The 288,358-nt window shown below is 36.6% G+C and overlaps 2 long non-coding RNA genes across 3 annotated transcripts; one reads left to right on the plus strand and one right to left on the minus strand.

The window, feature by feature from the left end:
* Positions 1-744: 744 nt before the first annotated feature.
* LOC146397543 (uncharacterized) lies at positions 745-220,411 on the minus strand. Its single transcript, XR_014824205.1, has 4 exons — positions 220,277-220,411; positions 97,389-97,507; positions 52,998-53,110; positions 745-2,239 (listed from the first exon to the last, which is right to left on the minus strand). It is a non-coding gene; the product is annotated as an uncharacterized LOC146397543 (long non-coding RNA).
* Positions 46,621-48,343, plus strand: LOC100511157 (uncharacterized). Of its 2 annotated transcripts, none has more exons than XR_306991.4 (3): positions 46,621-46,759; positions 47,097-47,347; positions 47,743-48,343. It is a non-coding gene; the product is annotated as an uncharacterized LOC100511157 (long non-coding RNA). The 2 variants fall into 2 exon arrangements; XR_002338143.2 differs by having other exon boundaries at positions 47,097-47,155.
* Positions 220,412-288,358: the final 67,947 nt, after the last annotated feature.

The following is a 288,358-nucleotide window of genomic DNA, read 5'->3' on the forward strand; positions in this document are numbered from 1 at the left end:
GGCTCTCTGAACAGATACTATGCCCTTCTTGGAAGAGCATCTTACTTCTGGGTCATGAGGCTGGCATGGGGCATCTTGTGAGTTCTGCCAGGCCATCTCCTTAGATATGTTGCAAAGCTATTTCTATTCATGATTTTTCTTGCTTCTCAGGAAAATATAAAAAGAATTCATCTTGGAACAACAACAAAGAAAGAAAGAGGGAAAGAAAGAAAGAGAGAGAAAGAAAGAATGAAAGATAAGAAGAAAAGTAAGGACATAGTAAGCAAAAATATGAGTGAAGAGAACAGATTTCCCTCCCTTCCAGTTTTCTAAATTGCTAAATGATTGAAGCAAAAGTATATTACTTGATTTGGTTCTAAATGCATGTAGAGAAAATATTTAAGATAATTATAAATGAGGGAGGGCACAGATACATAAAGGAGAGGTAAGATTTCTACACTTGAATTGGTAAAATAATGACAACAGTAAATGGGAAAAATTAGGTCCATATAATATAATAGCTAGAGCTACAACTAAAAAGGAGTTTTACAGACAATATATACAAAACAACATAGATAAAACAAAATGCAAGTTGAAAAAAATGTAATCCACAGAAAGGCAGAAAAAAGAAAGCAGAGAAAGGATTAAAAAACAGAATAAATAGAAAAACAATAAAATTATTTAAACCCTAACATATCAATAATTACATTAAATGTAAATGGGTCTAAATACACCAAATAACATGCATAGAATGTCAGACTGGACTTTAAAGCATAACAGAAATTTATTCTGTTTATAAGAAATTCACTTCAAAAATAACAATACTGGCAGATTAAAGGTAAAAGATTGAAGGTATAGCATAAAAACACTAGATAAATACAGGAGTAGCTATATTAATTGCAAATAAATTATACTTCGGAGCAAAGAAAATTAACAAAGACAGAAAGGGATATTTTATAATGATAAAGTCCACCAATAACACATAGCAATCTTAAATATATATAGACAAAAAAAAAAAAAAGAAAAAAGAAAGTTGCAAAAGATGTGGAGCAAAACTTGATAAAACAGAAAGGAGAAATAGACAAATTCAAAAAATATGGTTGGAGATGTCAATATTCCTCTTTCAACAACTTATAAAACTACCAGGCCAAGTATCAGCAAGGATATAAACTCAACAATATGATCAACCAAGAGAATCCAAATGACATATTAGAATACTCAACAGAACATATACACTTTTCAAGTGCTCACATCTTGGGCCATAGAAACATTCTCAAAATATTTAAAGGAGCTGACATTATATAAAACATGTTTTCTGGAGTTCCCTTGTAAGAGAGCAGGTTATGGATCTGTTATTGTCACTGCAGTGGCTAGGGTCGCTGCTGTGGCACAGGTGAGATCCCTGGCCTGGGAACTTCTACATGATGCTAGAATGGCCAAAAAAACAAAAACAAACAAAAAAAATCACCAAAAAACATGTTCTCTTACCACAATGGACAAAAACCAGAAATCAGAAAAGATAACAGGAAAATATCCGAGCACTTGGAAACATAAAAATACACATAAATAATCCATAAATAGAACTTTGAGGGCATTATGCTAAGTGAAATAAATCAGATAGAGAAAGACAAATACTGTACAATATCACTTATATGTGCAATATAAAAAATACAAGAAGCGACTGAATAAATCAAAAAAGAAGTAGACACAGATATAAAGAACAAACTAATGGTTACCAGTGGGGAAAAGGGAGTAGGAGGAGGTAACACAGAGGTAGATGGGGGAAAAAAATGTTATGAAATTATATGAAATCATCTGTGTGAAACTTTTGAAAATTGTAAAAAAACTACAGAATTTAAAGAATTCTTCATTTAAAAAATTAAAAACAAACCAAAAAATCCACAATGAGATACCACTAAATACCCATTAGAATGGCTAAAATAAAAAAAAGAGGAAAGAAAGAAGAACAAAAGGAAAAAAAAGAAAAGAAAAAGACGACATTACAAACGGCATATGGAGGTTCCCAGGCTAGGGGTCGAATCGGAGCTGTAGCTGCCAGCCTACGCCAGGGCCAGAGCAACGCAGGATCCGAGCGGTGTCTGCGACCTACACCACAGCTCAGGGCAACGCCGGATCCTTAACCCATTGAGCAAGGCCAGGGATCCAACCCGCAATCTCATGGTTCCTAGTTGGATTCGTTAACCACTGTGCCACGACGGGAACTCCTGAAATTCTTATACACATCTAGTGGGAATTATGTCTGTTAAGAGTATGCAAAAACAAAAAAAGGAAAATCAACTGTATTTCTACATACCAAAAAATAATTTTAATGAAAGATACAGTTTTTAACAGTAAAAATAACCATAAATGAGGAGGAGAATTGATAGCCTTAAAATCTTAATTAGAAAAGGAGAAAATCTTCAAGTCAATAATCTAAGCTCCCATCTCAAGAATTTAGTGTAAGAAAAGCTAAAAAGGAAAAAAAAAATTGACATCTTAAATTCCTCCCAAAATACAAATTTATCACAATTCTCCCAATATGAAATAATTTGAGTAGTCCTGAAACTATTAATGAAAGTGAATTTGTAACTTATAATACCCCCCCACACACAAAGAAATCTCCAGGCATAGTAGGTTTCATTGGAGAATTCAACCAAATATTTAAAGAAAATTTACACCAATTTTACACAATTTCTCCCAGAAAAGAGAAGAGAGAGCACTAAGTAGTTTACGATTTGATACTAGTATTATCCTGGTGCCAAAACTAGAGAAGGAGCACCAAAAAATAAAAATAAAACATTAAACTATAGACTAATATCCCTGATGAATAGTCACAAAAATTAACAAAATATTAGAAAATAGAATACAAAAATATATAAAAAGAATTATTATGACGAAGAGGAACCTGTGATACAAGGTTGATTTAATATTTAAAAATCCATCTATATAAGCATTATATTAACAGGCTAAAACAAAAATGTCACATGGTCATATCATTGATAAATAAAAAAACATTTGACAATTATTCATGATAAAAACTCAGAGAAATAGGAAAAGGGGGAATTTCCTCAGCCTGATAAAGAGCACCTATTAAAAACAAAACAAAACAATATAAACAAGGGGGAAAAAAACTACATCTGACATTATACTTAATGGTGATTGATGATTGAATGATTTTCCCCAAAAATTGTAGCAAAGAAAAACTTCTGCTTTTACCACTCTTATTCAACATAGGACTAGAAGTTCTAGTCAATGTAATAAGGTGAGAAAAGCAAATAAAAGACATAAAGATTGGAAAGGAAGTAATAAAACTGCTTCCTTATTTACAGATGACATGATTGCCCACGTAGAAAAGCCCAAGAAATCACCAAAATAAAAGTCCAGGAACTACTAAGTGAATTCAGCAAGGTCACAGGACATAACATAAACATACAAATATCAATTTTTTTTTCTTTTCTTTTCTTTTTTCCTCTCCTCCCCTCCCCTCCCCTCTCCTCTCCTTTCCTTTCCTTTCTTTTTTGTCCATGCTCAGGGCATGCAGATGTTCCTGCACAGGCATCAAAAGCACACCAAAGCAGAGACCAAGCTGTGCAGTGATGACAGATCCTTAAACTCGAGGCCACCAGGGAACTCCAACTGTATTTCTGTTTACTAACAATGAACACATAGATGCTGAAATTAAAAATACAGTACCATTTTTAGTAGTTCAAGAAAGAAATGAAGGGAGTTCCCATTGTGGCTCACCGGTATTGAGCCTGACTAGAATCCATGTGGGTTCAACTCCTGGCCTTGGGCAGTGGGTTGGGAATCTGGCGATGCTATAGACTATAGTGTAGGTCAAAAATGTGTTTCGGATCCTTCGTTGCTGTGGCTGTGGCATAGGCTGGCATCTGCAGTCCCAATTTGACACCTAGCCTGCGAGTTTCCATGTGCCACAGGTGCAGCCCTAAAAAAGAATAAAAAAAGAATGAAATGAAGTCTATCAAAATATGTACAGGACTTGTATGCTTAAAACTATACAATGTTTATCTAAGAAATGAGCTAAATAAATAACGAGACAGAATGCAAATGAATTGGAAGACTTTTTAAAGTGATATATAGGTTTAACACAACTTCTAATGAAATGTCAGCAAGACTTTTGTAGATATAGACAAAACTTACATGGAAAAACAAAGCAAATAGAATATTTAAGAGAATTATGAAAAAGAAGAATAAAGTGGGAAGAATTAAGAGTACCTGATTTCAAGACTGACATAGTTAACAGTAATCTGTGTGATAGTGGCAGAGGAATAAACACATAGATTAATGGACTAGATTAGAGAACCCTAAAATAGATCCACAGAAAAATGATGAACTGATTTTTCACAAAGGTACCAAAACAATTAAATAGGGGAAGATAATATCAACAAATGATGCTGAAACAATTGGACATCCATGGCAAGGAAGGAAGGAAGGAAGGAAGGAAGGAAGGAAGGAAGGAAGGAAGGAAGAAAGAAAGAAAGAAAGAAAGAAAGAAAGAAAGAGAGAGAGAGAAAGAGAAAAAGAGAGAAAGAAAGAAAAAGAAAGAAAGGAAGAAAGAAAGGAAGAAAGAAAGAAAGAAAGAAAGAAAGAAAGAAAGAAAGAAAGAAAGAAAGAAAGAAAGAAAGAAAGAAAAAGAAAGAAAGAAAGAAAGAAAGAAAGAAAAGTGAATTAAAAGGGAGAGAGGGATGAAGGGAGGAAGGAAGGAAGGGAGTGGCCATCAATTTACATATCATATCTTGTAGAAAATAACTAAAAACGGAGCATTAGCTTAAATTTAAAACATAAAAGTATGAAACTTTAGAAAAATCACAGGAGAAAATCTTCAAAATCTAGAACTAGAGTGCTAGACAAAACCAAAAGCATGCTCCATAAGGAAAAATTGATAAATTGGATTTCACGAATCTTAAAATGTTTGCTCTGTAAAAGACCCTGTTAACAGAATAAAAGACATGCTTGGGAGAAAATATTTGTTAGCCTCTTATCTAACAAAGAACTAATACTAGAATATATTAAAAATCCTCAAAACTCAACAGAAAAGACACAAATAATCCAAGCAGAAAGTAGGCAAAGATGTAAGGATATAGAGATAGCAATAAGCACAGAAATATGTTCAACATCATTAGCCATTACAGAAGTGCAAATTAAAACCACAATGAGGTATCAGTATACACTCATCAAAATAGCTAAAATAAAAAATAATGACAACACCAAATACTAGCAAGGATGTGGTGAAACTGGATCCCTTATACACTAATGGTGGAAATGTGAACAATCGCTCTGAAAAAGTTTGGCAATTTCTTTAAGAACTAAATATGCAACTAACATATTACCCAGAAATTGTCCACAGGACATTTTTACCAGGAAAATGAAAACCCATTTTTCACAAAAAAACTGTACAAAAATGTTATACAAATTTTATTCATTAGACAAAAATTGAAAATGACCCAGATATCCTTCAGTGGGTAATTGGTAAAACAAATTGTAGTAGAACTATCTCATAGAATACTACTCAGCAAGAAAGAGGAAAAATATTAGTATAGTCAATGACCAGGATGAGTCTCTAGAGAAATAGGCTGAGTAAAAAAAAAAAACTCAAAAGGATAGATGCTGTATTAGTCCATTTATATAATTCCTGAGATGAGAAAATTATAGAAATGGAGAACAGATGAGTGGTTGCCAGGGGTTCAAGAGGGAGGAGGAGAGGTGGGAAATGGATGTGACTATACAATGGTAACATGAGGGACTCTTGCAAAGACGGAAGTGTTACCATTAGGGGAAACTGGCTGAAAGGTACAGAGGAATTCTCTGTATTATTTCTTAACAACTGCATATGAATCTATAATTATCTTAAAATAAAAAGTTAAATAGAGAGAGAATGAGAATAGTGTAACCTGAAAGTAACTCAAATATCCATCAAAACCAAATTGTGATAGATTCTTACAATGGAATGCCATTTAGCAACAAAAGGGAGCAATCTACAAAGACATAAAATATGAATGAATCTCAAAAAATTCTATGCTGAAAAAAAGAAGCCATACATAAGAATATGTTCTAAATTATTTACATGAGATTCTGAAACAGGCAAAACTAACATGTGGGGACTGAGAACAGATCAGTAATTGCCTAGGCCCAGGACAATATGGGCCTGAGGGGATGCTAGAAAAGCTGCAAAGGGAATTCTGGGGGTGATGGATGAGTTTTATATCATGATTGCAGTGATTGTCACAGGTATCCACATTAGTCAGTACAAAGTTCATTTTAAAGATAGCAAGGAATGAATGCAATTGAGAAATTAGAGCTGATGCTATGATTTTTTTTTTGTCAGATGTCATAGCAAGAGAGAAACATACCCAGGAATCTCCTTTCCACAGAGCAGCAAGACTCAAAGTAGGAAAATTCTTTTAAAACAGACCTTCAATGGACATGGAAAAAAATAAATACATCCATCCATCAATAGATGAATAAATTAAGAAGATGTGGTACATATATATACAATGGAATACTACTTGGCCATAAAAAAGAACAAAATAATGCCATCTGCAGCAACATTGATGCAATATTGATTACCATACCAAGTGAAGTAAGTCAGAAAGAGAAAGACAAACACTATATGAAATCACTTGTATGTGTAATCTAAAATATGACACAAATGAACCGATCTACAAAATAGAAACAGACTCACAGACATAGAGAACAGACTTTTGGTGGCCAAGAGGGTAGGAAGAGGGAGTGGTATGGCCTGGGAGTTTGGGGTTAGTAGCTGCAAACTATTATATTTAGAATGGGTAGAGAATAAGGTTCTACTGAATAGCACAGGGAACTCTATCCAATCCAATCTCCTGGGAGAGACCATGATAGAAAATAATATAAAAATTATACACACACACACACACACATGACTAGATCACCTTGCTGTATATAAGAAATTGGCACAACACTGCAAATCAACTCTACTTTAATTAAAAAAGGAAAAACTTTAAATTAATCAAGACCAATTCAAAATGATAAATACAATAAATTTTATAAAACTATAAAACAAACAACAAACAAAAACAGACCCTCAAAGCTAGATAGATGTGGAAAAGCATGGGAAAAGCATGAGAAGGAAGCAGTTGCTGCGGCGATTTGTGCAAATATGGAGATGGAGGATAAGATCCTAACAAACACACACATTTCAAACAAACACATTTCAAACACACATTTCAAGGGCTGGTGGAGCGAGGCCTGTCTTCTTCTAACAGCTTGGCCTGTTCACCTTAGGCTGGAGAGTAGAATGCGAGGCTGAGGGCTGAAAGAGTTGTCCATGGGTGAGGAAGATGTAGGCAGGGCAGGGCGAGCAGAAGACCCACAGAGGGTGATGCTCACAATTGCAGATGAATTCCCTGTGGGAAGGCTAGGATTTAATTCATGGTACCTGTGAGGACAGTCAGCCAGGAATGGAACTGGAATGGTGAAGTAAGCATGCAACAGGAGTGATAAATGAAGAGGAAACCAGAGAAAGCGAGTGATCCAGGAGTGTGGGTTAGGTTCAAACTAAGACAGGACCCTAACTAAGACAGGAGAAATATGGCTCAGGAGACACCAACTGATTAGATCAGGAAAGCCTTAGGGAAGTCAGGAACAAGAGGAGGCTGTAAAAAAGTCCATGCGACCATATGGTCACAAAATTCAGTGGGGATACTTGTGCTGAGAATCAAGCTATCCCTTTTGAGAGTCTAACATTGACCTCTCCCCAGCTTACCAGTCAGTCCTGCATAAGGCGTATATATAGTCTGTCCATTTTATTAGATTGATTTGTGAGGCAGCACCTGTCAGTTCATACCTGGGTCTCCAGACCCTGGAGTGTCATTACAAGACAAGACTCTGCTCATCAAAACCTTGTACAAAGAAAGTCTAGACTTGGCATGTCCTTGTCTTTCTCAAGTTTCCCTGGTCTGCTTGACCAGGTTGAGAGGAAATGGAGCTACAATGCTGAAACTTCAATATAGAGGAAACTGATCACCAGTACCAGATGGAAACCACAGCTCTTGAGTGAGTTGAGAATAAAGAACATCACAGCATAAGGTCAGGGCAAGTCTTGTTATACAAATGCTTAACAAATTAGGGGCTAATATCCTATGGTGTTTAAGAGTGAGAATCAGTTGGATTCTACTCCTAGTACAATTATTAGGCATGAGAAACTAGGCAAGATATTTAACCTTTCTGAGCCTCAGTTGTCTTATCCAAAAACTACCTATCTCATTGGAATTGGTACTACCTATCTCATTGGAATTTTGTGAGGTATAAATGAGATCATTTGTTTGAAACTCTTTGTACAGTTGACTGGCGCTTAGTACATGATCAATGAACAGTAGATGCTGGAGTGTGAGGTTAGGAACTTTTTTTTTTTTTTTTTTTGTCTTTTGTCTTTTCGGGGCCACACTTGCAGCATATGGAGGTTCCCAGGCTAGGGATCAAATCAGAGCTGCAGCTGCCGGCCTACGCCACAGCCACAGCAGCTGCAGGATCCGAGTCACGAATGCAACCTACACCACAGTTCAGGGCAATGCCAGATTCTTAACCCACTGAGGGAGGCCAGAGATCTAACCCATGTCCTCATGGATACCAGTCGGGTTCCTTAACCACTGAACCACGACCAGAACTCTGAGGCTGGGAACTTGATGTAGAGCTGGGCAGAGGCTGCCTGAGGAGGTCAACGGAATCAGATACACAGAGAGGGAAACTTGAGAGTCTTGGAGTCAAACTAAAACAACCTAGCTGAGGAGACCAGGACAGACTACTCAGGATGCAAAGAAGGGAAAGAGGAAATCGAGTGTCTAAGAAAACCAGAAGGAAGTAGTGATAAGCCAGAGTTTATGAGGAAAGAGAATGAGTGTGGAGAGAGAAAAGAGAGGTAAATTTACAAGAAGGAGATGAATAGACAGGTGGGGAAGTAAGCCAGAGGACAGAGGGTCAAGAAGGAAATATTAAGAAACATTGTAATCTCAGGATGAATCAAGAGAACCAGTGGCCTTGAAAGGTTAAGTAGCAAAATGTATTGATTCTGAAGTGTGATGTTGTTGAGTGTGTCTTTGTTTATCTTGCTGTTGTTCAAGTCTCAAAGTCTAAAAGAACAAGCAGACTCCGGTTGCCAGGATATGTTATTCCTGCTGCCTCCAAATCCAATTCCGGCAAGCGCAGTCATTCCCCATGGTATTCCTGTTAGCATTCATACAGTACTCATTAGGACTTGAAATCTTTTCAGCCTTGTCAAATTCCATTATATGGCACAGCAAATCTTAACTTGTAGATTGTAGTGTTTCTTTTCACTTCTTCTTGGTTTTAAAGTCAACTGCTGCAAGTAGTAGTAATCTTTCCATGTTCTTATATTGAAGTTTTTTTCCCTCATTATAAAGTGTTAACTTTATTAGGCATTTAGCAATTTAAAAAGCAAATTCTCCTTGCGAATTAAAAAAAAATTTAAAAGGACAATAGTGAGGTGGGGTTTTTATACTCATTTTCATATCAGCTTGTAAAGTATAAAAGTAATTCATATTTGCTATATATTTACCCTATATCAGAAGTGTTCAGGCATCTCTTTTGATCTGAAAAGAGCAAGTAAACAAAAGTAATGATAGTATTTAATACAAGTATCTAGAGGTTTCAAAATTTTTTTTTGATTAAAAAAATTTTTTGAGTGAGACTAGAGTTAACCTTAATTATATGCCAGTGATAATACTATGCAACTGCCTAATTAAACCACTTGAACAATGTGATTTTCCCATAATGCATCTCACTCCATATTGCTACTATTATTTCTTTCATTACTTAAAATTAAGTCTGCCTTTGTTATGAAAAGTACCCTCAAGTAATTTTCTCTTTCAACTGTTTGTTTTAGGAATATTATAAAATGATTCTGAAACTACCACACTGCTGCCTAACAGCAGAATATATTCTTCAGTATAAATTATAAAACTGAAGCAACTTCACAGTTTAAAAATCTATAACAAAGCATAAATTTAAACTTTTTTTGCAATTTTATTTGATACCATTTAGAGAAATCTATCAAATTTTCTGAACACTAATGTATCTTTGGGATCTTTTTAACCTTTTGGAGAAATAAAATATATTTTCTTAAAAATTAAAAGTTATATTTGACATCTATTTACCTAAAACTTCATACATTTTTACCAATGAGATCTAGAATTTTCTTTGATTTTTTTGGTACACTCTTCCTCTAAAAATATTACAAAAATACCCAAGAAATTTAAACTACATTTTAGAGTAAGAAAAATTTTTGCCTTTAAAGCCAAAATAGGGAATATTCTAAATTCAAAAAAACATATTGAGTGCATGCTAGTTGAGATATAATGAGATCAGAACTTTTGAGTCATCCTAGTGAATGACCAGAAAAGATCAACAGGAAGCATGATCAGTAGAATTCACTGACCATGGAGGAGTCTAGGAAGAGGGAGACCTCATATGACTGCCAAATTTCTAGCTTGAGCAATGAATGAGGGAATGGTGGAGCCACTCACCAGGCCTGAGAAAATGGATGGGGAATTAACTGACTTCTTTTGAATAACTGGATCCAAAAGTGGAATTCTAATAAATATAATTTTGTGTATTCCAGACTAGTCATTTGCTTTTATTTAAAAGTGTTACAAATAGAGCTGATTTAAATATTCTGAAGAAATACTGGTGAGAGGGCAGTTGAAATTGTCATATGATTGCCAAATGTTTGCTAGAGTCATCTGGTTCAGAATTGGGCCAAGTATCCAATTTTATCAAGCAAAGAAACCATTTTTTCTGCATTCAATAGATGGATTATGAATGCCTACTATGTATCAGGCACGATTGTAAGATCTGGGGCTAGAGAAGGGGGAAAAAAACAGAGACAATTCCTGTTTTCATTATGTGTACTACAAAAATATAAATGATGAGTAGACAGCAATGAAGATAAATTCATCTCAGTTACAAGTGCTATGAAAAAAATAAAAAACAGTAAGGAACATAGTAAGGAAAGAGTGGCTAAGGTGAGGAAGAAGAATTTGACATTATGCCTCTCTGAAGGGTTGGCATTTGATCTGAGCCTTCAAGGATGTGGAGCCTTCAAGGATGTGAGCTGTGTGAAGAAATAGGGGAAGACCTTTTAGACAGTGGACTCCAGAATTCGTAGACAGAGGCAGAAATGTGGTTGGAAGAAGTCTGAGGGGGACTTTTTATTTTTTCTTGAAGTTACATTTGCATAGAAAACACATTCTGTTTACCTACAGTGTGTATTTATTTGAGATGGAATGAGCTGACACAAAAACAAAGGTGACTGAGTATATTCTCTTCACACTCTCCTGGCGGTACTTTGGACTACCAGCAGTTCCAAGCAGAGAGAAAAGCCAAAGAAAAGCCACGAAAGCAGAAACTAGCTTGGCTTTCCCTGGTGCTGGAAAATGTAAAGAAAAGAGGCATGAGCAGCAAGAGATGAGATCAGGAAGAGGGGGTTGGGGAAGGCCACATCACGTCTGGCCTGGTAGATCACAGTAAGAGGATTAAAGGGTCAAAGCAGGGAAGTGATGGGGGTATAATTTCTGTTTTATATATTAAATCCTCAAGTTGTCATCTGGTGCAATTACTATTTTTAGTAGCCACTGATAGGAAAACAGCACATTTAGAAATACAAAGTTATATTTTCAATGTTTTCATATTCTTCAGGCTGTATATAGGTTAGAGATGGCATATTACTACTTATCATTAGCACCTTCCAAATGTGAGTAAAGAACCAGTCTTCAGGAGGAGAAATATAGCTGTGTCTCAAAATGGCATTTACCGACACCAAAAGGTGTATTTAACTCATGTTCTGGAGAGATGTTCTGTTTGTTGCTTACATAACAATACTCTTAAGATTTGTTGAACTCCTTATTAAAGATAACTAGTATAGCTAAGAATGCTGGAAAAACAGACAAACTCTATGAATGGGAAGCTAAGAATTTGTTTCAAGACATCAGTAATGCTCTTCCATTAATGGTATCACATTTTTGATGATGTTGAAATACTTCCTTTGGGGCAGAATAGGAATATTCTATTTTAAAATTGTTCCCTAACTTTTTACAAATATGGGAAATCTTCCATCTCCTCTAGTAATTTCTGATCAAATGAGCTAATAGAGGGATAAATTGTCTAAGGATGTCATGATAGTTTTCTTACACAATGTTGGGAAAATATGTAAGATAATTTTTTTTTTTTTTTTAGTTTATAGACTCTTTAACAAAGAAAATGGGATCATCAAAAGCAAGAGAATTTTTTCTCTCTTCAAAATCCAAACCCAGGGAACTTCAGGGTGGAAAAAACTTTAGAAGTGTGGTGAATGTCATATACTTGAGTTAATTAATTAATTGGACAATTCATTCATTTATTCTACAAACAATTACACACCTTACTGTTACTTTGGATGATATGCAGGAAAACCATTATTAAATGTATCATCTGTATAATCAAATTGTTTACCACCTAGCTGATGAAGTAAAGCAGAAACATATAAAATGTTTACATGCAGGAAAATTAATGTGAGACAGCAGTAGAAGAGATACCACAAAGCAGTACAGATTTTTGAATGCCAGATAGCACTACAGATCATTCAGGCAGTAGGAGCCTTTAGAAAGCTGAGTTTACTCGGCTGGGCTCCCTCTTGTCTGGACATATTCTTAAAGTGTGCAGACAGGTTTCCTCAACAGTATACACCTCACTGAGGTCAGATCAGGGTTGCAAGTTTACATGTGAACAGCAGAAAATGTACAGGTCTCAAGTCAGTTTTACCATAACAGCTCTATATCCTTAAAAGGGAATGTTTTCTCCCCCATAATCAAAAAAGATCTTTCATTTATTCCATGCTCTATTATTTTCTTTAGTGAACAGACACTTTAAATTGCATACTTGTAAAGCTTCTGAAAAATGCCTTTCAGAAATCCATCATTAGTCTTCTCTCCTTCCAAGGACTAGATCCTCCCTCAGTGTTCTTTAATGCAGACTCAGGAAGCAGCCATAGATAAGCATTAGGGAGATTTGTTTAAAAGAAATTTTTAAGAAATTTCTGACCAGTATGCTCAAATAGAGGTACGAATTGCCTAAGAGTGACTTGATGGTTTCCTTATGTGAAACTGAGAAAATATCAGAGAAAAAAATTTTTTTTAAGTTGTAGAATTTTAAAGCTACACAATTTTTTGTAAAATTGTAACTTTGGCTCATCTTCCCTCCCCTCCTCCACCTGACTGTCCTTTTTCCTTCCTTAACAAGTTAGTCCTAACCATTAGATGGAACAGAGCAAGGTAGGCATCCATGCCAGTCTGGGGGAACTGCAGTGGTCCAGATCCTAGTACCAGAGCTCCACGGGTTGAGAGGGCATTGTGTAGGAGGGCAGCTGGGCATGGGGTTAAAAGCCTAAGGAGAGTTAGAGGGTGTCCAGGAGTGGTTGTCCCTGCATGGCCCAATAAGGATCAACACTAGTCCAATCAGGATCAATGTAAATATCAAAATAAAAACTGCAAAGAATAGCTATACTCCATTGGCTAACAAAGAAAACCATGAGTCCATACAGATACAAATAAATCAATAAATTGACAGTTTGATGAGGAATAAGACAGTAACCCAGTTTCAAAGTACCAGCCCACAAAATGCTTATTAATTACTAGAAGGAAAAGTAACTTAGTAGTGGAGAAGTTTTGCAGACTCCACTTTAAACTAGTGATCATAGTGACTTCCTTAGTAATGGAACAAATCAAAATCATGTGCCATCTGAGAGGATACAAGGAGAACACATTACTTCTGAGATATTCCTGCCAAAGACATACAGTCTCAATATAATCATGAAGAAATATCAGATAAACCCAAATTGAGAACATTCTATAGAATAGCTGGCCTTTACATTTCAAGTGTCAGGGTCATGATGGTCACAGAAAGACAGGAGATTGTTCCAGGAAAAGGAGACTAAAGAGACCAGACAACTAAATGCACCCTGGCATTCTGAGCTGGACCCTTTTGTTATAAAAGTCACTACTGGGACAACTGGTGAAATTTAAATGGGGTCTGAGAATTTAAATGTTAATGATGTTTTTTGTGGTAATTTCTTGATTTCAATGATTGCATTATAGTTGTATAGGGAAAGGTCCTTGTTTGTCATAAATACACACCATAGTATTTTTGGGTAATGAGATACCAGTTTAGCAACCTGAATGGTTCAGGAAAATAAAGTTTCTTGTACAGTTACTTCTAACATTTCTGTCAGTTTGTGATTATTTTAAAATCATAATTCTGAATTTGCTTTTACAATCAATGGCAATCCTTCAGTATTAATCACGTATATTGCTGCAATACATATCACACTGTTTAAAGAGATAATCCAAGTGGCAAAAAATAATTTTATCTGATCACCTGACATATACACATAGTTATAATACTGTAATGCTCACAAGACTATATATTATATACTTTTATTAGGCCTATATTTTTGAAGTCTGAAGGTTGCATAAAGTCATATGAGTTAAGTGAAAGCCATAGGTTTTCAAAAAAAAATATATCCCAACTATCTATATTCATAAATCTCTTTGTTAATCAGCCTTCTGAGGCACATGGCTGTCTTTGCACAGGACCCAGAGCAATTATTTCCCTAAACTACTGTACCCTGCTATTCCCAGATATTGTGTTCCCCCAAAAAAATCTGGTTAACCACCATGTCTAAAGAAAATCAGAGTGGAAAGAAGTAATACAAGGACAACACAAAGTCTCTTAAATGTGGACAAATAAAATAACTCATTTTAGGGATGGTGGGAATTGTGGGTAGATTGTATTTATCTGAACCTTAAATCCCTTTGACACAAATGCACTAGTACATAATTTTTTTCCCATTTAACAGCTGCCTTGATTCACTGACCTAAGCAAACAGAACAAACGCTCAAAAAGAAGTGACCTAAATGAATCTTCACCTGCCCCTACCCAATGCAATTACCATAGTTTGTTTTTACACCGGGGAAGGAGGCAACTTTAAGGGGAACAATTGTTATCTTTGCAATTTCAAGTCTAATCTGTTTTAGAAACTATGTGATATCAGCTGAATTTGAAGTAAGCTAAGAATGCTAATAGAATTCCATGTTATAGCCTACATTTAGAAATTCATAAAGCAGTAATTGCTGGTTTATTTTTAAATAAACTTTCTTGGGTTATTATTCCTACTTTAAGTATAACTCTGCTGTGGTAAAATTATTCTTGGATAAACTTCAGAATAATTTTATTTTATTAATCTAGTCAGGAAAAAAGTAGTTTTTTGCTACGGACCGAATGTGTTCTCCCCACCTCTACCCCCACCAAATTCATATGTTGAAGACTTATTCCCCAACATGACTGTATTTGGAGATAGGGCTTTTAGGAAATAATTATAGTTAAATGAGTTCATAAGGATGGGGTCTGAAATGGACAGAGCTATTGACCTGATGAGAAGAGGAAGAGATTTTTCTCTCTTTTCAAAGACAGGCACACATTGAGGAAAGGCCATGGGAGCACAAAGTGAGAAGGCGACCATCTGCCAGCAGAGCTCTCTTCAGAACCCAACCATGCATTCTGATCTTGAACTGTGGGAGAAAATGCATTTCTGTTGTTTAAGCCACATAATTTATGGGATTTTGTTATGGAAACCTAAGTTATTACTGTATTTTTTATAGTGACCTTCCATTTAAAGAGAGAAATTCTATATGATTGTGTTTAATTCCTAGTTTTGCTCTTGGAAGCTACTGAAATCACTACTTTTACAAAAATCTCCATCTCTTTATTCTGTTTCATAAGAAGAAACTTAGATTTCTTTATCTTTGAAAGAGTTGCCACACGTTACTATTAGAATCATATCTTATGCAACATATCTTTGTAGTGCCACAGTTAAGGAGCCATGCAGTATTGCAGGAGGATGGTTTTAAAGCTTATAAAACAGGAGTTACATCTGTTCTAGTAAGTGAATCAGTAAAATGATAATGATGTTAGAAGGGGACTGGTCTGGTCACAAGTGAAGAGAGGACTGGCTGAGTTCCCTTCTGACACAGACCATTTTGGAATCTGATTCTCAGATGCTGTGTGCAGAATTTTGGAAGTGGCTCATTTCTTTCAGACTAAGTTACTTTACCAACTGAGTAATTACTAACCAAGTGTAATGAAAATGACACAAAAATTGATGAGACTCAAAAATTAAGTAAGTGACAAACTTAAGTGCTAACAGCATAGACTTAGCGTAAGGGAGAGTACACTGACAGATTAACTTTTACTTTTTTACCCCAAAGCCAAAAAGCTGAACATTTACTATCCTAGAAAAGTGAAGCAAACACACTGAATTGAGGAATTAGCATGAAATCCAAGTATAGCTCCACAGGAATGTGACTTACCAAAGTATATGATTTGACTCCTTTTATTATGATATTGAAAATTTCTGAAGAGAGACCAGAGCCATGGTATTATTTAAAGACTGCAAACACTTTGACTCAGTTACTATGCTACACTTGCCACTCTATCCATCTATTGAAAATGGATAGAAAACAAAATATCTCTCAAATAGTAGTAGCTCGAAGGACAAAAGAAACTTGGTTCAGTTGTACTAGGAAGGATTGCGAATATACACACATTATATCAGAAAAAATGTCTGAATAGAACTGCTCAACTACGAGCAATGTGAAATAAAGTTCCAAGGAAATATGCAAACATATCCTAGCAAAACAAAGCAAGATATACAGAGAAGAGAAAGAAAGTAAACAGGAAAGGGATGTGTCTTTCAACGGAAAGATAAGGACCCTAAATGTGAAAGAAAACCTAATTCAAAGCACAAGAAGATTCATCACAATGATCTTAACTAAGAGAATAACTTAGTAAGAACATAAATTCAAGAGCTCAAAGATAAAATGATGAAAAATAAAAATAGAAGAAAAAGGGAGGTGTATATTTAAGAAAATAAAAAAGGCTATACACATAATCACAGAAATAAGTAAATTAAAGAAGGCAAACTATAAAATCAATGTCACTAAAAATCAAAATACTGAACTAGTAAAAAGGTTTGAAATAATTTTAATAAATGCATATGAAAGAGGCAAAAAATTTAAAGCAATCACAGAAGGGCTAACAGACATTGAAGACAAAAAAAATCCAGCATAAGAGTATATAGCACTTCCTGGAGTTCCTGTTGTGGCTCAGTGGTTAACAAATCCGACTAGGAACCATAAGGTTGTGGGTTCAATCCCTGGCCTTGCTCAGTGGGTTAAGGATCTGGCATTGTTATGAGCTGTGGTGTAGGTCACAGACGTGGCTTGGATCCTGCATTGCTGTGGCTCTGGTATAGGCTGGCGGCTACAGCTCTGATTAGACCCCTAGGCTGGGAACCTCCATGTGCCATGGATGCAGCCCTAGAAAATTGAAAAAGACAAAAAAAAAAAAAAAAAAAAAAAAAAAAAAAAAAAAAAGAGTATATGGAACTTCTTTAGTTATCAGAGAATTACAAATCAAAACTACAATGATATATCACTTCACGCCAGTCAGAATGGCCATCATTAAAAAGTCCAAGAAATAAATGTTGGGGAGGATGTGGCTAAAAGGAAACTCTCTTACACTGTTGGTGGGAATGTAAATTGGTACAACCACTATGGAAAATAGTATGTAGGTTCCTCAAAAAACTAAAAATTGAGTTGCCATATGATCCAGCAATACCATTCCTGGGCATATACCCAAACAAAACTATAATTTGAAAAGATATATGCGCCTTTATGTTCATAGCAGCACTATTTACAATTGACAAGACGTGAAAACAACCTAAATGTCTACTGAAAGACGAGTGGGTAAAGAAGATGTGGTACATATATACAAAGAAATACCACTCAGCCATAAAAAGGAATGAAACAATGTCATTTGCAGAAACACAGAAGGTAGAAAACATCATACCAGGTGAAGTAAGTCAGAAAGAGACAAATATCATATGATATAACTTATATGTGGGATCTAAAATATAACATAAATGAATATTCTACAAAACAGAAACAAACTCACAGACATACAGAACAGACTTGTGGTTGCAAAGGGAGAGGGGCATGGGGGAGGGAAGGATTGGGGGTTTGGGATTATCAGATGGGAACTAGTATATACAGGACTGATAAATTAGGTCCTACTGTATAACACAGGGAACTATATTCAATATCCTAGGATAAACTATTATGAAAAAGAAAAAATGTGTATATATATATATATTTGAGTCATTTTGCTTTACAACAGAAATTAACACATTATAAATCAACTATATATATATTATATATGTACATATATATAATATATATATATTTCTTTTTTTTTTTTTTTGTCTTTTTACCATTTCTTGGGCTGCTCTCACGGCATATGGAGGTTTCCAGGCTAGGGGTATAATCGGAGCTGTAGCCACCAGCCTACCTACACCAGAGCCACAGCAATGCAGGATCCGAGCAGCGTCTGCAATCTACACCACAGCTCACGGCAACGCCAGATGGTTAACCCACTGAGCAAGGGCAGGGATCAATCTCGCAACCTCATGGCTCCTAGTTGGATTCCTTAACCACTGCGCCATGACGGGAACTCCTAAATCAACTATATTTTAATAAAAAATTTTAAAAGAGTATATAGCATTCCTTGAGTAATCTGACCAAAGAAAAGCATACGGATCTGTAAAGAAAAGAATGTTGCCTGCCATTCCAGTTCTACAAGGATCAAGCCATGAGACACTACAATCACCCACCAACAAGTGCACCCTGAGGGGAATTCACAATGAAGAAAAATGGGAAGGCTTCTGTGCTTTGGTTATATTTGCCCTTAAATAGTTAAGATGCATATCTAAGGGAAAATTTCAGTGAGCCCAGATTCTTCCATCTTCCCATACAGAGAAAAGCACTAAAATCATTAACTGGAGATGTTTGTTCTTTGTGATTAGGAGTATTCTTTTGATATTCAACTACATGTTATTTTTCCTGAGCAAAAATTCATATACATCCTGGCTCCTCTCTCTTACCTCTTTGGAGCAGTTCCTCAGACCTATCTAAGAGGCTCTCTCCAAGGATACAGTCTTCAGTAATGGCCCTGAATAAAACTAAACTTGCAACTTATATATGTTGTGCATTTTTATTTCATTCGACGTAAAAATATTTTCCTGAAATTGGAGTTCCTGCTGTGGTGGAACAGCAGGTTAAACATCCAGTGTTGTCTGTGGTAGCACGAGTTGGATCCCCATTCTGATTCAGTGGGTTAAGGATCTGGCCTTGCTGCAGCTGTGGCATAGGCTGCAGTGGAGCCTGGATTTGGCCCCCTGCCTGGGAAATTTAATATGCCATAGGTGTGGCAAAACAACAACAACAACAACAACAAAAAACAATGTGAAATGAAGAATTCACTGAATTTCTCTTTCTGTACACATACAAACACACACACACAATTGGGTGGAGTATCACACACAATTTGGTGATGTGTTAAAGCAGACAAATATTGTCAGTACTCCACTCATATCGCTCTAACCCTTTCTGTGTGCTACAGTTGATTCCTAACTGTCACTATTCACATTTCTGTAACCAAGTGCCATCCCCCCTCAGTGTGGAAGCCTGCTTTGCCCCTCTACACATGGACAGTGATCTATAACTGCTGAGTAATTAACTTTCAAACCCAGCATCACTAAAGCCAGCCCCCTTGAACTTCAGGTAGGAGCATTGAGACCTGTGATTTTTATCATTTCTCATAGTCTTTACAAAGGATTAACTCCAATTACCCACCACAGAAGTGGACTGACTAAAGTACTCTTTCTTGGCTGCTTTCCCTTACCTCACTGTTTCACTGCCCTACTGGTATCCCCTGCTCATCTCCAATAAAATATGTGCATGGAAATAGTTGCGTTGGGATCTTCTGGAAGAAAACAAACTAATATATATATCAAGTACCAATAATAAAAATTGGAGTTTCAAAAGCATGACAAAATGATTCTGGGCAATGTGTATAATTGTTATTTTATACTTTTTCTTCACTGCATATTTTAATTTTTTAATTGTATAGAAAAATTATAAATAAAAGTGAAGATACAGACTGAAAGTAAAACACTGAAATAGACATTATCAGTGTAAAATACAATCAATGTCTATAAGTAACACTATAAGTTGTCTGTACATTATACCTCTTAAAACCATTTCCATTGTGCAAAATTAATTTTAAATGACAAATCTGGAGGGCAAGGCCACACATCACTGTACCTAGGTCTATATCTTTTTCCCCATTTTCCTCTCTTCCATTATCAACTGTTTTGATCCTGTTAATCTCTTGGTATTATATTATCATATCTACCTCTGTGCTTATTAGTGCATTGTGTACATCACTGAAAGTACATTTTTTTAAAAAGCAACCTATATAGAAACTTTACATATGAGAATAGTTCAAATTCATGAAGAGTATTTATTCCAAATTCCATAATTTTATAAATTACCTCTAGAAACAAAATGGGGTTTATTCAAGGTCAACAGCTACTGTTTTAAAGCAGCTAGAACTAGAACCAAACCAGGTCTCCTAAATTTTAGCCTAATTTCCAAAACACCTCTTCATTCCAAATCTTCCTTCTAAATCATTTCTCTATTCAGATGCCTGATATACAATGATCTCAGGCAAACAGACAGGAGGCAAAGGAAAAGAGATCAGACGCAAAAGCAACAGGTAGACCTTAAAAAGGTAAAGACACAATGGCCTACTCAGGATTCAACATGATTCACTGATTTCTACTACACAGAAATGGGTGGGTCTGATGGACAGAATGGGAGTGTTTATGCAATGAGTAGCAAGTCTGAACAAGCCAAACCAGGCACATGCATCCAAGTCTGGCCAGTCTCTTTTCTAGGTTAAGGTTTAATCTCAGTCCTTGCCACAACAACCCTTCCTCTTTTGTCCCAGAAGTTCAAAGCTCTGCAGTTTAGAAAAATATACCATCTAAGCTTTCAGATGTTTTGAAATAAAGTTCTTCAAAGGACAAATACTTTTTCCACAACCTTAATGTCATTCTGAGGTTGGATTTGTCAGAAGTAATTGCCTGCAAATTAAGAATGGGTAATCAAAGCCATAGATCTCAGTGTTTCTGAAGGACAAAGAAAGGCTAATGTTATCTCACTTTAACGAATTATTGAGTACTTTGAATAATGCACTTTTATTTATTTTCCTTCAGAAAAAACACAGAAAAATAAAATTTTATATGACATTTAAGATCAAACAAAATAACAATTCACATATGGGGGGTACCACATTATTGTAGCATATTTATATTGTTACCTGTCACAATTTTCTAAAGCTAAACTTTGAAATCCAAGTTCTCATTTCATGCATTCATGAACTGTACTCACAAATTATTAAATTATGTACTATATATAATATAGTTACAGTCAGCATGAGTGGTTTAGAGGTGAGTAAAACACTATTCTAGCAATTACAAATTTATGCTGCATTTGGTGAAAGACTTCTATTAGCATAATAAAAATTAAAAACTGCTTTTGAAAAATTAGCTTTATTAATAAACAAACCTTCATGCTGGAGTGAACCACATCTTCTGACCATATGCAATGTCCTTTGTTTGTTCCCTTCCTGTTTTCTCCTGAGTTTATTTGAATGTTTTATTTTAAAGTTCCATTCATGAATGGACTGTGTTGACAGAATAAGGAAAGAAGTAAACACATATATTTTCAGATTGAAATATTAAAGCAAAAGGGTCCCTTTTTACTAGAGTAGACTTCAGTAGAGTTGTAGGATACAGAATTGTACATAGAAATATGGTGCCTTTCTATAAAATAATAACAGAAGATAAGAAAAAGAAATTAAGGAAATAATCCTATTTACCATTGCATTAAAAATAATAAAATACCTAAGAAAAAAACTACCCTCGGGAGAAAAAAGACCTTTACTACAATAACTATAAGACACTGGTGAAGAAATTGAAAATGACAAAAACAGATGGAAAGATGTACCATGTTCTTGGATTGGAAGAATTAAATTGTCAAAATGACTATACTACCCAAAGCAATCTACAGATTCAAGGTGTTCCCTATCAATTTCCAATGAAAGTTTTCACAGAACTAGAACAAAACATTTTAAATCTGTGCGGAAACACAAAAGACCCCAAAGGGCCAAAGTAATCCTGAAAAAAAAAAAAAAAAAAAACAGAGCTGAAGGAATCAGGCTCCCTAGCTTCGGATTACAGTACAAAACTGTAGTCATCAAAACAGGATGATACTGGCACCAAAACAGAAATATAGGTCACTAGAACAGGACAGAAATCCCAGAAATTAACCCATGCACTTACGTCAATTAATTTACAATAAAAGAGTCAAGAATATACAGTGGAGAAAAAGTTTCTTCAATAAGTGTGCTGGGAAAGCTGGACAGCTTCATGTAAAAGAATAAAATTAGAGCATTCTCTAACACCATACATAAAAATAAACTCAAAATGGATTAAAGATCTAAATGTAAGACTACATACTATAAAACTCCTAGAGGAAACACAGGCAGGATACTTTTTGACATAAACTGCAGCAATATATTTTCAGATCCATCTCCTACAGTAATGAAAATAAACGAAAAATAAACAAATGGGATCTAATTAAACTTAAAAACTTTGCATAGCAAAGGAAACTACCAATGAAACAAAAAGACAGCCTACAGAATAGGAGAAAATATTTGCAAGTGATGCAACCGACAAGGGATTAATCTCCAAAATATACAAACGGCTCATACAGCTCGGTATCAGTAAAGCAACAACAACCCAATCAAAAATGAGCAGAAGATCTAAGTAGACATTTCTCCAAAGTAGACATACGTGTGGCCAAAAAGCACATGAAAAGATGCTCGACATCGCTAATTAGTAGAGAAATGCAAATAAAATATGCAATGAGGTACCACCTCACTCTGGTCAGAATGACCATCATTAATTAGAGTACAAATAATGAATGCTGGAGGGGGTGTAGCAAAAAGAGAACCCTCCTATATTACTGGTAGGAATGTAAATTAGTACAATGGCTATGGACAACAGTATGGAAGTTCCTCAGAAAACTAAATATATAACTACCAGGGAGTTTCCTTCGTGGCTCAGCAGAAACCAGTCTGACTAGTATCCATGAGGATGCAGGTTCAATCCGTGGCCTCACTCAGTGGGTTAGGGATCTGGCATTGCCATGAGCTGTGGTGCAGGTCACAGACATGGCTCGGATCTGGCCTTGCTGTGGTTGTGGCATAGGGCAGTAGCTAAGGCTCTGCTTTGACCCCTAGCCTTGGAACCTCCATATACCATGGGTGTGGCCCTAAAAAAAAAAAAAAAAAAAACTTCTATATGATCCAGTAATTCCACTCCTGGGGATATATCCAAAGAAAACTACAACTTGAAAAGATACATGCACCCAATGTTCATAGAAGCACTGTTTACAACAGCCAAGTTATGGAACAACCTAAATGTCCACAAATGAATGGATAAAGAAAAAAAAGAAGATGTAGTATATCTATTTATATATAGGATGGAATGTTACTCAGCCATAACATAGAACTAAATAATGCCATTTGCAGCAACATGGATGGATCTAGAGATTGTCATACTAAGTGAAGTAGGTTGGAGAAAGGCAAATACTATATCACTTATATGTGGAATCTAACAAAATAACACAAATGAACTTATTTATAAAACAGAAATGAATTCTCAGACATAGAAAACAAATCCATGGTTACCAAAGAGGAAAGGTGGGGAGGGGGAGGGATAAATTAGTAATATGGGATTAACATACACACACTGCTATATATAAAAGAGATAATCAATAAGGATCAACTATATAGCACAGGGAACTATACTCAATATTTCATAACAACCTATCTGAGAAAAGAATCTGAAAAAGAATATATATATCTGAATTGCTTTGCTGTGCATCTAAAAGTAACACAACATTGTGAATCAACTATACTTCAATTTTTATAAAAGCTAAGAGAAAAACAATATAAACAAATAAATAAATAAATAAAGTGAAGCATAGTTTAAAAAATAAGGACAAGGACCCCCTTTGAGGTCCCCACACTATTGGCTGTAACCCATATGAGACTGCTGAGAGGAAGCTGAATGACTACAGACCAGACCTCAGAACTTCAGGTCCATCTTCACACCCTACAACTGAAACTTTTCTTTCTTCATTCACCTTGAGAAATCTGGGTTTGCTGTTAATGAACCAACACTAGATATTTCTCTTTAAAGGAAAAAATTCCTAGCATGATTACAGAGTAAAAAAATGACTACTAGTGAAGGGTCATATGAGGAAGGCTTATCAAAGGATTCAGTGTTTGAGCTCAGGCTTGAAGAAGAGTTTCCACAAAGAGTATGTGGGAGGGACAGTCCATTCTGAGGCAGTAGCACCTATAAGGCACAGGAGTATGAAAAAGACAATTGAGGAGCACCTCACATTCCATTAAGGCTGACTCTGATGTTTCTAGCATGGGCAAATTGGTGAATAACGTGCTATTAACTAGAATTGGAACAAAGATGATGAATTTGATTTGGGGCATTACAAGTTGAGGAAAATCTGGTGCTATACTGGAGCCAGGAAACACATCTCCCAACTCCACTTACAGTGATGTTATGATAATAGCTAGAAATAGGCCATGGTGAGAGTATTTACACTATAGAAACTGATGCCACAAATAACTTTTTTTAAGATCCAGTTTTCCCACACAGTAGTAGTTGGAGTAATGGTGAGACTTCTCTGTGAAGTTTGCCAATCAGATCAGGGACTCAGGAGGGCCAGAGATAGGGCCTTTGAACCATCTGAAAAATACCTCAAGATGTAAAGAATTTTAGCTATCTTTCTTGTCTTTTGTCTTTTTAGGGCTGCACCCATGGCATATGGAAGTTCCCAGGCTAGGGGTCGAATCAGATCTGTAGCTGCCAGCCTACACCACAGCTACAGCAACTTGGGATCTGAGAGGTGTCTGTGACCTTCACCACAGCTCATGGTAATGCCAGATCCTTAACCCAGCTCATGGTAATGCCAGATCCTTAACCCAATGCCAGGAATCAAACCAGCCTCCTCATGGATATTAGTGGGGTTCATTAACTACTGAGCCATGACGGGAACTCCCGAATTTTAAATATCTTGGAAGAGACGAAATTGCCTTGTGAGAAACTGAATAGAAATCAGGTAGCTCTTTGAGAAATGTTTACTGAAAAGAGGTACATAGAAAAGGTCCTGTGAAAGTGAAAGAATTACAGAAATAGAAAAAACAATTTAGGTAAACCTATCAGAGATTAAACACCACAGCGTTAGTGGAACAAACCAAAAGCCATTATTACCATCATCATCACCACTACCACCATAGCAGCCCACATTTACTGAACTATTTAAGCCAAGAAATTTACTATGTATTTAATTACATCTAATATAAATCTCAAAAATCATAAGAAATACTATTATCTTTATTTGTATAGGAGGAAATTGAAGTTTATTATCTTTAAATAATAAGTACAAAATGAAATAGTTGTTAAACAGCATAGTCAAGACTCTGTAGAAACCCAAACTTTGTTTTCAGAAGCCAATTTGAATTTATTTTGGAAATCATTCAATTGTAAATATCAAATAGCTTTACTTCCTGATTTTGGCCATTTCTGCCTTTACTAAGAAAAACTATGGTAGAAAAGTATAAAACAATGAAGTAACTGCATCTTTGTTTTTAGTTGCAGTTCCAATTCCCAAAATAAGAACTTAACAGAAGAGACTTTAAATAAAATGAGATTTTAGAGTTTTCTGTGAATATTAATTATCCAGAGTACATTTTCCCAATTACAACAGCTCATTAGAAGTTTCGATATTATCCACAGCTTTATTTAAAGTACTCTTTATAATTCTTCATCTGATTGGCTTTATAATATAATAGAAACTTCCAAGTAAGTCAGCTTAACTGAGTCCGCATAAATTTTAAATGTTAAAATTTTAAAAACTTTTTAGTGAATAAGCAGTTGAAGGGAGGAATTACTAGTCTTAATAAGTTATTTGGATGACTGGATATAGTGCTTCTTTTGGAAACTGAGAGCTTTCTTAAAATCTTAATTTCTTTTTTCCCATTCATGGAGAGGAAAATCTAATTTTTTAAAAAAAGTATATCACATAGGATTTTTATTTTATTACTATCAAAATTTGACTTCTTGGAGTTCTCTTGGAGGAGGGGCTTAAGGATTCAGCATTGTCACTGCAGCAGCCTGGGGTTGCTGCTGTGGCATGGGCTCAATCCCTGGCCTGGGAATTTCCATACGCTGTGGGCGTAGCCAAAAATAAATAAATAAATAACTTCTTGCAATATTTCTCTAGCAACTGTTGCTCACGTATTGGCCTATAGTTGTGTATAATATCAGACAGATCTATAATAATATAAACTGAGATTTTTATAGCTCTTATGCTGTGTTGGGCAATAAGTGTTTTACACATACAACATCTTTGTGAGCTAAGCACTTTTATTATGCTCATTTTATAGTACTTTTATTTATGGTCAAAAACAGAAGCATAAATAGGCATGACTTAGTCAAGATTTCACTGTTAATAATGACAGGAGCAGGGATTCAAACCCAGGCAGTCTTATTCCAGATAATGTTCTAGACGAGTCTTTTATAAAATCAGGACTATTATTATAAAAGCCAGCATGTAGATAGCTGAATCTGATTTTTCAATATACAAATTAGTCCTATTTCTAATGAATTTTAATTTGTAAACACAGCTGAAATCATAAATTGGATGAACTCAAAGGTGATTTATCTGATTATCTTTCAACAAAGTAGATGAAATACTCTATAAGCATTTCAAGATGTGTCAACTGAAGTATAACTCATTAACTTATTTAAAGCTCATAATATAGATTATAAAAGTTTAAAAACCATTTCTGAATTTTTTTCTGGAAAGTCTAGAATATCTTCCTTATAATTTGTTACATAAGCATTATTATACATGAACTCTCAACATGAAGCTAAATCCACCTTGTTATTCTAATTGTTCATCTTTGCTTTTATGGCATATTCATGGTTATCTATGTGAAGTCAAGAAAAACTTTCAATTACTTGTTGAGCCATAGAAAAATACAGTTCCCTTTAGAGCAATTCTATAAGCTCTTGTTTTCAGTCTTCACTTAACTGTACGGCTAGAATTAAGGTAAGAAGTAAAAAATTCCAAATTCAGATCAAAATATTAAAGGTAGGGAGTTCCCGTTGTAGCTCAGCAGAAATGAGTATGACTAGTATCCATGAAGATGCAGGTTTGATCCCTGGCCTCACTCAGTGGGTTAAGGATCCTGTTGCCATAAGCTGTGGTGTAGATTGCAGACGTGGCTCAGATCTAGCGTTGCTGCGGCTGTGGCATGGGCCAGCAGCTACAGCTCCGATTCAACCCGTAGCATGGGAACCTCCATATGCCACAAGTGTGGCCCTAAAAAGACAATATACATGACAATATATGACAATATACCATATATATATGGTAGGAGTATTCCAGTTTCTCCCTCATTTAAATGAAAACAGTCTTTTCAGGCACCTATACGTTTGACATAGTATAGACAACATATTGGAATGAGAGTAAAATATGTTCACTTTTCTTTTGGTCGTTTGGGACTGGATAGATGCCGTCAACATTAGTTTTGTGGTAGAAAGTATGTGTTTTGAAATACAGCTGCTGAGACAATTGCTTTTACTTTATCTTAGCTGATCTATGGCACACAAACTGTCACACAACCATAATCACAAGGGGGAATAATCTCTTATTGAGTAACAGTTGCTTGTGTAAAATATCTTACCCTTTTTGTGAGTAATGGCAATTGCAGTTAATTGCTATAGCTAATGACTAGCTTCTCAACACCATCAAGTTTTCCTCTTCAATATTAATTCCCTTCCATTCGCTGTCAGGTCAATCGTGCTTTCTCTGAGTAATGTAAACTGCCACTGAGATTTGAGAGGTATGCGTTTCAATCCTGATTCTACTATAGATTGTTCAGGTGGCCTCTCTCATGGTTTTTTACACCTGCTTCTTTTCCTTTGAATTCAAGATATCTCAGAGGAAGATCACGCAGGGACTCATTAAAAAATTCTGTAACTCAAGGAGTTTCAAGCGCTTTTTAGTAATTATAGTCTTGGGAAGTACATAAATTACAAGCATTTAACCTTTTAAAACAACTAAATCACTGAATAAAATCAGCATTTATAAATTCAGTAATCCTGGGTGAAGTCTGATAGAAAAATTGCCTTAGGTGCAGGAACCCATGGTGTAAAAACTACAAAATTTTGAGTTACTACCAATCCTTTTAATCTTAAATTATTTGTTCCCTGAAATCCTGGTTGTCAATAGTACCTTGTTTTAGTTTGTAACAATGCCTGAAATACCTTCAGAAAAATAGATTTTTACCTCTTTCTGTTTCAACTAATGAAGTTGGACAAATACATAGAACTTTATCTTCCCATCTGGGTTCTATTTTCACTTTTAAATTACATTGCTGGGCCTTTCCTTCCACTATCAATTACACCAACGAAATCTAAATTGTGAACAGAAAAATTCCTGTGAAAGAGAATCACAGGAGGGATTCCACCTGCTTCTCTTGACTTTGGCACTTTTTTGGACTCCATTCCTTCCATTTTGGAAACTGGTCCTCCTGCCAGTGATGACTCCCTTGATCTCACCATCTTTCTCATTTTTTCAGGCCAGCGATTGATGTTTTAGAAAAATAAGGAAAGGATTTTGAAAATTTCCCTAGTGCTTCGTGGACTTTTCAAGACCGATGTCTCAGAAACACTCTTGAGTTCAACATGTTCAAAAATGAACTTACTTTCTTTTCCTTCCAAGCAAACCCCATCCTTCTCCTGATCTTCCTTCTCACCATACCTTCACCATTATCCCAGTTACTAAATCTTCTTTTTCCCTTTCTCCTCATAATAACAAGACATAGAGGTTCTGCCTCAGATTTCTCACATTCTTTTCAACTTTTCAATCCCAGACTCAATAGCCTCATGACCAGTTTTCTAAACATCACCTCTCACTATGTCAATAGTTCCAAGAACCACACTTCCATATGTCAAAGATCCAATAATATGTCTTCCTTTCTTTTTTGAAATTAATTAATTTATTTTTCTGCTGTACCAATGGCACCTAATCAAACTGACAAGGTTTTGCATAGCAAAGGAAACCAAAAAGAAAACAAAAAGACAACTTACAGAATGGGAGAAAATAGTTTCAAACGATGCAATGGACAAGGGCTTAATCTCTAGAATATACAAGAAACTTATACAACTCAACACCAAAAAAGTCAACCACCCATTGGAAAAATGGCAAAAGACTTGAATAGACTGTTCTCCAAGGAAGATACACAGATGGCCAACAAGCACATGAAAAAATGCTCAACATCCCTGATTATTAGAGAAATGCAAATCAAAACTACCATGAGATACCACCTCACACCAGTAAAAATGGCCATCCTTAATAAGTCCACAGATAACAAGTGTTGGAAGGGGTATGGAGAAAAGGGAACCCTCCCATACTATTGGTGGGAATGTAAGCTGGTACAACCACTATGGAGAAGAGAATGGAGGTACCTTAGAAATCTATACATAGAACTACCATATGACCCAGCAATCCCACTCTTGGGCATGTATCTGGACAAAACTTTCCTTAAAAAAGACACGTGTACCCGCATGTTCATTGCAGCTCTATTCACAATAGCCAGGACATGGAAACAACCCAAATGTCCATCAACAGACGATTGGATTAGGGAGATGTGGTATATATACACAATAAATAAAAAAGAATAAAATAATGCCATTTGCAGCAACATGGATGGAACTAGAGACTCTCATACTGAGTGAAATAAGTCAGAAAGAGAAAGACAAATACCATATGATAACAGATCTGGAATCTAATACACAGCATAAATATGTCTTTCTTGATAAGAAATCCTCCATGTTCCTCGTTGCATTTCAAATTCACATAAATTCTCCTTGCTGGTATTCAAGATCATCCAAAACATATCTGGCACTTACTTATCATGTCCTACTTACTAATGTGGACCTTAAACTCTCATCAAGCTCAACACACCAACCTTCTCTGAATAGACCCGAAATTTGCTACCTTGCTGCCTTTGCTGTTTTCTCAATGAGACCTCATAGTTCTTCTGTCCAGAATATCTCCCCCAAAAGAACTTTCTGTGTGAATAGAAATGTTCTTCAATTCAGTGCTGACCAATATGGTAGCCAGAAACCATATGTGGTTATTAAACCCTCAGCATGTGGCTAGTGCAACTGAGGGGCTGAATTCTTAATTTCTTTTGATGTTAATGAATTTAAATTTACATTTCCACATGTGCTTGTGGTTACTGGAGAGTACAAGTCTGGATCCTGCTTCCATCCCTCAGAATTCTCTTTATGGTGCTCAGGCAACATCTCTACTCTGATGCCTCTACAGGTTTCCCTCATTGGAATAATTATTTCTTTAAACCTTAAAACAATTTAGCTATATCTTTTTACAGCTTATATCTTCAATAAGATAATAAGAAAAAAAGTGATTAAAAGCCTGAATTCTGGGAGCTCCTATTGTGGTTCAGTGGTAACAAACTTGACTAGTATCTGCAAGGATGTGGGTTCGATCCCTGGCCTCGCTCAGTGGGTGAAAGGATCCTGCATTGCTGCGAACTGTGGTGTAGGTCACAGACGCAGCTTGGATCCCAAGTTGCTGTGGTTGTGGTGTAGGCCTGTGGCTACAGCTCCAATTAGAACCCCAGCCTGGGAACTTCCATATGCCATGGGTGCACCCTAAAAAAAAAAAGACCAAAAAAAAAAAAAAGAAAAAAGAACCTGAATTCTGGATGCCTCTTAGTTAATGTGTAACTTTGGGCAAATCACCTAGCTTCTCTAATCCTCAGTTTCATCATTTGATATTTGTTCCCTCAGAGAGTTGTTGTGAGGACTAAATAAGAAAAAAAAAAAAGTGCAATGCTTAGATCTGTTTTAAGCTATCTATGTGCAAATCACTGGTTCCTTAGAATTAAGAATCCAGCATCTAGTGAACATTCACTCATCACTTAGGATGCCAAGGCATGTTAGATACAGTCCCTGCTTGAGTTCACAGACTGCTGTGGGAACATTTCATATCTTATCTTTCCTTCTGGTTTCTGAGCCCTGAGGAGAAGAAATTGTATTTTTTTTTATCTTTCTGGTCTTCTAAGAACCTTGCACAACATCTGGTACATGGAAGATTATCAGTGAATATTTAAACAATGAATTTATTCACTTTCTTTTCTCCTCCCTGCTCTTTCTCCCCCCCCCCCATTTTTTTAACATAGGTAGACTTTTTTGTATCCCAAAGTCATTTATTTTACTCCATCTTTAATTATAGTTACTCATGTGCACATTTTCTTCATTCTCCCTCTCTCCCCCAAACATTAAGTAATCAATAAACATTCAAGGACAGCATCCATCTTGTTGCTTTTTCTCTCCCATGCTGACTTTGGGATATTTTATTACGAAGTCAAATATTCCCTAAAGAGTTGAGAATAAAACACAATTTTAATCTTCTTTAAAACTAATTTTCGGAACATTGCTAACACATAGTATATCATTTTAAATTCCTGTAGCTCACAATGCTTCCACATTACAGCACTGAGAATAGAGCATTATTTCATGTGCTTTTTATTTAGTTTTTCTATATAATTGCTAACAACTGTCTATTATACACCTATTATAAAAGTTATTTATTGAAAGATTACTTGTTCCAAGTGAAACAGAATTCTTTGCCTAGCTATGGGTTTTATTTTACAATTATACAATTACAATTTAAATTTTATTTTACCATTAAATTTTATTTTACAATTATAATTTCTATTATTTAAATGCATAGATCAAATTGGTATTTCTCATATTGAAGTCATCATTTTACTCCTAAAATATCAAGTGATTCTGAATCATGAAACTCTGTTGAAGATTTTTTCTAATTTATGATTAAAAATTATTGCTGATTTTCCATATCAGAAGAGTAAATAAACTGTGAAATATGATGACATCAAATAGTTTATAACTGATAAAATTATTTAAAATGTAAAGGGTCAATGGGATTAACCAAAGGTTTTAAGAAGTGAAAATTATGCTTATAAAAAATAAAAATTGAAAGTCATGTTTCTTATGTATTGTCCAGCAAAAGAGAAGGCTATGAGTAAGACTGAAGTTATAGATAAAGCATTACTGGATGAGTTCAATATCCTTTCTAATACTTTTGCTAATTAGAAGCATATGAAAAATAAACACCAAATACAAATTTTAGCTTGAGGTTTGGGCAATATTTAAATTCCTAAAGTTATTTACCATAATTAAGTAAGTTTTAACCTGGGTAGAATGTAATAAACTTTGATATAAAGCATCAGTACTTCTATAAAATCTAATTTTACAGAAATTGCATGGGCTTATCTTACTGAGGCTTTGCACTGTTCATACATATTCTTTACAGAAGATAATTGCACATGGAGAAAGCCCTATCAGTGTATCAGGTGGCCAGCTGAAAGCAAATGCTATTAAAATGCAAGGAATTTTTGTCATATTTGCTGTAATACACATGGTTTATGTTGTGTCATAAATTTCTTAAGCTTATATTTATTCTATCTTCAACAGATTGGATGGCTTTAATTTCATCAACTAAGTGACATTCCAGAATCTGCTAGAATCTCTGTTACCCCTAAATCCTTAGTTATTTAATAGCAAAAAATTAACAAAAATTCATGACTGAATGATCAATTGGATAAAAACTGATAGAGATTTATTTTATGACTTTTTAAAATGAAAATGTCTTAAAGGGTATATTTTCACTTAGGAAATACTCAAAGATAAATTGTCTCTTTGATATTGAAAACTAGGATATATAACAGGTATTGTAAAATGTTTCATTAACATTTATCAGGGAAATAAGTTAAAAGGAAATGGGTGTAATTTCATCAAATATATCTAACTCAAGGAGTTCTTGTTGTGGCTCAGTGGTTAATGAACCTGACTAGTATTCATGAGGATGCAAGTTCAATCCCTGGCCTCACTCAGTGTGTTAAGGATCCTGTGTTACCCTGAGCTGTGGTGTAGGTCCCAGACCCGCCTCTGATCCTGCGTTGCTATGGCTGCGTCATAGGCTGGCAACTCCAATTCAACCCCTGGCCTGGGAACCTCCATATGCCACGGGTGCAGCACTGAAAAGACAAAAAAGAGCAAAACAAAAAAAAACAAAAAACAACAACAACAAAAAAAAAAAACCTAACTCAAAACCTTAATCTGTTTATATTAGTTTTTATATTAAGCCAGAACCTTATTTATCTACTGAAGTGATTTCTTGTTGAATGAGTGCCCTTTTTCAGTAACTTGAATAGTGAATGACTTTAAGAAGTCAGTTTTACCAAAAATAATGAAAATTTGATTTCCTTAAAATCTCCGATGCACCCATTTCTGCATGCTTTTCTAAGCTTATTCTCATACATAGATTTTAAATGATCTCAAAGGCTTATCAAGCTTTAATGCTGAAAAGTCTTATCCATTGCTATTCTCTCCTTTTGCAGATGATAAAACAGAGGCCCCTTTTGCAGAAGATAAAACTAATAAAGCAACCTGGCCAAAATATAGACCCGTGTATATAATTCCATTTCCTTCCAACCTTTAGAGGGTTTTGTTACAAGTGTCTTAGCCCCTCAACTGTTGATAGCTCTAAAATTCTGAATAATCTTTTAAATTTCCTCTTTTTCTAATTTCCTCTGTTTTTCTTCTCTAATGAGCTTAGCCTCTGAATATACTTGACTATTACCCTTGATTTTTTTTCCCTGAGTAACATTACATTCTTCCATTTCTTACATTCATTTTTGACAAGTACTAATATTTCTCACAATATGTTTTTTTCAATGCTTTTTCTTGAAGCTTACAGTCAAAACTGTATCATTAGTTACTATCATTATATGCTGCATAAAAAACTATCTTAAACTCAGTAATTACAATTATTTATTTCTTTTTTTAAGTTTTATTGAGGTATAGTTGATTTACAAAGTTGTGATAATTTCTGCTGTACCACAAAGCGATTCGGTTATACACATACACACATCCACTTTCACTCAGATTATTTTTCCACATAGATTGTCACAGAATATTGAGTAGAGTTCCCTGTGCGATACAGCAGGTCCCCACTGGCCAATCATTCCATCCATATAACTCAGTGTGCATATGCCAATCTCAAACCTCACAGTTCATCCTTCCCTCTCCCCCACCCCCACTGGTCCCCTTTGGTAACTGTAAGTTTATAAGCATTTATTTCTTGTTCACACATCTTCAAGTTGCTGGATTTTGAGACCTGGACTGGGGGCTGGCTTGCCTGATGCCAAAATCTAGGCAGGTCCAGATCTACTTTATAGGTCTCTCAGTCTTTTTGAGCTCACTGTCCAAGCATGTTATTTTCATGGCAAAAGGCAAAAGGCTACATGCAATCTCTCAAGCACATTTCAAACCTCTGCTAGTTTCACATCACCAACACCTCATTTGCCAAAAGAAGTTATATAGCCAAACACATCATCATCACGATAGGAAGGTCTTCTTCCTAAAGAGGTGAGGGCATTGGACAGCAAGTAAACATTTGGTGAACAGTCATTTAATTTTCCAGACCAGTTCTGGAACTCCTCAAAACTTTCCTGATGCAGGATTCTTTTCATCAGATATACTCAAATAATTTTCAATGAATACTTGTTAGACATAAGTAAATACTTGTGTGCCAATAGTATCTGATCCCTTGTTTCTGGGACCCTCCCTTCTGTGAAGATTTTGTGATTGAAGAACTCAGTAACAATCTCTTTGGATCTCCTCTTAAAGGAATCAGATGTACAGAATTGAGTGGAAAACAATGAACAATGGAACCAAATTAAATTCATTGTTAGGGAGAATCATACATGCAGGTTTTAAATTAACCTTTAGGGAAAACAGGAATGACTGTTGCACACGCCTTCTCAGAGTAGAGACTTTAGGGGACAGCTTTGCCCAGGGAAGCAGGTAGGCTGGCTTATCTGTATGCAAGCCCAGAAAGAACCCACTGTCAATATCTTTTGTGATCAGATGCCTGCCTCTCTTGCACCATACTCTGCCTAATGATTTTTCCTCCACTTATTTCAAATGCATGTGTCATTGGTTATCCATTCTACAACGGTTGAACATTTAGGTTCAAATTTTCATTATAATAAATAATGATGTGAGGAATATTCTTGCGTATATTACCTGTATCTCAGACTATCTTTTAGGTTAGCCCAGGAATTACTGGATGGCAGAAGATAATTTCTTAATAAGGCATCTGACACACTGCAGGCGAGGCTTTTTTAATGTAAAGTTTTGGTTTGTTTGGGTTTGTTTTGTTTTGTTGCACTGTAGAAATGGAATGTGACCTATATAAATTATCTTTCCCTGTGTGGTCTACTGTATATTTGTTGACCTACTTCTGTATTTAAATGACACTGATGCTTATCATCAATCTTTTATAGCATAACTTTTTCATAAAGTCTTACCTTTCAGTTATCTTTCAGTTGGCTACACATATCTTCAAGTAGTTTTTTTTGAAGTAGTACAAGCGAGTGAAATGTTTTTGGAATCTCTGCATATTTGAAAATCTGTTTGGGTACCCTACATAAACAAGGGCTGTGCTGGGTATATTCTCTTCCTTCATGATGTGGATGCTACTTCCTTCCTGTTGGCCTTCATTTTTTAGAAAAGAAAACTGAGGCCAGGCTGGTTTCTTTCCTTAACAGGTATCTTGGCATTTTCTGTCTGGATGCTTTTAAGACTGTTTCCTCTTGTGATTAAAAATTTTTTTTCTGATATTCCATTAATCATTCCAGATATGAGCAATCCTCTTATTCCACTCCAGAAAGTGGTGCTTATGTTTTTGGTAGTTGCTACTGTTACAACTGTTTTGATTTTTTAAATTAACCATTTTTTAATTGAGATATAGTTAATCTACAATGTTGTGTTAGTTTTAGGTGTACAGCAAACTGGTTCAGTTATACATATATATATATATATTTTATATATATATATATATATAATATATATTTACTCATTTTCAGATTCTTTTCCATTATAAGCTATTACAAGACAGTGAATATAGTTCCCTGTGCTATAACAGTAAGTGCTATGTTTACCTCTTTTATACATAGCAGTGTATATATGTTAATTCCAAACTCCTGATTTATCTCTCTCCTGTACCCCATTATCCCCTTTGATAATATTAAGTTTATTTTTATTTTTTTCATAGCAATAGCTGAACCAGTTTAAAGCTCTTCCCAACATCTGTGAAGTGCCTATACCTACTGTGAGCTCAGGGGCTCTCCCCTCTCTGAGATCTCTTTCTCTTATTTCCCTTCCCACACACTCCTACCTGGGTTCTGTCCCTGTTTAAGCCCTTGTGACCTATGCTTCATTGAGACGGGCTGCCCCACACTCTGCCAGGAGGCTGCCTTCTTTGCCTTCTTACTCTTGGTTCCAGTGCCCACCTCTAGCAGAAAGCAGGCCCTGAGGAGGCAAAGCCAAGTCCACTGCCTCCAATCTTTCTTATCCAGGACACGAATTCAGACACTCCTGAGCCACTGCTTGACAATATGTTATAGTTGCTGTTGTTGTTTTTCCTTTGTGAAGCAAACAGGCTCAGAAGTTTTTAATTATCTTGTATACATGATCTTTTGACAGAAAATTTCCAAAATATTTTGAAAAATTAATTCAGAGAAACAACTGGTTGTTTCTTCAAAAAAATCAGTTAAATTCAAACAACCAATTTATCCACTGAACAGTTGCTAACCTTTTATTTCAAATGACCCATCTAAATGCTTAATTTTCAAATTGTTTTCAATGTAGTGTCATTGGCAAATGGACTCTAGAAACTACCCTAACTCAACAGTATATATGCTAATTATTCAAAAATCATGTCTCTTTAGTTACCACCAACTCAGTAATTATTTAAGCAATCTACCAATACATACAACATGGATAAGTCTCATAAAGGCTATGCTGAGCTTTTCAGGATTCTTGGACATTTAGGCAGATTTCCCACAGGGAACAAGAATTCAGAAGAGAGATCAGAGACACAGGTATAGATTTGAGAGCTATCATACATTGATGGTAGTCTGTGCTGTAGCCATAAGTGAGGACAAGAAGATATGAGTTGGTATGAGAAGTATAAAACTTGGGGAAGTCACGGTAGATACAATGAAGGAGGCCAAGAAATGGCTAGAAGAATGAAGACATGCACACACACGAAATTCTCTGCACAAAACTATGGAAGAACGTGTGTGAGTGAAGATAAGTCAAACACTGCTTAGGAGCAAGTTCATTAGAAAATAAAATGATTCACTTGGCATCAGGTATGCTAACTGAGTGAAGTAAGGGTTGCTAATTAGAGTGATTGTGGAAAACGCCCAAGTGTGCAGCATTTAAGAGGGAAAGGAAGTACAGATGATGGACAAGAGCCTTTGAGAAACTAGTGTGTAAAGGAATGAGAAGAGGTGGAGGATCTAGAGAAGCTTTTATGTTTTGTTTTTTTGAGCCAGAAGAGACTGAAATGGGTTCAAAGGCAAGCAATAAGGTCCAGGACTAATACAGAATGATAAGATGGAAATACATGTTTGGAAATGTCCTAGACAATGAGGAGAGGATTAGATCAAAAACACAAGGAGGAGTTATGACTCGGCAGTTATGAACCCAACTAGTATCCATGAGGTTGCGAGTTCGATCCCTGGCCTCACTCAGTGATTTAAGGATCTGGTATTGCCGTGAACCATGGTGAAGGTTGCAGGCAAAGCTCAGACCCCGTCTTGCTGTGGCTGTGGTTTGCTGTGGCTGTGGCATAAACAGGTGGCTACAGCTCCAATTTCACCTCTAGCCTAGGAACTTCATATGCCATGGGTGCGGTCCTGGAAAGACAAAAAAGCAAAATGAAACCCAAGTGCCAGAACTAAGCTTGATCAAGATGGCACCATGGCTCCCTTTTTTCTGTGCCAGTTGGTAGAAGAGACAGATACCTTAGTTTCAAGGTGACCTGGAGGGAAAGTAAGGCTGTTTTCACATAATAACTTCAGTTTCTTCTATGAAGGATTATACTGAGAGAGGGGGTAGTACTGAAAAGGAAAAGGCTCAAGTCCTTTTTGTAAAGGAGGAGATTTAAAAAGGAGGTTATAGTCTGAGAGTGGCATATTGACCTTTAGGATGATGTTGATGACATTGAAGAGGTACACAGTAAAGCTGGAGATGAAGAAAGCAGGACGCTATGATGGATGGCTTGTTTACATGAACATAAGTCTATTAGGATCTTGAAAGAAAGCAGGATGGAAGAAAATGCAGGGGCAGCTCCAGTCCTCAGTGACAGTAGGATCATGATTAGGCTGCAAAGATGAGTAAAACAGGGTTTGGGCCGATGGTAAGCGTCTCAAAATGAGTTTTTGCAAGAAGACCGAAAAAAATAAAAGGTCTACCAACAGCAGTGGGTGGTTGGGAGAATGTCCTTTTTTCCCAATGAGAAGAAATGAGGCACTGCAGAAAAATAGGAAGCTTCCCCTTGAGACAACTGAAAAAAGTGTGTCCTCTGGGCAGAGTCAGGTTTCAGTGAACAATTATTATTATCACGATTAAAATGGCTGTTGACACTTATTACATTCTAGGCACTGATCCAAGCATTTTTACATTTATTAACTTATTTATGTCTAGCAGGGGGAGAGAGGGCAACTGTGAAAAGCTGAGGATATAAAGGTGTTTGTTTTCAATGAAATAAGCAAATTCCATATGGTAAAAAAGGAAAGAGTGACAAGGGCAGAGGAGCATACAGAGGATTGTAATAATTAGAATATTAGTTCTTTTGAGAGTTTGGATATGAACAGTCTCTGAATTCTGTTTTCGCACAGAAATGTCTGATGGATTCCCAAGGAGGGACTATACAGATACTAGGGTCAAAAATGATTAAAATGACACAGTTAATAATTAACTTATATTTCAGCCCTAAAGCTTATGTGGAACCCTTAGTAAGAGATAATGAATAAATGAGACATAATGGTTGATTTTTGACTCTTGGTTTAAGATCCAGATTGAACTCAAACTAAGGTCAAATCTACTTGAGTCTTCCATCCCTCAGTCCACACTCTTATCTCTTAAACAAAGATCACAAACTAGGAGGCTCCTGGGCCCAGTCTGGTCTGTATTTTTATCCATGGATTATTTTTTAGATTGGGATTAATTCCCAACATCAGGAGATTTCACATTATGAAGAAAGGAAGGATGGAAAGAAGGAAGCTCAAATATAGTGACAATTGGCTATGTTGACTAAAAGCCAGGGTGGCCAACTCATGCCAGCTGCCCAGGACATTTCCAGTTTTAGTACAGAGAATCCCACATCTTGAAATCCCTGTCTATACAGTGGGATTGTTGGAAAGCCACTTTTTTTAGGTTGATGCAAATGCGCTTTAGGGTTCACTAGAGTCACTCCCAGACCAGCAGTAATTATCTGGCTGGTTCATGGAAATTTCTGCGTTTTCTAGATTTTGGCCTATCAAAGGCTTATGAACAGCTGATTTAATACTCATGCTCCTTGGCAGTATGTCCCAATAGGGAAATGACTGACCGACTTTAGAATTTTAGGGGAGCAGAGAGAGAGAATTCATCCATGTAGATGAATGCAAGTAGAAAATCAACATCCATAGACTATACCACACTGCAAGTTTACCAGTATATATCCCACTATTTGTTATGCCCTAAGGCCCAAACTCAGTAATGGCTCACCTAGATTCCTTAGCTTTTTGTGGAACAACCTAGTAGGGAGTAAGCCTCAGGTCCCTTTTGTGGGAGGAATCCACCTCCATATAACTGATCTGGTTGAGTTTGAGGGTAGTAAGAGAGAAAGAAATGAGAAGTCTAGATGCAATGAATTGCTCCAACTTTTCCTTTGGAACTCTGAACCTAAAGAATCAGCTTGGAAGCAGAGGACACTGGCAATCAAGGGTCGTCTCCGGTTGCTGGGGCTGCCATAGTCTGAAGTTCAGTGTGCTGCTGGTGGTGGGGAAGTCCTGACTGCACAGTACTCCAAAACCTGCCCAAAGAGATGCTGGCCTTAGCTATTGGGCCAAAAGAGAACAAAATGAAATAGGAGGTTAGGGTTCCAGAATCATCCAGCCATAGGCAGTCTGAGAGATTCATAAAAATCTGTAAGCCCTGTCAAATCCACTTTTTGAAACATAAATACTGTATAATGATCTGGTATATGGCAAATATAATACATCTTGTATTGTTTAGATGTAAAAATCTGTTTAAAATGCATTAAAGGTGACCATATTTCAGTTGAACAAGGTCCCTCAATGTTAAGAAATGTGTATTTTCTCAGAACTTTCTCTCAAGTGTAAGGGTGGGTGCTGCTTCTGAAAAATAAATCTTATGAATTTCATAAGTAATAACTCAGATTAAACAATAATTGCTTTTGGTAAAGTTCAAGAAGCCAAGGGGTGTGGTAATGATATAACAAAGTAAAATGCTAGCATGGCTGAGTATTGGCTGTAATACATTCTCCTGCTTCCCTAAATCATTGATCTCAAGAGAGAAGATCTGACTGTGTTTATTACCCCCAGCCCTTCCAGCTGTCAGGGAGGTTTTCTGGTCACTTCCAGGATACCTGCCCCTTTGGCGTCAATGCTATGGCACTAGACTCCAATTTCTTACGAGGAAACAAACTGAGATATCATAGTGTATATGGGCTCTACCAAGGCTAAATGGGCAAGTAACTCCATTAAAGGAATTAAAGAGTAATTCAGAAATACTGAATAGATAGTAAAATTCATTACATTTAGGACTATTTTTCTTAAAGCAAATTAGAACCAATCAAATGACAGGTAATTTGTCAATATTTGTTGAATTAATATTTACTGAATAAATTATTTGGCCTTTGGAACCAATAATGTTTTTAATAATTAAACTAATTTGAAGGGTGAACAAGATAAAGATGGAGGAGCTGTCTTGTAGGAACAATTATTTTTCTGCCTTTTGGCATAATGACAAATCTAGTCACTTAAATTTATTATTCTTATAAGAAATCCAAAGCACATGCTCTTGTCTTTAATATTAATCTGTCAGTTTAACATCCAGTAATAGTTGCGCTCTTTTAAATTTTTTCTCAGTTCTTATAATGCCAATATTGTTAGTGAGTAATTAAGGTCATATAAAACAGCATCAAAATGACACTAATTAGTAGAATCAATATAGAATGGAGTAGATTAGATTCAGCAGAAATCATATTTTGTAACAGCTTTATCAATGTATAATTTATGCACAAACAACCACACATATCTAATGTGTACAATTTGATGAGTATGAACATATGCAAAGACCAACAATATCATCACCACAACCAAGGTAATGAACATATCCAACTCCTCCCAAAGTAGTTTTCTTGTGCTCCTTTGGCTGTGTGTGCATGTGTGTGTTAAGAATACTTGACATGAGATCTACCCTCTTAACAAATTCTGAAGCGCACAACACTGTATTGTTAACTATAGGCACTATGTGGTACAACAGATCTCTAAAACTTACTCATCTAGCATAACTGAAACTTTATAACCATTGCAAAGAAAGTGCTTTGATAAATAGAATGTCGTCCTAACAAATAGAAGGTTGAGCCACAAATAGCACTAAAAAAATTAATCTAGGATTTACCAACAAAGAAAAAACTTAATCAGTGGTATTAAATTATATGTACCCACTCCTTTTCCTATACTCACTGGTGGCAAGAAGCTCTTTCATTCACATCAATGGGGCCAGCAGGCCCAGTGTCTTCAGGCCCTCCACCCAGATGAAGAAGGAAGCTTAGGGCCAGCATCCCTGGATCTGTTATCCAATACAGAAAGCTCCCTGGACCTGGCAACCCCAGCCTTCCAACCAGCAGCAGAAGATAAGGCAGGCATCTCCTTACCCTCTACTCACTGGCAGAAAGCAAAGATGCCCAGTGTCTCCGTGCCCCTCCCTCTAGCAGCAACAGAAGATCTATACAGGCTCTCCACTGGACAGTAGAAGACAGTCCAGAATTCACAATTTTAGGCCACTCCTGCCCCTCCACCTAGTGGCAGAAGGCATCCCAAGTAGATACCTCACTTTCTCAGTGGCACTGCAGGGACAGAGTTGAAAGCTCACCAACACAGGTGGCTGGAGGACAGACCAGAAGAAATGTGATCTCTGAGGCCCAAAACAAAAGGAATCAGATATTGCAACTATCTGAAAAAAGGATTTTAAAGCATCTACCATACAATTTCTTCATTAAGAAATTACAAACTCCCTGAATAAAAAAGAAAAATAGAAGACTTCATAAAAGAAATAGGACTTATTTTTTAATGGAAATTATAGAACTAAAAGAGTAAAATAACAAAAATTTTAAAAAAATCTTACTGGATAGGCTCAATAGTAGAATAGATATGAAAACAAAAATGAACAGTGATCTTCAAGACAAATCAGTAGAATTTATTCAATCTGAACAACAGTAAGCAAGGAAATTGAAATAAACACACACACACACACACACACACACACAGAGAGAGCTGTGAAACAATAACAAAGATCTAACATTTATGTTATCAGAGTCCCAAGAGGGAGAGAGGAAAGAATGTGGGGCTGAAAAGTAATTGAAGAAATAATGACTGAAAATTACCTAAATTTGATAAAAGACATGAACACACAGATTCAAGAAGCTGAGTAAACCCTAAGTAGGATAAAATCAAATAATTCCATGCCAAGACATGACAATTAGACTTCTGAAAACCAAAGACAAAGAAAAAGCCAAACTTGCTTTATTTTTTTAATTTTTAAAATCTCATTTAAAAAATATTATAGTTGATTCACAATGTTCTGTCAAGTTCTCCTGTACAGCAAAGTAACCTAGTCATACATATATAGATACATTATTTTTTTCACATTATCCTCCATTATGTTCCATCATATACAGATACAGTTCCTTGGCTGTATAGCAGAATCTCATTGCTTATCCATTTCAAATGCAATAGTTTGCATCTACTAACCCCAAACTCCCAGTCCCATCCCCTCCCTCCCCCTCTCTCTTGGCAACCACAAGTCTATTCTCCATGTCCATGAGTTTGCTGCTTTTCTTCAGATAGGTTTATTTGTGTGATATATTAGATTCCAGACATAAGTGAAATCATATGGTATTTGTCTTTTGCCTTCTGATTTACTTAAATTACTTAGTATGAGAGTCTAGCTTCATCCATGTTGCTACAAATGGCATCATTTTGTTCTTTTTATGGCTGAGTAGTATTCCATTGTCTATATGTGTCACATCTTAATCCATTCATCTGTCGATGGACATTTAGGTTGTTTCCATGTCTTGGCTATTGTGAATAGTGCCAAAATGAAAGTTTTCATGAAAACTTTTTCAATGAAAGTTCTGTCTGGATATATGCCCAAGAGTGGAATTGCTGGATCATATGGTAGTTCTATATTTAGTTTTTTAAGGTACCTCCATACTGTTTCCCATAGTGGTTGTACCAATTTACATTCCCACTAACAGTTCAGGAGAGTTCCCTTTGCTCCAAACCCTCTTCTACCATTTGTTATTTGTAATATTACTAATGATGGCCATTCTGACTGGTGTGAGGTGGCACCTCAATGTAGTTTTGATTTGCATCAAAGTAGGTTGAAAGTAGAATAGAATAGAAGTACCATGGCAATGTTAATAGAGAGGGAAACTATATTAATATCAGACAAGAGAGTCAGAGCAAAGAAAATTACATGATAAAAAGAGGGACAGTGCATAATGATAAAAGACTCAAACTACCAGGAAAACATAGCACTAAACAAGAGCTTCGGAATACATTTAAATAAGTTGTTAGAACTGAAAAGTGAAATAGTCAAATCCACAATCAACACCCCACTCTAAATATAATATTAGCAAAGATAAGGAAGAATGGAACAACACTATCAACCAATAGGATCTAAATGGCATTTATAGCATATTTCACTCCAAAATAGCAGAATACACATTCTCTTCACGTGTACATGGAACATTAATTGATGTGAAAAGTATCTTGGGTCATAAACTAAACATAAACCAGTTTAAGAGAAATGAAGTCATAAAAAGTATGTTCTTTAATAATAATGGAAGCAAGCTAGAAATCAATAATGGAAACACAACAAAAAATCTTCAAACACTTGGAAACTAAACATCGTGCTTCTAAACAATTCATGGGACAGAAAGGAAGTCTCAAAGGAAAGTTAAAAATACACAGAACTGAATGAAAATGACTATACAACATATTAAAATTTGTGAAATGCAGTGTTGCGAGGGATATTTATAGCATTAAATCCTTATATTAGAAAAGAGAAAAACTATGCAGGCAAAACAAGCATCTAGTCCCTTTGGCACTTATACTTTTAATGATAAACTCATTTGTCTTTTTCCCATCCATTTCTCATTTTACTGTTTCTACGTTTAACCTGAGGCATTATATGATGAGTGGTCATCACGATATAGTTGATACTTAGCCAGCTTCCTGACATAGTCATTTACCTTCTTTACAGTTTTTCTCTACAATCATCACACCATCCTGAAAATCACTATAGATATAACTTGAAACATGAATTTTCTGAATAAATTCCTAGATATGAAAAATTGTTTCTTTCTTATTTCAACAGATACTTTGAAATTCCACAGTCAAAAACCTTATTAATTTTCCACAGGTTTTTCTTGAGTATAGTAACAGTTACCATAACCATGATAGTAATAAACTCTTATTCTGCCTTGAGTGTATAGGCACCAAGTAACAGAATGTGTTGAGTATAATCTGAGATTGAGAGAAAAATAACATAATTCCTTCCAAAGATATAAAATCTACAAATTTTCACAACATAAAATCAGCCTGTTGTCTGCAATGGCCTCTGGAGATTTTAAGAGATTGAAGAGATATTCCAGATAAATCAACTATAACATCTTGAAATTTTATATACTATAGGGATAGGAAAAGAACACAGAAGGAAGTTAAGAACATGCCAGTCAATTACTCTAACATTTGCAAAATTTTCCCAAAGTTCAAGAATTTTTACTTCAATAAGTAAACTGGATATTCAAAACTATTAGATGAAGCATATTTAAACATGGAGCCTTCATATAACTTAATTTAAAAAATGGATTTTTCTCCCTAAATAATTCAGAAAATTGCCTTGCCTTCTTATTGTCAAAGTTTTCTTGCAACACTTTATTATTTCTTTTTAAAAATAAATTTTCCATACCTAAATTATGATATTCATTCAGCTTGAAGAAGAGAGGGCTTTATGGTTAGAAATAGTACCTTCTTCAGGAATCTGTTTTTTTAAAAGCAGTCATATATTCCGACTGAGATCAGAGGATTAGGAAGGTTGATGACATATTAGTGACACTGAAAAGGTTTAAAGATTGCAACAGATAATTTAAAAGAAATAGTAATAAACAGTAACTAAAATAAAGACCAACATTGTAAATTCAAATAGATGTTAGTAAAAATTCATTATAACAAATAAAATATAAAAAATAGTTCTGCATAATCAAGAGATTTTTAGACCCAGGTGGCAAGTGTTTTAAGAAGTATTTAACTATATGGTATTTCAATGTAAGTAAATAAATTGGACAAACCCTTATAGACTGTATTCCAGTTCAAATTCACATTTACTACACATGAAGTACCACACTGAAAACTTTGTGTTTTACATCATTTCATTCTCACAATGACCCTTTGGTGTAGGTACTATTATTCTTCTTCTATTAGGGAGGAAGAAACTAATACTCAGAAAATTTGCATCACATGCTCAGTTTCACATTATTAGTAAAGTATTCAATCAAATCCAGGCAGGCCTTTTCCAGCGCTTAAGTTAGTTCCTTCTCTCATGGAGCTAATACTCTTGATCTGTGAAGTAATCTGCAGTTTTACTGAGTGATCCTCAGCCCTTTACTGTGTTATTATGTCTCATTCTAATGGATAATAATTAAGGGGTTACAAAAGACTTTCTCAAAGATGGAGTAAACAGACTTGTTCCTAATTTGAGCAAGCCAAAGATGGTAACAGAACTGGAAACCAATAAAACATTATTACCAAAATGTTGCATCTATTCCCAATTAGAACTAAAGGAAGTAGAGTTAATCTGCAGTTTATGGTTTATATTCAAAATGAGAGAGAGAAGATCTTAGTTATCAATTTTTTTTTCCAATACTGGTCTTAGAAAGTGACTTATATATGTATTTCAGTGAGCCAGGACTCAACTCTCTTGACTCATAGCCAGGACTATCTACACTTGATCACACTTCAAGCTAAAGTCACATTACAAAATTTCTTAAGATCTCTATATTCCCTATACTCAAATTGTATAGGCTGTGATTTGCATAAACATTCTGAAATACAGAGTCTACCAGCCTTAATAAGGGGGAAAGAAATCATTTCTCAATCTTTCTCTCTCTCTCTCTCTCTCTCTCTCACACACACACACATGCACAAGCATGTGCACAGCTGTTTAGAGTATGCTGTCAGGCTCCTCTTCTACTCCTGTCATCCAGAAATAGCAGAGGGACCTTGGGTACCCTGACAGTTCTCTAAGAGGCATGCTCAAGAGTTGAACTTGGCTGCCACACACAGTGATTCAGCAATTTACCAGTAGAAAATACGACAGGGAGAGGAAGGAGAATTTCTCATCTGGGTTTGGGTAAGAAACATTTTTCACCATGCACAAACCAAGAGATATCTAGAATTGTTAATTTGTTCTTTATTCTAAAGCTACTAATGTGTGCAACTGGCTGATTTCAGACCAAAACCACTATTTGCTTTAATCGAGCATTTAGAATGTGGAAACTGGTTCTATAGCTCATACCAAAAATAAAATAAAATTTAAATTAAATGAAATGATGATTACAGAAATGTATCTATATTGCATAGCTAAAGGCATGGGATTTTTTTTTTTTGGTTATGATACATGTGTTCTATTTAAATCTAAATAGACATCTGGGAGACAGATCGATAATTCTGTTAATCCTATTTTACAGAAGCAGAAGAGGAGGCAACAGAACACTAAAGGAATGTTCCTCAAGCCATGTTGCAGGAGGTAACACATATACAGCATTGCTTCCTGAAATTCAGACTCTGCCTCTCCAGACAATATCCATTTTATTAAAATGAAATATCAACTCTTCCTAAAGTTGTCAGGTTAAAAAAGCAAATCTTAATGTGAACTCTATCAATCTTTCTATGAAATGATTCAATGTGGGTGTGAAATGGCTCCATGGAGAAATGAAAGGTAATGGCCTTTCAAAAACAACTTCTTTGAAGAAAATTTTGGTCTTCTAGAAGATGTATTTGTGATTGCTTGGGTATGTGGTTTGCCTAAAAAAAAAAAAAATGTTGCCCTCTCCCCAAGAGAAAAATGGAAAATGGAAATCAGTAATGGGGAGAAGAGAAAGAGAGACTTTCACAGCTTGACTAAATTCCTTTCTGAGACTCATATGAGCACTTTAGCTCTAGAACAATGTTTCCAGAAACACAATCTATCAATAATGACATTTATAGGTCAATTACTATTACCTGGGGAATTTGGTCTACTCTTATTTTACAGCCTATTTGCCAAAAGAAAATCATATATGGCATGTTTTGACTTGGCTCTAAGCTTTCTGAAAGCTTTTCTTTCTTTTTCAGCTGCAACTCTTGAAACTTACCTGCTACCCTTCTGGCCCAGAGCCAGTTCATCACTAAATCTACACTGTGTTGTGTTTCTCTGTACTCCAGCCAGCCTCCTATTTCAGACTTTGACACAAATGACAGAGTGCTGATAGTGAAGCCACAAAATGTTAAGATGAGGTCACTTGGAAAGGGGCGGAGGAAGAAAGTACAGGATTTCTTGGTTAAGTAAGCAGAGACTCAGTTGCTGAAGAACCAATAGGAAGATTCCTTGCAGCCACTATATGACAAGCCACCGTCTTCACAATCGCTAAAATGACTTCTAGTCATTTTAGAAGGACCACTTTTTGTCTTCTGGTAGGTAGGCAGTTGGGGAATCTGCTTTACTGTTCACTCACTTATTTCTTTATCCATCTGTCCCCATACTAATTAATTCAAACAGACATTTAAGAGCAATTTTCACAGAGAACTTTACCCAGTGTTCTGTGATAATCTACATGCGAAAAGAATCTGAAAAAGAATGGGTGTGTGTATAACTGAATCACTTTGTTGTATAGCAGAAATTATCAGAACATTGTAAATCAACTATACTTCAATAAAACTTTTCTAAAAAGAGCAATTTTACTTTGAATAGTATATAACAATGCTTCTAAAAATTAATCAAGTTCAAGTCACTTGGGGATCTTGTTAAAACGCAGTCTCTAGGAGTTCCCATTGTGACTCAGTGTGTTAAGAACCTGACTAGTATCTATGAGGGTGCAGGATTGAGCCCTGGCCTCGCTCAGTGAGTTAAGGATCCAGTGTTGTCACTAGCTGCAATGTAGGTTGCAGATGCAGCTCGGATCTGGCATTGCTGTGGCTTTGGCACTGGCCTACAGCTGCAGCTCCTATTTGACCCCCAGCCCAGGAACTTCCATATGCAGGTGTGGCCATAAAAAGAACAACAACAACAAAAAAAAATCTCTGATTCAGGAGTCTGAGATGGGCTCAAAATTCTGCATTTCTCCTAAGCTCCCAGGTGATACTTACGCTACTCCTTTGAGAGCAGGAAAGAAATACAGCTGACCCCTGAAGAGCAAAGGGGTTGGGTGTACAAACACTCTGCACAGTCAAAAAACCATGTGTAACTTATACTTGGTCCTTGTATTGGAGGTTTCTCCACATCTGATTTGTGATTCTGTGGATTCAACCAACTGCAGATTGTGACTACTGTATGATTTAATATTGAAAAAAAAAATCACATGTAAGTGGACCCGTGCAGTTCAAACATTTTGTTCAATGGTCAACTGTATATCCATTTTACTTCCCTTTCCCCTATACCAGTGATTTTCAAACTTGTTAGAAAAATGCAAGCTCTTGGGCCCAAACTTGACTTATTAAATCTTGGGGTTTGGATTCAGCAATTCTTATATTTCCAAGCCCCCAAGGTGACTCTGTTGAATATTCAAGTTTCAGAACCACTGAGTCTAGACCAGTGATATGATAAAATGATGCATAAGTAGGCTTAACTGGGTGGGGATGTTTAGGGCAAATTAAGAGGCTTGCAGAGCTTTCCCATAAAAACTCATGTGGTGATGGAAATGCTTTACACTCTGCCATTCAACATTAGCTACATGTGGCTATTGAGTAGTTGAAATGTGGCCAGTGTGACAGAGAAAATAATCTTTTATTTTTTATAATTTTAATTAATTTAATTTACATTTAAATAGACACAGTGGACAGTGCAAGCTTATATGAAGACTGGTTAGGAGACATTGGTGGTCTGACTGCACTTATGGGTACAACGTTGTCATACCTCATCAAGTGTTAGTTCTCACACCATTTTTCACACATGCTCAGAAAAACATAGGCAATCCAATTTTCTGTTGAATTAACTCATTGTTTAATGTGCCTACAGTCAACTTTCAATTATAAAGGATCTGATTATCCCACCTAGTGTTGATCTGATGCGTACACACATTGCTTGCTTCTCTTTCCTTTCCAGTTTGCTATTTACATCCCTTGGCTTGTCAATATCACCTACCAGAGACACAGAGACAAGGAAACTTGTTGCAAGGGATCTTACTGGTGAAGAAAAAAGACACTATTATTTGCCTGAAATTTCTGTTTAGGTTTGTTCAGACAATTTCAAATGTCTGTTGCTTCCCAAACTCATTTGTCTTTTTCCTTCACAAATAATCTGTTTACTAACAAGAGTGACAGAAGAGATGGGAGTGATATGCCCTTGATTATAATTAGCGGAGTTTCTCAATGCTAAATGGAGATGTGGAAGAACACAGCTGTGAGCCCTAACAGGCTGTAACTTTTGCTGATGCTTCCTTAGTTGATTCTATCTGCCCCCAATTTTCTTAACCCATGAGCCTCCCTTAATGCTCAGGAAATCAAAATGCACCTCTGAGTTGCTCTGAAGCTACGTACGTACTTCTTATCTGGCTTCTACCTCTTTCAGCTCTGTGACACCTGAGCTTATTCTATTTGTGCTGCTTTCTCTTTTTGCTCTCTTCTTAGATTTTTCTTCTTGCTGGTCTTGAGCCCTCTCCCCAATGTTTACTAGCGTGAGCAGAAATTTTCACTTTTAAGGCACACCCTGGCCAGTTTGGAAGATCCCAAGAGGAAGGTCAATTGGAAATGTCTCTGAAGCATCGATAAAATGAATTAGATCCCTGAATCGCTACTTTTTAAGATGTTTGCTTAAAAATAGGGAACTAACTCTAAAGGTTTCAACAGATTTCACAAATAATTACTGTGAATCACTACTTCACAAAATATAATTACTGAACACAGAAACACAGTCCCTGCTTGTAAAGAGCTCAGAATCTGCTATGCAGAATGCAACAAAACGACAAAAACAAAAACAACCCCCAGAACCAAAAAAATACCCCTCTAGTACAATGTTATTCTTATAAATAGAAATAATAATTTGGGCATACAACCATTCAGAAAGCCCAAGGAAGACTTCATTGAAAGGGTAATTTTGACGAAGCCCTTAAAAGATAAATATTTTCCAGGTAAGATAGGGGTGAGTGTTGAGGGAAACATATACAACCTGGGAGGCATAGAAAAGCATTGTGGATTTAGGGAAATCTCATATGCCTAGAACAGAGGGTATAAGAAATTACTTTCTGAATATGTAGGCAGTGGCTAGATTGTGCAAGGCCTTGAACATGATACTGGGAACACTGACTTTATCTCATTGGTGATAAGGAGCCATGGAAGGTTAATAGGGATTAATAATCAGGTCTTCATGTTTAAAATATAAATATAGATGATATATTTCAGTGGACAAAAACAGCCTCAGGAAGACAAGCTAAAATAGTTTTTTACAACAATCCAGTTAAGAGATGATAACACCTTAAATTGAGAGCAGAGCAATAGAATGGAAAGAGAAAGCCTTGAGATCAGTTAGTAGTTGAGAAAGTTGTCTAACTATAAGGTAACACGAGGATTTTGGTAATTTTAAAAAAGCCATTCTCTAATAAATTTCTGCACTGACAACACAGAACTGGTGATTAGATGGGATGGATTAAGCCTGGACTTGGAAATCAGAGAAGCCTACACTTGAGACCCAAATCCATCACTTCCAAGATAGATTATTCACAGTCAGATACTTATCTGTATGAACCTCAGTGAACTGGAGGTAATTCTTGCCTTGCAAGACCATTGGGATGTTTAAATAAATTATGAAGAATATTTGCTGCATGTGGATAGCCAGTTAGCTTGCTTTCTACCCTCTTTTTCAACTCTAAAATTCATGGCAATAAATCCTTTGACACAAAAAACTTTTTCATTTTTTTGAATTAGCAGTCTAACAGCCTAAAAATTTTTTTAATAAGCAATTTATTTTTTTCCCGGTAGGATTAGGCCCAGTGCACCACTCTGTAATGAAATCTCCAAGTGACAGTTATTTTAAATGTAACAAAACTGTAGTGTACCTAGAGCTGACATATTCCAATCAGTATACTTGTTGGACAAAACGTCAGATTCAATATAGCAGTCAAACGCCACTTCTGTTGCCAATTGGATTATAAATGATTTCTGATAATAACTGAAAATCCTCAGTGTGAAAACAGTTATTTCAAACCAAATGCTATTCAGAAAGGCTGCTTTCCATCTTCTGAGAAGCTTTCAGAAATAGCTTTGAATTAAATCTGTCCCATGGTGTCAGATAAGCAATTACCAAATACACCAATAGGAAAAAGCTGTCTAAAGGGGAGATTTAGTATCAATGATTGCTATAATCATTTTTAAATGTCATTTTATGAAATCTTTCTACACTAGACCAACCTGCCAAGATACTTTTTAAATTAGAAGGCTAACAGGAAGATTTTGTTTTCATCATGTTTAAGTATACAACTGTGAAATATGCAGTAGAAGGACATCTTGGAAGCATAATTCTATAGATTAAATTTGCAAAAATAAAACAAAGACTAAAACAACAAAGGAAAACCTACAAGGATTTTATTTGATAAGAGTATATAAAAGATGTACTTACAAAGTAACATAAATGAGAATGTTTAGCCTTCAGAGAGACCATTGCTGTTCAGTCAGAAATTGCCAAACTATATCCAAAATTTTACCAAAGACTATGACTTGTAGGGACTTCCTGGAACACAACACTAATATGTTTATTAACAGCTCTGTAGCTGGTATTATAATGATTATTTTAAATGCAATACCATCTATAATACAGAAGTCCTATGTGCTAGGAGGGAATACTGAGCCTTAGAGAGTTTAGATAACTTGCCCAAAGTTACACAGCTAAAAATAGTTTGTATGATTCATACTGCAAAAAAAAAAAAAAATTAGTTCAAGTAATTTGCTCAAATTTACACATTCATGGCAATCTAGATTGAAATTTTTGCTATTTTTATTATCCTGAGTAGAGTCTTTTAAAGCCTCAGTGTCACCACTTGCAAAATGGGAATAATACCTATTTCCAGATGTATTAGTCAGGTTTCCAACAGGAAATCGATGCACAGCCAACTAGGTAATTGAAGATTCCCAGGAAGGGACTACTTACTAGAATGTGAACAGATAAATGGGAAAAGAGACAGTGCCCTGGGCTAGGAATGAGGGAGAGTTTTTGCCACCCTGTGGTCTTTAAGAGCAAAAAAAAAAAAAAAAAAAAAAAAAAAAAAAAAGTGATAACTGGAAGTGAAAAGAGAGTTGTAGGGAAGGCTTCTGGCCAGGAGCCGAGGCTTTCCATCGGAAAAACACAGACAATGTCAACCCGACACTAGGGCAGGAGGGTGCTGGGGGGATTGATATCCTACCGTTATTCTCCTTTCGCCTTGTGATGTCCTGCAATTGCCTCTCAACTGGGCACCATCCTGATACAGTCCATACAGTTCAGCCGTCCAGACCCAAAACAGGATGACGAATGGCTCTGGAGGAGCAAATAGACAGTATTAAGTGAATATTAATACACTATATTAAGTATTAACGTTAGTATTGAGAAAATTTTCCGAGAATATGAAATACATACTTTACATATAATATAGCAACAGCAGTAGCTTGCATACTGGGAATGTATTATATGCCAGGAATCATTCTAAGCACTTTCTATGTCTTTTGACTTTCACAGCAACATTATGAGATAGGAGCTATTATTTTCATTTCCAAGGTGAAGAAACTGAGACCTATAGAGGTGACATAATTTGACCAAAGTAGTAAGCGCCAATGCTGGGATAAGAACCAAGGCTGTAGGACCTCAGATCTTAGCCTCTTTATCACTGCTTTTATCACTGGGTGCATGTAAGGCTTGGGGAATCACAGCAATATAAACATATCCCCTATATTTGATTATTTTTAGTAGGCTACTAATAACCCTGTAAAGGATTGTTATTTACATCTTATAGATAAGGAATGTAAGTTTTCAGTTGTTCAACTGGTTGTAAATGATCCAGGCCATGTTATGTTCTAGAACCTTCCCAGACTTTTTACTTTACTACCCTTTGAGCTATACTGTCTCCCAAAGAGAGATATTGTAAAACCATCTGTTTTACAATCAATCATGCAACATGTATTGAGCATCTATTATATGTACTATATTCTGAAGATGCAAAGAAATCATGGTCCCTTTTGGTAGAAGTAGCTCATAGCTGTCCTGGTCCCAAATACCATCATCTCTTCACGTGAATTACTATAATAACCTTTCAACCAATCTCTCTGCTTCTGTCCTGGCTCCCACAGTCCATTAAAAAGCTAGATAAATTCTTTGAAATCATAAGTCAGATCATATCACTCAGTTGTTCAAACTTAAGGCCTTCCCATTTCATTCAGAATGTGGGTCAAAAATCCTAAAGTAGCCTAAAATGCCCATCAGCTACACATTAGAATTCCATGGGATCTGTTTAAAAGTATCAATGCTCACCCCTTCCAAAACATGGATCTTATATCCACCTGCAACCATGCTTGAGTGTGGGTTGTGCTTTGTGATTTACTGCCAAAACAAGAGAATAGGAAAAAGTGGCAGGGGGAAACTTTGCAGCGCAGAACCCAGGAAACTCTATCTTGGCCCAGTGATCAAGAGGACATCATCAGTGAAAGCCATTGGGTCATGTTGATAGCACATACTTGATATAATATGATGCGACAGATACTTCAACTCTGGAGAACTCCTCCCCCAAACCTCTAACTTCAAGGGTAATCATGAGGAAAACATCAGAGGCACTGTCCCAAGCACCTGAACAATACTTCTCAAAACTGACAAGGACAAGAGGAAAGAAAGAAAGGAAAGAAGGAAGGAAGGAAGGAAGGAAGAAAGGAAGGAAGGAAGGAAGGAAGGAAGGAAGGAAGGAAGGAAGGAAGAAAGAAAGAAAGAAAGAAAGAAAGAAAGAAAGAAAGAAAGAAAGAAAGAAAGAAAGAAAGAAAGAAAAAGAAAGAAAGATGGAAAGCCAGACAGCCAGCCTAAGAAAGTGTCACAGACTAAAGATAACTATTGGAGGCATGATTTAACTAAATGTAATGTTAAATGGAATCCTGGATCTAATCCTATAATAGAAAAAGACATCAGTTGAAAAAGAAGTGAAGTCTAAGAAGTGCAGAGTTGATTTAGTTAATGTTGGTTTCCTGGTTGTATGAAATGTGCCATGGTAGTGTGAAATGTCAGTTAACAACAGTACAGGAAATTGGAGGGGGGGATGCAGAAGCTCTCTGGACTACTTTTGCTACTTTTCCATAAACCTTGAACTATTCTAAAGTTCAAAGTTTGTTAAATCTCAAAAACAAAACAAAAAAAAAGCTGATAGGAGAAAAACAAAATAAAAACAATAACAAATACCAATATCTGGGCTCTATGCCAAGTCATTAAAGTTACAATCTCTCGGGAAAAGACTCGACTGTCCCATATATTTAAAAGCTCCCAGTTGTTCCTAATGTCCAGCCTTGTTAAGAACCATTGCTCTGGAGTTCCCGTCGTGGCGCAGTGGTTAACGAATCCGACTAGGAACCATGAGGTTGCGGGTTCGGTCCCTGCCCCTGCTCAGTGGGTTAACGATCCGGCGTTGCCGTGAGCTGTGGTGTAGGTTGCAGACGCGGCTCGGATCCCGAGTTGCTGTGGCTCTGGTGTAGGCCGGTGGCTACATCTCCGATTGGACCCCTAGCCTGGGAACCTCCATATGCCGCGGGAGCGGCCCAAAGAAATAGCAAAAAGACAAAAAAAAAAAAAAAAAAAAAAAGAACCATTGTTCTACTTGAACATTTCCATGACACCTCTCTAATACTGTCTCCTACTCCTCTCTCCCTCACACAGTGCACAAGGGCCAGCTTGTACTCTGTCCTCCTTGCTGTTGTCCCAAATATGCCAAAATATTTATGTTTCATGGTCTTTACACATATAATTTCCTCTGCCTAGAACACAACTTCATTTAAATACCAGTATTGTTTGTTCTCTTGCTTATTTCAAATCTATGTCAAATACACATACATGCACACACAAATAAACAAAATACCCAAAAGGTTTGGGAACTGCAAATAGTACGGTATTGCTGATTATTACTTGGCCATAAAAAAGAAGCACTGGGAACTATGTCTAGTCACTTATGATGGAGCATGGTAATGTGAAAAAAAATAATGTATACATGTATGTGTAACTGGGTTACCATGCTGTACAGTAGAAAATTGACAGAACACTGTAAACCAACTATAACAGAAAAAATAAAAATCATTATATATAAAAAAAGATAAAATAATGCTATGTGCATAAATATGGATGGACCTAGAGATTATCACACTAAGTGAAGTAAAACAGACAGAGAAGGACAAATATCACTAATACCACTTATATGTGGAATCTAAAAAAAAACATGTAAAGGAACTTATTTACCAAACAGAAATAGATTTAAAGACATAGAAAACAAACTTAAGGTTACCAAAGGAGAAAGAGGGGGAGAGGGATAAATTAAGAGGTTGGGATTAATATACACACTACTATATATAAGGTTAATAATCAACAAGGACCTACTGTATAGCACAGGGAATTATGCTCAATATTTTGTAATAACCTATAAAGGAAAAGAATCTGAAATATATATAATATATATATATAAAATTTAATCACTGAAACTAAATTATATTTCTCATCCTCAAACTCCTTACTGTGCTATACACTTGTACACCTGAAACATGATACTGTAAATCAATTATACTTCAATTAAAAACAAAAACAAACAACAACAACGACAACAACAAAAACCCTTCCAGGTCCCTTGGGACAAACCACTTTCTTTCTAAAGGCAACCACTTTCCCCAGCAGAACTAAATTATTCCCTGTTTACCTCACCCTGTTTTTTTTTTTTTATAGCAACTTATGATTTCCTGGCATTTTACTGTATGTTTATGTATCATTGTCTTTTTGTGCCCCCACTAGAAGCTGAGCTCCATGATAACTGGTAGTTTTTTGTTCATTGTTTATCCTCAGTGCCTTGAACAGTGATTGCCTTATGCTTAATACTTATTAAATATTTGTGGAATGACTGAATGAGTGAATGAGGAAAACTGATGAGGAAAACTGACAAGCAGACAATTATGATGCAGCATCAAAACTACAGTAATTAATAGAAACACAAGGTACTTGGGAAAGTGTATTGACAGACAGCAAGTGCAGAACTGGGGAAGTTCTTGGACGTTTTAGAAACATGTTCCTGAGGCAAGCTGTAAAGGTCAAAGGGCTGAATATAGGGTTTCAGACAGAGAAGGCATCATAAACTAAGGCCCAGAAGGTCTCAGACCTACAAATAGTTCAGTATGACTGGTTCTGGGAGAAATGTGAACTGGGGTATGTAGTTTGAAGTAAGGTCTAGTGGAAGGCAATGAAAGGGCTTACAGGCTACGGGAAGGAGTATGGACTTTATCCTGAAGGCAATGAGGAACCACGGAAGTATTTTACAACAAATCAGAAGTTAACGCTGATAAGAAAAAGTCATCACATTTTCTTTATTATGAAATAATTCTTTATCAAATGATAGTATTTTATACTAAAATTCTTGTTAGAAATTAATGTTCAGGATAAGTTTATATTACTAAGTTTAAGTGAGTTTTATTGACTAAAATGGGGAAATGTAGGGTAACATTTAAGATGATCTGATAGAAGAGTTTTTGATAATGTTTATGCCCTCCAAATAAATATTTTAAAAAATTAAACACTGGAAAAAGAGACATTGCCTTGAACACTTTTCCTAAAAAGTTGAAACTAAATTATATTTCTCATCCTCAAACTCCTTACTGTGCGCCTTAATACATTTTACACTTTTCTAAGATATACAGTTAACCCCTTGTATCCACGAGAGATATTTCTGAAGATGGGGGCCTTGGCAAATCTTTAAATTCACAGGTATGAAAAAAACTTGGATGAAATCCAAAATATGATCCAATCATACTTCCATTACAGTGAGCATGCATTTAACTCAATTTCAAACCAAACCATCATTTTTCTTACTTCATGACCAGATTTCATAACTAAACAAAGTTTGTATTATAAAATAATAACTTTATTCCAGTTATTTTAAATATGTCCAAGAAGGAAGACAACAAATGTGCCTTGAGACATGGATGCTAAGTAGTCAATAGACTCATTCATTTGCTCACTAGTTCATTGAAACTTTCTGTTCCTATAGCATGTTCAAGGCAAATTTATGCCTCAGTAGAATTACGAAACATTGCCAGTCAATGTCTAATAATACCACATAAGACTAGACAGAATAAATGTTAAATCCAAGAATTCCAAGCTGATAACTTGTTGCTACATGGCCCTTGTTTATTCTGCAAGGAAAAAGGGAACCTTCCCCTCATCTGTACACAAGTAAGGAGTTGCTTTGATGCACTTCTCACAATTACAACTCAAGATATAGGGCATGATTGAGATAGCCCTAGAAGACCCTAGTTATCCTGGTGATTTTATTCCTTATTTATAACACAATATGAGATAATATATATATATATGACTGGGTCACTTTGCTGTACAGTAGAAATTGACAGAACACTGCAAAGCAACTATAATGGAAAAAATAAAAATCATAAAAAATAAAATAAAGCAAAACAAATAAAAAAGAACACAGGAGTACGGTCCTTGGAGACCTCTATACAACACTGTATTCAGCATGTATGTGAGTGAACCGCAAATCCACCTTCTAAGTCAGCTATTCTGGGAGAAAATCAGATCCAGAAGAGGTCTCCTTAGTATGTTTTTAACTAGAAAGAGTTCTTCCCCTGGAGAAAATAAAGCTTATGTGTGTATAAGAAAAATTTGTATGCTCAAGTTTCATAAGCTATAAGAAAAATAGGACTCCTCCAAGGATTCTCCTCTGAGGGATTTTTGCACAAAGCATCCTATACTCTCTGACATCTAGAGACTAAGAAGGTTTATCTGAAATGCTTTCTTCAGAAGAATAATGCCATGATAAATCTTATCCTAAAGTTTAGTGTCCTTTAGTTCTTTGAGCTTGTGGTAGTGATTCCAGGACTGTAATGAACACTTAGACTTAGAGCTAGAATATTCAGTTTTAGTTCTAGCCAGTCATCTCAAGAGGAAATATGAACTGTTACATGAACAAAGGGGGTTGGCTCCATCACTCATGACCACTGCTCTAAAAACAGTGAAAAGAAAGTCTTCAGAAATGGCTACCTTAAATAATTTAATCCTATGTGGAGTTCAAAAGTTGAGAATAAAGAAATATTTTTTGGAAAGGTTCCACTTAAAAAAATTTCTATAGGTGTTCCTGCTGTGGCACAGTGGCTTAAGAATCTGACTGCAGCAGCTTGGGTTGCTATGAAGGTGTGAGTGTGATACCCAGTTTGGTGCTGTGGGTTAAAGATCCATCGTTGCCTCAGTTGAGGTAGAGTCGCAGCTGAGGCTCTGATTTTATCCCAAGCCTGGAACTTCCATCTGCTGTGGGTATGGCCATTAAAATTTTTTCTATAGGTAATTATTTTTTTAATGGAATAATTGTTTGGTAATGCTACTACACATCTACCAAATAGTCTGTTTTCAAAATCCAGGTTTATATTTTTAGGAAAAATACATACAGTCATTTCTACAATTATGAGGTCTACACATTTTTGAAGATAAAATTATTTTTCTTTTCCTACAGTTTTTTGACATTACTGTGAAAGAAATGAGGCTGCTATTAGTAAAAATTAATGTGTGGGCAGAAAGGGCATGGGGATATATCTAGCAAATATAGATGACCCTTGAGCAACACCACGTTTGAACTGCACAGATGTATTTATGTGTGGATTATTTCAATAGTAAACACTGCATGCAATGCTACACAATCCACAGTTGCTTGAATCTGTGGATTTGGAGCCTTGGACACAGAGGAACCTTGGATATGAAGGGCCAACTATATGTTATTATTGGATTTTCCACTGGGCAAAGTTAGGCACTCTTAATCCCATGTTCAAGGGTCCACTATAATAGCTGCCATTCTGCATTTGACCACAAAACTGTCACTGTCCAGTTGGTGATGACTTGATATTGCTGTGAAATAATACATCAAATTTTCTCTTAATCTTATAAGAAAGTTGTCTCTTTTCTCCTTCTTCCTCAGATTATGTCTGCCTCATCTATCTCCTATGCCTTGAGGAAACTAACAGAATCATGGAACTATGTAGAACAGAACTACCACAGAATCATAGAACTAGAATGCAAACTTTATCTCAGGCTTCTAACCCCATGGTCAGCTTCCTGCCAAATGATCATCTAGTGCTCTGTCCACTGATGGGAAGCACCACTTCCTACAGTTCACCTCTCCATCTAGACTACTTGTCCTTCAAAATGTCTTCCCTATGTCGAATCAAAGACTCCTTCTTTGCTCGTCTCTTTGTCCTGGTCCTTGTAAACATGAAGACCATCATCATCATCAGTGCTAAGTATTTGGCATTTATTATGTGAAAGACATTGTACTAAGCATCTTATTTAATGTGCCCCATTATATTATCTAATGGGACACATCTTTATGCTGTGATTTAAAATTTAAGTTTTACTCTTTTGCTACTAAAATTCTTCCCTAAACACTGGGAGGCAGGTATTATCTCCACGTCACAGATGACAAACTCTGAGGCTTTTAAGGATAACTTTAACCAATGTCATACATCAAAGGCATCAAACTTGGGATTTGAACACAGGGGCTGTCTGACATGGATTGGGTTGATTTGACACATGTAGTTTCAAGAAAATTGTTTTATAATTTCCAACTGTATCTACTAGACTTTTATATATATTTAATTTTGAAATCTCAAAGCCTTTTTCATCTATTATATGGCTTGACCTCTCCATGACATCCAATATTATTGACCACTCCTTGACCTTTAACCATCACTAATGTATCAGTTATTACCAAAATGATATTTATAAGCAAGAACTCCCTACTTTTTACTATAGGCACATGTCCAACATGTTTTAATTTAGTTATACATCAGGATCCCAAATTCAAAATTTCAGAAATAATTGCTGTTCATCCTCCCTGTAGTCAACACATCTAGAAATTTCTGTGCCCTTTGACCTCATCCTCACCCCTAAGGTCAATCTCACATTCAGTTGGTCATGAAGACTTGGTCATGCTTACTTTAGCTAATGGCAATGCTCAATAAATGCCTGTTGGATGAATATAATTGATGATCATAAGCAATAATATGTGGTCTATTTCTCACACTGAAGTGTTCACTCATACCAGTTTCTAAATATAGATCCTTATAAAGGATATCTTATCTCTCTAGATAGAGATCTTGTACATGTACATATTTAATGACTTAAAAATATTTTGGGTGAAATAAAACTTTTTAATATAATTTCAATGAGATTTTTAAGACTTCCACCTCTTGTATTCTTCATCATTCTTTTGTTTGTTTGTTTTTTCATTTTGGCCACCCTGCAGCATATGGATCTCCCGGGCTAGGGGATCAGATTCAAGCCACAGATGTGACCTAAGCTATAGGCACATGTCCAACATGTTTTAATTTAGTTGTACATCTGTGGCAATGCCAGATCCTTAACCCACTGTGCCAGCCAGGGGTCAAATCTGCATCCCAGCACTACCAAGACACCGCCCATCCTGTTGCACAGCAGTGGGAGTTCCTTCATCATTCTTATAGTTATTCTCTTAGCATTTATTTGCAGCTGTTTTAATGAATAGATATTTAAATTTTATTTCCAATTTAAATGTTAATATATGTAAAAAGGAAAAAATTATACCTTTAAGAATAGAAGGTCTTATTCATTTTTGTGTCAATCTTAGAGGTTATATTATACATTGTGAACTGGAGACTGGCACTTGCCATCTGCCTCTACATGGATTGAATCAGGAGCCACTGCAGCTGCTGACTCTCAACATCCCCTGAAAGGTGCTCAGCATGGAGGTCAGGAGGAAGGCCCTCTGTTCTCTGAGAAAACTGGCAGAACAGGTGTTCAGATAGTTATTTTCAGATTTTATGAACCCAATTCTTGCTTCTCCTCGTATCTAGAAAAGTACTGAAATACTTCATGGTGATTTCTGCTCCTTGTGACTAACAGTAACCTGTGTAAAAATGTGTGCATGGTTACATGTACCTTCCCCTTCACCAAAATCACATATATACTGACATTCTCCCCTGGCTCTTTGGAGCCATATTTCAGAGCTATCTGAAATGCTGCCTCCAAGGCTACAGTCCGCATTTTGCCCCAAATAAAACTTAACTCTCAACTTTTAAGTTGTGCATATTTTTTAAGTCGACAATATTGAGTTGAAAAATAAAAACTAAAAATACACTCCAAAATTAAGTAGATCAAAATCTATTTATCTCCTTAGATAAACTCCTAAAATATGTTTTGTATGTTTAACTAATAAAAATCTTAAATTAAAATGATCCAAATATAAAATAATTTGAAACACACCTGTTTTCTAATTATTTCCTCATGTGCTGAGCAAGTGAGGCCACTTCTGGTTTCAGGCTTCAAATTCAGTTATTTTCAGTTATTTTGTTATCCATTCTTTAGATCAATAGTTATTGAGTCCCCCAGGACTTTGATAGGTGCAGTGCATATGAGGATGAAAAACCTAGCATGCTTCCTATCTTCAGCTTATAAGCAGGGAGGACGCCGAGATAAATATAAATTTTCACAGTGAAAAATGTTACAAAGGAGAGTTTCACTGCCCTTAGAGAGCAATAATAGGAGATTTGAACCAATAGAGGCAGGGTTCCCAGGGGAAGTGAAGAATAAGATGTGATCTGAAGAAGGAGTAGGAGGGAGCCCGGGAGAGCCAGACTGCACAGAAGCCAGGGAAACAGTAGGTCATGAAGAATGGAGTGGCCAATAGGGTCAAATGATGCTAAGAGGACAGGAAAGATGAGGACTGAAAACTTTCAATGGATTTAGTAGCAAGGTGACCTTAACAAGAGAGAATCTGGTAGGGGTTTGAAACAGAAGCTAGATCAGATAGTCTAAGGAGTGAGTGAAGAAAAGAATTGGAGACATGATCCTTTCATGAAGCTTGACTATAAAAGAGAAGAAAGATAGAGGAAGTTGGAGAAACTTCTGGGACTGGGAGTGGTTGTTTTGTTTTTTGTTCTTATTAATGGGAGAGGCCTGGATGTGTTTAAAAACCTAGGATAAGATTAAGATGAAGTGTCTGAATATATCCTAGAGAGAAGGCTTGAGAATGTAAGATTCATGAGAAGCTGGAGGGAAGAGAACAAGCTAGAGCACTAAAAGTTGGGGATTTCTCAAATCTCTGATATTAAACATAGCACCCTATCCCATACTTTCTATTTTCTATATAAACCATGAATGGGGTCACCAGCTGAAAGAGGGTATGGTTGGAGTTACTTATGAGGGTCAGGGATTTACAAAAAGTGGAGAAGATTTGAAATGGTGTCAAGGATGGATGAGGATGAGTTGATGGAAGAAAAATAGTAGGATTGTCCACAACTGAGGGCTAATTTGAAGTTGGTACTCATGAATGTCTAATGGGACACACCTTCATGCTGCGATATAAAATTTAAGTTTTAATCTTTTGCAACTAAAAAATGAGTTATATTATACAGTACATGTTTCAAGGCTTTCTTCTCAGCCTTAGGTTTTTATAAGTTTTATTTCGAGGTCCTCCTTTTCTCACTATAGACTACACTTTTTCTTAGGAATTTCATTCAGGTTTACAACCTGCATTACCATCTACAACAGAGGTGTACATTGATTTAATATGGCCAACCAACTAATGTGTTTTGGCTCACAAAGTGCCTTCTAAAACTATTAAACTCGTTAGAGACTGGGAGAGCTCGTATTAAAATCCAGGTTTTGGTTTCTCTTAAAAAAAGGCTGCCAGTGCTGGCTTTGAAGTCCCACATCAATAAGCTATTAGAACTGAGTAGCAGCTGTCCCCTACACAGGGGACATGTTCTCTCCAGCTCATGACAGTCCCACCATTCCTTATTATCTACTTTACTCATTTACTTTGTCTACCCAGCAACTGTAACCTATAGACATTTGATTTTTTTATTTTAAATCTACACATCCATGACTCCCATAGATTTAATTTTAGCTCAGCTATCTCTCCTGTACTCCAGATATCAATAACCAACTACTGATTGGATGGTATTTAGGTAATTGAAACTCAAGTCTGCAGAGGGATATAATCTCCTAGACTTATTGAGCCTCCTATAACTTATATCCTGGCTTTAATATCACTATCCATTCTGTTTATTAAACAAAACCTGGGAGTCTGCTTTCCAAGTACTTCTCTTTCCTATTAGCTTCCCTTCTTCACCCCAATTGCTTTGACTTCAGGCCCTCATCATATTTCACCTGGGATATTAAAATAACTCTCAACCAATAACCTCTACTTTTCTCCTCTATTCTAATACTTCTGCTAAATGACCACAACAGTGATCTTTCCAAGTACAATATCTTCTCTGGCACATTTCTTTGAATTATAGCAAACTTCTCATAATTTTCCAATATGCTGCACATCCTTCAGTTGTGCAACTTGCCAACTGCTGCTCCCTTGACCTCTGTCTTCCTGGTGAATCCTTATTCATTAAACAGCTCAAATAGCTCCTCCTCTGGATGCCCTCACTGCTACAGAGGTAACTTAGGCAGACCTTAATGGCATAGCCTTTACCACAGTGCTCTGGAGGCATCTGCTGGCATCACAACCCCTGCCCCTGCCTCCCAGACACACACCAACTAGACCATGAACTTGAGGGTAGAGGCCGCAGACATGTAGTTCAGTTACATGTAGTTTGGCATCTAATTTCTAGGCATAATTGGTACTTAATAAGAACTTTAATAAATATATTCCTAAATTCAGAAATACAATGACACCACATTAAGCAAAGTCCTAACTCTAAAAGAAAGAAGATTATTGATCTAACACAAACTTTTTAAATTCCTGATCCACTCTATAAGAATTAAGCCCGAGACACTCCAATTCGGAGAATGTACCATGCTGTAAAAATATTTGTTTGTGGGAGTGTGTGTTCTTAATATATGAGAAATATGGGATCCCTATATCATGCTGTGTACTAAAATAAAATCCATCTAAGCTTAAAAGCTAAGTAAACACATAAAGAAAAGAGACAAACATATATGGAAGAGGAATCGTATAATATTGGTGAGGAATTAGCCATTTTGAGCATTACAGCCAAAGCACAAATATTAAAGTGAAAAAAAATGGAGAGTATTGGCAATGTAAAGTCTACATAAAATTTCTGCCATTAAAAGGAAACTTCCAAATTAAATAAAAAATAGAAAATTCTTGAAACTTACATGATAGAAAGGTTTTATTTATATTCTTCTTACTTTATATTGATTACTTTATATTTAAAATAGTCAATTGACAGAAAAAAATTAAAACTGAGGCTTAACATAATTAAAATACATTAGCTTGGAGTTCCTGCTGTGGTGCAGTAGGTTAAGAATCCAACTACACTGGCTCACTGTTGAGATTTGGGTTCAATCCCTGGTCCAGCACAGTGGGTTGCAGCTGCAACTCTGATTCAGTCCCTGGCCCTGGAACTTCCATATGCCACAGGTCTGGTCATAAAATTTTTTAAAATAATACAAAATTAAAAATTTTTTAAATGAAAAAATAAAATGCATTAGCTTAAGTAAAACAGACTCCTCAGATATTTTTTACCTACTACATGTTTCTTTTCTATCAACTAGTGTTTTACCAGATATCTGATTTTATATACAGCTGAAGAATTTAGATACTGGTAAATCTTTGCTTTTGGTTTTATTTCTGTATTTTAAGTAGTTTTATTGATGGCAAAGCGACTTTTGTATACCTTTTTGAAAACATAAAATTAAATATGCATAATCATTTCCTCCTCTGGATACTGTGTACACTGCTAAAAGGAGATAAGAAGAAAGTAAATGACAAAATTTTTGCCTCTTATGTATTACCCAATCCACAGAAATTTGAGGAGGATTAATGATAAAGTTAAAAGAACTTTCTGAACTTGCTTTCTCCCAAAAAAATATATTTTCAGAGCTTCTGGTTTCTTTGGAGAAAGGACTACATAAAAGGGAGAAGTATACATTTCGAATATCTGATTAAACAATAAAGTTGAAAAGAATAAGAGTGAAATGAATATATGGGGTAATAAACACATAGTATAAGAGAAGATGGAATCCTATGAGAGAGCCAAATAGAAATTCAAAGGAGCTGGATTTCCCACCATTGCATAATTCTCCAGGCTAACTCTAGGCATTGCTCTTAGCTCAGGGTTTGGATTAAATTTGTCTTTCTTCACACAGTCTACATTTCTTTTATCAGAGGTTTTAATCTATACAGACAGTTTGAAGCCTTAAGCATCACTGTACTCAGGTCTCACTGTTGCTTTTCTCTACATGGTCCTAGAAAGAACAGATTCTAGACTAGGGTTACACAAGTGAGAGAGGAACAAAACCACAAAGTACCTAAAACAAATTATAAAACCTAGGTTATGGATTTTTTTAATAAAATGTATTGTTCAGATTAATCTGTTCAGAATCCTTTTTAACATTTTAGAATTCAATCAAGTGCATCATGTCGAACTCACCATATATATTAAGCCTTCCTTCCCATTATAATGTGATGCATAAAATACTAGCTTCAGGATAATAGTCAAAGCTTTACAAGAAAAAAGTCTATAAGGGAGAGGGTTTGTGTACCTCCTGTAGTTTTATACAGTGCCCAAGAGCCTAGGAATGAGAGATTATATTTGTTTATCTATGGAATATTCTAACACAATAGCTCTCATAAATAGTCATGCTTTTATTCTTGCACTTGAATTTCTACCTATTGAGCATCAAATAATACTGAAGTTAATCTTATTTTTCAAATTACTCACTAGAAAAGAATGACATATTGTCTTGTGATTGATTTGTATGTGAGGAGTTCCCATTGTGGCTCAGTGGTAATGAACTGAACTAGGATCCCTGAGGATAAGGATTCAACCCCTGGCCTCACTCAGTGGGTTAAGGATCTGGCATTGCTGTGAGCTACGGCGTAGGTTGCAGACTTGGCTTGAATCTGGCATTGCTGTGGCTGTGGTATAGGCCAATAGCTGCAGCTCAGATTTGACCCCTATCCAGGAACTTCCATATGCCACAAGTGCAGCCCTCAAAGAAAAAAAAAGTAATTTGCATGTGAGATTTCAGACATTTTCAACCATTTAGAGCCCAGCAACAAACTTGGAATTAAACAAAAAGTACCTTTAGGTAGTGAATGCCACTGCAAAACAAGCAGTTATAAAGCCAAAGCACTTCAAAGAAGAGATAAAGCTTTCAAAGTAGAAAATTCCAGTTTTAAGAAATCAATAAATTAGAAACAAGGACATAGGAGAAGAGAAATAAATGCCAAGGAATAAGACAATTTTTTTTTCTAAAATCTAATAGAACTACAGAAGCAAAACATGTAGGGTCTACTTGGTCTGGGGAAAATCTTTTAGCCCTCACATCCCAGTAGAGTCCCAGGTCATTACCAAAGCAATGTATTATGATGGTCTCGAATCATCCTCTCAGGGGAAGAAGGAGTGATTATTAAATTCAGCATCCTCTATTAGCAGAGCGGTGTGTTATGTCACATATTTCAAAAAATAGTTCTGATGTTTCAGTTATCTGGAAATTTTATCTATGTGAACAAGTTTCCTGGCAGTGTTGGATAAATGGAGCATCACAGCATATAGATTTGTTGAAGAGCTATAGATTTGGCCAAACCCTTTAAGCTATCCATTTAGAATAAACAGCTCATAAACAGGTACCCAACTTTATATCTTCTCTCAGTTTTATGATTGGTACTGTTTTAATTTTAAGCTTGGAAGATTCAGTACTAAAATCAAAGCTTAATGGGGTCTCCCTCAAAACATTTTTCAGGTTTAAAGAAGAGCCCTTGAGACTGACTCTGCCTAGAGCTAGAAAATGTACTGGAGTCCTCCATTTTCTCATCAGATGCAGTAGTAATTTGACTTTCAAAAAGTCTTACCTGGTAAACATTAAGAATCTCCTCCAGCTCAGAGTAGAGGTACATGAGTCACATGTCTTTTCGATTTGTTGTTATAGCTCGTACACAGTTCAAGCATTTGAATTTGGTTAAGATACTGATTCTCACAGAGGCAAGGGAAGCATGCATTTTGCATCTTTGGGACAAATTTCTGTGCTTTATTTCTCTATTTCTTCATGACACAGGGAAGTGGCTGAAAGTCAGGGAAGTGATGGATCAAGAAGGAGTTGGATTCAGGCTCCCATCATTAAGAATTTTAATTGTTTTGCCATTTGGTTGCACTTTCCCATGGCCTGTTTTTGTTTGTTTGTTTGTTTTTGTTGCTGTTGTTTCCAGAGCATAATCTGCTCCTATGAGGAAGAATTAACCATCATGACCATCCTTAAGGCCAATATGTGACATTCCATCTCTTTTTGCTGTCTTCCTCTTAGTTCTCCTGTCCTTTGAAACTGCAGTACCTGCACTGTTAATCTATTTTGCCTGAACTTAGACAACTGTTTCTAATAAAACATATACTATCAGGTATACGGTCTGACATATGTGCTAAGGTCATGGACTATTTTTTGTTTTGTTGACATTTTAACTAGAGAATTATACAAGAAGTAGTTAGCGTCTAACTGCTACTCAAACTCATTACTTGAATAACAAGTTCTCTTGTCTCAGGTGACATTTCCATTACTCATTATAATCACTTTTTAGTGACTGAAGCCATGATTCTCTTATTGGCATTCCACATAGCATCTTTCAAATTCTTCACTAGAAATGAATTTTTATATCCTTCCCTCAGTGTCTCTTTTACTATTACACATCCCAATAATTTTTAAGTTTTACTTATTTTTCTCCAGTTTCATTTTGTTTCACATTCCCATTAACCTTTATTTTAAATAAAATTTACTTCAAATAACATGTCATATTTTATAAACTTATTTTTATTTAACCAAATTGGAGTATTCTGTTTGAAAGGTCTGTTTTCCTACTTAGTAACAGTTCACAGGTTCTGTATCATATAGTTTTCTTTCCATGGTAGGTCCAATCTGCTTTATGTTTTCTTTATACTTTCTATTCTTTGGCTTAAATTTAGGGACATTTTTCTTGTTACACAACACTTATTTTCTGGCTCTAGTGTCCACTTTCAAATGTTGTAGACTAATCCCCTGCAAAGTTTTGCCCAAAGGTTCCATTCATTCACTTCTTTCATTTGCATTAAGACTTATCAAATATCTGGGAGCATACTGGGCTCCAGGAACTGTGCTGGGCACTGGGCACAGATTATTGAAAAATAAAATACGCAATCACTTTCATAACAGACCTTAAAATCCACTAAAGAAGATAAACCAAAAGCAAACAGACATATAAAATAACTGGAAAAGTGATAAATTCTGTAAAGAAATAAGTAGCTGACAAAGATATGACAATGGGGTATCAAGAACCCTATTTTTGACAAGGTTGCCTGTCTGATGAGGGGAAGATTCTAGCTATGTAAGAGTCAATGAGCCACCTAGACCTGGAAGAGGAAGGGCCTGGCCAGATTTTGGGAAAATATCTTTTATTCCTTCATGTCTTCTTCAACAATGAGAACAACAACAACAAAAATATCTCAATAAATGAGCCTACCTAATTTGATCACTATCTTTTTATTATTTATTTATTTATTTATTTTTTTGTCTTTTTGCCATTTCTTTGGCCGCTCCTGCGGCATATGGAGGTTCCTAGGCTAGGGGTCTAATCGGAGCTGTAGCTGACAGCCTACACCAGAGCCACAGCAACGTGGGATCTGATCACTATCTTTTTAAAAAAAATGTTATTATAGTCAATTTATAATGTTCTGTCAATTTCTGCTGTACAGCAAAGTGACCCAGTCATACATATGTATACATTCTCTTTCTCATATTATCTTCCATCATGTTCTATCGCAAGAGAATAGATATAGCTCTCTGTGCTGTATAGTAGGACCTCATTGCTTATCCATTCTAAATGTAATAGTTTGCACCTACCAAATCCAAACTCCCAGTTCATCCCACTCCCTCCTGCTTGGTAACCACAAGTCTGTTTTCCATGCTTGTGAGTCTGTTTCTGTTTTGTAGATATGTTTATTTGCACTATATTTTAGATTCCACATATAAGTGACATCATACAGTATTTGTATTTCTCTTTCTGACTTGCTTTATTTAGTGTGAGAATCCCTGTTGCTGCAAATGGCATTACTTCATTCTTTTTTTTTGGGGGGGGAATCCCTATCTTAAAGCAAGTATCTTTGTGAGAAATGATAGAATTAAGTGTTTTCAAAACTAGAAAGGACTTTGAAGCTCATCTGCTACAATATCTTTATTCCCCACATGGGGAAGCCTTTTAAATATAACTTAACATTTTGACCTAGACTTGATTTCCTTTATAAGATACAGTCATTTTGAAGCTGTCCTTTTGAACACTGTGTCTTTTTTAGGATATAGGCCAGTTCATCATGTAATGTAACTTCTAAAGAGATTCAAACTGTGCATCACCCTCCCTGTTGGATCTCTTCCAAGGCAAGTGGGGACCAAGAATGCTGGACCTGTGCTGGTGTCAAGCCCGGAGAGCAAGGTGGGACCTGGGAACTGAACAAAACCCCTGCAGAATGAGAGCATGTTCAGTAGGAGACTTCAGGGCAGAAGCCAGGAAACCAAAGCAAAGCCACAGGGTAGAGGAGGCCACTACCGGATTTCTAATATAAGCTCCTGCAGTAGCTTGTCTATGGCTAGGGAAGGAAGTGCTACAGTCATTGACCCAGATCAGGGAGCTGGACCTAACAGCCCAGAAAATGTTTGACCTCCAGATAACTCTTGTTGTTTAAGTAGCCATGAATGTGCTTTTTTCCACCCTGATTTCTAAGAGGTTAGAGCTGAATTTTGTAACCAGATAAAAAAGGTTAAAAAAGCACATGTGATGAATGGGTCACATGTCTCTCATGCTTCTACTCTGTATGGATGTGACTCATTCTTATCTTTTTATTAATAGATTACAAGGTTTGGACTTTATTTTTTCTTTATTTTATTATATCTATAATCATGTACATGTAGCTATAGAACAGAGAGATAAATTGACTTGTCAAAGCTGATCCAGTCATTTAATGGCTAAACTGAGATTTCCACTTAGTCTGGTATTATTTCCAAAATTATTAGTTGGCATTCCTAACACTGAATTATGGTTGAATGGGAAATAAGGATCAAAAAGTAGGTATTTATAGGTCACAGATGAGCACAAAGCATAGGTTACTGAGATGCTAGGTGTGGCAGGCCAGAAGAGGGGATTGACCACAGAACCAAGAGATGCTCAATAACCAAAGAAAGCCTATGATTACTGACAATTTTTCCTGAAGCTGATCTGATTATTGCACATGATAATTATTTCAGTAATGCATTTTACTATTTAGCCATTTCTGCTTGCTCTTTCTTTATGTACCATTATTCTAAGAACTGTCTTGATTTTTTGTATATGTATATTTGTAGATGTATTTATATATGTTTGCTTATATCCATGTATATGTGTCTACATATATTCATATATGTTTGCAAAAGCTGAGTCTTTTATTTCTTTTTTTTTCCAAAAAAAATTTATTATGGGAATTCCAGAAGATAGTGGTGGGCATAGTTTCTGATGCATCCCAAATACCCAAATAGAAACAGAGAAAACTGATAGCAAAACCAAAGACTGAAAGGCAATATTTAGAATAACTAGAAGACAAGCTGTCCTCATAAAGTCAAAAATACTATTGAGTGGGGACAATCCTCTAACAACCCTCAAACCAGTATACTGTTCAGAAGGAAACAGTGTGAAGCAATCTAGTGCCTAAGAACACAGGAACTATAAAACAGCCAACAGATATTTACAAAGAAGTGTAGTGGGTCAGTTCAGGAGACACTGTAAAACTTTGGTGGGTTTTCCCCACTCCAGTGGCAGGTGGATGTAAGACCTTGTGTGGGAAACAAGAGAATGGAGCAGTCTAGATTCTTTGCCTCTGAAACCTGGCCCGCCAGGGTTCTCTCCCCAGATAGATGGCTATGCTGAAGAAAACTGTGAATAGAATTGAAGTGAAATAGGATAAAGGATAAGAGAGGCAATGGAAAGAATGTCCTGATAAAAATGGAAAAGGGGGAGGAGTTCCAGTCGTGGCGCAGTGGTTAACGAACCCGACTGGGAACCATGAGGTTGCGGATTCGATCCCTGGCCTTTCTCAGTGGGTTAAGGATCTGACGTTGCTGTGAGCTGTGGTGTAGTTTGCAGACGCGGCTCGGATCCCGTGTTGCTGTGGCTCTGGCATAGGCCGGTGGCTATAACTCCGATTAGACCCCTAGCCTGGGAATCTTCATGTGCCTCAGAAGCAGCCCTAGAAAAGGCAAAGAGACCAAAAAAAAAAAAAAAAAAAAAAAAAAAAATGGAAAAGGGGGAAAGAGACATAAATATCTTACACAGGTAAGGAATGAAATCATCTTCAGAGAAGAATTGCTTTTGCTTTTGCTTTTGCTTTATCCTTGATGTCACCAACAGGCCAGGACTTTGTTAGAAACTTGGCTTTCAGACTAACAGTTTTGTGGGCTACACAGATAGTTTTAATTCTATCCTCTAACATAAATCCATGCCTCTACCCATTGCCAAGTCTACAACTACTTCTTTTCAAAAGGTGGGTTGATTAATCCTAATGTACCCTCTAAGAAAGTTATTTCAAGTTTCCTGCTTTACTAAAGCATCCCTGATACGACTACCATATTCTAGGGGCATGCAGCCTAGTTTCTAGTCCTAAACATGTATGGCAAGTCAAAAGCCAGGCTCTGAGCCCTCAGGAATTGACAGATGCCCCCAGGTCAGAACAAACCTCTAGATCCAGCTTACCACTATGCAATCATTCTTTATTCTTTCTCTAGTTTTGACTGTTTTCATCACTAGAGCTCAGATTTATATATTTAAAGTTTATTATGTTTTATCTAGCATTTTAGATGTTCTACGCCAGAAGGAATTTTTCTGGATATTTAATATGGCAAATTGTTTAAAATAAAAACTACATTTATCTATTTGCCATAAAGCATGGTTTAAAGTCAATATGCAAATGACTTTAAAGGTGAATCCAAAATTGACCTCAGTCAAGAAAGATCTCTCTGATCTCCAGATTCACCTAACTCCTCCCAAAGTCACTCCACATACAGTCTCTTTTTTCAGGGCCACACTGGCAACACATGGAAGATCCCAGGCTAGGGGTTGAATTGGAGCTGTAGCCACCAACCTACACCACAGCCACAGCAATGCCAGATCTGAGCCGCATCTGTGACCTACACCATAGCTCACAGCAATGCCGAATCCTTAACCCACTGAGTGAGGCCAGGGATCAAACCTGTGTCCTCATGGATACTAGTGAGATTCATTTCTGTTGAGCTCAATGGGAACTCCCACATACAGTCTTAATATTTCAGGAAAGGACCTCTCCAAATTTGCATTACTCAGGTCAAAAACCTTGTAATAATTCTTGTCTCCTTTCTTTGTCTTCCATCCTTCATTCATGTATCAGAATCCTAGCTGGCCCCACCTTTTAAGCATCTCTCAAATTATCTGTTGCCACTTCCACTGTTAACACCATGATCTAAAACAGCTCCAACCCTCCCATGGATTATTGTAACAACTGATACTCCTGTTTCTACCTTTTCCTTCTTACAATCTCTTCTCAATTCACCCGGATTGACACTGTTAAAACACTTAGGTCATATCATTCTTCTGCTCAAGACTCTCTGGGGCTTATTTCACATGCATTAAAAATCTAAATTCTTAGGGCAATCACTATGAAAAAGAGTGTGGAGTTTCCCTAAAAAAATTAAAAATGGAACTACTATACTATCCGGCAATTCCACTTCTGAGTATTTATCTGAAGAAAATGAAAACACTAACTTGAAAAGATATATGCAGCCTCATGTTCACTGCAGCACTAATCAAAATAGCCAAAATATGGAGACAAGCTAAGTGTCTAACCAAGAGATGAATGGATAAAGAAAAATATTCCACATGCGGTGGTACATTATTCAGCCATAGAAAAGAAAAATCTTTTCATTTCCAACAACATGGAAGAGTTCAGAGGGCTTTATGCTAGGTAAAATTAGACAGAGAAAGACAAATATTATATGATCAGTTTATACAGAATATAAAACAATACAAAAACAAAACAAACCCAAACTTACAGATACAGGGAACAGATGGGTAGTTACCAGAGGCAGAGAGTAAGGGTGTGGAGGTGGGTGAAATGGGTAAAGGGTGTGAAAAGGTACAAATTTCCACTTATAAAATAAGTCATGGTGATGTAATATATAGCATGGTGACTATAGTTAATAATACTGTAGTGCATATTTGAAAGTTGCTATAGGAGTTGATCTTAAGTTTTCATCACATGGAAAAAAGTTCTGTAACTATGTATGGTGATGGATGTTAACTACACATGTTGTAATCATTTCTCAATAAACAGAAATATTGAGCCTTTACATTATACACTTTATATAATGATTTTTATAATTTTTCTTTTGTTTACTTTTTATGGCCACACCTGCAGCAAATGGAAGTTCCAAGGCCAGGAGTCAAATCAAAGCTGCAGCTACAGACCTAGGCAGCAGCTTGTGGCTCAATCTTTAACCCACTGAGCCAGGCCAGGGATGGAACCTGCATCCTCACCAACACTGTGTTGTATTGTTAAGCTGCTGAGCCACAACAGGAACTCCATTTTTTTTAAATTGAAGTACAGTTGATTTACAATGTTTCAGGTTGAAGCAAAGGTGATTCAGTTATATATATACAAGTATGTGTATTATTCTTCAGATTCCTTTCCATTACAGGTTATTACAAGATACTGAAAAAACTAATATGTCAATTATACTCCAATTTTAAAAATCTAAATCCTTACAAGGACCTAAAAGACTCCATCTTACACCTGTCTGATCCCATCACCTACTAATGTACCCCTTTTTACTCTGCACTAGACACTCAGACCTCCTTCCTATTCTCCAGACACACTGAACACATTTCTACTTCAGAATCTTTGCACCACTCTTTCCCATCTCTGTAATTATCTTCCGCCAGATATTCATGTGGTTCCTTTCCTTACTTCTTTTAAGTCTTTGCCAAAGTGTCACTGCCTACCCTATTCAAATGAATCCCTTACTCCAGAACTCAATGCTTCTTATTGTATCTCTCTCTCTCACTTTGGCTGCACTTGGGGCATGCCAGGGATTGAACCCGTGCCATAGCTGCAACCTGAGCCACAATACTGACAACACCACTGATCTTTAACCCACTGCACCACTAAAGGAACTCTACTTATTGTATTTTTTTCTGGCATGTAACATCTTCTGCCTATACTATATATTATATAACATAGTTGTTTCTTACATTTATTTCCCGTTTCCCTCATACTAGAATGTAAGCTTTATGAGGTCAGGGAGTGTATCCTTATTTTATTCTCTGATGTCTCCAGAGTATCTAGAAGAGTGCCTGACCACACTGCACTCAAAGGGCCACATCTGCCAACCTGTTATCAGGTTGATACACCTGATATCATATATTTGACCATACTATATAGTCAAATTCATCTTGAAGGAGCTCCATCAAATAAAATATTTCAAATTATTATTACATTTAGATTGTCTTGAATGAGCCTTAAATTTATTTTTTGTTTTTTACCAATTAATATTTATTCTACTTTCATAAACTCAAGATTATCTTTAAAATGAATTTGTAGAAATATTTATAATTACAGGCTTCTTATTTTCTTTCACTCTATCCCAGTTTCTAGCCTAGCAAGTTTAAATGATTTCAATTAATTGCTAACAGATTTCCAGCAGCACTAGCATACTCTTAGATGGCTTATGATACTTTGTATCACACAATATGATGAAAGGAAGAAGAATGAAATACATCATTATCTATTTTTCATTATTATCTCTATTACTACATTTTACTATTTAGGTTTAATTGGTATATTTCTAACATATATAAGAAGGCTTTTTGGAGTTCCCGTCGTGGCGCAGTGGTTAACGAATTCGACTAGGAACCATGAGGTTGTGGGTTCGGTCCCTGCCCTTGCTCAGCGGGTTAACGATCCGGGGTTGCCGTGAGCTGTGGTGTAGTTTGCAGACGCGGCTCGGATCCCGCGTTGCTGTGGCTCTGGCGTAGACCGGAGGCTACAGCTCTGATTTGACCCCTAGCCTGGGGAACTCCATATGCTGCAGGAGCGGCCCAAGAAATGGCAAAAAGACAAAAAAAAAAAAAAAAGAAGGCTTTTTGTGTAAGCACTTTTAGGCAGCTCATATAACACTTGTACCCTCAATATTGGTAAATAGGTACTGAGGGGATTTTTGACATAAACTTCCTATTAATGCAGTAAGCCATTGCATAACTGACACTGTTTCTCCCAACCTCTGTTGCTGGGATTTAACAACCTGTCATACTTCCTTTAGTAGATTTTTCATAATGCCATTGAACACTACACAGTAAACAGCTGACCCCATCTCTTTTCTGATATATCATGAGCCACTTTAAGCCTGTCAGCTTTCAAACTACAATTCAATGCACATGACTGCTGCTTGCCCATGGGCTGCAATTCTTCATCATCCAACTTTATTTGAGCTTTACTTGGACACAATGAGACAACTTAAGCTGCAGGGTATGAGAGGAAGCAAAATATTTGAGCTATACAGATGAGAAAATATGATTTTTATTCCCTCTATGTACCTGTTTATGGCTCCTAGAGGGGTCTCTATTAATCAGCATGGCCCTCCTCTCCTAACACTGCTTAATTCTTAAGATAGTAGATCCAGAACTTCCTATGGCTTATTTTCCTCATTCAAACCACATGGCTGAATTGCTTTATGGATTGCTGGACACAGGATTGCTGGACCCAGTCTTCTGTTGCTTCATCAATAAGACATTATTAATTGACTAAAAAGAACTTTGTTATGATACATAATTGTATATATATATATATACACACATATATATGCATATACACATACATACACAAATGAATACATACATATATAATCATACACATGAATAAAGATGAGATACCAGTCTGTGATGTCACTGACAGCTGTCAGGGCATGATTTTACTTGCCATCATCCTTCTAATGGAGTCAAAATTAAGAAAGTAAACATCTAAGCTGGTGCTTCAATAATAAAGTGATAAGCTGTATTAGACTGAATTGTTTCCAAGCAAGCAACTTAAACCCAACCATACTGGCCTAAGTGTATAAAGAAATACATTTATTTTTATAATGAGAAATTCAAGAGTAAAATTAGCTTCAGATGGGCCTTAATTAATGGGCTCCAATGAAGTCACCGAGGCCTGATTCTCTACATCTCTGAACTTTGCTTTTTTTCAACGCAACATCTTCATTATAAAGTAAGACTTTCCCTCTTGGTTTCTAGATGGCTACTGTAATCTCAGAATTTATACTTTTTCGGCTTCAAGTCCATAAGATGGAACTTTTCTCTAACAGAGAAACAAAAGTTTGAGAATTTCTCACTGCCCAAAAGAGGTCTCAAGTAATTCTCCAGATCAATGACTCTAGTCAAAAGGATGCGAAATGCTGATTGGCCTAAACCAACCCCAAATTCACCCCTGAGGTTTAGGGTAAGGAAAATCCCATCCAAATCACATGACCCCAAATGCAAGATAGGATGTTTCCTCAAAGAAAGGCAGGGGAGATGAACAAGTATTTTACTAGGACCATGGACCTGATCATCACTATAGTTTCTCTTCTTGCTTCAGGCTTATAATTTCTATAGAACTGACATGATATCCCCCAATATGGCAAAGGACCACTTATCCAGTGGTCAATCCAACACATCATCTATTACAAGCAAGGTGAGGCCATAAAGTGAGCAGAGAAACCTGGAATTAGCTGCTAACCCAGCAATATTGATTGTTGTCACAAGTGAGTTAGGGAATAATGATTACCAATGAATTAAAGTTTAAAAAACACTTTTATGGTACAACCACTATGGAAAACAGTGTGGAGTAACCTCAGAAAACTAAGTATAGAATGACCATATGATCTAGCAATCCTACTCCTGGGCATATATCCAGACAAAACTTTCATTGAAAAAGATACATGCACCTATATGTTCATTGCAGCACTATTCACAATAGCCAAGACATGGAAATATCAACAGATGAATGGATTAAGATGTGGTATATATACACAATGGAATACTACTCAGTCATAGAAAAGAACAAAATAATGCCATTTGCAGCAACATGGATGCAATTAGAGACTCATACTAAGTGAAGTAAGTCAGAAAGAGAAAGACAAATACCATATGATATCACTTATATCTGGAATCTAATATATGGCACAGATAAACCTTTCCACAGAAAAGAAACTCATGGATTTGGAGAACAGACCTGTGGTTGCCAAGGGGGAGAGGGAGGAAGTGGGATGGACTGGGAGCCAGGGGTTAATAGATCCAAACTATTGCATTTGGAGTGGATAGCAATGAGATCTTGCTCTATAGCACTGGAAAGTATATCAGTCCCTTGTGATGGAGCATGATGGAGGATAATGCAAGAAAAAGAATATATATGTGTATGTGTGACTGGATCACTATGCTGTACAGTAGAAAATTGTCAGAACACTGTAAACAAACCATAGTGGAAAAAATAAAAATCATTTAAAAAATACAAAAATACTTTTCAGTTCTTTATAGTTAGTTGAGCCATCTCCCTGCTTACCCTAAGATGAAGAAGAAAGGGTATTTCCATGGTTATAAAGACTCATTTTTTTTTCAGGGAAGGTAAGGGTGTTGTAACCATCCAGGATTTAATAATGGCTCATATCAAGCTTCTGTCTTTGTGGATGTGTACACACTAAATGTGAAAAACACACATTATTAGTTAATATATTCTTAGAATGCATTTTCCTGTGTAATTATTTAATGCTTCCCTATAATTTTCCAGTATTGAAATTTCCATCACACCAAATAAATTACATACATAAAAAAAAGTACATCAAAGTTAAGAATTCTGAAACACCAAGATAACACATTCCAAGACCTAATTTTACCTACTGCGATCAGTTGGTGGTTTTTTTGTGTGTGTGTCTAAACCTGCCTGGGGAGAATATATAATCTGGAAAAGGTATGTCTGTCTAAAAGCCAAAGGCACTCCCTTTTTAATGTGCCATCAGAAATATTTCTGAGAGGATATTTTTTCCCCACTTTTATGTGTGTGTATTTGCCTGTGTGTGCGTGTGCGAGAGAATGTGTGTGTGTATATGTGTGTGTAGGGCAGAAGTAGGCAGGAGGGAAAGAAACTGAGGATCTATATTTATGTTTTTACTATTTTAAGAACTGAATGAGAGCTAATAGAAATTACATCCAGATGATAGATTTATGGGTTAACAATATTTTGTTTTAGCTGTTTGTACAACTTACAGTTTTGACCTAAAAGAAGGGGGCTTTGGTGAGCAAATATGGTTATGATCATTACTTCAGTAGAAACCTATCATTACAGAAAGCTTTCACTGGAGCTACGGGAATAAGTGGTATCCCACATTCTCTGATGTTAGTTAAGTAGCATGAAGGCGAGCGAAAGCTAGCATCCTACCCATTCTGGGGTGCATTTCAGAAACATAACTGCCAATGGCTAAAACTGACTCTCAGCATTTTTTTCACTGAAGTCGGTGACCTCACTGGCTCAAAATGACTCTTTGTTCCTGTCATAACCAAGGGTATTTAGCCATTTGTGCAGCTAAGATTTGTGTCTAAACCTGTTGGGCAGAGTCTTATTTCTTGGAAATAGCTCTGCGTGCCCTATAAACCACACCCTCTTTATTGTGCATGGGCACAGCTCCTTAAGATTTCTGGAAAGCTGCTTGTGGTGTTCTCACACTAGGAGACCTGAAACACTAGTATATACAGTTGTAAACATTTTATGAGATCAGATGCTTTCAGAAGATTATCTCTTTGTCAAATTTTGACATCTAGAGAAACCCAGGAAATAACACTCTAAGATTTTTTGGGGGGGGAACAGAAAGCACATGTCCCCAGTCATCTCATGTCTTTGCACAGTGAACCATGTCAGAGAAGCCAAGTCATTGCAAGTATTTCCCCAAAATCCCTTTGCCCTTTGTTGTTAAGTGGCAAATCAAGCTCCCTGAGGCCTGGCCCTTTGTACCTCTCCAGCTTCATCTCAACTAAGCCCTTCTTCTAGCACCACCCTCTAGAACACTGAACCACTTACTGATCATCACAATGAAACTGTTCTGACTGTCCCTTCTGGCTGAAATGCCCACCCTCCATAGTTCCAACTCAGTCTTTCATGTGGTAATTTCTGTTCATAAAATAATGAATGACTAAAGAGGACTTTTTCAGTCAGGGAGGCACTGAACCTAAGAAATGAGCCACTTCTACAAAAAAGATTGACAACTCTCTTTTGCAAGAATAGAGCATCTTTTCTGAGGTTGATTTCAAAATCTCAACAATTTTTAGGGTTTTAAATTTCAATTTAATATGTTAGTTATTTGTCTCTAGGATCCTGTTGCCAATGTATCCATATATTTGCTGGATGGATGGGATTTTTCAATTTCTGTTTTTAATTCCTACATCTAATCATCTGGCCAAGCTGATTTTTGCTCAACAATCTTCTCTTCTCTAACTCTTCTCTTCTAAATATTCCCTAACCCACTCCACTTCCAAGTCATTCTAATTATGGAAAAGAAAGAGTATGTTCTAACATTAAATTATATCACTTCACAACACACGAATCTATTATCTACCAATAAAAGGGAAACTTTCAAGCCACCTTATTATTATTTTTTACTTTTTATTTTTGGCTGCACCTGAGGCATATGGAAGTTCCCAGGCCAGAGACTGATCCTGCACCACAGCAGCAATGCAGGTTGCTGAGGTGACAGTGCCATATCCTTAACCTGCTGTACCACAAGAGAACTCCTCAAGGAAATTTAAATTTAGCTTATATGTTTCCATTGGAGCTTGTGCATCCCCATTCCCTATAAGCTGGGTGTCTTGAACCTAAATCTAAAAAACACTTGACAGTCAACAAACTATCTATGTATATAAATGTCTACTCCTTTAAAAGGGAGATTAAAATGAAATGGATTAGCAATGAAATCCTGCTGTGTAGCACTGGGAACTATGTTTAGTCACTTACGATGGAGCATGATAATGTGAGAAAAAAGAAGGTATATATGTATGTGTAACTGGGTCACCATGCTGTACAGGAGAAAATTGACAGAACACTGTAAACCAGCTATAATGGAGAAAAATAAAAATCATTATATAAAATAAAACAAACACAGATATAGGGGGATTAAGATGGTGGGATAGAAGGACTGGAGCTCAACTCTTCTCCTAAAAACAACAAAATTTACAAGCAAATGCTGAGCAATCCTCAACCAAATGGACCAGAAACTTTCAAAAAGATAACCTACTCAAGAAGACAAAGAGGAGGCCACATCAAGAGGTAGGAGGGGCAATTACTCAATATAAGTAACCCCGTACCTCCCCATTAAGCCCCACAGACTGGAAAGTAACTGTTTCGCAGAGACTCACCTACAGGAGTGAGAGTTCTGAGCCCCACATCAAAATCCCACCTGTGGGAATCTGGCACTGGGAGAAAGAGCCCCCAGAGCATCTGGCAGTGAAGGCCAGTGGGGCTTGTGCACTTGTCCCAGGTACTCCATGGGACTGGGGGAAACGGAGACCCCATTCTTAAAAGGTGCACAAAGACTTTCACATGCACTGGGTCCCAGGGCAATGCAAAGTCTCCATAGGAATCTGGGTCAAACCTGACTGCAGTTCTTGGAGGACCTTCTGGGAAAACAGGGGTGAACGTGCCTTGTTGTGGGGGAAGGACATTGGAAGCAAACGTTTTGGAAATATTCATCAGTATGCCTTTCTCTGGAGGTGGCCATTGTGGGAAAATCTGGCCCCACCAATCAGCATTGAGAAGCCCCAGGCCAAACAACAATCCAGGTGGGGTGGGATCACAGCCCACCCACCAGTAAACAGTCTGCCTAAAGACCCTCCCCCCCAGGCACACAGCTGCCTCTAATCTCACCCAGAGACAAAGCCCCATCCACCAGAGGGATAGGAATCAGCCCCACCTACCAGTGGGCAGGGATCAGTCCCTCCTATCAGGAAGCCTACAGCAAGCTCATGCACCAAATTCAGCCACAAGGGGGGCAGACACCAGAAGTAAGAGAGGCTACAACTCTATTATCTGTAAAAAGGTCACCACACCAAAAACCTATAAAAATGAAAAGACAAAGAACAATAACTCAGATGAGGGAGAAAGAAAAAAACCCAGAAAATCAGCTACATGATCAGGAGATTCTCAGCCTCCAGGAAAAATACTTTAGACCATTGATGCTGAAGATGATGCAAGACATTGAAAATAAAATGGAGGCAAAGATGGCTAATTTACAGGAAACACTGACCAAAGAGATACAAGATATAAAACTTAAACAAGAAGATGAAAATACAATAACTGAAATAAAAAATGCATTAGAAGCAGCCAACAGCAGAATACAGGAGGCAGAAGAATGAATAAGCAAGGTGGAGGACAGATTAGTGGAAATTACGGATGTGGAACAGAAAAGAGAAAAAAGACTGAAAACAAATGAAGAGTCTCAGAAAACTCTGGGACAATGTTAAATGCACCAACATCCATATTATAGGGGTGCCAGAAGGAGAAGAGGGAGAGAAGGGGACAGAAAAAATATTCCAAGAGATAATAGCCAAAAACTTCCCTAACATGGGAAAGGAACCACTCACTCAAATCCAGGAAGCACAATGTGTACCCTATAAAATAAACCCAAGGAGGAATACCCTGAGACACATATTAATCAAACTGACCAAAGTTAAAGACAAAGAGACTGGGAACTATGTCCAGTCACTCATGATGGAGCATGATAATGTGTGAAAATAGAATGTCTACATGTATGTGCCACCATGCTGTACAGTAGAAAAAAAAAATGCATTGGGGAAATAACTATTAAAAAAAAAACAGAGAAAATCTTGAAAGCAGCTAGGGAAAAGAAACAAATAACATATAAGGTAACCCCGATAAGGTCACTGGCAGATTTTTCAGCAGAAACTCTACAGGCCAGGAAGTAGTGGCATGATATACTTAACATGATAAAAGGAAAAAACCTCCAACCAAGATTATTTTACCCAGCAAGGTTCTCATTCAGATTTGAAGGAGAAACAAAAAGCTTTGCAGATAAGCAAAAGCTAAGAGAATTCAGCACCACTAAACCAGCTTTACTAAAGGAACTTTTCTAGGCAGAAAAGAAAAAAAGGCCACAACCAGAAACAAAAATACCACAAATGACAAGGCTCACCAGTACAGATATATATACAGTAAAGATATGAAATCATTCACACACAATTAATGCCACCAAAATCAGAAATCGTGAGAAGAGGAGGGTACAAATGCAGGACACTGGAGATACACTTGCAATCGAGAGACCAACAACTTAAAACAATCTCTTATATATATAGACACTTATATCAAAACTTCAGAATAACAACAAACCAAAAATCTACAATTGATACACAAATAAGAAAAATCAACACAAATACAACACTAAAGACAGTCATCAAACCACAAGAGGAGAGACCATGAGAAGAAGAGAAGAAAAAAGAGCAACAAAAACAAATCCAAAGCAATTAATAAAATGGCAATAAGAACATACATATCAATAATTACCTTAAATGTTAATGGACTGAACACCCCAACCAAAAGACAGAGATTGGCTGAATGGATACAAAAACAAGACCCATATATATGCTGTCTTCAAGAGACCCACTTCACTTCTAGGGACACATACAAAGTGAAAGTGAGAGGATGGAAGAAAATATTCCATGCAAACAGGAATAAAAAGAAAACTGGAGTAGCAATACTCATATCAGACAAAATAGACTTTAAAATGAAGAATATTTTAAGGGACAAAAATATTTTATGAGTAGCAATACTCATATCAGACAAAATAGACTTTAAAATGAAGAATATTTTAAGGTCACTACATAATGATCAAAGGATCAATCAAAGAAGAAGACATAACAATTTAAATATCTACGCACCCAACACAGGTTCACCACAATATATAAGGCAACTGCTAACGACCTTCAAAGGACAAATCGACAATAACACAATAGTTACGGGGGACTTTAACACCACACTTACAGCAATGGACAGATCAACCAGACAGAAAATCAATAAGGAAACACAGACCCTGAATGAAGCATTAGACCAGATGGACTTAATAGATAGGTTTATAAGACATTCCATCCAAAAGCAACAGAATACACATTCTCCTCAAGTGCACATGGAATATTCCCTAAGATTGATCACATCTTGTGCTATAAATCAAACCTCGGTAATTTTAAGAAAATTGAAATCATATCAAGCATCTTTTCTGACCACAATGCTATATGACTGGAAATCAACAAGAAAAAAAACTGCAAAAAACACAAACACATGCAGACTAAACAACATGCTACTAAACAACCAATGGATCACTGAATAAATCAAAGAGGAAATTAAAAAATACTTAGAAGCAAATGACAACAAGGATACAACACTCCAAAATCTATGGGGTATAGCAAGAGCCGTTCCAAGAGGAAAGTTTATAGCAATACAAGCCTACCTCAGGAAACAAGAAAAAGCTCAAATAAACAAGCTAACTTTACATCTCAAGCAGCTCAAGAGAGAAGAACAAACAAGACCTAAAGTTAGTAGAAGGAAAGAAATCATAAAGATCAGAGCAGAAATCAATGAAATAGAAACAAAGAAAACCAGAGAAAAGATCAATGAAATCAAAAGCTGGTTCTTTGAAAAGATCAACAAAATTGATAAACCCTTAGCCAGACTTATCAAGAAGAGAGAGGACTCAAATCAATAAAATTAGAAATGAAAAAGGAGAAGTAACAACGGACATCACAGAAATACAAAGGATCATAAGAGACTACTATATGCAACTATACGCCAATAAAACAGAAAACCTGGAAGAAATGGAAAAATTCTTAGAAGAGTACAATCTTCCAAGACTAAATCAAGATGAAATAGAAAAGATGAATGGACCAATCATGAGAACTGAAATTGAAACTGTGATTAAAAAACTTCAAAAAAAAAAAAAAAATCCGGGACCAGATGGCTTCACAGGCGAATTCTATCAAACATTTAGAGAAGAGCTAACACCTCTTCTTCTGAAACTACTCCAAAAGTTGCAGAGGAAGGGACACTCCCAACTCATTCTATAAGGCCACCATCATCCTGATACCAAAAGCAGACAAAGATACCACAGAAAAAGAAAGCTACAGGCCAATTTCACTGAGGAACACAGATGCAAAAATCCTCAACAAAATACTAGCTAACCACATCCAACAATACATTAAAAGGACTGTACATCATGATCAAGGGAATTTATCCCAGGGATGCAAGGGTTCTTCAATATCCACAAATCAATCAGTGGAAAATACCACATTAACAAAATAAGAATAAAAACCATATATGATCCTCTCAATAGATGCGGAAAAAGCCTTTGACAAAATCCAACACCGATTTTTGATGAAAACCCTTCAGAAAGTGGGCAGGGAGGGAACCTACCTCAACATCGTAAAGGCCATATATGACAAACCCACAGCAAACATCATGCTTAATGGTGAAAAGCTGAAAGAATTCCCGCTGAGATCAGGAACAAGACAAGGATGTCCGCTCTCACCACTACTACTCAACATGGTTTTGGATGTCCTAGCCACAGCAATTAGGGAAGTAAAAGAAATAAAAGGAATCCACACTGGAAAGGAAGAAGTAAAACCATCACTATTTGCAGATGACATGATACTATACCTAGAGAATCCTAAAGACTCTACCAGAAAACTGTTAGAGCTCATCAATGAATTTGGCAAAATCGCAGGATACAAAATCAATACACAGAAATCGATAGCATTTCTATATACTAACAATGAAAAAGCAGAAAAGGAAATTAGGGAAGCAATCCATTTACCACTGCATCCAAAAGAATAAAATACCTAGGAGTAAACCTACCTAAAGAGACAAAAGACCTGTATTCTGAAAACTACAAGCCACTGATGAAAGAAATCAAAGATGACACAAAGAGATGGAAAGATATACCATGCTCTTGGATTGGAAAAGTTAATATTATCAAAATGACTATATTACCCAAGGCAACATACAGATTCAAAGCAATCCCTATCAAATTACCAAGGACATTTTTCACAGAACTTGAAAAAAATATTTTAAAGTTTGTTTGGAAGTACAAAAGACCTAGAATAGCCAAAGACATCCTGAAAGAGAAAAATGGAGCTGGAGGAATCAGGCTCCTGAACTTCAGACTATACTATGAAGCAACAATCACCAAAACCATATGTTAGTGGCACAAAGACAGAAATACAGAATCAGTGGAACAGGATAGAAAGCCCAGAATTAAACCCATGCACCTACACCCAACTAATCTACGACAAAGGAGGCAAAAATATACAATGGAGAAAGGACAGCTTGTTCAATAAGTGGTGCTGGGAAAACTGGACAGCCACATGGAAAAGAATGAAATTAGAACACTCCCTAACACCATACACAAAAATAAACTCCAAATGGATTAAAGACCTAGATATAAGACCAGACACTATCAAACTCCTAGAGGAAAACATAGGCCAAACACTCTCTGACATAAATGACAGCAACATCTTCTCAGATCCACCTATCAGAGTATTGACAACAAAAAGAAAAATAAACAAATGGGACCTACTCAAACTTCAAAGTTTCTGCACAGCAAAGGAAACCCTAAACAAAATGAAAAGACAGCCCACAGAATGGGAGAAAATCTTTGCAAATAAATCAACTGACAAAGGATTAATCTCCAAAATTTATAAACAACTTCTTCAGCTCCATACCAAAAAAACAAACAACCCCATCCAAAAATGAGCAGAAGATCTAAACAGACAATTCTCCAAAGAAGACATACAGATGGCCAAGAAACACATGAAAAGATGTTCAACATCACTCATTATTAGAGAAATGCAAATCAAAACCACTATGAGGTACCACCTTATACCAGCCAGAATGGCCATCATCAAAACGTCTACAAGCAGTAAGTGCTGGAGAGGGTGTGAAGAAAAATGAACTCTATTACACTGCTCGTGGGATTGTAAATTGGTGCAACCACTGTGGAAAACAGTATGGAGATTCCTCAGAAAACTAAACATAGAACTACCATTTGATCCAGCAATCCCACTCCTGGGCATTTCTATCCAGAGAAAACCATGACTTGCAAAGACACATGTACTCCAATGTTCACTGCAGCACCATTTACAATAGCCAAGACATGGAAGCAACCTAAATGTCTATCGACAGAGGACTGGATCCAGAAGATGTGGTACATATACACAATGGAATATGACTCAGCCATTAAAAGGAACAAAATACCAGCATTTTTAGCAACATGGATGGACCTAGAAATTATCGTGCTAAGTGAAATCAGTCAGACAATGAGACACCAACCTCAAATGCTTTCACTGACATGTGGAATCTGAAAAAAGGACACAATGAACTTCCTTGCAGAACAGATACTGACTCACAGACTTTGAAAAACGTATAGTTTCCAACGTATGGTTGGGGGTCGGGGGATGCTACTGGTGTTGTCAGACGGAAATCTTATAAAATTGGATTGTGATGATCATTGTACAACTATAAATGCAATAAATCCATTGAGTAATAAAAAATTTTTAAAATAAAAATTACTAAAAAATAAAATCATTGTAAAAATTAAAATTAAAATAGAATAAAATAAAATAAAACAAACACAGCAATTAGCTTGGGAAATAGGAGGAAATGAATGAATGCATCACTTTGCCAAGTTCAATAAACTCAAGTTTGAAATGGTAACAGTACCTTGATGATTCATCAGTAAATAAACAAATACTCAAAGAACAAATATATGCAAAGGTGATACCACCCTCTCTTCAATTTTTAAAACTACAGAGTACTAGAAACCATTTCCTCTGAAGACTTTAGACTTCTGTGTACATGAATGGTATGGACTTTAATCATCATGCTAAGAATATTCTATTTCTGGCTACCATGTTCCAGGCCCTGGATTGTGAAGGTGCATATGCAAAGAACTCCATGGCAGAGGAAATGAATGCAAGAAGGTACAAAACAAATGGCACTGAAGATACCACATATCTTATGTAGTAACGCAACGTGTCAGGTGCCACATGTAGGTAGACACTAGGGTTTTAGGAATACAGAGGAAGGAAGAATTCAATTCAGCTTGGAAGTAGGAAGAAGAGATTTGAGAAAGCTTTTGATTTCAGAATTGACATTTGAACTAGTCCAGAGGACTGAGTCACAGTTCACCAGAAGCAGAGGAAGTAAACAAACAAAGGCTCAGGAAAGGAATTATTGGAAAGGGTGAGTGTTGGAGGGGATGGAATGTGGGTAGGGAGGGCATTAGTAGTGACAAGGATAAAATTGCAAAGTTTGGGTAGGACATAATCGTGAAGCAGCTGTAGACCAGGCTATGAAGTATCTGGCTCTGGAAGTATTAGGGAACCATCAAGAGAGAAATCAAGTCTCCTATTTTAGAGATTTTTCTAAGACCTTCCCTTACAGGAAAGATGCTATTCCTCACTGTAGCATCCATGTCTTAATTTTTCAACATTTAGTCTGTATTTTGAGCCCCTCAAAAACTGGTAGATTTGTTGTAATGTGTTCTGTTTTTCCACTTGGTATAGAAGAGGAGCAAGGGAAACTCTTTTCTTTGACTTAAGTCAAACACAGTATGTGTCTTCTATTATAGTGTGGCTGCATTTACCCAGAAAGACATTTCCTTGAAAAATGTTTTACAGTCATTTATGTCTGAGAGGAATCCATTCGTGAGAAAAAACCCTGAATAAAATTGAGAAAGACAGAGAGAGCCCAGAGACACAGAGCAACTTTTGGGCAAAGGAAAAAATAATCTGTTTCTGTATTTTTCAGTGAGTGCCCTAATTTGTGGGTCTTTCCAGGCCTATTGGCCCTGCTTGATTCTTATAGAATTCAGGCACATAGCAGGAAGAAAAAACTCCAGTTGTCCTATCAGCTCTGCATTTCTCATGATGGAGCAAGATGAACTGGGATTTCCACACACCCAACTTACCTATGAAGTCAGAAACAATAAAATGGCTCGTCTCTATTGGTCACAGGCACTATATCTATGCCTTGTCAACAGCTATTACAAAAGCAATCTGTCACTTTGCCTTTGTTGAAATTAAGACACTTAATTTCTTAATTCTATTTCAGCTATGGTTTTATTTCACTGTCAATAATGGGTAAATGATTCAGACACTGGAGTTGTTTTCATGTCATCATATTGGGAGTAAGGATGACAATGCTTGCTAATTCTAATAAAATGAACATTTAAATGTGCAAGAAATTACAGGGTGACTAAGCATGTTATAGAAAGAAGAGTGTTTCAATCACAATAATTAGAAACTCAGAAATTTATATTTAATTATAGATTCGTTAAAATATTTTTTATTAAATTCAGTCAACACAAAGGGCACATGCTGATTTATCCCAGTAATATTAGAAAATTTAGAATTCTATCATAATGATTGTTTTTTGAGAAGGGGCACTATTGCTTACCTGTGTCTTAATGATATTAATGCATTTCTACATATCATATATAGAGAAATATATAATGCATATTTATATATATATCATAATTATTATATAATAGTATAGAAGGCACCATATGACCCACCATGTACTAAAAACCGTCTGTTTTAACAAGATTCTCTATAAATTCCTACCTATAAATGAAGAGAACATAGCCATAGACCATTAGACCTGTCAGAGAGAACAGTACAGAACCAATAATTGTTAGAAGTAAACCAAAGATCTACCCTTGTGTTTTAAATAGCATCTCATTTTAATCTTTAGCAACAGTATAACAAAGACGGCATCCCCACTTGCTATTTAAGAATGTAAGTCTCAGAAAGATTAAGTAAATACTCATAAATACACATTTAGATACTCTACCTGCCACTGAATTTACTTTACCTATTCAGAAACTTTATATCAGATTACAAATTAAGCTGAGATGGAAAATGTGTTAAAAAGCATAATTAAAGGCCTGACTGTTCTCAGGCAAGGAAAAGTGGTAAGGAAATACATAAAGTGTGTCAAGAGGTGAGACTGCTAACGTCCTTTAATAGGATGTTAAAGGGTCCTTGGAAATTCTTAAATCCACAAAACCAGTGACAAAAGAGTCAAAGAAGGTAAGTGACTTGCCAAAAATCAAGAAACTGGGAAGTTGCAAAACAGGTATCAAGTCCAAGGGATGCCCTGGGTTGAAGCACATACTTTGACTAGGCACTTATTGCACACAAAGTGCTGGGCTGGGCTGAAGAGATGCAAACAAGTATGTAGGACACCCCAGAGAGATTCAAGCCTGCCCTTGGGCTGGGGGTGGCCCAGGGCTGTCCACAGCTCACCTCACTACCAGTGCAGGTGAAGCTGCCTGTTTGATGATGACTCCAGGGACCTTTCATTCTCAGCACAACTGATTTCTTACAGGGGAGCTAGTGCTGAAGAAATTGCCCCTTTATAATATTCAAATACTTACTAGATTGGAAATTTCTGCAACCCTCTAATGCATGTGGCTTCATTCAGAATATTGACCCTAAATTTATTTTATTCATGTGCTTCTTTGCATAGCATCTTTCTGCAAGATAGGTTTTTATTTCAGTGAGTCACATTAGGACTTTTTTGAATACATTCATGCACATTTACTACTGTCCTCTAGTGGATAGTATCGCAGATGAGTGTACTAAGTACTGGGTAACATCTCATAACAAATCCAGGAAAAAACCATAGAATATTGTACTTTCAAGTCTTGGGTGAACCTTAGAGAGCTTCATAACATCATCACTACTGTCATTATTACCTTCGGGGACTTTACAATGTACAGTTTTGGTTTTATCGTTTTGGTTATCGTATTGGTTATCATTTTAATTTGTGAGTTCCTTCCTTAGAAGTTTAGACTTTATGGGGATGGGAAGTTAGAAATCAACTACAGGAAAGATTGAAGCCACCAAGGAGAAGCCATTCATTTGAAGGCAGAAAATGGGTTTTAGCAAAATGTGGATTCAAATCCACATGTTTTCTTGCACAACCCTCCGCCCTCCACCAAGCTGCCCCTCTTTTCTGGTCACGCCATGATGTCCAGGCCAGATGAACCATCTATCTGTTAACATACCAATGCACCTTAAAAATTAAACTATTTATGAACTCTAAAAATAACACAAAACTTGTTTTCATGCTTTCATGTGGGGTTTAAATCTGTTTACTTCTTCACAGGGGCTTTTGAATGGATATTCTGTTAGGAACAACATTATCAAAGTGGATAGCATACTTATTCCCAAAGATACCAGAAATTTCTACTGTTAAGATGACAAACATTTTAAACTTTTAATTACATGGAGACCTCTATAGAGCATTGAGATACACAGACCCATAAGATATTTAAAAGATGAGTTAAGTTTATCCTACAAATTTATCTATGCATACTTTAATATAACAATTGAATGCTTTTTATTCAAATATAGTTGATGTATAATATTTAGTCTCAAGCTGCAAAATGATCACCACGAGAAGTCTAGTAACCTGTCTCCATAAAAAGTTATTATGCTATTACTGACCATATTCCTGTGGCTGGAGTATTTTATAAATGGAAGCTTGTACCTATTAATCCTTTGCACCTATTGTGCCCAACCTCTTACCTCCCTCCCCTCTGGCAACCACCTGTTTATTTTCTATGAGTCTATTTTGGTCTGATTTAGATTCTTTGGTTTGTTTTCTGGATTCCACATATAAGTAATATTATACAGTATTTGTCTTTATCTTATTTCACTTGACATGATAATATACATATATGTATCACATCTTTATCCATTCATCTATTAATGGGCACTTAGGCTTCTTCCATATCTTGTCTATTATAAATAATGATGCTACAAACACTGGGGTGCATATATCTTTTTGAATTAGTATTTTTGGTTTTGGGAGGTAAAAAAACTAAAATGAAATTGCTGGATTATATGATATTTCTTTATTTTTTTTAATAACCTCCATACATTTTTTTCAAAAAGTATGTGGCTACACTGATTTATAGTCCCACCAACAGTGTACAAGTAGTTCAGGGTTTCCTTTTCTCCACATCCTTGCCAACATTTGTTATTTGGCGTCCTTTTGATGATAGCCATTCTGACATGTGAAGTGGCATCTCACTGCAGTTTTGATTTGCATTTCCCTGATGATTAGTGACGCTGAGCATCCCTGACCTTGAGTAGCCAAAGCAATCTTTTTTTTGGGGGGGGCCACATCTACAGCATGCTGAAATTCCTGGGCCAGGGATTAAATCTGTGCCACTGCAATGACAATGATGGATTCATAGCTCAAAGCCACCAGGGAACTCCCCAAAGCAGTCTTAGGGGAGAAGAACAGAGTTGGAGGTATCGTACTGCCTGATTTCAGACTATACTATAAAGCTGCAATAATGAAAACAATATGGTACTGGCAAAAAAACAGACACATTGATCAATAGAACAGAATGAGAGAGCCCAGAAATGAACTCACACTTGTATGGACAATTAATCTAAGACAAAGAAGCGAGAATAAACAATGGGGAAAAGACACCCTCTCCAATAAATGCTGTTGGGAAAACTGGACAGCTCTGCGTGGCCCAGTCACACATACATGTATACATTCTTTTTTCTCACATTATCATGCTCCATCATTACTGACCAGACATAGTTCCAGTGGTACACAGCAGGATCCATCCCAAAAGCAATAGTTTGCAGCTATTAACCACAAACATCCCATCCATCCCACTCCCTCCTCCTCCCCCTTGGTAACCACAAGTCTATTCTCCAAGTCCATGATTTTCTTTTCTGTGGAAAGGTTCATTTGTACTATATATCAGATTCCAGATATAAGTGATATGGCATTTGCCTTTCTCATTCTGACCTACTTCACTCAGTACGAGAGTTTCTAGTTCCATCCATGTTGCTGCAAATGGCATTTTGTTCTTTTTTATGGCTGAGTAGTATTCTATTGTGTTTATATACCACATCTTCCTAACCCAATCATCTCTTGATGGACATATGGGTTGTTTCCATGTCTTCGCTATTGTGAATAGAGCTGCAATGATCATGTGGTTGCATGTGTCTTTTTTAAGGAAAGTTTTGTCCGGATATATGCCCAAGAGTGGGATTGCAAGGTCGTATGGTAGTTCTATGTATAGTTTTCTAAGGTACCTCCATACTGTTCTCCATAGTTGTACCAGCTTACATTCCCTCCAACAGTGCAGGAGGGTTCTCTTTTCTCCACACCCACTCCAGCATTTGTTATTTGTGGACTTAATAAGGATGGCCATTTTTACTGGTGTGAGGTAGTATCTCATGGTAGTTTTGATTTGCATTTCTCTAATAATAAGGGATGTTGAGCATTTTTTCATGTGCTTGTTGGTGATCTTTACATCTTCCTTAGAAAAAAGTCTATTCAGGTCTTTTGCCCATTTTTCAATTGAGTTGTTGGTTTTTTTTTTTTTTTTTTTTTTTTTTTTTTTTTTTGCTGTTGAGTTGTATAAGTTGCTTGTATATTCTAAAGATTAAGCCCTTGTCCGTTGCATCATTTGAAACTATTTTCCCCCATTCTGTAACCTGTCTTTTTGTTTTCTTTTTGGTTTCTTTGCTGTGCAAAAGCTTGGCAGTTTGATTAGGTCCCATGGGTTTATTTTTGCTCTAATTTCTGTTGCTTTGGGAGACTGACCTGAGAAAACATTTGTAAGGTTGGTGTCAGAGAATGTTTTGCCTATGTTTTCTTGCAGGAGTTTGATGGTGTCTTGTCTTATATTTAAGTCTTTCAGCCATTTTCAGTTTATTTTTGTGCATGGTATGAGGGTGTGTTCTAATTTCACTGATTTGCATATAGCTGTCCAGGTTTCTCATCAATACTTGCTGAAAAGACTGTTTTTTTCCCCATTTTATGTTCTTGCCTCCTTTGTCAAAGATTAATTGACCATAGGCATCTGGGTTTATTTCTGTGTTCTCTATTCTGTTCTATTGGTCTGTATGTCTATTTTGGTACCAGTACCACACTGTCTTGATGACCGTGGCTTTGTAATATTGCCTGAAGTCTGGGAGAGTTAGGCCTCCTGCTTGGTTTTTGTTCCTCAGACTTGCTTTGGAAATTCTGGGTCTTTTGTGGTTCCATATAAATTTTTGGATTGTTCATTCTAGTTCCGTGAAAAATGTCATGGGTAATTTGACAAGGCTTGCATTGAATCTGTAGATTGCTTTGGGTAGTGTGGCCATTTTTACGATACTAATTCTTCCAAACTAGGAGCATGGGATATATTTCCATTTCTTTACATCTACTTTAATATTCTTTTTTTTTCTTTTTTTTAATTTTTATTTTATTTTCCCACTGTACAGCAAGGGGGTCAGGTTATCCTTACATGTATACATTGCAGTTACAGTTTTTTCCCCCACCCTTTCTTCTGTTGCAACATGAGTATCTAGACATAGTTCTCAATGCTATTCAGCAGGATCTCCTTGTAAATCTATTCTAGGTTGTGTCTGATAAGCCCAAGCTCCTGATCCCTCCCACTCCATCCCCCTCCCATCAGGCAACCACAAGTCTCTTCTCCAAGTCCATGATTTTCTTTTCTGAGGAGATGTTCATTTGTGCTGGATATTAGATTCCAGTTATAAGTGATATCATATGGTATTTGTCTTTGTCTTTCTGGCTCATTTCACTCAGGATGAGATTCTCTAGTTCCATCCATGTTGCTGCAAATGGCATTATGTCATCCTTTTTTATGGCTGAGTAGTATTCCATTGTGTATATATACCACTTCTTCCGAATCCAATCATCTGTCGATGGACATTTGGATTGTTTCTATGTCCTGGCTATTGTGAATAGTGCTGCAATGAACATGCGGGTGCATGTGTCTCTTTTAAGTAGAGCTTTGTCCGGATAGATGCCCAAGACTGGGATTGCAGGGTCATATGGAAGTTCTATGTATAGATTTCTAAGGTATCTCCAAACTGTTCTCCATAGTGGCTATACCAGTTTACATTCCCACCAGCAGTGCAGGAGGGTTCCTTTTCTCCACAGCCCCTCCAGCACTTCCTCACACCAGTCAGAATGGCCATCATTAATAAATCTACTTTAATATTCTTGATTAATGTTTTATAGTTCTTGGCATATAAGTCTTTTACCTCCTTTGTCAGGTGTATTCCCAGGTATTTGATTTTTTGGGGTGCAATTTTAAAAGGTATTGTATTTTTGTATTCCTTTTCTAATATTTTATTGTTAGTATATAGAAACGTGACTGATTTATGAATGTTAATCTTATATCCTGATACTTTGCTGAATTTGTTGATCAGTTCAAGTAGTTTTGGGGTTTTCTACATATAGTATCATGTCATCTGCATACAGTGATAGTTTTACCTCTTCTCTTCCTATTTGGATGTCTTTTATTTCTTTCGTTTGTCTGACTGCAGTGGCTAGGACTTCCAGTACTATGCTGAATAACAGTGGTGAGAGTAGGCACCCTTGTCTTGTTCCAGATTTTAGTGGGAAGCTCTTTCAGCTTTTCTCCATTGTGTATTATTTAAAAATTTTCCCCAAAACAAAAACAAAACAAAAATTTTCCATCTTAGTGTTTAGGAACTCAAACAGAAGATAAAATGTATTGGAAAATCAGTGTATAATGAACTACACACTGCCTTTCAGTTTCAAATGGAATTTCATAAAACCCAGAAAAGCCTAAATGGTACAAATCATTTTTTACTGATTTAAAATCTTTTTTATTGAATTATAGTTGATTTACGTAAGTCATTTTTGAAACAGATGGATTTTTATCCCTTTTCTTTCTCCTCCCATTATATCAGCCCATCAAGGATGAATGAATTACTTTCAAACCTGAATTCTGCAATCAAGGAAGTAAGCAAATTATTGGCCAAAAGAGCTGCCTATATATGCTATTGTGTGATTTCACACATTCATGCGTGTTATCCATGAAATATTTACTCTTACAAAAATGGAAATGAAATAATGTTAAAGGTCAACATTTTACTCACAATATGAGGCCTTAAATTTTAATCCAAGTGAAATGTAACCATATATCCATATTTGCACTTGAATAATTACTACCAGTGACCCCTTCATTCTCAAAATTGCCCTATTTTGAATGTCGAATTAAAAGTTTTCCTTAATTTTTGGTAATAAGCTTATAATTTGCAAATAGCATGTATATCAATTTACATATATAAGTGGTCTTTTCTACTTCTAAGGCAATAGCAACAAAAAGTGAGAGTAGGCCATATTCACATCCAAAATAAGGTTGTTGAATGGATTTAAGTTATTTTTACCTATAATTTGATAGGATAATTTTTTAAATTCAGTGGAATCGAATATGTTAATATGAACTATTTATTCCCTAGTGCTTTTGATGAATTTTCGGAGTAAAACATTTAATAAAAACAAAGCAAGGTGATGATCAAAATTATCTGTAATCCAACTCCAGAGAGAATCCCTACCCACGTCTCTATAATTAATACATATATTTTTGGCAAAATTTGGATTATACAATTTACACACTTTTTTTCCTGCTTTTTTACTTGCCATCACATCATGAATATTTTAGAGACTAAACAGTCTCCAAATATAATTTCCATGGCTACATAATGTTCCAAAGATGGCACCTATTTCTGTTTATTTGACCACTGCCCTGATATTGCTTATTTAAGGTGCTCCAGTCTTTTCTTATTATATGACTAACTTTCTCTGCAGTTGCTTTTACAGAACATTAATGAAATTAAATCTTCATTTAAATTTCCTTGATTGCAAAGCAAAAGTACACAATATACTTTTAAGATCATTCATTTTGAGATAAAATCATACTGTTTTTTTTTCTTCTGATGGATTAAATTTTTAGTTATTCATATGTTTTCCTCTGCATTTTTATCTGGTTTATTTGATAACATACAGAGAATGATTTGGCAGACTTTTCTACTTATATATCCCATAGGTATTTCAATTTCAAATACCTCAAACTGAGCTATTATTTCTCCAAATTTCTTTATCCCTTATGAGCCCTGGTAAAGGGCACCTGCATATATCCACATCCCTAAGCCAATCTCTGGACTCATCTAGTGTTTCCTCAGTCCCTGAGAAATTTATCTGCCCTTCGTAGGCTCTTGTCATTTCTTGCTAGGACCATTCCGATAGCTTACCAAAGTCTCTACCTCCATCCAAAAGCACTTCTATTTATTCTGCTCAGAATCAGCAAAATGATCTTTCTGAAACATAATTTTTATAATCAAATTTATAAAATCATGTTTAGAATTGTTGATGACTTTGTTGCCCACAAAGTAAAATCTGAACTCCTTTAAATGGTGTGTAAGCCCCTTTATGAGACAATTCCTTTCTCCTTATCCAGCTTCATCTCCTGCCCTTCTGCTGTCTAAGTACAAGCAACACTGGACATTAAGTCCCACAAATAATCCAATGGTAGTCCTCGTCTACCATTTCTGCATTTACTTTTCATTCTTTTAAGTGTTCCCTCCTCTTCCTTCTACATCTGTAAAATTCCTACTTACCCTACAGGCATGCACTCAAATGACAATTCCTCAAGAAGACCCTGGTGTTCTTCTCTGACATTCTTAACACCATGGTGTATATACAGGCAGACTTCAGAGACACTGCAGGTCTGGAACCACTTCAGTAAAGCAAATATCACAATAAAGCTAGTCACATAATTTTTTTTCACTTCTGAAGGCATATCAAAGTTATGTTTATGGTCTATGAAGAGTGCAATAGCATTATTTCTTTAAAAAATAATGTACATACATTAAAAATATTCTTTATTGCTAAAAAATGCTAACCATCATCTGACAATGCTGGTGGCCACAAACATTCAATCTGTAAAAAACACAATATCTGTTAAGCACAATAAAAAAGAAAGAACAATAAAATAAGGTATGCTTATATACCAATTATAACATTTGCTATTTATTTTAAGTTAGTTTTCACTTTCATCTTTATGTCAAAAGCCCAATGTTTGGAAAAGTACATGGCACAGTAGATGACCTATAAATGCATGCTACAAGAAAGAAAGAATGAAGGGAATGGTCATATGAAACAGAATTGCAGTAGATTTGAGGACTTGAGAATTCAGCTTGTTCAGGTATCCAGTAAATATATCCATAAATTTTGAGCTTACTTTCTCTGGAAGACAATTCTCCATTTTAAATTTTACTATATATAAGTGCTATCTAGTGGAAATATAATACCAACCACCCTAAGGCATTTTAAACTTTCTAGTAACCATGTTTGAAAGAGTGAAGAAAAAAAGTGAAATTTTAAATATAGATCTTATTTATTAACTCAACATACCCACAGTAATTTCAAAATGAAGTCAACATAGAAATGTATTAATAAGATATTCTACATCTTTTTCCTTTTGTACTAAGCCTTTTAATTCCATTGTGTATTTTTAACTCCTAGCCCATTTCAATTTGGACAGCTAATATTTTTTAAACATTTCACCTGTATTTCAATTTCACAAAATTCAGTTTAAAATACTTGAGTTGTTGCAAACCTACCTTTTTTCCCCAATATTTAAGTGAGTACCCGTTTAAATTAAAAACTAAATTAATTAAAGTTCAATAATATTAAAAATTTAGATCTTCAGTTTAACCAGCTACATTTAAGTGTTCCATAACCACATATGGCTGGTGGCTACCATGTTAGACACTGTAGTTCTAGAAGTTATTTCTCATAAGCCAAAGTCTTCCTCCCCTTGTATTTTACTTACTATTTCTACTATTATACCCCAGGACAAAATGATATGTGTATTATCCTAAGTGGATTATCAGACAATTTATAAAGAACAGAGGAGAATTTTTCTAAATAAGCTTACTATATATTTGATTAGAATACCATTTAGAAACCTTAGACCTATTTGCTAAGTGTTGTCAATTATTGAGATATTTGGAATATACTGTTCAAAAACTCTAGAGAGTTTACATGGTATTTATCAAAAGTTAATATTAGGAGTGTGCATCTTAGAGTGTGGCACAGCAGGTTAAGGATCCAGCATTGCCACTATAGTGACACTTGGGTCACTGCTGTGGCATGGGTTTGATCCCTGGCCCTTAAGAACTTCCCTTCCACATGGGTGCAGCCAAAAAAAAAAAAAAAAAAAAAAAGAAAAAGAAAAAAGAAAAGTTAGTCTTAGAAAACTTGTTGCTTTACAAGTCATTCTTTCCAAATTTGCAGATGCTTGTTAAAGACAACTAATTTAGGAAATTAGCCATGCATATCTTTCCTGATAGAATGGCCTCAGATAAGCTAAAAACCACATGTTATAAGAAAAAACACAATGCCTGGCCTGCAAGTGAGCCCCTGTAGACCTAACTGAAATGCCCGTGGGTATCTTAGAAAAGATTGTGGATTCATTTATTGTCACAACAGCTTTTTAGTCCTCTGAGACTCAGGCAAACTATCCTTGTGTGAGCCTTACCCGAATTGAACCTGAAACTCTGAGAGACTGAAAAACAGGTCAGTGAGAAAGTGGGTAGGTTAGGGGGAGACCTGGCTAAACCAATAAGGAAATAGTTTTAAAGTGGCCACTGCTTTCTCCTTCCTACCTTAAATTTTTCCTGCCTGCCCCCTTTCTCTCAAGTCTATTAAACAGTTGCGTTAGGAATTTTTTCGAGGTGTGGTAAACTCCAAGGTGTGACCAATTATGTAATGAAAACTAAGAAGAGTGCCATTTAAAAACTCACTAGCCATACTCTGTAATAACCTATGTGGGTAAAGAATCTGAAAAGGAATGGATAAATATATATGTATAACTGATTCACTTTGCTGTATAACTGAAACTAATACAACTTTGTAAATCAACTATACTCCAAAAATTTTTTTTTCTTTTTTTTTTTTTTTGTCTTTAGTTGGCTACACCTGTGGCATGTGGAAGTTTCCAGGCTAGGGGTCGAACTGGAGCTGCAGCTGATGGCCCATACCAAAGCCATGGCAATGCAGGATTACAGCCACATCTGTGATCTACACCACAGCTCATGGCAACACCGCATCCTTAACCCACTGAGTAAGGCCTTGTATTGAACCTGCATCCTCATGGATACTAGTCAGGTTCATTAACTGCTGAGCCATGATGGGAACTCCCAATAAAATTTCTTTTTAAAAAGTATATTCAGATGTTAAAAACCTGCTAGCCTCCCCCCATGCAAATAATTTGCATAATTTACTGTCTACAATAGTGATTAAAAGAAACTCAATAGCAAAAAACAAAAAAACAACAAAACAAAAGACAAAAACAACCCATTTGAAAAATGGGCAAAAGACCTGAATAGACTTTTTTCTAAGGAAGATGTACAGATTGCCAACAAGCACATGAAAAAATACTTAGCATCACTAATTATTAAAGAAATGCAAATCAAAACTACTATGAGGTACCACCTCACATCTGTCAGAATGGCCATCATTAATAAGTCCACAAATAACAAATGCTGGAGTGGGTGTGGAGAAAAGAGAACCCTCATGCACTGTTGGTGGGAATGTAAATTGGTACAACCACTATGAAAAACAGTACAGAGATAACTTTAAATATAGAGGAAACTTTAAACATAGAGGAAACTTTAAACATAGAACTACCATATGACCCAAAAATCCCACTCTTAGGCATATATCCAGACAAAACTTTCCTTGAAAAAGATATACACACCCATATGTCCATTGCAGCACTATTCACAATAGCCAAGACATAGGAACCAACCTAAATGTCCATCAACAAATGAATGGATTAAGAAGATGTGGTACATATACACAATGGAACATTACTCAGCCATAAAAAGGAACAAAATAATGCCATTTGCAGCAACATGGATGCAATTAGAGACTCATACTAAGTGAACTAAATCAGAAAGAGAAAGACAAATACCATATGATATCACTTATATCTGGAATCTAATATATGGCACAAATGGATCTTTCCACAGAAGAGAAACTCATGGACTTGGAGAACAGACTTGTGGTTGCCAAGAGGGAGGGGGAGGAAGTGGGATGGACTGGGAGCCAGGGGTTAATAGATCCAAACTATGGCCTTTGGAGTGGATAAGCAAAGAGATCCTGCTCTATAGCACAGGGAACTATATCTAGTCACTTGTGATGGAACATGATGGAGGATAATGCGAGAAAAAGAATGTGTATACACATATGTGTGACTGGGTCACTATGCTCTACAGTAGAAAATTGAAAGAACACTGTAAACCAACTATAATGGAAAAAATAAAAATCATTATAAAAAGTTTTAAAAAGAAAAAAAGAAAAAAGAAAAGAAATGGTACAGTTTGAAACAGAGATACTGGTATTTGGCAACTGAGATGCGATTTCAAAAAAAACAACGAACCTTTAGAAGGAGACTGACTTTCAGACTATGTCATATCATATGTGGAACAAAAAAAAAAAAATATTCTGTAAATGGAGTAACTCCAAAAAGAGACAGGATCACAGAACAAATTTAGGCTTTTAATTCAGTTTAATTCTTTAACCTGTTAAGTTTAAAACATCAAAGATAAACTTAAGGTACTTTCTTTTGTCTAGGACAGGAGTTGGCAAACTTTTTCTGTAAAGGGTCAGACAGTAAATACTTTAGACTCTGTGGGCCCCAACTCTTCTCTATCATCAAATCTTTGTTGTTTTGTTTTACAATCTTTTGAAAATGTAAAACCCATTTTCAGCTTAAGCCATACAAAAGCAGGCAACAAGCTGCACTTTCCCACAGGCTGTAGTTTGCTGAAACTTGATCTAGGAAACTATCTTGTCCAGATATCAACAGGATATGAAAATCTTGAGTTTCACTAATCGCTCCATATTCTGCCCCTACCCAGCAGCTACATTAAAAATCACAGCAAATCTCCAAAAAGCATTGTCTGTATAATAAAAGACAGATGGCTTTTCAAAATAAGGTTTCATTAAGGCCTCTTTCACCATTAAATATTACACATTCTTATGAGTAAGCTAAATCATATATCAAATGAAAATAACAGCAAGTATTCACTGAATGTTTTACATATGCCAGATTATTTACTAGTTACATTACTTATCATTTATAAAAGCCATCTTACAAGTTAAGTACTACTATTATCCCATTTTAAAAGTGAAACTAAGGCATAGATCAGTTACATGATTTGTTTAATAATATACATCTAGTAAATGAAAGAGCTAGTATTAAAATTCACATTGCATCAGAATCTATAAATTAGATCAGGGTTGGAAAACTTTTTCTGTAAATGACAAAATAGTAATACTGTAGTTTCTGCAGATCATACAGCCTCTGTCATGATTATTCATCTCTGCCACGAGACTGCAAAAACAGCCATGAATGGGCATGGCTGTGCTCCAATAAAACTTTGTTTACCAAAACAGGCAGTGCATCAGATACGGCCTACACACCACAATTTCCTGTTCTCTGCACTACATCAAGACTTCTCAAACTTGAGTGTCGAAAGAATCACATGAGCATCTTTTAAAAGGATAGACTAGTGCATTACATCTAGGAAAGGACCTGAGATTCTGAGGTTTTCAGACATAGTCATACTGCTGTTTTAATGACCTCAATTTGACTAGCAAGTTCTAGGCTACACTGTCAGGTAAGTAAAGTTTGTAAGAAGGATTGATTTCTTAAGGTACATATATCATCAATTACCTTTTTAGAGCTAACATTTATTGAACACTTACATCAAACATTGTGCCAAGCATTTTATTTGTATGTACTTTGAGTGGAATGATTGGCTTTTGTTCAAGCCAGAAACCTGGGTACCACTCTTTAAACCTGACTCTGCATCATCTGTCAAGTTGGATATACTATCCACCACTTCATACTACTTCCAAAACATATTTCAAACCCATCCTCTTCTTTCAGAATATACCACCACTACCTAAATATAAATCATGACTCTTTATACGGACTTCTACAACAGACTCAATCTCTTTGGTGTCAAATATGATCTCCTTCCATCCATTCTCCATAGAGCAGCCAGAATGTAAACTTATGACATAAACTGGATCATGTCCCACCATTGCCTGGAACCTTTAAATGGCTTCAATGGCACTCAGAATAAAAGACAAGCTCCAAACATGGCATCAAGAGGATGTATAAGCTCTGGCCTCTGCCTGTCGCTCCATTTTTCCACTTGCTCCTTCACTCAGTTATTCACTTACTCCTACACACTGGCCTTCTTTCAGGTTCTCAAATGCACCAAGCTCACTCTTAGTTTAGGACTCTTTCACATGTTCTTCCTTCGGCTGCAAATCCTTTCCTTTCCTTTTTTTTTAAGGCTTGATCCTTCTGATATTTTACTCAATTAGTCTAAATGTTACCTTATTAGAAAAGCCCTTCCTTACTACTCAAAAGAAAGTAGGTATCCTTTGTTTTTCTCCCACAGACCCTGTTCTTTCCTTCTTAGCACTTATCCATAAGCATGTTTTTCTTTGGGTATTATATGCCTCCCAAGTAAACACCACAAAAGCAGAGACAGTTCTTGAAATATGATATAATTTAGTGAAAGTTTGTTAAATGAATGGATAAGTTAATAATGTTCCCCTGGAATAGCCTCTCCATGACGGCGGGATCTTGTGTTATTAGTGGTGCTGTTCTACAATACTCTCAAAAGAGTGTCTTACATATAGCAGACATTCAACAAATATCATTGAAAATATCATTTAATACACATAAAACTCTAAAATTTTGAGTACTATTGTTATGTCCATTTTATAAATGAAGTAATAGGCTTAGAAACTTAAGTAGCTTAAAATCAAAGAACTATTAGCTGGTGGAGTCATACTTTGAATATAGGTTTTATTTCCAAAACATGTACTACACATGTGGAAAGGTCTCCATTAGTATATTTCTGAAAACTCTGTGACATTTTTAACACATCATTATTCACAAGTTATTTGCAAGTCTTCATAGAAACTTATATTTCTATGTAAAATATCAATTATAGATCATTTCTTCTTTTCCTCATTTACTTGCTTTACTTTCTGGTAATTCCATCTTTAATTACATTCCCAAAATTGAGGGCATACATTTTGTATATCTAATAACACCATAAACACCTTGAGGATATGATAAGTCTTTTGTAAAATCTACACTAGGCTCAGAGTAAGCCATTAGGTATAATATAACATATTGTTGCATCACCTTATATTCTGCTTTTTATCACTGTGATTTGCCTGCATGTTGGTGTGATTTCTTGGTATTTTTTCCCAAACTATTTCACTCTTGAGCGGAAAGTAGCCTCTTGATATGTTCTACTTCAGCTGTTGGAAAACAAAGACAGTTTGAATTAGGGAATGGGTGCTTTGAAAACTGAATGTTGTGTCTCAGAGTATACGAGTATTTACTAAGCCCTGTGAATTTGGATCTTTTTGCTTTAGTAGAGAGAATCCAAACTCTTTAGCACCTGTGTATTTTGGCAACTTTCCTTCTGAAGCATCATTTAGCACACTCAGGTGCTTACAGACATTAAAGAGATACTGAATGCAGAGTTCCCATCGACTAGCATCCATGAGGACGCGGGTTCAATCCCTGGCCTCGCTCAGTAGGTTGAAGATCAGGTGTTGCCATGAGCTGTGGTGCAGGTCACAGATGTGTCTCAGATATGGCATTGCTGTGTCTGTGGTGTAGGCCAGTGGCTGCAGCTCCAATTCGACCCTTAACCTGGAAACCTCCATATGCCGAGGGTGCAGCCCTAAAAAGACAAAAAAAAAAAAAAAAAAAAAAAAAAAAAAAAAAAAAAAAAAAGACAAAAAAGAAATACTAAATGCTATTTAAAGTTTTGCAGTATTTTTTTTTTATATGGGAAAGAATGAGATTCTTGGGACGTTAGCCCTGATGAGAAGAAAATGGAATATTTGAATTGCATCAGGCTAAGATGCTTTACCGCAAAGTCACACTACTAAATTAGAACCCATGAAGGGCTCTCCTCTATGAGAGAGTGGTAAATACAGTGTTACCATCATCTAAATTTTTGTTGCACTCCAGCCTGATAGCAGAACAGGAAGGGGAGGGGCCAAAGACTGTTGGTATAATTTATATGATATGTGAAATATCCAACAAATGGTAATTATGTCTTTTCTACTGGTTTACATAATTAAATATTCCACTCCAAAATCATAATGTTCACTGTGGTTCATGAAGCAGGAGAGGCAGCAGGGATGGCCAGCCTGTGGCACATGTGTAGCCATAGCTTTCTCCATGCCTAAAGCAGTTATCGTTTATTGATTACATTGCACATTCCTACTAAGCCCAGAGGAGGCATCAGAATTGTCTTCAACATGGCTTTAGAGCCAGTCACTTCTGAAATTAGAATTGGAACTGAAGCCCAAGGCAGAGCTATGGAATCATTAGTAGCAAATGGGAAGTGGAAAGGGCATTGTTAAGCATGAACACATCACAGCACTGTGCAAAATAGACATCAGATTAATCCTTTAATACCTCTCCATATGCTCTGTGGCTATCAAAGTTGATAAATTGAGTGTGTTGAGCCCAGTAATCCTGGGACCTGAAAGAAGGCTGACAATCTGAAACTGTAGTTTAGTAATGTACATCCCATCCTTATTATGGAAAAATAGCAACTGGTAAGCGTATGTAGGCACAAACTTTGTATATAACTGCGGGTTTAAAGTGAAAAATGCAACTGATCTAATCATGAATAATCATGAATGAATGTTGAGAAAAACAATGTCAAAAATGGAGAAGCTGGGTATCATCTCAGGAAAAACACAACTGATACTGTGTGATATATACATTTTCCCTCACATAATATATTTTTGGGTAATTTAAATGATTGTCAATAACATTAATATATTTCTCAAGTAATATTCTCCTTAAAGTATGAATTGTGCAAGTAGTCAGAGCTTTGTGGGATGAGATCTCTAAGATGTCCTTTCACCAGCTACATCTCATTGATAATGTAACTGAATACCTTTCAAATTATAACTAGCGGGTCATGATTTTGGAGCTAAGATTCAGGTCTTCAGTATCTCTAACTATTTTTCTTTCACTATTCCACATTTCCCCTGATGTCATTTGTGTATGCAGATTTCTGTGTACATTATATTTTTTTATTTACTGACCTCTGATTTAATCATCAGAAATGTTTTTTAATAATACCAAAGAGCCTCCTTAATTGTCTACAATTAGGATGAAACATACATTGGCTGCTATACTAATTTTTATTCCACCCAGATTGAAAGCATTTTTCCACTGTTATAAAATACCACAGATTTCTTATTTACAATCAAGAGAGGCATGCATCAGTGTAATAATGTGCCTCAACTTAATTAAACATAATTACATTCCCCAAATGGAAATGACACTGTAGAAAGGAAGTCTGCACTATCATTTACTTTCCTTAGTACATGTTTAGCTGTAGGCACTGGAGCATGAAATGGCTAACTACATTCATTATTGTTTTGGGTTCTGTAGGTTTCTGTTCACAGTTTCCACCAAAGTGGCATTACAAGAATTAATATAAAATGTATTACTAAACACCACCTTATTATATTCCCAATAGAGTGGGTAGCTCACAAAATACAAATTCAGGGATAGAAGCATCTGTACATGTGGGTGTATTAATTATATGGAATACAGGTCTTCTTTAGTATGCATACTCCACACTGTCTGACTATTTTTATACATTTTAACAATACTACAAAACTTGCAAAATAGTCACCATGCAAACCAAACCCTGATACAATGAATCTGCTCATACAAGCCAATGAGAACATTTAAGTTGTGCTAGAAATCACTGAAAGAAGTTAGAGTATACTATATCTCAGATATTCACCTGATAGAATCCAGCCCATTATCTCATCAGCTTTGCACCCTTTCCCTGAAGGACAGATAGCCCTTTTTAGGTACTAGCTTCTGGCAACCAGTAATACTAAAATTCATATGGAAATGCAAAACAAACAAACAAACAAAAACAAAAAATTAAGGATAACCAAGGCAATCTTAAAGGAGTATAAAAATGCAGATTTAAACTACCAGAAATCAAGACTTAATGTAAAGCTATATTTATACAATGTAATACCACACAGCAAAAATGTGGTAATGCTTCACCAATATGTACCACCAAGACCCAGCTTCCAAAACTTATTTTTCATATATAAAAGAACTTGGAAGAGAAGCTTTCTCTTATTTTAATGTGAGATAGTAATCCCAATTTCAGATAATTTCTTTTCAGCCCACTTTGCCTTTTTTTCCTTTTTTTTTTAAATCCTGCCCTGGGATTTACCTATCAGTCACAAGCATGCAGTCAACAACCTCCACCAGACCACCTCTTTCAGCATCTGCCTCAATCATAAGGAACTGCTTTGCCTCTGCTTGGCTCTTTCCAGAGCAGCTCACACCTGGGAACTGAACAAGACAGGGATGCAAATGCTCAGCCATTTCAGCTCAACCCAGGACAACATGATGGATAATATTCACTTGAGGCTTTGTCAGATCTGCATCACAGTTCAACTCCTTTCCCTGTATAAGCCTGTTTCTGCCTACTTTCTTCCTTTCACAGGTGTAGAGTGCTAATCTGCATCTTGCAATCCCAACTCCTTTCCAGCACTTGTCTTTGAAGAACCCAACCTCCAATGAATGAAAAGTTAATGGATCACTTGTATGTTAGCCAGGCACTAAAAGGTATAGATTATGTGCTTCAAGAAAATTCATTTTTAGAAAGGACAAAACTAAACCAGGATGACAGAAACCAAACAATTATTTCTGAATAGCTAATGACCTTATGGCATAAGGAGGACTTCTTGTGTGCTAATAGTCTGTATCTTTGTCTTTGTGATAGTGGAGTATATACTCAACTATACATGTGGTTGCATATATATGCATATGTATAATTTAATGCATAAGATAAAAGACATAGGATTACACAGGATACCAGTTATGTTGAAATGGATTGTCAAAATATTTAAAATATGCCATGTAGTAATATAGGTACCTCTTTATTAGTGCATTGAATAATAAAATCAGATCAAGTGGTGGTGCTAACAACTATAATTATTTGAAAGTAGTCATAGGCATATGCAAGATTTCAGTATATGTGCAACCACTGCAATTTGATATGAAAATGTCTGGGTTCTATTAATTTTTATCTACATATGTAACTGAAGGAAGGGCTAAGTCAAAATACAAAATTTTTCCTTCCCAAATTCACAAATTACCACCCACAAATTCTATCCACAGGCCCCATGGACTTAGTGAACTCTAAATGTAGAATCCCTGTTCTGCAGTAATTTTATTCTATAAAGGAGAACTTTAAAGACAGCATTTCAAACATCTCATTGTAGTACATATTAATCCCATCGTTAGGTATTTCCAGCTTATATATTTCTCCCCTTCTCTCTCTCTTTTTCTCTCCTGCCTGGGAGACTGATAATTCTAAGCACTTATAATTTCCAAGGATGTGGTAGGTACTTTATATGTAAAGGATAATGGCTTTTGAAATTTGTCTATATCTGTGTCAAAAACTTCACCGATAGTTTCAGCTTCATCAATAACTTAGTTTTGCAACTCTGAATGAGCAACAGCATCAGTTTTCTCATCTAGAATTTGGCGTAGAAGGCAGGTAATGCTTTTCTATAGCATTGGTGAGGGAATTTTTAAAAATGTATAGATTGTTTTCAGTTTTTAAAATTATCTCATGAAGCTTGGAAAAATTTAAAAATTTTGCCCAAGACCACACAGATAAAAAGTGAAATTGCTCTGATACCCAAAAATTGTTTTGTTGCTCCATTTTCTATTTTCTTCCTACTTTATTACTTGTATTACACATGTGATTCAATTCTAGTTTATTTCTTTTTCCTGTGGCTAGTGAAATTTTTCTCTTTGACTTCAGGCTTGGATTTTAGAGTAAGAAGTTTTCACGTTTCTTCTTTTTTTCTTTTTTTTTTTTTTTAATAATGAAAATGGGTACAAGCATAAGTTGTTGAGGAATGTCTACCCAATGAAAATATTAATGTATTTATGCTACTACCTTCTTTGAGAATTTCTAAATTTAAAGTCCTAAATTTAAAGATGTCATATCATGAAATCTCCTTTAAATGTCATTTAAACATTCTTATTCTAGCAGGGGTACTTGCCCTTTTGAGATCAGTTAAACTATCTTAATTACTGGAGAAGTATAAAATATTGCAAATCATTAGTAGTGACTTTTTAAAAAAAGCAACATTTAAACTTCAGTAATGCCCTCCAAGAAGGCTTTCAGCGGATTTTCCCTCTCATAGGTACCAAGTAGGTTAAAAACAAGTAATGTCTGTGGCTCACAATGAGTTACAAATACAATGAGATTAACAAAAACAAAGTTTAATATAGGCAATCCCTAGGTTTTGCCATTCTGTACATTTAAGTCTTGCCCAATTAAAACAAACAAGCAAACAAAACCCACTGCCCATTGCCTTTTACCCTTCCATTGTTTTCACATATTTCACATCTTTGATCAAGCAACCACCAATCACAATATCACCATAAAACTATCCTATGTCTACCCAGGCCCAAGAAGTTCATTGCAAATAAAAGTGGTTCCTGCCTATATAACTTAACAACTTTGAGCAATAAAAATTATAAAATAAAATAAAAAAACCCTCTGAGCCTAAAATTTCTAGCAGAGCTCCCTACTTAACTACTGTCCAACCTGGGCTACAAAGAGCTTGCATAAATGGATCCTATCTGATTGCTAACAATAAAAAAAAACTCAACAATTACAATTGATTCATATTAGTCAAAAGGAAAAACATATTGTAATGAAAGAGGAAGAATTATCAGAGAAAGTTAGTAGAAATAAAGTATGTTAAAGTCAGAGAATTCAGAAAAAACAAAATAGAGAATCAGGAAAATATATGAATGAGGAACTTGGGGAATATTTACAAACTGACAAAACAATGTGGGAAAAGCTTATAATGGAAACTGACTCAAAAGGAACAGAGGGTCCAACCAAGGCTGATGGTGATGGCTCTCTTCCCCAACGAGAAAAACAATACAAACCCTCCAAAGGGACAAAATTTAAAAGACTGGCAGAACCAAATGTTGCTAATAAGGTGGAGAAACCAGAACTCTCATAACTGTTAGTGGGAGTGGAAAATGGTACAAATATTTTGGAAAAAGTTTTGGTACTTTCTCATAAAACTAAACCTACATTTACCCCATGACTAGTAGAGACAAAAAAGAGATAATCAGCAGTAATATAAAGGAATAAACTACTGATGCATTGAACAAAATGAATTACTCTCAAAATATATTATGCTGCTGTAATGGTGCCCTTATATAAAAGAATACATACTGTCATACTGTTTCATTCCATTTATATAAAATTCTAAAACAGGCAACATTAATCTATGGTTAAACAAACTAAAAACCAACCAAAAAACAGAATGGTGGTGCTCTAAAAGGGATGGAGGAAATGGAACCTGAGAAATGTTGACCCATTTTCTGGCTTCAATACCTCAACCATAGGCCCTTCAGATAAATATGTTTTCTAAAAATATGTTTGAAATAATACTTGAAATAGCAATTTCCAACCATCCCATTGAGTTAGCATCTATCTCTGAACATTCTATTTCCAAGAATAAAATGTCTCACAAAGAAACATGGTGAATAGTTTCTAAAAATGGGGATGCAGGGGAGAAAAAGATGGCAGCAGAGGAGTAGGACATGAAGCTCACCTACTCCCACAAAGTCACTGAAAATCCATCTAAATGTGGAACTATCTGCCCCCAAAATTTGCTGAGTGCTAACAAAAGAACCCAGGATTCCAACAGAGAAAGAAAAAATTCACAAAACTGGGTAGGACAAAAGAAAAAAGGAAAAAGAAAGGAGAGAAAAGGAGAAACAAAGCAGGTCAGGACCTGCACCCCTGGGAGGGAGATGGAAAAGGAAAAAAAAAAAAAAAATAGTGAAGTGGGAGTTCTCATCATGGCTCAGTGATTAACAAATCCAACTAGGAACCATGAGGTTGCAGGTTCGATCTCTGGCCTCACTCAGTGGTTTAAGGATCTGGCAATGCTACGAGCTGTGATGTAGGTTTCAGGCACGGCTCAGATCCCCTGTTGCTGTGGCTGTGGCATAGGCCGGTGGTTACAGCTCTGATTAGACCCCTGGCCTGGGAACCTCCATGGTGCGACCCTAGAAAAAGACCAAAAAAAAAAAAATAGTGAGGTGCCCCATACCAGTGAAGAGAACAGCTGAGAAGAAGAAGAACTTTGGAGTATTGGAGAATACAGCAATCAGTGTAAAGAAGTTAAAATGGAAATAGTTCTCTACAAATAGTCAGTGTCACCGCTCTACACTTCCCAACCATAAACTGGGGCAATCAGGGACTAGGAACTGAAACTCCAGCTCTGGAGATCAGATTCAGACAGAAAGCTGGGGCTGGATACCTGGAGAAAAACTAGGATTGGTAGCATGAAGACAGCCTGGAGGAACTGGTGTCTAGAGTGACCACATTTGAAGCTGTAAGGGGAATCCCAGTCAGGCTTGGAGGCCTGGTGCCATTGATAGGGGGTGCTGGAGAGAAGGGGTGGGACTCATCACTATAGCTTTACCCCCTGCGAACACTCTCAGACTGCAAGACCCCAACTTCCCCAGCTCCAGGATCTACCTACAAGCAGTAGCTGCTTAGCAACAATTGCAGAGCAGCCCACAGCCCTTAAGACTACAGAGAAAGCAGAGAAAGCAGAGGGAACCCTTGGAGCAGATGGAAGAAACTCAGGAATAGCATAGTCCATGCAACCCCAGCCAGCAGCCAGCAGGGGAACACTGATGCTATTGCTATAACGGTGCAGAAGGTTCAGGGGATCTCGGGTGGCCAAGTGTACAGGTGGAGAACCCCATTTTCCCAAGGGGACAGAAGGTGATTTTGGAAACAGTGCACATGGGCAGGATCCTGCAAGGGGCTCCCTTGGCAGATGGTGAACCTTAACTTGCATAGGGGCCAGAGAAAGTTATTTTGGAAATAGAAAATAATTCTGGGTCCTGAGAGTCTGCAGGGGGCCTCCTGGGCAGGAACAGAACTGTGATCTCCCTAGGAGGTAGAGAAAGTTACCTTGGAAACAAAGAAAGATCCTGAGAGTCCACAAGGGGCCTTCTGGGCAGGCAGAGTCGCGCCTCGCCTAGCAGGCAGAAGGTAATTCTGGAAACAGCACAAAACTATCCAGGATTCTGCAAGGGGCCACCTGAGCTGACAGAAAGCCACAAATTACCTAGGGGGCAGAGAAAGTAATTTCAGAAGGAGCACAGAGGGGCCAGATTCCACAAGGGGCCTCCTGGGCCAGCATGGAGCCATTATTTGCCTAGGGGGTAGAGAAAGGTATCTCAGAAGCAACACAAAGGATTCTGAGCAGGTGGAGAGTTGTATAAAGCCCTTTGAACTGGTAAAGCTATTTCAGAAATAGCACAAAAGTTCCTGGGAGTCACAAAGGGCCTCATGGGTGGGCCAAGAGCCACAGCCTGTATAGGAGGTGGGAAAGTGAACTTGAAAACAGCCCAAAGTATCCTGAGAGTTAAAAGAGGCCAGGTGGGCAGGTGGAAAGCCCCAAAAGGCCCAGTGAAGGGGTAAAGGGAACCTGGAAACAATACACACAGCCTGGGAGACACTAACAGCCCAGTGGATTGGGAGAGTGATCTTAGAAATAGCACAAGCTCCATGATCCCTGCCAATAATCAAGCAGGGGACTACAAAAGTACAGCTAGCTATGTTGCACGGCTAGCCAAAGGATCTGGAAAGGGCCTGCTGGAGCATGTTTTTACTTCACAATGGCTACAGGGAGCACTCTACCATCAGCCCAGTAGGAGGAGGGACTGCTGGAATGGTGCATGCCCTACAGCTACAGAGAAAGCCTTTTAGCAACAGTTAGAGAGCCACTCCTGCCTCTGGGGCTACAGAAAATGTCCCCTAGACTGGCCAAAGGGAGTGACTACAGAGAGGTGCCTTCCCCCCACCCCCAGCTACAGAACGCAGTCTCTAGAGCCTCCCAACAAAAGAAGGGACTGCAGGCTCAACTGCTGACATTGTCAATTACAGGAAACTGTACTGAGAGCTATCTGGAAGCAGGAGAGGTCACAGGAGGCAACCCTGACCACTACCACCCCTGCCACAAAAGCAATTCTATAAACTGTGAATCACTGCTAATACTCACATGGACCCCATTCCTAAGAGCTGCCTGGGTTCAGGGGTGGTAGTATAATACCACTGCTCCCATCATTTGCTCTAGGTACACGTGAGTCACTACCATCCCTGAAAAGTCCAAGATAAAACATCAGCTGCTGCATCCACATACCTGTTGTTAACAGGACAATAAATATAGAAAATTATATGAGATGACAAAGAAATAGCTTTCAGACAAAGGAACAAGACAAAAATGCAAAAACAAATGAAGAGTAGATACATAATCGACGAGAAAGAGTTCAGAGTGATGATATAAAGATACTCCAAGACTGTGGAAAAAAAAATGGAAACACAGAGAAGTTATGAGAAATGTTTAACAAAGAGCTAGAAGATCTAAAGAGCAAACAAGCTAAAATGTATAGCACAATACCTGAAATGAAGAATACACTACAAGGAATCAACAGCAGGATAATGGGGGCAGAAGAATGAATAAGTGACATAGAAGACATAATGGTGGAAATCACTGCCACAGGAAAAAAAAAATTAAAGAATGAAAAAACCTAAAAATTAAGAGATCTCTAAGAAACATTAAATATACCAACATTCATATCAAAGATATCCAGAAGGAGAAGAGAGTGAAAGGACCAGAGAAAATATTTGAAGAGATTATAGCTGACAACTTCCTTAATATGGGAAAGGAAACACTCACTCAAGTTGAGGAACCACAGAGAATCTTGCACAGGATAAGCCCAAAGAGAAACACAGTGAGACAAATACTAATGAAACTGACAAAAATTAAATATGAAGAAAATATATTAAAAGCCACAAGGGAAAAGCAAAGAATAACATACAAAGGAACCCCCATAAGGATAACAGCTGACCTTTCAGCAGAGTCTCTGAAAGATAGAAGTGGCAAGATATATTTAAGGTGATGAAGGGGAGAAACCTAGAACCAAGAAAACTATACCCAGAAAGGCTCTCACTCATATTCAATGGAGAGATCAAAAGCTTTTCAAAGAAGCAAAAGCTAAAAGAATTCAAGCACCTCCAAACCAGCTCTACAACAACTACTAAAGGAACTTCTCTAAGCAGAAAAGAAATAGCCACAATTAGAAACAAGAAAATTTCAAACGAAGAGTTCCCATTGTGGCACAGTGGAAACAAATCTGACTAGGAACCATGAGCTTGCAGGTTCGATCCCTGGCCTCACTCAGTGAGTTAAGAATCCAGCATTGACACAGCTGTGGTGTAGGTCACAGATGCAGCTCAGATCTGGCGTGGACTGTTGCTGTGGCGTGGGCCAGCAGCTGTAGCTCCAATTTGACTCTTAGCCTGGGAACCTCCATGTGCCGCAGGTGCAGCCAGAAAAAGAAAAAGAAAGAAAAGAAAAGAAAATTTCAAATGAGAAAACTCACTGGTAAAGACGAAAATAATAAAAAGATAGAAAATCACCCATTGACAAATATGATATCAAAACTAGCAGGCATGAGAAGAGGAGATGACAAATGCAGAACATTGAAAATGAATTCCAAAATAAAAGAACCACCACCCAAACAATTCTGTACACACAGAGATGGTAATATCCAAATCTAATGGGAACTGCAAACCAAAAAACTATAATAGACACACCATAAAAAAAGAAAAAGCAGTCCAAACACAACACTAAAAACAGTCAGCAAATCACAAGAGAAGGGAAGAAGGAAAAAAAGACCCAAAGTAGCAATGCAAAAGCAATTAATAAAATGGCAATAAATATGTACTTGTCCATAATTACTCTGAATGTAAATGGATTTAATGTTCCAACCAAAAGACATGGACTGGCTGAGTAGATACAAAAACAAGACTCACATATATGCTGTTTACAAGAGACCAACTTCAGACCCCAAGGACACATATAGACTGAAAGTGAGGGTATGGAAGAAGATATTACATGCAAATGGAAGTTAAAGGAAATCAGGAGTAGCAATACTCATATCAGAAAAAAACATACTTTAAAATAAAGAAAATCACAAGAGATGAAGAAGGACAGTACATAAAGATCAAAGGATCAATCCAAGAAGAAGATATAACAATTGTAAATATATATGCACCTAACATAAGAGCACATCGATTTATAAGACGTAAAAGGAGAAATCAACAGCAACAAAATAATAGTAGGGAGATTAACACCCCATGTACAGCAATGGAAAGATCAACCAGACAGAAAATCAACAAAGAAACACAGGCCTTAAATGACACCCTAGGCTTAGATAGATTTAGCTGATATTTATAGAACATTCCATCCCAAAACAGCAGAATACACATTCTTCACAAGTGCACATTGGACATTCTCCAGGATAGATCACATCTTGGGCCACAGATCAAGCCTTGGTAAATTTTTAAAAAGTTGAAATTATCCCATGCATTTTCTCTGACCACAATACTATGAAACTAGAAACCAACTACAAGAAAAAAAATAGCAAAAAACACAAACTCCTGGAAGCTAAACAATATGCTACTAAATAACCAATGGATCACTGAATAAATCAAAGAAGAAATCAAAAGATACTTAGAGACAAATGACAATGAAGATTCAACAGCCTAAAACCTATGGGACCCAGCAAAAGAAGTTCTGAGAGGGAAGTTTATGGCAATAGAATCTTACCTCAGGAAGAAGAAAAACCTCAAACAACCTAACTTTACACCTTAAATATACAGAGAAGGAAGAACAGACAAAGCCCAAAATTAACAAAAGAAAAAAATCATAAAGTTCAGAACAGAAATAAATGAAATAGAGACCAAAAACAATGCAGATCAATGAAACCAAAAGTTGGCCTTTGGAAAGATCAACAAAATTGATAAACCCTTAGCCATACCCATCAAGAAAAAAAGGGAGAGGACTCAAATCAATAAAATTAGAAATGAAAAAGGAGAAATTACAACTGACTCTACAGAAATACAAGAGATCATAAAAGACTACTATAAGCAACTATATGTCAATAAAATGGACAACCTAGAAGAAATGGACAGATTCTTACAAAGGTACAACCTACCAAGACTGAACCAGGAACAAACTGAAAATAGGATCAGATTAATCACAAGTACCAAAATTGAAAATATGATTAAAAATCCCCCAAGAAACAAAAGTCTAGGACCTGATGGCTACACAGGCAAATTCTACCACACATTTAGAGAAGAGTTAACACTTATTCTTCTAAAACTCTTTCAGAAAATAATGGAGGAAGGAACACTCCCAAACTCATTCTATGAGGCCACCATCATCCTGATACTAAAACCAGACAAGGATACCACACAAAAAAATAAAATTACAGACCAATATCACTGATAAACATAGATGTAAAATCCTCAAAAAATACTAGCAAACCAAATACAAATATACATTAAAAGGTGGGATTTATCCCAGGATGCAAGGATTCTTCAATATCTGCAAATCAATGTGATACACTATATCAACAAACTGAAAAATAAAAACCATATGATCATCTTAATAGATGCAGAGAAGGCTTTTGACAAAACTCAACACCTGTTTCTAATTTTAAAAAAATTCTCCAGAGAGGGGGCATAGAGGGAACCTACCTCAACATAATAAGAGCCATAGATGAAAAACCCACAGCTAACATCATTCTTAATGGTGAAAAATTGAAAACATTTCCACTAAGGTCAGGAATAATGCCAGGATATCCACTTTCACCACTAATATTCAACACAGCGTTGGAAGCCCTAGCCTTGGCAATTGGAGAAGAAAAAGAAATAAAAGGAACCTAAATTGGAAAAGAAGTAAAACTATCAGTTTTCAGATGACATAATACTAACTCAGAAAACCCTTAAAGACAGCACCAGACAACTGTTAGGACTTATCAAGGAATTTGGCAAAGTTGAAGGCTACAAAATTAATACAAAGAAATGAACAGCATTTCTATGTATTAACAATGAAAGATCAAAAAGAGAAATCAGAGAAACCCTCCCATTTATCATCACATCAAAATGAATAAAATACCTAAGAGTAAGCCTATCTAAAGAGACAAGAGTCCTAAACCCTGAAAACTATAAGATGCAGGTGAAAGAAATCAAAGATGACACAGATGGAAAGCTATACCATGTGCTTAGATTGGAAGAATCAATATTGTCAAAATGACTATACTATCCAAGGCAATCTACAGATTCAAGGTAATCCCTATCAAATTATCAAGGACATTCTTCACAGAACTAGAACAGAATATTTTTAAATTTGTATGAAAATGTAAGAGACTCTAAATAGACAAAGCAATATTTTTTTTTCCTGGAGTAAGTTTTTGTTTATTTTTACACTCTACACTGTGTTTTTTTTTTTTTTTTTAAGGTACATGTGTTTTTATTTTTTCCATTTTTTTATTACTCAAATGAATTTATCACATCTGTAGTTGTATAATGATCATAATCTGATTTCACAGGATTTCCATCCCACAGCCTAAGCACATCCCCCTACCCCCCAAACTGTCTCCTCCGGAGGCCATAAGTTTTTCAATGTCTGTGAGTCAGCATCTGCTCTGCAAAGAAGTTCAGTCTGTCCTTCTTTCAGATTCCACATGTCAGTGAAAGCATTTGATGTTGGTGTCTCATTGTATAGCTGACTTCACTTAGCATGATAGTTTCTAGATTCATCCATGTTGCTAAAAATGCTGGTATTTCGTTCTTTTTAATGGCTGAGTAATATTCCATTGTGTATATGTATCACATCTTCTGGATCCACTCCTCTGTCAATGGACATTTAGGTTGTTTCCATGTCTTGGCTATTGTAAACAGTGCTGCAATGAACATTGGAGTACATGTGTCTTTGCGAGTATGGTTTTCTCTGGATAGAAATGCCCAGGGGTGGGATTGCTGGGTCAAATGGTAGTTCTATTTTTAGTTTTCTGAGGCATCTCCATACTGTTTTCCACAGTGGTTGCACCAATTTACAATCCCACGAGCAGTGTAATAGGGTCCCTTTTTCTCCACACCCTCTCCAGCACTTATTTTTTGTAGACTTTTGGATGATGGCCATTCTGTCTGGTGTAAGGTGGTACCTCAGAGTGGTTTTGATTTGCATCTCTCTAATAATGAGTGATGTTGAACATCTTTTCATGTGTTTCTTCTCCATCTAGACAAAGCAATATTGAAAAATAAAAATAAAAATGGAGGAATCAACCTTCCTGACTTCAGACAATACTACAAACCTCCAGTTATCAAAAAGCATGTTACTGGCACAAAAACAAAAATATAGATCAATGGAACAAGATAGAAAACCCAAAAATAAACCCAAGCACCTATGGTCAACTAATCTATTTCAAAGGAGTTAAGAACATATAATGGAAGAAAGATAGTAATTTTAACAAATGGTGCTGGGAAAACTGGAAAAGTATATATAAAAGAATGAAACTGCAACATTAACACCACACATAAAAATAAACTCAAAATGGATTAAAAACCTAAATATGAAGCCCGATACTATTAAACTCCTAGACGAAGACATAGGCAGAACACTCTTTGACATAAATCACAGCAACATCTTGTTTGATCCATCTCCTAGAATAATAACAATAAAGACACACATAAACCAATGGGACCTAATTAAACTCAAAATGTTTTTCACAACAAATGAAACCATTAAAGAAAAGAAAAAAACAACCCTAGAATAGGAGAAAATCTTTGCAAACGATGCAACAGACAAGGGCTTAATCTCCAAAATGTACAAACAGCTCATTAAACTCAAGAACAACAAGAAAAGAAAAAAAAACCCAATTGAAAAATGGGTGGAAGACCTAAATAGACATTTCTTCAAAGTAGATATACAGATGGCCAACACGTACATGAAAAAATGCTCAACATCACTAATTATTAGAGAAATGCAAATCAAAACTACAATGAGGTACCACCTCACACCAGTCAGAGTAACAAATGACAAATGCTGAAGAGGGTGTGGAGAAAGGGTACCCTCCTTCACTGTTGGTGGGAATGTAAATTGGTACTAACCACTATGGAAAACAGTATGGGGACACCTTAGAAAACTAAATAGAGAACTACCATATGATCCAGCAATTCCACTCCTGGGCATATATCCGTACAAAACTTTTATTCAAACAGATACATGCACCCCTTTGTTCATTGCTATTCGCAATAACCAAGACATGGAAACAACCTAAATGTCCATTGACAGATGAATGGATTAAGAAGATGTGGTACACATATATAATGTATAATGGAATGCAACTCAGCCATAAAAAAATGATAAATTAATGCCATATACAACATCATGGATGGAAGTAGAGATTCTCATACTAACTGAAGTAAGCTAGAAAGAAAAATACAAAAAAAAATACCATATGATATCACTTATTTGTGGAATCTAAAATATGGCACATATGATCCTGTCTACAAAACAGAAACAGAACATGGCCAAGGAAAGCAGACTTGTTGCCAGGGGGGAGGGAGTGTGATGAATGGGCAGTTTGGGATTTTTGGATGCAAATTGTTACTTTTGGATTGGATGGACAATGGGAACCTACTATACAGCACAGGGAACTGTGTATGATTGGGTCACTTTTCTGCACAATAACACTTGAAGAAACACTGTAAATCAACTATACTTTAATAAATAAATAAAAATAAACATGGCAATGTGGCTGTACTGTTAGAAGTAAATTATTCTGCCTAAATATGATAACTATATGGCATAATTATATGCTATATAAACAAACCTATACATACATCGGATCCTGATATATCTGAGAATTCTGAACTGGCTCACATACATATAAGTTTCTGGCTTAAATCAAGTCATCTGGATTAAGAAATCAGCATATCTGCTACCACCTGGTGGTAGCTCACCAAATTCCGACTTAAATTTTCTTGTATTTGAAAAAATACCTATGTTTAATTCTTTTAATGGCCCATGTCTTAGTTGCTTTCCCCCTCCAATCTCTACTTAGTTTAGTTTTTAGCTTTGTTTTTCACTGTTTTGAACTTCCGTGTTCCTGCTGTAATTCCCAACCTTCTATTAACAATTTTAAGTATTTTAAAGATAGGCTTTTTTTTGGAAACACAAATATTCTAGAACATTGAGAGGCTGGACATAAAAAACATTCTAAGACACAGAAACCTTGAGATAAACAGCAAGTGTAAAACAAGTGAGACACAGAGTTAGGCTCTTAGGAATGCTGCTAAGTTGTGTTTTGGCCAAAAATACTTTAGCCAACTGAATTTAATTCAACACATATTTACCAATTTCCTACAATGTGCATTGACTATAGAAGAAATAGAAGGTTAGTAGTAAGTCATCTCAATTCTCAGTAATCTAATGTACGAAATGGAGATGGGGGTTATGAGGATGGGGACACTCATAAATATCTGCAATGTAAGGCAGAAATTAGAGATCAACATAAAAGGGCAGCAAATGATATGATCTGCAGGTTCAGAGAAGAGTTGATATCCAGTTAGAGAAATTGAAGAAGCAGGCTTCCTTTAAAAGGTGCTTATTGACATTTGTACAACAAAGTATAGTATTTGATTGTCATTCATAAAATAAATACCCACAAATCCATACTTATATTTGAATAAATAAACAAGTGGGGAAAGTAAGGCAGCTTTTCCTTATAGTTCTGATGAATAAATGTAGAGGGAATGAAGGATACACAAAAGCAGCATTACGCAAACATCACAGTAATAACTGCTGCAGGCAAGATCCACTGAGGATGTTAAGACCAGTGGGTGAAATTTTGAGGAGAAACAGTATATTATTATAATCCCAAAGATTCTCTCCCAAGGTATTTTTAAATTACGAAGGGAGACACAGTAACTGTACCGTGAAGAACTCTGGCAGATACTTTAAGTGATCCGAGTTAACATTTCTGATAATTATGACGTATTGACATCATGTACCCCCTGATGTGATGAACTGGGAAGAACGCAAGATGGCATTTGTGGAAGTTCCTGTCATGGCTCAATTGTTAACGAACCCGACTAGTATCTATGAGGATGTGAGTTTGATCCCTGGCCTCGCTCAGTGGGTTAAGGATCCCAGCATTGCTGTGAGCTGTGGTGTAGGTCACAGACACGGCTCAGATCTGACATTACTATGGTTATGGCATAGGCCCGCAGCTATAGCTCCAATTCAGCCCCTAGCCTGGGAACCTCCATATGCCGTGGGTGTGGCCCTAAAAAGACCCAAAAAAAAAAAAAAAAGTCACTTGCGTATTCTTGCTAAAGATGAAAAACTTGATCATGAGAAAACATTAGACAAAAAAATTTAAGAAAGTTTTAATGAACTATCAGATGGGTACTGATAAAAAATGTAAAGATCATGAAAGATGAGGAAGAACTGAAGAACTATCACAGACTCAAGTAAACAGAGAGGCTGTACAAGCACATGAATTGTGGAATTCTGTACTAGAGCCAGAAATGGAATCTGATCTTTTTCTGTTGGTTTTGAATTGTGAATAAAGTGATTCAATCTACACTTAACAAAAATTCCTTTGTCAAGAGGGTTGAGTTCCTTAAGAAGGGACCATATTTAGTACACCTATGAGTGTCTACAGCCTACCATAGTGAATATGCTTCATAGTGTATCTCAAACTTTATTAAATGAATGGTGAGTAGGGGAAATAAGGAGAGCAAAGGACTAGAAATGAGGAGTCTATTGAACAGAACCTGATAAGAGATGAGGAGACCTGAATTTGGACTGAGGTTAAACCATGGAATGGATGCCATGGTGAGGACAGATACTGCAAAGGTAGAATCTACAGATTCTAGAGAATAGGATGGATAATTATCTGGAAGACAGGAAAAAAGTCAGGATAGTTTCATATTTGGGAGCCTAAATGTGATTGGTAGTACAGAGAAGGATGCAGTACCTTTAACAGAAAGTCCCTAAAACGAATGTTTTGATGCCCTGATATTGGCCTACTAACTGTATAGGCCAGTTCATCAGTGCACAAAAACTCATACTTGGCTAAACAACTTAGGTCTTTGTTGTTGGAGAAGCCTTAGCAAACTTATGAATTTGTATTCTCTTGGCACTACTATTTCTAATAAAAGTCTTTTTTTTCAAAATCTCTGCATTTTCAGTAGGGGTACCATTATAACTGAAATTAAAACTGATACCTGGAAGTGGGGTGTTGCCATAATAAAATCCTGAAATATGCTAACATTGGCTTTAGGACTAATATCCAGTAAAAGCCCAAATAGCCTCAAGAAGATTGTAAATCGTAGCTAGATAGTGAAGACATTGTTATTAAAGACTGAAAAGAAAAAAAGATTACAGAAAGTTATGTAGTGACAAAAAGTTTGGCAACAATCTTAATGAAATTGTAAATATGGCTAAGAACATTTCCAGGCAGTATTTTGAAAGTGCCAAAGGTTTTAACTGTGTATGGTAAGATAAATATAGATGAAACATTTCCAAACCGAGAATTACTGGTTTGGATACTAAAACTCTTTGTCAATCCCAAAATCCCAGTTCACAAAATATACTCAAAGTAAATAAAAATCTGGAGGCAATGCCAGGGCACTGCCAGGAAAACATGGCCCGAGGGTCAAAATCAGTTCAGGGATATGGTTGTTCTTACATGTTGGTACCTCACAAAAATGCAATGAAGCACTTTGCATACCCTCTGAGCCACACTTCAGAACATCTAAGAGGCTTAAAGACATGTCTTATAGACCTTCTCAATTTAAAACTGGGCCTCCAGGAATCATAAATGCATGATGATTATATTCTTTCTACTACATTAAAAGGGTTTTTTAAGGATACTTGAGGTGATTTCTCACAGCCTGTGTGAAAGAAATTTATAGGTGTTATTTTTGTCTAATGGAGTAGATTATAATTTGATGCATGGAAAACCTACACCGGTTTTGGAACAATTATACAAGCTTAGACCAAGTGCTAGAGAGGTGGTTTAAAATTAAAAGAGGCCTCAGGATCTCCAAATTCTGTGGCTAGGAAGCAGACTGAGAAAAACATTCAACTCTAAATGTGGGCAATTTCTTGTGAAAAAGGAAGAATAATTCAGAGGGTAGAATGAACACTCCAAGGCCTTGGAGATCAGAGGGTATGAATCCAAGGACACAGAACATAGAATTCACACCCAGGGAGCAGAACTTTCTTGGAGTCAGAGGAAATGACAATTATGTGCCCAGCTATGAACTGGTGACTTCTAGGGGTATCTATATTGCAGTTACGCTATCATCATTGTACATCAGGATCAGATATATAGATGACAGATATTTTGTCTTTCAGAAGTCTCTGTACCTGGGAATATGCACCTGAGGAGCCCCATCCACACCTTGACCTGATTTGGAAGACAGAGCTAAATCAGCCTGAACTTTTGAGCTCTATCAGAATGAGATGAGGCTTTAGAGGTTTGGGGTAGAGTAAGGGTATTTTGCACATGGTCAGATCATGAACTACGGGGGCCAGAAGAGAAACTGTGGAAGCTAATCTCCAAAGGTGGTCCTTACCCATTGCCTCCCTTCTTGGGTATACATGCCACTCATTATATCAAGAGGTAGAGCTAATTTCCTGTCCCCTTGAATCTGAGCTAACTTTGTACCTAGTTTTGACCAAAAGAGTGGAGCAAAAATGTCATTCTTAAGCTTTTAAGCCTAGGCCTTAGGAGCACAAAATTTTCACTTTCTGCCTCTTGTATCCCAAAACACTTGGACAAGAACCAAGGCACTCTATGGTCTTAGCTGAGCTCCCAGCAAAGCCAGCACCACGGCCAGCCAAGTGAGTGAACCAAATATCCAACAGCCAAATATCCCAATGACTGCAGCCCTAGCCAACATCACATGGGACATCAGAACCACTTAGCTGAATGCAATTAACCACCCAGCTTCACCCAATTAACCAAGACAATTATAAAGATTTTATAAAAATCGTAGCTTTACACCTTTAAATTGGTGGAAGGTTATGTAGCAATAGATAAATGAAAAACAAACTTGTATTCTATTAGCTCTTCAGTATACAGCATATTTGTGAAATTCAAATATGCTTTTGTTTGTTTGTTTGTTTGTTTTTTGCTTTAGAGCCGCATTCGTGGCACATGGAGGTTCCCAGGCTAGGGGTCAAATCGGAGCTACAGCTGCCAGCTACGCCACAGCCACAGCAATGCAAGATTTGAGCCATGTTTGCAACCTACACCACAGCTCACAGCAATGCCATATCCTTAACCCACTGAGCTAGACAAACCCACAACCTCATGCTTCCTACTCAGATTCATTTCCGCTGCGCCATGACAGGAACTTGAAACATGCTTATTAAAATTTGTATTTATTCATATTCATTTTCCTTTATTAAAATCCTACACAAAGTAAACTCTAGGAAAATTCATACAAAAAGAGTATAATAGAACAATTTGTGACCTGCATCTCCTGAACTTATTCTTTAGTGAAAATACATAAAAGCCTTGTCTAAATCTGTCTCCAAACTATGTATTACATTTCAGTTATCTGATGTTTGTACTGTGATGAAAACGACATTTTCTTTTCCTGAGGGAATCTTATTTTTAAGGAGGTACTAAATTCCTTCATATCTTCAAAGTGCTATTTAACCACAGTTTACATATTTTTATCATCCTGGGAATGTAGAGGTACGGCAATACCTGATTACAAACTAGGAGAAGAGACTGAGTGTTGAGAGACCTATATTATAATAAATGATGTACAAAATTATGACTTAAATGCCAAGTTTGTGACACATTTTTATCTTTTTCAGTTTTGCCTGTTTCTTGAATAAATAACCCAAGGGCCACCTACTCTATTGCTCTTGAAGCCCAATGACTCAGGTTCTTTATATTTTCTGGGAGTCTGCCTACTAAGTAAACCACAATGGAAATGCCCTGTGAGAATGGGCTTCAGCTCTCTTGGGCCTCTTCTCTGCTACCACCCACCAGACAGTCGCGAGGTTTGGGCCCAACCCTATCAGAGAGATCAGCTGCTTTAGAAGCGGAAGAGGCAGGGAAATAGGCACATGACCTGGCACCAGGCCAGAATCTGCAAGCTCCATTTCCAGGGTGAGTCAGACCTACCTTTAGAAAGCAGGACTGCCTACTGAAAAAGTACACGGAACAAAAGCCAAAGAAAAAGAAACTTTGAATATAACCCCAAAGGTAAAATCATAGGGCTGAATCAAAAATTCAATGCCCATATTACCTAACCTAGCAACAGCATTTCCAAAGCTCATCCCTCCTCATTCCTTGAAGCACATTCTTCACTTGGCCTCCAGGACATGACACCCTCCTGATTTCTTACTCCCTCACAGGTCTCTGGTTGTTCTCTCTCAGGATAAGGCTCTGGTTTCTGTTCCTGTCCCCAACTTCTTGGTATCAGAATGTCTTAGGGTTCAGGACTCAGTCTTTGGTCTTTGCTCTCACTCACTTTCCATGACCTCTTCTAGTTATGCTACAAGAGTTTGAAATAGTTTCTGATAGGTCAGAGATCCCCAAATGTGTCCCAAGTCCCCAGCACAGACATCTCCCCAGAACTTCCAATTCCCACAGCTGACTACCGCTGGAGATCTGTGCTAGGAGATCTAGCAGGCATCTCAACTTGAAGGGTCCGAGTTGAGCACTTGATCTCTTCATCAAACTGTCCTTCTTGTGTCGGGATACGTTAGCTATTCCCTTCCAGCTGCTCAGGCCAAAATCCTGGAGTCCCTCTAGATTGCATTCCTTACTACAGATATCTCATGAGCAAATCTTGTTCTCTCTCTGTTCAGAATGTTTCTAGAATCTGACCCTTTTTCCCTATTTCCAAACCAGCATCATTGCCTCTCTGGATTATTGCAACAAATTCCAATTTGGTCTCCCTGCTCCCGGTCTATTTTCAACACAGCAGCCAAAGTGGAGTGTTTAAACATATAATTTAAAGGTATATGAAACCCTGTAATGACACCCCCTTCTGTTCAGCAGAAAAACCTCCCAAGGGCATTCAGAGCCCTAATGTGGTCTGAGCCATCCATCTCTTTTTGACATTATACCCCACTTCTCTCCCCCCTGGACCTTTCCACTTCAGCTACACAAGTTGCCTTGCTATTTCTGGAAATAGCCATGCATTTCCTTGCCTCATTTCTTTGCACCAGCTCTCTCCTCTTTGGAGACCTCCTCTCCTAGATACCCATGTAATTCTTCTCATCTCTTTTAAGGCTTTAAGACTGCCTTTCTCAGTGTGGCTTTCCCCAAAAGTTCTGTTTATTATTGCAACCCACACCAGACTGTGACACTCCCTATTCCCTTTCAAGTTTTATTTTTTCTCCATATCATCTACAGCCTTTTAGCATTCTATATAATTATTTATCCCTTAACTCTGTCTTCCCCAGCTAGAAAGCAAGACTCACATGGGTGCAGATTTTTTTTTCCCATTGATGTATCCTTATCTCTTAGAATAGTCTTACACACTACAGGTGTTTAATAAATATTTATTAAGTGAATGTAAATTCCATGTTACAGGCAGTCTCCATCTAATTGTCTTCCTCATTAAATTTATCTCTACTAGCTGTGCAAGAAAATATGTGAAAAAAAAGAGGTTCAAACTCTGAAAAAATTCGAAGTATCTGTCTTCAGACAAATTGGTATTAGTATCTTATAAAATGCCAAGTTATTGCTGGTAATTTGGTGAGCTGGGTTAAAAACTGGTTTAAAAAAGAAATAAAAATAAAATAATTCTTAATTAGAATTAGAATTAGAATTAAGACACAAACCCTGGCTTTTTAAATCAGGCAGCTTTCCACATACTTTAAATACATGCAAGCCATTTCATTTAACAGTCCCAGCCTCTCCTCACTGAATAGCTTATTCACTTTCTGTCTCAGGATACTTTCTGTCTCAGGAGAGTTTCCTGAAAATTAGCAACACAAGAAAACCAAGACAGCCTGACATTAACTTAGATTTTCTTCTAGCAAAACCTAATCTGGGCTTTTTATCAACTGTTAGTATCTTAATGGAAAGAGGTTTTGATATCAAGCCATAAAATGAAGGTAAACTGACTATGTAGAAAGCACTCAATTTTAGCCCTTTATTTTGCTTTTCTGAACAAGCACTTGGTTGACTGAGGTGGCTGTCTGAAGACTTCATGTATCAACTCTGGGTCTCAACTCCCTTTTCCAGCCCCCCTCCCCTACACCCTTCATCCCCCAGACATGAACTACAACACTTTCCACTGATGACCAGATCCGTAAGCACAAGGCTCCAGCAAGGAGCCCTCAGTGGGGCACCTGAAGACCTTGGGCGTGAAAGGAGGGCAGGCATGGGTTTTTCCTAAGGACTAGATACACTTTAGTGCCCAGACCTGTGTACATCTTGGGGAGCAGAGGACAGGAAGTTATGAGGTCTCTCCTTTTTATTCCTTATTTCATGACTTTGGTGGAAATGTCCAATTACCTAGCAATTCATACTAATTAGAGTTTTAAAAATGTGTAACACTTGAAAATTAGAACTTTAGAAAATTTCATTTACTGCCTGAAGAGAAGGTATTTCTTTTCAGAGCAAATCATTTATCTTGATAAAAATATACATGAGTTAATTTCTTGTCAAAAACAAGTTAAGTGTTGTTCTCCGGCCTCAGCCTGACCCAGTCCTTCCTCAGACCCAATTCCTACTCCAGTCCCTTCAACTCCCAGTCACAGTTCCCAGGGGTTTTCTGCTTTCTAGTCCTATGAGCCAGTATTCAGGGCCGCCTGTGATGTTACCTGGCTGGTTCAAATTTTTCCAACCATAGCACCACTCTGCCTGTGAACCTTCTAATTTTCAAAAAAATCTACTTTTTTCAAAATTGACTTATTCTTGCATCTTATCCCATTAGACTTCTGATTTTTCTTTCCATAGGTTAATGCTTCTTTTTGGCCTGTTTTATCGTGTCTCTCAAGTAAACTTTAACAAAGATCTTCTGGAAACACTGCTGTGCTTAACCTAAAGGAAGGTGCCTAATGGTACACAGTTTGGTATCACAGTTTAAGATGTCACAGTTTAAGGAACATTAGACCATGAGCAAAAAAGCTTAGGCTTGAGACCCAACTCCATTATTTATTAGCCATATGGCCTTGAACAAGTCACTTGAATTATTCAAGCATTGGCTGCCATATATCAACCTATCTGATGTGTTGGAGATAAGACTAACAGAAAAATATACTGAAATAATATTAGAGAGTTCTCTACAAACTTAACACCATATTATTGACAATGCAGATAGATTTGAGAGCACAGCCCTTACGGTGACCTTCAGTTCACACTGTCTGTGTGCTGCCTACGCCACCCACATTTAGAGCTCTATCTATGTATGGGTATCAAAAAATAGATTTTGAATAACACAAGTGATTGCCATAGTCACAGAGGAACTATCATTAAAAATATTACTTTGATTAAAAATGTCAGTTTTGAGAAGCTTTTAGTATCTTCCGCCAGTGCTAAACTGACATCAATGACATTTCAATATTAATTTCTAAAAGTTGGTTTTCTCTTACATCTTTATTTAACTAACTTTCGTATATTGTCAATTTGCAAAAGGTGATGGCTTTCAGTAATCCTTTTGTTCACAAAGAAATTTGTTTGAAAATTAACACATCAACCCCGATATATTCTGAGTAGATGTAAATATTTTCTCAAGAGTGGAATGCTCTGACATCCTATTATATAGATGTTAATAAAACTAAAACTTACTTAGATGAGTAAAGAGTATTATTAAGAGTTTCCTCTTCATAAATTAAATGTTTATTTTCACTATTTCCAGAGAAGTTTACAGTTCAAAATTAAACCTTCCATGATGAAATTGGAATTTTGATAACCATCTCAGAAAATTAGAGGAGTTGCTAGGAAACCAAGAATGAATGGCATTCACTCACTCAGCCAATATTTACAGAGCACCTTTTATTTGTAAGATTATTTATTTGCCTGACATTGGGCACATATAAGTGAATATAACAATCTGTTTCTATACTCACAGAACTTCCATTCTCCATTATAAAAAGTCTAATACTAGATAAGTATGTAACTCAATAAACTCTGAAATCCTAGATGAATAAGTGTATGTATACATATATGTATGTGTGCATATATGTGTATATGTGTGTTGTGTATAAAATATACACTTTGGTCTTTTTAGGGCTGCACCCGCATATGGAATTTCCCAGGCTGGGGGTGGAATTGGAGCTACAGCTGCCAGGCTTGCCACAGCCACAGCCACATGGGATCTGAGCCGCATCTACAACCTACACCACAGGTCACGGTAATGCGGATCCTTAACTCACTGAGTGAGGATCCATGTCCTCATCGATAGCAGCTGGGTTTCTTACCACTGAACCATGACGGGAACTCCGGTATCATACACTTTTTGAAGCTAAGATAAGGTATATTTTAGGATAAGGTGGGAAGGGAAAAATAGGCTGTAAGTTCTTCTCATGCAGAAAATATTTCCTTAGGGATTTACGATGCCAGCCAAAGTTACTGAGTGATAATATTTTCCCCTCAATATTCCATTCCCCCCAAATCTCTCAAACCTTAAAGCTGACACTTTCTGCTTGCACAGTAACTACTCAGTTTTATGGGAAGGTCCTGCTAGATGAAGTACCACTCATATAATTTTTTAGTTCCAGGCTCTTCACTAATCATGCAATCTTGGTTTAAGTTTTCAAATTTATATGTCAGCTTCCCCTTACCATTTTTATCCACCTTCCACTTGATCTATCCTTTTCTCTGTTTCATCAACAACAGACAGCTTCTTTTCTCCCTGGTTTATCAACCCTTTTCCTAAGCTCTCTACTCCTCATTTCTTCTTTTTTTTGCTATTTCTTTGGGCCGCTTCTGCGGCATATGGAGGTTCCCAGGCTAGGGGTTGAATTGGAGCTGTAGCCACCGGCCTACACCAGAGCCACAGCAACGCAGGATCCGAGCCGCGTCTGCAACCTACACCACAGCTCACGGCAACGCCGGATCGCCAACCCACTGAGCAAGGGCAGGGACCGAACAGGCAACCTCATGGTTCCTAGTCGGATTTGTTAACCACTGCGCCACAACGGGAACTCCTACTCCTCATTTCTATAAAATCACTTATCTTTCTCATGTTTTCTTCTGCCTTCACTTCTAATTCCCCCATTCCTTTATAAAATACCTAATGTTAAAGTGAAACTGGCAGTTAATTATCTTGAAGGTGTATGTTACCTAAATAATGCAACTGGGTAACCATTCGCAAAAGATATCACTGACCAGAAGTTCTCCAGCAGCTCAGGGGGTTAATGATTCAGCTCTGGTTGTGGCTCTGGTTATAGCTGTGGTATAGGTTTGATCCCTGGCCTGGGAACTTCTGCATGCTGCAGGCTCAGCCAAAAATAAAAAAATTAAAAAATCACTGACCTGACTGTAAGCACTAGTACCCTCCCCAACTGTCTTTTTTGGCTGGCTTCCAAGCAGAGATAACAAATAGTTCAATGAACACCATTACTACTGTGAATAACCCTCGTAAGAAAATAACATTGTCAAGAGGGAAGTTGGACTCTTCGAAAACAAATAGTCTTAAGAATATGATTCTTTATTAGGCCATATTCCTTTTCACATTATCCTTCTTGTGGTCTGTGTTTATTAATAAAAATTAAATATTAATTTTAAAGTCATAATATAATATTTTAGTTTAAAAATATTTTTTCATATATTATAATAACTAAGGAGGAGGAGGAAGAGGAGGAGGAGGATGAACTACATCAATGTTACTCAACAACAGCTGGTGAACTTGTCTGATTTGCCTTTGCTACCCACCTAAGTGGTGGGTTAGAAAATGAAATCCAAGCTTTCTGAGGTAGGAGTGTGAGATTATTTTCACTACAGTAGCACATAGTGGTGCATAAATCATTTGCAAACCTTTCAGGTCATGCTATCTAAAATACAAAATGACTCATTAAAATACATCCCTTTTGTCTAGTAAATATAATGTGACTTTACTGATATGCACTTCATCTGGCAAAGACAATAACGATCAAAAGTACAGACGATGGAGTCAAGCTACTCAGGTTCAAATTTTCCACTTATCTACTTACAATGGGCATAACTTAGGACAATTTAGACAATTTACTTTGTTTTCTGAGACTTGGTTATCTCAGATATAAAACAGGAATCCCAGTACCAGTCTCCCAGATTGTTTTAGGGATTGAATGATATGACCCATATTAAACAGTCAATAAAAACTAGATGTTATTGTTATTATTATTCCAAAAGCTCAAAGCATCTCTTCTCTAAGTTTTCTTTAAAATCTAGCACTCAATAAAGTCTTCTCTTGGTAAATCTAGACCTATTACAATTTGAAGTACTCAGAGTCAACTGATAATTAAATTGATGTATACTAATTATATTATATAATTCAATGCAATATACATAAATCCATTCTAAAATTTCAATTAATAATTTTTAAAACCATTTCTTCCTTAAGAAGACAAATTGGCAATTTAATACTTTTGAAAACAAATACTGACAGCCCAGTAAGGATATGGTGCAATTTTACCAAATGGAGATAATATTAACTTTACTGAATCCCTGGAGAGTTATGTCATTTTTCAGATTTGACTGTGGAAATAAAAGACTAAAATGATATGTAAATATATGGCCTTTATGGGTCTAAGTGTGTACAACAGCCAGGCTTATTTCCAACATGCAGGTCAGGTTGCAAAGTAGAATTTTACTGGTAACTTCCAGCAAAAGTTACAAAGAAAACTCCTTTCCCTTCTTAAATAAGTGCCTTCTGGTGGCATTTCTCTTAAGAGTAAAAAACTAAGGTGCCTATGGCTGCCGGAAAAAAGATACTGTCATCTTTTTACTGGTTTTCTTTATCTTTTCCACCCAGAAGGCTAACAAAAAAACTGGGTGTTCATGCCTCATCATGCTTCCATTTCTGCACACTTTAGAATGACTTGCTATCACTTCTGGCTTTTAAAGCCCAAAGTCTACCCTGAAGATCTGACAAAGAAAGGAACTAGAAATATTCTAAGCTTGTGACTAGACTCCCCCAAGTGTTTTCATTTCTTGGTCATCAAATTGGAAATGATTGGGTCAATTCAATGTTTTATTCTCTTTGGCACTTAGCTCTGTAAGCCCAAAGTACCAGGGAGTTCCTAAAATAGCGCTTATATATTGCATCTAATTTACTTTGCTTGACCTAGCAATTAGCTCTACTTGTTCCCATCCCATAGCCCAAATTTTCCTTCTTCAACTGTGGCAAGATGGACAGCAAGAAATAATCTGTTATCTTAAGATTCAATGAAATACAGCTAACCGAAGAAATAACTGGATATTAAGCAGAGCTGGTCTTCCATCTATTCTTGAACCAGTATAGGGTTTCATGAGGAAAACTGTCCTTCATTCTATAATACATACGAGTCTTGGATAGTAATTCCTGATATGTAGCCATTTGAAATGTAAATACACTTATTCTTTGAAAGTCTGATGTGACCCTTTGAAAATTTCCAATTATGAGACATATTATTCCAATTAATAGGAACAACCAGACCTCTTGTTTGCAAACAGCAGAGGTTCTCTTAAGCAGGAAAGGTTTTCCTAAGAAGTTGAGTTCATGGAGTCTGTGATAAGCTGGAAACCAAGATTTGGGAATTGAGTAGAATTAGGATAGTATCAGACAATCATAAACAACAAATAAAATAACTGTCTTTTTGTAGGAACCATCCCACCAGGAAGCCACTAGCTTCATTTGCTTCAGACAAAAGCATCTGATTGACTGAGGCCTTGTCATGTTCCCACACCATCTTGAGTGGCAAAAGAGTACGTAAAACACAATTGGATCTTAATAAATGTTGAATGAGTGAATGAATAAATGAAACAATGAAGTGGTTGAATTTGTAGTCATAAAAATACTCTGTTTAAGCCACTTCTATTATCAAGACCATATTCTGAATTTCATTTGATTTTCTGAAACTTCAAAGGGTTAATGCAACTCATAGATCTTTTTTTTTTTTTTTTTTTTTCTGTCCTCAATTCAGGGGGTTGTTATAGCTAACTCCACTTTTATTTCAGCCTATGTTTATCCCTCTCCAGAAGGTAGGGAGCTGGACTGGGCTGGATAATATTAAAAGGAGGTAGGATGTAATTTGTTAACTTTCTAGGTCTGATTTCCATTTTCCTCAAAGGTCTCTTGAAACGTCACATGAGGGATGGGTAGCAGAAGCACCAGAAAAGCATTAAGAAGACAGTTATGTGTTATCAGGAGGGTTTGTAATAAATATATATATGAATAGATAAGTGTCCTAAGTTGATTTTTTTAAATGAATGTTTTGCTACATCTCAGTGAGGGCCTGGGAGTAGATCCCCACCTACAAGATACTGTCCTTCAACCTAGATCAGACGTCTTGTTTGTACAAGCCCTAAAGGTACCAATGATTTTCAAAACTAAATTAAAGCCTACCCAGTGACCATTGCAGATGACTCCCCCTTGGTGAGATAAGACATTTTCTCTTCTCTATTACACACTCTCTCTGGGTGAGCGCAACCAATCCCCAGGCTATAAATACCATCTCTATACCAGCAACTTCCAACTTCTTATCACCAGCCCTGACACACTCCAGAAATTCAGACTCATATTCCCAGCTGCCAAACTGAGATCTCCAAAAAGTGACAGAGCCAAAGCAGAATTCTTGACTTTCCCCCAAATTTACTCCTTCCTGATCCTTTCCAATCTCACCACCAAGTAACTTAACCCAAAACTTATTGACCCTTCTCACCACAATTATAGTCTGGCAGTTAAGAGATGTGGTCTTCAACAAGAAAACACGCCACTGATCTCACAAGTCCATTCCATACCCACAACAACCAGCCAGCCAGCATAAGCCACCTGATCTCTTGCCCGAACAATCAGAGTATCCATCTAACTGGCCTCCTCTCATCTGTTCTTGACCCCTAAATCCATCCTTCACCCAGCAACCAGTGCTATCTTTTCTAAATAAGTAACCAATATTATCACTTCTATGGTTCACACCCTCTCATAACCATTCACTGCACTTAAAAAAAAAAAATCAAACCTGGGAGTTCCCGTTGTGGCGCAGTGGTTAACAAATCCGACTAAGAACCATGAGGTTGCGGGTTCGGTCCCTGCCCTTGCTCAGTGGGTTGGCGATCCGGCGTTGCCGTGAGCTGTGGTGTAGGTTGCAGGCGCAGCTCAGATCCCGCGTTGCTGTGGCTCTGGTGTAGGCCGGTGGCTACAGCTCCGATTTGACCCCTAGCCTGGGAACCTCCATATGCCGCGGGATCGGCCCAAGAAATAGCAACAACAACAACAACAACAACAAAAATCAAACCAAACTCTTTTCCCTGACATCTAAACTCTATATCATCTGATATTGGCTTAGGACTCCAACCTCATTTCATATCATTTTCTATTAGACCAAATTCATACCTGCTTTCTTGAGGTTCTTGGAACCATAGAAATTGCTCTGTTTATTCCCTCTGCCAGCATGCTCTCCTCTCTGAGCATCATATAATTGACTCTTTCTTATTACTGAGATCTCAGCTTAAATATCCCCTCCTCAAAGAAACATTCTCTGGGTATCCAATCGGAGGTAACCCCTCCATCACTCTTTGTCCTACCATTTTCCATTTGATCTTTTAGTACTTGTTTAATATATTAGTTTTCTAAGGCTGCCATAACAAATTACCCCAAACTGGAGAGCTTAAACAACAAAAATTTGTTGCCTCACAATTTTGGAGGCTAGAAGTTAGAATAAAAGTGTCAGTAGGACTGGTTTCTTCTGAGGCCTCATTCCTTAGCTTGTAGATGGCTGCCTTTTCACACAGTTTTCCTTCTGTAAATGCTTTCATCCTAATTTTCCGTTCTTACAAGGACACCAGTCATATTGGATTAAGGCACAACCTAGTGACCTCATTCTAACTTAATTTTCTCTCTAAAGACTCTCTCCAAATACAATCACATTCAAAGGGACTGAGGGTTAAGATTCAACATATGATTCTTGAGAGAACATAATTCATTCCAGAAAACTTATTTGTTTATTAACAAATGCCAGACACACACCCACACCCCTACTTTAAATAGAAACTAAGTTCCATAAAAGCAGGAACATCTCTTGTCTTGAAAACCATAACATCTCCTGCACTGAAGTGTGCCTAGTCTATAGTGGGTATAACATCTATAAAATCCAGCATAACTGGCAATTCATTAATTTATTAATTTACTAATTTAAGAATTACTTTCAGAAGAGTATTAACTACCAGTAAAGATCATGATTGTTTTTTTATTCTCTACCTACAACTTTTTTAAAAAAGTATGTATAATAAAACATAATTATTTAAATTTAAAATAAAATTTTCAGTTTCAAATTCCTGATAATTTCGCAATACATACACTTTAAGAGACATTTAAATTCAAATTGCTCCTAGAAATATTATTGATATGGGGGAAAGATTCCACTTTACTTTAGCAAAATCAGTTCATGTCAGTTTATATTCAAATTTTACATAGAAATCTTTCCCATTTTACTTTTATCAATCATTTGCACAAAATTTGTCTGAAAAGAAAGACAGTAATCTTTATAACTGGAAGGAATATTAATTTATTCAATAGCTTAAATAACTATTTTATAATTTAAATAAAATGTAGTAATTTTTCTTTAGTGTTGCTATAGTAGCTATGCCATCAACAAAAATAATTCAAGTGAGTCAATATGCTCTATATGTGTTAACTAATTGGTCCCAATGATTTTATTTCTTTTTTTTCTTTTTCTTTATTTCTTCTTTTTTTAAAGGGCTGCACCTGCAGCATATGGCAGTTCCCAGGCTAAGGATCGAATCAGAGCTACAGCTGCTGGCCTACCCTACAGCCACAGCAATGTCAATTCTGAGGTGCATCTGCAAGTTACATCACAGCTCATGGCAATGCCAGATCCTTAACCCACTGAGCAAGGCCAGGGATCAGACCCCATCCTCACGGAGACAATTTGGGTTCCTAAACTGCTGCACCACAACAGGAGCTCCCCAATGACATCATTTATAATTGACTATACTTTCTGCTTTGGTTCACAGAAAAATGAACACTGTAAAGTACTAACTTCAGAATTAAAAAATTTTCATAAGCTAAAGGTAACCATATTATCTCCACTGAAAGCACAAAAAAAGGATTTTTATTTTTCTAACCCCCAAATATGTGCAACTACTTAATAAGGAGTTAGGTAACTGTATTACAGGCCCCAGAGCCAGCCAAACTTGGTCAGCTCCATCATTTGTAGAGTGTGAGAGATCTTAGAAGGCAGCTATGGTCACTACTACGCTACCAACACATAAATATGAGAGATTTTTTAAAAATTTTTTTCATTATAGTGGATTTATAATGTTGTGCCAATTTCTGCTGTACAGCAAAGTGACCCAGTCATACACACACACACACACACACACACACACACACATTCCTTTTCTTATATTATCTTCCATTCCATAATAGTCTATCCCAAAAGGCTGGATATAGTTCCTGGTGCTATACAGTAGGACCTCATTGCTTATCCACTCTAAATGTCATAATTTGCATCTACTAACCCCAAACTCCCAGTCCATCCCACTCTCTCTCCCTTCCCCCTTGGCAACCTCAAGTCAGTTTTCTATAAATGTGAGAGATTTTTAACATGCCTTCTAGCTTCTCTACACATTAAATACCTCATCTCTTAAATGGAGATAACAGCACCTATATCATTAGGTATTAGGTTGCTATGAAATTTAGTTGAAGATACACAGAGTAAAGTTTAGCACAGAATCCTGAACATGGTAAATACTTAATAAATATAACTACTATCTTTACTAACAAACCAAATATCTGGAAGTTTCATGCTTAATTTTAAAAAGTAGCTTCTAATATAAAATACAAATTAGATACTATCAGTTCTCCATTTTGAAAGACACAAGACATTTGAACTTTGCAGAATGAGAGTGTGTGACTAAAAAGAAAAATAAAGGGGTTCTGAGGTTTGACTTTAAGCCTGGGTTCCATGATCATTTGTTAATTTTCACTCTGATTTGGGGCTCCATCAGTCAAACAAAAATAAATAATTAGCTTTTATATAAAAGTGGCATAAATTCCACATTTTAAATTGTTTTAGATGTTTTTAAAATTAAACTATAAATTTATAAAATCAGAAACAAGTGAAAAAAAAACAATTTTTCCAAGTAAGAAGGAAAATGTTATAATAGCATTGAAATACTAATCAATATGGAATAAGGAGACTGAAAACTATATGTAAGCTGTGGAAATTTCTTAGACAACAAAGGATCTACCCACACCTCCCACACTTAGTTTTGGTAACATGTTATTTTCGGCAAGATGACTAAGTATTTCTTCAGGTAAATTGCAATGACAAATACTAAAACATATTAAATGCATGCTAAAAAGTAATCACTGTGGTAAGACAGTGTGGTATTGGCAAAAGAATAGACAAAAAGACAAATGGAAGAGAACAGAAAGTCCAGAAATAGACCCACATAAATATAGTCAACTGATCTTTGACAAAGGAGCAAAGGCAAAGTAATAAAGCAAAGACAGTGTTTTCAGCAAATGGTGCTGGAACTGTTGGACATCTAGATGCAGAAGTAAAAAAAAAAAATGAATCTAGACAAGAGACTAACACCCTTCATAAAGTTTACTCAAAGTGGATCACAGACCTAATATAAAATGCAAAACTATGAAACTAGGAGAAAATCTAGATGATCTTGGGTCTGGGAATAACATTTTAGGTAGGACACCAAAGGCACAATCCATGAAAAAAATAAAAGAACTTAGAAGTTGTATTTCATTAAAATTAAAAATTTCTGTTCTGTGAAGGAAAATGAAAACACAAGCCACAGACTTGGAAAAACAATATTTGCAAAAATACACATCAGATAATGGGATATGATTCAAAACAGACAAAGAACTCATAAAACTCAACCATAAGAAAACAAACATCCTGGTTAAAAAGTGGGCCAAAGACCCTAACATACACTTCATCAAAGCAGACATAGAGATGACAAAAAATACATGAAGATACTCCACATCATATGTCATCAGGGAAATGCAAAATAAAACAACAGTGAGGCATCTCTACACATCTATTAGAACGGCAAAAATCTGGATACCAGCAATACCATAATGCTGGTGAGGATAACAAGCCTAATGAGTATGGAATAACAAGAACTCTCATTCATTGCTAGTGGAATGCAAGATGATAAAGCTACCTTGAAGGAAGTTTGGTGGTTTCTGACAAAACATACTCTTACCACATGATCCAACAATCACACTCTAGTACATACCCAAATGGAATGAAAATCTACATCCACACAAAAACCTACAGTAGTTTCATTCATAATTGCCAAAGCTTGAAAGTAACCAAGATGTAGCTGAATGGATAAATAAACTTAGGTACATCCATACAATAAAATATCATTCAACGTTAAAAAGAAATGAGCTATCAAGCCATGAAAAGCCATGGAGGACACTGAAATGCTATTACTAAGTGAAAGAAGCCAATCTGAAAAGCCTACACATTGTATGATTGCAACTATACAACATTCTGGAAAAGGCAAAACTGTGGAGACAACAAAAAGATCAGTGACTTTCAGGGATTAGGAGAGTGGGAGGAAGGCATAAAAGGAGCACAGAGAATTTTAAGATACTATAAAGGTAGATACATGTCATTATAGATTTATCCAAACCCATAAAATGTACAAAACCAATAGTGAATATTAATATAAACTATAGACTTCGGGTGATTACAACATGTTGAAATAGATTCAAAAATCACAATAAATCTACCAATTCTGGTGGGAGGTGTTTATAACAAGGGAATCTATGCAAACGGTGTGGCAGGGGTTTGTGGGAAATCTCTGTATCTCCCACTGAACTTTGCTGGGAATCTAAAACAAGTCTAAAAAATAAAGCCTATTAAAAATAATGCAAGCAAAAATAATTTCTTAAGAAAAAGTAGCCAAGTGAATTAAGACTATATATTTATAATTAAATGTCAATTTGGACATTTAATATAACCTAACTTAATGATATCACAAAACCTCAGAATGGAAAATATTAAATAATATTGTGCCCCAAATATAAGCTTTTCTTATTTTTATTATTAATTCCTGAGCGCACAGCTTTTTCATTAAAAATAATATTAACAACTGCAAGTATTAGATATATGCAGAAGTGCATTAAGCAATCTGCAGAGAGGCATCAAAGGTTGTACACATCAAAAGATGAAACAATTGGTACTCTAGACTTGGGTTAGGCTTTGATACTTCTTAATATTTAGGCTTTCTGTTTGATACTTCTTAATATATAGAAAAAAAATAGACCAACAAATTTTATTGAGCATTTACTACGTGTTTAGATATTGTTTTAAAATGCAGGGAAGAATAAAAAAGATCTGTGGTTCTTAGGAGACAAAAATGATTATAAAAAACATTAAACTCAAAGTTTGTAATACTAACCATAAATGACAGAGAATCCCTAGAAAAGAGATCTTCATGGAGGAAGTAAGATCTTGGCTAAATTTCCAAGGAGTTGTTAGGATGACCAGAAGAGAAGAGAATTATTCCTGATTCAGAATGGTCACAGTATGAGCGTATGCAAGGAAGAAAGCTTCTAGAAAGCTGACTTGGTCAAATTCCAGACTCTGCATCTGTTAACTGTGTGACTGATGAGCTAGATGTTGTAGTAGGACTCTTGCATATCTTCTTTTAATTGACCCTTAGAAGATCTTTAGAAGACTAAAGCTATTAAAATTCTTAATAAGATTTTAGTCTTATTTAATAACTAAAGTTATTAAAATTCTTAATAATTTTAATCTTCTAAAGAAAGAAAGAAATTAAAAATCCATTATATAAATTAAAATTGTCAACTCTAAAAAAAAGGTAAATAAAGAATAAAAGAAATCAAGGTCAAATTCCTTTTTATATGGTAGAGCTATAATTTGAATCCTGATTTCTTTGGTTCTAAAATTACTCTTGTTCCACCATATCAAGCTCTCCTCTTTGTACACTCATATACTGTGACATTTATTTCTGCACATATAACTGTTACCTGTGTATAGAACTGAATAAAAATAAACATAAGGTGTATACACAAATTGAATATTTACAGTCCTGCTCTTCTAGAAAGGCAGTGTGTTTAAACAAATAATTTTAAAAGTTACATTTACATGAATGATTCATAAGGCAAACTAAAGAAGTACACACGAAGAAGTTTTGCCTCTAACTGTTCTTCTCATTCTTTCTTCTATCCATTCTAGGTAATGATTCTATTGATTTCCTGTTTGTCCTTCCGTGATTCTTTAATACAGGAAAATATGAATACTTGATAGTCATTTCCTCCCTCTCACACCTGCTATATTGACCCACACCCTACACTTCCTTAGCAGTCTATCCTGGAGATCAACCTCTATCAGTCACTAGAGGTCCCTCACCATTCTTTCTTGTGGTTACATAATAGTCCACTGTGTGGATGTGCTGTCATTTATGGAACTGGTTCCATGCATGGGTAGGTGTATTTGTGGAATAGATTTCTAGAAGTGAGACGACTGGGTCAAAGGTAGATATTTTTTCAAATCTAGTGAATACTGCCAGTTTTCCATCTATAAGGGTCAGATCATTTTAATTTCTTCCAGGAATATATAAGAAGGCCTCTTTCTCCACAAACCTGACAAGAGAGTATGTTCTCAAGACTTGTAGATTTTGCCAATCTGATAGGTAATACGAAATGACATTGCAGTGTGAATTTCGAACTTCTTTTTATCAGTAAATATTCTTTTTTGAAAAACTTCATAAGACAGCCATTTGAATTTTATATTTTGTGAACTGTCTATATCTTTGCCTATTTTCTATTGTATTCATTGATCTATTTTTTCACTTTCTAGGACTGCTTCATAAAACTGGGAAATTCATTTTTTTGTCTGGAGTATGAGATGCAAATATTTTCCCCAGGATTTTAATATTTTCCTTTTGCTTAGGATGTTTTATTGTAATAAAGTTTGATTGTGTCTGTGTGTGTTGTGTGTGTTGTCAAACTGATCAATGTTTTCCTTTCTGGCTTCTGAATTTTGAGCCATACTTAAGACAAGCCTTCCCCAACTCCATGGTTTTAAAGAATTCTCCTAATTCTAGGAAGTCCCAATGAACACACATTCTCTTCAGAATGTAGAAATAGTAATTGCAATGCTAGCTGAGTAAAAGTACTTTGTTTCAAGTTATCACGTACTAAGCTCCTAAAAGGCATCAGGCACATTATACACATAATAAATGATAATACCCCGGCCCTGCCTTTGAAGTGCTGACATTCTTATCTTGATATGCTTTGGGAAAAGACTAGAAAAGGGCTTTGTGCAGAGGGCTAAGAGAGCTCAGACATGAGACACTTAGCCCAAGCTGGTGGTCTAGGAAGGCTTCCTAGAAGAAACTATGCTGCTTAATAATTCTAGAGAGAGATAAGAGATAATCAAAGAGATTATTTGCAAAAAGAAGAGGAAAAAAGAAGGATAACTAATATATGTGGAAGGAATAATATGTTAGAAAGAAAAATTTCACAAACTCAAATAAAAATATTGTTAGGCAAGAATTAATAATTGGTATTAAAATCATTAGGTATATGACTGATGGAACACTGGATTTTTTTATAGTCCTTAGAAATGACACATTACATTCAGAATTTGATAACTAAAGCAGAGGGTCAAATGTAGCATCACGGATGGTGGGATCTATGGAATATTGAACAATAGCACCTAGTCCATCTAAGCATTTTTTAAACTGAAATTTTATCATCAAGCTTTAGGATATGACACACTTTACATGAAATAAAGAAAATAAATTCTTAAAAAACAAGAAAAAACCTAAATCAACACCATGTATGAACTGCATATTGGTTTCTTAATGGACAATTTCATTTGTACATAAATTTAGCAATCATTAATTTCAATGCAATACACATAAATATAACTAGAAATAGGATATATGATAGCCTAACTTGTATGATGAATCTAAGATTATTCTAAAATGCCTTATTGCATGCTCTTTGTAAATAACCTAGATAATTTTCTTTTGACATCCTATTCTGACTCTGATTTAGATTATCTTTCTCTTGAGTCCAAATCTGATTAGTTCCTTCTACAATAGGAGCCATAAAGTCTATCTTGCCATCAATTTTCTCTGTAGTTCCTCTCTGTTCTTTTACTAGGGAAAGTTAATTCTCAGTAACCAAATTTACCCCTGAGCTAACCAGCAAGCAAGGGCAGCTTGGCTGCCATTGGTGTATTGATCAACTCTTTTCTGTTCTCTGTAAGTGATTTGGAATATTGTTGAGAGAAAATGAGATACTTGGCAAAGAAAACCAGCTTCTGGAAAAGAGAGAAAACAATGCATTCAGATTTGAATACGTGGGCTATATGATAATTACAGAACATCCGTGTGTCTGATACCAGATCTAGACTAGTTCTTCCTGTGGGCCTCCCACAATTCTCTTCAGGGCCTATCATATAATAGGTACTAGATAAAAGTCTGCTGAATGAAAAAGTACAACACACCATGGTCAAGTGTTTTCCCCTGCAAGATGGCATATACTTTTAACTAAGAATAAGGCCTCTGTTCCCTTAAGAGATGCTCTAATACCTGATAAGATTATAGCAATCATATTAAATTTCAGTTGTGATTTAAAAAAGTCATTCTGGTATTTTTTTTTCTTTTTTACATCACCTATGGAAATTCTGAAAAATGAGTTTATGAGTTAAATTACAACAGAATTTATTTGCAACAAAATGTCAATTTAGGTGATCCTTCAATTTGTCTCTCATCTCTTTGGGAAAAGAGTTCAATAGAACATAGGTTTTGCCCTGTGAATAACAAGCAGCATTTAATTACAACAGACAGAATGGGAGCAATGTTATTTACACTGCAGTTACCTGAATTCTCCAGTGATAACTTTTACTTAATCACTGTCAGCTCAGCAGTATGGATTTGGGAGAGCAAAGAAGCTCTGAGTTCTTGCCATTTCCACTTTTTATTTATACATTTTGAAAATTTGCTTAAAATTTTGAGGCCCCATTTTATCATGTAAAATGACTGTGCTCATTTCTTTGAAATAGATTCCTTAGACAATTTAAGATAATGAATATATAGGCATAATTTATATTTTAAAATATTCTCAAGCTTAATGCAAAGCAAATCTGAAAAATTCATTCTGCTGACATTTACATTAGGAAGAGACAAAATCCAATTCCAGTTTCAGAGATGACACTTACCTTTATGGACTACAAAACATGTAATTCAAAATAAACTTTTTCAGATTGATACTAATTGTTTGTCATGTCTATTTTATTATGGAATGTCAAAGACGTGATGTAAAAATGATTCATGAGTTTTTCTCTCAGTGAAGACCTAATTTGGCAGGTGTTTTCCTGGACACCAGGTAGAAATAAGAATAACAAGTTGGAAAATATTTCAAGAAAGATGGGGATTAGTGGCTAATAAGCTGTTCTCTGTTAAAATCATGTTTTTTTATTGTTTGTACTTTCTACAATATGTTTCTGAATTTTTCTTAAAGAGAAAACAAAAGTTTAGAAAAGAATATAGCATGCAAAGTATTTACATAACTGATTAAATTGATATGTTTTTAAATTAAGTAATGTTACAAACATCTAAAAATATAAATGCCAAGAATGAAAATAATTTGGTATGAGACTCACATATTCCATTTTTTCTTCCAAGTACAATAAATACTTAGGTAAAAAATGAAATATTTACTAGTTTTTAGAGTTTTGGGTACAAAAGAGGTTAGAAATTATCAAAATAAATTAAGGCTTATTAAACCTTGATGGTTTAATATGCTTCTATTAATTAGGCCCTAATTTTAATTTTCTTGGCTTCTCTAAGTCCTAGAAAGCTGCAAAGGGAGAAGAAAATGAAGTAAATACATAAAAGCTGGATAGCAAATACTTTTTATTTTTTGTCTTTTTAGGGCTGCACCCACGAAACCAAGCTGTAGCCTTTGGCCTACACCACAGCCACAGCAACATGGGATCCAAGCTGCATCTGTGACCTCCACCACAGTTCATGGCAATGCTGGATCCTTAAACTACTCAGCAAGGCCTAGGGACTGAACCTGAGTCCTCATGGATGCTAGTCAGATTCGTTTCTGCCGAGCCACAACGAGAACTCTAAGGATAGCAAATACTTAACCTGAATAATACTTGTTAAGACTGCTAGTAAAACTCAAAGTCTTCTTGACAATGTACAATCTTTATAAAATTAACGATTTTAGCTAATCAATTTTGGTACCAAGCCAAAAATGAGTACTGACTGGGAACAAAGCAGACAGCACTGTATGCATGCAAGTCAAACATATTTTTTGGAGGTGGGATGTGAAGGAAGACAGGGAAATATGGTGATGGTACTTGGAGAAAACCAGAAGGTCATTAAAGTGGTAGTCTGTCTAACACAAGTACTAAGGCCAAGGTGGATATGGAAGGAGTTGATGCGTGAGGGGAAGGTTTCTCTCAGAGAAAGAAGGAAGAAGATGTAGGATGGCTGAAAAATCTGGATTCTTAAAAATCCTTAGATTCTCTTTAGGACAAATCATTGGTCCAGAAAAGCATTTTAGATAGTTTGGCTCTCATTTTATCTTAAGTATGTTAAATCACAAAATGTTTCCATTAAGCAAACTTCAAATTTATTAATCTAAAAGGAAATTTACAGCATCTTACAGTTTGTATCCTGAAAGACACAGAGCAAAACGTCTCTCAATCAAAATTCCAATATCCACAAGTGGGAAATATACCGAAAGAAATTTCTGCAGCCATCAAGAACCTGGGATAGTGTTCTGATTATGCTGCGAAACAAACTACCCCAAACTGGACTAAAGCAATTACTCAGGTTGCTCACAAATCTGCAGTTTGGACAGAGTTCATGCACTGCCAGCTCTAGTGGTTGAAAGATTAAAGTGACTCAGTGGATGGGGGTTGGGATCATCCAAGTCTCATTCATGCACATGTCTGGGTGTTGATCCTGGCTGATGGCCAGTACCTGAGCTGGGGTTGTCAGCTGGAATGTGTGCACATGGCCTCTCCCCTGTGACTGGTAGACTTCCTTGGAGGATAGCAGCTGGGTGTGCAGAGCCACTATTAGCCCAAAAGACAGGAAGTAGGAGCTACCACTTTCTCAAGTCTTTGGAGCCATAGCTGGCACAGAGTCACTTTTATTGTTTTCTATTAGTCAGTAACAGAGCACAGGACCAAAGGGAGAAATACAGCCCCTGCCTCTCAGTGGGAGAAGTGTCAAAGAATTCCAAGATCATCCATTAAAAAACCACCATGGATAGCAATCCCATTGCCATTCCCTCAAGGGTTAAGTTAACATTTTTTCCTGAGATCTATAACATTTTCTGCTGTTAATAAATTGTCCAAATATGGGCTGATGAAACTGATGAAACAATGTGCAAATTATTTTAGTACTTAAAAGCTTTAAGGACCCCCCCCTCCAAAAAAAAAAAGCTTTAAGGACCAGAGTAGAAAGTCATTGGATACATGTCACCTAATTAAGGCTTCATGCAATTCAGCCTATTAAGATTCTAGTCAAATGCTTCATCATAATATTAATAATTAAGTAAAGCCATGCTTCAAGCAGCACAGTCTGAGTCTCCTGGTATCTGAATGCTTAGAATAGCAACCATCAAGGTCATATTATAAGGGGTTTGGACATCAGCTCCCCTTGGGATGGGAATTCATGTCAGAGACATCTTTCATGAGAAGCTATCCTCCAAAATAATTCTTGGTGGTTACCACTTCCTCAGAATTCTGAAAATTACTACAGACGAATGCTGACTAGCTAAAAAGAGAAGGGAAATGAGGGGTGGCCAGTGAACAGATGGGATATTGTTAGCTGACCTCAAGATATGGAAAAATCACTGTGAAGTGTTTTCTCGCAGTGCTGTCCTTTCAGAGAAGGGAGAGAATCTTTTGGATTTAGTCATTGTAATGGCTGGAATCACTGGCAGGGACTTTCTCCAAGTCCTTTACATAGGATTATCTGCAGAAGACAAGACCTAGATATGCAGGAATCTCAGCCATTCACAAATCGGTAGTTGTAATATTTAAATATTAATCTGAAATCTTAAGCTAATTTGTTAACTCTATTTGTATTGTATCTGATAGAAGAGATAGAAATTAGTTGATTCAACACAGAAAATTTTCCCCATAATTACAAAAATGACTATTTTTCTGTTGTCACAGGATACTCTGGTACCTTCAGTGACCCAAAACTAACCATCTTTTCTTCTTATATCTCAGGTTCCAAGAAGTATATAAGTCATAATCCTTGATTGGTAGCATACCATTCATTTAACAATTCTTTACTGATTACCTATTTTTACCTTGCACTCTTCTAGATGCTTAGGATACATCAGTGAATGAAACAATGATCCTTGCCTCTTAGAACGTATATTCTAGCAGGGAGAGACAGATAATAAATCATAAGTGTATAATAAAAGATATTTGTTTGTAAATATATTTATTTATATTTATTAAATATATTTGTCCTTATATGATATATGCTAGTTATTCTCTCTTCACATCCCTCCCCAAATCTGTTCTCTGCCCTGTGAACAGCACCAGGGTTTCCGGTTGAGCAAGGCCAATGTGAAGCATATGTCAGGTTACTTCTTCCCCACTTCCTCCTTGTTCTGGGCTGCTTTCCTGGCAGAGTCTGTGTCCCCAGCCCAGCTCCACCTTCTCTTGGGTGTCTTCCTCTTGCAAGACTCCAGCTCTCTCTGGATTCCAACAACATCATTTCCTCTCTTTGCTTCTTCTTCAGTTCTCTAGGTGCCTCAATATTCCTTGGCTGTCCCCTTAACCTTGACCACAGCTCTGCAATCAGTCCTTTCATTAAAGTCTCCTGAGGTATTTTGTTTCTGTCAACTAAGACATTTTGCTTTTTTCCAAGATTCTAACTGGTTATCATATTAGATGCCATAGGAAAAAGAGTAATGAAAGCAGGATAAGGGGGTCATGAGTTGGAGCGGACAAAGTAAGCCTCATTTGAAATTGATATCTGAATTGAAGGAGTCTATGCATTCCCCATATTTAATTTAATTTAATTTTAATTTTATTAATTACGTCTTAGGCTCACATCCCTACTCCAATTTCTATCTTTTTTCTCCATAGGTAAATGCTTTTATGTATTTAATGTTGGTTCTTCTAAATATATATATGCATATTATACAATGTATACATGTGTATATAAAATATACATGTATTATTGTATCACATGTCTAATATATAATTAGTTGTACATGTGTAATAATTATTTGTATATATGTGTGTGATATATATTTCATGCATATGTATATATGTATAACATATAATACATAATGTATGTTTATATATACAAATGTATACACACATGTATACGTCCACGAACAGTATGACATTTGTAATTTGAATTTGCATAAATGGTATTACATTATATCTCAGCTTAATTTATAACTCAAACTTATGTTTTCGAGATTTGATCATGATGATATATAGGTTTTTCTAATTAATTCACTTTCTTTCATTTCCATACAACATTTTATATCTCTTCTTTAAGATGAGATTAAAATTACTTTTAACTTTTTATTACTGTAAACAGTTTTTGTAAACATCCTTGGACATCTCTCTCTGCATATCTGAGTAAGATTTCATAGTCTTAAAAGATATGAAGCTCTTAACTAGAGTAGAGATGTCACTAAAAAGGCAATTTCAGGAAATAATTAAAATTAGCAAAGAAAATGAGCCAATCTCATTTTGGTGGATTCTAGAGGAGTAAGAATGGTATTCTTTGTCCATTTTTTCTCTTTTAAATTCAACATACCAGTTCACAGGAAAAATTCCTCAAATACCAAGTTACCCAGCCGAAACATCTTGAAGCACGAGACATAAACTCAACAAAAAAGATTTTGAAATTTTCAGGTTTCATATAACTGAAAAGAAACACATTTGAGATCAAATGTAGAGATGAGGGAGCTACAGATGATTTAAAAATATGTAATATGGGCCAATGGTTTAAATTCTTCACCATCAGAGACCTCCAAGTTGCATGAAAAACAATAAATCCTAGAGGAACCCTACCAGTTTTTTCTTTCTTCTCTTTTGAATCTCACGACATGTGTCAATTTACAGCAGTTTTAAAGCAATGCTTATTGCAATCAGTAACAACCACCTACTCAAGTGTTTTAAAGTATCTAACACTAGCATCTGAAAAGGAAGTAAGTCATAGAGTTGTCAGCCAGCGATGCTTGAGTAATCATGATCATTTAGGCAAACATAAATCATGCTTCTTATTAGACTATCTGATATGCAAAAAATAAATATGAAACTAAATAATATTTCACAATGTTAATTTATTGTTTTTCTTCCTATCTCCCCATGCCCCCTCACCCCACATTTCAAGTAGTTTCCCAACTTATGTCTTCCTTGTACCTGGATCACAGCCAAAACCTATTCAGGGGAGTATGTTGTTTACTCCGTGAGAACAACTTTTAAGTGGATTAGCATTTATCTGAAAAACTATGGCCAAGTTGGGATGAGAAAAACGAGGGAAAAGATAAGAATTTGATGGCACTTCAGACCAAACATGTCTGGTGCCCTTTGGTGCAATGCAACAGAAAGTAACCTGACTTGAGAGAGGAGTAATTGGTTATGTGCTAGGGCAGGGAGGACCACGGGCAGCCTTGGCAAAGATGCTCATGCCTCCAGGAGTGGCACAGAAATGACAGGGGACTGGGGCATGTGAAGGTCTGTGTGAGCGAATTAATCAATGATGGAGCAAGGTAACCAAGGACAGAGTGGGTAACAAGAAGATTAGGACAGAGTAACCAGGGACCATGGATAACTGAACAGACTCTCTGTACCCCACCTACCTAAGCTTTGCAAATATCACAGATTTGGGGGTAAATGAAAGTGAAGAATGTTTTGGGACATTAAGGTTATAGTTTGAGTTTTAGTCCTTCTGCCGGCCAGACAAGAGAGGCAGCTGAAATAAAAACAATTAAGTGGAGCGTTCGCAATGAAAGAATATTATACTTCTTATATTCCTGAGTTTCTAGAGTAAGAATTGTTCATACTTGATGACAGTAACCATTGTGTTGATATTTCTCAGAGTTTGAGTTATGTATGTGACGGAAAGTCCACAGCTTCACTGAACTTGAAGACCCCAAGCAGTCTCCAAAAGGTGTCACAGTGGACAGTTGCCATTTCTACCCATTAGAACACGACTGGAGGAATCTAGACTAAATATGCAACAAACTTTAATTATGTAAATGATACCCCAAACTAGCATCTCCCTTCAATGCTGCAATGTTTGAATACTGGGGCCAGGGCTTTTCTCTATGGGACCTGTGCTCAAAATTGTGACCTTCATTCTCTCAGCTCTCTAGACTCTTTGGCTAGTAAGTAATTCTCCTCAACTTTCTGAGCCTTACACTTGCTTCTCCCAGCTAAGCCCAAGTTTTGCTTCCTCTGGTATTCTGAAGTCAAGTAATTTCTGCAGACCAGGAAGGTAAAATTGTCATTCAATAATTCCTTTCTGACTTCTCCTCTTTCTCCTTTAAGAACCACTTCCCATTCTGAACCTTCTCTATCTTCCCAGAGGGCATTAGTAAATTTCCCTCTCTGAAACTCTGTCACAACACTGGATCATATTCCCCTCTCACAGTCCGCTCATCATCTCTTCCTAAGGCTTATGTGAATACACAAAGACACATTTTAATAACCATGGATTGTACAAGTGTCCTACGGTACAGATTTTCCCTAGTGAAGTATCTGTGCATGATACATACATAACAGTAACATTACTTTTCCTCTTGGCTCAGTCCTTTTTTTTTTTTATCCACTGTCATCATATATGTCAAATTGTTCATCCTGGACTTCTTTTTACTTTGAACTCTAACTACCTTTTGGCTTTGTATACCTTTCCATTGAGGCATATCCTGGCAGATTTTCCAAAAAAACACTCAATTATATAGCTCATTTTATCTTTTTTCACTAATCAATCAATAAGCCACACAACTTCCTCACCATAAGTACTCAGCATATAGAAACAAATGGTTAATAACAATGGCCATCCACAAACAAAGCAGCTAATGGTTTTATATCTCATTGAGAAAAGATAATATATTGCCCAGAGACACAGAAACTAGGACAATAAAATGGAGTCAAGAAGAGGATGAGACAAAGACAAATACCATATGATATCACTTATAACTGGAATCTAATATCCAGCACAAATGAACATCTCCTCAGAAAAGAAAATCATGGACTTGGAGAAGAGACTTGTGGCTGCCTGATGGGAGGGGGAGGGAGCGGGAGGGATCGGGAGCTTGGGCTTATCAGACACAACCTAGAATAGATTTATAAGGAGATCCTGCTGAATAGCATTGAGACCTATGTCTAGATACTCATGTCACAACAGAAGAAAGGGTGGGGGAAAAAAAACTGTAACTGCAATGTATACATCTAAGGATGACCTGACCCCCTTGCTGTACAGTGGGAAAATAGTAATAATAAAAAAAAAAAAAAAGAAGAGGATGAATGCAATTAAAAGGTGTGTGTAAGAGGATGGGGTGGGGGGGGCAATGCTGCAAAGAGAGAACAAACACTTGTTCTCTGTCCCTCCCTCTTTGTAGCTACTGTCTCCCATTGGACACCATCTATCATGTGACTTTATTCTAGAAGTTTTTACTGGGAGAAACAAACACCCAAGAATTGTCTAGATCATCATGCCTCTTTATACAATTTCCTCCTTAATGTTTTTCTCTGAGTTTGGCCCAAACCAGTTGGTCAGAATAATTCCACAGTGACTTTTGTCCAGTGACTTCTCTTTCCATTTTCTGTTATTAGTTACTTTGTGAATAATTTATTTAGTAGATAACACTGATATTTCATAGAAGTGTTTACTCTTTTCCAACATTTATAGGCTTTAGTATAACAGCAGCAAGTGCAAGGTTTTTATTAATGAGTCAGAGAATTTAAAATACCAAAACCAGTTGTATCATTAAAATTTCAGGGTTCTTATTTCCTTGAGTTTGATATGATTCCCTATCATTTTCCATATCTGGGCAGTGGGAGGGTAATAGATCTGCTCTGAGTGAGCAGTGGAACCCAGTGGGGGGCAGAATGTGCTAGCAACACAAATGACAGTGGTTTAGTGATAATCTCCTCTGGTAAAGGAGAGGGCAGAGAAGGTGGCAGGTGTCTACAATTAATTCCAAAGCTTTTGTTCAAGCTAGAATTGAATTTTAAATCTCTTGCTCAGAAGAGTCAACAATGGTGTGACACCCATCAATAATTCATCATTTCTAAAATGCCTTACAGCATATCCACGGGAAATAAAAAAAATAGATTCTCATCCTACCTCTAGTAACTACTTACTGTGACATTTAAATTTTTCTATCCTTCAGTTTCCTGATATTAAAAAAAAGTTGATCACTACTTTAGACCAATGCTTATACTTTGAGTTAATCGTAGGGCAGCTAATTATTTTAATATGTTTATAAAGCAATACGCACTATTACTACTTAGGAAAATGGAAAAAATTGCTGGGCATTTTTCTACATGCATATTTTTTTTCTTACTTCACATATGGGTCTAACATTTTTCCACCCATCCAGGTTGTGAAAATTCACAGATAACAGGTATTTAAATTTATGATATGGTCAGTTAAGGTGTTTTATTTGCAGAAGCACAACTATACTATACTGCTGGTAGAAGACATACTCTGAGATTGTTAAATAGAAGTTTTATTCATGGATAGAAGTTAATGAATTAGCACCACCTGAGAAGCATTGTTGAAAATGAAGGAACAAGATACAAAAAGAACAAGAAATATAAATTTTCTTTCAAAGTAAAACCCACATATTTTGGCAGAATTTCCTAACTCTTTCTGTGTTACATTTGCTTTGTGCTAAAGAAATATACCTGGATGATGTTTATTTTTGATTCACAGACATAAGATCTCTGATTGGTAAATCAGTTTTGCCCAAGACAAGGCACAACACTGGAACTTCAAGTTGTTAAAATAGTCTAGAGATGCTTTGTGTATCCTAATGATCAAAACAAATATTATACATATACACACACATAGCATATATATATATATATTTCCTTGTCATTTTATATATATGCACACATACATCTTACAAGAGTTTCTTAGTGATAGGTATGATGTGTCTGAAGACAAATTCAATAGGCAAATTTAAATACATTTTCATAATCCTTGCTAAAGAATCAATAAGCTCCCCATTGGGAGTTCCCATCATGGCGCAGTGGTTAACGAATCCGACTAGGAACCATAAGGTTGTGGGTTCGATCCCTGGCCTTGCTCAGTGGGTTAAGGATCCGGTGTTGCCGTGAGCTGTGGTGTAGGTTGCAGACGCGGCTCGGATCCTGCGTTGCTGTGGCTGTGGTGTAGGCCGGCAGCTACATCTCCGATTAGACCCCTAGCCTGGGAATCTCCATATGCCATGGAGTAGACCCAAGAAATTGCAAAAAGACCAAAAAAATCAATAAGCTCCCCCTTTTAAAAATAAGTTGTTTTCCTTTTACCATGAATGAATGAAATTTGTTGATATCTATATTAGATAGGATTTGATTCTAACATCAGTGCAAAAGAAATAAAACAAACAATAGTAACTAAAACAAGATATAAGCTAATTTCCATCTTCCATAAGTCTGGAGAGAGATAGTATATGTTTTGCAGAAACTTTCAAAACTTCAGAAGCTCGGGCACTTTATAGTTCCCTGAACTCCCTTCTCTTTGGTGTGATTCTCATCCTCATATTCCAATATGGCTGCTAGAGCTCCAGACATCTATATCTTCGTTCCAAACAGTGAGATGGAGGAAAGAGAGAAGAAGATATACTCATTCTCTTATAGGAAATTACCTAGAAGTCCCTACTTAACTTTCCTGCAACCATCCCATTGATTAGAACTTACTCATAATCATAACTAGATGGAAGTGAAGTGGGTATCAATGTGACAAGGTAAAAATAAGGATTCTGTTACTAAAAAGAAAGGGAGAGAGGAAATATCAGGAAGCCACTAGTAATCACAGCTGCCATGCTACAGGGCATGTTTCCAAATGAAATCATACAATGTATACATGCACATATATAGAAAGTAATATAGACAGGCAGATAGATCCTTCTGAGATACTCAGTAACCCTATATCACACATTATATTTGTACAAATATTTATTGATATGTCCTCTTTAAAAATGCACATTCAAAAAACAATGTGCGTTTACATAACAAGTAACGTTTTGAGGTAAAGATTCTCCTAGTGCGGAATATATACAACCACATCTAAGTCACAAAATTTGCCATGTCTAAAAATTTAAGCCAATAGAAAGAATATAAGGAAAACTGTACAGATTAGCCTGAATGGACAAAAAATGAATCAATTCCTTACTGTGTATTATATTACGGCTATTAATATTTTACGGTCCAACTTGGAGTTAAATCTGTGAATGTTCATTCATTGTTCTGACCTCAGATTTGGAGTCCACTGATAATTGCTGAAAGTTTATTTATCAGAAACTGAGAAAGATGCTTTTAACTATGGCTTCTTGTTTAAAAATCCCACAGTTCTGGAAGATGCTATTAGACCATATGACTAGTGTGAAAACTATAGCTGAGAGAACTTTGCTACATTAGCCAAGGTGACATAACTGAGTGGAAATGTGGAATAGAAATCAGACCCTCTAACACCACGTATTTGTTTACCCCTGGCCAAACTGCTGCTCAATCAACTGCTGAGTCTAACGTTGAGCATATAAAGAAGAAATATATATAAAAAATCCCATAGCTCCAAACTACAAGAGACAGTATGATGAATGTCCTAGGTCTTAAAATATTTGATGTACAATGAGCTGCCTTTATACTTTAACAAACATGGCATCCTTGGAGCATAAGTGGCTATAATCCTGGTTGCAAATACAGAAAGGCTGGAGGAGAGGAAAGTAATTTACAGTAGAGACTTAAAATAATAAAGAATAAGAATACGTTATTCAGTATTTCTCATTCAAGTATCCTAGAAAACTGCAGAAGCTCACTGAGCAGGGCTTAATTAACAAACTTTATCAAGAGCCAGAGAGTTAATGTTTTAGGATTTGCAAGCCTATGTAGTCTTGGTGGCATATTCTTCGTTTGCTTCATTTATTTGCAATCCTTTAAAAATGTAAAACAGATTCAGACGAGATATGACCCCTTGACTGCAGTTTGCCAATTCTTGCATTGCGAGGTAATTATTTTTATGTTCAAACAATTGCAAAAATCAAAATTCTTGGCTTATGTGAAAAGGTTGATTAGAAAGTTAATGCTCACCACCTAACCCATGGTAAAGCTAAATTATGAACCATACAACTGATATGAAGAGTGGCAAGAAACTACTTGCTTCTGAATTATCAGGTCCCAATACTGGAACCTTTAACTTGTGTTCTAATGCAAATGTAGCAGCCATCTTCTGAACTGGATCTACTCCTGTACATAAACACTATTATTCTGCTATATGTACAGAGAGATGCAGACTTGGAAAGTTACATTAATTAATCAAGGTGAGATAGATTTTAAGCAAAGGGGAGACATAATACAGAATTAAAGAGAAGTAATTATGTGGCTTTTATTATGCTTCCTATTCAAAAACTACCTTCTTAGAGTAGCATAAGAATTTCTTAGTAAATATGAATATTTGCAAAAAGTGTATTTGACTTGCTAAAGATGGTTTCGTCTTGAACTCTTTCAATTTATGATTATGCATAGTTCCATATCTTTTTTCAATGAGTGACCCACCATAGCAAGAAGCTGCTATGGAACCATCCGATTTTTGTCTGTCTGGATGAAGATAATGCAGTCACTGAGTTTTCCTTGTGGCTCATTCATAGAATTCTCATTGTCTCTGCGAGGTTCGATCCCTGGCCTCACTCAGTGGGTTATGGATCTGGCACTGCTGCAAGCAGTGTCAGTACATCGCAGGTGCGCCTTGGATCTGGTGTTGCTGTGGCTGTGGCATAGGCCACAGCTGTAGCTCTGATTCGACTCCCAGCTCAGGAACTTCATTTGCTGCAGGTGCAGCCATAAAAAGAAAAAAAGATAATGTAGTCACGATACCTTCTGTTTTCCTTTAATTTACTGAAAAAATCAATAATTCAGTGGTGTTCACATTTTCAGGCTTATAAAACTTCAAAAGCATTCCATTTACTTTCAGATTTTGTGTTGACTAAACTATATGCTCTCTGAAGCCTCAAATTTTTGATCGTTCACTGAAAATATATTTCTTGGTAGCACTTAAAAAGCTTTTACTTAAAGCATGACTGTGACAAAAATCAAGTGGCTTATGGGCTTTCATCAGTTCCCAAAAGTAATTGTTTGATTGTAATGCAAAATTCTTTTAATTATTGCTAAATTCACTGTAGTTGGAATCACCACAGAGCTCCCACCATTAGAAAATTACATATGCATTTCATTGAAAAGCTCCTAACTATGGATATTATTTTCATTACTTCTTAACTGTAACAACTGTGGTGCACAGTAATTAGTAGTGAATGTAAAAACCCAATTATGGAGTAATTATACTTCTTATGGTCACTCTATCATCTCAACTATGCATCCAGGTTTCTGGCTGTTAGACTTCAAATGAATCACATCAAAAAAGACTAAAGCAATAATAAAATCAGAAACATAAGGCCACTGAATGTATTTTTTCCTCTTTATTCTAATTTGTCTTTAATTCAAGTGAGAAAACCCAAAGAGCTAATTAACTAGTCCCATAGGTAAATGCCAAGCTCTTTAAAGTGAATGGTTCATGGGCTTTTTTCCCTCTGGAAGCCAACTGCTCAGCTTCAGAAAATATGTAGCAGGCATACAAGACATAAATCCGACCATTTATAAAGGACAAAGCAGTAGGAAGCTTATTGATATTCTTCTCTTTGTTTTCTTCAAGCTGTAGGCCTGACAGCCAGTTTTCCTGAAAATTGATTGCTTGTACAAAAGATGAACTTGAAACATATTCAGTTGTTGATGGAGGAGAAAAAAGTGATAAAATATAAAAGGCTGCATGTGCTGATATTGAATGAGACCCATAGCAATGAGTTTCAGTCTGATTATTAAATTATATGTATTGATTTTATGCTTGCATGAAGTACTTATCTGTTTTAGATTGCTATTTCCTTTCAAAAGGGTGGCCTTGTACAAGTATCCTAAGAGTGGAAGCCATATGACAAGTTCAGGGTAGCTCAAGAGGGCAAAGACGGACCTTCATATCAGATGGACAGGTCTTAATTTTGTTATTCATGCCAATGTCCCACACAGCAAATACAGGCCTAAATACTTCTACTATCCTGCATGTCCATACAGTTTCTTAAATCAGAAAGTCAGAAAGAATTCTAGTGAAATATTCCATCTACTCAGGGCATTGTGAGATGTCAAAATGGAACTGAAATATGCTTTTCTTATGATAACCCAGATTTTGCCTAACTGATTCCTTGATCTACCTCCTCTTATCTCCAAAATATCCTAATTACAGATTTAAACATCCCAGATCCTTTCTGTGTTCCTTCCCTGGCATTCAAAGCCTTCTTCAGTTGACCACTGCCTTCTAGAGGGAGTATGTATACTGGGAAAAACAAAGAACAGAAGTCCATGGTTTCACTTCCAGCACAGTCTCTGATAATTTTGAGACATTAAGGGAATCCATTACTTTCTCTTTCCCTTCGTTTCTTCATTTGCAAAAGAATCTTAATGAGCATTATGATTATTTAAAGTTCAAAAATTCTGAGTCTGCTTATCAAAATGTACCCCATGCTACAGACTATCACTTGAAGACATGCTCTTTGAGCATACTGTGTGCTCACATGACCCTCAGCTGACTCCAAACCCATGAATCATTTGAGATTTCTTCCCCTTTTAAGGCTGCTTTGCAAAACTGACACTTCCCCACTCGTAGTTCCCAAGATTAGTCTCCTCTGATTCCCTAATCAGGATTAATTTCTCCTTTACCCACACGCACCTTTCATCCAAGTTTTTATTTATTTATTTATCTTAAATATGGATAAGACATTTATAAATATTATAATCTTATACTTTATTGATAAATTTATTTATCTTAAATATGGATACACCCACAGCATATCCCAGGCTAGGGGTCAAATAGCTATAACTGCCAACCTATATCAAAGCCACAGCCACAGCAACACAGGATCTGAGCCACATTTGTGACCTGCACCACAGTTCAGGGTAACACAGATCCTTAACCCACTTAGCCAGGAATCAAACCCGAATCCTCATAGATACTAGTTGGGTTTGTTACCCGCTGAGCCACGACAGGAACTCCCCAACTTATATTTAAATTATGGTTCACTTTAGAATTATAAAGTCAGAAGGAAAAGATACTACATTTATATATCTCTTTCTATAATGTTTTTATAATTAATATAATCTCAAGTAAAATTTGATTCCATTTCATGCATTAGTCCAAAAAATGTGCATTACATTTAAAAAGCTATTGTTTTGAGTAAGATTTTTCTTTGTTTTGGCTTCCAAGTGAAACCTAATGGGAAAAAATTTAGTTGGAACCACTAGTACTAAAATCAAATATAGTCATTTTATCACTACTTAGGTCAGAAATAAATAAAGCTATTCTGTCTCTATTTATTCACTTCCAACCACATGTGATTACTCTCTCATGAGCACCCCATATTGACTACTTCAAAACTCAGTGTGCCTATCTTAAGTGTTGCAACCACTGAGATGTGAGCTATGAGGGAGGCGAGAAGATAAATATTGTCTGTTATTGTCTTTACATCTGTGGTCTTTCAGTTCCAATTAATCATCTATATGCTTCACTCTGAAAAAAAGGATTAACCAAAGTGGCATAGATTCATTGCATTTTCTGTTCTGCCACTACATGCTGAAGTGCATGAAAGCACACACACATATACACATATACACATTCACACCCACACCAATACTGACAAACACTTCTATGTACAGCACACAAAGACCAAACATGTTTTTCTATGCTTTAAGACACACTAGGAAATCAGAGGAAGAACAACAAAAAAAAAAGAAGAATTTGCAAATTTATGCCTTTGGCAAAATGTAACATAGCATAATTCCTGTCCTAGCACTGAGTTCTAAAGTTCAATTGTTAAGAAAGTCATGACCAACGTTGCACCACAGAACTTCTGTGTTTGGATAACTAACTGACCTGAAACATTATGCATTCCTCTTTCTACATCCCCAAATACATGTAACAGATTAAGGGAGAACCCCTGCTACAGACTAAATGTGTCCCTCCAGAATTTATATGTAAATACGTAGAAATCCTACCCCCAAACCTGGTGGTAATGGGAGGTGAGGCCTTTGGGTGCTTAGGTCATGAGGGCAGAGCCCTGGTGAATGCAACAAACACCTTTATTTAAAAGAAACCCCACCAGATCCCCTTCATCCTTTCTGCCAAATGAACAACAAAAAAACAGCTGTCTATGAAGCAGTCCTCACCAGACTCCAATCTGCCAGCACCTTGATCTTAGATTTCCCAGCCTTTAAAAATGTCTATACTATATATACATAAATGTCTATACTATATATATAAGCCACTCAGTTTATTGTATTTTGGCTATAGCATCCTGAACAATTCAGTGGGTGAATTAAAAAGAATCCAACAAAAATTGACACAAAGACACTCAAAGATAAAGAGGATGGAAGTGGCAACAAAATTTAGTAACAAATAAAACATTTAACAATAAAAAAATCAACAAAGCAGATGAAAATTATGACCACATATTTCTCCATGAATGGCATTGGAAATGCAATGCATTAATTCCTTAGTGAAAGAGGACTTTAAGCAAAAAATAAAAAAACTCAAAAAAGAAATGACAAAGAAGAAATATAATTTGACAGATTTAAGAAGCAGAAGAAAAAAACTGTAACAGAAATAAATGCAAAATTAGAAGGAAAGTAAAGGACTGAAAAATATACATAAAGGAAGGGACAAAAGGTAGAAATGGAAAAAATGAGCAGAATAAAATGGAAATAAAAATCTAAAAACTTTAAGAGTTCCCACTGTGGTGCAGAGGAAACGAATCAGACTAGGAACCATGAGGTTGCAGGTTTGATCCCTGGCCTCGCTCAGCGGGTTAAGGATCTGGTGTTGCCATGAGCTATGGTGTAGATTGCAGATACAGCTCAGATCCTCTGTTGCTCTAGCTGTGGCATAGGCTGGCAGCTACAGCTCTGATTGGACCCCTACCCTGGAAATCTCCATTGCCACAGGTGCAGCCCTAAAAAGACAAAAGACAAAAAAAAAAAAAAAAAACTAAAAGCTTTAGAAAGAAAATAAGTAGAAGACAGCAAAAGATCCAACATACACATAATTGTATTTCCCAAAGTAGAACAAAAGAACAAAACAGAGCCAATATAAAAGATATACAGATATAGATACACACTTCAAGCCAAGTTTCCTGCTTTAAGACTGTAAGAGTACACTAAGTGCCAAAGAATAATGAACCAAAATGGTTGAAGGGGAGAAAAAAAATCCTTTTTCCTCTACCCTTCTAAGTTCTAGACTGGGGACACTATAACAAAACAGTGGAAATTAACAGGGGATAATCAAACAGAAGCTTATTAACATGTACCTCTCACTTATACATGGGAGAAACCCAGAGAATGAGTAACTCAAATAGGTGGCTTAGAATTTGGGCTTAAATACCATCTCTGCAAAAACAAAGAAAGAAGAATGTGGGGAGGCCAGTTATGGAGAGATGACCAGGAAAAGTATGGTACACTAGAATAAGGTTTAATATGCAGATTTGCATCCTTGCTTTTTCCATTGATGAGAGTTTCTAGTGATTTAAAGGCATCCTTCTCCTCCTAGTACAGAGAGAGAGACTTAGAAATGGGGAATGTTCATTTATAAATGTAAAACTCCCTTACAAAAGAGTAACCTACTCTATTTTCAGAGCTTCTCTTGTGTCTTCTGTTCTTCAAAATAATCAACTCAAAACAATCCTTATGCCAATGAAGCATATTCTGGTTTCATAGAGTCATATTTTGGGGTGCATATACTGATCTTCTACATGGTCAACACTGAAACATATTCTACCCAGTAAAGTTCAATTTTAAAAAGTATGGTTAGCCAGCATTGTTTAATAATATTCTAAGGTTTTATTTTGGTGGTTATTCAAGGATGCATTTTGCAATGTCATCAAACTATACACATATGATTAATGCACTTTATATATGTTGTACTTAAAATAGTTAAAAATCAATATGAACCAAACAGCATAGCACCTATATATAGAAAAAATCATGGTAGATACAAAGAGAAACAGAAATATATATTACTGTGAAAATTTAATTTTACTAAGTACATATCAGATCAAATAGATGATCTAAATAACAATTAATAAAGCATATATAAATATTGTATTTGAACTCTGCCAAAAATAGATAATACATCTTCCTTTGAATTCCTCATGAAATTTTCAGGAAAACTGGCTACATATTGGCTTCAAAATATCTATAAATTTCAGGAAGTAAAAATGATTCAGAATACAGGCAATAGTTCTGACCACATTCCAATAAAATTTTTAAGAAACAGTTAACATTAAAACACTTCTTTTTAACAACTCTACATAAAAAAAACAAAATTGTGCAACTGATATGTTAAAGCAGAGCTCAAAAGAAAATTATAGAAACATAGTATAAACATAAAAACAAACTATTATAAAGATATATGTGTGTATCTTTAATAAATAGGAAGGAATAAAACAATTTAGTGTGCAATTCAAGAATTTAGAAAAAGTATAATAAAGCAAGAGAGAGGAGGGAAATATTTCAAAAAACAAACAGAATAATAAAATTAATAATCACAAAATTTTTTCTCTGAAAAAAAAAAAACAACATGATAATCACCCTAAAGTAGGGAAAATGAGAAAAAAATATGTTGCCCATAAATAACCAAATAAAGAGAGGAAATTAGAGAACATTGTTTGATCAAATCTATGGAAATAGAGTTCACAAATCTGGGTTAAGATAATTTTTTAAGAAAACAACAATTTACTGAAACTGATTCCAAAAGATACAGAAAATCTAAACAAATTTCCACAGAAGAAACAAAGTTAAACAACAATAACTCTCCCCCTAAAAATACAAAACACAGTTTCACCAAAATTTTAAATAACAAATAGATCCATTCTGTTGCATAGGAAAAGAGATATTTTCCAATTATTTTCGAGAAATCAATATTGAAATCAAAACTAGCAAAGATTAAAAAGGGAAAGAAAGAAGGAAGGAGAAAAAGAAGGGAGAAAGAAAGGAAAGAACCACAAATTCAAATTCAGCCCACTAATGAATAATAATGGAAAAAAACCTAAATAAAATTTTACAAACTGTAATCCACCAGCTCAGTAAAGAACAATATGCTATGTTCAAAAGAAGTTCATTACGGAAATGTGTTTTAATATTATGAAGGTGATGAATATAAATCTCCATATTATCACAGCTAAGAACAAAAAACAAAATCACGTCAATGTTTCCATAGTCACTGAGAAGGCATTTTTATAAAAGTTTTTTGGTATTGTTTGTTTGTTTGTTTTGCTTTTTAGGGCCACACCTGCGCATATGGAAATTCCCAGCAAGGGGTGGAATCAGAGCTACAGCTGCTGGCCTGCACCACAACCACAGCAATGCCAGATCTGAGCTGCATCTGCGACCTACACCACAGTTCATGGCAACGCTGTATCCCCAACCCTCTGAGCGAGGCCAGCAATGGAACCTGCATCCTCATGGAAACTAGTTGGGTTCATTAACCACCGAGCCATGAAGGGAACTCCGCATTTTTATAAAAGTTCACATCCATTCCTGATGAAAATGGATAATGGAATACGAATAGAATAACATAAACTGATATGAATAAATATGAGCAGACAAAATAAGTCTATCCTCATTCAAAACTACTACTACTCTTAAAGGAGAATATCCCACTCAAGTCGAGCACATCCTCAATCATCACCATTATCTGTACGATTGTCCTGAAAGTACCACACAATGAAATTGACAAAGGAAGGAAAACAGATATATAAACACTGGGAAGGAGAGGGAACTATCGCTGTTTAAACTGATGCTATGATTGAATTATTAGAAATTCGAAAAGAACTGACTAGAAAATTAACAGAAGAGAATTCCATAAGGAAGCATAATACATAAATAAAATATAAAGATCAGAAGATTTTTACATATTGTTAAAAAAAAAAAAAAAGACAACAGGCTCAAAATGGAGTGACTAGTGCTAAGCCTGAAACTTAATACCTAACCCAATTGTAGTTTCAGTCTCCTGAGGAATGTAATCTTAACCAGTTAGTCTAGAATTTCCTGGTTGGCAGTAGTGAGGTAATCTGCCTGATACTTCCCTATACCTCCCAAAGAAAGATGATGCATTTCACCTTTTTTCTTGGCCCCACCCCCTTGCCTATAAAAACCTTTTTTTTTCCTCAGCTCTTTGGAGCTCCTTTCTACTTGCTAGAAAGGATGCTGCCTGAATCATGACTCACCGAATAAAACCCATTAGAGCTTCAAATTTACTCAGCTGAATTTTGTTTTTTAACAATATAACCAGCTGGCACTTAGAAGATATAATGGAAGAAAAGGTCCCACTTAATAGCAAAAAATAAATAAATAAATAACAAAATCCATAGGAATAAACTTGGTAAGAAATGTGTCATGACAAGGAAACTTTGAAATACTTATGAAGGATATATACAAAAGTAACAGAAACAAATGGAAAGCATAACCTGTTCTTGGGTAAAAAGAATCAACATCATAAATGTAAATTCTCTGTAAATTAGTTTATCAACCTAGCAAAATCCCAATAAAACACCAATATTTTTAGCTACTTAAGATGACATTAAAGTCCATATTAAAAAATAAACATTTTATTTATTTAATAATTACTTATTTAAAATTACCCTTTTTTTTTTTTTTTTTGTCTTTTTAGGGCCACATCCAAGGCATATGGAAGTTTCCAGATGAGGGATCCAATTGGAGCTGCAGCCACCAGCCTATGCCACAGCAATAGAAATGTGAGCTGCATCTGAAACCAACACCGCAGCTCACAGCAACACTGGATCCTGGAGCAGGGCCAGGGATTGAACCTGCATCCTCATGGATACTAGTCCAGTTAGTTACCACTGATCCACAACAGGAATTCCATATTTAAACTTATTCTTTAGAAAACCTTGAATAACTGTAAAATTACATATATGCAGTGTTGTTTGTAAAATCAAGAGTATAAACAAGTGTCCATAAATATGGGATTTAATAAATTATGTCCATACAATGAATTTCTAGGCAGCTGTTAAAAGAAATCTGAGACCTAAGAATTTCTCTGAATAAAGAAAAGTAATGCAGGAGAAATAATTTTACCATCTTAGAAAGTTAAAACATCTGATATTGCCTCAATAAATAGTACGGCAATCAGACCTGAGTAAATAGAAAGACAAACAAATAGAACATCCAAAAATAGACCTGCAGGAGTTCCCATCAAGGCACAGTGGAAACGAATCCGACTAGGAACCGTAAGGTTGCAGGTTCGATCCCTGGCCTTGTTCAGTGGGTAAAGGAGCCGGCGTTGCCATGAGCTGTTGGTGTAGGTCACAGATGCCGCCTGGATCTGGCCTTGCTGTGGCTCTGGTGATTCAACCCCTAGCCTAGGAACCTTCATATGCCACAGGTGCAGCCCTATAAACGACAAAAGACAAAAACAGACCTGCAGAAAGAGAAATAGGTATCTGATTCACATTAGGGCTCATTTTTGATGATGTATGTTCTGTGGGTTTGTACAAACGTACAATGACTTGTATTCACCTTTACAGTATCCAACAGAGCATTTTCACTGCCCTAAAAATTCTCTGCGCTCCTCCTAGTCATCTCTCCCTCTCCCCTAACCCCTGTCAATCACTAACCTTTCTATTGCCTCCACAGTTTTGCCTTATCTAGAATGTTCATAGTTGGAATCACACACTATGTAGCCTGCTCAGATTGGCTCCTTTTGCATCATAATATGCATTTAATATGCCTTTTCATGGTTAGTTCATTTCTTTTGAGCGCTGAATAATACTTCATTGTTTGGATATACCACCTAATGAAATGCATCCTGGTTGCTTCCAAGCTTTGATAGTTAGAAGCTACTGCAAATATTTGTGTGAAGCTTGTTGTGTGAACATAAATTTCCAAATCCCTTGAGTAAATACCAGGAAGCACAATTGCTATATCTTATGGTAAGAGAACATTTAGTTCTTTAAGAAATTGTCAGTCTTCCAAAGTAACAGTATCATTTGCCATTTCCACCAGCAATGAATGACAGTTCCTGTTGCTCTACATCCTTGTTAGCATTTGGTGTCAGTATTCTGGATTTGGGGCCTTCTTATAGATGTCTAATGTATCTCACTGTTATTTTAATTTGCTTTTCCCTGATAACATGTGACGTGGAGTATATTTTCCTATGCTTATTTGCCACCTGTGCATCTTTTTTGGTGAGGTGTCTGTTAAAAGTCTTTAGCCTATTTTCAAATCAGATTATTTTCTTATTATTGAGTTTTAAGAGCTCTTTTTGTATATTTTTGATAACATTCCTTTATCAAATGTGCCTTTTGATGGACATTTAGGTTGTTTCCATGTCTTGGCTATTGTAAATAGTGCTGCAATGAATATCAGAGTACATGTGTCTTTGCAAGTCGTGGTTTTCTCTGGATAGCTGCCCAAGAATGGGATTGCTGGGTCAAATGGTAGTTCTATTTGTAGTTTTCTGAGGAACCTCCATACTGTTTTCCACAGTGGTTGCACCAATTTACAGTCCCACCAACAGTGTAATAGGGTTCCTTTTTCTCCATATCCTCTCTAGCACTTCTTGTTTGTAGACTTTGGGATGATAGCCATTCTGGCTGGTGTAAGGTGGTACCTCATAGTGGTTTTGATTTGCATTTCTCAAATAATGAGTGATGGTGAACATCTTTTCATGTGTTTTTTGGTCATCTCTACGTCTTCTTTGGAGAACTGTCTGTTTAGATCTTCTGCCCATTTGTTGATGGGGTTGTTTGTTTTTTTGGTATGCAGCTGCAGTTGTTTGTAAATTTTGGAGATCAATCCCTTGTCAGTTGATTCACTTGCAAAGATTTCCTCCCATTCTGTGGGTTGTCTTTTCATTTTGCTTGGGGTTTCCTTTGCTGTGCAAAAACTTAAATTTGATTAGGTCTCATTTGTTTATTTTTGTTTTTATTGTCAATACTCTAAGAGGTGGATCTGAGAAGATGTTGCTGTCATTTATGTCAGAGAGTGTTTGGCCTATGTTTTCCTCTAAGAGTTTGATAGTGTCTGGTCTTATATCTAGGTCTTTAATCCATTAGGAGTTTATTTTTGTGTATGGTGTTAGGGAGTGTTCTAATTTCATTCTTTTCCATGTGGCTGTCCAGTTTTCCCAGCACCACTTATTGAAGAGGCTGTAATTTATCCATTGCATATTCTTGCTTCCTTTGTCATAGAGATTAGTTGACTGTAGGTGTGTGGGTTTAATTCTGGGCTTTCTATCCTATTCCACTGATCTATATTTCTGTCTTTGTGCCAGTACCATATGGTTTTGATGACTGTAGCTTTGTAGTATAGTCTGAGGTCTGGGAGCCTGATTCCTCCAGCTCCATTTTTCTTTTTCAGGATGTCTTTGGCTATTCTGGGTCTTTTGTGCTTCCAAACAAACTTTAAAATATTTGTTTGAGTTCTGTGAAAAATGTCCTTGGTAATTAGAGAGGGATTGCTTTGAATCTGTAGATTGCCTTAGGTAGTATAATCATTTTGATAATATTAACTTTTCCAATCCAAGAGCATGGTATGTCTTTCCATTTGTGTCATCTTTGATTTCTTTCATCAGTGTCTTATAGTTTTCAGGAGTGGATCAAGAAGATGTGGTACATATACACAATGGAATATTACTCAGCCATTAAAATGAATGAAATACCAGCATTTTTAGCAACATGGATGGATCTAGAAATCATCATGCTAAGTCAAGTCAGCCATACAATGAGACACGAACATGAAATGCTTTCACTGACATATGGAATCTGAAAAAAAGGAAAGACTGAACTTCTTTGCAGAACAGATGCTGACTCACAGACATTGAAACACTTATGGTCTCCGGAGGAGACAGTTTGAGGTGTGGGGGGGATGTGCTTGGGTTATGGGATTGAAATCCTATGAAAGTGTATTGTTATGATCATTATACAACTACAGATGTGATAAATTCATTTGAGTAATAAAAAAAAGAAGAAAAAAAAGTGCCTTTTGCAAATATTTTTTCCCAATTTTGTAGCTTGTCTCTCTATTCTCTTATTTCCCATAGAACAAAAATTTATAATTTTAATGAAGTGCAGTACATCAATACTTTATTTCTTTTTCTTTTTGTCTTTTTTAGGGCCGCACCTATGGCATATGGAGGTTCCCATGCTAAGGGCTGAATATGAGCTACAACTGCTGACCTACACCACAGCCATAGCAATGCAGGATCCAAGAGGTGTTTGCAACCTACACTACAGCTCATGGCAATGCTGGATCCCTGACCCTCTAAGCAAGGTCTGTGATCGAACCCACATCCTCATGGATACTAGTCAAATTCATTTCCACTGTGCCACAACAGGAATGCCCCATCAGTACTTTTTTTCATAGATCCTTTCTTTGGTGTTATATCTAACTCATCATCATACTCAAAGTCATCTAGGTTTTCCCCTATGTTATGTTCTAGAAGTTTTATAGTTTCATATTTTATGTTTAAATCCATAATCCACTTTGAGTTAATTTTGTGTGAAGGTTATAAGGTCTGTGTTTAGATTTTTGTTTGTTTGTTTGTTTGTTTTGGTGTATGCATGTCCACTTCTAGCACCATTTATTGAAAAGACTGTTTTTATTGCCTACTTCTTTGTCAAAGATCAGTTGACTATATCTATGTGGGTTTATTTCTGGGTTCTCTCTTATGTTCCATTGATTGATTTGTCTATTCTTTCACCAATGCAACATTGTCCTGATAATGGAAGGTTTTTTAATTTTTGTTTTAATTTTTCAAAGTTTTTTTTCTAAGAATTAAGTCATTTAATACTGTTAATTTTACAGCACAAAATAAAACAAGCTATGATCCCCAAAAATAATTTTAAAAGCTTGCACAGAAATTATTATTGCCTGAAGTTTATGATCTTTAAGTTACAGGTCAAGAGAGTTTTGTGTTGTTGTCATTTTAAAACATACAGTGAAGACTGTGGAGAAGCAAGTCCACTGTTCCTCCTGCAGAGATCACTGCCCTGTCTCAGAGAACTGTCCTTTCACTCAGTTAGAAGGCACGCCCAGGTCAGGGACCTGACAGCAGTTAAAGGGACGCAGGCCTCTGGTCCCAGAGACTGGAAGCTGAGGGACAGCTCAGTGGTGTCTTAGGTGAGGTGTTAAAACAATCAAGGATTCACTCATTTTTAAGAGGTTAATGAACATAATATCATTGAAGGATTACATTATAAACACCTGGCATAAAAACACATCATCCCTTTACAAAAATAAAATGTTCATGTTCCTCTGTGCAAACACTACAAGAGCCATGGCAGTGGCCCCAGCATGCCTGGCCTGCACACAGCTGGGGAAGAAGTCAACACAGTGCCAGCCACCTGGACTCCAGGACAGAGCACTGGAAGTGTCCTGTCTGGGTGACAAGTTGTCAAGTGACAGAATTTTTGGAAGTTTTTAAAAAATTCATAAAATAATCAAGAATACTGAATTGGTTCAAAATTTAGAAGAGCATTATAAATATTATATCTAAGGATATAACTAAATGCTTACCATGATTATGTGTTTCATTTGATCTAGCAAATATTTACTAAGCACCTTCTCTATATTATTCTTTATTATATTAGATGTTAGAGATACAGTGAGTAATACAACAGATATGATTCTTGCCTGTGTGAAGTTTCCAGTTAAATGAAATACGGTTCATTTACATGTATTATATTTATACCCACTTTTTTCTAATAAGTCTATCAAATTTTATGGAATTGAATTATCCCCCAAATAAGCATAATGATCAAAAGAAATAGGGGGGTTATGTACTCAGGATGAGATATTGTGCCAGTCATAAGAAAAATAGCATTAATTCTATTCCAACAACTCTTTTACACCTCTGTTAAAGAGGAAGCTTTAGAAATATGGCACATAAATCTCAAGAGTTCCCCAAAGTTAGTCACAAAAGTTTCCCAATAGAAATTGATTGCTAAGACTGTTCTCAAAGTCCTCAAATCCAAACACAAGGAATGGCTAGACAGTAGACGCATGTCGCTGCCTGATTTGTAAGACTGAAAATTATATATATATAGATAAGATATATCTATTATACATCATATATACAGAACAAAATTACATGGTATCTAAATGTGAAGAGACTAGTGAAGAAAAAACATGAATAGAGAATGAAAAATAAGTACTTTAAGGAAATGATTGCATTTTCTTCAATAGTTTTTATACTGCATAGTATACCAGTTCTGTTTCCAACGGATTCTCACTTTCTCAATTATATAATTACAATGGCCAATTCCTTTATACACAGTCTTGATTACTTCTTGGGAAATCATATTTTTGTTTTATAGTCACAGTGGCTCAGGTTTCAAAGAGAAGCCTTTTAGGTTAGTTGTTCTAAATTCACACTGTACGCAACTGACATTAAAAATGGGTTAAGATACATTCTTCTTTGTTCCAGGCACTGGAATAGAGGCTGCGAACATAGACCTAAAAAGAATATGGTCCCTACCTTTGAAAGAATCATGGCCAAATGAGGAGGAAGGCATGCCTAGATCCACATAACAAAAGCAATAAAACGTCAAAAAATGCATATAATGCAGCATCAGGGAGACGGGATGATGTGCTTATTCTCTGAGAAAACATGCAAGTCTTGGCATTTAAGCTGAGGGATGAAGAATAAAGAAGAGTCTGTCAAATGGATAAGGAGGTGGAGGAACAACTAGAGAAAGGTCATCACATGGTAGCTTAGTTTAGCAAAAGAGACAGACACGGAAAAAGCTATTTGGAAAATCTGTGTTTGAGTTGGAGGTGAAGCAGCCTGTCAACTGGTAGGCTTTTCTATAAGATGACTGGCCAGCAAGCCACCTACTTTATTTTCAGACCTCTGACTGTCATTATTGGTAAGCTCTTCACTTGAGCACATGTAACTGCCCTCAGGGAGGAATATTCCAATCTCATGCATAGTAGAGGTAAGGCTGGTATATGGTTGGATATCAAATTATATGATCCAAGCAGGAGAAGGGAGTCCTCATTATTTGGACTTATTATTACCCACTTTATGCATGGTAGCTATCCCTATGTTTTCCCCCTTTTCCCAATTTTTTTCAGTTTTATAGTGGATATGGCTTACTTCTCCTTTATTTTTCTGCTTTACTCTATCACAAACTTAGGTTTCACTTTCCATGGACTTCTGTATCAGTTAACTATGTTTGTATTGCATTTTTAGATTCAAAAGGTATGGGTCTTTCTCATCTACTGCCATATATACTCAGATTTGTGAATTTTTAAATCCTTGTGATTTTTGAGTCTTAAGAAATAAATGAAAATGAACATTTATCTCAAGTCTGCCATTTGTATTTGGAAGGTCTGGTTCCATTTCTAAATGCTAAGAAACTGCTTTGCTCAGAATCAAAAGTTGCCTCACCAGACTTTAGCGTAAATATTTGTTTGTTATGAAACTGCATTTTTTAAACTTTTGTTTTTTAAATTTGCATTTTTTAAACTTATATTTGCCAGTCCCTAGACTTTAGAAATAGTTCCCACTGTCACAGATCACTGTCATCGCTTCGGCGCTCTGACTCAGCCACAGATTCCCTCAGTTCCTAGAATTTAATTTATTTAGGCAAAAGGACATGCGCTTGTGAGGTGACAGCATGACATTTTCCCTTTGTCTCTCCCCTTCAATTTTCAACTAGCAAAATATCTGTAATTCAACCAAGGCTTCTCTGCCCAACACATCTGGATCCCAGAGAGATTCACACATCTACACAGCTGAAGGTGGGTAGCCTGGAGAACACAGAGGAGGTGGGGGAATGGTAAAAGCGGTACCCATGATCCAGGCCCTGTGGTAGCTGAAGCCTGCAGCTCCAGAGAACCTGTAGCAGCAGAGAGGAGGGTCCACACAACTCCAGCTTCCCAGCTATAGTGGCAACAGTGGCCACAGGGAACTGGGTGGCAGCACAGCAGCAGAATGTATGATTCCTGTCCCTCCAGCCACAGTAGCATCCTTGACTCTGCCCCTTCCCAATCCACAGCAGGCATATCTAAAACCAACAACCCCAGATGCAACAGAGGCACACCACCCTGGTGCCCCTGGTGGCAATGCAGCAAGTGACCAGCAAGCTACCAGCAGCAAGCCACCAGCAACCTGAGAGACACAAGCAGCAACAATGAAGGTATCAGCGACACCCATGGCAGAGGCGGTGGAGTGTGGAAAGTGCAGATCCTCAAATATAGCCAAAGGCAGTGCAGGTAAAAGAAACCAAAAACTTGTGCTATAGCGCCACCTACTGAAAAATAAAAGAAAGACAGCTAGTTACCAAATTGAATTGCTAGAATCAAAGTTTAAACATCTTTACTTAGGGGTTCTCTTGTGGCACATTGGGTCAAAGATCTGGCATTATCACTGCAGCAGCCTGGGTTGCTGCTGTGGTGAGAGTTTGATCCCTGGCCGGGGAACTTCCACATACCATAGGTGCAGCCAACAAAAAAAGAATCTTTACCTAAATAAGAAAGGTGTTAAAAAAATAAAGAAATTTTATGAAAACTTCATTAAGAAAGGCAATATATGGATAATGAGAATCCAAGAGAAGAAGAGAGAGAATGGAACAGAGTTTTTATTTAAAGAAATAATAGCTGAAAGTTTCTCAAATCTAGGGAAGAAACTGGATATACATGTTCACAAAGCTAAGAGTACACCCATTTACCCCAATACAAAAAAAACTTCTCTAAAGCGCATTGTGTTAAATTTGTCAATGATAAATAAAGAATTTTAAAGGAAGCCAGGAGGAGGAAAAGACAGCTACCTTCAAAGGAACCTCTATTAGTCTATCAGCAGATTTCTCATCAGAAGCTGTAGAGACCAGAAAGACTGGAATGACATACTCAAAATATTGAAAGATAGAAGCTATCAGCCAAGAATACTCTATCCAGCAAAGTTATCATTCAGATAAGAAGGAGAAATAAAGACTTTCCCAGATAAACAAAAGCTGAGGGGGTTTATCACCACTAGCCCTGCCTTACAAGAAATGTTGAAAGGAGCTCTTCTACCTCAAACAAAAGGCAAAAATATACAAAATCTATAGTAAGCTGATAAATAGAAAAAAAATCATAAAATTGCATCTATTTCAGAATAGATTGTTGAACAATTATAACATAAAGGCTAATAGAAACATAGTAGTAAAAATAATATAGCCACTTTAATTTGTTAACAAACACACAACATAAAAAGGGATAATTTGTACCCACCCCACACCAAAAAAAAAAGAAGAAGAAAAGGAAAAAACCCATGTAGGCCAAAGAAGAGAGGATACTATCAGCAGGAGGAGGACTGTTTTATCTATGAGATATTTTTTATAAACCTCATGGCAAATACAAAACAAATCTAACCAGAGACACTAAACATAAAAAAAAGTAATTGAGAAAAATATCACAAAAAACAACCAAACTAAAATGGCAGACTGAAGCATAAGGAAAAGGAAACCATAGAGATAAAGAGCAACCAGAAACAAAAGATAAAATAACAATATAAAGTCCTCACTTGTACATCACCCTTAATGTAAATCAAAAGACACAAATTGGCTGGCTGGATTAAAAAAATGAGACCCAAATATATGTTGCCTACAGGAGACCCATCTAGGCTCTAAAGACAAACATAGGGTCGAAGTGAAGGGATGGAATATGATAATTCAAGCTAATGGCAGCCAAAAAAAATGGGTGTAGCCATACTCATATCAGACAAAACAAACTTCAAGCTAAAAAGGTAATAAGAGAAAAATATGGACATGACATCATAATAAAGGTGAATATCCATCAAGAAGACATAGTTATTAACATATAAGCACCTAATATATGAGCACCAAAACAATTATTAATAGGCCTAAAGGGAGACATTGACAGCAATACAACAATGGTAGGTGACTTTAACACCCCACTTATATCAATGGGTAGATCATCCAGATAGAAAGTCAACAAGGAAATAGTGGCCTTAAATGAAATATTATACTAGATGGACTTAATACATTTATACAGAATATTCCATCCAAATGCAGCAGAACACACATTCTTCTCAAGTGCACATAGGATATTCTTAAGGACGGACCATATGTTGGGACACAAAACAAGCCTCAATAAATTTAAGAAGACTGAAATCATATCAAGCATTTTTCAAATCACAATGGTCTGAAGTTAGAAATCAACTACAAGAAGAGAGCTGGAAAAAAATCACAAATATGTGGAGACTAAACAATATGCTACTGAATAACTACTGTGTCAATGACGAAATCAAAGAATAAATTTAAAAATCCCTGAAGACAAATGAAAATAAAGATATAATACTCTAAATAAAATCTCCAGGATGCAGTAAAAGCATTACTAAGGGAATTTAATAGCAATTTTACAGGCCTACCTCAAGAAACAAGAAAAATCTCTCATAAACATCATCTAAGCTTTCACATAAAGAAACTAGAAAAAGAAGAACAAAACTCAAAGTAAGTAAGAGAAAGGACATAATAAAGATCAGAGTGGAAATAAATAAAATAGGGACTAAAAAGGCAATGAAAACATCAATGAAACTAAGAGCTGGTTCAAACCTTTAGGTAGACTAAGAAAAAAAAGAGATAAGTCTCTGATAAATAAAATCAGAAATTAAAGAGGAAAAATTACAATGGATACTACCAAAATACAAAAGATTATAAAAGAATACTATGAACAGCTACACACCAACAAATTGAACAACCTGTAAGAAATGGATAAATTCTTAGAATCATGTAACCTTCCCAGACTGAATTAGAAAGAAATAGAAAGTCTGAATAGATTGATTACTAAGCAGATTGAAACAGTAATGAAAAACCTCTCCAAAAGTCCAGGACCAGATGCCTTCACAAATGAGTTCTACCAAACATTTAAAGAAGACTAAATACCTATCCTTCTCAAATTCTTCTAAAAAACTAAAGTGGAGGGAGCACTTCCTAACTCATTTTATGAGGCATATATGTGCCTAATACCAATATCAGACAAGGACAACATAGACAAAAATTATAGGCCAATATCACTGATGAACATAGATGTAAAAATCCTCAGCAAAAGATTAGCAAGCCAAATTCAAAAATACATTAAAAGGAACATATACTGGGATCAAATGGGATTTATCCCAAGGATGCAAGGATGGTTCAACATTCACAAATCACACAATATGATAAACACATTAACAAAATGAAAGTTAAAAAAAATCATATGATCTTATTAGATGCACAAAATGCATTTGATAAGATTCAACATACATTTATGATTTAAAAACTTTTAATGAAATGTATATAAAAGAAATGTACCTCAATGTGATTAGGCTACAAATGACATGTCCATTGCTAACACCATATTCAATGGTGAAAAACTGAAAGCTATACCTCTAAGGTCAAGAACAATGCAAGGATGCCCACTCTTGCCAATTCTTATTCAACATAGTTTTGGAAGTCCTATAAAAAGTAATTAGGCATGAAAAAGAAATAAAAAACATCCAAACTGGAAAGGAAGAAATGAAGCAGTAATGATCTGCAGATGACATGATTTTATATATAGAAAATTCTAAAGACAAAAAAAACTATTAGAAATAATAAACAGAGACAGTAAAATTGCAGGGTACAAACTCAATATACAAAAACCTGTTGCATTTCTGTACACTAGCAACAAACTAGAAGAAAGAGAAATTAAGAAAAGAATCTCATTTGCAATTGCAACAAAAAGAATAAAATACCTAGGAATTTAACCAAGGAGGTGAAAAACCTGTGCAGTGAAAACTATAAGGTATTGATGAAAGAAATTGAAGAAAACACACACAAAAAACAGAAAGATACTCCATTCTCATAGGTTGGAAGAATTAATACTTTTTAAATGACCATACTTGCCAAGGCAATCTATAGATTCAGTGCAATACATATTAAAATCCAAAGGACATTATTTCATAGGAATAGAGCAAAAAATCTAAAATGTGTATGGAAACAAAAAAGACCCTGAATATCCAAATCAATTCTGAGGTAAAAAGAAGAAAGTTGCAGGAATCATACTTCCTGAATTCAAATTATACTACAAAGCTAATGTAATCAAAAAACAAAAACAAAAAAGCATTATAGGAGTTCCCACCATGGTGCAGCAGAAATGAATCCGACTAGTATCCATGAGGTTGAATCCATGTGGGTTCAATCCCTGGCCTTGCTCAGTGGGTCAGGGATCTAACATTGTCATGAGCTGTGATCTAGGTCACAGATGTGGATTGGATCCCGCATTGCTGTGGCTGTGGCAATTTGACCCCTGGCCTGGGAACTTCCATATGCCTCAGGTGTGGCCCTAAAAAGCAAACAAACAACACAACAAAAACCAGCATTGTATCATCCGAAAAACAGACACAAAAGACACAAAGATCAGTGGAAAAGAACTGAGGGCCCAGAAATAAAACAACACATTTATAGACAATTTAGTATGACTAAGCAGCAAAGAACATAGAATAGATAAAAGACAGTCTCTTCAATAAATAGTGTTGGGAAAACTGGTCAGTCACATGCAAAAAGAATGAAACTAGACCACTGTCTAACACTGTATACAAAAATTAACTCAAACTGGATTAAAGACTTGAATATAAGACCTGAAACCATAAAACTCCTAGAAGAAAACATAGGCAGTATGCTCTTTGACATTGCTCTTAGCAATATCTTTCTGGATATGTCTCCTCAGGGAAGGGAAACAAAAGCAAAAATAAATAAATGGGACTACAACAAACTAAAAAGCCTCTACTCAGCAAAGAAAACCATTATCAAAATGAAAAGACAGCCTACCAAATAGGAGACAATATTTTGAAGTTGTATGTCCAATAAAGGGTTAATATCCTAACTATATAAAGAACTCATGCAACTCAACAACAACAACAAAAAAAACCAACCAACCAATTAATGGGCAGAACACTTGAATGAACGTTTTTCCAAAACAGATACACAGATGGCCAATAGGCACATGGAAAGATGTTCATCATCACTGATTATTAGAGAAATACAAATCAAAAGAATAATGAGAATAACTGCACGCCTCTTAGAATGGCTATTTTCAAAAAGACAAGAAATAACAGTGTTGGCAAAGATATGGAGAAAAGCTCCAGGAAACAAATAATAAATTCCTTATTCTCTTGATTTTTCTGACTATAAACCAGTATATGTTGCTGTCCTAGAACACTTGGCGAGCCCCAGCTCATTAGGGAAATGATATTTGGCATGGGATAATACTTAAGATACCAGGCTTTAGAGACAAATTACCTCCATTTAAACCCTGACTCCATAATTTACTTTTGTGTGACACTGAGCAAACTAGTTAGCTTTGTCCCCTCATCTGCAAAAAGAAGTTGATGGTATCTGTTTCACAGTGCTTTTGTGAAATTCTAATGTGTAAATATGTAAAACACTTGGCTCAGAATCTAGTCATTAACACAAGAAAATAGCTGACAAGGGATCCAGTAAGGGTGCTTAAGGCCTCAGATATCTGAGCACACCAAAGCACAGAGCTTAGGAAATACACAAATTGCATTTGAAACAGGATCTACCAAAAATTGGTAAGTAACACTTCATAGGGTTCCGTGATTATTAGCAGGATTAGATTCATGATGGAAATGTGGCACTTATATGGCTGTTCGCTGAATTCAAGGCCCACTTTCTTCTGGTGAAAATACTTCCTCAATACAAAACCTGTATTTGGCAAAAGCTAGTTCAACCCCCATTTCCAGGGGTGAGCTCTGATTAGTTTCAGCCAGTCAGCACGTACCATCTACTGGCCAAAACTCATTGCCAACAGATGGGCATTTACACAGCTGGACAATGAGCCACAAGAAAATGTGTATTGGGGCCCTTGAGGAAACAATTTCTTTGCTTTTACCAGACATCCACAGAGGAAGTCTCTTACTGCTAGGTATGAATATGGCCACTAGAAGCAGCTGAAAGCCTTTTGTAATGCTTTTGGATAATGAAGCAGTCAAATCACAAGTTACCTTGGCTGAGCTGCTAAATCAACTTTACCTAGGGCTTACATGAATTCTTGATTTTATTTTATATGAATCAATAAATCATATTATTTCTTAACCTAGTTTGAGTTAGGTATTCTGTTAGTTGGCACCAAAAGCTTCTTAACTAATACAAAAGCATCTTAACTAATACAATGATGAAATATTGCCTCTTTAAAAGAATCAGAGGCAAGTAAGTATTGTTTGCCTAGATGAAATGTATCTGTATGTGCAGAAATCCACAAATCTCAGACTGTATGCATGAAGAAGCACACAGGGAAGCAGCTCATGTTGGTAAGGACGAAAGGGGGCAGAACAGAAGTTGTAAGTAAGCGGTAGGCTGCCCAGTCAGAGAAAGAAAATGATGCTTCATTTCTAAAACACATCCTATTTTCATTCAGCCAACTGCTGAATATTTCTGTAGATGGAGAATCCCAGCTGAGCTTAATATGACATCCAGACTGGCTGTGAGACAGAGGACTTCATGGAGCATACTGTCATGGCTCTATTTGAACTGAATCAAAAAGGGCTTTAAGGAGTTCTAAAGAAACAAAAGAGTTTTTCTAATATTAATCAAGGAGAGGAGTGGAAACTGATTTTTTAAGCAATGAACTACAGGAGTTACATGTGGAACAGTCACTGTGTTGATAGTGCTCTGCTTTATCTGAATTACATCATCACATACATCAGAGATGGCAAACGCTCTACTCTAATGATTAAATGTGGACGTGGAAGAGGTGTGATTAGAAAAGGTGCACTGGAAACCCTTCAAGGTGAGGGAATCAGGGGAGGCCTCCAAGGTGGCAGCTGAGTCAATATTCAGCAGAGTCAGGATCAGGCTAATTGTGGGACCAGTTTGGACCCAAGTTGTCCTATATAAATGCTAAGGAAAAAACAACCAATGGAGAGTAGTATGTCAGCCTACATATTTTGATGCAGGATTTTTTTTTTTAAGTCGAATTGCTTTTCAAGTGATGCATGGGTGAGAACACGGAATTGGAGTTTCTCTCCTTCATAAATTGCTCTTGAGTATTGGGTTAACAAGCCTGAATTCATGTACGTGAAGAACTGAGAACAAAGCCAGCACAGGGTGAGTGCTCAAAGGGTTATGCCAGAGGAAGGAGGTCCTCTGGGCTGAAAGACTGGGCAGTTATTAGGTTCAAGGCCGCTTGAGTTCTCCAGATTCCTCCCTGAGAATAGCCACTCATTTTCACCCGGCTACTTCCTCTGAAGCTACTGGTCCATAGACAGAGATATGAGTACAGATAGATGGAGGATCTTTTCAGGAGGCAGCAGAAGGTCACTTCCTTTCAATATCCTCTTACTCCTAAGGAAACTCTCTACCAATGAGGTTTAGTAGAACTTTCTATGGACTATACATCTAGGGCTGAAAGACAGTGGAGTTGAGAGAACAGATTTCCCGGACATCACAATAAAAACCTCCTCTTCATTCCCATTTTTGGCACTGGGATAGGAATTCCTGTTGCTTTCTGTTTTGGTTAGAGAGGGCAAAAACAGCCCCACCCCTCATATAAAACTAAGCTAGGAAAAAAAAACAAAAAACAAAAAAAAAAAAAACAAAAAACTTGCAGTGGGTTTTCCTTCTGTACACCTCCGGCAATACCTTGAGACAGAAAAACAGTGTCTGGGCATGTAGGATCAGGATCTGTAGACCACCATCAGGACTTGCTAGAGAATGTGGGTATTGTAGAAAGTCATAAGAGAACTGTGAAGAGGACCAAGTGTTTGGTGGTGGGCTGGAGCCTGCTATCTCCAGTGGGCACAATGACTCTGGCAAATCTTAATGTGAGTGAGGTCAGGTTAGACATCTCTTTCTGCATCTGAGCTACAAGGTTTGGTGTGGCTTGAGAGCCTCCTTCTCTAACAGTGGTGTAGTAATAAAACAGACCCCAGTAAGCCCAAGGCAGAAGGCCATTGCCAAATATTTCTCATGCTTTTGAAGTGGCTGGTGGCTGTGACAAGCAGTTTCTGAGCTAATTAAAATTACAGCATTAAAACAAAGTCCCACAGCCTAGGGGAAGCAAACACAAACCTAACATATGTTAGAAACCTAACATAAAGCAAATTTTTAAAAAAGTTAAAACTCACATAGTCCTTATGTTGTGCCAAAAATTGTTCTAACACTTTAAATATGCAATATTAATACATTTAATCTTGACAATGCCCCTATATGGAAGGCGTTACTATTATCCCCATTTCATAGATGAGGAAACTGAAGCACACGAAGTTCAGGACTTGCCCTAGTTAGTGACAAAGGATTTAAACCCACACAGCCTAAACTGCCTTGCTTGTCTACCCAGTATGATGCAGAGAAAAGCACAAATGTGAACAGCCACTAGCTGTGTGTTGTAGTATTGCTTAGAAAAACTACCAGAGAGATGACTTGGGAAAACAGTACATCAACAAAAAATTGTCATTGTGAGAAAAACACAAACCAGGCACCATCATAGAAAATTTACGTAACCCAAGAATATGTCTGGGAACTTGGAAGGCTTTAAAGAACATAGCTCAGGTTTATTAACACAATGCACAGAGACGTTTGGTGTTCGTCCCACCTTTTGTTTCTCTCCCATGAATTCCATACCCTACTGTGAAGTCAAATCCTATTTGGTCACACCACTTCCCTCCTTGTAAATCATCAGTGGCTCCACAGTACTTATTACAGAATAGAAATTAAATTCCTTAGCATGACTCACAAGACATTTCCTAATCTGGCCTCCATTAACTTTCCAGCCACACCTTCAGCATTCTTCCCCTGCATGACAGCTCTCCAGCCACAATGAACTTCTGGCCTGACCTCAAACAAACCATGTTTTTTCATGTCTTTCAGTTTCCTCAAAATGAGGGCTGAAGACTATCAGTGCTAGAATGGGTTGAGGGCCTTCTTAGAAAGACTGACGTCCAGGTTCTATGGAAATCTAATAATCTAATGCCTGGGCATTTGGCTAAGGAATGTGTACTTTAGCAAGTTCTTCATGCAATTTACTTTTCAAGTACATCAACAGCTGAGGGCCACATTTCATTCCTTATGATGATCCTTCTTACCATCTTCCCTCCATATTTCAAATATCATCTCCTTAAAAAAAATCTTTTTAACCCTCTCCTTCCCCAGATAAAATTGACCCCTGGCCTCTTCCATGCAGTTTTTCCTTTTCATACATTTATCCTGCACCTGAATTACCTTAAATTTTTATTGGAATGTAGCTGGCTCACAAAGTTGTATTAGTTTCAGGTGCACAGCAAAATAAATCAGTTATATATTTACATATATCCATTCCTTTTCAGATTCTTTTCCCATATATAGCCATATAGGTTATTACATAGTATTGAGTAATTTTCCTGTGCTATAGAGTAGGGTCTTGTTAATTTTTTTATTTTTTAATTTTTATGGTCTATACTCTGATTTCTTTGGGAACCTTAATTCTTTTGCCAACAAGTTTGTATTAAATGCTGGGGGTCCACTGATGGAGGAGGTGGCCTGGAGACCCTTGGAGCTTGGAGTCCGATGGGCACAGGAAAGTACAATCACCAGGAAAGGTGTGAAGTGCTCTGAAAGGCAGAAGACAGGGTATGTGGAAGCTGAAGGGGCACTCAGACCATGGATGTTACCCCAGTGTGCTTGCTGAAGGAAGAATGTCCCAAGGCCCAGGGGGTGTGTGCGTGTGTGAGACAGGAAGAGAAATTCAGTGTATCCTTCATAATAACCAGATGTATAGATATACTTGGGTTTTTTTCCTCAGGCTTCCTTCTTCACAATTAGTTTAAAACCATATTAAACAGATTTGCCTGTTTTGGAGAAAAGAGATTCTTCCTAGGTACTGTCAGTTGGACTATTGAGCCTTAAACCCAATAGTCTGTGTCTCAATATCTCTTTATCCTTCTCTCCCATCCACCCCTGTCCATATGTGTGTGTGTTATCATGAGTGAGTGAATGACTTAATAAATCCATTCATACATTGATATAGTAAGACACAACATTTAGCATTAAGAGTATGATCTTTAATAATCCTAGTTTCAAATTCCAGCTTTGTCCATTTCAGCTAAGTGACTTAGGACAGGCTATATAATCTTTCTGAATCTCTTTACTTACATAAAGAATATAGTAATATCTGGCTCATAACAACATTATCACAACTAGATAACAAATAGATCATGCTTAACAGGATGCCTGGTATCCATTGCAGGTGTTTTCCAAAGGGTAATAGGATCTGATTTTCCAACCCCAGCTCCACCCCCTTAACTGAATTTGTGCAGCCTTGGGCAAGAAACTGATGTAGTCTCCCCCATTCAGGGAAAGGAATGCACACAGGAAACATTGTATAGGAATTCCTGTCGTGGCTCAGTGGTTAATGAATCCGACTAGGAACCATGAGGTTGTGGGTTTGATCCCTGGCTTTGCTCAGTGGGTTAAGGATCCGATGTTGCCTGAGCTGTGCTGTAGGTTGCAGATGTGGCTCGGATCCGGCATTGTTGTGGCTCTGGCATGAGCCGGTGGCTACAGCTCCAATTAGACCCCTAGCCTGGGAACCTCCATATGCCACAGGAGTGGCCCTAGAAAAGGCACAAAGACAAGAAAAAAGAAAGAAACATTGTATAAATGACTGCTACTGTAAGTATTATTATTACTTTCCATTACAAATATATTTTTGTCTGGCACTTTTGCCAAATAACTACATTATCTGTGTTTGAAAGGTTAACATTCTGAAAGAAATTAGACGATTCTTCAACTGTAAAACAATTTTATCCTAGAGTTAAACCATTATTCTAAAAACAATCATCAATTCCAGGTGACTGCCACAAGGTGGCTCCAGACCATTTCTATTATTTACCAAGTATTAAATCACATTTCTGAAAGTTGTTTTTCAAAAAATACCATGAGAACAACTCTGTTTTTCTTTGTTTTATAAAGAAATATAGCACTATAGAACAAACTCTTCATCATCTTGTGGTTTTCTTTCTGTGTCCTTGTTGAAGGTAGGTATTATTTTAATTGAGGAATATATATGTATATATACACATACACACACACATACATATATATATTATGAATAAGATTGTTCTCAGACTTTTGGCTAAGATCAAGTGAAGATTATATATTCAACTTCATCCTGGTTGATATTCACTCAGTCATATCATTTCGCTATATTGTTATTGCTGCCTAAAATTATATTTTTGTTCCTTGTTCATTTAAGTTTGTATGCTATCTAGAATTTTTATAAATAATACCAAAAACCCATTTATTAGGGAACATCAGATTAAAGGGCTGATTTTTTTTGTTTTCACTTAGAAGACTGATTTCAGGACCCTTCAGTTTTTGAAACAATGAAATTCATGGGACTTTCAGTGATGCTTTTTATGGCATTTGCTTTTATAGTTCAAGATCCCAAGTGCTTCAGATAAACTGATTTAAGAATTACTGTGGAAAAACACAGGTGCAGCAGAACCATCCATGCATTCACTCTTAGTTCTGCCTCAGTGCTGCCTTTGTTTACCCTGGAGTTTTTTCAGTTTGAAATGCTACAACCATTAATTGTGAGAAAAGATGTTTTCTCATTGATCTCCCTGGAAAGTGTGAGTGAGACTCCAACACTGCTGTTAAATCTTTCTCTCAGGCTTACTGCTAGGAATTTATTTTTAGCATTTTGTTTCTCCTAGAAACTGAAGGGCTGCTGTTTCTCTCTTTTCCTGGGAAAACTGTGGCATATACATCCTTAGCTTAACTCCAGAATGGACTTCTAGATCAACTGTGAAAATGTTTCTTTCTGGCCCTCAGGTTTAATTTCTTTTGACTTTTGTCCGTTTTAGGGCTGCACCCCCGGCATATAGAGGTTCCCAGGCTAGGGGTCGAATCTGAGCTGTGGCCGCTGGCCTACACCACAGCTCATGGTAACGCCGGACCCTTAACCCACTGAGCGAGGCCAGGGATTGAACCCACAACCTCATGGTTCCTAGTCGGATTCATTTCTGCTGCGCCAAAACAGGAACTCCCTCAAGTTTCATTTCTTAAGAGACTTATGATTTGCATGCAAATTTTGCAGTACATAATACTTTTACATGAGCAAAGCCCCCTTCTGAGTAGGTTAGCATACAGAAGTTCCTGGGCCAGGGATCTAATCTGAGCTGCAGTTGAGACCTACACCACAGCTTCGGCAATGCCATATCCTTAACCTGCTCCGCCACAGCAGGAACTCCCTCATTTTTTTTAATTGAAGTATAATTGCTATACAATATTATATAAATTACAGGTGTATGATATAGTGATTCACAATTTTAAGGGTTATACTCCATTTATAATTATTATGAAATTTTGGCTATATTCCCCATATTGTCCAATATATCTTCATACCTTATTTTATATGTAACAGTTTGTATCTCTTAGTCTCCTTCCCCTATGTCACCCCTCCCCCTTCCGTCTTGGATTAGTAACCACTAGTTTGTTCTCCATATCTGTCAGTTTCCTTCTCTTTCATTATGTCAACAAGCTTGTATTTTTTCAGATTCCACATATAAATGATATCATAAAGCAAAGAAATAAAAGCAAAAATAAACAAATAAAACCTAATTAAACTTCAAAGTTTTTGCACAGCAAAGGAACCCAACAAAATGAAAAAATCTACTAAATGGAAGAAAATATTTGCAAATGATATAACCACAAGGAATGAATATCCAATATATATAAACAGTTCATACAACTTAAAATCCAAAAAACCTGATTTAAAAATAAGCATAAGAATTCAATGGACCTTTCTCAAAAGATGAAATGCAGATGGCAAATAGACACACGAAAAGATGCTAAATATCACTAATCACCAGGGAAATGCAAACCTCACTTAATTTTTCACAGAACTTAGAACAGAAAAAGGCATGTGTAGTATGGAAAATCTATGTAACAATGAACATGAAAAGGTTAAATATTAGACCTCAACAATGGAGTTCTCTGTAGTATAACACAGGAAGCAACAGGGAGTACAACTGTTTCTGCAGTGGAGAAATTACTCAGGTTACAACAAATCCGGAAGTTGTTCTGCCAAAATCCAGAACAGGGTGAGACATTCTCAATGAAGGACCAGAGATCTGGAATACTGCACAAACCCAGAGACATTATTTTAGGAGAATAAGCAGCTGGGGTGAGCACTTTGTTAATGATGCTTGGAGCAGAAAAACTTCATTAAGTTTTCTGTAATTTTGAACACAGATACCTATAACCATAGACAGACTTAACTTAGAGCCTAACTCTAAGTCCTTGTAGATGGAGCAAGAATTCTCTTTAACTAGTGATTAAGTCAATAACATAAAAAGGTAGCCTAGCTGGGATGAGCTGAGGATATAAATCCAGAACAAAGAACAAATGATGGTTTGATCAAGTTAGACATTTCTCTAACTTGTGAGTTTGTATGGTGTTTAAAATATGCTCAAGTTAATTAACCTGAAAGAGTTTATCCTGATATTCAGAAATCTTAACTAGGTACTTAATCTAAGTCCACTATCAAATATCTCCCAGATGCATCAATGGAAGAAAACTACATTTGTTATCTCAATGGGATTTTCTTGTCACCTGATTTACATATGGTTATATGTGGGTTATAACAGAGACACTAAAAATTCTGGAACAAGTTAGCAAGGACTAGGTTGAGTGAGACAATGAAGGCACAAAATTTAAGGTGGCACACACTCTCTAGGTTATGCAGGTGCAGGGTCAGCACCCAGTAATGAGTGCCACCTTAAATCTTGCATCCTAGATACTATTTACACTTAATCTTAGCCCTAGTTCAAGTTTCACAGGTTCTCTCCCCATATTTTCCTTTTTCATAAAGTTTAAGTGTGGCATATTTGGTGCTACTGCCACTGTTTTCAGGAGAAAGCTTATAGGAAGGACTGGATTCTTCACCTGCATCATTGCCAGTGTGTCTCACACCACCGGCTGTTCTGTGAGACAGACAGGCAAGGTCAGCTGTCTTATTCCACCCACACCAGCAGCTGCCTGGACCTGCACCAGGCAGTACACAACAGGCATGTGTTGCGGGGGAAGGGGGTGTACTAGAGAAATGCCTTCAAGACTTTTCATGACCTAAGCTGTTCTTCAGACATTTTTCTATAAATCTCTTTGTAATGTACACTTATTAGATGATACAAACATGTACTTTTCAAAAGCAATTAAAAACACCTATCAGCTGTTTGATGCTGATGCAATCTGATATCCTACTCTTGATGATTAAAAAAAAAAAAATTTAAGACCTAAAAAGATTATTTTACTGAATTATATACTTTTGGAGCTGAAAGAAAATATAGCAAACTCCTTTTCACTCCTTTAATTTTAGATACTATTAAAATGTGTATTTGATTATAAAGTAAAATTTTATTTTTTATACAGGTATTATGAGATATTTTCAAATGACCCTGATAATTCAATTATAGTAGGCAAAAGTCTGCAATGTACCAGGACAAATGAAATTAGAGTTAAGAGATATAATACACATGTGTCTTTTGAGGATCACAGTGTAGGTGAAAAAAATGACAATTCTAAGACCTAACATGATACATTGTACAGAAAAAACTGAGGAGTTAATGAATCAGTAACAGTTAAATCAGAAGAAAAAAACTGTCCAAGCAAAAACCACTTTGACCTTATAAAGAATAGAAATTACTCTGAGTATCTCTATTATCTGAAACAGGATTATGTGAGCACAGGGAGGTAAAGCAAAGATTTTTATCTGAGTTGATTATGAATGTATTATCTTAAACAGTATTTTCAATTGGATTCCTTCAAGTACTCAAAAGCAATAGAAGAACTTAGAATGTATACTTTCTACATTAAATGAGTTTTAAGAAGGAGTATCTCTAAGGCCTAGGTATTATAACATTAGTAATTCAACATACCACAATCAACCTGATAACATAAAATATTATAAAAAAGAATCTTGGTACACTGTTAGTGGGAATGTAAACTGGTACAGCCACTATGGAAAAGAGTATGAAGATTCATCAAAAAACTAAAAATGGGAGTTCCCATTGTGGCTAATGGTGAACAAGCCCGACTAGCATCCATGAAGACGCAGGTTCAATGCTTGCCCTCACTCAGTGGGTTAAGGATCTGGCATTGCTGTGAGCTGTGGTATATACAGATCGCAGACTTGGCTCAGATCCCGTGTTGCTGTGGCTGTGGCATAGGCCGGTGGCTACAGCTCCAATTCAACCCCTAACCTGGGGACCTCCATATGCCATATGCCACCAGTGTGACCCTAAAAGACAAAAAACAAAACAAAACAAAAACACCTAAAAATGGAATTATAATATAACCCAGCAATTCCACTCCTGGGTATATATTCAAAAAAAATAAAAACACTAATTCAAAAAGATACATGCAGCCAATGTTCATAGAAGAATTAATTACAACTGCCAAGATATGGAAACTTAAGCGCCCATCAACGGATGAATGGATAAAGAAGCTGTGAGAGATATACATCCTACAATAAAATATTTACTCAGCTATTAAAAAGAATGATAGTTTGCCATCTGCAACAAAATGGATGGCCTTAGAGAGTACAATGCAAAATAAAATAAGTCAGACAGACAAATCCTGTATAATATCATTTATATGTGGAATATAAAAAATACAACGAACTAGTGAATATAACAAAAAAGAAGCAGACTCATAAATATAGAGAACAAACTAGTGGTTACCAGTGGGGAGGTGGGGAAGGGCAATATAGGGGTATAGAACTAAGAAGTGCAAACTCTTGTGTATAAAATAAACAGCAAAGGAAGTAATATCTGTATGTCACAGATATGGCCAATAAACAAATAAATAAATAACTATAAATGGAGTAAAACATTTAAAATTGTTAACCACTGTACTATACATTTGTAACTTATTGTACATTGACTATATTTCTTTTTTTTCCTTTTTGTCTTTTTTAAGGCTACACATGTGGCATATGGAAGTTCCCAAGCTAGGGGTCAAATTGGAGCTGCAGCTGCGGGCCTACACCACAGCCACAGCAATGCAGGATCCATGCCTCATATGTGACCTACACCACACCTCGTGGCAATGCTGGATCCTTAACCCACTGAGCAGGGTCAGGGATCAAACCCACATCCTCATGGATACTAGTTGGGTTTATTTCTGCTGAGACACAGTGGGAACTCCCATAGATTATATTTCAATTCAAAAAGATAGACAGATAGAATGAAAAAGAGAATCCGGTGATAAATGGCCTGGGTTTCACTCAGTTGAAGGTAATGAATATAATACACTTTACCTTCTTAGGAAACTTTTGCAGAAAGGCAAACCTTCCTTCCCTTTTATTTATTTTTATTTATTTATTTGTTTATTGTCTTTTTGCCATTTCTTGGGCCACTCTCACGGCATATGGAGGTTCCCAGGCTAGGGGTCTGATGGGAGCTGTAGCCGCCAGCCTACGCCAGAGCCACAGCAATGCAGGATCCGAGCTGCATCTGCAACCTACGCCACAGCTCATGGCAACGCCGGATCCTTAACCCACTGAACAAGGCCAGGGATCGAACCCACACCCTCATGGTTCCTAATCAGATTCGTTAACCACTGCGCCATGACGGGAACTCCTTCCTTCCCCTTTAAAATAATTGTTTTTGAATTATATTCAATACATTTTCATATTGTTACATACTGAGATGAAAGCAACAAGACAATGTATCTATTAGAAAACATTTAAAGAAGTTCCAGTTTAAGGTTTAAAAATATCACTTAAATCACTTCAAATGAAAAAGAAAAATGTCTGAAATATTAATGGTTCCAGTTAAAAAGCATGGTTTTTCCTAAATTATATATGTAATGCATGCTTATTTTAGAAAGTACAGAAATTAAGAAAGAAAGGGGGAAAAAAGGAAAGGGGGGTTCTTTTGTGGTGCAGATGGTTAAGGATCTGCCATTGTCACAGGATCTTCCACGTGCTAAGGATGCAGCCAAAAAAAAAAAAAGGGGGGGTGGGGAGAGAAGGAAGGGAAGAAAATAAAAGTACACATATCCTTCCACTGACCAGGTTTCAAGTGGCCAAAAAAATTCTAAACATAATCAAGACTATGCAGGTATAAGATAATTATGCCTCTCTGCCTACCAATAAATCAGAGGTGTTTTGTTTACTTTTGATTTTCTACTATTTTCTTCTCCTACTTTTTTTAGCTGTGTAATATCTTTCCATATAATGTATTTTTTATGTGGGTCAAAAATTTTAAATAAAAAAGTGAATGGTGCAAAGGCAAATTATTGGATTTAGATACACGATACGGTAATTCTAGACATGAGCTGATCTATAAATGAGGCTTAAGGTCCACCAGATCTCGCAAAGCCCTTCAATGTGATATTTGGATTCCTTGGACGTCCTCTAGACCCTTATAAACCTCATTCAATCTCTTGAAGTTATTTTTAATTTTCTATGTATCATTCATCACTACCTGATATTTTCTTGTTTGCCCATTGTTTATATTACCAAACTAGAATGTGGATTCCAATAGATTAGGGCCATTATCTGTCTTGTTCACTGCTACATACCCAGCACTGACATTTGAATTGTGGCAAGAGGTCAATAAAAGCCTTATGTAACCCAAATAGGTTTTTCTCCAAATTTTCTAGGAAAGAAAATAACCATATATAATCGAGTCCTGAGACAGTCTCCCATGTAGTGGATCACTCTCATAAGCCAGAAAATACCACTTATAACAACATTAGACAAAAACAATCCTACAATTTTTTTGCTGAAATTAATGATAGTTTTAGTGTTTACAAATATCACCAGTTAAAATTAGTATAAAAGGAGTTCCCGTTGTGGCGCAGTGGTTAACGAATCCGACTAGGAACCATGAGGTGGCGGGTTCGGTCCCTGCCCTTGCTCAGTGGGTTAACGATCCGGTGTTGCCGTGAGCTGTGGTGTAGGTCGCAGACGCGGCTCGGATCCTGAGTTGCTGTGGCTGTGGCGTAGGCCGGCGGCTACATCTCCGATTAGACCCCTAGCCTGGGAACCTCCATATGCCGCAGGAGCGGCCCAAGAAATAGCAAAAAGACAAAAAAAAAAAAAAAAATTAGTATAAAAGACATCAAAGAGAGTTAACAATTTCAGTATTTATTCCCGGGTTTTGACATTATGTTTTCAAGGGTCAGAGACCATTATAAACAGTGATTTTAAAGATTAATTTTAAAAACAATAAAGGTTATTATATTATGAATGTTAGGAATATAAACCTAGAGGAAGAATAAAAATGGAAAATTGTACTCACGTGTGTGAATGGGAACTTCTAGTGTCCTCATCACACACACAATCACACAGAGCTATACCTCAGCACAAGTGAGATAGAAGCGATGCTGCTATGATGACTTAAAAATACTCTGGTGATGAAGGATAATTTGAGAAAAAGAATTTATATATGCGTGTGTGTGTGACTAGGTCACTTTGCCGTACAGTAGAAAACTGACAGAACACTATACCAATCATAATGGAAAAAATAAAAATTATTAAAAAATAAAAATACTCTGGTGATGACAAAGACACTGATGTCAATAATACATCTGAAAAGGTTGGATATTTTTAACGTGTGACTGGGAGGGGGAGGATATTTCTAAATTATTCCTTTCAGATAAAATTTAATCTAAACATATGTGTGTAGGAGTTCCCGTTGTGGCGCAGTGGTTAACGAATCCGACTAGGAACCATGAGGTTGCCGGTTCGGTCCCTGCCCTTGCTCAGTGGGTTAACGATCCGGCATTGCCATGAGCTGTGGTGTAGGTTGCAGACGCGGCTCGGATCCTGCGTTGCTGTGGCTCTGGCGTAGGCCGGTGGCTACAGCTCCGATTAGACGCCTAGCCTGGGAACTTCCATATGCTGCGGAAGCAGCCCAAAGAAATAGCAAAAAAAAATAAAAAATAAAAAATAAACATATGTGTGGCTAAAGTAATAAACCAAATTCTGTAAGTAGACAATTCACTGTTTCTTTAGCATTCTTTAAAGTCTGCATTTTCCCAATGGACAAAAAGACTTAATTGGGGAATCTTTTCACTGGGATAAACAATAAGTCTATTTTTAAATATATCCTGCTATGTATTGTGTGGTATTTCAATATATATTCTTTTCAGTTCTATATAATACTAAAGTATCTTTACTGTTTCTCAGCTATGTCTTCTAACATCTTTTTCAAAAACTCCTAATAAACAGTTTTGGAGTCTTTCTTTAACATATCCATGTCTGTCAGCTATTTACTTTTAAATGTCTTACCTCCTAGGGGTTGGGTTCTGTGTATATTTCTAAGTATTTTTTCCTATAACATCAAAATTTCCTTTTTTAAAAAAAACTACATTTAGTCTCAAGTAAATCCTGTTTATTTTTTCCATAATAGTACTTTTTGTTTCCAAGGTTATGAGGATTATTTTTCATATGGTACTGCTTTGGTTTTTCATAATTTTTATATTCTCAATTGTTATTCTGTCTTTTATCTCTGTACAATATCTTGTTAAAAATCTCAAACAGGAGTTCCCGTCGTGGCGCAGTGGTTAACGAATCCGACTAGGAACCATGAGGTTGAGGGTTCGGTCCCTGCCCTTGCTCAGTGGGTTAACGATCCGGCGTTGCCGTGAGCTGTGGTGTAGGTTGCAGACGCGGCTTGGATCCGGCGTTGCTGTGGCTCTGGCGTAGGCTGGTGGCTACAGCTCCGATTCAACCCCTAGCCTGGGAATCTCCATATGCCGCAGGAGCGGCCCAAAGAAATAGCAACAACAACAACAAAAAGACAAAAGACAAAAAAAAAAAAAAATCTCAAACATACTTATTTTTCAGAATGCTATATTATTTTCATTTCGTCAAGAGTGATTTTATATCCCAATCTTCAATTTTCTTTATCTCTTCAGTTTTATATCTGATGTACTTTGGAATTTTGGTTTTCAAGCTCATTTTTATGGGAGGTTTTTCCCTCTCCTGTTCTTTGCTTGTTTTTTATGTTCTCTCTTACATTTATCACTCCAAGTGATGTACCACCTAGAACACTGAGGACCCCAATTCAGAACAAGAATGTGTGTAGGTGACTCTGAGCTTACTCAGGGATGATACTGGCAGGAAAATGCAGGTCCAGGCACCGGGTCAGTGGGCAGCATGATGCAATTTTTGGGTACAAAGTAGTTTTTACCTCCTTCCTCATCCTCATTAAGCAAAGTTATATAAGCTATAACCCCAGTTGTTGGTCAGGAGCTTTTTTTTTTTCTTCCTTTAAAAGGCTGGAGTGGCCTATCCCTGACCTTTATTTCAAGCAATGACCTGGGTTCTCGTCCCCTGTTCTTCTTAGACTGCAAGAGCTAAAATTATAGCCATCTCTCCAGCTTCTGTTCCCAGAGCTCTGTGAGCCAACCTCCATCCCTCTACCTTTCCACCAAAGTTACTGATATGGTTTTTGAGCAATGCTATATATCTTTAAGCTTTTTTTCTTTATACCATAACTGTCATTTTTGTGATTTAGAGTATCGGGCACAAAAGGCCTCAATGATAAACAGTATCAATAAGAATTTTCATGGTTTTTTTAAATAAAAAACAGCAAAATTATAGGATTATTTATACCTAAAGTAAGTCAACTTTTCTCAAAATGTAATTAAAACACAAGAAATCATCTTATTTACTGCTGTATCTCCAGCTCCTAGAATGTACTAGGCACACAGTAGGAGCTTAATAATATGTGTCAAAGGAGTGATTTGCTGTCCATCCCTAAGTTAGTGAGGCAAAGAAGGAAGGAGGAGAGGAATGTCAAGTTAGCACAGGACAGTGTGATGTCCTTCATTCATGCATGGTCTAGTAGAGGTAACAGTGTGAAGACACCTGATACACACACAGTATAAGACAATATACAAGGGAACCCTCATACACTCTTGGTAGGAATGTAAATTGGTACAGCCACTGTGGAAAACAGGATGGAGGCTTTCTCAAAAACTAAATACAGAACTACCATATGACCCAGTTATTTCTCTCCTGGGAATATACCCCCCCAAAAAAAACCCAATGTTCTTAACAGCATTATTTATAATTGCCAATATATGGAAGCAACCTAATTATCAATCAACAAATGAATGAAGATGTGATATATATGTGTATATACATACATATATGTATATTAAAATATTACTCAGTCATAAAAAAGAATGTAATTTTTCCATTTGCAGCAAGATGGATGGACTTATGAAGGCATTATGCCAAATGAAATAAGTCAGACAGAGAAAGACAAATACTGTATCATATTACTTACATGTGGAATCTAAAAAATTACAAAAACTGGAGTTCCCATAGTGGCTCAGTGGTTAATGAATCCGACTAGAAACCATGAGGTTGCGGGTTAGATCCCTGACCTTGCTCAGTGGGTTAAGGATCTGGCTTTGCTGTGAGCTGTGGTGTAGGTCACAGATGCAGCTCTGATCCCTCGTTCCTGTGGCTCTGGCGTAGGCTGGCAGCTACAGCTCTGATTAGACCCCTAGCCTGGGAACCTCCATATGCCTCGGGAGTGGCCCCAGAAAAAGCAAAAAGACAAAAATAAACAAACAAACAAACCAGTGGCTTTAACAAAAAAGAAGCAGACTCAGATATAGAGAACTAGCATACCAGTGGGGGGGGGACATAGGGACAAAGAGCGGGAGGTATAAACTACTGGGTGTAAGATAGGCTACAAGGTACAATTCAGGGAATATAGCCAACTTTTTTGTAATAACTGTAAATGGAGTGAAACCTGTAAAAATTATATAAAAATTTAAAATTAAAATAATTCAAAGACAATATACATTTTGCCACTGGATAATGCCAACTACAAATCATAGTATTCAATGAATTTACAAAGTATATCCATCCATAATTTTGATGGAGCATAGATCTGGGAGAGATGTAACTAATTGCTATAGACTTTAAAATTGGGAGGAGAGTGGTGAAGGAAAGGGGAGAATTATTAGCTGCTTCATTTATTATATTTCGTTCCCTGTGGCAGAAGGATGTAGTCACAACTTAGGGGTAGTATTACATATCTTGTGAAACAATGCAAGGTCACCTCTGTAGACAATAAATGCCAGAGGTTAATTTGCAGAGCTACTTATGTAATTTCGGAATGTAGAAAACTTGCCTACAGACCTGGGTGAACACATAACGTCACAGTTCTTTTCAGAAGAGAAAGAGTTTTTTTAAATAAGCAGTGTCTCCATGGCAACCATAAAGGCAAACCTTGCTTTGTCTGTATTATAGAATACCAATAACAGCTGGAGCAGGTTGAACAAAAATGGCAGGGGAGCAGAAGCTGGGGGATTTGGAGAGAAGGTGAGTAAAGAAAATGACAGCCCAAACTGGAAGCAGTGTGACTTGAGACTGCCTTGATTCATTAGTGCTGCATTTGAAGAAATCAGACTTTAAAACCAATTTTTTTCAAAGATACTTTCCCTCCATCCTGTTCAAATCAAAGGTGAGACAAACTACTACGCCTTTTTTAAGAAAAATAAATGTCTTGAACTATGTATATTTTTAAAATCAGTGAACACTGATGAATAAAACTATATTTTATAAATCTATGCCTTTGACAAGAGCCGCACCAAGAAAATGAAAACAGACGTTTATGTGCCCAGGCTTAGATAATGAATTAATGCAAGAGGAAAGCTGTACTGTTAAGGGATTTCTTTTCACACTTCAAAAAAAAAAAAAAAAAAAAACACTGTATAATGCATGTCTGTATGGCACAGAGATGAGGTATTACTGAGTCATTCTCAGTGGAAGCATTACTAACAATGAAAACAGTGCCCCAATGGAGGGGAATAGCTTTGCTTGCTGAATGGAACCTTATTTTTATATCTTACTTGGTGGCTAAAAATACGTATAAAAAGTTCAGTTTGCTTTTTTAGGTATGTGGAAAAATTAATTAGGATAATAGGAATATCTATGATAATTTTTAATTACCTTTTATTTTGAGATCATTGCAGATTGGCATTAGATGCAAAAAAAAAAAAAATGGAGATCCCATGTACACTTTACTCAGTTTCCTCCAATGATATCATATTGCAGAAAGATAATGCAGTATCACAAGTGGACATTGACATTGACACAACACACAGATCTTATCCAGATTTCTCTGGCTTTACTTAAAATTGTGTGGGGATGTGTATGTATTTAGCTCTATGTACTTTTATCACCTGGTGTAGACTGTTTACCTACCACCACGGTTATGAGACAAAGTAATCCTATCATCACAAGGATCCCTGGCATTGCCCTTTCATAACCACATCTACTGCCTTTCCATCCCTATTCTTGATCACTAACAACCACTACTCTGTTCTCCATAACGTATATATTTCAGAAATGTTATATAACTAAAATCTGTACCTAACATCTTAGGAATGCCTTTCTCCACTCAGCATGATTTATTTGAGATCTATCCAAGTTGTTGTGTATGTGAATGAACCGTTCATTCCTTTTTTATTGCTGAGTAGTATTCCCTAGTATGGATGCACCATAGTTTCTTTAAGCTTTCATTTGCTGAAGAACATATGGTTGTTTCCAGTTGGGGGCTATTAGAAATAAAGTCACTGTGAATGCATGTATATAAGTTTTTGCTGAACACAAATTCTTTCTCTGTCCTAAATGCCCAAGGGTACAGTAGCCTGGCCATATTGTAATTGCATATTTAGTTTTATAGGAAACTGCCAAACTGTTTACACGAGTGTTTCCCTCTCCATATTCCCACCAGCAATGTATACATGATGCTGACAATTTTTTGTTGCTGTTGTTCTCTCTTTTTATTTATTTATTTTTTGCCTCACCCATGGCATATGGAAGTTTCCAGGCCAGGGATCAAACTTATGCCACTGCAGACAGTGCTGGATCCTTAACCTACTGTGCTACAGCAGGAACTCCATTTCTAACATAATTTTAACAATCTAATCAAAATAACTATTATCTCATAAGAATAATGGAGTTAAGACTGTTTCCTGTTGCCAGAGTTTCTACATTCAGTCTCTCTGAGTTCAAATCCTGGCTCAGCCACTTGATAGCTATGTGATCTCAGATAAGTTATTCTTCCATTTAGCCTCAGTTTCTCCATCTCTTCAATAGGAATAATAACACACCTATCTCATAGGTATGCTATGAAAGTATAATTATTATTATTGATTTATGTATTATTTATGATATAATTTAAAGAGGTAAAAAGAGGTATATATGAAGTTAATGAAAAACACCACTTATTTTTAATATGATACTTTTACAGTATCTGTGTAAGGAAAAGATTCTGAGAATATCTCTAAGCTATGATATGATAATTATTTCACATATATATCCTTCCAGACTTAAACATTTATTAGTGTTGATTACCATGAAATCATGGAAAAATAACTATGTTTTGAAATGTAGGAAAATAAGAGAGATACTCCTCCAAATCATAAAGCACACTGTCATAAGTCTGAGGTATGGAGAAGTTCGATTTTACTGAAGGTTGGCTGAATGAGAAATAACATGGCTCTCATGAGGAAATGGAACTGATAAAAGATGGCAAGATGCTGATGGTGCATTAGAGAACCAGTTCCTCCTGCCACCACTTACTACTTCTAAAGAGAGGTAAAAAGAATAAATTGTTTACTTCATAAATCTTCTATCCAAAAAAAATCAGTTCAAAGGAAATGGTAGTGATCACAATCTTACCCTAAACATGCTGTCATTTTAAGTTTGTTCTGTTTTTGTCTCTGTGAGTATGTGTGTCTGCTGAAACAGAATACAATGCAAATAGCTAAAACCCTTAAGTCTTATGATATAAATTTAATACAAATAATTTTATATTTTCTAAAATCACTACTCCAATTAACTTTGAATGTTTTATTTTCACTTGAATTTTTAAATAAACTATTTTTATTTTCAATTTCCACTTAATTTGAAGTGTCCTTTGTTTGGGGTGTTTTGCTATTGTTGTACTTATTTTGGTTTGGTCCAACAAAGTTAAGATAGAGAGTTAAAAAGTGGACTCATTCAATTTATAGGAGAAATAATTTGGTAATTGGAACTCAGTGTGGAAAATTCACCTTTAGCAAGAGTTACCTTCCCCTGTAACAGAGAAAACAAAGTAAATTTGGATTAACATCTACATCAATGTATTAAAAGTCTGAGAGTATGTATACTTTTAGAGTACAGCAAAGCTCACATATTGGATCACATGTGAAGTTTGGCTTACCCAGTTTTCCACTGGCATGTTAGAGCTCCAGAGAAAGTTATTAAAGCACAGTTTTAGCACAGTTTACCACAGTTTGTGTTACCTATAAAGTGGTAAGCAAATTTTCAGTTTTCTTGTCTTTAAACTACCCGTTCTATGGGTTTGAGCCCTTCCTTGTCTCAATTAAAAGTACACCAAACACATTTTGTTAGACATTTTTTTCAATATGCCATTTGTTGAGTTTTTTAAATGCAAGATTACTTCTCTGATTTATTAAAATAAGACTCACTTTCATATTAATTCTCTTTTCCAACAGGATTTAAACTGATTATTTCTTATTTTCCACTTATGTGTTTTAATTAAGATGTTTTTAACTATAAGCAACAGGAAAATCATCTATAAATGACTTATAAGGAATCATCTCTAAGGACTCACAGGAGGTTCTTTATTATTCACATGACATGAGGTTCAAGGCAGGGCATTCCCTGGCTGGTTAGCTTAGTGGCTCCACAATGTCATAAATGCCTATCTTCCCATATGTTCATTTGCCATTGATGTGTAAACTCATTCCTCTCATGGACACAGGATAATTGCAGCAACATCAGGCATAACAATTTCAGAAACCACTGTCAAGAGGCAGCAAAGGGAACATTTCTCTTTCATGATTCTTTTTATCGGGATAAGAAACTTTTCTAGAAGACTTTTTCTCCGTCTCATAAATGGGTTACCATGTCCAACCCTAAAACCAATTCCTTGGTCCCAGGCAATGGTATTGAAATGACAAGCTTAGGCAATTATGAAAGAGGGATGGAGGATATCAGGATATAGAAAAACCATCAAAAATAAAAAACCCTAAAAAACAAACAAACATAAACCACTCATGTCTAACATGTTATTATGGACTTGAAAGCCAAAAAATGTTGAGTGAGCTATGTAACTATATAAACCTCTGAGCTTCAGATTTTTTAACCCATCCAACTGCCTTCTTTGTGAGTGCTACATAAATTAATATATGACACCTAGCTCATCAGAAACATATATTCATTTCCTCCCTTCCCTGCAAATGTGCAAAATAAAAATAAATAAATTAGCAGATAAAGCTAAATAATACAATTTTTAGAGTTTGAATAGCCTAGACTTTCTGATATTCCATTTCAAACTCTGCAAAAATCTCCTAACATGACTTTGAGGAATCTACAACAATTACAATGCTTTAGTGTAAAGAATTATAATTTTGTTATTTAAAATCACTTATGGAGTTCCTGTCGTGGCTCAGTGGTCAACAAAGCCTACTAGCATCCTTGAGGGCGTGGGTTCGATCCCTGGTCTTGATTAGTGGATTAAGGATTTGGCATTGCTATGGCTGTGGTGTAGGCCAGCAGCTACAGCTCTGATTCAACCCCTAGCCAGGGAACCTCCATATGCTGTGGATACGACCCTAAAAAGACAAAAAAAACAAAAAACAAAAAACACAATAGTTGCACCATCTGTTCAAAAAGTGTAGGTAAATGCAAAATATATGGAGAATAAGATACATAGTCTCTGAAATCCTGTAATTTTTGACACTATTTATTCATTTTGATTCAAACATATTTACATATAAGGTTTATATAGTATTCTAGATCTCATTCTGGATGGTGGAGATTGAGCAAAAACTGAGAGGCAAAATTCTTGGCTTCTCCAAATTACCTACAGATTTTTGCTTATACCAGTGAGTACCAATTTCATTAATAAGTTTCAAATTAATGCCTTGCCCCTGAAATTTAACTATTTCATTACACTAATTTTTCCTATGTAGGAAATACCAAAATAAAACAAAATTCTAACTCTTTTAGTTGCCTTCCTCTGTTTCATCATTAGATGGCGCCCAAATAATCTAGTTCCCTCTGACTGGAGAAAAAGTGCAGCTAAAACAGGAACTCTTCACTGTGGAAAAGGGACAAGGTTTCTGCTGTCCAGTTTCTACTTTATTTTTCTGTTATTTGGGCAAAGATGCACATACGTTTTTCATTATCACTTGGCATTCACAGTAAATTTTAAAAATAGTCTTTTTAGGTCCACTACAATTTTGTGAAGCCCTTTCCTTCACAGTAAGTCATTTCTACTCCTTTATCTTATACAACAGCAGTTATTTATTTTGCCCTTTTCATCTTCTGATACACACACTGCTCTGTTTCTTTAGAAATACTTGAGTGACTCTCTTCTCTTGAGAATTATAGAGTTACTGGACATCATTCCTGTATTCCCTGCTTAATATTCTGCCACAACTTGCTCTCAAAGCGTATCCTAAAAAATTCCCCACTGCTTCTGCCTTCCAGCTATTACAGAGTTTTCACAACATTTATATCTCCTTTAGGTGTTTATACCATGATAAAATCTAGGGAACCAAAATATTTGTGTTTGGTCTCATGAAAAAAAGATGTATTATTTCCCAAGCCCTGTCTAGGGAAGGGGTGGGGGGTGGGGAGGACACTGGAAAGATAAATTAATTTGGCTGTGAATCAAATTCCATCCAAAGAATGATAAAACCCTTTTTTTCTCCTCTGTATTCTGTACTAAAACTTGGGTATACTCCTCTGCCCAAATAATCAGTCAAGGAGTAACTGACCAGTGATTTATTTTTGTAGGTATAATTTTGAAATATATGTGCATTTATTTATTTGTGTGCATGCATGTGCATTCACACATACACACACACACCCCCTTCTGTCATCTCCACACAATGTCACAGCCACTTAACTACAGGAACAGAGCTGTTCATGGGATTTCACTTTACAGAATTTGAATCCCTGATCCATTTTCTGAATTGGTTGTTTTTTTCCCTAAGGATTATACCCTGAGTGGAAAGTTCACCATTTTCCTCTTCTTTATGGACCATAATTAGCAGTGTTTTTCACAGGCAAAATCTTCCTTGGACCCAGATGTTGTTCTTCTTGCTCCTTCTAAATTGCATAGACCTGCACGCTTGGGGTGGAGGTAGAATTGCCATACTCATTTATTTTACAAACTCAATGTGCTTTTATTTATTTGTGTTATCCATAGCATATCCCAGAGACTGAGGAATCAGTGTACACTCAGGTTTTGAACTTGTTCATTTTGTTTCCTCACCTCTATTTACTGGAGAAGGTATTAGGTGATGAGGAAGGTGACTGCAATGTTCAATTAAGACGCACTGTTTAAAAAGGGAGGTGTGAAGCTTTTCTATAGAGAATATGCACTGGATTCTGTTTCTTTACATCTTTCTCCCTAATCAGTTAGAGGGGAGGAAATGCTCATGATTACAAATTAGAAAATTCAGGATCAATCAAAGGCCTGTTTTTATTCAGAAAAGTTAGAGGGTTGTAGAAACTCCTAGTTGGAAGATATAGAATCATATAAAGATTGGTTACAATCCTCTCTATGCAACAGCATCCTGTATGAGTTATCAATTTCTAGCTCCTTCCCAGATGACTGACTCAATTCCCAGAGGTGGGCCTAGGAACTTGAAATTTTCAAAGCAATCTTTCATTTAACTGCAGGCAATCTAACCTTAGTTCATGGATCAGCAATCAAGAAAGGTAAAACTTAGGTGACCACTCCTGGCAAGTCTGAATCTCTGTTTTTACTGTCATTGTATGGCTATGGTGGCTAAGTGGTCTTCTGGTGCACAGGAAAGGAGTGAGAAAATGTTTGGTGCCAAGCTCTATGTTGGGGATGCTAATGAGTGTGGCCCCAGGAACCAGACATCTTGTACCTATGATCCCTCCTCTGCCCCTTATTAAATTGACTGTGTGACCTTGGGCAAAGAACAACATTTTGTTTGTCACAGGTTCCTTATCTGTAAAATGGAGATTATATCAATAATCCCCTCCTAGTTTTTTTGTAAGGATTAAATAAGTGAATGCACATAAAGCATTTAGAATAGTGCCTGGCACTGAGCATACACAGTTTCTGACTACACTGGTGTAATGATGGTTTGGTTTACAATTTTTGACTCAAATGGTGGGAAAGCCATATGCATTCCAACAAACTGTACTTTGCATTTTGATCTCTTTCCAGGCTGGTGATATACACTCTGATACTAGTTCTCATGCTGGGCAATGGTAGTGATCCATAGCTCCTAGTCATAAGGGTAAATAACTGATACATTTACAAATGTTTTCTATCCATAAACCAACCATTTTCACTTTCAGTCCAGTATTCAATAAATTACATAAGATATTCAACACTTTATTATAAAATAAGCTTTGTGTTAGATAATTTTGCCCAACCATGGGTTGATATAAGTTTCTGAGCATGTTTAAGGTAGGCAAGGCTGGGCTATGAGGTTCGGTAGGTTAAATGTATTAAACACATTTTCAACTTGATATTTTCAATTTACGACTGCTTTCTTAGGTTGTAACTCCACTGCAGGTCAGGAAAGATATGCATATGCTCAAAAATTTACATTCTTATTTTGATTTTGTTATTTATTACTCAGGAAAAAACAAACTTGTTAAATAGACAGCCTAATTTAAGAAAAATAAGCTGAGGATCATACAAATTAAACATCATGTCTAAGTTAAACAGAGCTGGTAAATATTAGAACTAAAATTCAAATCCAGACCAGATGACTTTAGGCCCATACTCCTTACACCTTAAGAAGCTACTGAAACACCTCAACTAATGGCTGAAATTACTACTCCCAAAAGCCAGAATTTTTATCATTGGATACTCCTGCAAATATTCATAACACTTTGATGATGATTTATGAAACAACTATTGAAAGACCACTGTTGTGTTTATTCCTTACTAATGCCAGTTGCTATATGTAACACTTTGAATACATTGTTGACTCATTTGATCATTATAATAACCCTGCAAATTAGTTGTTATTTTCTCTGCTTATCAGACAGGGAAATTGAGGCCCAGAGTGGTTAAATATGTCGCCAAGCTTATACAATGAGTATGTGGTGGAACAGGTATTTAAACCCCTGACTTTCCAAATTCATCATCTGTGTACTTAACCACTTTCTTGAGCCTCTGTTCACTGCTTCTGGTTTAAGATGCAAATGAATTAAACACTTAGTTCTCTAGGTCAAATTAACCTTTTCACTATTTGGAAAAAAGAAATGAAGTATTGTCATTTCCTAGGTTAAACATCCAAGTTCCTTCAACAAATCTAGACAGTGAACACGACCTCGGTTTGAGGCCTTTCACCATAAAGTCATTCTTCTCTGAATATGCCCTCAACATCTTGGTCACTCAAACTGTGATATGCTCAAGAGGTGCGGGGCAGGGAGCAGGAGGCCCACTCTGACTTCTGCCCATAGGCAGTAAGTGCTTCTAAACAGTGCACAAAGATATCCATTATCATAGTATCATGGTCTGCTTTCTGTTTTAAAAGCTAACATTATAAAGAAGGTTTTGGTTTGGTTTGGTTTTCAACTATTTCTGCCTTTGCAGTTTAAAAGTAGTCTGGGGTACCAAAAACTTAGTATTTGAAATTTTTGTGCTAATTTTTTCACAAGCAATATCTTATTCAAATTTAGGTTTCTGAACTAGTAAAACGAGTAATTTTTTCTTTAAAGGGATGCATTTTCCATCCAGATAGGGTGTTGTTAATCAAAGACTATTTTGGTATGTTGGTAGTTATGTGATGGATCATAAAACTGTTTTTACTCTTACTTGCTATCCACCTCTACAGGGAAATGCCACAATTTCCTAGTTAAATTTTACTGAGTTCCCTTTATTTCTTAAGGGTAAACAAGTTTAATGTCCACATTCCATGGTTTTTGTTTCTACAGGGTAGGTGGTTATTGCCCAGATTCCCTCAGCCCATGTGAATTCTCTTAATTAAAGATGTTTATGGAAAGAAAAATCTCTTTAATAGGCATAATGTAGTCTTCCTTTTTAAAGGTTTTAGCTTCATTATTTTTAAATCCTATAGAGTTGACTCAAGAAGCTTTAGAACTTGCCATATTATTAATGATGAAGAAATACTATATAGCTGAAAACAAATGAAGTCATCTTTAGAAACTGATGACATGTTTGGGAAAAAAAAAAAAAGGTACTAGAATGGATCCAGATCTTTCAGATTTTTTTTTTTTTTTTTTTTTTTTTTTTTTTTTTTGTGGTTCTATTCCAAGATGATCAGAAGGTTTGGGCGTAGGGAACCAATCTGACCAGGTTACTTTCTCATGAGAATTTCCACCAGTCAGTGAAAAAAATGCATCTAGCAATATGAGCAGTTAAAAATAACACAGTTAGTGGAATACTTGTTTAGTCTCTGTGCCTTATCTTAACCAGCTTCAAAATATCACTGCATAATAAACTCTAAATTACTCATACAAAATAGCTACAACATCTAGAACATGTTTGAGAATAAGGATTAGATTCTGACACTGATCTTTCTGTTTCTTTAATATTTAAATTTAAAGTTTTAGAGATTTGTTTAAAAAAATATTTTTATAGGTGTTCCCACTGTGGCATAGTTCATTAAGAATCTGACTACAGTAGCACAGGTCACTATAGAGGCATCTGGTTCCATCCCTGGCCTGGCACAGTGGGTTAAAGGATTCAGTATTGCCAAGGCTGTGCTGTAGGTTGCAGCTGTAGCTCAAATTCAGTCCCTGGCCAGGAACTTCCATATGCCACAAGTGCAGCCACTTAAAAAAAAAAAAAAAAAATTTGTAGTAGAAACTCCAGGCACTTTGGTCATGTCTTATCCTACTGGTGAACTTTTGAGTTACCATCTCAAGTTTTTCTTGCCAACAGTACTCAGATATTCCTTTAAGGAACTCAATCAATTTCTAATTTGTAACTTTGACCCAGCAGCACCAAGAATGGGCCCATTAATCAACATTTTCTAGCAGCTACCACAACAATGTAAATCAACTATACTTCAAAAAAACTTTAAAAAAATGAAAGAAAACATTTCCCAGCATCAACTCACCCCCATTGACAGAGTGGTTATTTCAGGGAAAAACATGTCACTCAACGAGAGGCAGTGAGAAACTGAATCAGGGTTTGTGTGGGGAGCAGTCTACTCTAAAGCAAAGAGGGTGAGGTCCTGAGGAAGAGCCAATAGCTTCTGGGATGCACAGCATGGCCTAAAGCCAAAACCAACACTTCCAAAAACACACAAGAGAAATAGAAATTGGGAAAACGCTGCTGTGTGTTAAGGCTTTGGACCAAGTGCTACTTCTCCAGCTACCTCCAGACTTCTCAGTTATGTGACCCAATACATTTTATTATTTAAGTCCCCTTGAATCACGTTTTCCATAGATTGGAAATAACTCTTCTGAGCCTCAGGTTTTTTTTTTTTTTTTTTTTTTTTTTAGTCACAGAGGGATGTTACTTTTATCCACCTCATCAGGTATCTGTGATGATTACATCAGATAACATCTGTAAAGCATGTGGTTTGTGCTGAATATTCAGGAACTATTTAATCCTGTTTCCTGTTCTTTTCCTCTCTCCTCCTAGACTTCTGGGTACTAATGTGTCAGACCAACGAATGCTCCATTGGTCCAGGATGTTTCAGAGAAGAGAGTTGCATAAGGTAGAATGTGAGGTCATTACAAGGCCACAGTCTCCAATGGTCCTCCTTTGACCAGACCCTACCAAGTGCCATTCTCAGGGAACATCAGCGATCAGTCAGGCTGCGCTGTGCGTGGTTGAAAAGTACTGACAGTTCCTCAAGGTAAGTGGTAAAACAAGTGGCTAGACAAACTGGATTTATCTAAAAAGAACATTACAGAGGAGCAACATTTAAACACTGATGGATATTCTGCTTCCCTGAGATATCAAGCTTATGCAAGACAATGCGTTTTGAGTGCAGGTATTTAAATATGGGACTTGTTTTTGATGAGAAAACTTTTAGGGAGCTACAAATTAAGAAGATGCCCTGTCTCGGAAAGTTGGACAGCTTCATGTTAAGTCCATGAAGTTAGAACACACCCTCAAAACCACACACAAAAATAAACTCAAAATTGCCTAAGGACTTAAATATAAGACATGAGACTATAAAACTCCTGGACAAGAACCTAAGCAAAACACTCTCTGACATAAATTATACCACTTATTTCCTTTGGTCACTTTCATTAGGCAATAGAAATAAAAGCAAAAATAAACAAATCAAACTTATTGCAGAGCAAAGGAAATCATTAAAAAAAAAAAAAGACAACCTATGGTCTGGGAGAAAATATTTGCAAATGATGCAACTGACAAGGGCTTAATCTCCAAAATATACAAATAGCTCATATAGCTCAGTAACAAAAAAACAAACAACCCAATCAAAAAAATAGGCAGAAGACCTAAATAGACATTTCGACAAAGACAACATACAGATGGCCAGTAGGCACATGAAAAGATGCTCAACATCACTATTTATTAAAGAAATGCAAATCGAAACTATAAAGATGTATCACCTCATACCAGTCAGAATGGCCATCATCAAAAATTCTACTGGACTTAATAAATAATTTCTACTGGACATAACAAATGCTAGAGAGGGTATGGACAAAAGGGAACACTCTCACACTGTTGGTGGAAATGTAAATTGGTGCAGCCTATCTATGGAAAAGAAAATGGAGGTTCCTCAAAAAACTAAAAATAGGAATTCCTATTGTGGCTCAGCAGCAACGAATCTGACTAGCATCCATGAGGATGCAGGTTCCATCCCTGGCCTTGCATAGTGGATTAAGGATCTGGTGTTGCCACGACCTGTGGTGTAGGTTGCAGATGCAGCTCAGATCCTGCATTGCTTTGGCTGTGGCACAGGCCAGCAGTTATAACTCTGATTCGACCCCTAGCCTGGGAACCTCCATGTGTCTTGGGCATGACCCTAACACAAACAAACAAACAAGCAAAAAACATAGAGTTGCCATATGATCCAGCAATCCAACTCCTGGGCATATACCCTGACATGGGTTCATCTTATGTTCATAGCAGCACTATTTATAATATCCAAGACATGGAAACAACCTAAATGTCCACTGACAGATGAATGGATAAAGATGTGGTATAGATATATAGTGGAATACTACTCAGCCATAAAAAATAATGAAATAATGCCATTTGCAGCAACATGGGTAGACCTAGAGATTATCATACTAAGTGAAGTTAAGTCAGAAAGAGAAAGACAAATATTGTATGATATTACTTATATGAAGAATCTAAAACATAATACAAATAAATTTATCTATAAAACAGAAACAGACTTGTAGTTGCCAGTGGGGAGGAAGGAGAGGGCAGGGGAGGGAGGGACAGATGAGGAGTTTGCAATTAGCAGATGCAAACTATTACATATAGAATGGATAAAAAAAACAAGGCCCTACTACATGGCAAAGGGCACTCTCTTCAATATCCTGTAATAAACCATAATGGAAAAGAATATGAAAAAGAATATATATATATATATATATATACATAAAACTGAGTCACTTTGCTGTACAGCAAAAATTAACACAACATTGTAAATCACCTATACTTCAGTAAAATAAAATTTTTTAAAAAGATACCCAGTTTAAACTGTTACACAGTTTCCACTTAACTGTGAGTTAATTTTTTCATTCATTACACAATTTCGGAACAGGAAGGGATGAGCTCGTTCAAATTCTTGTTAGACAGAGGAGAGATGGAGGCCTGGAGTGGTGAGCTGACTTGCCCAAGCCCCACAACCAGCTGAAGGCAGAGCCAAGGTTGCCGCACCCAGTTAGAGCTCTTTAAATACACTGCACTCCACCCCAGCCCCGGCTTAGCAGACTCCATACACATGTCACTTTCCCTTACAAACCCAGTGTCTGGCAGACACAGAAACACCCATCAAGTCTAACAGGCACAGCCAGTTTTCTCAAAGCTGGCACAATTGTCTGTGAGTCAGCATCAAGTCTCATGGACACATTTTCCTGCTGTGCGGAGACCAAGCGACTCACCTAACAGGGCATGTCTGATGTCTCCCACAGGGTTGGTTTTACAACCTCAGCATCATTCACGTTTTGGCTGGATAATTCTTTGTTTAGTGGCAGAGGGTAAAGTGGGGTACACCCTAGGATGTTTAGCACCAACCTTCAACCCACTAGATGCCAGCAGCACTCCTTCAGTTTCAACAACTAAAAATGTCCCCAGATAGTATCAAATGACCTGAGAAGGGGTGTAAAATCACCCCATTGAGAACCTCTGCCACAGAAAAGAGCTTTTTTGCACTAGGCAGTCCTGAAACCACTTTCTCTCACAGTACAGTCCTCAAGGCTGGGAGGGCAAAGACTGGATATACAATATGACGTGAGCTTGGGATCTGGCGTACCTCTTTTCAGGCAAATTGAAAAATGGCCAGGCTTCTACAGAGCTGACTTTATTTCTTTACCTGTTAGGCATTCTAGGCTGAGAGCAAAGACCAGACCTAAAAGGGTGCGATACCTTGTTACTGTCAAAACCGTAAGAAGTTATACATTAAATAAAAATAAATGCATAAATGGAAAGATAACTCTGATAATGCAAGGGGATGACCACAGGGAATCTATGGAAAATAAGGGATCGAACATTCACTCACACTAGGTCCGCCTCACCTTCCTAGAGGCCTTCCTTTTTCTTGGATGTCCTCACAGAAGGAACACACAATGTTTTTGCTCTCCAGTGGTACCGTGGGTACAGAACCCTAAGGCAGAAGCTGGGCTAAACAACAGAAGAGAAGAAGGATAATATGAGAAGTAAAAATGTGGAAGGAAAAAAAACCAAAAGAAGCGAGAGAAAAAATAAACATGAAAAGAGAGACGGTATAAATAAAACTTGCCAGAGGATTTGAGCCCTAGTCCTAGACAAAACATTTTTTTTTAATTAGATTTTCTCAGCATGGATTATTTGGGGGAACTAATGAAAAATATTTCTTTCAGAAAGTTCTGCATCAAAACAGCAAGTGCATTGCTGTTGTTTAGAATACTTCACTATGTCGAATTTACATTATTAAATCTGATAGAATAAGAAATAATACCAAATACTGTCTCAATGCTACATAATCAGTCCTTCTGAATATCACAATGTTCTGCTGCTATTCCAAGCTGTCCTTGGAGACAGCGCAGCCCAGCGATATACAAAAGGTTTCCCTTCGGCCTTCATAATTGTCTGGGACAACACATTCTTACATTTCATTTTTAATCATCTAAAGCTTTTCAGATACACCAGAGTATGCCTTCAATAGGACAATAAATGAGATCCAAGATTTCTAAGAGCCTTATGTTTCTTTCTTCTATGGTTGATAACATGCTGTTTCTGCCTTGTACTGGATACCAGATGTGGAGCAGATAACATAAGGAGAAGAAAATAAGAAGGCTATTCATGGGAGGGCCAGACTCATCTAGAGTGAAAATAATTTCCCCAAACCAGGAAGCCTCTCTAAAAAAAAAAAAAAAAGAGGGGGGGGGAGAGAGAGTATCCATTCATTTTAAGTGCTGAGATAAGGCAGTTTAGAATGATTTTCACCTTGGCACAAAAATCTTCAGTAGAAACAGCAGCACAAGAGGATTGAATGGCAATTCTTGGTAGAGAGAGAAAGGAGCAGCAATACACTAGAAAAGTTAAAAAAAAAAAAAAAAGGAATCCTTCCAACTGAAAAAATTCTCCAGAATCATAAATTGGATTATGAATATATGCCCACATTTGGGGAACTATAGCATTAGTGATGTCACGTTATTTTAAAAGAAAGCACCTGGTTCAGTTTTTCTTCATAAATAATAAAGATGTGTAAAAATGAAAGCAAGATGATACAGACTAAAGGTAAATATGTTCACTGCAAGTAAAGAAGTATCTCGGTGGTCCCCAAACCTGATTAGCTGCTAACACCATTTTGGTCCTCCCCTATACATCTTGATTCATTAGTTCTGGGGTCAAGTTTGGAACTCAGTACGTTTCACAATTTCCCAAGATTATTCTGATGCTTTGTCAGGAAGAGAAGCCACAGGAGAATTCAACTTAAGAGACAGTTTTTAAAATATCCTTGTACTTTTTAGAGCTATATTAAAAATGAGTCAATTTCCAAATATGCCACTGAATTTTATTCACTGCAAGGCTTCATGTGCTGTTGGCCTTTGAGGGTCACAAACGATTTTGCTGAGCTGATGAAAACTTTTCTCCTCGGTGGCTTGGCTAAATAGAGGGTTGGCTAATGGTTTTTTTGGAGAGAATTTACCATTACATATCTTTTCGTAGGCTCTAAAATCTATAAATAAAAGCCCATGTTTCTATGGCCTTATTCTTAAATTTTCAGGTCATGGAATACATTTTATTTGTCACTCATAACAAAATGTTTCTCCTCCTTCCCAAGGAGAAAGGCAGTGAGAAAGACATTTAAAAAAAGATAAGAATGGAATCTATAAAATTTGCAGAACAGAACATAGATCTAAACAGAATGCCCCATTAATTTTTTAAATTATAGTTTTAATTTTATAATATTTTTGAGACCCTATGTACCAGTTAATGTGTTACGTGCTGGAAATCTGTTTGTGAACATAGCTGACAAGGTCAATTGCTAATTAATGAGTAATTATATCACAGAGATAATTTCAGATAGTGATAAGTGCTATAAAGAAAATAAAACAAGGTGTTTTAGTAGAGAATGACTAGATGATGGGGCCATTTTCATTAATGATAAGTAATCTAGGTATTTTCATCTTGGCACAGTGGTTAACGAAGCTGACTAGGAACCATGAGGTTGCAGGTTAGATCCCTGGTCTTGCTCAGTGGGTTAAGGATCCGGTGTTGCCATGAGTTGTGGTGTAGGTCGCAGACCTGCGTTGCTATGGCTCTGGCGTAGGCCATCGGCTATAGCTCTGATTAGACCCCTAGCCTGGGAATCTCCATATGCCATGGGAGTGGCCCTAGAAAAGGCAAAAAGACACACACACACAAAAAAAAAAAAAAAAAAAAAAGTAACCAAAAAAATGTAGGATATAAAATTAATCATTTGGAGCTGAGATTAGTTAAGGGTTTTTGTCATAAAGAAAGTCTATCTCACTCTCTGTGGCCTCTTTAAGTTTATTATGAATCTAACTTTTTACCAAACTTTAAAATTCTCTTTTTTTGCTTTTCATATTCTATACTTATAACATAAAAATGTCAATTAGTCTAATTTTTTTTCTCTTCCAAATGAAGTCAGACATACAATTTTGGGAAATTTTATCTCTGCAATGTTTTCTATAAGTTTGTGAATTGTTCATGAAAATATTTCTAAATAGTAGTATTCCCCAATCTTATAAATTTAACAGAAGACTAGGAATAATTGACTGGAAGTAAAATAGAGAGTGGGTATTTTTGGGTAGATATTGCTTAATTTTATTTACAGGTTTGAACTAATTATTGAGTATCACTATAATCCTACCAGAAAACAGAATGAAAATGAAACTAGTGATGTTTTATTTTGATAACTCATAAATCTATAGCTTGTATGATTAAAATATGGAAGAGTAAATTTGCACATTTCCATAGTTGAATTAAAAATTTTTAACTATTTATTACAAAGTTTAAGCTTAAAAAATTGAAAATAAGTCCACAGTGATTTTTCTTATCTTTGGTTGTTTTATATTAGTTTTTCCTCAAACAATATTTTTGTTGGGTTTTTTGTTTGTTTGTTTTTTGTTTTTTTTAGGGCCACACCTGCAGCATATGGAGGATCCCAGGCTAGGGGCTGAAGTGGAGCTATGGCTGCTGGCCTACACCACAGCCATAGCAATGCAACATCTGAGCTGTGTCTGTGACCTACACCACAACTCACAGCAACAGCGGATCCCTAACACTGAGCAAAGCCAGGGATTGAACCTGCAACCTCATGGTTCCTAACTGGATTCATTTCCACTGCACCATAACGGGAACTCCTCAAACAGTATTTTTGAATCAAAGTTACACCCTGGTTAAACATTTGACACTTAACTCACTCTCTGAAATAGAATTTCTTTCTTGGGTTGTCTATTATTAATTCTGAATGGCTACATACAAACCCACAGCTTTCATGTTAGTCCCTTTTGAAAGATGTAGTATAAATACTCCCTGTCTTTAAAATAATAATAGCAACAATAGAAACAACAGCCGCCACCATGTCGTATCAGGAAGGAATTGTTCTCTACAGTTCGGTGATTACAGTGTGTGTTTTGTGAGACAGCCCTTGAAAATGGCTCATAATGCTTCCATTTTTCCTTTGGACTGCAATATATTGTTGGTAATAAAATATATGAGTTCTGCCAAACACAAAATTGCAAATTGACACTGCACAGGGATTGCCATCCAATCTGTCACTGTTTATAGTTACCACCATTAGTTTTAGTTTATAACTAAGGCCGAGACTCTCTATGAGGCTTCTGACAGGCTGAATACATATTTGCTAGATAATTACATGAAAGATGAACATCGGTCATGTGGTATTTTTACTGAATGTATATTATTGATAGAAATGACTAAAATTGTATAACATCTGACATAACAAAGGTCTACATAATAGAATCTTTTCAGGCTCCTCTTTTGGAGATTAACTAGTATTTCCTACTAAGAATTCCAGATTATAAAATATTACAAAAAGTAACTTATCCAGTACTTTGAAACTTAAGAGTATTTTCCTACCCACTTAATTATTAAATCTCACATTGATACTTTAAGACAGGTATCAATAATCCCATGCCCAGTCAGGAAGAGAGAAAAGCCATGACTTGGATCCATGAACATGGACTCCAAGTGCCAAATTACAATGTGCCTAGGCCAAGGTATTTATTCTCAGTGTTCAAAGTTCAGAAGTATAGATTACCTTAAGGCTCTTCTATAAGTGAAAATCAGTAAAGCTGAGCCTGGAGAGGAAAGCTGACCTGAAACAGACAGACTGCCAGTTATTTCTACAGCAAAAATGGGTTCACTAGAGTTCAGCAAAGAATTGTAATTCAAGGTCTGCAATCATGGCGAGCGACATGCAAGTCCCTGCAAGTCGAGGAAAGGAGAACTCTTTTACAGAGAGAAAAAGGAAGCTGGAAGGGCTGTAATAAACAAAGAGTCCATGGCTTTTCATCAGCTAAGGCCTTGCCAGGAGAGAAGAATCTCTTTTGCCTGTTGGGCTCCACTATTCCCCAAGGGCATGAGCGCTCCCCCTTCTGGTCACTCCACTCCATTTAACTGAGATTCCCATTTACTAATTTTCTACATCAGTTTGTGGTATGCTGGCAGATAGTCTGAATATCAGATTTTTAATTTTTACTTATTACCTAATTTAAAAGGAAGAAAAAGAGGGAGAGGGTTGGAGAGAGGGGAGAAAGACAGAGGGAGAAAGAAAGGAAGGAAGGAAGAAGAAAGAAAGAAAGAAAGAAAGAAAGAAAGAAAAATAGAGAAAAAAAGAGTTCTTATTGCCAGTATAATGTAAAATTGTTCTAAGCACTGGGCATTCCACATCCTAAAGGGCATGATCTTCTTTTCAAGACTTGTTGTGGGTTCTCAGTATGATTTCTAACCCTTCCCTGACTCTAAACTCTCTATGCTCCAGTTTTCCCATCTATAAAACTATATATGCACATATACACATAATATATGTTAATATTATTATACAAGAACTGAGGCGAATCATGTAAAAAGGGGCCTCTTTTCCTTTAGTTTCCCTTTTTGACATGTGCATTTTAAGACTATCTAAACTGAAATGCATCTGTGCATTTTTTTTAGTTAACAGGGAACTAAATACAGAATTATACTGAATTAGGAAAAAAAGATTTTGATACTACTCTGCCCAGGACCACTGTCCTCCTGCTGCATGTCTCCCAGGCCAACAAGAGTTCTCTACATTGGGGGCCAGATACACTAGGAAGTAACTCTTTCCCAGATTTTCTGCTGTAAATATGACCTACAAGCATCTGTGAATTAAAAATTATTATTCTAAGAACCAAAGAATAGTTTCTGTTTTTATAATAGGTAAATCAAATTTCACTAAGTTATTACATATCAGAAACTTAGCTAGGTTGGATGTTTTCAAAGTATGGTGATTAAGAGATTATGTATTTTATTATCTGAATTTCTTGGGTAAATGATAGTAGCTTTGGCTAAAGCAACAATATCCATTATCATGAAAACTTTTCTAGTACTAATCTGTTTAACCTTAGTTGATCTGTTTGTATTGACTTTAGCATTCTGTAGTTAATTTAACCTGAAAACATAATAAAATTTGCATCTACAAAAATAACAATTTAACATTTTGAGGGCTTGCTAAGGGCTAGGCACTGTCCTAGGCCATGCATATGAGTTAACTCACTTATCCTTACAACCATCCTGTTATTCCTTCTTACAGGTGATTAAATTGAGGTTCAGCGCAATCAAGTTACCTTTATATTTGTGAGTTTCTGGAATCAATTCAGTATTAAAAATATAAAGCTCTTACCTCAGGATATTTTTGTCAAGAAAGTAGTTATCATTTGAATTCTTAACCAAAAATAAAGATAAAATTTTGTTCACAAATTTACAAAGTCATAGCAGTCGATCAATCCTTTTAGAGCCTCTCTTATTACTCAGTTTACGTAACTGTGTTTAAATATGTAGATAATCAAATATGCAGAGGCAGGGAGCCTCTAGGGCATCAGTAGCTTTATATGAAATGAACTAGTAAGTTAAAGTTGGTGAAAAGGTAAAAAATTTCCAGTAGCAATAATAATGTTGCTCTTGTTAATCCCTTTCCTGGTTTGACCTTATACTTACTTTGAAAGAAAAGGAGCAGTCTTGTAATAAGTAAACTGAGTTCATCTTAGAAAAGTGACTTTCTTTTTCTGTTTCAAAGAAATTCTAGGCAAGATCAAATCTCTCTTCCATCGATGGATATGGTTAGGCTGAGAAACTGAACGGGGGAGGGGGATGATAATTCCACAATAAAGATCTCCTGTTCTTCAGGGGTTTCTTGTATGTGACTCTTACTTTAAGGCCAGAATGATTTACAGGTGAAAACAAGACCAATAATCTCATTTTCACTCTCAGTTTTGCCATGAAGAAAGGCTTTCAGAGGCAATGTTAACAACCATCTCTGCTACAATTAACATTAGAAAAACTTTCAGATGATGCAAAAAAAGCTATACCAATTTTTTTTTTTTTTTTTTTTGTCTTTTTGCCTTTTCTAGGGCCGCTCCTGCAGCATATGGAGGTTCCCAGGCTAGGGGTCTAATTGGAGCTGTAGCCACCGGCCTACACCAGGGCCACAGCAACGCGGGATCCAAGCCATGTCTGAGACCCACACCACAGCTCATGGCAACGCCAGATCCTTAACCCACTGAGCAAGGCCAGGGATCGAACCTACAACCTCATGGTTCCCAGTCAGATTCGTTAACCACTGCACCACGACGGGAACTCCAAAAAAAATCTATACCAATTTCTAAGAGTGCTTTCCCCTGCCCTATACAATTTTCTTTTTTTGTTTACAAATTAGGAATACTTCTTATCTACCACAGTGGTGGCCTAAAAATGGTCAAATGGCTGCAAAGTGAAGCTGCTAGTGCTACCACCTGTTTTTTTATGATGATTGTTGTCTTGAGAGTTCAATGTTACTTTCAAAGTAAGCCAGTGCAGACTGGTAATTTTCATAGATCTCTTAAGGGAGCATATTGTGCTTCTAGAAAAGTTACCTATGATCCCTCTAGGGCAGTAGTTCTCAGACTGCTGCATGAATCAAAATCACCTGGAGGGCTTATTAAAATACTGATGGCTGAGCAGCACTTCTCAAGTTTATGATTCAGTAGGTCTAAAATAAGGCTCAGTAATTCGCATGTTCTCAGATGATACTGACTCTACTGCTCCAAGGACACTTTGGAACCACTGATCTAAAAAATGCTAGAGATATATTTGCTGGAGTTATTATGACCATGCAGTGAGATAAATTTTGATAGGCTACTGCATTGAATGAATGCTGTGGATATGATTTTGTCCTCTAGGCAAAGTGGATATAAGCAAACGATCCCTGGATACCCTATCTAGAAAAATAAAAGTAATAGTAATTCAAAACAGAATTCATTGTAAACTATTAATGCATATGAATACCAAGTGCCTAGGGTAATGCAATAAAGATCACAGACTGTCAGTAGGATAGGCGTGGCAGACAGAGAAGAATGGTTGTAGGTTTAAGACTGTTTTAACAGGAGTTCCCACTGTGGCGCAAGGGGATTGGTGGCATCTTGGGAGCACTGGAATGCCAGTTCAATCCCCTACCTGGCACAATGGGTTAAGGATTCAGCACTGCCGCAGCTGTGGCTTAGGTCACAACTGCCACTCTTCCCTGGCCCTGGAACTCTATTTGCAGACAGATGGCCAAAAAAAAAAAAAAAAAAAAAAAAAAGAAGAAGAAGGAAAAAAAAGACTTTTAACAGTTAGCTAACTCTTGGTGTTTATTTTACCATCTTAAAAGACCATGTATCTGAAAGGAAAGACAATTGACAGAGGATACACACAACTCTAACATGAGCTGGGGTTAATGTGTTTTATAGGGTAAAGGACACATTTCTTTATGCCTCCTCATAGGAAATATTCAGTTGATCACAAGAATTATAGAATTAGTGCTATTACCCAATTCTCAAAAATAATTTGAATCTATACAATCATCTATTTTTCTCAAGCTGAAAACAGAAGCCTACTGTTCTCTGTTCATTTTTTCTCTATAAAAATGTTCTTGTATAAAAGTCTGAAAAAATAAAAAGCATACCTTAAAATCTTATAAAGGTGCTTCTTAAATGTAGAGTTTCACAAGATTCACATTTTCAAATAACATCAAATCTCGTATTTTTTCTTTTTTTTTTTTTCTTTTTGTCTTTTTAGAGCCGCATCCACATCATATGGAGGTTCTCAGGCTAGGAGTCTAATCAGAGCTGTAGCCGCCAGCCTACGCCAGAGCTATAGTGACGCCAGATCCCAAGCCATGTCTGCACCCTACACCACAGCTCATGGCAACGCCAGATCCTTGACCCACTGAGTGAGGCCAGGGATTGAACCCACAACCTCATGGTTCCTAGTGGGATTCGTTTCTGTTGGGCTATGATGGGAACTCCAGATCTCATATTTTTTCATAAACTGCCCTTTTAATAATACCTTGAACCAACATCTCTGAAAAGTTCAAAGCCATTTCTACATCTGTACATCACTTATTCTCAAAATACCTCTAGGAAGATGCAGGCAAGTTATTATTAAGTCCACTTTACAGATAGGACAACTAAGGACCAGACTGCTTGCATCACCTAGCAAACTTGTGGGACAAAGTCTGTTATTTTACACTTGTTTTAGAATTTTAACATCTTACCTTCATTTTGAAGCCACATGTTATATACTATTAGGATGCAAAGTGTTCTATTTTCTTTTTTTAATTTGGCTGCACCCATGGCATATGTAAGTTCCTAGGCCAGGATCAATCCCACACCACAGCAATGACCAAACCACAGCACTGACAACACCAGATCCTTAACCCAGTAGGCCAACAGGGAACTCCAAAAGTGTTCTATTTTTGAATCAAGGCTTTGTAAATTGCCAAGTAATTTAATCTGAAGTGATCTTAGTAAATTCTTTTGGTCCTTACTATACACATACTCTTGTTAACTCTGTTTTGTGTTTTAACAAACTTACATAGAGCTTTCTCATATTTATAATGATATTATTATGACATTTTTCTTTTTACAAAAGTGACATTTATGGTAACAATTTTAGAAAATACTAAAAAAGAAAAATACACAAAAAAAATCTGCTATCCTATCACTCAGAAACATCTACCAATGTCATTTATTTATATATATATATATATATCCATTCATTTATTTTTCTTTCCTTTAAGATGATATAGGATTTTTTTATATTAAAGATATATGTTGAACTTTTTTCTATGGTATTAATACTTCTTACAACCTTTTTATGGTAAATGTTACTGTGTATGGCAGACTTGTTGAAAAGCAAATAATCATCAGGGTACAGCCTGAGGAACATTCACAAAGTGAACATTCCCATGTATTAGTCTGAATACTGACAGAATTCCAGTAGCCCTCCATGCTCTGTGCCCACCTTCAGTCATGAGGCACTCCCAAAGTTAACCATTAGTTACTGTTGCCTCAATTTTTTTTTTTTTTTTTTTTTTTGGCTGCATGCATGGCATGTGGAAGTTCCAGGGCCATGGATTGAATGGATTGAACCCAAGCTACAATTGTGACCTGCACCACAGCTGTAGCAACACTGGATCCTTATCCTGCTTCACCACAAGGGAACTTCCTGTTGCCTCAATTTTAACTAGAAATAAATAACATATAGAATATAGTTTTTGGTGTCTCTTTCCTTTGTCCAACATTGGTTTATTAGATATACTCATGAACAAACTTGTCTTAATGGCTGCAGAGTATACTATTTAATGAGTTGCTATGATTTACTCAAGCATGAAAGCAAAAAAAAAAAAAAAGCTCTTCTATAGGACATTTATGGCATTGCAAATTTGTTATAAACAATACTGCTCTGAGCATCCTTATTGTTTTGTTCCTATTCTTTTACAGTATGTAGAAAGAGTTCCTAGAAATGGAAATGCTGGTTATAAAGATATCCACAATGTTAAGATGTAAAGATTGCCTTTAAAGTGGTGAAAATATAATTCTACCCATAGCATGGGAGAGAGTCATCTCCTAATATCTTCTCCATCAGTGCATATTAAAATCAGAACCTTTAATCCTTAAGGTTCTGATGGTTTCTGGTCTCAGTGTATTATAGCTATTAATAGCAATATGTCTCAATTCAAATCCTGAGTTATTTCAGAGAGAGAGAGGGACCAGTTTTTTGTTTTTGTTTTTTTTTCTTTTTTAAGGCCACATCTGCGGCATATGGATGTTCCCAGGTTAGGGGTCGAATCAGAGCTGCAGCTATAGGCTATGCCACAGCCACATCAATGCAGGATCCTTAACCCACTGAGCAAAGCCAGGGATCAAACCTGCATCCTCATACTAGTCAGGTTCATAACCTGCTGAACCACAACAGGAATTGCCCAGCTTTTCTTTTTTATAGCTGAGTTTCTCTTATATTATATGGTATTTTTTGAACCAGGATTTTATTAAATGCGTTACTGTCACTAATTCTTCTTCAATGCTAGTAGGTATCACGACATAAGATTCCTCAAAGGTGTACAGCCTGACTTAGCTAAATATTTTACTTCTCAAGTATGTATCGTTCCAGGTTGTGAAAGGAAACATAAATACTGTGTTCTTCATGTCTGTATTTTAATTGCTTCCTATTCCCTTAAGTCTAGAGATTTACTAGTCTAAGTAATAATTATTGCCCCATATCCTCATAATTTGAATTTCTTCCTGAAGTCTTTTTTAAAGAACTTCTTTCTCATTCTGAAAGTAACATTATTGTGTGAAAATACAGATGTTAAAAGAAAATGAAAATCATTTGTAGCCCCTCTACCTTATTGCTTGTGTGTTTGTTTGCTATGTCTCATTGCAGTCTTTCTGTTGTACAGTTATAGATTTTGTTTTTCACACACAAAAAGAACTTTACTGCAATGCTGTTTCATAACCTGCTTTTTCCTCTTAACACATCAGACACAGTTTTCCATCCAATAATCTCTTGATCCAAGTGACATCACTCATTCAGTTAGTGTGTTATATACTTATGTATATGCTCTCCAGAGTGTTTTGTAAACACCAAACTGTCAAGAAGGTGAAAGTTTCTTCTTCTTGTGGAATTATCTGACAACAATTGTGTTTGGTGTTGAAAGAGTTTTGGTATCCTGGGACCCAGCGAGTCCAGGTGAGAATGTGTTGATTGATGTGATTCTCCCAGTTCTCGCCCATGCCCTCCCCTCATTTTGCTCCTAGCACCCCTGTCTGACTAAAAGGAAAAGAATCGATCCTCCCTTTTGACTTTCACGTACATTTAAGTTGCCAGCCATGAATCCCAAATGCAGAGATCTGCAATTTTCTTGGATCTTTGTGAAACAAGCTACTTCTGGAAAGCAGTCAAACAGTGACGTTTGTTTCCCAAAGTGGCACTGTTGTTTTAACTTCACTTATAAGCATGCCATGCCTATCAATTAGAAGTGCTGTCTCCATTCATAAAATGTATGAACTGATGATACAATGGTTAGTTAACTAGAAAATATGCAATCACGGTATAAAACAGGTTTAAAGTTTTAAATTAAGTTAGGATTTGGAATGGGACTAGGATTTTTCTAATAAAATGTCTGTGTTGGGGGGCAGGGTGCTTATTACCGTAGTTCCACAGCAGCATGATTATTTTAAGGAATATTCCTTTCTAGTTAACCTAACAGAAACTATTCTGTATTTTTAGTATGGTATTATTGTTTGTATACTGGAACATGGAATCCAATGAGAGATACCAATTCCCTGATTTAATTTTTTGCCTAGGATAAGGGAGGTAAGAGTTATAAAACTTGACTTCATCCAGGAGGTGGAAAAAAAAAAAACCAAAAAACCTCTCTAAAGATCAACTATGATTTACTTACCAGGCCCCGTCAATGTTTGAGTATCTTAAAGGCTATTAAGCGTGACAATACGTGTTTGAAAAGTTTGTCATCTTCATCCTTTGACAGAGCTAAATCCACAAATCATTAGGTCCAAAACTAAACTTGAGATGAAAGGTCGTTGTTTTTTTCCACCAAGCTATCTAACCTCTAGTTTAAGCACAAGTATAAAACCATCTGCTCACCAGGAGGCCGAGAAGCTCAAAATCCATTAACGCCATATGTATCCACAGAAGTGTGACTTCAGTGCTTCAAATGTTTTCAATTTTTTTTCCTTCGTTATTATCTGCCAGAAACTTAGCTGGAATGCTTTCCCTTTCTTTAAAATGCATTGAATTTCAGTTTAACTATGCAAGGCCTTTTCTGATTAAGTAATTACATACATTTTCTTATTTGTGTGTCTATATTTCGGAATGACTGCTTCATTTTGTTAAAAATTAACCATAAAGGGGAAATAAGATTTTATTTTTAATTTCCCTTCTTTATCCCTAGGGAAACTAACACATCTTTCAAGGCATCACAAGATAAAGATGCTGACTCAGTCTCTTAAATCATCTCTGTAGTCTCCAGCACAGCCCTTAATGAGACAGAGTTCTCTGTACAAGAAGTTGTTTCATTATGTGAGTGAAAAATAACTTTTCCTCCTCCAAAAGTGCCCTTAGTGAAATAATTAAAGTCTGAAACCAAACCGTCATATACTTATCCCAAAACAGAGGAGGGCAAACAACACAGCTTCAAAATGACAAAATGGCTACTTGGTTGAAAATCATACTTTGAAAATCTCACCTCAAATGAGAGGTCAACAGTGGTCAACCTATGAAAGTAAAGTACTTGCCAACTGAGAAAAAAGAAAAAAAAAGAAGAAGAAAATCAAGCAGATCTTCAGAAAGCAGGGAAGAAAACAAAGTGGGAAGATTTCTAACACAGTTCATGATTGTGCCTTACTTATATAGGTGTAGGTTTGTCTAAATAATAACCTTTTGCATTTGTGGCTAATAAAACATAAGCATTTTTATATCAGTTACCTGATTTGGTCCTCACGATAACCTTAAGAATAGGCAGAAAACAAATTACCTCCCCCAATTTACAGACGTGTGATCTGTAATTTAGGATTATTAAATAACCTGTCCAAGGTTCAATGAGGTTGGTCAGTGGCACATGACTGAATGAGCCCTGCCCTACTGCCTTTTTAAATTAACTGATAGAAAATTATCTACATAGAAATTCTTAGCACATTATAGTGACTCAGCTGTATCACAGGAACAAAGGAAAGTTAAGAATTATTGGCACATGTATTTGATCTAAAATATTAAATTCAAGTGGTTAATTTCAGCCTGCTCCACCCAAATCTTTCAAAGATGCTTACATTCACACAGTGACCACAAATATTTAAGTGCCTCTTTTGTTTTACGGTGACACAGGTGAATTGAAGTTTCACTGATTTTCCATTTGCCTGCTGGCAGAACAATCCAATGGAAAACAACAGGAGGGAAAGGGAAGAAAATAAAAAAGAACTGTAGGTTCTGAAAACTCAAAAATAAAACTTTGATATTATTGATTGACCATGAAAACCTTGAGGATTAGTTATTGATCTACAAGCTGACTGCAAAGTAACCTCCTAACTTGTCTCTGCCTCCTCTCTCTCTCTCCTGCTTTCCTCCAGCCTATGTGCTGCTGCCAGATTATTCCAATGGTCCTTACCTTGTGCAAAACTTCCATAAACTGGCTAAGAAAACATAAACTCTTCACCCTGATATTCAAAACCTCTACAAAAATGACAATGCCTACTATTTAACAACTATTAGAGAATAGACACCAAAAAAAAAATCCTGGGACATATATAGTTAGGCAAATTTACCAGTGAGAAAACTGAGGCTGAGGGAGATTAAATAACTTGCCCTAGGATGGATATTTATCCAGTGGCTGTACCAATGTCCAAATTCAGGCCTGCCTAATACCAAAGTCCAGCCTGTCTGTCTAAATTTGTTTCGGACCTCTAGGACATAGGGAGCCTAAATTACCATGAGTCTTTGGTGCTAGTTTGCAAACACCTGGCCCATGTACAGTTCCATGCTGTTGCCTCGAATTTTTCTACCTGCAATGTTCTCCTCAGTCCTACTACCTATGGAAATGTTCATTCTTCAGGATGCGTCTCAAGTATCACTTCCTCCTTGAAATCTTTGCTGAAATTTATCACCAGAGACCTTCCAGAAGTGAAAAAAACCTCCCTCTTTCTGAATCCTTTTAGATCTTTGTATAATTCGTATGGTACTTACCTTCTTTTATTGTGGTTCTTTTTCTGTCCTCATGAAAAGTTTGCAAGCTTCATGAAAACAGGAACTGGGATTTATCCGTTAGTACTAATCTTAAAGTCCTAGCAGGAATTCAGCACTTCAAGACAGACTTAAAATGTTGGGGGTTGGGGGAGAAACCCGCTTAGTAGCAGCCCAACCAATGAGAAGCCTCCATACTTTGGACTTCCAGCTTCCTCCAATGAACTCCTTTGTTATTACAGTCCCGGTCACCATCCGGCCCCTTTTCCCTATAAAAGCAATTTTCTCGCGGATTCTTCCATTTGCCTGTGGTCAACTAGGTTTCGTGTGGGTGATTTTATCGTTTCTGGCTATTCCTGAATAAACTATTTTGCTGGTTGAAAAAAGAGAAAGAAAGAAATACCACCTGGAATTTGGCATATGGAAAACACAATGTCTCTATCTGCATCAAACCCGGCCTCAAGCCTTGCCGACTTCCAGCATGCTCACTCTGTGCGGACCGCGACCCTGTTGGAAGCCCCGGGGTTGGGGCAACAGGAACTCCTCTGCGCTGCGCAGGCTGCGAGGTCGCTTGGAGGGCTGTGGGCGCCCAGCCGGCCTGGAGTGGCCTAATTAGGTGTGGATACCGCCACTGCCTGGGGCTGAAGCCGCCAGCCTTCATCAAGGCCCTCAGCCATTTTTTTCAAGAGTGCATCCAGAAAAAGGCATGTGGACACCTCCTGCAGAGGATCTGGACCCATTCCTGCAGGAGAAGCTGAGCCTGGAGCCGCTCAGCCTGAACCTGTATCAGGTCCCCGGATCCTTAACCCAGGTTCCCTGAGGCAAATGGGTAAGAGCTGCCAGCAACCAGCCAGGCAGGACTCACACACCTCTTGAGGGTAATTTGAATAAGTGTCATCCAAGTTTGGTGACATTCTGTCCCTCCCTGGGAACTGTTTGGATCCAAGTGTGGCAGGACCCAGAGAAATGAGTTAAAATTGCTTATTCTGTTTCTAGCAAGTTTGTGCCCCCAAGTCACGTGTTCTAGAAACTTAACAGAGGTGATGGTGTCTACACTGTGGGAATCAATTAAGTCAGAGGTTTAGGGGTCTGTGAAGCTGGCTGAGAGACGTCCATGGAAGGAGGTGGCCAGTGATGCCCTTTGTACTTGGGGTAGGAAGGGTCTCAGGTTCCTGGCAAACAAACTGTATTTCATGGGATGACACTTTGGAAAGTTTAAGGATGAGGAGGACCTTTGGTGCTGTCAGAATGCCTCCTTATTCCTTTATTTATTTGAGGTTGGTTATTTGCACACCGTGGCCTCCATGCACACAGAGTCTTCAATGTGGAAGAAAGTAGGTGAAGGCCTCCTCTGCGGGTTTGCCTTCTTTTGCTTGATAATGTTTGTGAGGCCAGCCAGTGGGTGGAATGATTGTATGGCCCTAGTAGTGCTGTTGGGTTAGTCTCTTTGCTTCACGTGACAAATTATAAAAGCGGTATGGCAAAAATGCTGAAGTTGCAGTTTTCAGACATTTAAAACCTCTTTTCTACTTGTTCTCCAGAGGTGGTGGGTTGATGCATCTTAATGGGTGTTTCATATAGAGTTTAACTCACCACGTACAGTTGTATGTTCAATGCTAGTATTTTATGTGTATTCAGCCTTGAGTTTGGCAAGAATGGAGTGGCTTTCCCACTTCCCCAGCTTTTCTTTTCTTTTTTTTTTTTTTTTTTTCCGTTTTTGGCAGCCCCATGACATACAGAGTTCCTCGGCCAGGGGTCAGACCCCAGCCGCAGTCAGGACCCAAGCTGCAGCTGCAGCAGTGGGGATCCTCAACCTACTGTGCCTGGCTGGGGATCGACCCGAGTTCCAGCTCTCCCAAGATGCTGGAGATCACCTTGTGTCACAGCGAGAATTCCCCAACTCTATTTCACTGGAGTTTGCTGCTTGCAGTTTGAATTGGTTGTACCATTCTAAGGTATTACTATTCTAAAAGCATTCCTACAGAGTTTTACATTTAGGAAATCATAAACATAGGTGACTTTCCTGTGGTAGTTGGGCGAAACAAAAGGAAACATTTTTTTTTCTTGATTGAAGTTGTGTAAAAGCTTAAGTTTGTTTGTTTGTTTTTTTACCCTCTGTGTAAAAGTATTTTAACAGCATTGACTTTCTTAGCCAGAGAAACCTAAAAAACTCAAATTATGGTAATACCTTGTTGTGGCCCTTCAATTAATTTGCATTGCTATAAATAAGCATATAATTTTATCAGCAAGTAGATGATTTAAACTAGGGAGAGTACACAGGATAGTGGAAAGAGCCCTGGTTTGAGTAGCAGATTCAGCCTCACCATAGGCTAGCCCATGCCACCGCAGTTAGCCAAGTGACATTGGACGTGGTAATTCACCTAAATTCAGTCAACATTAATGGAGGGTCCGTACCATGCTAGGCACTGTATCAAGGTAGTGCATTGCTATAAGTCTTACCAGAGATAGAGATTCTGCTGAATATTTTTTAATTCATCAATCCATGAGTCTGTACTTTTGATACAGTCATGAACAGACTATCTTGGAGGAGGACTAGACATTTATTAACAGTTTTTTTTGGGTCAAATGACTTTGTATGCATTATTCTTTAATGACTTTTCACATTAACCCTATAAGATGGATATAATTATTTCCATTTTATAGATGGAGTTAAATAATTTGCCTCAAGTCACACAGATAGCAGTGAGAATTCAAACCTGTCTAATTCTTAAGCCCATTATTTCTTCATTAATCACATGGCTTCAAGCCAAGGAAAGAGCAGTTAATGTTATTGAGCATCTGTTTATTTCAGGCACTGTGCTTGGCAGTCTTATTTGGGTGGTTTTATTTAATCCTTATGGGAACTCAGAGGTGCTAATACTTGAATTTTATAGTTTGACTTCAGGATCATTGGAAGAATAACTTATTACTGGACTTTATCTGAAGGGTATATTTTGTTCTGCTCCTTGAAGGCGAGGAATATGTCTAACTAAAATGACAATGTCAAATAAAGCATCCACTAAAAACAAACAGTCCAGAATTCCTCCTTTTCTCCCTAAAGTCCCCTTCTTCTCTGTTCTCCAGCTCAGTGAAGGGCACCACCAGCCACCCATGAGCCAGCAAATCCCTGGATATCATTCATGACTCCACCCTTTACCTCACCCTGCATCCAACTACAAATTCTGTAAGTACACCACCTAAACATCTCTCCATTTCATCTATGTTGTTTCATCAGCCATGCCACCCATGTACTCTCAATAAACACAGGCTAATCAAGACACTCAGAGAAAATAGGCAATTTGTTCAGTGCACTTCTTTGCTGGGTTTTTCCCACTGCCTTTTAAATAAGGTGAATCTTCCTTCAAATTTATAAAACAAACTATAAACAAGGCCCTTTATTTTAATTCCACTTATAGCTAGCTCCCGATGTTTCTTCTCCTTTTACAGCCAAAGTAATCGTTGTTTCCTTCTCTCTTCTTAACCCACTTTATCTGGCTTCTTCTCCCACCATTTATCTTCCATCTCCTCAGTTACAAGGATTTTGGTGTGAGCCACTGAAAGATGGAGTTGCCATCTACTTTGGTATATGGGGCATATTTGCTTTTGGATATGTTAAGCTAGAGATGCCTGTTTGGTTTAAACTGTACCTGCAAAGTTGGTAGCTGTCAAGATACAGAGGCTATGTAAACCCTAGTTCTCTTAAAGCAAGGTTGCACATTAGAATCGCCTGATGAGCTTAAAAATCCCAAAGCCAGGCACTACTCTGGGCCAATTTTATCGGAGTATCTGGAGTAGGACCCAGGCATCAGTATTGTTTTTATTTTTAATTTATTTTATTTATTTATTTTTAGGGTCGCACCCATGGCAGTATGGAAGTTCCCAGGCTAGAGGTTGAATTGGAACTGAAGCTGCCAGCCTACACCACAGCCACAGCAACACCAGATCATCCTTAACCCACTGAGCAGGGCCAAGGATTGAACCTGCATCCTCATGGATACTAGTCGGATTTGTTATTGCTGAGTCACAGCAGGAACTCCGGTATTATTTTTTAAATTCCCTGGATTATACTTATCTGGGGGTGGAAAGAGTATAAAGAAAAGAAAAGAAAGATAATTATTTCCTTCCAAACAGTACTTAGCACAGCTAAGAACTGACTTAAATGTAGTCCATCATAATTAGCAGAGAATTTTTAACTGAATTTTCTCACAGAGAGACTTTGTTCCACCATGATAACATCTTGTCTGAAAACTAGAGTTGGACTTTGAGCTTCCAGAATCCTTCCATCCCATTCTCCCAAATTCCCCACTGCTTAAAAAACTGCAGCTGTGGGTTGGTCTATCCAGAACAATAGAGAGAACAGAGAACATTGATCGTTATTCATTCAACAAACATTTAGGTTCTGGGACATTGTGTTTGTTTCAAGAGACTGCAAGATAAGGCACAGGCTGCACTCCAGGGGTGCTCACAATCTAACCAGGGAAGATAGACTTGTAAACAGATAGGAATAATCACATGAGCTATATGAGAGTGTAAAAGTAAAATGGTCAGTTTTGTTGGGGTCAGGGTGACCAGTCTAGGCTTTACACAGGAGATGAGTCTTGACCTGCACTTTGAAAGATAAATTGATTGATATTTGCAAGCAGTCAAGGAAAGATTAGGGAGGATAACTCCAGAAAGAAAGGGATGTAGGTAAGGGGGACTGGTAGGTTTGGGAAACTGCAAATAATTTCAAGTGGAGAGTGTGTTTGAGTGTGCAGGAGGTGAGGGGCAGGAGTGGCAGAGAGTTGATGAGAGAAATACCTCAGAGAGGGGGATGGACTTTATAAATCCTGCTAAAGGCTTAAACTTTTTGCAGGTGACTTCTTCCTATGGGCAGTGTGTTGAAACATGTGTAATAAAACACCAAAATTATATAACCAGAATTGTATTTTCCTGTAAACCTAAGAAAGATACCTCTTATCTCCTAAATTAACCTCTGCAATCTTTGGAAACCAGGTGTGGTCAAATGGAATCTAGTTATTGCATTTCTATTTAGATATGCAGTTTCTAAGGTGGGAAAATGGGATTACCTCCACAAGAACCAGGCTTCAGTTGTTTGTCCCTTTCAACACTTTTCTCCCCTCCTCATGGCCCTCTATTCTCTTCCTCTTGTAGAACAGCTACGGCCCCAGGTGGTCTGTTACCACAAGTTTCAGTGAGATAGTGACCTAGTGGCCACCCCTGACTCTGAGTGTATAGGGCCTGGAGGGCTATACCTGACTGAGGATTACTGTGCTGGAAACAAAGCCCACTATCTTCCGCCCACTCTAGGACTGCCTAGGAGGCATTGATTCTTTCCGTGCATTTGTGATAAACCCTACTGCACCCTAGATCACCACTATCCTAAAAGGAAAGGAGGTTGGTGAGAAGTTTCAGTGCATTGGTATTCAGTCATCTGAGAAGAGAGAGGACAGCAAAAAGGTTTCTCCACCTGTCACCCAGCCACTAAAGCTTTGCAGACTACACTGCAAAGGAAGTAGAAGCTGCTGTGGGCAATGCCTATCCAAGATTATTAATTATTATTGTTTACTTCAACATCTCCCTGTGACAAACTTACAGGCTTCAGCTGCCTTGTCAAAATGGGGGGGGGGGGCAGGGCGGGGCTGGCTTGCTCTTGATGGATTGTCTCTGCCCTCCTGTTTAAAAATACCTGATGTCTAGGTCTCATTCCACTCTCCTACCACCTGGAAGGCAGGACACCTATAGTTTTTTCTACTGCTTGACTTAGTGAACTTGGCAAGCTACTTAACATTTAGGTAACATGATAGTTTGTTGTTGTTGTTTTTTCCCCACCAGGAGTAGTACATACCTCCTCCTAACCTCCTGAAATGCTGGATAAACTTGTTACTTTTTGAAGGAAATAGTTGAAAAATGCATGCCTCTATTGTAATCAACTAATCTCAAAAATTTTTTAATTTCCTTTTGAAATGGAAAAATAAGAAATAGATTTCTTTGCTATCTATTGAGAACAAACACACCATAAATGATAATTGTTTTAAAATATTTATCCAAGGTAAATGCTTCATGAAAAATGGCAAATTTTTTTTTTTTTCTTTTTAGAGCCATACTCAAGTCATATGGAGATTCCCAGGCTAGGGGTCAGGTTAAATTAGAGCTACAGCTGCTGGCCACAGCAATGTGGAATCTGAGCCTCATGTGCAACCTACACCACAGCTCACGGCAACCGGATCTTCAACCCACTGAGCAAGGCCAGGGATCGAACCCACATCCTCAAGGACACTAGTTGGATTTGTTTCCTCTGAACCACAATGGGAACTCCAAAAAAATGGCAAATTTTTCAAGATGATATTTACTGTTCTTACAGCTTCCCAAAAGATAAGGCAAAATAGAATTCTGGAAAGATTTCTAACTTCCTGACCAAAAGATTCGATCAGTAACTTAACTGGAGTGGCTCAGTGGAAATGAATCTGACTGGTATCCATGAGGACGCAAGTTCTATCCCTGGCCTAGATCAGTGGACTAAAGAGCCAGCGTTGCCGTGAGCTATGGCGTAGGTCACGGCTGGGATCTGGCATTGCTGTGGTGTAGGCTGGCAGCTACAGCTCCGATTCAACCTCCATATACCACAGGTGCAGCCCTAAAAAGACAAAAAAAATCTTCCTGTGTTTTAAACTATAAATAAAGTCATAATGTAATATTCCACTAATCTGATATAAATAAGTGACTATTACTTTGTTGCTCAGAGATGTTAGGTCTATTTCTTCCTGATAAAGACAGATTCATTTTTGAAATTCCCATCTTTACCTCTCAGAACACAGCAGTGGTATTTCTAGAGCTGTATAATTAATTGCTTTTTACTCAGACCAAACTGAAGCTCTTCTTAATGACAAGAAAAGGGGGCGGAAGGGAGCCTGTCAAATAGGATTATTCAAAGGAAAAAAAATTGGGGAATTTAAAATTGCAACCTGTCATTACCTTCCACATCATATCAGAAGGACAGAAAAATAGAATAGCATTTTATCAAAAATATAAATCTAAGGAGAGGCAACATCTGATATTTCTAAAAAGTTATTTGAACTACCATGATTACCTGGTATATTAGATGGCTCAATATGAAAGATATGGGGGGGGTGCGCATGCATGTGCACATGTGTGTTTCCTAACAGCTCTATTAACTGCCAGGTATTAAAGGTCAAAGGTAGCATATCACTGAGGTTGTCAGAAGTTCTTAGTTAGATGACTGATACCTTGTCTGTGTCTCAAGTTCTTTTCTAAGCACATTGCCAACCATTACCTGCCAAATCTTCATCTGCTTATATAGATTCAGGGCTTTTCTCCTGTTTGTAGTTTTAAGAAACTTAAAAAGGGCAATTTGTCCTCAATGTCTCAAAACATCCTTTTCTATTCCTTTGTCCTCTCACCTTCCCCTGACTCACTCATCTGACTAATCAAAAGCCCCCATACAGACACTTAAATATATAAACACATCGCTGTCATAAAGCTAAGAGCCTGGGGTAAACTGAATATTAAGTCATAGCATATTATTCAGATCTTAATGCATTATATCCCTTCGCTTTTAAAAACAGAAAGCCTTAAACACAGATGAATTGGCCTTCAATAATAGAACACCAGTCCCTATGGGATTTGTGTGAAAATAGTACTAATACCCTGCCCCCCCCAAAAAAATGTAAATGGCCATTCTCTCCTAATAAATAGGGATGACTTGGTTGCCTTAAGCAAAGATATGAGTCAAAAATAAAATAGGAAATTAAAGTTATGTCTTCTGAAGTTCCCTGGTGGCAAAGTGGTTCAGGATTCAGAATAGTCACTGCTGTGGTGAGGGTTTGATCCCTGGCCCAGGAACTTCCACATTCCGCAAGTATGGCCGAAAATAAATAAATAAAAGGAAGTTCTCAATAAAATGGAGAAATCCACATGGTGCTAGATTTCTAAATAAAGAAAAATGATTCTCATTTTTTAAAAAATAATATAGTTATGTATCCTAATACCTTATTCTGAGTTCTTACCATTAACCCAGGCAGCCTCCTAAATGATAGCAATGGGAAAAGCAGATGGGATTATGGAATTAATATACAGCAGGGAAAAATCCTAAGGTCATCAATGGTTCCATGGTAAGGTTGTACCTACAATTAGTAGATGGTGCTCCAGACTGTTGGCAGCATATTTTGACTGAACTTTTTTTTTTGGTGGGGGGGTTCTTTTTAGGGCCACACCTGCAGCATATGGAAGTTCCCAGGCTAGGGGTCTAATTGGAGCTGTAGCCACCAGCCTATGCCACAGCCAAAGCAATACAGGATCTGAGCCATTCTGCCACCTATACCACAGCTCATGGCAACCCCAGATCCTTAACCCACTGAGTAAGGCCGGTGATCGAACCTGCATCCTCATGGGTACTAGTTGGGTTCATTAACCAATAAGCCACAATGGGAACCCCTTGACCAAACTTTTTAAATTTAGCATTAAAAAGTTCATTCATATATTCCTTATCATGAATCTTACAAATGTACCATGTAGATTAAGCTATTTATATCTGAAGGAAAACAAAAATCTTGATAATAATTTAAAATTTGATTTTCTCAATTGTTAAGCATTGAAAAAAAAGGCAAAAATTAAGCCCTGTAGGAGTTTGGGCAAGAGGAGAAAAGGGAATGGAAATTTAGTATGCATTTCTGAGGCAGATTGCTGCAGAAATTTTAGTTATCATGGTTTTATGGGAGAACTAATTAAATTAATTTAGAAACTCAAAATTAGAAAAAAATCAAGCAGATCTACAAATTATAGTTAAGTAACATACATAATAAATGAGGTGCTACAGGGCTCAATACCATCTCTTTCTATTGAAATGCCCCTTAGGATAGGGTATAATTTCGACAAAAATTGAATTAAGAGGATGGATGGCTTAGGGAATTCTGTAGGGTGCATACCAACTTTTATTTTTAGACTGTTCATTTACTTAGAGTTCCAGTCTGTATGTGCTGTTAGTGATTAACCCACCTAGTAGCTTTAAAACTATGGTGCTTTAAAACTCTGCAGTGCTAGGGGAGGGGGAGCACTATACTGAAGAAACACTGAATTCCAGTGTTTTAAGACACACCTGATCATTTTAGTCCTCTTCAATATCATTTTCTAAGACTAAGTGCTCTTGAGGCTGTATTGATGGTAGACATTATGTGCATCAAGTGCTTTTCTACTAGTGTCATGGCGACATGGTTTTGAGTTTATTATTACACCTACCTCTCCAAACTATTTGTTTTAATGTATGAGACTTAGAATATTTCTTTAATAGCTAACCATGAATATTCATTCATTCATTCAATTGTCCTTTCATTCTCCCATTATATATTATCTATACACCTGGGCAGGCACTTTAAGTACCCGATTCCTGTAAAATGAGAAACAATAACAAGAGTTCCTGTCCGCAAAAAGTTCATGATCATAGAGAAAACTATTCACATACAATTATTACACAATGAGATGGACATTATGATTTTTTTACAAATTCAACAGGCCTCTCCCCTCTGCTTTCTCTGTGTATTATTTAAATATTCACACAGTATTCTATTGTTGAAAAGAGGTACTAGAGTTGACATAATTAAACTAGCATGCAAGTCCTAACACCACCCCTTATTGGTCTTGTGACCTTGAGATCTCGGTGGAATTTAGCCTAAGTCATTTTCACCTCTTAGAACCCCAGTTTCCTATTCAACACTTAATTGATAGTTTAATGTGAGCTACGTATCACTATATGTTTCATGTGCATTAATTTATATAGTCCTCTCAACTAACCTCTGAAGAGGTGTTCAGATAATCCCTATTTTGTGTATGAGAAAACTGTGGTACATATATGCTAAATAGTTCACTAAGGGTTAGACAGCTTAACAAGCTTTGAACACTGGGCACGGCATCTGGGCTCTTAATCAGTGTTCTATACAGCCTATTTAAATAGAGTGCTAATAATGAAGTTAAAATTAGAGAATCTATGGGAAAGAATTTTAAAAGTTTTAGCATATAAAAGTAAAAAGTATAATTTTTAAAGGCGTTTAAATCCAAAACTGTGTTGGAGGAAATCAGCTGACAACTGTAGGTCCTTCTGTATTTATTTTCTTAGCACCCTTCCCTCTTCCTTGGATAAGAACACTTTAATGTCTCCCCTTACTCTAAGTCTCTGTAGGTTGGGTAGGAATAGCCCCATTCCTGCCTCCAAGGTTGAGAATGTTGAAAATTGGTTGGATACCTGTCCTGGACCAAAAGCAAGGTAGGTGAAGAGCTAAAGTCGAATTCCTACCCATCCTCCTAACTCCAAAGTCCTCTGGGCATACCTAGCTTTGAAAACCACTGTGTTCAGAAGCCTTTTCCTCCTGAAGTCTGGCATAAAACAGCTGCTTGGCTTCAGTTTTCTCATCTATCCTTGCCACCAAGTTTCTTTTTTCATTCATGGCCAGGAATCAGCAAAATTATAGATCTGTGCAAAGCTCTTTATCTACAGATTATGTCCCAAAACAAGGAACACATAAGCATACTTTTAGGCAAGCAAGTTTTCCTTTCACCTTCCCAGGCATGGCAGGGAATTAAGGGGGGATTCCTAGTTAGAAGGCACACTCCATAGTTGCACCAATCTCTTACCCCTCTGGAGCTAAGAGAGACATTACTTCCCAGGCTGGTCCACTGAATGAAGCCGTTTTGTCAATGGTCATAAAATTACAAGGATGAGATCCCTGAGGCTGCCTATGGAGAAGACTGAAAGCTACCCTTTTTTTTTGAGGCTCAGTGGGTGTAGTCATGTCCAGCATAGTCTGGACAGCACAGATATTATTCTGCCGTACCATTTGAAGTTGGCATTCACATTTACACATTATAATAGAATTGATGACCATTTTAGGCCTTGGAGTTTTACTCATTTAATAGTTTAACCAGAGCATCATTCAAATGGTGCTTTGAGCCAAGACAAGCCAGACCAAATGAGGATTTTCCTGTGCTTTCCTTCCAGCCATTGGTTCCTTCTAGGCTTATGGTTCTGATTCAATTACCACTACACTCCATTTGCTCTCACTGCCCTCTTTCTGTCTCTTAGCTCCCATTCTTTCCTCCACACACTTCAACTTGAATACAGTAGTCTTTCCTTCTCTGAAGGTGGTAAGAGTTACAGTGGAAGCCTAAAACTGCTGATAGTATTGAACCCTATGTATACTATGTCTTTTCCTAGACATAGACACCTTTGATAAGGTTTAATGTATAAAGTAGACACAGTAAGAGGTTGACAACAACAATAATAAAATGGAACAGTTATAACAACATCCTGTAATAAAAGTTATGCGAATGTGGTCTCTCTCTCTCAAAATATACAAACTGAATGCATTTACTATCTTAACCAAACACTTACCATGCATTGTTGAAAACTTTTGCAGTTTGAGGTGAAACAGCAAAACTAGCACAAATGTCTTTCTTCCTTCTTTGCAATTTTCATGGACAGAAGATTCCTTCTTACCATAAATCTTAGCATTAGCAACCTCAGCATACAATTTTTTTCTTTCCTTGTTTAGTTGAGAACATTCACATTTTCACTTTTAAAAAGCACTTTGCAGCTGCTCTTTGGAAGACCCAAATTGCCAGCATCACTACTCTTCTGCTTTGAGGCCATTATTAAGTAAAATAAGGGTGATGAAAGCAAGCGCTGATACTATGGCAGTTGATATGATAACTCAGGCAGCTACTATATGACTAACAGGGTACACGGGACAAAGGGATGATTCATGTCCCAGGGACAGAGTGGGATGGGGTGAGATTTCATCATGCTCCTCAAAATGGTGTGCAATTTAAAACTTAAAAATTGTTTATTTTTGGAATATTTAATATTTTCAGACCTTGCTTAACTGCGGGAAACTGAAACTATGAAAATTGAAGCTATGGCTAAGGAAGGACTACTGTGGTAGACTTTTCGGCTTCTGTGAAAAGAGCAAGGTTTAAGGACTACAGTAAGATTAAGCATGTAGCACCAAATAGGATACCGTCGCCTCTGGAGACCACAATCGCATAAAGCGTACTGGTCCCTCAAGGTGATTATATCATTATCTGGGGCGTGAAAAGCCCACTGGCAGACCTACAGGCTGGAATCCAGTGAAGCTGGGTGTTCAGCATATCTTCTGTTTTTTGGTTTTTTTTTTTTAAACTGTAAGATTCCCAAAGCACTCCACTATACTCCAGTCAGCTGACTAAAGCAACATTTTCTTTACTGCCCTTACTAGAATTTTTAAGAATGACCTAAAAGATCTTAGACATGATTTTCTATATTTTGTAGCTACTAAGACATTCAGTATTATGAGATACTTTTTCTGTTTTCCCTGGTTTTTTAGGTGAATTGTTCCTAAATAATTCCTTCACCAAGGTTCTATCTTTGTTCAGACAAGGCTTCCCTCTGTCCCAGCCTACGTAGAACATCTGTATGCAACCTGAATGTTCTTGGTGCTGACAGCCCCGCTTCTCCCCAAACTGTCACCATCTGGCCATCAGCTGTGCACTTCTGAAAACCCACGCATGCGAATGCCAATCTTCTCCCTGGAAGGCTGTGAGCTTAGCATTTCTCCAGGATTCTAGCCGGGTGACTTAAATGAGTCTAAAGTTGTTTTTCCCCCTAGTACTCTCTTAGCCTTTAACATAATAGCTCACATTCACCGATAAAAACAATAAAATGTCCCTTTAATTAAAGGAACTATTTTCAGTTTGTCTCACCACCAGTCTGAAGGTGAAATACATATTGTCCATGTGATTTGCTGTGTCACATCATGGAAATATAAAGAAATTCTCCTAATAATTATGAAATACATACTTGGAAAGAAGTTCAACTGTTTCTTTAAAAATAAAAATCTAACAATATGTTGAAACAGACATGGTATTTTTCTCACTTATTTCAAAAAAATATGCCTACTAAAAAAACACAACTCCCTTTGCAGCTTTATAAAATTACTTTTTAAACTGTACACAGAAGAGTTCCCATTGTGGCTCAGTGGGTTATGGACCCAACATTGTCTCTGTGAGGATGTGGGTTGGATCCCTGGCCTCCCTCAGTGGGTTAAGGATCCAGGGTAGTCACAGACTGCCAGGTAGGTCGCAGATGTGCCTCAGATCTGATGTTGCCATGGTCGTGGTATAGGCTGAAGCTGCAGCTCCAGTTTGACCCCTGGCCCAGGAACTTTCATATGCAGCAGGCAAAGCCATGAAAAAAAAAAAAAAAAAGAATTGTATATGGAAATTGAAATGTTACTTCTACCATGCCTTTATTATTTTGGCAAATAATTTTCCTAAGTAATGACCATTTGGCTTCATTAATTAATCAGTTATTTTGAGAAACATTTATCAGCATCAAAAAATATATATACCCAAGATTTGGAAAATGTTTTGGAACTTTCAGACTAGTAGGTAAGCCAGAAAAAAAAGCAAATACTTTCCATTTAGCTCAGAAAGGAGAAACAGACACAGAAGCCCTTCAGAAAACAGCACTTGATTTTTCAACCATTTTGGTTTCTTTAAAGGCAGAGCTGTTTCATTTTGAAATCAGATTTAATTTATCAAGACAACAAGGGCCTTTTGTCCCTAAATAAATAAATAATTTTTTAAAACCCTCTTACCTCCCTGATAATTTTTTTTCAAAATTTGTTTTCCCTTAATTATAGGTGATTTTCATCTCTGCAGCAGTGGTTCTTCTTCTTTTTTTTTTTTTTTGGCCACCCCGCAGTATGCTCCTTGGCCAAGGCTCATTGAACCTAAGCCACAGCAGTGACAGTGCAAAATTCTTAACTGCTAGGCCACCAGGGAACTCCTCTGCAGTGGTTCTTAACTTTTGGGGGAAGTCAACGAAATACATCAGAATTAGAATCCTAGGTGCAGGTTTTTCCACTCTTCACATGATTTGGGCTTAGAAACTTTAGTGTGGAGGTTTTGTAAAAACATAGATTGCTGGACCCACCCCCGGAGTTTCTGATTGAGTCTGGGGTGGGACCTGAGAACCTGCATTCCTAACTGGTTCCTGAGTGATGCTAATGGTCTGGGACCCAGCTTTGAGAACCACTGTTCTGTTCCATTAGACCACCATAGAAGGCGGTTCATCTGGGGAGAAATCTCCTAGATAATTGTGATAGCCGTTTCTCAACCACCAATGAACTCTAAACTTTCTCTACCAGCTTCACCAGATCCTTTCCACATGCTCTTCATGCATTTAGAGAAATTTATAGTCATGCCCTTTTTTTTTTTTTTAATGGCACTGTATCTACAAACCTACAGATTAGCTTTTCACTTTACCTAGTATTGGTGATTTCTCAGTCTCTCTAATTACAGAATAGGATCTGTGAAGTTATCTGTTACATGTCTATCAGAGATTTACAATAATACATTTATAATAACACTGACATACTATAGAAGTTAACATGTGCCAGACTTGGTTCTAAGACATGGTTCTCTTCGTGGCACAGTGTGTTAAGCCTCCATGATTTTCACTGCGGTGGCTCGGGTTGCTGCTTTGGCATGGATTTGATCCCTTGCCCAGGAACTTCCACATGCCACAGGCATGGCCAAAAACAAACAAACAAATGTCATATATTTTATTTAACTAATTTAAATCCTCTCAACACTCTAGTGAAGTAGCTATTATTGTTTTTTATTATTATTATCCCCATTCCAGAAAAGCTAGAAATGGAGGCCCATTCAGGTTAAAAAGCTTGCCCCAGGTCATCAGCTTGTGAGTGGTGAAACCCAGGCAGTCTGTCTTTGACTCTGTGTGCCCAACTACTCGCCTGCTGTACAATCTAGTAGTGTCTCTATTAGTGATTTTTAAAAATTTTAAAGCCTTTCCGAATTTCCACAAGATTTTCAACATTATATTATGTACATATTCTAAATTTAAACAGTATTACCATTAAGCAATAATGCAGATATTTCTAAATCTCCTATCTCTTTCTGGCCATACATTTTCACCAGTGTAAATCAATAAGCATTCTGACTTAATGATTAGTGGACAGATAAGCTTTTGATGAATTTTTGATGGAAAAGCACAAGAAAAAATTCCTGATACTCAAGAGAGAGTATCAAATTTTGATCATGATAGCATGCATATGATTCTCCTGTAGCACTGTTCAAATGTGTCCCAAAGTAGAAAAAGGTCCTTTTCTCCCATTTGTTTGTTTAGCTCCCCAGAGAGGAAGTTGGGAAGAATGTCAATAGCAGGCTTTCTGTTTGAGAGTTTGCTTTCAAGATATCCGAGAAAAAAATTGTATTAATCAGTTTATAAGGGAAATGTCCCATAATTTAATTAAAGACGAATCCAAACTCTGGGTAAGTTTGAAAAGGTTGAAGGCCAGTAAATCTGAATTTCACCCCAGATTCTGACAACTTTTCCCTTCTCTCCTGTTTCTAGGGTAGGAGCCTGAAGACTCTCTTCCTCCCCCTCATCCCAGGGGGAGGTTGAGAAGGTTGAAGGTTGCACATTTAGGGCCTTATTGTGACTTCGGCCACGTGACACTCTTTGGTTGAGTTGTACCAAATTGTACAGTTCTAAAGTGCCATTATCTGAAGCTTCAGCTTAATTTTGATCTCCATCCATACCAGAAAGATTTGATTAAAATTAACAGAATATAGGATATTTTTTAAACATATCTTTTTCAAACCCATGAGTTTTCCTGAGGAAGAGACAGTTGCTGTTTTTAATATTCAGCTTTTCTATTTAATCAAATTATAATATCTTAGAGTTTAAAGACAGGGCACAAGTTGGATTATAAAATCATAGGAGTTTCCATCATGGCTCAGTGGTTAATGAATCCAGCTAGGAACCATGAGGTTGAGGGTTCAATCCCTGGCCTCGTTCAGTGGGTTAAGGATCCGGTGTTGCCATGAGCTGTGGTGTAGGTGGCAGATGCCTCTTGGATCCTGCATTGCTTTGACTCTGGCGTAGGCGGGCAGCTACAGCTCCAATTGGACTCCTGGCCTTGGAACCTCCACATGCCACAGGTGCGGTCCTAGAAAAGTAGAAAGACAAAATAATAAATAAAAAATAAAATCATAAACAGTTACAACTATAAAATATTATGCTTAAGTTTCTGAAACTTCAGGAACCCAGATTTTAGAGCTGCTTTGACCAGTAATAGTCCATGTGACCTACAGTAAGTAATAATCCTTTAGGCTTTCAATTTCCACTAATGAAATGTATAGAATATTAGAGACAGAAGGACCATAGTAAAGGTCTAGTGGTTCCCAACCTGGGATTCCTGAACCTGCCAAATTAATGCTTTTCAGTGGGTGACAAACAGGGAGCTACTTCCCTTATTCCTTGCAGGAGTTCCTTAGAGACCTCTGGCAGGGGTACCAGATTACAAAGTTGCAAAGAGAAGAAAGTAGTTATAATATGAAAAAAAAATCGCTCATAAATTAACCATTATTAAAAAAAAATAGCCCCACACTGTTCCCCTACTACCACTAGATCTAGCCTTGCCTTTGGCTTCAGTATCTCTATTCTCTTTGATAGTTACTTGATGCTTGTAATCTTTCAACCACTTAATGCAAGTACAGCACAAAAATGAACTCTAAACTAAAGTCAAAGATTGGGCATAAGGATGATGAGGCTCCAAAAGAGAATAATTTGACTGTCAAAGGATTCAGGAGGTCTTTGAACCTGGACTATTTTGTCCTCCTCTACTTACCCCCCATTCCAGGAACCTTCTCACAAGCTGCAAAAAAGTTAAATGTGATGTAAAATCTTGTTGAAAAAAAAATGCACATCAAAATAAACCACATTCTTGTCACTCTCATTATTCTATGATAGCTTTATATATGCTATGCCCTTAACTACAAGTATAACTGAAATAAAATAAACCTGTTTTTATAATTTTAAGCTTCACCCTTCAAGGTAGAATGACCTCTGTTTTACATGGACTCACTTTAAATGGCCCTTTTCTGGAACCAATTATCCCCATATAATCTGCACTGCCTGTATTTTAAAATATCTGATGGAAATAATAAATCTTACCACAGTCAACCTGCCCAGGTTAACTAAGATATCAAATTTCTTTGGATTTGGCCAAAAGTATATGCACCCAGTGTGGTAATCCTGGATATCTTATGCTGCTCAGAGGGGTGATTAATATGTTTTGTTAATAAAAATCTGAGAAAGGATTTATTAGTCATTAGATACAGTTTGCTTAGCAGATTTTCAAAATATAGGCCCCTGGTGAATGAGTGAATAATAAGGGTGGTCCTTAATATGAATAGATTGGGATTTGACAACATACCCTAACTCTTAAATTTTACAGAAGCAGAAACTGAAGCCAAATAAGGTTGCAACTTGCCAAAATCCCCTTCCAACTCTGAATTTTTATTTGTCTAGTGAATCTATGTTACATACCTAAGGCTTCCATATATTACAAGGTTTAATAAATCTCACTGGTGATAAATATATTCAACCTCAATTCCTATGGTTCAACTAAAATCCATTTCCTCTGTAGGTAAATTCCATTCCATCCTACTTTAGGAGAGTGACGAATTAATTAAAACAATCCCTTGGCTTGTGCTATAATGGGCCAACGTTAGGCTCAGTTGCCTTAGTTCAGTAATCTAGTAAGACATGTTTATAAAAACATTTATAACATAATGCATTAAATGCCCTCCATAGAACATGCAGCTTTAAGTAATGAGGGGAAAATTTGGCAAAAGCATTTTGTATTCTGCCAAACCCAGAAAAAAAACAGTTTATGGATTTAACTAAGGTCTAAAACACTGGTTCCTGCTTTTTTTCTTCTCTTAGTTCTTTGTCCTCCTTGATTTATAGCACTTAAATTCTCAAGGTAACTTTTTGTCATTTTCCCCTGTGTTCTAGAAAGATGTAAAAGAATGGTAATTGAAAACTAAAAAATGAAAATGTTCATTTAAGTGATCTCATGTTTAGGATTATTAAAGGCCTATTTTTAATCCATGATTAATAAGCTTAGTGTATTTTTTTATGTCATCTTAACATTACCACATAAGATTGAAGATTAAAATTCAAGAAGAATCCCCTAAAATGTTGCTCTGATTGACCTAAGCCAATGTGATTATACACAACTTTTAAATCCTATCTGACCCCGAAATACCTTGGGTGGGAAGGTCTCCTCTCTAACAAACTGGCTACCATCTTACAATGAAAAAAAACCCCAGACCCAAGATTGCCATACATATGTACATTTATTTGACAAACACTAACAGGCAGGTTCAAAATAGTTCTTACAATCTTATCTGGAAGCCTGAAGACATGTTGTCTATTCTTTAGGTATTCTGCATGAAGGTTTACTTAAGATAGAGAAAAAAATAATCCACAGGCAGGAATGTGTCCTAAATAGTCTGCTTTGAATAGCTAGTAACTGCAGCACCAGCGAATGGACACAAGAGCATCTAAGAGTCCAGCCTAGAATCCCCTTTCTGCTGGTCCAAGTTTAAGATTCACCAGATTTGTACAAAAGTAGAAAGTGTTTCTAAAATACCTCAGCAATCCATGAATACCTTTATGTCACCAATAATGCCCCATTTCTAACATTCATCATACCTATAAATAAACCATGAATTTCCCAGATAAAAACCACTTCTGACATTTAGTATGCTAATTAGCCAAGTCTCAGGTGTTCAGATGCAGAGAGCTGAAGCACTTGTACTTCTTACTTCTAAAAAATGGCATTTTCTGATAAATTGCTTGCTGCCCATTTCTGGAATCTCCATTAAAGCAACTTGAGTGCCCCTTGGCACTTAAAACTGAAATTAATAGATGTCTATGTGATATTATACATCCTAAGCTAGAGCATTTTAAAATGGATTGCAGACTTCATAACCAAGCCTTGATTATTATTATTAAACATTGTGAGATAGCGTTTATAGCAGGCACAGGTGAAATAACAAAAGAAGAAATTCTGTTCAGAATTCCCTTAGATTGCATTGCTAAATGGAAATTTCTTACTTCATAGACTTAATTTTCATTTCACTGTACATATTCCATTTTACTATTGACCTTTACCTCCATGAATTGGTAAATACTATTCATGGTAGAGATCTTGAATAGTTAATTCACCGCTATGTTAAACTTGGAGTTCATTATATTTTGCCCTAATTCCTGCTAATTTAAAGCACTCACAGCTAGAGATGGTTTTATAAACAGAATGATCTTTAAAGGAAAAGGAATGTTACTGTGCTCTGTGCTTTTCTTTCCCTTTTCAGTGCTAGTTGCTAAGCATTAGAATTGTGAAAACTATTTTTAAATTTAAAAGCATTTTCATTATCTAGCTCTTATGAATTCATATGTACACAGAGGCATCTACCAAAATAGTGAACAAGCTTTGACATTCAGTCAAGAGAAATAACCATTATGGCTAATCTTTTAAAGAAGCATATTCCAAATTGGCATTCCATAAAAACTGGGAGAGCCAGAAAGGGGTGACTTAAATGCAATTGTCCTTTAGGCCTGTAGAGTTACAGGAAGTAAACTGACATTTGTTGAGTCATTATGTCAGTCAGTATACCAAGTACTTTACATGCATTATTTTATTAGATATATTCACAATCATTCTATTAAGGATGGCAACTGTATAGAGTTGAAAAAACAGGCCTTAAAATCATACAGATTTGGGTTTATATCCTAGCCCCATCACACTGTCTCTGAGTTTTTTGCTGAATTGTCTGATCCTCAGTTTATTTTTCTTTCTTTCTTGTGTTTTTTTTAATACTCTTTATTAAAAGTATTAAATAACACTTGATTTACAGTGTTTCAATTTCTGCTGTACAGAATATATACACACATTCTTTTTATTGATACCATCTTCCATCTTGTTCTAACCCAAGAAATTGAACATAGTTACCGAGGCATTTGGAAGTTCCCATGCTAGGGATTGGATATGAGCTGCAACCTATGCCACTGCTGTGGCAACACTAGATCCCTTAACCCACTGCACCCAGCTGAGGATCAGACCTGCGCCTCTGCAGGGACCAGTTGGATTCTTAACCCTCTGTGCCACAGTGGGAACTCCAAGCCTCAGTTTCTTCAACAGTAAATACTACTACTTAGCTTATAGGGCTAACACATGCATGTCTGTGTGTGTATGCATGCATGCATGTGTGTGTGTGTGTATTTCAATGAGTGGCAAATAGTCATCACTGCAATATGTGTCTATTTTCTTAATGAGTTAGTTTTTTTTTTTTTTTTTGGCTTTTTGGCTTTTTGCCTTTTTGCCTTTTCTAGGGCCACTTTCACGGCATATGGAGGTTCCCAGGCTAGGGGTCTAATTGGAGCTGTAGCCTCCAGCCTAAGCCAGAGCCACAGCAACTCGGGATCCGAGCCATACCTGTGAGCTATACCACAGCTCACCGCAACTCCAGATCCTTAACCCACTGAGCAAGACCAGGGATCGAACCCGCAACCTCATGGTTCCTAGTCGGATTCGTTAACTACTGAGCCACAACGGGAACTCCTGAGTTAGCATTTCTTATGAAGAAATATGTTATAAGGTAAGGTGTGTTCCCCCCCAAAGCCCTAACCCAAGACCCCAAAACATGACTATATTTGGATATAGGGCCTTTAAAGACATGATTAAGTCGATTAAGTCAAATCGAGGCCTTTGGAGTGGACCCTAATCCAATCTGACTGGTGTCCTTATTTGGACACAGAGGGATACCAAGGGCATGTTTGCACACAGGGGAAAGGCCACATGAGGACACAGCGAGAAGACTTGCCATCTGCAAGCCAAAGTGAGAGACCTCAGGAGAAACCAAACTAGCTGACACTAATCTTGGACTTTGAGCCTCCAGAATTGTGAGAAAATAAATTTCTGTTGTTTAAGCCACCCACTCCATGGTATTTATTATAGCAGCTCTGGCAAAATAATATAAAATGTAAATATAATTATCCATGTGTTGCTACTGACATCAGTTTAATTAAATATCTTTAAAATAAAATTTTCCATTATCAAACAACCTCAATTTTCCTGAAAGAATCTTTCCCATGTGGCAGAATAGTAAATAGGATACATTTTAAGGAGCCCTTACAAGACTTATATAAGTAGAAAATTGGCAAATGAAATTTCACGTCACATTTATTCATTGATTGCATATGTATTTATCAGAAACCTTTTGTGTATTCCCAGGTGATAGAAAAATAAATTTAACACAGTCCTTCTCCTTAAAAAGAGCTCAGAGGCAAACTGCATGATTTTGTAAAAAAATATTTCAAACTGCTCAAAAAGGTGGTGAGTTAGGAGTTGTCTTATTTCCCAAAGGCATGGGGGAAGGAATCTTAGGAGTCTACACAGACTGTTCTTTGAAGACATTGATCTTATCAACTAGTTTGGTCCACAAAGGCCAGTGGAATTCTAATAAAATTGTGGCATTAGAAAATCAGGAAAGCACATTCTTGTGAAAAGCTATAGAATCTTTATAATCTGTAACTATTTCTATTGCCTTAACCTCCAAATCATTAAAAAAAAAAATCCACTTCTACAATCCTTCCTTCACAGAGCAGTCAGGGCAATCTTTTTAAGTCCTAAATCTGATCACATATTCCTGTATTTAAAATATATCAATGAGGTGCCTGGTTAGCGCAGTAGGTAGCGCATCAGTCTCATAAAATATATCAATGATTTCCTATTTTCAATTAGGAAAAAAAAATTAAAGTTCTTTACCTTTGTCTGAAAGACCCTATGTGACCTAGCTCCTGCCTACAGTTCTGACCTCATTTCCCGTCACTATCTTCCAGGCCCACTTCTCCCTGTTTTTGCTAAGCATGCCCAGCTTCTCCTCATTTTATGGTTTTTGTATTAGATGTTCTCTCACTGCCTAGAATGCCCTTACCCCAGGTGCTTACATGCCTGCCACCTTCTTTCCATTCAGTTTACATATAATCTCCTTAGACCTCTTCTGAGAACACAATCTAAAGTTACCTGCCACATACTGTGTATCAGGTGTTTTATTGTTATCACAGCACTTCTCATTAACTGGTATTTCTTTATTTGTTTCTTGTTTGCCCCTGTAGAATGTTATGTTCCTGAGAGTCATGACCTTGCCTGTCTTGTTTACAGCTGTATTCAGCTTCGAAAGTGCCTATCCCATGGTAGACACTCAGTAAATATGTTTTAATTAGTGTATTGATATAAAAGGAAGCTCAGGTAGTTCTCGTCATGGTGCAGCGGAAACGAATCCGACCAGGAACCATGAGGTTGCAAGTTCCATCCCTGGCCTTGCTCAGTGGGTTAAGGATCTGGCATTGCCATGAGCTGTGGTATAGGTCGGAGATGCAGCTCGGATCCTGTGTTGCTTTGGGGGTGGCATAGGCCTGCAGCTGTAGCTCCAAATTTGACCCCCAGCCTGGGAAACTCCATATGTCACAGGTGTGACCCTAAATAAATAAATAAATAAATAAAAATAAAATAAAATAAAGTGAAGCTCAGGCAGAGTCACAACGTTATAGTGATCTACCCTGGAAGGTAAACCTGCCGTGGGATATAAACAACTTGTATATTTAAAGTGTGCTCAGTGTGAAAAACTGTGGTTATTGTGAACATGACTCTGAACTCTGTTCATACAATTGCAGTGTATTAGACTTAGAGGATCACTTCTTAAAAGTGGTAGTTTCGGATTTTTTTTGCTTTTTAGAGCCTCACCTGCGGCATTTGGAAGTCAAATCCGAGCTGCACTTTCAGGCCACAGCACTGCAGGATCCGAGCCTCGTCTGCAACCTACACTGCAGCTCAGGGCAACACCTAGTTCTCAACCCACTGAATGAGTCCAGGGATTAAACTCGCATCCCCCTGGATGCTAGTAGAGTTCATTTCCACTGAGCCACAATGGGAACTCCTAAAAGTGGTAGTGTTAAGACAAATTAAAATAAAAACTAATCAAAAAAATGTTGACTACTTTTACTCAAAAAGCAATCTGAACACATAGATCCAAGCCGTCAGTTTCTTGGAGACGTAGCCTTTGTGATGAGCTGTGCTGCCACAGAGTAAACACTGGAATGGTTTAGGCTCTGGATTCTTTTTTTGTAAATAAACGCTATGTACAGACAAGTAAAAGGTACACTCCAATCTTCAGTTTTATGAAAAGTCAACCTGAAATGTCCCTTTGTCCTTAGGTCCTTGTTACAGTGGCAGTATATTAAGTTTTCACTCCATTCATAAAACTGAATAGCTCACAGATTTCTAAATTGATCTGAATTGGTTTAAAATGAGAGGTCTACAAAAATATTTAAATTTCAGGCATTTAGTTGATTTGCCATGGGAGGATAATTCAGTAGAAGACTTTAATGTTAGGGAGTTCCTGTTGTGGCTCAGTGGTAACAAACCCAACTAGTATCCATGAGGATGCAGGTTCAATCCCTGGCCTCTCTCAGTGGGTTAAGGACCCAGTGTTGCTACGAGCTGCAGTGTAGGTTGCAGATGTGACTTGGATCCTGCATTGCTGTGGCTGTGGCATAGGCTGGCAGCTGTAGCTCCCATTCACTCCCAGCCTAGGAACTTTCATATGCTGCAGGTGCAGCCCTAAAAAGAAAAAAAGAAATAAAACAACTTATATTAGAATATAGAATTCTTAAGTTAATGTTGTCTTAAAAATTTAATTCTATAGGTATTTCTTGAAGGATATGACTTAAAACAAACTATTTAAAATAAAATACATATGAATCAGCAAATTGGTTTTATTAACTTCTATTTTTAGAGATTGAATTTTTGACAATTAACATGGATGGGAATATGCCTCAAATGAGTGATTATTTGTACTTAGAGGTCATCAAAGAAAATTAATTCATTTTAGTAGTCCTTTACACATTTTACCTCCTCACTGATAAAGAATTTTTCATTGTATCCAAATAAAAATGGGCAGTTATTAAAGATACTTTTTTAAACTGTCTATCCTCATTCATGTAAAACATACCATTTTAATTTAGCATGTATGTGCTGGTCACCCTGATTCATGGTCTTCTGTTAGCTAAAGAATTATTTTGATATAATACATTCTTACACATTTTTATCATTTTTATTGATTTGGCAAATATGTTCTTTTTGTTGTTTTTTGTTTTGTTTTGTTTTTTTGCTTTTTAGAGACATACCCATGGCATATGGAAGTTCCCAGGCTAGGGGTTGATCAGATGCCAACCTATGCCAGGATATGAGCCATGTCTACAACCTACACCACAGCTCATAGTAATGCTGGATCCTTAACCCACTGAGCAAGGCCAGGGATTGAACCTGCATCCTCATGGATACTAATTGGGTTTGTTACCACTGAGCCACAACAAGAACTCCCAACAAATATGTTTTTAAACATAACATTATATCCAGTATTGATTCACTCATTCATTTGCAACTTAATGAGACTTTTCTTTGTCTCTGCCACCCTTCTGGATGCTAAGGATGGATGAATAAGATACAGCTCTGTCTTTAAGCCACAAGCAATCTAGAAAAAAATTATATTCCCATTCATTGATTGTTTTTTGATTTCTTCATTCAATGGAAAATTTAAATTTTTAGCATGATTTGTCATATTTAAATTCATGATATTGAGGAATTTCTTAATTGTTTGTTTAGATATTTGCTTTTATTTCACTGCCACAGACATGTGAATATGTAAATTCCTTTTTTTTTTTCCTTTTTGGCTATGCCTGCAGCATATGGAAGTTCCCAGGCCAGGGATCAAACCTGCCCTGCAGTTGTGACACAGCTGCAATAATGCCAGATCCTTAGCACACTGCACCACAAGGGAACTTCTGAATACGGAAATTCTAGTATTAAATAACTGCTGTTTATAGGTAGATGCATGAAAATTCAGTTTTCTTTTTTGAACTAAGAATGAGTCTTTTCTATGAATAACTATAAAGACAATTCAAATGTGTAAGGGAATTGTGTTCTAACAGCTTATTTATAAGTGAGCTGTTGAAACCGGAACACATTTCCCTGTAGGTGCTATATTGCATTACTTGGTTTGACTCTTAAGCTAGTTTCAAAGCCTGCTTAACACATAATGTAATTACAATACATTAGTAACAGCACAAGCTTAAGTCCAAGCTCCTGGAAGCAAAAAGTCATTTGGAATAGAAGAAGGAAGAAAAAAGGCATTCCCTAACTTTCTTAGTCATAGGACCTCCATTAGGTAATATTTGAAAATAAAAATAAATAAATTTTTAGAGCAGGGTTTTTCAAACTCTAATAAGCCTCAAAACACCAGAAGGTTTTGTTAAAATGCAGATTCTTCTTCTGTGGGCTAAAGGAGGAGCCCAAGATTCTGCATCTCTAACAAGCCTCCATGTGATTGTCATAGTGGCAACCCTCAGACCATGCTTTGAGTGACAAGATTTTAAATTACCTTAACTAGTCATAAGTCTTCTGACTTGCAATTTCTCTGCCCTGCCCCACCTTTGTTGATTGTTCTCTCAATGTACTGTGACAACTTCCTCTTAATTTCCTTCCACCCAAACAATCGATCCACAGAATCCATCCCCTCTACTGATGAAGCTGGTTTCAGCTAATGTCTAGGAAAAAGCTACCTAGTTTCAATTGTTTCATCTGTTTATGACTGATGTAACAATCCTAAAAACGTAAATTTTTTCTTAAAGCAATGCTTTAGCCAAATGGAGTCTTAATTGGGGGAATTTGAGATGCTGTATTAAAAAAAAAAAAAAGAAAACAAAAACTCATACAGGGTGCTGAGGGAGAGATATATTTAGTCAGGGCCTGCCATGGAGCCCATGTGGAGGTTTGCCTCAAGGCTCAACGTCTCAAAGTCATTTCTGCATCTTACAGGTGTTTTCCTTCCTCAACTCCTGCTCCTCTGCTCTTACAAGGCCTTTGAGACAACAAGCTGACTACTTACTTATTATCAAGTTCTATTTGAAATAACTAATGTTTATCAGGCACCTACTTTGTACAAAGCACTGTGATAAAGACATTATATTTAGGTAAATAAGTTCACAGGGAACTTATGGTTTAATAAGGGATATACTTTTACCTAAATCTTTCCTTAGAAGAAACTAAATTCTGCATCTGTCCAAGATGATTTTCCTATTTCCTAATAGACCACAAAAACAAACAAACAAAACCCAGCTGTGAACTTGGGGGAGTCATTGCTTTGGGGACTTTTGTTTTGAAACCTATAGAACCCCTTTTGGACTTTATAATGTTTCTGCCCTCACAGACTCAATATACAATGCTACCCACCCCTGTCCCCCACCCAATACTAGATTTGTTACTTCTTAGCAAAGTATGTCCTTATGTTTTTCTCTGTCTGTCCTCTGTCAACCTGTGACATCAAGCTCCTCTGAAAGTTCAAATTTGTTTTGGGTTGAAAATTGATAACTTCATATGGTCTTTTTTTGTATTTGACAAGTGCACTGTTAACTTGGGAGAATAAAAATGAGAATGAGGAAGAGGAGGGAAATTAGACTAGATTCAGTAATTGTCAAGTTTACCACATGCCACACACTGTTGCACCACTGGAGTGTGGCCCCTCTACCTGTTACCTATTTGGCTAGGCTACCTGAAGGTGTTTGCATTTCCCCTTCCCTACACTATTCTTACCCTGTAATAAAATGGGGTATAAACTATAAATTAATTTGTTCCCCCACTTCTCTGGTACTTTTAAAAGGAATTTCTGACATTATCTCACTCTGCTGACACATATATAAATACATAACTCTGTGGGGGGTGGGGGCTGTGCGTGTATGCTTGCTTGTGATGTCTGAAATTTCATTTTCCAGAATTTGATTTTACAGTTTAATCTAAACAAATGTATTAGGTTTCTCCAAAGACACAGATTGAGATACAATAGAATGTGTGCATATATAGAAATAAATTTTAGTTTACAGAACTGGCTTATACAAGTATGGAGGCTGCCAAGTAAAAGATCTGCAGGGTGGTTCATGAGCCTGGAGAACCAGAGAAAAGCCAATGTTGTAGTTCAAGTTTGAAGGTCACCTGCTGGCAAAATTCCCCTTTAGTCAAGGGAGATCAGTCATTTCTACCATTCAGGCTTTCAGTTAATTGAATGAGGCCTACCTACATTATGGAGGGCAACTACTTTATTCAAAGATCACCAATAGACATGTTAATCTTATCCAAATATACCCTCACAGAAATATGCAGAACCGAACCGTATTTAACCACAGAGCTGGGTACCAGGGCCCAACAAAACTGCCGCATAAAATTGACCATCACAGTAGGAACAGGTATAAAAACAATCATATCCTGGGAGTGGGGGTGGTGGGGGGAAAGGATTGGAAGTTTTAAGATTAGCGGATACAACTATTATATATAGAATGGATAAACAATAAGGTCCTACTGTATAGTACAGAGAACTATATTTAATATCCTGTGATGAACCGTAATGGAAAATAATGACAAAGACCATATATATGTATAACTGAATCACTTTGCTATCTAGCAGAAATTAACATTGTAAATCAACTATACTCCAGTAAAATATTTAAACAAAAACAAAAACATGTCCTATTTCAAAATACTGCAGCAAAGGTGCCCTCATGAATAAAAATTATTCCCTGTGTTTCTGAGGACTGATCTGACCACAGCATTTGTCCAATAAGACTTTTCTGCCTAGATCCCACTATCTATGCCTATACAACCAGGAATTATTCAACTTTATGAGAATGGGAGCGGGGATGAAGGGAGAGTGTTAATATGGTTACTTTTGGAAAAAATTTTTAAATTTTATTTTATGTTGAAGTATAGTTGATTTACAGTGTTGTGTTAGTTTCAGGTTACAGCAAAGTGATTCAGTTATAACATACATATATATCCATTCTTTTCCAGATTCTTTTCCCATATAGGTTATTAGAGAATATTGAGTAGAGTTTTCTGTACTATACAGTAGGTCCTTGTTGATTATCTATTTTTATGGTTTGTATATATTAATCATAGATATTTCTTTTGTTATAATTGAAGCAGTTTATTCTAGTCCCTTTTTAGAAGTCTTCACTCTAGAATTACTAGAAACATTTAAAAACTTTTTTAAGCTCATATTTCATGTAATGAAACTATAAAACAGTCTTTTAATAGAAGCACTTATTTTTATTTTGCATATGTTTTATTATTGAGCTTCTAACAACTTCTAATTCTTTTCATGGAAAGAAATTGGTGAGACATTTGTGTTGACTCTGGGTAGTCTCTGTTTTTCTGTGTTCATTTTATTTGTGATTTTGCCAATTAAAAATTATTTAATCTTTAAACTTGCACAAAGTGAGAAAAATGACCAAGTTTCCATCGAAATGCAAATCAGTACTACAGACTGCTTTATACTTCTGTTTAAACTGAGAATGTGACATTAAACTCAAAATGAAATAATTACAGACTGCTTTTTGACATACTCTCCTGGGGTTTTTCAGAATAAAATAATTTGGATATAAAAAGTCATTGCTTTGTTCATATATCATTTCATATGAAGTAGTTTATCACAAAGCTAACATTCAGTTTATAAGTGAAGAAAAGATTATTAGACTTCAGACAATTGAAGTCTGTTTAGTCAGATAAAACTTTGATCCTTGAAGTAATTAGGAAGTCTGTGCCTCATATTCCAGTTTAAGGAGAGATTATTACCTTATTAACATTAGCCCTTCTTTTGTTGAGGTTTTATATCCTCTTTCTGAGTTCTAACAGTTTTCCGTTATAACATTATTGCTACAGTTTTGCGCCAATAAATTACTGTTTCTATTTTTGACTGATTCATTTGTAAATACATCAAGGTCACAACTTTTGGAAGGAGGGGGCACAGGATAGTGAAATTAGGGGAGAAGGCTTTAAAAACCCATCAAGAAATGAACATAGCACATGAAGATGTGAGTACCAGTATTTTAAGTTTTACCAAAAAATTCCCTACTAGGAATGACCTTGTTTTTCTGCCCTCTTCCCCCAAATCTGAGACACTCTTATTATAAAAAGAATAGATATTCTTATTCTATTTAATCCTTGTGTTAAACCTTGATTATTTGCCTGAATATTACATTATAGAAATCAATGGTAATATGCATAGAAATGTGTGTGTTTTCCAGAATTGTATGATAATAAATGGTGCCATGAAAAACCCTTCACATACTTATTGCCAAGAGGAAAAAGCTTGGCTCCTTTTAAATTATTGTCTATTAATCACATATGGAACAGTAATGGGATATTCATATGCCTACCTTCCTACAAGTCTCTAAACTTCTTGAGAGCAGGGACTGGAATTTATTCATCTTTGTTGAAGGAAGAGCTAGTGTCAGTACAGTGCCTAACACATAAAGCAGGTCTCAATGAGTAGCTGAATGAAACATTCAGCATAAATAATGATAAATGAATTAAAAATAAATATGAGAAACAGTCTGTCAACCACAGGCTAAACTTTTCTGGTTAGTTTTCATTAGCAACATGTGACTGAGAAATAGTCCTGTTTTTGTTTTGTTTATTGGCAAAATAGCTGTTTTGACTTTAAAGGCATACCACTTACTACAGTAAATATCCCATCCCTCACATGATTCTGCCTCTTAGTTCTCTATTTTCATTGGGATAAAATTTGGAAACTTCAAATAACATTTTGAAAAAAAAAAGTTAACAGACTATCTTCAAAGATATCATACATAATATAAAGCACACATCAAGAGAACATAGTAATTAAAACCAGTAAGTAGAGACATAGAATTTATGCCCATTTCTAAAATAATAATTATATCTTCAAAGCATCCTTCCTCACTCATACATATCTTGTAACTCCAATTTATATCAAGTCCATTAAGTATAATTATTCTTCCCATACCAAAATGGTAGGAAAAAATTATTTTATGATGGCCCAAGTGTGTGCTGACTACTGTGTAAACACAAAAATGGAAATACTGATATACTAATATATCTGCAATGATATGTTTAACAGAAACATTCTAACAAATTCCCTATAATAAGGTTTTAATTATATTAAAGTTCTCTTTTCTCAATATAATTACTGCTTCTTAAATTCCATAGTACTTTACAGTATAAAACCATTCACTTTTATACAGTGAATGGTTTGGTTTTGTCTGCTCCTGTTGTGGCTCAGCAGAAGCAAACCTGACTAGTATCCAGGAGGATGCAGGTTCAGTCCCTGGCCCCACTTAGCGGGTTAAGGATCTGGCATTGCCATGAGCTGTGGTGTAGGTCGAAGACACAGCTTGGATCCTGCATTGCCGTCACTGTGCTGCAGCTCTGATTCGACCCCTAGCCTGGGGACTTCCATATGCCACAGGTGTGGCCCTAAAATGAAAAAAATAAAAGCACAGTTAATACTAATAATTGTAACTTACACTTAAAAAGGACTAACCAGACACTAGACCTAATTTAAGTGTTTTGCAGGCATCTACTCACTTATTTCTCAAAACATCCTCTGAGGTAGGTATTACTATTGTCTCTCTATTACTTAGAAGGTCTCTGAGGCAGTTAAATAACTTACCCAAAATCACATGTAATAAGTGGTAAAGCTGAGATTTGAACTCAGGCAGTTTGTTTCCAAGGCCTGTGATCTTAACCATTAGGAAATATAAATTTTAAAGTAAACTGTATTATAAATGCTAGCCTTGTATTGACAGGGATAGTGTCTGTTTGGTTTACCTTTGAATACTGTTTTACACAGTGCCTGGCATATAGCTTCACACATTGTTATAAAATTAATATCAAAGTAATAGATATATATTGCAGAACATTCAGAAAATGCATATAATCAAAACAAATTAATCTATAATCCTATATTACGCTATTTCAGTCTTTAATATGCATATACCTTTTCTTTGTCACACACACAAAATATCATTTATTATTTTTGCAGTTTTTCACTTTGGATTTTCCCATGTCAAAAAGTACCTATCTGCATTAATAATTCTTCTCTCTGTAACATTATACATTCTCCCATGATCAATTTGAATGTACATTTGTAAATAAAATTCATGTTGATGGCGAAGTCATGTTCTATATAGCTATCTAGGATTATATCATGTTAAAATGTAAAGTAGTCTCATGTTCCCTATCTATAACACAACATTTATCATCTGGAACTCTAACATTAGTAATACTTAAAAAAAATCTTGTTCTTGGCTTACATAAAAATGAGTGAATTAAATGAATATATTTGTGAGAGTAAGTTTGTCAATCAGTAAGGACATGCTATCTCTACACCTGTCTTCATTTAGATGTTATTCAGAGGATTTGTCTTCTGTTTTGTTTTGTTTCTTTGAATCAGTTTGTATTAATTATGCTGTTTTCAATTTACAAATTGCTCTTCTTTAGATAATTCTAGATCTGAATTTTAAAATGCATGTTATAAATATGACAGAAAAAAAAGACAGCAAATTTATCCTCATCCTAACACCACAAAATTTCAAAGCTTGGCATTTCTATTCTAGGGCCAGTGGGCTATTTCTGTTAACAAGCGGTATAAGAGGAAGCCAAAATAGATATGCCTTTTTTGATTAAATGTTCAAACTTTCAGGCTCCAATATGCTGTGTTATACAGGGATGATGGATTTTCAGGTCTTCCTTTAATTTAATTGGTTAAAAATGGAAAAGTTAATTACATATAATTATAAATTTGCAGGAGTATAGGACTTCCATAACACTGACATGAGATAAAGAGCAGTTCTTTTATTAATAGGTATGCTGAGTTAGTTTATGACATCCCAGAAGGAGTTTTTGTGGTAATATTTTAGGTGGCACTAACCTAGCTCTATAGACTTGTCAACCAAAACTAAGAAAGAGTAATGAAATATTTTAACCTAAACATATATATTTTTTATGATTCAAGTCTTATTCTGTTAATGCCTCCTGATAAAATATCTTACATATCACAGCTTCTATCTTTTATAAGCAAAACTTGCATAGAAATCTTCAAGGAACAAGGTTGTAGATACTTTCTTACTACTGTGGAAATCCTTAAGGACAAATAAGAATCATCAAAATGGGGTGGCAGTGGGCACATGGAAAGTTTGCTCCATAAATATACAGGATAATTGCAAAAGTTGTCCAAAAAATTCACTAGTTAAAGCAAATATTAAAAGTTCAAAAGACATTTCCACATGGAAACAGTACAGTAAACTGGCAAAGCCAATGGCTTTCCCCTTGATCCTCACACTGACTAAAATATTACATTTACTTGATTATTGACCTACTTTGTGTGTGTGTGTGTGTGTGTGTGTGTGTGTGTGTGTGTGTGTGTGTGTGTGTGCACGTGCGCGCAATTCCCTCATCATGGATATTCAGCAGCACTGCACTTCTGGAATCTTTTACTTACTGCTTCCCTCTTTCCTTCCCTGGCTTCTCCTTCAGGTCACTTAAATGTGCCCCATTTCCAAGGTGAGCCACTTGTCTTCTCCCTACGGTATCCCTTAGTCCCTACACTCTATCTGTGCGTACCCATATTTTAGTGGTTTCCAAATTTTTCTTTCTTTGTTCAGACTCCTACAACATAATTCAGTCTCTCACCATCTGGCTACTCAAGTGTTATCTGAAATGTTAACCAGCGCAAAGTGGCATAATGAGCCCAGATTTCAGCAAGTCTGGAGGGAGACTTCCAGAGAGGGGAGCAAACTTCATGTTGTGGAAGAACAGCAAATAGTTCAATTTGCAGTTGTGTGGAAGGATAAAAGACAAGCCACATGATTGAGGATCTGATAGGCTATAGATTTTACAAAGCCTTTGGATTTTATTCTGAACATGGTACCTTTGGCAGGATGAAGCCGTGGGAGTGATAAGTTCTGGTTACACTTTTAAATAATCGCTCTGATTGTCAGGTGAAAAATAGCAGGGAAGGCAAAGATGGAAGCAGAGAGAACAGCTAGGTTGGATGCTGTTGAACACTTCCAGGAAAAAGATTAGGAATGAATGGATAGTAAGAATCAAGGTTAGTCCATAGGTGCCTATTTAAAACATAATATGACTGATGTTGTTTAAGTTACAGTGAAAAATAAGGCAGTATTTCTATAATAGTTATGAAATAAAACGAAAGCAATGCTGCTTAATATGACTTCTTATTGATCCTCCATCTTGATGCTAGTATTTGAAGGAAAACTGGTTTTATTAAAAATTTTTGGAATTAGATGAAGATTTGTAGAATGTCTGTTGGGAAATTCTGCATACTTTTAAGAGCTTTAGAAGTCAAAGGAGGAGTTCCCGTTGTGGTGCAGTGGAAACGAATCCGACTAGGAACCATGAGGTTGCAGGTTCCATCCCTGGCCTTGCTCAGTGGGTTAAGGATCTGGCGTTGTCGTGAGCTGTGGTGTAGGTCATAGATGCGGCTTGGATCTTGCGTGGCTCTGGTGTAGGCCAGCAGCTGGAGCTCCAGTTGGACCCCTAGCCTGGTAACCTCTATATGCTGCAGGTGTGGCCCTAAAAAGACCAAAAAAAAAAAAAAAAAAAAAAAAAGCCAAAGGAAATTGGTCTATGTTATATTTAATCTTACTTTAAAATTCATGACTTTCCTTTTTATTTTAAGAGCATATCACAATATGATTAAATTACCTTTATCTTTTAGATTAAAAACATGAAAAGGAAAGAATACAAAGGGGAGAAAAGGGGAGAACATGAGAGAAAAAAATATAAGAGGGTTTTTCCTGACATAAAAGAAAGAGTTGGAATAAAGGTGAGTGAGGAATGCAATTAAAGAAGATTTGTGTACATGATAAACACCAGCTAAAGTGGAATTAACTGAACTGTGAAAGGTGGAAAATAAGAAAATGCTGAAGGATCACAAACTGGGCATGGCCCACCTTAGTAAGAAGAAAGAATCAGTGTGAAAACGAAAAAACAAATTTAAATGATTGCATAATAAGTGCTTCAGCTTTGGAAATGAGATCAGAAAAATGATGTGATAGAATTTAAAAATGGCAATTTTGTTTTATTATTATTATTTTTTGGTCTTTTGTCTTTTTAGGGCTGCACTCATGGCACATGGGGGTTCCCAGGCCAGGGACTGAATAAGAGCTACAGCCGTTGGCTCACACCACAGCCACAGCAACTTGGAATCCGAGCCACGTCTGCGACCTACACCACAGCTCACAGCAACCTCTGATCTTTAACCCACTGAGCAAGGCCAGGGATTGTACCCATGTCCTCTTGGATACTAGTCTGATTCAACGGGAATTCCAAAAATGGAAATTTTAAAAGTCAGAGTTTATTAATTTAGATAAACCTTACACTTTGAATTAATAGATTGTGAAGAGATTGCCCTTACTGTCTTAGAGCTAATAAAGAGTAAAAAAAATACTTTCTGAAAGTTTAGGGAAAAAAATTATAGACTCATTCATTAAAAAATTTATTTTGACAGAGTTAAGGAATTTCCCACTCCAGAATATATTTGAGATACTAACTACATTTATTCTAGCAAAGGATAGTTTTCTGAGATCTTTTGGCAAAACAGTCATGCTTTAATTTGTGAACAGTGTTTATCCTTCTGAAATAGGATGTTAGATGATTCTTGGTTATGCATTCTTACAGAAATAGTCCTGTTTATTATTTGATAATATATTCCAAAGTTCATGCCTGCTTATATGTGTGTGTGTGATTGTTTGTACACAAGGAAGGGACATGCCATGTTCTTTTTGAACAAAGGTATTATAATTTAAACAAGTTCTTATTATTGATTCACTGGAATTGTACCTCAGTACTCTAAATATAAAACTTATAATGATAATTGAGCTCAAACACATTGATATAAGGTTATCCTCTATGAAAATATTGTATATACTTTAAATGTCACTACTTCATTCTTCTTTCAACATATTCCATTACAAAACAGAGAAAAGGCTATATACATGCTAAAGGTTAAATACTCACATCAGCATTTATAACAGTAAGAAAATAACTTTTTGAATTAATAAACAAAAAAAAATCTGTATTTTTATCTTTCCTGGCTAGAGAAATTGTGTTAACAGCATGCTAGCAAGAATCATCCCAATTTTTGCAAAACATAATTTTTACTGCAGTGTAGGCAGGGCCTTAAATACATTTCTCACTACTGCATCTATTTTTAATTTCTAATTCAACATGGAATTCTTAATTCAGTGTCTCTAAGTTGCAGGCTATTTACAAAGGCTTAGGTGAAACACTAAGCTTTTACCGAGTATTTTATTTTTAACTTTTCTCTTCCCTAGGAATAACATAAAATGAACTTCTTTTTAAAATGTGATAAGGATATATCTGGTGCATTTTTCTTCTGCACTTTTCAAAATAGATTTCCCACATCGGCAGTGATAGTGCTCTCTCAACCAAGCAAATATCTCTAAAGTACATTCTGGGCAAAAAGTACATAGGATTAATCAACCTTAACGTAAGAAGGTTTAGCTAAGTAAAGTCATTTTAAAACAAAACCAACAAATTCTTATTAGTGTATAGATTTTTTAACAAATGATAATGCCTTAGTCTGTCTCTATCTCTCTCTGGGAAGTTTGCATGTCTAGGTTTGGGATTTGTTAAAAAGAAATGTGTGATTAGTTGGCAGTGTATAGTGCAGTTCTATTTTTACTTTGATTCATCATGATTTTGAACAACAGGATTATATCTACTTAAAAGGTTCAGATATCACTCATGGGATAAGGGTAAACTGTCTTTTAAAGCACAAAAGATGTGCACTTTTATTTCTTCCTATAGATAGGTATGGATTTGTAATAGTCTCCTTTGCCCTCCTTATAGCCTTAGGATGAAAAGGAAGCAGCATCTCGCAAGATATAGTACATGTCCTCTTATAAGCTTTATGGTAATCATTTCCAAGTCATTGAAGGCAGAGACAACAAATAAATTTTTATTTATGAGGTTTTGAGATTTTTTTTTAAATGGCTATAAGGTAGTTCCCATTGTGGCTCAGAGGAAAGGAACCTGACTAGTATCCATGAGGATGTGGGTTCAATCCCTGGCCCCGCTCAGTGGGTTAAGGATCTGGAGTTGCTGTGAGCTGTGGTGTAGGTCACAGGTTCAGCTCAGATCTGGCATTGCTATGGCTGTGGTGGAAGCTGGCAGCTATAGCTCCAATTTGACCCCTAGCCTAGAAACTTGCATATGCTGCATCTGCAGCCCTAATTAATTAATTACCTAATTAAAATGGCCATAGGAATCTAATCTTTGGTGATAGTAGCAAGAATAGTTATTACCTTAGGGTGGAGGTGGCTGATTACCTACTGGGAAGGAGCCAAAGGGAGCATCTTACTATCTTGTTCTGGGTAGTACTTGCATGAATGGAATCATCTGTGTGGTTCATCCAGCTGTACACTTAGGATTAGAGCTCTTATATGTGTGTGTGTGTGTGTGTGTGTGTGTACACACATTATGATGTGTGATGGTCAAAATTTAACCAAAAAAGCTTTAGGCTTTGATGAGAGTCAGACACAATTGGATTATAGGGACATATGATTCTTTTTTTTTTTTTTTTTTTTTTTTTTTTTTTTTTTTTTTTTTGTCTTTTTGCCTTTTCTAGGGCCGCTCCCTCTGCATATGGAGATTCTCAGGCTAGGGGTCTAATTGGAGCTGGAGCCACCAGCCTACACCAGAACCACAGCAATGTGGGATCCTAGCTACATCTCCAACCTACACCACAGCTCATGGCAACGCCAGATCCTTAATCCACTGAGCAAGGCCAGGGATCGAACCTGCAACCTCATGGTTCCTAGCCAGATTTGTCAACCACTGAGCCACGACAGGAACTCCAGGGACGTATTATTCCGATTCAATAGTCAATTGCTATTTAATACCAATAAATAATATTTGACGTAAAAATCTATGTTATGTTTGGATGGAAATTTATTAATAGAAATTTACTAACTAATATGTGTAAAAGTGAAGTCAGTTTTCTTCTTTCAACTCTCATTTGGGGAAAAATTAGACATTTACTCTGTACAATATCACATCCTACACTTCATACCCTTTTCTACCCACCTTTTGTTCTCCACACTACTCTTAAGCACCATAAAAGCTATTTTCTTTTCTCAGTAGGGACAACCATTTATCCATTCCTCTGAAAGAACAAAGCTGAAGTTGAACCACAGCACAAATCCTTCAGAACTCTAATTCTGTTCTTTTCTGAGATAGGAGTATTCAGACATCCAGGTTGTGTGTATTTTTCTATGTGGTAAATCAAATGGCTTAGGGCTTAGAAAGAGCCCAACAGAATTTTATTTTTCAATGCAGGGTGCAGACAAGGCATCAACTAGGAAGAAAAAATAGTAACAAAAAATCATCTATGGGAAATTTTTGGAAATGTCTGGGAAAAGAATCATTATAAATTCCCTTTAAGTATTTCTGGTTGTTTAAAAAATTCTCAAAATCTTGTCTTGCTTCATAGACCTTGTACTTTTTTCTACATGTATTTGGGGACCTTACAATCTCTGAAATGGATTGAGTATGTTTATACATTTAATGATTTCTTACCCAAAACAAAATGAACCATGCCATACCAGTGTCAATAATCTCATCTGAAGATTTTAGAATCTAGATTTCAGGAACAGTTAAGCCTTTTTAAAAAGAAAAACAAAATAAAACCAAAAAGAAAAGAAAAACAACAATGGGTTTTTTAAAATTTGTGATTCTGGGGAGTGAATAATGCTCTGCATTTTTACAAATTGGAGAGATGAGGAAGAAGCAAGCATGAGAAAAACCCTATGCTAGTTTGTTGTTGGTTAAACCTTATCACTTTTAATTTTGCCTCTAAAAATTCAATGGGAAAGGATGGGATTTCTTTAATTACTTCCCTCAAGAACATATAGTAAAAACAGGTAATTTTTGCTCAGAAGCCCTGAAAGAATTTGAGCATATAAGTTACTTTCAATCTCTTCACAGATAAGTATAATTCCTTACAAGTATAATTCCTTACAAGTCCCATTATTTGGAGAGTTTTCAGCAGTTAAGTAACTGGTCAGCCTCAATGTCACCTCAAGAGAAGTTAAAAGGAAAAAAATGAAGTTGATCTAAGGGACATCTAGGTATATAATGATTGTAATAGTTCAAGGATATGCACACAAGCAGAGACACATGCATTCACACTGCATTTGAAATGAATACTCTGGCCTGCCATGTTAGCTTGAGCCCAAAATTATGGTTGACAAGTAATCTCTGAAGTCAGATGGTTGAGATGAGCATGTTTCATGTTCTGCTACATCTGTGTCTATAACAAATTACCCTCAAAGCTTAACAGCTTAAAACAACAATAAAATTTTATTACCTCATAGAGGGTCGGGAATTCAAGAATGGGTTAGCTGGATGATTCTGACTCAGACTCTCTCGAGGTTGCAATAAGATGTCAGCTGAGGCCATAGATATCTGAAGCTTTGACTGGGCCTGGAGTATCTTTTCAAAAGATAGTTCACTTACATGGCTGGCAAATTAATGCTGGTGTTTGGTGGAAAGTCTTAGTTCTTCCCCACATGGACCTTCTACATAGGGTTGCTTGAGTGTCCTCAGGACATGGCCACTGGCTTCCTCCAGAGCAAGTGATCCAATAGAAAGCAAAGAGGAAACTACAGTGACTTTCCTGATCTAGTCTCAAACGTTAGAGCCTGCCATTTGCACAATAACTATTGATTTCAGAGGTCGGTATAGAAGTGGGCCTCACAAGGACATGGATAATAAGAAGTGATTCATTAGGGGAATCAACATGGAGACTGGCTACCACAGCCCGCCCTGGTCCCCAGTGTTTTACATACCTCACACAAGCAAAATATATTCACTCATGCCCAAGGCCCCAAAAAGTCTCATCCTGGTGCCAAATCCAGAATCTCATCTTCTCAGTCAGGTCCAGGTGTTGATTGATGTAGCCTCACAGGTGTAGTCCATTAGGTATAGCAACTTGAGTGCAGTCCTCATAAGCCCAGAGACAAGCTATCTGCCTCCCCCCCCACCCCCCCCCCCCACACACTTGTTATACATATACTGCTACTGACTCTCCTTTGAAAAGGAGAGTGGGGGACTGGAGACAAAAAAGGTTAGAGTAGTTCTGAAAATCATTCAGGCTAATATTGGAACTAGAAAATTTCACATACATTGTACTTAAGAAATCATCCTCCATTATCTTTGCACTATCCTGTTGGTTACAGAGGTTACACTTACTTGGTGTAGGATTCTGGCTACTACCTCTGCATATGGCAAAGCATAGGAAACACATGTTATGAAAGCCTCCCATTTGCAATTGCATATGTTTCATGTTAAAGGGCTTAGAGATTGTAAATAAGTACACTAGTGTTGCTTGTGTACTGCAGCAACTGTTAACAATACCTAGGTAGTGGTTTTAGAATATCAAAGGGAAGCATTTCCAAGACAGAGGTTAACTCTTAAGAAATAGGATTTATCCCTTGTCCTATATTTCAGCATGGATCTCTTGTGTAATCCCTTATATGTGGATGTGTGGTTCTGCTAGCTTTCTATCTATTGGCTGAGTAGTTTCTCTCAAAAGAAAGGAGTTTCTTTTTTATGTACATTAGCCACCTGGAAAAAAGTTTCACAACAGTGTGTAGCAAGATGGTTAAGAGTATTAGCTTTGGCATCAAAAACTCTTCACATGGAATCATAGCTGTACAAGTTACTAGCTATGTGATCTTGGGGAGGTGAGTTACCTGAGTCTCTCACCTACTAATAGGAAGATTGAGAAGATTAAATGAGATAATGTATGTAAGGTACTTAGCACTGTCTGGACCAGAATAAGCCCTCTAATTATAATTATTATCTAGAATTATGGAAATTACCTGTGCATTTCACTACTTTTGGGGTCAAAGTTTTCCCATCTGCAAAATTAGGGGGTTGGACTAAATTTCTCAGGTTCCTTTGCAACTATACCAGCCAACAGTTTTTCCACCTGAGCTGGCTACATCAGACCCCTGCCCCTCGGCCCCACCTAATAATCACTCGTATTTACATAGCACTTTCAACTTCAAATTCTTTTCATATATATTATCTCTCTTGATTCTGTGAGGCAAGTAGGCTGGATAGGCAGTATTTTTCTCATTTTACTGGTGAAGAAAATGAGATACTGAGAGGCTGTAACTTGCCTGAGTTAGCTGGTTACAAAGTCAAATCTAAGGGAACCTGGCTCTTATGGTTACCACCCCAGGGTTCTTTTGTCTAGGCAATATGGTCTATCTTAATGTTTCATCTACTTTGTTTCAGCCCAAGAAGTATGAAAAATAGTTAAAGGGGTGCCCATAAAGAATATGAGCAGTTCTGATCAAAACCAGTGGCAGATGGGATGTATATTCCATCTCATTTGTTCATACCAATATGAAAAGGTCAATTTACCATGCACCCTGACTCCCTCATGACACACTAGGATGTCGTAATATGTATTGGTAGGGTGCTGTCATTTCCATGAGCTGTGTGTAACTTTTTAACAACAGGATGTGAGTAATTACTCAGTTCATCAGTTTTCTTCCTTTGCTGTTAATTGTTTCCAGTTTCAGCCAGGGTTTTTCCATTAAAGTGATTAGCTTCTCTACTATTTTAATCAGTAGCTCTGTTTGAAAATCAATGACTAGAAAACATGTCTAGAGGAAATAAAGGGCATGTCGATGGTAAGCCCAAATGGATAATTAAGGAGTAGAACAGACTGAAGCCTAAAGTATATAAAGAAAAGGAGCTAGAGGGAATGTTCTCAGCAGCTTTTCTTGTCCTGCTTCTTCCCTGAAGTGAGACTCATGCTAACATATTGGAGCATTGAGCCAAAATATTGGTCAAATACTGACTTTTCATTGGCAAGACTATCTGGCCACACCCAGGCTCAGTGCACCAAAAATCTGCAGAAACCACTGACACAGTAGATTCAGCCCCATTACTCTGTGTTTAATCAAGAGATTTAGTTTTTGTTTGTTTTTAAATTCCCGAACCAGAATGCCATACCTGTTTTCATGGCATTTGTTTGGCGTGGTCTTCAATTGTTGAATTTCTATGGATAATGAGACAGATTTCTTTCTAATCTTAGACACAAGGAAAAGAAGATTCTAGCTGAAATATCTTGCTAGCTGGGAGATAGTTTGCTCAGTTCCCAGTGAGTATCTAAAAAGTTTTTTTTTTGTTTGTTTTTTGTTTTGTTTTTTTTTTTTTTGTCTTTTTGCTATTTCTTGGGCCGCTCCCGCGGCATATGGAGGTTCCCAGGCTAGGGGTCTAATCGGAGCTGTAGTCTCCAGCCTACGCCAGAGCCACAGCAACGTGGGATCCAAGCCGCGTCTGCAACCTACACCACAGCTCATGGCAACGCCGCATCCTTAACACACTGAGCAAGTGCAGGGACCGAACCCGCAACCTCATGGTTCCTAGTCGGATTCGTTAACCACTGCACCACGACGGGAACTCCTAAAAAGTTTTAAACAAAAAACTTTACCAAGTCCATTAAACCTTCTGATTTTTCAGCTTCACTCTCTGTGAAATTCTGGAGGCCCTTTTTAAAAACTACAGTTATGTTACATATACCATGTATGTTTATGTATCAATTATATAGAAATATATGTATATTTATATAATAAAAACATTATATTTGATATATAAAATACACATATAAAAACAATAAAATCTGCCAACAATATTCTTTTGAGGATCCTGTGTCAAGAAATGAAATGTTGTTAAGGGATGGAAAATTTTTTAACAAGTGTCTTGATTTAAAATTTGTTTTAGGTAGTAACTTCTTCTAAAACATTAATATAGAGTTAAATGCCTAAGTGTTTATACAAAGATATTGACTGGATTTATTATCCCACTGGGAGGTTTGGGTAGAAACAACTCCAACACACTTGCCCATCCTTAAAGTCTTAAAATCAACATTTCCTTGGCTCAGTTGAAACAGTAAGTTCATTTTGAAGATCTCTAGATTTTGGTTTTGGTTGGTTTTTTTTTTGTTGTTGTTGTTGTTTTTTCCTGAAGAAAAGCTTGCACTGTTTGGACACACGGAAAGATGTTACTGTTATTGTTGAAGAGCATTGTAAATGGCAGGGTTTGCTCTCACCTTGAGTATTAATGCATGAATTTGAAACCTTCTTACAACATAGTTCCCCATAAGTAACTTCACTGGGAGGACTCTGTAAATAAGTTCTCCCTTATATCTGTCACTTTTTTTTTTTTCCCCTGCTTTTTAGGGCCACAACTGTGGCATATGGAGGTTTCCAGGCTAGGGGTCCATTCGGAGCTATAGCTGCTGGCCTACACCACAGCTCACAGCAACACCAGATCCTTAACCCACTGAGCGAGGCCAGGGATAGAAGCCACAACCTCATGGTTCCTAGTCAGATTCGTTTCAGCTGAGCCGTGACAGGAACTCCTCTATCTGCCACTTTGATAAGGAACAGTTAAGTGATAAGGAATACTTAAACTTGTGTACTTATCAGATATTTTAAAGGCTTCCCCCAAAGCTCAACTACCAAGAAGTTATAAGAAGCAAGCTTCTAATTCCCCACCTGGGCTCTTTGCCTTGTCTGTAAGCTTCTGGAGCTTATGGCTCATGTTGTTTTGACTTCTTTTTAGTATTTTTCATTGTGTGGTCCTGGGGACCACAAAACTGCAGTTTGATAAATGCTTGCCAGATTAAATTGGTTCTCTAAACTGATGAAAGAGGGAGATGAGAGAGATACAGGCACCCAAAGCAGAGTCCAGAGACAGAGAAAGCCTCAGTGCAGAACTAGCCTCTATGTCCCTTTATGACATAAGGGGTGCATTTTAGGGAACATAAAGCTGTAACATACTTAAAAATTACCAGATACTTTTATTTCAGTTATACTAGAGCTCTGGCCTTCATGTGATTGAGGGTAGCACTGAAGAATTCTCTTCACTTTTTTCTGTCTCACATAAAATTTCCTGCTATTGTATGATATCAAAGATGTCTACATTATAATTTATCAGTTACTTAAAGTGCTAGAAAGACTTTTTTATGATAACTTTTGTTTCTATTTTCTGTTTGAGATACAGGATCATGAAATAGAAATTATTCTTTTCAATTTTTATTACTTTTCATATGTTTCTTAGAATGACTTTTCTCAAAAAATACTGTTTAAATGACAAGTTTCTATTTTTCACAATTGTGACATATGTGCTTCTCTAGAGACTAGGAAATGTGGGAGAATTAGCCTCTCAAACCTCCATCACCTCCTTACACACATATGACTGCCTAGGCCACGTATGGATGAGTGTTTTCCATTTCCTGGGCATGTCAGAATTTCATTCAGAAGTGAATTTCCCTTTTAGACAGTCAGCAAGTATGTAGGGAGTGTCTATACATGCACTATCTCCTAGGAAGTAAATGATTAAAACACTTTTGTCTTGACATTTTCTTTAAAAATGTTACAGGTTCATACCAGCCAAAAAAATAAATGAAATTGGGGCACAAACAGAACAAGTCCTAAATATTGACATCATTAATAAAAAGCATATATGGTAATAAACAAAACATGTCAGCAGGAGAGGATGCAATTTTGCATTGATCTAACCACATTCAACAGATTATCAGAAAATTTTGCTTAAGCAAAAGGATCTTGGGTACTTTCAACTTTCTGTTTAGCTTGAATTGTACTGGGATTTGGAGCAAATTTAAATCTGTACTTTATTTCCTTGGGACCTCCCATTAGTGGCTGCTTATTTTGTTTTGTTTTGTTCTAGGAAGTTTTGTATTATTTTTGGCATTAGATATATGCTTAAAATTTATTTCTTCATTAATTCCATAAATGAAATAGTTATAGAAAATTGTTCAGAGGAAAGTCTAAAAAAGAGTATATTGAATGAACTCAGTCCTTTAAAAGATACTCTTTTCAAAAATCCCTTGAAACTAACATCTGGAAACCATTTCATTTCAAACATATTGAAATGAAGTCCATCTTCACATATTCCCAGATGCTTTTCTTTATATTCCTTTTAATGGGCAACACCAACCTACCAAATGTCGTACAGTAAGTATTTTGAAACATATTTAGTGTCTACGGCAATATTATTTCACAAAGGCAAAATGAATTTTAATGGTTTTAACACCAATTTGTTAGTTTTATCTTTTTTCCTCCTGTAAGATTAAAAAAACAGGATATTCCACATAATCCACCCCCACCTACCTTCCCACCCTCCATTCTTCCTAAATCCTCAGCCAAAGGATTTCTACTCATCATTTACATTAGGAAGACTAATCAGACACTGGAACTTGCAGGTTGGTTTGTCCATTATGGGCCCAGGAATTAGAATTAGCCCAGTTACTCTAGATCTTTGAAGGCTGCTTCATAAAGAGGAAGGCAGACTCAGAAGACCTGCTCATGAAGCCATTCATTCAGATTTAAGGCATCTCTACCAGAAAACAAATTTATTAATTTAGAAAAAGGAGCTAAAATGTTAAGTATACAATTAAAAAGTAAGATCTCTGGATGGAGGTTGATAGACTGGCTCTCTCCTTTCTACTTTTGGCTATTAGGGCCCCTCAGAGACCATCACTCCACCTTAGAAAGTTCTTAGAAAATGGTACCAAATTATTATGGGTCACAGGCTGTTTTTCCTAGATTCTAGGATACATCTGCTCTTTATTGGTGTCATTACTACACCAGTCATTGCTTTTCAGAGGACTGTCACAGTCCAGATTCTCAGTATCATAGCTCATTTTACATTGCTTGTATTCTTCTATATTATGTGTGTGTGTGTGTGTGTGTGTGTATACATATATATACCTTTTTTTTTCCATTTTAGGGCTACATCTACAGCATGTGGAAGTTCCCAAGCTGGGACTGAATCAGAGCTGCAGCTGACGGCCTATGCCACAGCCACAGCATCTTGGATCCAAGCCATATCTCTGACCTGTGCTGCAGCTTGCAGCAACACCGGATACTTAACCCACTGAGGGAGGCCAGGGATTGAACTCACATCCTTGTGGACACAATGTTGTGTTCTTAAGCCACTGAGCCACAGTAGGAATTTCTCTTATTTTTTATTGTGAAAAAGCATCTGTATAGTAAAGAACCTAATCTTAGTTGTAAAGCTTGGTGGATTTTACTTATGTATTTTGAGAGGATTTCCATCCAAAATGGAACTAGAGGATATGAAATAGATAATCCTATGCATCCACCCTCAGAACAGAACTGAAGAACTGAGTGGCTGGTATACCATAAATGCAAGTTTTACAGAAGACCAAGACTTATTTCTTTTTTTTTTTTTTATGTCTTTTTTGTTGTTGTTGTTGTTGTTGCTATTTCTTGGGCCACTCCCTCGGCATATGGAGATTCCCAGGCTAGGGGTTGAATCGGAGCTGTAGCCACCGGCCTACGCCAGAGCCACAGCAACGCGGGATCTGAGCCGCGTCTGCAACCTACACCACAGTTCACGGCAACGCCGGATCGTTAACCCACTGAGCAAGGGCAGGGACCGAACCCGCAACCTCATGGTTCCTAGTCGGATTCGTTAACCACTGCGCCACGATGGGAACTCCAAGACTTATTTCTTGAATAATGAACATCAGCGAAGAATCTCTCTCCATCCTCAAGCCAATGAACTTGGTTCTTGGACTCTGACTGGACTTTCCCCTCTTTATACTCATTGCCCATAAATAAAGCCCCTGTCCCCACACCAAACCCACAAGGGACTCACCTGTAAGTTAGTACAACAAGCATTTCCTAAATTGCAATTCCTCTATTTCCGAATAAACTCATTTTTGGATAATTCAAGCTTGCGTCAGTTTACCTCTTTATTTAGATTGACAGTATATCACCCAGCTCAAGATGCTAAACATGTCTAGCACTCAAAAGTTTTCCTCATGGCTCTCTCAGACAATCCCATTTCCCAATAGGAACTTCTATTCCAAACTCTATTTCTCTGGTTGAGTTGATTATATTTTAGTTGGCTCATCTTGATCTTACGTAGGAAACTGCTTTAACCTTATTTGAGCCCCATTCCATTAAGTAATAGATTAATTTCTGGAAATTTTCCTAAAAAAAGATAAGCCTGATCATACTGTATGGATTCTACCTAATGTAGAAAAACTAATGTTTTAAAATTGTCTAACTCTTCCTTGCTGTATGTCTATCACCTGATTTTAATGTCCAACTACCTGCATCTCCACCCCCTTATCTTAGAGCAGACATCTATGTTACAGATGCTGTAATAAAATCTCAGGAGAGAAGAAGTGGGTCTGGTGGTGGAGAGGGCATAAAGTCAAGTATAGTTGAGAGGAATGTGAGAGAGGAGGCTTTTTAGGGAAGTAATAGCTGATAACATGTATTAGGGAGGCAAGAAAGTTGAAGATCTAGTGAAGGGATAGCGGTTCAAGGATCTATAGAGTTCACCAGTGTCAATGAGCAGGTTCATTCATTGGTCAACATTTGATTAATGAGCAAATTTTCTTTGGTCACAGGATCAGTGTTAAGTGCTACAGTACTATATTTATGTGATGAACCATTCAGTTTATTGTCATCTCAGGATTATCTTCCTATACCTGTTGTCAAAGCAGCCTTTGCCTCTTAAATTTGAATATATTACTTGAAAGTACTACTAGAAACTCTTTTCTGGTTAATCTGCCAGCTGAAACTGGGTTGACTGATGCCAGAAAGCATTTAGAAGACTCTCATACAAATCTAACCTAATGAAGAAAATTTGAGGCCCCTTTCTTCTAAGCCAACATACAAATAAATACAATGATCAGCACTTCATAGTAATGGTTTAAACAATGTTCACATTAAAAATAAATAAAATTGATAAACCTTTAGCCAGACTCATCAAGAGGGCCCAAATCAATAAAATTAGAAATGAGGGGGTTCCCGTCGTGGCGCAGTGGTTAACGAATCCGACTAGGAACCATGAGGTTGCGGGTTAGATTCCTGCCCTTGCTCAGTGGGTTAACGATCCGGCGTTGCCGTGAGCTGTGGTGTAGGTTGCAGACGTGGCTCGGATCCCATGTTGCTGTGGCTCTGGCGTAGGCTGGTGGCTACAGCTCCGATTGGACCCCTAGCCTGGGAACCTCCATATGCCGCGGGAGCGGCCCAAGAAATAGCAAAAACACACACACAAAAAAAAAATAGAAATGAAAAAGAAGTAAAAATCAACACCACAGAAATGGAAAGGACCATAAGTGACAACTACAAGCAATTATATGCAAATAAAATGTTATCAACAACCTAGAAGAAATGGAAAAATTCTAAGAAAGGTACAACCTTCCAAGAATGAACCAGGAAGAAATAGAAAAGATGAACAGACTAATTACAAGTACTGATATTGAATCTGTGATTTAAAAACTCCCAACAAACAAAAGTCCACAGCCAGATGGCTTCACAGGTAAACCTATCAAACATTTATAGAAGAGTTAACATTGATTCTTAAATTATTCCAAAAAAATTGCAGAGGAAGGAACACTCTCAAACTCATTCTATGAGGCCATGATTATCCTGATACCAAAACCAGAAAAAGATACCACAAAAAAAGAAAATTACAGGCCGATGTCTTCAGTAAAATATTAGCAAATTGAATCCAACAATATGTCAAAAGGATCATACACCAGGATCAAGTGGGCTTTATCACAGGGATGCAAGGATTTTTTAATATCTGCAAATCAATCAGTGTGATACACCACATAAGAAAGAATACTAACCCTATGACCATCTCAATAGATGCAGAAAAAGATTTGAAAAATCCAACTTCCATATGATAAAAAATCTCCAGAAAGTGGGCACAGAGGAAACCTACCTCAACTTAAAAAAGGTCATACATGACAAACCCACAGCTAACATCATACTCAATTGTGAAAAGCTGAAAGCATATTCTCTGAAATCAGGAACAAGACAAGGATGCCCATTCTCACCATTTTTATTGAACATAGGTTTGGCAGCCTTAGACATAGTAATCAAACAAGAAAAAAAAATTAAAAGGAATCCAAATGGGAAAAGAAGAAAAAAAAACCATCACAATTTTCAAATGACATGATATTATACATAAAAAGTCCTACAGGTGCTACCAGAAAACACTAGAGCTCATCAATGTATTCAGTAAGGTTGCAGCATACACAATTAATACACGGAAATTTGTTGCATTTCTATACACTGACAATGAAAGTTCAGAAAGAGAAATTAAGCAAACAATCCCATTTACCACTGCATCAAAAAGAATAAAATGCCTAGCAATAAGCCTGCCTAAGGAGGCAAAAGACCTGTATCCCAAAAACTATAAGATGGTGATAAAAAAAAAATAATACCAATAAATGGAAAGATATACTGTGTTCTTGGGTTGGAAAAATCAACAATGTCAAAATGACTATACTGCCCAAGACAATCTACAGATTCAGTGCAATTCCTATCAAATTACCACAGGCATTTTTCACAGAACTAGAACAAAAAATGTTTAAATTTGTATGGGAACAAAAAAGACCCTGAATAGTGAAACCAATTCACTGTTTTTCTTGAGAATATATAAACAGACCTGAAGAAATCGGGCTCCCTGACTTCAGACTGTACTACAAAGCTGCAACTATCAAAACAATATGGCACTAGCAAAAAACAGAAATAGACAACAATAGAACTGAATAGAAAGCCCAGGAATGAATGCACGCACTTATGGTCAATTAATCTATGAGAAAGGAGACAAAAACATACAGTTGAAGAAAGATAGTCTCTTCAGTAAGTGGTGATGGGAAAACTGGGCAGCTAGATGTAAAAGAATGAAATTAGAACATTCTCTTACATCATGCACAAAATAAACTCAAAATAGATTAAAGTACTAAATATAAGATTGGATACTATAAATCTCCTAAAGAAAAACATAGGCAGAGCACTCTTTGACATAAATTGCAGCAATATCTTCTTGGATCCATCTTCTGTAAAGTAATAAAAATAAAAATAAACAAATGTGATTTAGATAAACTTAAAAACTTTTTCACAGCAAAGAAACCCATCAAATAAAATGAAAAGACAGCCTACAGTCTGGGAGAAAATATTTGCAAATGATGTGACCCAAAAGGGGTTAATCTCCAAAATATATAAACAGCTCATACAGCTCAATATCAAAAACCAAACTATCAAAAAATGGTCAGAAGATCTAAAAAGACTTTTCTCAAAAGAAGACATACAGATGGCCCAAAGGCACATGAAAAATTGTTCAGCATTATTAATTATTAAATAAATGCAAATAAAAATTAAAATGAGGTATCATTTCACATTGGTCAGAATAACCATCTTCAAAAAGTTTACAAACAAAGTGGTACAACCACCATGGAAAATGGTATTAAGGTTCTTCAGAAAACTAAATATGGAACTACCATATGATACAGAAATCCCACTCCTTGGCATATATCTGGACTAAACTTTCATTTAAAAAGATACATGCATCCCTAGGTTCATTACAGCACTTTTCACAATAGCCAAGACATGAAAACAACCTCAATGTCCATTGACAGATGAATAGATTAAGAAGATGTGGTACATATATACAGTGGACTACTACTCAGCCATAAAAAATAATGTCATTTGCAGCAACATGGATGCAACAAGAGACTCTCATACTAAGTGAAGTCAGAAAGAGAAAGACAAATACCATATAATATCACTTATATCTGGAATCCAAAATATGGCACTGATGAACCTATCTACAGAATAGAGATGGACTCACAGACCTGGAGAGCAGACTTGCAGTTGCCAAAGGGGAGGGGAAAGGAGTGGGATGGACTGGAAGTTTGGGGTTAGTAGATGCATACTATTACATTTATAATGGATAAGCAATGAGGTCCTGCTGTATAGCACAGGGTACTATATCCAATCACTTGTGAAAGAACACAATAGAAAATAATTTGAGAAAATAAGTGTGTGTGTTTGTGTGTGTATATAACTGCATTAGTTTGCTGTATAGCAGAATTTGGCAGAACACTGTAAATCAGTTATAATGAATTTTTTTTTACAGCTTACAAATAATAAATGCTGAAGAAGATATGGAGAAAACAGAACCCTCCTACACTGTTGGACGGAATGAAAATTGGTACAACCATTATGGAGAACAGAATAGAGGCGCCTTAAGAAACTAAAAATAGAGAATTCCCATCGTGGCTTGGTTAATGAACCCAACTATTATCCATGAGGACGTGGGTTTGATCCCTGGCCTTGCTCAGTGGGTTAAGGATCAGACATTGCCATGAGCTGTGGTGTAGGTTGCAGACACACCTCAGATCCCGAGTTGCTATGGCTGTGGCATAGGCCGGCAGCTGCATCTCGGATTTGACCCCTAGCCTGGGAACCTCCATATGCTGTGGGTGTGGTCCTCAAAAGACAAAACAAAAAAGAAAAAAGAAACTAAAAATAGAACTACCATGTGATCCTCCAATCCTACTCCTAGGGGTATGCCTGCAGAAAAACCATATTTTGAAAAGATACATGCACTCCAATGTTCATTGCAGCACCATTAACAATAGCCAAGACATGGAAGCAACCTTAGTGCCCAATGACAGAGGAATAGATAAAGAAAATGTGGTATGTGTGTGTATGTATATTCATATATATTTATAATGGAATATTACTCAGCCATAAGGAAGAATGAAATGATGCTATTTGCAGCAACGTGGACCTAGAGATTATCATACTAAATGAAGTAAGCCAGACAAAAATATCATATGACATTGCTTATATGTATAATCTAAAAAAAATGATATAAATGAATAAATGAATGAATGATATAAGTGAATTTATTTACAAACCAGAAACAGACTCACAGCCATAGAAAACAAACTTAGGGTTACCAAAGTGGGGAAGAGGGATAAATTAGGAGTTTGGGATTAACATACACATACTACTAAATAGAAAATAGAAAACCAACAAGGATCTACTGTACAGCATAGGGAACTATACTCAATATTTTTTAATAACCCATAATGGAAGAGAATTTTAAAGTATATATATATATGTACAACTGAATAACTTTACTGTACAATTAAAACTAACATTGTAAATCAACTATATTTCAATAAAATTTTTTTAAAAACTGTTCATATTGAATATTTATGGGTCAGAGTATTCTAGAAGACTATTAGCATCTTTGTATAAACAGTTAAAGGAAAATATTTTGTAAATAAAATATTTTATGAACAGTTTTTTCTTTGTACTGCTTTCTTTTTTATAGTGTTAACATTTCTCCTAAGTTCTGTTTTCAGTAGAAAATTTACCCCTAAATTAAAAAAATATATATTAAAGCAGACAATTCTTTCTAATTGTTTCACATAGTAGAATGATCTTACTTCAGAGTTTATTCTTGGAGTGTTCTAGAAATACTGTAGACCAAATTGATGCCATAGAGTAATGCAGCATCTGCAATTAGATTGTTTAATGTCATTAGTGTCTCAAACCAACTTTAAGGAAGTAAGTGTTTACAGGTAAATCAATCTGGTGATTTCCTCTTTTTAAGCTAAAACTAGGTTCAATGAAAACTCATTAAACTTGGTTGAACAACTAGGTTAAATGAACATCTTCAGGAACAATCTTAAAGGGGAGGAAATGTCACAAAGGCTAAACATGACCATCCAGAGCCTGTGCATATATTGAAGAGGAAGAAATTATTTTATTTCTTTGACTTGGTGATTAATGTTTACAGCTGCATGGAACTGCTCTCTCCCAGAGTTACTTCTTTAATTACTACCCAGCCTCCAAATGTCTATGAAAAGCACTCCCTACCTAACTGCCAGGCAGTGAATATGGCTGTAATATTTACGCCAATATTTTAAAGGGGTTCTCTTGTATGATCATGGACATTAGAGTAGAGTGGGGAGATTTGATAGGACATAGGTGGGAAGAAAATGGAAGTAAAATTATAAGCAAAAAAGAGTGCACAGAAGGTGCAGAAGGGGAGAAAGGAAGTATAGAGAAAGCTAAGAAACTTCCTAAAAGAAAAATCTTTTAAGGACAGATCTAACACAAACAGGATGTGTTTGGAGAATGCAAGAACCAAACACATTTAGAAAGAACTTGAGAGACTCTGACATCTAACCAAATGCCAGCAGGTGTGGGGATATGAGTGGACCAGCTAGTAGCCAATAGGAGCACTAGGTATGGACCTTCCCTTCTAAAGCATGAGCCCTTACCTGAACCTATTGCATACCTTTTATGAACCCTTGAGTCAATAGCGTTCCCTCTGTAAGCCTTCAGCTCTATCTGGGGCCAAAATATTCCCCTCCTACTGGTGGTGTCAGCACCAGAATGAGTGGAGCCACAAGAGGGTGAAGGTATGCACACACTTTGGCATAACCTTTGATATGTCATGACTTATGAGAATGTTGCCCCAAGGATACAGTGTATGAAGTTCATTAAAGGTAACTCTTGCAAAGAACTCTGGTGAAACTGCCCTGCCCATCCCCATGACACACACTGCAAGGCGTGTTACAGAAACTCACAGACAGTTTGGGAAAGCATGACCAAGCATCACGGAGGCGGAAGCTGGCAGGGAGGAAAACCCCCAACGTGTTCTGTCAGGTCAGCAGTAGGCATGGCTATAAACAAGTTAAGATTGCAATGTTGTGAGGTAATCCTACTTTGACTCAGTCCTTTATCACTAGCTTTCAGGTCATGTTCATGAATCTTCTGTTGAGCAAATAAAACAGTTTTACAATGATGCCATAGTTAAATGTTATGTCTCTGCTTATCCAATCCTCTACTTAACTTTTATTTACTTTTCTTGAAATAAATCCCATCAGGATATAAAGCAATGGGAAAGAAAGTGGAGAGCAAACAGTGTCATCTTTCTCTCTTTATGTCCCTAAGATCCTTCTACTTGAGGCCATGTTCTACAGAAGCAGATATCTGGGAACTCAGATGAGCAAGTGAAGAGATAAAGCGTTTTAAAGAGAAGCCACCTTCAAAATCACTGCACTCAATTTCCTTAAATTCGTATGTTTGTTTGTTTGTTTATTTTTTGGCTGCATCTGTGGCATTTGGGAATTTCCAGCTCAGGGATCAAATCCAGGCTGCAGCTGCAATCTACAACTGTGGCAACACCGGATCCTTAACCCACTGCACTGGGCCGGGGGGTCAAACGTGAACTGCCACAGAGACAATGCCAGATCCTTAACCTGCTGCACCACAGCAGGAATGCCCTCAATTTCCTTAAGTTTACAGATGAGAAACATAAAGGCCTCAAAAAGAAGAGTTACTTGCTTAAATTATATGGCAGGTTAGTTGAAGAATCTAAATTAGAATTCCAATCTTCTGATCCCTAATCTTAGTCTTTAGCAGGTTAGTTGAAGAACATGAATTAGAATTCCAATCTTCTGACCCCTTTAATTTTTTTTTATTTAACTGTAGTTGATTTACAATATTGTGTTAGTTTCAGGTGTACAGCTTCAGTCTTTTCCATTATAGTAACCTTATTACAACCTTACTACAAGATATTGAATATAGTTCCCTGTGCCATACTGTAGGTCCTTGTTAATCTATTTTATATATAGTAGTGTGAATCTGTTAGTCCCGTATTCCTAATTTATCCCTTTCCTTCCTCTTTGTCCTGTGGTCACTGAAAGTTTGTTTTCTATGACTGTGCAACTGTTTCTGTTTTATAGATAAGTTGATTTGTATTATTATTATTTAGCTTCCACATATAAGCAATATCATATAATATGTGTCTTTCTCTGTCTGAATTACCTAAGCTAAGAGAGGCGTCAGAAATGATGGAGCACAAGAGTTTTCAAATTCTACTAACATTTTCTAAGGAATTCTTTTTTTAGGGTATAAATCAGGTTAAGTGGTATCTTTGCTTTTGGACTGGTGAAAGTCCATCCTCAGTCCTAGGGCTTCTCCTTCCAGAGGAGAAGATTGGAACACTGCTCCAAAATGCTGTGAAACAACGTTCCCTGGTGCTCTCATTTTACTATTGAGAACTCTGAGGGCTAGTGAAGCAGGGGGCTGTTTCTAATTTCCAGGATACCAAAGAGGAAAACATAGAACCCAGACAGGTTGTCTTCAAGTTTTAAACAATGTAAACACTGAAACTTAAAGCTAATACTACCAAAAAAGAAAATTATAAGCCAATATCTTTGATGAATATAGATGCAGAAGTTCTCAACAAAATTTTAGCTATCCAAATCCAACAACATATAAAAAAGATCATACACCACGAACGAGTGGGATTCATCCCAAGTTCACAAGGATAGTTCAACATATGCAAATCAGACATCTTACACCACATCAACAAAAGAAAAGTCAGAAACCACATGATCATCTTAATAGATGCAGAAAAATTATTTGACAAAATCCAAAATCCATTCATGATAAAATCTTTACCAAGGTGGGTGTAAAGGGAACATACCTTTATATAATCAAAGGCATTTATGACAAACCCACAGCCAATATAATGCTCAACAGAGAGAAGCTGAAAGCCTTCCTGCTAAAATCTGGAATAAGACAAGGAGGCTCACTCTCACTACTTTTATTCCACATAGTATGGGAAGTCCTAGCCACAGAAATCAGACCAAAAAAAAAAAAAAAAAGAAATAAAAGGTATCCAAATTGGTCAGGAGGTAAAATTGTTACTCTATGCAGATGACATGAAATTATATAGAAAAGCTTAAGGACTCCACACAAAAACTGCTCAAACTGATCAATGAATTCAGCAAAGTAGCAGGATACAAGATTAACATTCAGAAATCAGTCACTTCTGTATGCTAACAATGAAATATTTGAATATAAAAACACAATACCTTTTAAAATGACACCCCAAAAAATTAAATACCTAGGAATAAACCTGACCAAGGAGGTGAAAGACTTATATGCTGAGAACTATAAAACATTAATCAAGGAAATTAAAAAAGATTCAAAGAAATGGAAAGATGTCCCATGTTCCTGGATTGGAAGAATTAATATTGGTAAAAAAGCCATACTACCCAAAGCGATCTACAGATTCAATATGATCCCTATCGAATTACACATGACATTTTTCAGAGAACTAGAACAAAGAATCCAGAAATTTATACAGAACCATAAAAGAATTGAATTGCCAAAGCAATCCTGAGGAACAAAACCCAAGCAGGAGACCTAACTCTCCCAGACTTCAGACAATGTTACAAAGCTACAGTAATCAAGATAGTGTGATACTGATACAAAAATGGACATACAGACCAATGGAACAGAATAGAGAACGTACAGTCAATTAATCTTCGATAAAGGAGGCAAGAATATGAACTAGGAAAAAGACAGTCTCTTTAGTAAGAGGTGCTGGGAAAGCTGGACAGCTGCATGTAAATCAATGAAACTAGAACACATCCTCATATCATACACAAAAATAAACTCAAAATGGCTTAAAGATTTAAACATAAGGCAAGTCACCATAAAACTCCTGGAAGAGAACATAGACAAAACATTCTCTGACATCCACCATGCAAATGTTTTCTTAGGTCAATATCCCAAAGCAATAGAAATAAAAAAAATAATAATAAAATAAACCAGTGGGACCTAATCAAACTTACAAGCCTTTGCAAAGCAAAGAAAACCATAAAAAAGAAAATAAAAAAGACAACCTACGGAATGGGAGAAAATAGTTTCAAACAATGCAACTGGCAAGGGCTTAGTCTCCAAAATATACAAATAACTAAACAGCAAGAAGAAAAAAAAAATTGAAAAATGGGCAGTAGACCTGAAAAGATATTTCTCCAAAGAAGACATAAAGATGGCCAACAGGCATATGAAAAAGTGCTCAATATCACTAATTATTGGAGAAATGCAAATCAAAACTATAATTAGGTACCACTTCACATTGGTCAGAATGGCCATCATTAGTAAGACTACAAATAACAAATGTTAGGGAGGGTGTGGAGAAAAGGAAACCCTTCTATACTGTTGGTGGGAATGTAAATTGGTACAACCACTACAGAAAAGAGTATGGAGGTACCTCAGAAGAGTAAATATAGAGCTACCAAATAATTCAGCAGTCCCACTCTTGGGCATATATCAGGATATATATCCTTATTCAAAAAGATACATGCATCCCCATGTTCATTGCAACGCTATTCACAATAGCCAAGACATGGAAACAACCTCAATGTCCATTGACAGATGAATAGATTAAGAAGATGTGGGAAAAAAAAAAAAAAAAAAGAAGATGTGGTACATATACACAATGGACTGCTACTCAGCCATAAAAAGATAATGCCACTTGCAGAAACATGGAGAGAACTAGAGATTCTCATACTAAGTGAAGTAGATCAAAAAGAGAAAGACAAATACCATATAACTTTTATCTGCAATCTAAAATATGGCACCGATGAATCTATCTGCAGAAAAGAAACAGATTCATAGACATGGACAGCGACTTGCAGTTGCCAAAGAGGAGGGGGAGGGAGTGGGATGGACTAGGAGTTTGGGGTTAGTAGACGTAAACTATAGCATTTGGAGTGGATAAGCAATGAGGTCCTGCTGTATCGCACAGGGAACTCTATCCAATCACTTGCGATGGAACATGATGGAGGATTATGTGGGAAAAAGAATGTATTTGTATAACTGTGTCACTTTACTATACAGTAGAAATTGACAGAACATTGTAAATCAACTATAATAAAAAAATAAAACATTTTAAAAAGAACTTGAAAATAAATAAGATTTGTCAATTCACCAAGTTATATTTTACCATCCAGCTGATTACTAAATTTATTACAACACACTTGATTGATTTTGTTAATAAAATTCATTCAGAAAAAAAAAAGAAAGAAAGAAAGAAAGAAAGAAAGAAAGAAAGAAAGAAAGAAGGAAAGAAAGAAAAAGAAACTTAAAGCTGAGTTCTGAATATAACTCCTAGAGGCCAAAGAAAAAAAAAAGGAAGCATGATTCACACTGTCCACAGGGAGAAAATGTACCGGCTCCTCAAGAGGAAGTTACAGGACACAATGCTGCCAACCTTCCTTTCCTTCCTAAAATCAAACCCAGAATTCTCAGCACTGTACATCTCACAAACCATGCTCTCAGCTGAAGAGCAAACACCTGAAGTGAGGTTATAGAAATGACTCTACCCCTCAGTACACGTATCTTTTTTATGGGTTCTAGGTAATAAAACTATAAGACTACAGGAATACATAGAAACCAATAAAAGATTCTCTCAGTTACCCATCATTCAAAAATAGCCAGATTTCTTTTATGAAGCTTTGTGAATATATTTGAGATGGTCTGGTTTCTATTACACGCATACATGAAATTCACTTTAGGAGTCTTAAGGATTATTCAGATTTATAGCCAGTCACTTTCTTGGAGAGGCCACTGGTGAACCCCTTCCTCACTGAACATTGAAGGCATACATGCCCTTTGCATTAAAATGCTACTTTGCACAGAGAAAACAGGCTATGGTTTTATGAACATGCAGCAAAGCTTAATAGAAGCCACAGTGAAACGTTTATTAAACTGAGGCCAATGAGTCACCTAAGAGTACCAAGTACATCAGGTAATACACTGTATGTTTAAGTTAATTTATAAGTCATTTAGGTTTATTAGGCTGTAGCCTTCCTTTAGCATGACCTACTCTCCAACACACAGCTCCAGACAAAAGAATATAACCCATTAGCCAGATTTTACCAGTTCAACTTCATATTCATGTCCTCGTTTGAGTGAGAGGACAGTTTTTGTCTTTCTGGAATTGCCTCACAAAATAGTGGATCCCACCTGGGTTGCCGAGACACTTTTCTGTGATTCCTGAATAGCAAGTTTCTTTGGCATCAAGGAACTCTTTTCTCTGGGCTCCATAGCAAAATAAAGGGCAGGTCAGTGTGTAGCCTGTGTTGGAGCAAGCAAGGGCACTTGAGCACACTCTCATTAGCAGGTGTGAAAGCTCAAACCTCATTTAAAGTTGGGAGAAGCAGGGCTTTGGATCCTCAGATCTATGTAGGAAATCTCCTGGGGCATATATATGTTTTTATGGTTAAATTGCCAGTTGCTAAGAACTCAAGACCACTGACATGTGAGGAAACAGATCAGCTTCAAATAATAGAAAGGGTGTGGGGGTGAGGCCTCCAAGTGAGCAAAAAGCTATAGTAATCAGGGAAAGGCATTGCTAAAGGGGAAGACATTTTCCTGGGCATGGAACCAGTGGAGATCTCCCCTCTTCCCTGGGACCTTGCAGCTGATCCAGAAGTGAAACAACAGTGGAATCATCCACTTCAGTATGGCCTAGCATCAGTCATACTCTGGAAACTCTCCAGAAATTAGAGAGCTCAAAGAAAAATTAATGTCCATAAATAGTGCTGTTTCTATTCTATAAAGTGCCTTTCTGTGCATGATGTAAAAATCTTGTGAATTACTCTTTGCACTTATAATAAGAAATTATTTTGCTCCCTTATTCCTCATCTATGTAGAGGCATATGGAAATAAGGTAAGGGGCTTCATCCCAGAGACTGTAGTCCCATTTTTTAATTTTCATAGTAATTCAACAAATACTTAATATGTTCCTCTTAGTGTGTACATGTACTTTCTAGTCCAAGCATAAGGAGGAAATGATAACAAGTGAATTAATAAATAAATTAAAACATGGTTATTTTGGTAAGTGCAGAGAAACAAAGTGGTTATCGAAATAGCCTACAACAGAGGGTAACATACTTTTCCTGTGAAGGGCCACATAGACAGTGTGGGGGCTATATGCTCTATAACAACAACTTCATTCTGTCCTTGTAGCCTGAACATAGTCATACATCCTATATACATTAATAGCTCAGCTGTGTTCCAGTGAAACTTTATTTATAGACACTAAAATTTGAATTTCTTATAAATTTCATATCATAAGATATTATTGATTTTAACCATTAAAAAATGTTAAGCAAAGGAAACCATAAACAAAAAGACAACCCACAGAATGGGGGAAAATATTTGCAAATGGAGTAACTTACAATGAAATCAATGAAATAAACTCCAAAATAGATAAATAGCTCATGCAGCTCAATACCAAAAAAAAAAAAAAAAAAAAAAAAAAAATCAAAAGATGGGCAGAAGATCTAAATAGACATTTCTCCAAAGAAGACATACAGATGGACCAAAAAGTACAGGAAAAGATGTGCAATATCACTAATTATAAGAGAAATACAAATCAAAACTACAATGAGGTGTTACTTCATACCAGTTAGAATGTCCATCATCAAAAGTCTACAAAGAATAAATGCTAGAGAGAGGGGGGAGAAAGCATAACACTCTTACACTGTTGATGGGAGTGTAAATTCCGTGTATCCACTATGGAGAACAGTATAAGAAGCTTCTTAAAAAGCTAAAAATAGAACTAACATGTGATGTAGCAGTCCCACTCCTGGGCATCTATCTAGAGAAAAACCATAATTCAAAAAGTTGCATGTACCCCAATGTTCCTTGAAGCACTACTTAACAATAGTCAAGACATGGAAGCAACCTAAATGCCCATCAATAAAGAATGGATAAAAAGGATGTGGTATATATATTATACAATGGAATATTACTCAGCCATAAAAAAGAAACAATGCCATTTGCAGCAACATGGATGGACCTAGAGATTATCATAGCTAGTGAAGGAGACAGAGAGAGACAAATATTTAAATGATATCACTTATATGTGGAATTTAAAAAATGATACCAATGAATTTATTTACAAAACAAAGAGAATCACAGACTTCAAAAACAAACTTACACTTACCAAAGAGAAAAGGTGTAAGGGGGATAAATTAGGAAGTTGAGATTAACATATACATACTACTATATATAAAGTATGTGACCAATAAGAACATACTGTATAGCACAGGGAACTCTACATAATATTCTATAGTAACACATGTGGGAAAAGAATCTGAAAAAGAATGGATATATGTATAACTGAATCACTTTGCTGTACACCTGAAACTAACACAACACTGTAAGTCAACTATACTCCAACAGAAAATAAACATTAAATTTCAAAAATAAAAGTTAAAACCACTCTCTGTGGGCTGCACATACACATACAAAAAGGAGGGTCAGATTTGGCCTGTAAACAAGGCCCATGATAGTCTAAATGTTTGCAGCCCCTCAATTCGTATGTTGAAACCCTAATGCCCAGTGTGAAAGTATTAGGAAGTGGGACTTTAGAAGGGGCATCAGTCCTAAGGGTGGAGCCCTTGTGAGTGGGATTAGTGCCTTATAAAAGAAACCCTAAAGAGTTCCCTAGCTTATTTGACCATATGAGGACACAAGGAGTCCGCAACCTGAAAGCTGCGCTGGCATCATGATCCTGAATTTCCTGCCTCCAAACTTGTGAAAAAAACAAATTTCAGTTGTGTACAAGCCACACAGTTTATGGCATTTTGTTACAGCAGTCTGAGCGGGGTAAGACATGATCTGTGCATTAACTCCTGGCTATATGATTCAGAGAGAAGGGAATACAGTTTACCTAGAGCTTGGTATGGCTTCTCTGAGAGGTGACATCTTAGTGGATAAGGGAAACCAGTTGTGGGAAGAGCTGGAGAAAGAACACCCCAGACAAAGGAAACAATGAACAAAAAACCCTGAAGCAGTCCCAGTAAGAGTCCAAAAAACTCTGTTATAAATTGAGGTTTATGAAGGAATGAAATATTTAAAGAAAAATCCTTTAAAAAGATGTCTCATATTTGTGGCATAGGTCTCTGGTCATTAGGTGATAAGTGTTCTAAAAGGGATGGCAAGAATGTGGCATAAAAACATCCTTTAATGAAATTTCATATCCTCTCACTGTCATTGTCTCTGGCAAAGAGTGACAGGTTGATTTTTTTTCTCTTGTGTGTGATTACTTGGCAGAGGAAGAGAAGACTCATTTCAAATCTTTGTGCTGATTTAAATGAATTATCCAGTAGAAATGGTAGACATATTTCAGTGAATGTTTTTACTGTATATCTTGTCATTGAGTATGTAACCATATGCTTGCCAGCCAAATGTTCTAATTCATTTGGGTAGACACTGTAAAGTGAAATTATGTGTAAAGGTGAATAAAATATACTTATTTGTATATACATTTGTAAGTCTATCCATCATTGTTTTACTTCTATATAAAAGGCTTTTATGTTACCACAGACTTGTAACCTGGCCATCTGGTAGTATAATTGGAGAACGTCCATAAAAATGAATAATGAAAAGAAATGTCCAAATACTGTTTTATGTAGTGTGTTTTTTTTTTTTTTCTGAGCCCATACTTCATTTGTGATTTCAAAGCTTGGCATAGAAAAAAATTACTTGCAGAGTCACCTTATGTGGGAGAGAGATGATTACTTCTGTCTATACTTTAAATCTGCAACGGAGTTCCAAATCTTACCCAGATGCTGGTAAAGGGGAACATTTTCTTCATTTTAGAAATAATACTCAGAGAACACACCCATCTGTCTGTTTTAAGAAAATGTTCAAGTCACATTCACATGTTTGTCACAAGAACACAAATGTTAGTGAGAGCTAAAATATGCCAGGAACAAAAGAAAAAAAAAAATCAAAGAAAATAGTGGGCAATAGTGTTTTAAAATGTGTTTCTTGTAAAAAGTGGTATCTAGGGTATTGATTTACATAAAAAGTACCTCACGGTATATTAAATTCAGGATGTTAAAACAGTCTTAAGAAAGATGGCTATGAGATTTATCTCAGATGTGAAACAGAAAAATGTTGAGTGATATCATGAAATACTTGGTACCTAACTGAAATTTTACCAGGTCAATAAACATCTTAGTATGCAGAAGAACTCTTACCTTTGTTAACCTGTATCACTACATAGTTTAAGGATTTCCATTGTGTAGGTATTTTGAGTGATTTAGGTTTTATTATGGATTTTGATAATCTTTGTATATAACTTTAATTAAATTCAGCAATCATTTATCTAATGCCCCATAGGGTCCTAAGTATAAAGATAAATAAGAATGAACTATTTCCTAAAGTTTTGATGTTCATCAGGAAAAAAAAATCTCAAAGATCTCTGATTTGAGGCAGGGAAGTGCTATAATACATTGAGAAAGTGAGGGAGCAGAGGGAAGGAAATGGTTAATTTTGATGGAAGAAATCTAGGATGCTTCCTAGATGAACTGGCACTTGAGCTGGGCCTGCAACAAATGACAGCATCTGGCCACCAGCATTTTCACCATAGGAAACCATTTCGTATGGGTTTTGAGCAGGAAGTTCTCTGATCAGTTACAATTTGTTTCCTTTTCTCACATTTTAAAAAAGTTGTAAAATAGAATAAATCTTCAGAAAAGCATATACATCATAAATGCTTGCTCTGGGGATGTTTCTGAAATATTTACCTGTATGACAATTTCCTACCCAGTAAAATCAAGCCAGCAAACAAGCATTAGCAGAATTGCAAGAATTCTCAAATCAGGGCTGGCTTCCTGGAGGTGCACCTGGGCAGAGGCACACACCCTGGCACTGAGCAGTGTCTTCACTGGTTTAATGCTCTGCTGTTGCATTTTGAAATTCTTAATAAATTTTGAACAAGGAACCCTGTGTTCACATCTGGCCTTGGACACCCAACACTCATTCCACAACATATCCAAATGTGCAGTTCTCCTTGCTAATATAAACCGTTATTTTAAATTTTCTTTATAATTTATTCACTAATTACAAAGGCATGAACAAAATAGTTTAATTTTGTCTGTTATGAACATTATATAAATAGATTTATACAGTCTGTATTCTGTTGTGTCTGGATTTTTTTCCTCAATGTTATGTGTTTAAGAGTCACCATGTTGTAACTCATTCATTTTCTCAGCGATATTTTTAATGAGCTTTATCTGCTAAATTACACAGGGTTGGTAGGTACATAGGGAAGAGCTGGACTGGAAGCAAAGAGACCAGTTAGGAGGCTGGGCTTATGGACAATTACAGTGTGAGAGCCTGGAGCTCATACATAATACTACAGGAAAATCTCTGCTCTCCAAATCTGAAATCAGTATTTCAGAGCCCTCAGCCTTTTGCAACTACTGCAAATGCAGAACAAATGTAAAAATCCAAAACAACAGCAGCAACAGCAACAAAACTCTGCTTTGGGGCAAAGAAGTAGGCCCTGAGTATCCAGCGAAAAACGATAGTGAAGGCAGTTCAATGAAGGAACCCAAAATGACTCCCAGCATATGATATTGCCCAAGGAAAAAAGAAGTGTTCTGATCATATATAACATACACACATATTTATATGTATAGATACACACATGTGTGAGATATACATTTTTACACACACTTTTGGGAGTACAGATGAATTAAGGTATAGAAGTAGCATGAGACAAGAAATAAGTAGTTTTTAAAAAGGAAAAACAAAAGGACAGTTTGAGGCTGTGTAGCAAAGTTTGCAGCAGCTGGGCTGAGATCATGGTGTCTGTGATTAGAGTTAGATAGGGCAGTGGAAAGCGGCAAGGGTTAGAGACAACATGAAACAAAGCTGGACACCTCTGCAGAGTGGGGCAAGCAGTGATCTTCACCATATGCTCCCCACACTGTCATTCAACGATGAGGGTGCATTCTCTGAGTGCAGCACAGTAAAGTCACGACAAGCTTCTAATGTAATATAGGACCTATTTACAGCAATAGTGCAATATTTTATTCAGTTGGTAGGTAGCCCACTAAAGACACATCAGATACCACAATTCAGCTTCCTGGGAAAGACATTCATTATTAAATACAAGTGACCTTAACTAACGGAACCATCCCCTGTGCAGTAGATAGCTAAGGTGATGCGACAGAGCCAGCTGTGTTCAGTGACATGCATTCCAGAAATAGTGAAAAGCAAAGGGCAAGGATATTTTTTAAAAACTGTGCTTATCTAAAATAAAATGTTCTGAAAAGGGGAAACATGCAAAAACGATCATAAACAGTCTTTGTTAAATTAACATTTTCTGTGCCCTCATGATATTGCAACAACTGCATTGGGCAGTATCATATACGTTATTGTTTTATCCTCATAACCACCATTTCTATCCTCAGTTTATAGATAACATTGAAGTTTAAAGAAGTGGTATTTGTTATTTTTTGCTATATAACAGATTACTCAAAAATTTAGCAGCTTAAAATAAGAAATGTTTATTACCTCACAGTTTCTGGGGGTTAGGACTCTGGGAGGAGTTTAGCTGGATGGATCTGATCCAGGGCCTCTCATGAGGTTTCAGCCAGGCTGTTGGCTGGGGTGTTGTCATTTTCCAAATTAGCCTTCTTGGTTACTTGTGGTCCTATTATTACTCAAGGATGTTGGAGTAAGGACCTCAGTTCCCAGTCACATGGGCCTCTCCATAGAGTTCTGTGGTTGTCCAAAAGATATGGGCAGCGGGCTTCCCCCAGAGTGAGAAATTTAAGAAAGACAAAGCCCCAGAGGGAAGCTACTTTTTTTTTTTTTTTTTTTTTTTTTTTTGCCACCAGAAGGTATATAGAGTTCCTGGGCCAGGGATTGAATCCAAGTCACAGTTGTGACCTGCACTACAGCTGTGGCAATGCCAGATCCCCCAACCCACTTCCCAGTGCCAGGGATTGAACCCACAACTGCTCAGAAACCCAGGCTGATATAGTCAGATTCTTAACCCACTGTGCCATGGCAGGAACTCTCAAAGCTACATTCTTTAATAACTTAATCTTGGAAGTAACATCCATCACTTCATAGACCAATGCTAATATACCTGAGAGGGGACTATTCAAGTCTGTGGATGCCAGGATGTAAGAACAACAGGAAACATCTTGGACACTGGCTATCTCAGAAATTAAATAAGTCATTCACTTGTATAGCTAGAAAGTGATTAAGCCAAAATTTGAAAGTAAGCCTGGGAGACTAAAAATCTAGTGCTCTCATAGAAGACAGACAGATGACCAGAAAGCAAATGAAAAGATGTTCAACATCGCTAATTATTAGAGAAATAAACATCAAAACTACAATTGTCAGAATGGTCATCATCAAAAAGTCTACAAATAATAACAGAACCTTCCAACATTGTTGGTGAGAATGTAAACTGGTATAACCACTATGGAGAACAGTATGGAAACTTCTTAAAAAACTAAAAATAGAACTAACATATGATCCAGCAATCCCACTCCTGGGCATCTATCCACAGAAAACCACAATTTGAAAAGATGCATGCACCCCAGTGTTCACTGAAGCACTGCTTACAATAGCCAAGCAACCTAGATGTCCATTGACAGAGACATGGAAAGAAGATATGATGTATGTATACCATACAATGGAATATACAATGGAATATTACTTAGCCATAAAAAAGAATGAAATGATGCCATTTGCAGCAACATAGATGGATCTAGAGATTATCAAACTAAATGAAGTCAAAGACAAACATCACATCATTTATATGTGGAATCTAAAATAGTGATACAAATGAACTTATTTACAAAACAGAAAGAGACTCACAGTCTTCAAAAACAAATTATGGTTACCAAAGGGAAAATGTAGGGGAGAGAGGGATAAGTAGGAGTTTGGGATTAACATATATACACTACTATATATAAAACAGATAATCATCAAGGACCTATTTTATAGTACAGGGATCTCTACTCAATATTTTGTAATAATCCATATGAGAAAAGAATCTGAAAAAGAATGGATATATGTATATGATAACCAAATCACTTTGCTATACACCAGAAACTAACACATCATTGTAACTCAACTGTACTTCAACAGAAAAATTAAATTAAAAAAAACCCAGTACTCTTTCTACTTCATGTGAGTTATTAGACATCAAGAATTAATAAATGTAAAAAAAATTACTTTTTGCAGTTTTTTTTTTGTAAAAAACCTTGGGTTAACCATAACTTTATATCATATACATAATCAAACTTGAAGACAAATGAACCTTTTTATATGTGATTTTCAATGAAAAGATAAGAAACTGTACTTGTCTCCCACTCAATGTTTATTGACCAGACATGAAAAAATTCTGTGTAATTTCAATTTCCTGAAAAATTCTGAGTTTCTAAAGGGTATTTTGGTGTTTAGGGTTGACACTATGGGGACTAAGAACATTTTTTATCTATTGCTCCCTTGACTCCCTCTAGTATAAAAGATAGATAAGTTAATTATGAATTTTCCCAGCCTTCTTTGCAACTAGAAGGGCATTCAATAGAGTACTGGCCAAGGAAACATAACTGGAAGCCTTCTGGAGCTTTTGTTTCTTGATATAACATAAAATCCTCCTGCTGAGTCCTTGGCCCACCTTCTCATTTCTACCTTCTTCCTGTCTCAAAAACAGACTTGATTTCTACAATTGTGTTTCTCTTCACTGAGCTCTTGAAACCAGGTCAGAAGAATGACAATTCCAGATTTACTGTTAAGTAAGAAATAAACCTTTGCTGTACAGTAGAAATTGATGGATTATGGCAAATCAACTATAATGGGCATATATCCAGACAAAACTTTCCTTGAAATAGACACATGCACCCATATGTTCATTGCAGCACCATTCATAATAGCCAAGACATGGAAACAACCTCAATGTCCACTGACAAGATGAATTGATTAAGAAGATATGGTATATATACACAATGGAATACCTCACAGCCATAAAAAAGAACAAAATAATGCCATTTGCAGCAACATGGATACAACTATAGACTCTCATACTAAGTGAAGTCAGAAAGAGAAAGACAAATACCATATGATATCACACATCTGGAATCTAATATATGGCACAAATAACCTTTCCACAGAAAAGAAACTCATGGACTTGGAGAACAGACTTGTGATTACCAAGGGGAAGGGGGTGGGAGTGGGATGGACTGGGAATCTGGGGTTAATAGATATAAAGTATTGCATTCAGAATGGATTAGCTATGAGATCCTGCTGTGTAGCACTGGGAACTATATCTAGTCACTTGTGATGGAGAATAATGGAGGGTAATGTGAGAAAATGAATGTATATATGCATGTGTGACTGGGTCACTTTGCTGTACAGTAGAAAAGTGATTACTCAGCACTGTAAACCAACTATAATGGAAAAAATAAAAATTATTTAAATAAATAAAATTTTTGCATATTCAAAAATAAATACCTCAGAACAAAATTTAAAGAAAAAAGAAAAATCAAAATTAAAAAAAAATTTTAATAAAACTTTATTTGTTCAGCCTCACAAACCTTAGTTGGGTTTCCAGTTAAATGCTGCCTTAGATAGTCCTAATTCTTTTAGGGTGAGGCAACATGAGAAGACATTATAGGTAAAGTCAGCAAACCCTGAGGGAAAGAGAGGGAGTTGGAATAATCCTGTGTTGGAATTCCCATCATGGCTCAGCAGAAATGAATCTTACTAGTATCCATGAGGATGCAGATTCAATCCCTGGCCTCGCTCAGTGGGTTAAGGATCCAATGTTGCCTTGAGCTATGGCGTAGGTCACAGATGTGGCTCTGATTCCACATTGCTACAGCTGTGGTGTAGGCCAACAGCTGCAGATCTGATTCAACCCCTAGCCCGGGAACCTCTATATGCCACAGGTGCAGCCCTAAAAAACAAAAAAGAAAAGTTTTGTGACTCCTTAAGAAAACTTACTTCTAGAGTTCCTGCTGTGGCACAATAGGATGGTTCAATCCCCAGCCTGGCAAGTGAGTTAAAGGATCTGGCATTGCCGCAGCTGTGGCATAGGTCAGATCCTACCCTTGACCTGGGAACTCTATATGCCATGGGTGACCAGGAGAAAAAGGAAAGAAAAAGAAAAAAAGAAAGAAAGAAAGAAAGCTTAATTCTAAATAATTTTCATATAACCTAAATTCCTACATACCCAGCTAAGATGTAAGACAACCACAGACATTTATCTTATTAGTAGTATTTTTCCTTAGTTTCTAACAACAGTACGGGAAGTCCAGACCCCTTTAATTCCTCACAGATAGCCTGGGGACCCCTTAGGGGTGTCTCCCCTGCCTTTTCCCTGACCAGCTTCCCTGACTGCTCCATGGGTTGGACCATTCATTCCCTTTGCTCCTGTGTCAACTTATTATATTGAGGTGTTTGCTGCAGCTTCCAATGTCCAAAGTGACTGTTAATCTGCTGGTGTTCTCTGAAAAGGATAGATACTTCTGGGGAGGTCTACTTCACATCCTCTGAGGCTGCTGCACCCACCACAGCTGCAGGCCCTGGCATTGAATGTTGCAGAAGCTGTGGGTCCAAATGCTGCTGGCACCCTGCCATCTCAATGGCCCACTAGCTTCTCTAACTACTCTCAGTGGAGTATTACTAAGGGGAAACTAAGAGATTGG

Source organism: Sus scrofa, chromosome 13 (assembly GCF_054392235.1).
Source record: "Sus scrofa isolate SSC_HxYL_T2T_F1_AM1 chromosome 13, Sscrofa_HxYL_maternal_Yorkshire_Landrace_v2.0, whole genome shotgun sequence".
NCBI classification, from domain to species: domain Eukaryota; kingdom Metazoa; phylum Chordata; class Mammalia; order Artiodactyla; family Suidae; genus Sus; species Sus scrofa.